The following is a 288,358-nucleotide window of genomic DNA, read 5'->3' as shown; positions in this document are numbered from 1 at the left end:
TTCAGAAAGCCACTGATGCTCTCCCCTGAACCCAGGGCCCAGTTAAGTCACTGTCAAAACTCAGAGCAATCTCAGGGCTGCTCTAACTTAACCATCTGGTAAGGGCCCTGTAATAGGGCCTCTCAGGTCCTGCCTCCATGTCCCCACTCCAGTGTAAACTGGCAGGCCAGCTCACCAGCCAGCTCTTTCAACAAAACTGGCACTACTGTACAGTATTTCATTCCCTTCTGCAAGGGATGCATGTATTGTTCAAACACAAACACAAGTGCACATCAATCATGACAGGTAAACCAGGTTCTGCTGCCTTCCCCCTCTTAAGGCCTCAGAGGGCCACAGCTGCAGCCTATACATTAAGTATCCCCAGCCCAGTCTTTCATCCAGCTGCTGCAGGAGCCTCCCTCCAGCTCTCCCCCTAAAAGGCCAACAAACACCTCACTTACCTTACCAGTTGGATGGCAGCTGATTAGCGAGGGCTAAGCCAAACTTCCTCAAAGGGCCAGCCACCCTGGGATAGCCCCTAGGGGTCATGACACAGCCAGGATCACCAGAATGTAGTATGCTTCACCAGGGAGGTGAGTAGAGCTGGTTAGGATTGTCTGTCAAAACGGTTCATAGGTGGAAAATAAGGCTTATGCAAAATCAAAATGATTTTTTTTTAATTTTCTGTCAGAAAAATCTAACTGGAATATTTCATTTGGGGTCAGACTGTCCAAATCCAAAGTTTGTTTCATTCTTCTTCGAGTGATGGTCCCTATGCGTGGTTGCACATGAGGGTTTCACACACCATGCGCCTAAGTCCAGAAATCTTTAGTAGGCAGTGTCTGTGATCCACACATACAGTAGATCTCCTCGTGCTCTGAACTGAGGGTATAAAGGGCAGTATTGACCAACGCCTCGCCACTTTTTTCTTACCACCGCATGGCCTGAATTGGAATCCCATCTGCACTTCTTTCCTCTTCTGTGAGCCCATGAATACAATTTGTAAACATTTTAATACTTATGTGTATTAGTCTTTTGAGTTAGCATAGTTAGTTTAGTTACTCCCTGCCCTGGAAAGCTTCTCCCACCAAAGAAGGACCATGCCCAGTGTTCTGGGATTCAAGATCTGTGTCTCCTGCCCCCATTCCTTCTCCATCAGTAACAACCACCAGTACTGCCTTTATTGCCTTGGGGAGGCTTATACTGCCACCAACATCAGCAGTTGCACTCCTTCCCTTCCTGAACTCATGAGGAATGAGAGCTCCATCTGCAGAAGCACCTCATGGAGCAGGCTATGAGACCTCATTAGGATTCAAGATGGGGAGGCCCCCCGTACAATGGCCTCAGATGGTGAGCAGCGCCCCTCCAAGCACAAGTTCCAGAGTACAAGCAAAAACTCTTAAGCCTAAGAAACTCTCTCATGAGAGAAGGTGACAGGAATATAAGGACAGATCTTCATCCAGATCTGTCTCTAAAAGAAAGGATCCCTCCCAATCTCAGTCAAAGTCATGTGAGCCCTCTTGCACGGGTCCTGAACAATTAGGTTTGCATAAACCTTCTGTCCAAGATGAAAGGCATGAAAGAAGGATCCAATGGTACCGGCTTCAGCTCCACCCCACAAAGCTAATGAGTGGTACCCAATGGTTCCCTCTGGGGCATCAATACTGGGATCCAATCCAACAGCTTAGATAGTCTCATTTTGGGATCCCCTGAACAGTAGATGACTCTGATCCACTGCCACCCCATTCATGGGCCCCACACACATGAGGGAGGACCGAAAACTTTACCTCGCTGGAGGATGCTTTGCCCTACCCATAATCTCTTCTTAGAGACATCCCTACTCCCCCCAGAAAGCAGCTTGAGGGGAAGAATATCACCCCCGACTCCAACTAATGTCCTCCCACTGGTACCGCCAGTGCTCCTGGTAGAACAGGAACCTATATCTTCTCAAGTGAATCTGATGCTCCAGATGACACTCCCCCCACAAGCGAAACAATCCTAGTCAGAAGCCATGAACCTGCCGCCTCCTTCCGAATACGGGTATCCAGGTACCCACTGCCTTTCATCCTCCCCCTCTGGTCAATCCCTTACTGGGGCCTGTGGGATCCATGCAGCAGAAGACAAGGATCCGTATGGGTATCACACTGATCCTCATCTCCCAGACGCTACCAAACAGCTTCATTAGAAGTTGCAGAGGAGGAAAAGATTGAGTCAGTTCTGCCGGTTCCACCAATTCCAACTGGTATATCACCCTCCTAACCAGATGAGGTGATTGCTTCATCCACCCGATGACCACAGACAATACCAGGAATTGTTGCAGAGGGTGGCCATCAAGTTGCAGATACCTCTTGATGAAGTGCCTATTGGACATCCTCCAGCCTTCTAGCCCTTCAAGGGTGGCCCTTCCAGTTAACCAAGTCATCCTGGAATCTGCCACATTGGTGTGGCACACTCCTGCCTCTTGTGCCCCTACCTTGAAGACAGCTGAGAAATGATATTTTGTACCAGATGAAGAGGCAGAGTTTGTATTCCCCTATCCAGTAGCCAACTCCTTAGTGGTGAAAGTGGCTCCTGGATGCAGTACTCCAATACTACCCAAACTGACAAGGATTCTAACCACCTTGACCTTTTGGGTAGGAAAGCATTCTCATTGACTAGTCTACAATTCAGAGTTGCTAACTACCAGGCACTGTTAGCAAAATACGATTTCCTTAATTAAGCCAAATTTACAGATTTTAAAGACAAACTTCCCCAGGAAGACAGGCCCAGTTCCAAGACCTCATTCATAAAGGCAAGCTGGTGGCCAAAACATCATTTTAAGTGGCAGTTGACACAACTAAAACTGCCTCTAGAACCGTTGTCACAACTGTAGTCATGAGGCATAAATCTTCGGGATTCCCCGGGGAGGTCCAGAATACCATTGAGGACCTTCCCTTTGATGAGTCTAACCTTTTTAATGCAAAGACCAATACAACTTTTGACACTTTAAAACAACCTTATGCTCCCTGGATATTTAAACATCCCGGCCCCAAAGAGGAAGCTTCATAAGCAACCCTATAGGCCCAGACCACCTCCTCAAGTGTTCTATCATCAATGCTCATATAAACTCCCACATAAGCAGCAAAGGACTCAACAACCCAAATATACAGCTTCTTCCAGCTCTACAACCACCACCCAACCCCACCCCACCCACCACACAAGGGGTTCTTTTAATGGCACCAACATTGATGCAATGCCTCATTACTCCCCGAACTTTTGGTGGCTGCTTTACCCACCTTCTCTCAACTGGGAAGCAATAACTACAGACAAGTGGGCATGACATCATCCTCCAAGGCTACACAACTGAGATTATCTCACTTCCAAACCACAAACCCCCTTTCCAGGCCCTTTTCAAGGACCACTGGGATGCAGTCAGGACTTGCCTTTCCCTCCTTCGCCACATGGCATCATGCGCCCATGTTACACCATTTGCCTGGCTCCATCTCCGCTGCCTACCGACCTGGCTTCAGTCCATCTATTTACCAGAAAAAGACAACATCAATGCCAAAGTAACAATTCCAGCCAAAGTTTTGGTCTCACTCACCTGGTAGACAAAGCTGAAGAAAGCTGGGGTGGGAATTCCTTTCCTCACCCTTACGCCCAAAGCGACTATAGTTACAGATGCCTCCCTATTGGGCTGGGGAGCTCATATGAACAATTGCATCATACAAGGTATTTAAACCCCTTGAGAAGCAAGGATGCACATCAACTTACTAGAATTAAGGGTCGTCCATCAGGCCTGCAATGCATTCCTTCCACTCATCTGATCCCTTCACATCCAAGTAATATCAGAAAATATGATGACTGCCTTCAACATAAATAAGCAGGGGGGAGCAAGATCCATTCCATGCTGTAGAGACACCCTCTGGAACTGGTGTCAGATATCACATCACTCTCTCAGCAGTATGCCTTCCAGGCACACAGAATGCTTTAGCAGACAGTCTCAGTAGACATTTTTCAATAGACCACGAATGGGAGATTCTCGAGTCCATTCTCAATGACATCTTCAATCAATGGGGAACACCATCCTGGGATCACATTGCCTCACAAGAGAACAGGAAACTTCTCCTGTATTGCTCCAAAGCAGCTCTGGTATGAGGCTCGAAGAGCAATGCCCTTCTGTTACTTCGGACATACCACCTCAGGTATGCCTTTCCTCCCATCCCACTGATATCACAAATACTGCAAAAGATCCATCACAGTAGAGTTCAGGTCATGCTCATTGCACCCAACAGGCCGAGACAGTTCTGTTCTCAGACCACCTGAGGATTTTGACCTATCCGCTCATCAATATCCCCCCATTTCTGGATCTGCTGATGCAACACAGTGACACAATCAAGCATCACAACCCAGGGCCACTGCAAATCAAGGCCTGGCATTTGGATTGACATCAGATGTAGAGCACTTGTAGTAGGAAGACGGCCTGAAACATAAGCCCTTGTATCAGATGTCTGGTATGGGGCCTAAGGCCTGAACTAAAGTAGTGGTCAAAACTTGCTAATATAAAGCAAAGCTGAGTTGTGAGCAAGGGGCAGGCCCTGCTCCCAGAATCTGGCAAGAACAGAGCTGATATTGCAGAAACTCACATTTCTAAGTAGTGCTAGGCATATATATATGCAAACACATTCCAGAAAGGTGGTACCAGAACACCTTGATACAAGTACATCCCCAAAGATAACAGGAACACACTGACCCATCCTAAAGATAAGGTCAGGATGACAGCATGATGGATAGAGATGTTTTGATCGAACCAACAAGTACAAGGTAATGTGTGGTGGTTAGCTACGTCTGAGGGTGGCACCTAACTACGTCAGAGGAGTAATATGTAATTTGTTTGTATCTGTGTATAAAGATGTATCTCAGAGGCAATGTCTTTGTGTGGCCGAGGGGAGAATGGAAAATCCCGCCATTCGCTGAGCTGGTCCATTGACACAAGCATACATGTGTTAGTGTACCTGTAACCATGGAGCCAGAACATTACAACCGTGCTTTGTCAGCACTAAACCTGACCAAGTACCTTCACTGAAAACCGAGTCTGGATTTATTGGGCAGTTCGATCAGAGCCTGCTGTACAGGCTATCTGGCCAGAGTCAGTACAGCACACAGAGAGAACACACACACACAGCCAAACATCTGATCACACTGGTGACCCTGACCGCTGATCTGGTAAATAAGCGAGCTTCCCTCTGTAGGAATTGCATCTAACATGGCAGAAAACTATGTGTTAGGGCAGGGGTGGGCAAACTTTTTGGCCTCAGGGCCACATCGTGGTTCCAAAATCATATGGAGGGCCGGGTAGGGAAGTCTGTGCCTCCCCAAACAGCCTGGCCCCCGCCCCCTATCCACGCCTCCCACTTCCCACCCCCTGACTGCCCCCCTCAGAACTCCCGACCCATCCAAACCCCCCTGCTCCCTGTCCCCTGACTGCTCCCCCCAGAACCTCCACCGCATCCAACTGCCCCCTGCTCCCTGTCCCCCTACTGCCCCCCAGGACTCCCTGACCCTTATCCAACCCCCCTGCTCCCCGCCCCCTTACCATGCCTCTCAGAGCACCAGGACTGGCAGCCGTGCCGCCCAGCCGCAGTCAGCCCCGCCGCTGCGCAGTCTAGAGCACCAGGGCAGGCCGGCAGCTCTCACAGCTGCGCTGCCCAGCAGGAGCTCGCAGCCCCGCCGTCCAGAGCGCTGGCAGCACAGCGAGCTGATGCTGCAGGGGAGGGGGGACAGCAGGGGAGGGGCCGGGGGCTAGCCTCCCCAGCTGGGAGCTCAAGGGCCGGGCAGGACAGTCCGGCCTGCGGGCAGTAGTTTTCCCACCTTTGTGTTAGGGAATCCTCTTAACCGCTCCCTGAAAATCCCCCAGGATTTCATAAGGTATGTAGCCTTTAAATGTAGAATATTGCAAACTATAACCATGGCTGTTAAATGGTTAAAACAACATGCCACAAAATTGGCAGAGCAAGTAACAGAAACAAAGAAAGAGTTAAAAAAGCAGGAAAAGTTACAGAGCCCTGGAATGCTCCCACTCTCCTAACAGGGCAGCAAGCAGTCCAGAGACAGCAAGCACAGGAACACCGTAAAACTTTGGAAACAACTGTAACAAACCTACAAAAAAGAAATGTGCCGTCCTCTGTTATAAATAATGGTGGTCAACAGCAGGCTTCAGGTAGCTACCCTATGGGGAAAGAAATGGAAAAAGGTGGCCTTAGCAAAATCAACTCTTAATTAATGGAGCCTGCTCTATGGGCTATCTGGCTACAGTCAGTACAGCACACAAAGAGAACACACACACAGAGCCAAGCATCTGACCACAGCACTCATGCTCAATAGCAGTTCGGTTCATCCTCAACCAGAGCAGGAAGGATTCAACCAAAAATCTTATTCAGCTGAATGGATGTCTGTCTATTTGGTCACAACAAGACCAGTTATCTCCAGAGTCCACTGGGAACCCTGCTAACCTAGATTACCTATTTACCCTTAAGACATCTTGTCTCTCTACCAGTTCCCTACAAGTCCATCGGGCAGCAATCAGTGCTTTTCATCCTCCTATTGAGGACCACATCATCTTCACTCATCCTATGATGGCTAGATTCCTCAAAGGACTTATTAGATCTTTTCCACCGATGGTGACGCCAACACCTCGTTCTTTCAGCTCTCACTAAACCTACTTTCAAACATTAGCCACTGTTCTATATCCCATCTCATGATGAAAGTTGCCTTCTTAGTCACCATCACATCAGCCAGAAGGGTGAGGGAGCCAGGAGCACTCATGGCAAATCCGCCATATACCACCTTTCATAAAGAGAAGGTCCTTCTTCGCCACCATCTGAAATTCACCCCTAAAGTAATTTCATCATTTCACATGAATCAAACCATCAACTTACCAGTATTTTTTCCAAAACCATATGCCTCTGATGAGGACAGATGGCTTCACTCCCTAGACATACAATGGGCACTGGTCTTTTATATGCAGAGAATAAAAACAATTAGAACCCCTATGCTTATTATTTCCATAGAAGAGAGATCAAGCTCTGTCTGCCCAGAGGCTCTCTAAATGGACCTCAGGCTGCATCAGCCTTTGCTATCAACTAGCTCATATTGCCCTGAGGAAGGGATGAGAGCCCCTTGCACCAGGGCACAAGCAACCTTTACAGCACCTTTGCAAGACATACCTTTACTAGACATTTGTAGAGCAGCTACCAGGAGCTCCTTATGCGTTTTCACATGACATCATGCTTTGGGCTAGTCCTCTACTACAGATATAGCTGTAGAGACAGCAGTCTTACAGACAGCCATAGTATCTCCTGTTTGACTTACTAATCTTACATGTGTGGAATACACACGGGGCCCATCACTCGAAGAAGAAATGAAGGTTACTTACCTGTAACTGGAGGTTCTTCAAGATGTGCGGTCCCTGTCTGTATTCCAGTCCCCACCCTCCTTCCGCCCTGCTACAGATCATGTCTAGATTCATGGTTAGAAAAGGAACTGGAGAGGCATTGGTCTGCACTGCCCTTTATGCCTTCGGTTCAGAGCTTGAGTTCTAGTGCGCACGTGCAAACTAACAGACACTGCTAACTAAAAATCTCCAGACTCAGGCGCATGATGCACTTGTGTACCCCACTTGTGGAATAATGATAGGGACCACACACTGCAAAGAACCTCCAGTTACAGGTAAGTCACCTCCATTTTTGGTTCAACATTGAGTTGCATACCACTGAGCAGCTGCGGTGCTTCATGGGAATTGTAGTTCAGGTAGGGCGACCAGACAGCAAATGTGAAAAATCGGGACGGGGGTAATAGGAGCCTATATAAAAAAAAGACCCAAAAATTGGGACTGTCCCTATAAAATCAGGACATCTGGTCACCCTAAGTTCAGGTGCCTCATGTCCCCATTCCACACTATGGGCTGGGCTACATCTCCCACTGTATACCAGCTCTGGCTAGAAGGAAATGGTGTATAACTGGCTAAGCCAGTCCTGTGCCAGCCTGGGAGTCCCCCACACAAAGGGACTCCCTGGATGATCTTAGAGCAGCTTACTGCCCACTTTGCCCTGCAGTGTGGTGTAAAAGCAACATATCAAGGGCTGAGAATCTGCCCTATGTTTTTTTTTAATGGTACCATCCATTTACAGAAGATAGCTTTCCTAGCTAACAGGACCCAGGATGTCTGAGCCCATTCACAATGAGTTCCACCAGCCCTCATTAGAATACTGTCACCTTGCACCTATATTCAGTCAGAGAAAGAAACTGACACCACCTTTGCTTTCTCGCCCCACCCCTTTTTCCAGCTTTGGAGCTTTCTTTGCCTAACTTAAACAACCCAGCGGTAGGATATTTTATTTGCCTGTATTTTATAGCTCCTCATTAGCTCTAGCTCCAGGATTTTCATTGTCTGGTGTGTTTGCCATCTGGGCAACTGGTGTGGATAATTCATTTGTGATTAAGACGTGCAAAGAAGGATGTGTTGAGTCTTGGAAACAGGAATGCAAATCAGCTGCTAATTAAGAGACTGCAATATAAAATCTGCAGGATGGAAAGCAGAAAGAGACTGCTCTCCTGGCTGTTGAAATATGTTCCTGTTCATCAATAGCTGATCGTCTGGCCCTGAATATAAGCTGAAGAACGTCTCTTGTTGGGATAGTGCCACTTCACTGTTGGGTAATGGTGCAGAGAGCACACTTGGGCAGATGTTACATCCCATTGTGCTGTATCACGAGCCTATTGCTCCCAGAAAAAGCCTCTTTATAAACTTCACATGACTGGTGTGGATAGGACAATACTGCATTTACCTTCAAGGTCTTGGAAAACTAGCAGAAAGATTAAAGAAGGGAAGGAAAATTGACAAAGGTTCTAGAGGATCTGACATGATATGATAGCGAGAGAGCAACTTAGTCGTGGAAGTACTCAGAGCTAGATCAACATAAAGAGCCTCAATCATTACTGTCTCTCCATAAGACAGAACTGAATAGCGGGTACATACCTTGCCAATACCCCATGCTGGAACTTTATTCTGTTCGTGTTTTTAGAGACCCAATCATTGTACCATCACATATAAAATCTCTCTGTTTATAAAAAGAACAGGAGTACTTGTGGCACCTTAGAGACTAACAAATTTATTTGAGCATAAGCTTTCGTGGGCTACAGCCCACTTCTTCGGATGCATAGAATGGAACATATATTGAGGAGATATATATATGCCTACAGAGAGCATGAAAAGGTGGGAGATGTCTTACCAACTCTGAGAGGCCAATTAAGTAAGAGGAAAAAAAACTTTTGAAGTGATAATCAAGATAGCTCAGTACAGACAGTTTGATAAGAAGTGTGAGAATACTTACAAGGGGAGATAGATTCAATGTTTGTAATGGCTCAGCCATTCCCAGTCTCTATTTAAGCCTAAATTGATTGTATCTAATTTGCATATCAATTCATATCAAATTAGATACAATCAATTTAGGCTTAAATAGAGACTGGGAATGGCTGAGCCATTACAAACATTGAATCTATCTCCCCTTGTAAGTATTCTCACACTTCTTATCAAACTGTCTGTACTGAGCTATCTTGATTATCACTTCAAAAGTTTTTTTTCCTCTTACTTAATTGGCCTCTCAGAGTTGGTAAGACATCTCCCAGCTTTTCATGCTCTCTGTATGTGTATATTGTGACAGACCCAGACCAGTGGGGTACAGGAGTCTGGTAGAGGGCAAATATACTGGTCACTGGATGAGTAGTTTTCTGTTCCCTGAGTGACCAGAGCAGGGGCTGCACTAGAGTAATCAGGAACCTGCTAGAACCAGTTAAGGCAGGCAGGCTAATTAGGACATCTGGAGCCAATTAAGAAGAAGCTTCTAGAATCAATTAAGGCAGGCTAATCAGGGCACCTGGGTTTTAAAAAGGAGCTCACCTCAGTTTGTGGTGGGAGTGTGAGGAGCTGGGAGCAAGAGGCACAAGGAGCTGAGAGGGTGTGCTGCTGGAGGACTGAGGAGCACAAGTGTTATCAGACACCAGGAGGAAGGTCCTGTGGTTAGAATAAGGAAGGTGTTTGGAGGAGGCCATGGGGAAGTAGCCCAGGGAGTTGTAGCTGTCATGCAGCTGTTACAGGAGTCACTATAGACAGCTGCAGTCCACAGGGCCATGGGCTGGAACCCGGAGTAGAGGGCGGGCCCAGGTTCCCCCCAAACCTCCCAATTGACCTGGACTGTGGGTTCTCCCAGGGGGGAAGGTCTCTGGGCTGTTCCCCAACCCACATGGTGAATCTCTGAGGCAAGAAAATCCGCCAATAAGTGCAGGACCCACCAAGATAGAGGAGGAACTTTGTCACAATATATATCTCCTCAATATATGTTCCATTCTATGCATCCGAAGAAGTGGGCTATAGCCCACGAAAGCTTATGCTCAAATAAATTTGTTAGTCTCTAAGGTGCCACAAGTACTCCTGTTCTTTTTACGGATACAGACTAACACGGCTGCTACTCTGAAACCTCTCTTTATAAACTCATTTTATTGTAATTTTTAAGGAACACAATATAGTACAAAAGTATTTCACAATAGAGATGGCCAATTAATGAGGATCAAGACCTAAGACACAACGAAAGAAGAGCTGCATAATATTACTGAGATCAGAGGTTCCTGAGTGTTTCATTAGCAATAAATGAGGCGGTGGGAAGGCAGAGCTGTAGGAAAGAGATCTCTATTAAGCATGCTGAGCAACCAATGTTATATGCTGATGCTGTACAGTTTTATGTGCCAGCAACCAGGGCCCAGCTTGCATTCCCCCATGGTGTCACATTGAACTAAGTCCTTCCTGAAACCTGATCTTCTTGCTTCAGTCCCACTCATCAAACTGCATGGGGCACTTGTGAGAAGACAGCTAGCTGGTCACGTGGTGCTGGCTAAATTGCACTGAGACAGCAAAAACTACATGAAATACATTCCTAATATTACATTTCCAAAGAACCAATTTGTGTGGCAGGGAGGGTATAAAACCGTGATTGGTCCCTTTGGTTCAGGTTCCCCAAATGACCCCATCACCCGGCTTATGACATTGTGTGCCACCGAGGACTTGTCTGTTATGGGCTCCTGGTTTAGGCACCATCACTGGACCTGGGTTTCAAACAATAGACATGCCATGAAGGAAACTGACCACATCCTCACCAGAAATCACTCCGTAGTAAAATCTCACCGAGTCTGCAGCAGCACAGAAGCACCAGTAAAGAAGAGCTCTCTGTAGCTCAAAAGCTTGTCTCTCTCACCAACAGAAGTCCATCCAATAAAAGATAGGACCTCTCCCACCCTCTATCTTTCATATCCTGGGATCAACACGGCTACAACACTTTAGTTGTCACTCAGCTGTCACTAGGGTGACCAGATGTCCTGGTTTTATAAGGACAGTCCTGATATTCGGGGCTTTTTCTTATATTGGTGCCCATTACCCCCCACCCCATGTCCCGATTTTTCACACTTTCTATCTGCCCTAGTTGTCACTGAGACTTCCAACTCCTCACAAGCCAGACATCCACCAACAATACAATGTCCAGTATCTCTCTGAGGTTCCTGCTGAAGCCATAAGATACACTCAGGCTATCGAGGATCACATGCATAACTTTGCTACACTCTTGGATGACGTGGCGATCACCTGGAGTAGTATACATAATGCTATATCACATGCCGCTGCTGGAACAATCGGGCATCAGATGATCATGAACAAAACTGTGGTTTTCTGAAGCAGCCTTTGATATATTAGTGAGAAAGGCAGAGGCACACAAGCAGGGAGATGTCCAAAAATGTAAACTGGAAAGCTATTTTCCAGGCCATGGCAAAACATGACTGTATGATCTGCATCAACTGCCTGGGCGACAAAGCAGAGGATAGTCTAAAGTCAACAATCTGTGCCATGTCTACAAAGCACACACCTGAGTGGCAGCCATAAACAGTCTTCTAACATCCCCATCACAAAACAAGAATACTTTACCTGCTCCTGCACAGATAGCAATCACATTCTGAAAGCATGCTTTACCACGCCCCTGATGATGACTGTCCAGAGCTATGTGACCTGACAAACCACACGGCTGCACTGGTGACAGACACTGATCCTCCATTACTCAAGGAAGTATGAAAGGCCATCCAAAAGTCATGGAACATACATGCTGCTGGATAGATAGTATTCCACCTGAGTGGCTCAAAGGTAGCTTGAAACATTTCACTGGCCGGGTGTGAGCTGTCATTGATGTCATGCAGCTCTCTCAGTTTACAACAGCATGTTTGTAAGGCAAATCCTGTTTGGTTGGGCTTGTATTTGGTGAGACAGATCAGAGATGGTAAGGCTGAGATATTCCAACCCACCTCAGGTTCCACACCCTAAAATTCTGACCCACCAATATTTTGTTTCAGCATTGTATAAATGAATAGTTTCCAGACCCAGACCCACTCCCTGGGTAACACAAAATGTACTAGCAAAGGGCTGCAGTCCTTGATTCTGCTGCCTTCACTATCTCTGGTACTTATACGATCCCCCATTACCACAGCATCTGCACACCACCCCTGGGAAGCAGGAAAGTATTATTAGTAACATTTTTACAGATGAGGCACCATAAGGTAAGTAACTTGCTCAAGGTCACACCGGAAGGTTGTGGTGCAGCATGGATCAGAATCCATGTACTGAACCCAGGTGTTCCAGACCCCAGGCAAAGGCTTTCAGCACTGGACCCTCTTTTCTCTCTTACCCACACCAAGGAGCCTTTACCATTGCAATGAATCCCATGGACTTTAGCAAGCACTCCTCAATGCAATTAAAAGTTTGAGATTTGGGCCCAGAGTGTTCAGAAGTGACACAAGATTTCGTGATGTTTGGAGAATCAAATGTTGAGGGGAAAAGTCTGTTACTACTGACCCCAAGGGCTTCACATCAAGTTTTTCTGGTATTTACTCCTCGTCTCCCATGGAGAGCATTCCCTCCAGAAAGTTGGCAAATTTCCATACTTAAATTCTCATGCATTAAGCAGGTATCTCTATACAGTCATTGGAAGGTCAATCCAAAGGTACTTAGGGAAAAACAGACCACTGTCCATAGTAACGTTCTCCTAGTCTGAATGTGCAAGTACATGTTTCAAGTTAGAACCAATTGGTTCCATTGATCTAGATTAATTTTTAAAAAGTCCCCATGGTCTCTGGCACAATTGTGATTCGAAACTTGGTTTGACTGAAGTTTGTAAATTGTGCAGCTGGTTTGGGATGGCAGGTTTCAGCCTTTGCCTGGCCTTGAAGACAGGTAATTAGGAACCTCCTCCACAGCAAAAGCATGACAACTCAACAATAGATTCCTGAGAGACAACAGACAAAATGCTGAGACTCTAGCAGAAGTGTGGGGAGCCCAGCTCAGACTGGAGACACTGGTCCAGGGGGTGACTTCAGAGACCTTGGCTGTTTTCCCTTCTCCAGCCAGAACCTTGAGTCTGGCTGAGCAGCACTCAGCACCGGACCTGGGCTGAAGGTTGTTCTAAGGTACAGGCTTGTCCCCAGCCCACGCAGGAGCCAGTGCCACACCCAGAGTCTCTTTCCAGGCCCAGGTATATTTTCCATCCATGGATAATGCCAACCAACCAGTTCCTCAGCCCACCCTGGGCTAGGGCTCCCAGGGGACTTCACCCTTTGGTCTCTCCTGCTTTAGGGCCTATGGCAGACTTCTGCTATGCTTTTAGCTCAGCACCACCTCCCATGGCTTTCTTTCTGGAGGTGCTTTCCCCCCCGCCCCAGGTTCCCACTTCCTCCCCTCCCATGGGACTCTGGCAGCTTCTCCTAGGAAACTCCCTGCTGCCCCTGCTCCCTGAGCAGTGCCCTGCTTTACTCACAGCCTGGGTCTTTATAGCCCTAGGTGCTGCCCTGCCCGCTGAACTGGGAGCACCTGTTCTAGCACGGGGGTGCTGGACCTGCTTCATGCAAAGAGGCCTGTGACAGTCACCTCTGCATTGCCCTGATCCTGGGGCCAGCCTTCCTGAATTCGCTCTCTCCCTGCCCCCTGGACTGCAGGATGCAGGGTTGGCCTGTTTGCAGTTGGATCCTGCTGCACTTATCTCCAGCTGTAAGGACTGGTGGGTGGACTCTGATGCCTGAGTCTCCCCTTGTAAAGGCCCAGTGATGTCAATGGGAGTTACCTGTGCCCTGTAGTGGGAGAGGATGGGCCCAAGTGATCACACCTGCCAGCCAATGGGAGTGTTTTCACAGGCTAAGGAAGAGAGTGATTGGATGGAGAGGTGGGGGAGAGGTTCCCTGAGGTTATGGGACTGGGTAAGTGTTTGGTTCACTGGTTGCAGGACCCTTCTGCTCTGCAGAGGGGAACAAAACAAGGGAGACGTGCTGCAAAGCCATGACACTGGGGACACAGCGAAGAGATCACTATGCTCTAGCCTGACCTTCCTGCATAACGTGGGCTAGAGAACTTCCCCCAGAGAATTCATGAATGCTGATGGAGCTACATCAGGAACGTGCTGAATACCCTGTGTCTGCTGCAAGAAGAAGCAGTGCTTTAGCTGTTTGGGGAACCACTGGTGTAACTGGGTCTCCCAAATGGTAATCTTCCTGATGCATTTTAGTAGCAAAACAATCAACCCCAGTAAGGTGTGATGGTTACGTCACTGTGACCCAGAGTTGAGTTCATACTGTATTCTGCTGCTGTGTCCTACAGTCCAGATGAGTTTATTGGGCAGGTAGATGCCTCTGGCATTGTTCAAGGGTGATTCTGAGCCCCATATGTTATAGGAAGGCACACAGGGTTGAGCTGCATCCCAGAGGTTGGTAACAATTCCACCTGCCCCACTCCTGAAAGAGCATGGTAGGCTTCCATCCCAGCTCTTGAAGGTCTCACATCTCGGCCACCAGCCTGGTCTCAAAAGCACTGCATGGGACAGGCTCTGGCTGCGGTTGAGCAATCCTAGGCATTCTTGTGGTTGTGCCATTGCTCAAGCTGGCTTATGGGAAGAAAGATGAGATCCCAACATCAATCCTAGGAGCACAACAAGTTGCTACCAGCCTATTGAACCAGCCAACATGCCAATTTTCTGTAATGAATGAGCAGATCTGGGCTTTTTTATGTTGACCCCTCCCATCCCTTACTCTGCTTTCATCAACCCAGAGCTATTAGAGTTGGCAATGACCTTAGGTTACATCTAGCCCATCCGTCTCAGGAGCAGGTGTAGAAATGCGCTCTGCTGGTAGTTCTCCAAAGCTTTAGCTGGTCAACTTTTACACATCCCAGCACACACAGTGCGGCTTCCACAATTCCCTGGGGAGATGAAGACACATTCTAACAGAGCTCACAGTTAGTTTTAGCTTGTGCCACTCTGAAGTGTGCAATTGAAAGGTTACAACTCAAAGGCAGAGAATAAAAAGAGTTTCTTAAATCACAAAAGATTGTCTTTTCTGTCGGAGATGCACATCCTGCCCTTTTCGGGAATGGAGTCAGTGCAAATATCAAGTGAATGCTAAGTGACTGTTCAGAGTGACTCTTGTTCAGCTAGTGGCAATAAACCAGCCATTGGACACACATTAAACATCAGCTAGGTGTAAAGACAGCACATTCTGGCAGTAATAAACACTTCAGCTATTTCAGAACTAATTCAGGAATGATTTCCTAGCACATTCCTGCTGTGATGCTGAAAGCCGTGTCCAGGGGCGGGTGTGCAGTGAGACAGCTGCTGGTGACTGGCATGAAACTCATCTGATCTAGAGGAGAATTTGCAGAACACGACAGGAATTAATCAGTCCAAAAGTCTCATTTTATAGAGTACTGAGAGTTTGGCTCCAGTACCCAAAAACTCCAGCTGTTGGGTATGATATCAGATTAGCCAGTGAAGACAAGACATGTTAATTACACATTGCCAGTCTTTTAGCAAGAGGCTCCCAGCAGAGTTTCCTGTGTGATAAACCCCATATACATCCTTAAAATGATTTGTCCCTTTGGAGAGACATTACTGGCTCCAGGGGCACCTCCTCAGCTGATATAAGTTGGCCTAGCTCCTGCTGAGGATCTGGCATCAAGACTCAGACCAGCAGTCCTTCCAAATAGACGGAGCTCTTTCAGAGGCTTGGGTGGAGCATGGGACTAGGGATGAGTGGTGTGGAATGAGTAGAGAAGTGATTCAATTGTAGCTGTAATGAGCTGGGTGAAATGCTTCAGGTTTTTGACCCCGAAAAATGTGACACATTTTTCACACACAAAAAATCCCAGCTCTAGCCATACCCAAGACGAGTCATTGCCACTTGGCAAACTCACTTATACTACGTGCATGTGCTGGAAATCTTCCTCCAGGAAATCTCAGTTCCAAACAAGACCCCAATCATGGTTGCCCTCCCTCCCCCGCCCCCAGGTGCTACACACTACATAGCAAGCGCCTGTCCCTGCCCCCAAAGAGTTCACACTCTCAGGGCAAGATGGCACCCTACTCTATGCATAACCCACAGTCCTCTCTGGCATTGTGGCTCCATCTCCAGGTTCTTCTTTATCTCTCATCAGGGCCATCCCTCACCTCACCCCACTGGTGGGCCATTGTGTCCTGCCCACCACAGGAGTGGGGAGAAAAAGGAGGACGGAGGTGGAGCAGTTTTAGAACACACACAAGTGGCTGTTATACCTGCGGGTTTGCCAAGCCACACCTAGTTCCACTTCCCTGAGTACTGGTGCCCCATGTCTTTTTCCTCTGGAGTGTCAGTAAGCAGACAGTAAGCAGACAGGCCCCTTCTTGAAGCAGACAGGCCCTTTGATGTAAGGCCTCAGTTCTAAACCCGATAGCTCCTTCTCTTGGGCTGCCTTTCCTAACACTCTCCCAGCACTCTTTTCTCTGGTGCTGCCTCCCCTACCACAAACTGAAAGGCCAGGAAATGGGTGGAGCCTTGACTGCATCAACAGATACTGCCCAGAACAGTTGAGCCAGCCCGAGGTGGGAAATAACCCGCTGCAGGGACAGACAAGGTCAAGGGAAAGCTTTTGCTCAAATAATCTGACACACATTTACAGCAAACAAAATAAGATGGAGGCTACAAGTGTTGTAAATCAAAAGGTAAACAATGGTGTTGGTGTCACTAGACATAGCTACCAGGTAACTCGGGAGAGTGGAAGGCCAAAAGTGCCGATGAAGCTCTTCTGCTCTGGGCCTACCTGAACCACAGAGCTCCATCTTGTGAACTCTCACCTACTTCTGTGCTAACTACTTTTCTAGCAGACAGCTGTTTTGCTCACTCACAAATGCTGTAGTGATAAGACGAGGGAAAACTGCTATAAACAGGCCTTGCAAAGCCAAGAGATAAGCAGGCGAAGGGAACGTTTCTAACATGCACAATGTGTACCTGCTGTAACTGTTGTCTGGAAGGAAGGGGTCAGGGTAAAATAGACAAAGGCTTGCACAAAAACTGCTTGAAATATAAAAGGGAAAATTTGTTTGTATTTGTTGCACTTGATTTAAGACATGGTGGTCTCCTAGTGCCTTTTTCAGAGCTCTGAAATAAACTTGGCTTGCTTTCTCCCCTTGATGTCTGTATTGGTGCCATGCACACTGGGCAACGAACCTCGCTGTTTGCCTCCTCGGGCCCTTTGAGCTGGCAACAGTTTTGGCGTCCCTGGGTGGGCTCGAGGCTGAAATTTAGCCTTGCCCGGATCCCTCCTGGCGGCCGACGGATTACAGCAACGACCGACGCCCAGCGCGCACCGGTGACTTCATCGGGGGCCTCGGCGGAGACGTGGTTTGTTTGACCCTGGAGGGCACAACGGTGCAACGCACTTAGACAGTGGAGAAGCAGCTGCGGGCGACGGTGGGAACCGGTCCCGTGGATAGGGCGACGGTGCAGAACTGGACCCTTGGATAAGGTAGGAACAGTCCAGTGGGGACTTTATCTGTTGTGACCTGGGGACGCCCAGTGTCTACCTGTTTTGACCTGGGGACGCCCAGAGTCTCCCTATGGGGCAGGAACAGAGTACAGCCGTCAGGGTACAGTGTACACCCTTAGAATGCATTCTGGGGAACTGAAAAGTGTTTGGATCTGACCAGTTAATTAAAAGTAAATTGAAAAGGTTCTGTACAGTTGATTGGCCTCAGTATCAGCTAGAGTGCTGAGAAAGGTGGCCACCGGAAGGATCACTCAATTACAACATGATCCTTCAGTTGCTTTTGTTTTGTCAGAGAACAGGTAAATGGAATGAACATCTCTATGCATATACGTTTATGGTGTTAAGAGATAGGACTGATATTTTGCACAAGTGCCATTTGACTCCGACAGGCTCGGTAGTAACGGTTGCTAAATCCCAGAACCCTCCCACTGTTGTAATGGCAGAATCGGTATCCCCTTCGGCTACTCCACCCCCACAGGCTCCAGAGAGTACCCCCTCGGTGGGATTGTATCCGTTAATTACTGAGAATGTGGTAGCCCGTCCAGGAACACAGGATCGTGCAGCCCAGATTGTGTCAGTGTATTCTCATGTTGCTTTTAACCCTGTACATCTAGCTGCTTTCAAGGCAGACGCAGGGGAGTTCTCGACGAATCCAAGCAGGTTTATTTCAATCTCTGAAGGGTGTCTGGCTAGCCATAAGCCTGACTGGAATAATTGCAATATACTTATGAGAACCTTGTTGTCTGAAGTGGGGCGGAATCAGGTTATAGCTAAGGCTAAGAAGAAAGGCACAAAGAAGGCATTTAAAATCATTAAAAAGGAAAGCTATTGAATACCAAAGATTGTACAAAGTGGAATCCTCAGAAGTGAGTGTGCTTGTCCTGGTTTGTTGCTTCAAAGCGCTGTACAGAAGTTATGTTACTAAAAAAGTGTATAATGGCAATGTGTATGTGGTTAAAAAATGGTAAATGGTTAAAAAAAAGGTGTATAAGTAAAAAGTAAAAGGTTCCTTTGTAAGTTAAAAAAAGCCAAAAAAAAAAAAAGCACAAAATAAGTTAACTAAAAGAAAAATATAGCTAGCAGCTCAGTCATCCTGGCCTTATCCAAGGACATTGTTCACAGCCAAGACTTGGCTGACAACCAAGAGAAAGGGGAGCCTGAATGTGCCCAAGCAACTATAAAATCTGCAAAATACTGCAAGGCACAAGGAGGACATCAGAAGGGTTAACAAGCAGCTTTGCTGGACAGTATTGGCCCAGGGATTTAAAATTCCCCCACTCTGTTCGGACAGGCTCTGGCCAGAGATTTTAAAAAGTGGGACAATAAGGACAAAGCCCTCCTTCTGCAATATGTACATTATTTGCTAATTGCTGCTGTGGGTCTAATCCCTTGTCTTAAAGCTACTGTAAGTCTCCTGAATTTTATCGGACTCCGAGGATACAGGGTAGTGGACTGTGGGCTAAACCTCTGTATGAATGTGTTAAGGGAGCGAATCATGACCCCTTTCACTGGTCCAGAAGCGGACAGGGCATTTCAGCTATTAGGTGCCTGGAAACGTCCCGTGGCATACTTCTCTAAGCAACTGGATCAAGTTTCAAAGGGTTGGCCGGCATGTTTGAGGGCGGTCGCAGTCACTGCCCTAGTGCTTGGGGAAGCTGAAAAGCTGACACTGGAAGAAATTGTGCAAGTGTATATTCCCCATATGGTTCAAGCCCTACTGGATACTAAGGGTGGTCTCTGGCTCACACAGGCTCGGGTTGCTCAGTACCAGGCGAAACTGTTAGAGAATCCTGAAGTTACCCTGCAAACCTGTCCCTCCCTTAATCCAGCTACCCTGCTACCAGAGACAGAAAAGCAGGAACATGACTGTCTGAAAATCATAGATACCCACTACTCTAGCCGCCCAGATCTAAAAGATCAGCCACTCCCAAATGCTGACTTGGAATGGTATACGAATGGTAGTAGTACTGTTGTGGATGGGCAAAGAAGGGCGGGTTATGCTATTGTGACACTTCATAATACCGTGGAAGCTAAAAGTTTACCTGCTGGGATATCTGCCCAACTTGCTGAACTAGTGGCCCTGACTCGTGCACTCGAGCTGGCAAAAGACAAACGGGTTAATATCTTTACTAACTCAAAGTATGCTTTTGGGGTATTGCATGCTCACGCTGGTTTGTGGAAGCAAAGGGGAATGCTAACAGCCCAAGGTTCTCCGGTTAAGCATGGGTCTCAAATTCTCCGGCTGTTAGAAGCGGTACAATTCCCCTCAGCAGTAGCAGTGGTACAGTGCAAAGCCCATCAAAAAAAAAATCAAGATGTAACCAAGGGCAGTGCCAGAGCAGAGAGGGAAGCCAAGCGTGCTGCTACCCTAAAATCACCAATAGAGGAGAATGCCCAAATGCATGCCCTCATCCCATCAGTAGGTGAGCTTGCAGCTCCTCAGTACTCCCATAATGACGGAAACCTGGCTGACAGTCTCAGTCTCCAGAAAAAGGAGGGATGGCTTTATTCCATAGAGGAAAAAATCCTCCTGCCCAAGGGCCTGATTCGACCAGTGTTGCAGAAACTGCATCAGACCACACACGCAGGCAGAGAGGCTCTAACCGAGCTTATAAATAAATATTTTCTAACCTCTAGACTTAAACCCCTAGCATCACAGGTACAGGCTGAATGTTTAATCTGCCAAAAGAACAACCCTCGACCAGGAGTAGCAGTGTTACCAGCCACCCTGGAACCTACCCCAGGCCCAGGATTGGTGTAGCAAATAGACTTTACTGAGTTTCCCAGGACCCAAGGATACAGGTACCTCCTTGTCTTGGTGAATCAATTCAGTAGATGGCCTGAGGCCTTCCCATGTCATAACAACACTGCCAAGACAGTGGCTCTTAAGTTTGTTAAGAAAATCATTCCTCGCTTCGGCCTCCCCCAGTGAATGAAATCTAATAATGAAACACACTTCACATCTCAAGTTGTTCAAAAGATATCAAGTGTTCTGCAAATCCCCTGGAAGCTCCACACACCATGGCGACCACAAGCCAGTGGAGTAGTGGAACGCACAAATCAGACACTCAAGCGACACCTCTCAAAGGTCTGTCAGGAGGCCTCTCTTAGGTGGCCTGATGCTTTGCCCCTTGTGTTACTCCGCATTCGTGCTCTCCCCAAGGGTAGGTTAGGGCTTAGTCCCTTCAAAATTATGTTTAAAAGGGCATGGCCTCTGAATGGTACACTGGTTCTGGCAGGGGAGTGGGAGATGGGGTGTGGTTTTTTGTCTCAGTACATGTGCTCTCTGTCTGCTGTTCTTTCTTCTCTTCACAGATACACCAAAGATTCACAGCCTCTTCTGCTGGATACCCCGGTCCATTCCCTGCAGCCTGGTGACTCTGTTCTCGTGCGGACCTGAAAGGACAAGCCTCTCCAAGAGAAGTGGAAAGGACCCCACATCGTCCTGCTTGTTTCCCACACAGCGGCAAAGGTCAAAGGACACAAGAACTGGTTTCATCACGCTCGACTGAAAGCAGTACCCGCTCCTGAACAGTGGACTGTCCAGCCTGCTAAAAAAACTGCTAATGACAATTTGGGACTTAAGCTGTTATTCAAAAGACAGAAGCACTCCTTCTGTTACCTAATGTTTCATCCACATCGCATGCAGGATGGGAAGCCATCCCTGCAAATATGGCTATCAATACCTATGAGGCCCTGAAAATTGCCTTTGCCCGTGAGTTCAATCTCTCCAACTGTTGGATATGTGCCCAGACTCCCCACCATTCAGCGGGATTGCCCTGGAGAGTAGTTTCCCAAAATTGGTCAGACTATTGTCAAAGGCGAATGGTTACCAGCAGTAGCACCTCTGACAATTTAAGTTTGCAATCTAACTGTACTGCAAAAGCTCCTTATAGCCTACACAATGGCTCTTGGAATTCCCACTATAGTAGCACTCTTAAGCCCCAGCCTATTCGTTTACGTTCTCCACCCATTGGTCTCATATGTTATCAGCAAGCCAGTACAAGTAATCATACCTGGTTTGCAGGCATTAGTAAGTGTAAATTTTATATTGGTCCTGGTATAAGGCTCACTGTTCCTTTACTAAATGCCACCGGTTGGCAAACCGGTGCTGCATTCTTTGCCCTTTCTCCACAAGCCACCCTACGGGACCTACAAGGTACCAATAAAAAGGCTAGTTATGGTAAAGCATTCTGGGTATATGGTAATAGTGCCTATAAATGGCTTCCTCGTGGTTGGCATGGTACCTGTTACAAAGGCTATCTCGCTCCTCCCCTCCATGTTCTCACCAAGGCTCCCTCAGGTCGCCCTAGGTACTATCGGTCCCTAAAAGCTACCATTAAACCCATTGGTAAAAAAGACAGGTTTGGAATAATATCCCTCCCTTCCTATGGGGTGGGACGGCTAACCCAACTCTACAGAAGACTGTCTACATTTCTCACTCAGCTTGCCAATGATACCCTGGCCATAAAAAAACGCATAAGTGCTGAGCTGTACCAGCTTCGACTGCTGGCTTTGCAAAACCGCCAGGCCCTAAATTGTGTTAGCTTCAAAAGTATGTGCCCTTATTAAAAAAAAATGTTGTACCTATGTCCCAAAGTTTTCACAAAATATTAACAAGTATATCTTGTCGGCCAAACAGGCCTTAAATCAGTAAAAGGCCCAAAAGGGGAACCCAGTATTTTAAATTCCCTTTGGGGTTAAAATACCTAGTTTAGGGAAACTAGGGGGACTAGGGAAAAGCATTGTTCGCATCTTGCTCACAGGTGTGGTAATATGTTTTGTCCTTTTCCTTTTGCTCATTTGCTGTAAAGTGCTCATATGTAAAATATGTACCTCCCATTCCCCAAAAGTCCCCTTATACCCTCTCATTAATAATCCTAATTGCATGAAGCTTAATCGCATTTTATCTTTAAAGTATAAAAAAACTCTAACAAAGATTTGTTAAGTGTTCTCAAAAAAAAATTGTTGGTGTCACTAGGCATAGCTACCAGGTAACTCGAAAAAGTAAAAAGCCAAAAGTGCCAATAAAGCTCTTCTGCTCTGGGCCTGAACCACAAAACTCCATCTTGTGAACTCTCACTTACTTCTGTGCTAACTACTTACATGCTAAAGCAAAAATGTAAGGGTCAGCTTTTCTAGCAGACAGCTGTTTTGCTCACTCACAAACGCTGTAGTAATAAAACAAGGAAAAACTGCTGTAAACAGGCCTTGCAAGGCCAAAAAATAAGCAGGCAAAAAAAAGTTTCTAACATGCACACTGTGTACCTGCTGTAACTGTTGTCTAAAAAAAAAAAAAATAAACTAAACAGAGGCTTGCACAAAAACTGCTTAAAATATAAAAAAAAATTGTTTGTATTTGTTGCACTTAATTTAAAACATGGTGGTCTCCTCATGCCTTTTCAAAGCTCTAAAATAAACTTGGCTTGCTTTCTCCCCTCGGTGTCTTTATTGGTGCCAAGCACACTGGGCAACAAACCTCGCTGTTTGCCTCCTCGGGCCCTTTGGGCTGGCAACAATGGGAATATTAGTTTAGCAGTCTGCACACTAATGAGAGGTATACGGGTAACAAACAATAATAATGATACTTAGCTCTTAATTACCGCTTTTCATCAGTAGATCTCAAAGCACTTCACAAAGGAGGTCAGTAGCATTACCCCCATTTTACATATGTGGAAACTGAGGTACAGAGTGATGAAGTGACTTGCCCAATCACCCAGTGGGCCAGTGGCAGGAATAGAACTCAGTCTCTGAGTTACAGTCCTCTATCCACTAGTCAACACTGCCTCAAGTACAGTTAGAAGAGATAAAGAACTTCAATCTCCTGGACATATCTGAAATATGGGGAGCTGGTTAGTGTGACTACCACGCCAGCAGAGAGAGAGAGAGTGTAAGGAAAAATGGAGGTGGAATAATAATACAAAATTATATAATTATACTAGAGAAGTCAACATTATATAGAACATCTGCTCTGGGACATTGCATGAGCATCTGCTGTGGGTGAACTCTTTGGCATCTGAGTATGGCCAGCACCAGAGTGTGTGCACGCTTGCAGTTGTTGGTGAGATTAAGTCTTTTCCAATGCTAATGAATTAGGAGGACTCACAGTTTATTGGGCAAACTCCGTGTTTCTTGCTCTGCTCTCTCATTGCCTTTCAAGATGACCAATTTTTGAGCAACTGGAAAACTGCAGGGGCAGCATCTCAATTCTTTTCTTTTCACAATGAAAGCCCCTCTTGCATCATCAGGGGTGCCAGGGGCACCCAGCTTCAGCAGAACATCTACCAAAGACTATAGCCCAGACTGTACTCTATTGGGTTCAAATGGAGTCTGTCCTCAAACATATTCCTGGGGCAGGCATCTCAGGAAGGGCTTTTCCTCACTACTTGGAGACCAGAGGCAGAGGCAGGGGCTGGAGCAAGGCTATGGTGGTGTGATAAATTAAATACACAATGTTTTTCATTCAGCTGTCCTAGGTATGCTAGAGAAAAGGAAAGCCAGCCCCTGCCCCTACCATGTACAGCAGCCAGGTCTGTGCTATTTGGGGAGGTTTAAATGCCCCAATGGGAGGTGGGTGCCTCACTTGTGTGATGACTGTGCTCTCTGGCTACAAACAGCTATTGATACAGCTAAAGGGCCAGAAGCTGGTGCTCAAGAATAGGTTTCACGGACCTTGGGCTTTCAGCACCAGCAAACCCACTGTCACTATGCACTGCAAAAGGCTTGCCCTGTGCAGATCTTTCTACCCACTTTTAACCACTCCCTGAGGCACCTTTGATCATTTTGGCAGCCTATATAGGATGGGATTTAAAAGGCACCTGAGTCCCACTGATTCTCAATGGCACTTCTGCTCCTTAGCCAGCTCAGTGCTTTTGACAATCCAGCCCCAAGACCCAGCCATACAGGGCCGGCTCTAGGATTTTTGCCGCCCAAAGCAAAAACAATTTTGGCCGCCCCCCCGCCCTTATTTAATTACCCCACCCCCGGCCCCGCCTCAACTCCGCCCCTTCCCCAAATCCCCAGCCCTGCCTCCTCCCCCCAGGCTCTCAAGCCTAGGAGGGAGTGGGAGAAGCGGTGCCACGCCGCGGCCGCTCGGGATCTCCCCCTCCCTCCCAGGTTTGAGAGCCTGGGAGGGAGGGGGAGACTCCGAGTGGCCGCAGCGCGGGCGCCGCTTCTCCCCCTCCCTCCCTGGCTCCCAAGCCTGGGAGGGAGGGGGAGCAACGGCGCGCGAAACGGCCGCTCGGGATCTCCCCCTCCCTCCCTCCCAGGTTTGAGAGCCTGGGAGGGAGGGAGGGGGAGACCCCGAGCCGCCGCGGTGCGCGAACCAGCTGATTCACGCGCCGCTGCTCCCCCTCCCTCCCAGGTTTGAGAGCCTGGGAGGGAGGGCGAGCAGCAGCAGCGGAGGTGAGCTAGGGCGGCCGGGGCACATTTTTAGGGGCGGCATTCTGGCGCCGGCCATGCCGCCCCTAAAAATGTGCCGCCCCAAGCACCAGCTTGTTTTGCTGGTGCCTAGAGCTGGCCCTGCAGCCATAGATCGCAGCCCTGCATTGTGGGGTGAAATCCTGGTGTTCTTACTCATGTTTGACTTTCTCAGACAAACTCCCATTGCCTATGTGCCCCAGTAGGGCCCTAGTGCTTACTCTCATGTAACTGGAACGTAGGGTTCACTTCTTTGCAGTGCACCCCATCACCACCCTCCCGTACAGTGTGAACACAAACTCAGGAGGAAATTCACCAGGTGTGGAGACCCTATGCCATGCCCTCTGCACTAGTGACATTCTGAGGTGGGGCTGTGCAGGGGGACACAGCTGCAGCTCCATCTCCCTGTGTGTTGCAGGTGGGGGCGGGTGCATCTCAGCACCAAATCCTGTTAGGCTAATATGGAGGAAGCCATTGCGGATGACATGGGGAAGGACCAGGAGAATCCATCCCTAGGCAAACCAAGTGGCCCCGGACCCCTATGGGGGAGGTGCAAAGGGGAAGAAGCCAGGCACCTAGTGGCTGTAGAAGGTGTCTGCTGCTTGCCTTGGGCATAGAAGTGAATTCCATAGTCATGACCCCTCACATAAGGCCCAATTACTATGCAAGGCCAAGTGTAATTTCTCCCAGAGTGACTGATCCATCACATGCAAAACCAATACTGATGCAACTTAGAAGCTGCACAGTTAGAATGTTAATAAATTAGGAAAAGCAGAAATGAAAGCGCCTACATGATCATTATCTCAGGCACACTGCACCTCTGATTAATTATCTGTAGTCATTTCTTTGTTAAACACTGACAGCGTGTTGGTGTAGTGGTTCATATGTCTGCTTTCCTTGTTAAATACAGGAGTGTGTTTTTAACATACAATATCCTCTCGAAACAAAATTAAATACACAGCACAGTTTGAAAGCAAGTGCCTATTGAGTTCTCGGAGCATAAATCACTCACTTTCTATCTCTGTCATGCTGCAGAGAATGGATAAAGTGCTGCAGACTAGGAATGCAAAAGAAATCTATTGCAGAAAAAAATCATCCTCCCAAATATACATTAGCCAAACCACAAGTGGTTTCTTCAATTTTTCCTTGAAAGTTTCATAGATCTGTGAGCTGATCTTACCGTCAATTGCCCACACAACTCCTGGACTACATTAGGAATTGCAGCAATCAATCTACATTTATAAATCACCCTTCTTGCATAGCACAACGTGCAGCCTGGCACTGAGACACATGGTTAAAAGTATTGTCAGTGACAGATCCAAGGGCCAATGCAGAGCACATGAAATAGATCACAGCACCTTGCACAAACCAACAAGGAGCTGGGGTGTGCAAGGTGGTTCACTTGTGCTGACTTGCCATCTAGAGGGGTCCCCCAGTCTTCCTCATGCCAGCAGTCACTGAGTTAGCACATTCACCCCTTGGGAGGAGGCATGGTGCACCAAGTAGCATCTGCACATTCAGAAAGAAGTCATATCCAGCCTTCTTTGGTGCTATGGAGAGGATGGCTGAAACACAAAGAGCTCTTTTGGGTAGGTGCGGGACTAGCCAGGGGCCCTACAGAGCTCTATCCTGGCAGATGACACTAAACTAGGAGGCGTGGTAGATACACTAGAGGGTAGGGATCGGATACAGAGGGACCTAGACAAATTAGAAGATTGGGCCGAAAAAAACCTGATGAGGTTCAACAAGGACAAGTGCAGAGTCCTGCACTTAGGACGGAAGAATCCCATGCACTGCTACAGACTAGGGACCGAATGGCTAGGTAGCAGTTCTGCAGAAAAGGACCTAGGGGTCACAGTGGACGAGAAGCTGGATATGAGTCAACAGTGTGCTCTTGTTGCCAAGAAGGCTAACGGCATTTTGGGCTGTATAAGTAGGGGCATTGCCAGCAGATCGAGGGACGTGATCGTTCCCCTTTATTCGACATTGGTGAGGCCTCATCTGGAATACTGTGTCCAGTTTTGGGCCCCACACTACAAGAAGGATGTGGAAAAATTGGAAAGAGTCCAGCGGAGGGCAACAAAAATGATTAGGGGTCTGGAGCACATGACTTATGAGGAGAGGCTGAGGGAACTGGGATTGTTTAGTATCCAGAAGAGAAGAATGAGGGGGGATTTGATAGCAGCCTTCAACTACCTGAAGGGAGGTTCCAAAGAGGATGGAGCTCGGCTGTTCTCAGTGGTGGCAGACGACAGAACAAGGAGCAATGGTCTCAAGTTGCAGTGGGGGAGGTCCAGGTTGGATATCAGGAAAAACTATTTCACTAGGAGGGTGGTGAAACACTGGAATGCGTTACCTAGGGAGGTGGTGGAGTCTCCTTCCTTGGAGGTTTTTAAGGCCCGGCTTGACAAAGCCCTGGCTGGGATGATTTAGCTGGGAATTGGTCCTGCTTTGAGCAGGGGGTTGGACTAGATGACCTCTTGAGGTCCCTTCCAACTCTGATATTCTATGATTCTATGATTCTATGATAGGAGCTGAAAGGCTGCAAGCAATCTAAAAGAGCTGCTCCAGCTACTTTATTTGCTCAATTCAGGGCCTTTTCTATACACCTGAGCAAGCCAGAGGGATTAGAAGAGGGAAGGGCTTACTGACTTTCTGGGGCAGAACAGAGCACCGCCCTCAGAGCTGTGAAGATAGATAGATAGATAATATGCATATGGACAGACGGACTACCCTAGTTCACCTATCAGCCTGTGTCCATTACAATATTAGTGTGGCGTTCGAGCTGTGGAACTGGGTGACTCATTTCCAGGCGAGTTGAGCTCCGCTCCCAGAGCTGACACACCTTGGGGTCTGCAACATCATTTTTGCAGACGACTCCAACTTGATGGTCAGAGCTTTAATGATTCATGGTTTGTGTCGGCAGGGCACAGACCCCTCTGCCTTGGGGACAAATGACAGAGAAGGGGGAGACGGATGGGAAAAAGAGGAAGAGCAAATTCACTTTGGAAGAGGTGGATTCTCCATCACTTGGAGTCTTCCCATCAGTATCGGGTTGCTGTTTCTGCTCAAGCTCAACCAGAAGTAATGGGCTTGAGGAAGGAAGCCCTGAGTGGCGTACTCTGGCCTGTGCTATGCAGGAGACTAGATAATCTTAATGGGCCCTTCTGGCCTTAAATCCTGCGAATCTCTGAAGATAACAAAGGGAGGGAGGGGCCAGGGTTAAAACGACTCAAGATAACATAACTCATGATGTTGCAAATGTCATTCACTGAGGCAATCGTCTCCACGTCATTGAACAATGATTGGCTCTAGGAGATAATTTGGTCCTTATTTTTCACATCACCATGTTCCATAGCTGGGCTACTTTAGCATCGTTAATTTTACCTCTTCATACACCTGCTTTAATCTGGGGCTTCTTTTCCCAGCAACATAGCACAAAAGCCATTTGTATTTCCCTGAGCCCCCTGGCAGCACTAACACGCTCTGCATTTCTGCTGCCCTTCCTCTCTCCCTGCACCTTAGCTGACCCCTTCTTTCCCAGAACAACTAGAGCCCAGACAGCAGCACTTCAAGCATTCTTGGCACTATTTGTTCATAAACTTGCCCTGCTGTCTCAGGAACCTCTCTTCTTGCCTTGGTAAAATGAAAGATGTTGCATTCCAAATTTGGGCTTCGGAGGTGCAAATTTGCGCACCTCAAATGCCGCTACAAAAGGCATGTTCTTTAGTCAGTCATATGAGTAACAGCATGCTATATTAAAAGCATGCTTTCTAGGGCAAATGCTGCTTCAGTGGCTAGTCAGAAGCGTATTTCCTTCACTGAGAGACCAAATTAATATTGGTGCCTGGCAGACATAATGATGCTGAGTAAATAACCTGCAATTGAGTTTCATTGTTATGATGCTTTTTGTTGCTGTTTTAGCCCCAAGAGAATGGCAATGAAATAGAAAGAAAGCAAATAGAAATCAGTAAGTGCCTAAAATAAATGTGTGTTTTGTGTGAGAGAGAGAGAGAGAGATTAATACTGAGTCATTTAGGGTGCATAGGAACACAAGAATTGCCAGACAGCATCAGACCCAAGGTCCATCTAACCCCGTCTTCTGACTCTCACAGTGGCCAGCCGATGTGGGGTAATCTTCCCCCCACATTACTACTCATTCAAATTTCTAATAGTTAGAGATTGGTTGAACTCTGAGAAAGGAGGTTTAATATCCCTTCCAAAGTGTTTGTTAGCATTAACTGTTGTAACATCTTACCCATGTAAGTGTCCAATTGTTTTTCGAATCTTGCAAAGTTCTTGAGCTCAGTGATATCCTGTAGCAATGAGTTCCGCAGTCTAATGACATTCCACACTCTAAGAGCAGACAATGAGTCTGCGGGTTTGGGATCTCTAAGTACTGACACATCAGAGAAGCCATAGTAATTCCAGTTAACCAATGGAGTGAGTCTGGATTGAAATTGAATTTGGCTCAGTTCAGTTAAAGCACAGAGATAGAAACAACGTGGCAAAGGGGGACATGGTTTAGTGAATAAAGCCTGGCTAGCACTGTAGCATCTAGTAGCTCCCAGCACGGGCCAGGATGCCATTGTGCTGGGCAGAGACGGGCCCTGCCTCAAGGAGTTTATAATCTAAGTATATGACAAGAGACAACGGCTGGAGACAGATCGGGCAGCACAAGGAAACAATGAGACACTGCTGCTGAACAGGGTGGGCAGGGCTTTCTGCCCCCCCAGCAGCACGACTGCTGTCAAGTTCTTTGTGTTCTGTTCTTGCTACTGCCACAAGCTTTTGTGTGACCTTGAACCATTTGTAACATTGGCCTACATCCATCACTATCACTGGTTTGAGGGGGCCCAGTTCAATTCTCACAGGCCACCAAATAGCTGCCATTTGGGTGGTTTTCAGTCACTGCTCAGCAGGGCTATTAATCTGTAATCCAACCCAGTTCCCTTTCTGGGCTGATTTTTCTACCTATGGGTAAGTGCTTTCTGTTTAGCAGCAGGAGGTGTATTTGGCACATCTGAGCTGATACCAGTGCAAGAGGGATTCTACCCTTTTGTAGAATACACAGGCTGGAGGTCAGTCAGGCATTGATGTGCACAGCAGTCATATTAATTTACGGCGTGTTATCATTCTAAAAAGATGTTTTAAAGACATAACATTATTGCTATACAAGGTGTGATTAGTCAAGTAGAATAGAAGCATCTCCATATAGGAGGTTAACATTACAAAATACACATTAGGATTTTTAAAATTAATCAGTATAAGCAAGAAGAATGCATTTAAAAATCTAATTTGAAAGCTCATTTACTTTAAAGAACCAGAGCGAATTAATATTAAATCCCAGAGCCATAAAGTCCATAGAGCAAACTGCCATGAGGTGAATGATGGGCGCTTCCTTTCTTTTAAAGAGTCACTTTGTGAAAATGCAGAAGAGATGTCATGATATTGTTACCAGATTTGCCAGTTACTTTGGGGTATGCTCATTTATTAGGGTTACTCTTTTGGGGCGGTGTTATGTAATTCTAACAATGTACTGCTTGTGTCACTTGTGTTCTCATATGAAGCTCTACTTCTCCCTTCTGCAAGTTCCCTCCCAATGGAGCTATCCTGCAGGACCTAGGTTCCCCAGGGCTGAGTTCTTCCAGCCCCAGAATCAGACAAACCCACACACACATTAAGATAGCGCATCTGAGAGGACCGGGTTAATCAGCACTTCCAAGCTGTCACCCTCATATGCCCTTGGACTCAGCAGGCTGGGTCAAACAGCACCTCCAAGCTGTCACCCTCATATGCCATGGGCACTGCACCGGAATAGAGTACGCCTGAGCAGACTGGGTCGAGCAGCACTTCCAAGCTACCACCTCATATGCCCCAGGTTCAGCACGTCCTTATCCCCACTTTCAGTTACAATTGTTTCGGTAGTAACCCACTTGATGAGCAAACCCCACAGGATTTTTGGGCAGTGCAGGGATCTTTTGCTTAGGTATGAGAAGCCTTGCTGCAGAGTGAATGGGGAAGCCCAAAAACACCCACGAGGAGTGGGAGAGAGAGAGAGAGAGAGAAACAACCAGATTAACCAAGACATTTATTTATTGCCAGGTAATAACCATACAGGGGGAGCCAAACAAATAAAACAGTTATAATATTAAATCTAACTTTAATCTGATTATAAAAGTCAGGTTTAGAAAACTATAACTGATCACACAAATCAGCATCAGAACAGAGAGAGCGAGAGCGCTGGATTCTCAACACTCCGTGAAGCTTGAATCGATTGGGGTTTCCAGGTGGTGGCGGTAGCTGAGGGTCCAGAGTGCTGGAGACAGGCAGAGCCCCCAGCACAATCAGTCAGGAGAAGATGAAGTCCCAATGGAACTGATGCAGATTTTGGATCCAGGCATCAGAGCACTTACTTGAGCATGGGTAGGGGTTTTTGTAGGGAAAGAACAATGGTTCAAAGGAGAACACTAGATTTGTTTATGGGTAAACTGATGGCTCAATGGAGAATACCAAAGTTGTTTTGTTCAGGTTAGACAATAGGAACTGATCATTCCTGACTATGGGAGGTGTTTGAGGGAGCTCATAATGCAATTAGGCAGCTTCAGTACTTTGGATACCAATAAAGAATTCATTACTAGAATTGGTCTGATAACTACAGTAACGCCTCACTTAACGTTTTAGTTATGTTCCTGAAAAATGCGACTTTAAGTGAAACGATTTAAGCAAATCCAATTTCCCCATAAGAATTAATGTAAATAGGGGGGGTTAGGTTCCAGGGCAGCTTCCCCTACTCTGCAAGCACCAGGGGCGGGGGGTTCAACCTTCAGCCCGCCCACTCCACTCCTTCCCCCAAGCCCCAACCCTTGACCTGCCTCTTCTCCCCCCCGCCACCTCCTTCCCCTTTACTTTGCTTGCTGCATCCTGGCTCCTCCCCCTCCCTCCCTTCTAAATGCCGCAAGCCAGCTGATTGCTGAGTAGGGGAGGGAGGGGGGAGGTGCACCAAGTCCTTGCTCCTCCCCCTTCCCTCCTGCCCGGGGCAATCAGCTGGCTTGCCACGTTCAGGAGGCAGGGGGAACCTGTACGCCGAGTCCTCACTCCTCCTGCCTCCAAAACGCCACAAGCCAGCTGATTGCCGCCGGCAGGAGGCAGGGGAGGGAGTGGAGGTGTGCCAAATCCTCGCTCCTCCCACCTCCCTCCTGCCCAGGGCAATAAGCTGGCTTGCGGCATTTTGGAAGCAGGAGGGAGGGGGAAGGTGCAAGGACTCGGCGCACCTCCACTCCCTCCCCTGCCTCCGGCAATCAGCTGGCTTGTGGCGTTTTGGACACAGGTGGGAGGCGGGAGGAGCGAGGACTCGGTGCGCAGGCTCCCCTTCCCTCCCCCTGCCTCCTGAACGCCGCAAGACAGCTGATTGCCGCTGGCAGGAGGCAGGAGGGAGGGGGAGCCTGCACGCCAAGTCCTTGCTCCTCCTCCCTCCATCCTGCCCGGGGCAATCAGCTTGCCGCGTTCAAGAGGCAGGGGAGGGAAGGGGAGCCTGCACGCCAAGTCCTCGCTCCCCCCCCCCCCAAAAACGCCGCAAGCCAGCTGATTGCCGCAGGCAGGAGGCGGGGGGGAAGGAGGGGGAAGGCGCTGATCCTCAGAGTCTGCCGGCGGGTGGGAGGCGCTGGAGGGGAGGGGGCCATAGGGGGGCTGCCAGCTGTGCAGAAAGCAGGCAGACAAACAATGTAAGAGTGGAGCATTGCACAACTTTAAATGAGTATGCTCCCTAATTGATCAGCAACATAACAACGAAACACCGTTAAGTGGGATGACTTTAAGTGAGGAGTTACTGTACTGAGCTGGGTGTGTACAGGCGTGGGTTCATTAACATCTGGAGCAGAGATCCCCCATCATGCCGTGTTTCCCTGCTTTTCTGGTCCCAGAGTTCCGTGCGGTTCTTGCCTTGGAATCTCTGTTTTCCATTCTGTATGCTAATGCAGATGCCTCTCTGTCCCATCTTTGATGCAAATGAGGCTAGGGGAGTTTCCTTAATCCTGTCACCCTTGTCCGGAGGGATATAGGTGTGTCTTTCACCGCCTTTTCATTGCTTTTTGTAAGTCTTTCTTCTGATCGGCTTTGGTTCAAGCAGAGGCTGGGAGGTGGGGGGAAGGTCTTTCATGAGTCAGACAGGCTGGGTACTGTGCTCTGATTCCCCAAGAACACAGAGCTGACAGGCAACAATATTTGACACCCTCTCATCCTGTATTTCTAAAAGCAATCGTGGGTTTTTCTATAACCTTACAGAATAAATGAGGAGAAGACATCATCTTCCTACCTGTCAGGATGATTAAGCACTGGAATAAATTGCCTAGGGAGGTTGTGGAATCTCCATCATTGGAAATTTTTAAGAACAGGTTAGATAAATACCTGTCAGGAATGGTCTAGATAATACTTACTCCTGCCATGAGTGCAGGGGACTGGACCAGATGACCTCTTGAGGTCCCTTCCAGTCCTATGATTCTCTGTCTCTCTGCGTCCTGTGAAATAATCAGCAAACTTGTATCATTCTGGGTCAGCAACTGTACCTGTGTTATAGCAATTAGAAAATAAAATACAACACAGTAGAGAATCGATACAGTAAAACTTTGCCACTTGTGAAAATGTATTGAATCTTTGCTATTTCAGCTGGGATGGAAGGAACTGAATGGTAGAAAATCGAGTTTTGTTAGTTTAGCTAGCAAATGAGTTTGGAAAGAGTCCAGCGGAGGGCAACAAAAATGATTAGGGGTCTGGAGCACATGACTTATGAGGAGAGGCTGAGGGAACTGGGATTGTTTAGTCTCCAGAAGAGAAGAATGAGGGGGGATTTGATAGCAGCCTTCAACTACCTGAAGGGGGGTTCCAAAGAGGATGGAGCTCGGCTGTTCTCAGTGGTGGCAGACGACAGAACAAGGAGCAATGGTCTCAAGTTGCAGTGGGGGAGGTCCAGGTTGGATATCAGGAAAAACTATTTCACTAGGAGGGTGGTGAAACACTGGAATGCGTTACCTAGGGAGGTGGTGGAGTCTCCTTCCTTGGAGGTTTTTAAGGCCCGGCTTGACAAAGCCCTGGCTGGGATGATTTAGCTGGGAATTGGTCCTGCTTTGAGCAGGGGGTTGGACTAGATGACCTCTTGAGGTCCCTTCCAACTCTGATATTCTATGATTCTATGATTCTATGATTCAAGTCTTTGGCCTAGCCTCTGCTTGGCATGAGTGTTGTCCTTCCAATTATTCTCTTACATAGATTTGTGCAGCTACTGCTTTTTGCTGACAGGACGAAGGCAATGTTTTGTTACTGCATTGGAAGATTTAGATAAAAGGAAGTAAATTAGTATAACAAATACACAAAATTGTAATGTTAAAGTCCCGATCCTGGGAAAACCACAGCAAGATGGCATGGAGACATAATGAGATGAAAATAGTGTAAACAGCAAAAGTTGTGTAAATTGAAGCTTGTGCAAGCGTATTGTACAGGTCTCATAAGACACAATGCTTAGTGCTGATTGGAGAAAAGCTAATGAATATGTACTGTGGAAATATATAAGAGGCCAAAGGAATGAAATACCAGAGAAATACCAGACCAGAAACTGAAGGAATGAGCCTGAAGGGCCAGACAAGGGATCAGAGGGCTTTCTGGAATCCCAGAACTTGGTAACTTGGGCCCCAACCTGTTTTGTCTTATCTGTTCATTCTCGGGCATAAATATATGTCCAGGAACTGCACGTGACAATAATTCTCTCTGAAAATGTGTAAATAAAGGTGAAAATTGATTAAGCCTAGATTGGGTGGACTCGTAACTCCATTTCCCAATTTATACTTCCAGCAAGTCGGTGGTCTGTAAATTCAGGGTGACCCACTCATTCTGGGCACATCCTGCACTATTCCTATTCCCCTTCATGAGTACAGCCACAGTAACAACTGGTTGTCATTTGTACAGTCAGAATACAGACAATTTCAACCACACACAGTATATGGAGCGGTAGGTTAGCAGCATTATAAAACTGGTGTAGCCTAATTGATGGATAGGTGTATTGTTCATTGACTAATTTCTTAGACTATAAGGATTCAGTCTTCTGAATGGGTACAGCACCAGGAAGATTATTACCAATGTTATTAGAATGAGACACCTGAGGAGCACGTGAGAAACAACTGCAATTTATCACAAGTCCCTTTATTAACAAATCCACTCAGCAGATAAACAATCCCACAAACACTGAAATACCACAGCAGAGAGAGAGTGCAAACCTACGACTGGCGTCACTGTCATCTCCTGCTGTGGTACCCTCAGTCCTTGTCTTCCTCATCATCACCATCTTCATCGTCACCAGCAGCAGCAGCAGGTGTCATCCTGGCATCTCCCACAGCACGCAGGCCAGGACACAACTTTTATGTGTGATGCTGACACCCACTGGGATTCAGACATATTTATAAAGGTTTCAATCCCCTTTTCCGCATTTGAACTTTCACACACTACTGCTTTTGCTGTGTCCTGTTTTTCATAAACTAGCTTGTTAATTCCCCTCATACACATTAACATTTACATTATACAATCACAATAGCAACTCATGGTTAGCACATTGCTGATACCTTCTGTCTACCAAAAATCTCCAAAATACGCTCACTATCTTTGACCAGCACATTGCAGTGCATATTTCCGAAATGTCAGCAGTTTAACACACTTCCTTCATGCAGCATTCTCTCTTAGGACATCCTACACTATAGGTCATTGCTATCTTGAGACAATTTATCATCTAGGGTCACTTACTCGTTAGTTGCTTGTTTCATGTCTTTCTTTAGGCCTGAGGCCTTGTTTGCCTAACCTAAGTATCTTACTGGCCTGAAGACTGTAGGCCCTGTGTTACGAGGTCAATTAATACTTATATTTCACCTTTACACCCTAGATATACCTGATACCTTTTATCCTTGGCTATACTGGCCATCTGGCCTCTCCCCTTTTTTCCTTATTATGGGAATGGGAACCCCCATCCCTCTAAGCCTAGGGTTCTCAAACTTTTTTACTGGGTACCCCTTTCACATAGCAAGCTTCTGAGTGCGCCCCCCCTTATAAATTAAAAACACTTCATATATATTTAACACCATTATAAATGCTGGCGGCAAAGCAGGGTTGGGGTGGAGGTTGACAGCTCGTGACCCCCCATGTAATAACCTTGTGACCCCCCTGAGGGGTCCCTACACCCAGTTTGAGAACCCTTGCTCTAAGCAGTCTACCTCTAGGGGTTACATTAGTAACCAAAAAATGAGGGGATAGCATAAAAGTTGCATTTCAGCCTTACCTATTGGAGTCCCTCACTCCTGCTCTGATGCACGTAAATCGTGCCACACATGGCAAGAGTGCAGGATTGCCATAAACTAGTGTGTGATATCCCAGCTCAGTGCCATGCTATGGCTGACACCTGGTGGCTTTGCTAGAGACTCATCTACCTTCCACTTGACACACACACATTGAGGATCCTCCAGTACTCTGGAAAACAATCCCAGCCTGCAGCTTGCATACCTGGCCTTAGGGCATTGCTCTCAAGTGCAGGATCAAGGGGTAATAGCTATGCAGCAGCCACGAGGGGGTGACTTACACATCTGAGCTGATTTATTGTTGCTCCTGACTGTCATGCTAAGCCCTTGATCCTGTACCAGGAACCGGGCGGGGTGTGTGGGGGGGAGGGGATTTCAGTGTTAACTAGGATGCTGATTCATCCCCATGTTCTTCCTGTTGCTGGGTGATGGAACAGTGTGAGGGCTGGAGGTAGCTATTTCAGTGGGAATGGAAAAATGCCCAGCACTTTCTCCAGGGCGCTATGGACCAAGCGAAATAGCACCCAACAGACTATAGGGGACCCATAAAGAGGTGACCACTGATTTATCTTCAGATGGTCTCAAGGAAGCTGCAGGCAGGGGCTTGTCTGCATGGAGTGACATAAATGGAAAGCGTACTGGACTGGGACTCGGGAGCCCTGGATTCTCTTTCCTGGCTCTGCCACTGATTTGCTGACACACCTCGGTCAAGTCACTTCCCCACTCTGTGCCTCAGGTTCCCTATCTGGGAAACGGGGCTAATGGCGCTTTGTACAGCACTTTGAGATTGAAGTGGAAAGCATTAGGGCATATCATTAAATCCTCCAGAGAAGTAGGTGATCGTTTGACGCATCTCCTCAGTATTTCTGGGATAACTCATTGGGGCAGGGAGCACTGGGCTGGTAGGGAACACAGCTGAGACCCGGTCGCCTTGGTGCTGGCCGTTCTTCCAGAGGCCCAAGAGCCCTTCTGTGGAGGTGGATAGAGATGAAGGCTGGAGGATTCGCTCCTTCTCCTGGCTGGAGCCAGCGCAGCAGGTGCAGAACAGAGTTCCTCCAGTGGGAGAGAGCATGACAAATGCTGGGAATAACAGTCTGTGACAGTTCATATCCAGCAGGGACAGGAGCAGTTAGAATTACATAGTCCCGGGCACGGCCACTCCCTGCTTGTCTTGGCGAGGGAGCAGGTAGGGCACAGCAATGCTCATAAAGCAGAGTGCAAAACACTGACTCCAGTTCAGAACTGGCTTCAAGGCATGGGACAAAGCTGGGACCCTCAAACTGCCCCACAGCCAGGCCAGCATCTGCTACTTGTCAGCAGCCTCAGAACCACCTGTCACTGGCAGAAACTGAGCCCAAGGCAACTGCCTTTATCTCTCACACACAGCTGCAGCCTGTCTGTTCGGATCAGACCGGGGCATTGCATGCTGGGATCTGCACTCTGTCGTGCTCCCTGAGCTGGGTTAGGCCTCAGAGCCACTTTGGAAATGGGCTCTGTGGGAAGAGCGGCTGGGTGAAATCTGGCTCCCATGCAGTCCACAGGATAACTTGAGCAGACCTCAGCACAGCCAGGATTTCACTCTTTGTGCACACAGCATGCCTGTCATGGCCATCAACAGCGTGCAGCACTGCAAGAGATCACTGCAGCCGACTGGCCACGGAACAAGCACCACTAAGCTATGCTGAAATGCCCTGCTCCCCAGCACCCTCAAGCCTACTTGTTTGTCTCTTCTCTTGTAGAGCACAAGTCCTCTGGCAGGGAGTAGCCCTTCCTAAGAGTTTGTACAGCACCTAGCACAGTAACTGCACCATCGAGATACAACTAGACTCACCCTCCTGGCTGGCTGAGTGAAGCAAAGCCCTACACTCACCTCAAGGGCCTACCTCTATCTGTCTGTCTACAATGCAATGATATACAAAATCAGCATCTGACCAATTCCAGCATCCCAGGGCATGTTCTAGGTATCAGTGGGCAGACCCCTAGTGGTTCAGGAGGAAACTGGAAAACCAGAAGAGCTGGATTTTTTTATGGGGGGGGACCCAGGCGTAGCTGGGGAGATGGGCCTGGCTGGGTGTGCACATTGGCCTATATAAGCAATGAAGTGTATGATTGTCTATTAATAACACAACCTAGAGCTTATCTAGTGCTTTTCATCAGCAGATCTCAAAGCAGTTTACAAGGGAGGTGTCAGTATCATTATCCCCATGTTACAGATGGGGAAACTGAGGCACAGAGCAGGGAAGTGACTTGTTCAAGGTCATCCAGCAGGCCAGTGGTAGAGCTGGGAAGCGATGTCATGCCTCCTGAATCCAGGCTCTATCTGCTAACCCGGACCATTTATAATAAAAAACAAAAAATATCTTATAAAAACCTGACCATTTTCTGTCACAGGGGACCCACTTCGTCAGTTTCCCACAAACTAAGCATGTGCCCAGCTCCTGCGCTGACTGGGAAGGGAGCTACAGTTCATTGGGCAGCAATGGGATGACATTGCCCAGGACTGAGCCGCCAGATGGACAGGCTCCCGTTTTGCACAGCATTGACACTGTCTATAGAACAGGACCACCCCCATATGTGACATAAGCAAGCAGCTTGCCAGGGTGCAGGGGCTGCTGGGAGCAGTAGTTCACCAGCAGAGCTCCAACCCCTGCAGGGATGGTAGCAGCTGCAGTGCTAGTAGTTGAAAGGTGGGCACTGGGGAGAACAGCTGAGGACCCAAACTGCTGCCATCCTATGGCTTACCAGCTCCAGGACAAACAGTGCATGTACATTGGGGGCAGGGGGAGGTGTGACAAACTCATGGCGGGGGAGAAGAAAATGGAGCCCTTAGATTGGCCCATAAACCTTTCTACTTGTCTCCTTTGGGAAGTGATATAAGCTGCAGCTGTTCTCTCAGAACTGGAAGGCGGTAGGATCCAAGCACCAGTCTGAAGGTAGTTAGTGCCTTGTTCCATGCTGGCCAGGAGAGCATGAAAGTGCCCACCGGCATGAAATCATATTGACACCTTATAAGTCCTTCCCAAGGGCCTGGGAGGAGGAAACGGTTGAGGGTGTGTGTTTATTCTCTGTTTTTCCCAAGAGTCAGCGGGAAGAAAAAATACCAGACAGCTAGGAACAGGCTCACAGTAGGTGTGAGTTAGCTGTAGGATCAGAGAAATTCATCATAGGAGTTATCTCTGGCTGCAGAATTCAACACAGTCTTTCCCAGAGAGTGCAGCTGCAACTTCCTAGAGATTCCTGTAACTTCTTCCCCCAGTATAACCCCCCAGTACACTGCCTCTCCCCAAGAAAGCAGAATGACAATGGGGGGAGAGGATCAGTCACAGGAGGCAAAGGGATTAGGACAGGCGTGGGCAAACTTTTTGGCCCGAGGGCCACATCTGGGTGAGGAAATTCCATGCAGGGCCATGAATGTAGGGCTGGGGCAGGGGGTTGGGGTATGGGAGGGGGTGCAGTGTGCAGGATGGGGCTCAGGCCAAGGGGTTGGGGTGCAGGGTGTACGAGGGGGCTCAGGGCAGGGGGTTGGGGTGCAGGAGGGGGCTCAGGGCAGGGAGTTGGGGTGTGGCAGGGGGTTGAGGGCTCAGGGCAGGGGGTTGGGGTGCAGGAGCGGTGTGGGGTGGGGGCTCCAGCCCAGCGCCACTTACATGGAGCGGCTCCAGGGTGGCAGCAGCACACAGCAGGGCTAAGACAGGCTCCCTGCCTGCTCAGAGGTTCCCCATTCCCAGCCAATGGGAGCTGCAGGAGGTGGTGCCTGCAGACAAGGGCAACGTGCAGAGACCTCTGCCTCTCCCCCCCCCTCCCCCCGCCAGGGGAGTCAGGGACATGGTGCCGGCCACTTCTGGCCTGCGGCGCCACAGGGGTGGCAACCCGCGGGCCAGATCCAAAGCCCGGATTCGGCCTGTGGGCTGTAGTTTGCCCACCCCTGGATTAGGACATAGGCCAAGGCAAGCACTGGGAGTGAGGATGGTGTAGGGCAGGAACCGATGATCCATAGCAACAAGCCACAGAGGACTGTTTCTTCCTTTGAACTAACCAGAGGGAGATGAGGCGGTGCAGCACGGGATGAGCTTTCGGGAGCCGCATTCACTTTCCCAGGTCCCTGCAGATTGGCAGCCAATACCTCCCCATGGCTTCACTTTCCATCTCCAATTCCGATCACATCAGCAGTAAGTCACTCCAGGCAGTTCCTGCCAAGGACTTGACAGAACGTCTTGGCTGGCTGAGGCTTGTGCGCTATAACTAGAGTGGGTTTGGTTTTGCAAAGCTAAAAGCTGCCCTGGCACTAGGTCAGGGCTGGGGCCTGGTTTGGCATTTACATTGGCAGCTTATAAACACAACACAATGAATAATTATTATATAGGAATGTAGCATGGATCTAGCCCATCTTGCCCCATACGTTGGGCTGTTCCTTAGCTCTCTGGGGCAGCAACTGTCCTGTTCTGTTTGTAAGGCACACAGCCCAACAGGGTCCTGACCTGGGCTGTGGTTCCTAGGAGGTACGACTTTAATTGGTTGAGCAAGGCATGGCCAGGAAGCCTTACAGACAGAGAGAGGCCGTGGGGCTGAATGTAATGCAATGGCTTTTGAAATCTGCATTGGAGAATTGCAAAAGTTCAGGGAACCGTGTAGGTATCAATGAGCAGAACCTTAGTGACTGAGGAGTGGAGGGGCTGCCTGGAGTTGGGCAAGGGGCTGGTGTGCGTACAGCTCAGCATACCTAAGCAAAACAGTGTGTGAACTTCTAGTACAAATAAATAACAATAATAATGATGATAAAGAACAGTTACCTGTTCCATAACTGGCGTTCTTCAAGATGTGTTGCTCAGGTGTATTCCACAGTAGGTGTGCATGCTCGCCACGTGCACTGGTGCCGGAAGTTTTTCCCTTAGCAGTACCCATAGGGGGAGCACTGCTGCGACCCCAGGAGTGGCACCTCTATATCACGCTATAAGGTGAGCTGCGCACTCCCCCCACCCTCGGTTCCTTCTTGCCAGCCGACTCCGACAGAGGGGAAGGAGGGCGGGATGTGGAATACACCTGAGCAACACATCTCGAAGAACGCCAGTTACGGAACAGGTTGTCCTTTCTTCTTCGAGTGATTGCTCATGTGTATTCCACAGTAGGTGACTCCAAGCTATATCTGATGGAGGTGGGTAGGAGTTTAAGGGTTACCAGGACAGAATACCGCCCTACTAAACCCGGCGTCATCCCATGTTTGGGAGACGATCGTGTAGTGCGAGGAAAAGGTGTGGACAGAGGACCACGTGGCAGCTCTACATATGTCCTGGATCGGGACATGAGCTACGTAGGCGGCTGACGAGGCTTGAGCTCTCGTAGAATGCGCCTTCACGATAGGCGGCGGGGGAACCCCTGCCAGGTCATAACATGTGCGTATGCATGAGGTGATCCAGCGGGACAAGCGCTGGGTGGACACTGGGTGCCCCCTCATACGCTCAGCCGACGCAACAAACAGCTGCGAGGATTTTCGGAATAGTCTGGTTTGGACCAGGTAAAAAGCCAGTGCCCTACGCACATCTAGCGTGTGTAGGCGGCGTTCCTCATTGGAGGAATGGGGCTTAGGACAGAGTATCAGTAGGAAAATGTCCTGATCCATATGGAAGGCAGAGACCGCCTTCGGTAGAAATGCAGGGTGTGGGCGAAGCTGAACTTTATCCTTGGGGAAGACCGTATACGGGGGTTCCAAGGTTAGGGACCTAAGCTCCGAAACATGACAGGCTGAGATGATAGCCACCAAGAATGCCACTTTCCAAGACAGGTGGGACCAGGAACACATGGCCAAGGGTTCAAAGGGAGGACCCATGAGGTGGGATAGCACTAGGTTCAGATCCCATAGTGGGACCAGGGGCCTGGCGTACGGGAAGGCACAATCTAGGCCCTTTAAAAAGCGGGAGGTCATATAATGGGAAAAAACCGAGTGTCCTTGCACCGGAGGGTGGAAGGCTGATATGGCAGCCAAATGCACCCTGACGGAGGCAGGAGCTAGCCCTTGATTCCTAAGGGACAGGAGGTAATCGAGAATGAGTTGGAGTGATGCGGACGATGGGGAGATTCCCCTCTGCCTGGAGGAGGCATCCCCTCTCCGGGGAGAGGAGATCCTGGCAAAGCGGCAGCCTCCACGAGGGAGCCGCTAGAAGTTGCAGGAGGGTCCCGTGCCAATGCTGGCGGGCCCAATCCGGGGTTATGAGGATGACCCTCGACCTGTCTGCCTTTACTTTCTGCAGGACTTTGCCTATCGGGGGAATGGTGGAAAGGCAGAGAACAGTTGGCCTGACCACCAAAGAAGGAAGGCGTCCGAGATCGCCCCCCAGTTCTGCTCCTGCCCTGGAGCAGAACTGGGGGCAGCATCGGTTTTGGGCGGTAGCAAAGAGGTCGACCCGGGGAGCTCCCCACTCTCAGAAAAGTTGCCGGACGACCTCCCAGTGGAGTGATCACTCGTATTGGTGGGAAAAAATCCTGCTGAGGTGATCGACTTGCACATTGCGTGCGCCAGGTAGGTGAAAGTCTCTCAGGGAGATATCATGGGCTTTGCAAAACTCCCATATGTCCAGGGCTTCCCGGCAGAGGTCCGAGGAGCACGTGCCCCGCACCTGCTGATGTAATATATCGCGGCCGTATTGTCCGTGAGGACTCTGACCACCTTTCCATGAAGGTGCAGACCGAAAGCTATGCACGCCAAGCGTATTACCCTGAGGTCCCTGACGTTTATGTGCAGGGACAATTCCGAGGTCGACCATCTCCCTTGGGTTTGAATGTTCCCTATTTGGGCTCCCCAGCCCAGGTCCAAGGGATCCAACATGAGGTCTAGTGAGGGGAGGATTTCTCAGAAGGGGATCCCCTATAGCATGTTGCTCGGGAGAGACCACCATCGCAGGGCAGCCACTATGCTGGGTGGTATCATGACAACCTTGTCCAGGCCGTCCCTGGCCTGGGAATACTGGGAGGCCAACCAGAGTTGGAGGGGCCTCATTCTGAGCCTGGCATGTCGCACTACGGATGTGCATGCTGCCATGTGACCTAGGATTTGAAGGCACACCCTTGCCGTCGTCACAGGGAAGGCCGCGACTGAGGCAATGAGACTTTTGAGTGTCTCGAATCTGTCCTGGGGAAGAGAGGCTGTGGTCTCTAAAGAGTCTAGCAGAGCCCCTATGAAATGTATGCACTGAACCGGTACCAACGCGGACTTGGCCTCGTTCACCACTAGGCCTAGACCCGCGCATGTGGACAGCAGGAATTCCATCTGGGCCTGTACCTAGGACCGAGAGTTGCTCTTGAGAAGCCAATCATCCAGGTAAGGGAAAATTTGCACCCCGTTCCTCCAGAGGTGGGCTGCTACCACTGCCATGCATTTGGTAAAAACCCTGGGGGCAGTGGAGAGACCAAAGGGAAGAACATGAACTGGTAATGGTCCCCCGCTACCAGAAAGCGGAAGAAGCACCTGTGATCCTCGAAAATATGGATATGGAAATACGCATCCTGGAGGTCCAGGGCCGTGAACCAATCCCCCAGGTCAAGGGAGGGGATGATGGAGGTCAGGGATACCACACGGGACTTGTAGCAGACCATAAACCTGTTGAGATTCCGCAGGTCCAGGATGGGTCAGAGCTCGCCTTTCACCTTTGGGATCAGGAAATACCAGGAGTAAAACCCCTTGCCCTGGAATTCTACCGGTACCCTTTCCACCGCCCCCAGGCTGAGGAGGCGCACCACCTCCCGGCCTAGAAGGGGGACATGCTCCGGATCATAGAATCATAGAATATCAGGATTGGAAGGGACCTCAAGAGGTCATCTAGTCCAACCCCCGACTCGAAGCAGGACCTAATCCCAACTAAATCATCCCAGCCAGGGCTTTGTCAAGCCTGACCTTAAAAACCTCTAAGGAAGGAGATTCCACCACCTCCCCACGTAACCCATTCCAGTGCTTCACCACCCTCTTAGTGAAAAAGGTTTTCCTAATATCCAAGCGAAACCTCCCCCACTGCAACTTGAGACTATTACTCCTTGTTCTGTTATGTGCTACCACTGAGAACAGTCTAGATCCATCATCTTTGGAACCCCCTTTCAGGTAGTTGAAAGCAGCTATCAAATCCCCCCTCATTCTTCTCTTCTGCAGACTAAACAATCCCAGTTCCCTCAGCCTCTCCTCATAACTCATGTGCTCCAGCCCCCTAATCATTTTTGTTGCCCTCCGCTGGACTCTTTCCAATTTTTCCACATCCTTCTTGTAGTGTGGGGCCCAAAACTGGACACAGTACTCCAGATGAGGCCTCACCGAATAGAGATTGCACGTCCCTCGATCTGCTGGCAATGCCCCTACTTATACAGCCCAAAATGCCGTTAGCCTTCTTGGCAACAAGGGCACACTGTTGACTCATATCCAGCTTGTCATCCACTGTAACCCCTAGGTCATTTTCTGCAGAACTGCTGCCTAGCCACTCGGTCCCTCGTCTGTAACAGTGAATGGGATTCTTCCGTCCTAAGTGCAGGACTCTGCACTTGTCCTTGTTGAACCTCATCAGGTTTCTTTTGGCCCAATCCTCTAATTTGTCTAGGTCCCTCTGTATCCTATCCCTACCCTCCAGCGTATCTACCACTCCTCCCACTTTAGTGTCATCTGCAAACTTGCTGAGAGTGCAGTCCACGCCATCCTCCAGATCATTAATGAAGATATTGAACAAAACCGGCCCAGGACTGACCCTTGGGGCACTGCGCTTGAAACCGGCTGCCAACTAGACATGGAGCCATTGATCACTACTCGTTGAGCCCGACAATCTAGCCAGCTTTCTATCCACCTTATAGTCCATTCATCCAGCCCATACTTCTTTAACTTGCTGGCAAGAATACTGTGGGAGACAGTATCAAAAGCTTTGCTAAAGTCAAGGAATAACACATCCACTTCTTTCCCCTCATCCACAGACCCAGTTATCTCCTCATAGAAGGCAATTAGGTTAGTCAGGCATGACTTGCCCTTGGTGAATCCATGCTGACTGTTCCTGATCACTTTCCTCTCCTCTAAGTGCTTCAGAATTGATTCCTTGAGGACCCGCTCCATGATTTTTCCAGGGACTGAGGTGAGGCTGATTGGCCTGTAGTTCCCCGGAACCTCCTCCTTCCCCTTTTTTAAAGATGGGTACTACATTAGCCTTTTTCCAGTCATCTGGGACCTCCCCCGATTGCCATGAGTTTTCAAAGATAATGGCCAATGGCTCTGCAATCACATCCACCAACTCCTTTAGCACCCTCAGATGCAGCGCATCCGGCCCCATGGACTTGTGCTCGTCCAGTTTTTCTAAATAGTCCCGAACCACTTCTTTCTCCACAGAGGGCTGGTCACCTTCTCCCCATACTGTGCTTCCCAGCGCAGCAGTCTGGGAGCTGACCTTGTTCGTGAAGACAAAGGCAAAAAAAATCATTGAGTACATTAGCTTTTTCCACATCCTCTGTCACTAGGTTGCCTCCCTCATTCAGTAAGGGCCCCACACTTTCCTTGACCTTCTTCTTGTTGCTAACATACCTGAAGAAACCCTTCTTGTTACTCTTAACATCTCTTGCTAGGATCCCCTCCCGGGGCAGGGAGTGGAGGGGGGGTGAAGCGAACTGCAACATGTACCCCTGGAAATAGTGCTGAGGTTATACGGGACCGACGTTATATGGGACCACTCCACTTGGAAGGCAGATAAACGGTTGCAGAACACAAACTTTATTAACTGGGGGACTTCCCTGGAAACAGGCCTGGTGGCCCCCCCCAAAGAGTCAAAACTGCCTCTTTCCCAGCTTCTTGCCCTTCGAAGGGCCTGGTCGTTGGGCCGAGCGGGACTGATGCTGGGACCTGCATCTCTGCTCCCTCGGTCTCTTAGGCGGGGGTTCGTATCTGCCCCTAGTGGGAGGAGCCGAGGTCTGCGGCCTGGGTTTGTCCTTTGCTGGCGGGACATACAGGCCCAGGGTTTGCAGGGTGGTGCGTGAGTCCTTCATCCCATGCAGTGGACATCAGTTTGGTCTGCAAACAACGCTTTCCCGTCGAAGGGGAGGTCCTGCATCAGGGACTGGGACTCCGCGGACAGTCCGAACAATAGAAGCCACGATGCCCTGCATATGGATATGGCCAAGGCCATTGAATGGGTTGCCCTATCAGCAGCGTCCGACGCTGCCTGGAGGGCTGCTTTCGCCGCAGCTGTTCCTTCCTCAACCAGAGCCCTGAACTCTTTTGTTTCCTGCTCCTGGAGAAGAGGCTCGGTGCCGGCTAGTGGAGGGAGCTTCACTCTGCACCGAGGACGTGGTGCCCAGCGCCGACTTGGGTCGGCGCGCCAGTGCTGGGGCCAGCGCTTATTCCATTAGCAGGGCCCGGAGCCGGATATCTCTCTCCTTCTTAGTTCGAGGTTTGAATGACCTACAGATCCCACTTACGTGGGTCTCACCCAAGCAGCGGAGACACTGAGTGTGTGGGTCGCTTCTTGGCATAGAACTGCGACAGGAGTCGCAGGACTTGAAGCCTGGGGCACGGGACATGCCCCAAGCCCAGACGACTAACTAGAGAAGTTAATCAACTATTGAAGAACTGTACTACTAAGGCTAACTAGAAAGGCTACAGCAAGGCTAGAGCACGAAGTTCTGACTACCTTCACTGGCGGCAAGAAGGAACTGAGGGTGGGGGGAGTGTGCAGCTCCCCTTATACTGTGATATAGAGGCGCCACTCCGGGAGTCGCAGCGGTGCTCCCCCTATGGGTACTGCTAAGGGAAAAACTTCCGGCACCGGTGCACGTGGCGAGCACGCACACCTACTGTGGAATACACATGAGCAATCACTCGAAGAAGAATTAACTATTTTTACTACATCACTGATGCTTATGGCCTGATTCAAAGCAAACTGGGTCCATGGAAAGACTCCCAAAGACTTTAATGAGCTTTGGATCAGCTTCTGGTGCCTAGACAGACAGATGTTAACATACTGGATAAATCCAAATAAACATGCATCCCAAGGGAGGAGGGCATTCCCATAGGGGAGGGAAGAAGAAAGCATGGTGGATTCAGTCCTTACCTAGCCCCAGAGGAGCCAATCCCACCCAAAGGGCAGGCTGGGGGGAAGTTGAGACAAACACCTGCAGTTCTGCAATGGGACAGCAGCTGGAATAGCCAAAGCAGGGAACTTTTAGCTCGCATTACAATGATACTCATAACTTGGAGGAATTCCAGGCTTTTCACAGCTTCATAGGGCAAAGTCAACAGCATGGATATTGCTGCCAGACTGACTAGCTCTGCCAATGCTGCATCCCTCACTCACAGCACTCCAGACTGAACACTGATCAGTGGGTTACGTGACCCCAGTAGCGTAGCTAGGGGGGTGCAGGGGAAGCAGCCGCTTCCCCTCAGCACATTTTCCAAAAGCGGTGCCTTAGTTAGGGGTTACCATGGCGCCAGTGGGCGGGGCCCATGCTCCGCTCTGAAGCGCTGGGCTCCTGCAGGCAAGGGGAGCAGCACGGCCGGAGGAGCCATGGGGGGGAGCCGCGGGGGCGGCACTGCACGGCTGGAGAAGCCATGGGGGGGCGCGGAGGAGGCATGGCATGGTGGGAGGAGCCATGGGGGGGGCAGCGTGGCCGGAGGAGCGAGGGGGGCGCAGCATGGCATCCCGCAGCATGGCTGGAGAAGCCATGGGGGGGGGCGGCACCACTGGAGGAACCCATGGGGGGGGGCCGCGGGGTTGGCCGGAGGAGCCAGCCAAGGTGGGGGGCACGGAGAGGCCGCAGGAGGAGCCAAGGGGCGTGGCCAGAGGAGGAGCCAATGGGGGGCGCCTTTTTAATGTTTGCTCCCCCTGCTCTTAGAACCTGGCTACGCCACTGCGTGACACCCGCCCCCCCATAGGGTCTGACTCTCCAATTCAGTCCTTCTCTGCTTTCCTTGGACCTGGTTTCTCCGGAGCAGCTGTGGGGTTTGTATGTAGCAGAGGCCTCTAGCAGAGCAAACAAGAACTCAGGCTCCACTTTCCAGTGTGCTAATAAAAGCTGGGAGAAGGTGAGAGTTGCCGGAAGCTGAAATCCACCTCTGAAATGGCTGGCTGCCCCAAAATTAGTTGTTCACTGGCCTTTGATGTGCAATCGGCCAAGCTACACACCAGCCTGTACCTCAAATATTTATTAGCCATGCTCAGTGCTAAAATCAAAGCACAAAATGCAAGCAATGTGATGCTCTGTACCAGGCACTGCTGACACAGAGCCTGTGGGTGAGATGGGAGCATGCTGGGGCTGCCTGCTCCTCTGCCTGAGATAGCAGCATGCTAGAGGTGAGGAGAGTGACTAGCTGGCTGGTTGCTGGTCCGCTCTCCACTGTAGAGACAACTGCTTAGACACTCCTTCTGGCACTCCCTCCAGATAAGAGAATATGGCCTTTCTGTCCTCTCACACTAGTGTGAATCCAGAATAATTGTGTTTGCTACAGTTCTCAAGTCATTATCCTTCGTACACCCCATTGACTTTCGGTTTGTCTACGTCCTTCTGTTATCGTGCCTTAGTGGGTCACAGCTGAGGATGCCAAATTCAGGACGAACTACTGAGAAATAGGGCAAACACAACCCAAAACTGGTGGTTATTCTTTTATAAGATATACCAAACCAGCCACAAAAGTAAACTCCTGTTTCACCACACTGGCTGACAAGAAAACATAAAGGCAATTTCCTCAGGCATTCCAGTTCTTATATCACCACCAAAAACACTGGATTCAGAGATGAGTGGTTCTTAACAACCAGTCTCATCAAATAATAGGGTCTTCTGATCCCAAAGGACCAGCCACATACCCAGTATATAACTTAGATCTTACCCAAAAATCACGCTTGTGCCAATCCTTTACTATCTAAAATCTAAAGGTTTATTCGTAGAAAGAAAGAAAGAAAGGAAGAAAGAAAGATGAGTTAAAATTGGTTAAAGGAATCAATTACATACAGTAATGGCAAAGTTCATGGTGTTCAGGTTTGTAGCAGTAATGGAATAAACTGCTGGCTTGAGTCAAATCTCTGGAGTACATCCACAGCTTGGATGGGTCATTTAGTCCTTTGTTCAGAGTTTCAGTTTGTAGGAAGGTTCCTCCAGAGGTAAGAAGCAGGATTGAAGACCAAATGCAGGTGTTTCCAGGGCATTTTATAGCTTTTGTGATGTAAAGGGCATCCCTTTGTTCTCACTGTAAAAAATTAGCAACAAGATGGAGTTTGGAGTCCAATGGGACAGGGCAAGTCACATGTTCATGTCCAATTTCGCTCAGTCATTGCAGGAAGCCATTACCTACACTCCAGTCAGCATGTTTACATGACAGTCCAATCAGTGTAGATGGGCGTCTCCCATGGTCCACTGTCAGGTAGGAGAAGGGAGGTGGTATTCTGTCTGTACTTGGCACAGGTGAGACCACTGCTGCAATATCGTGTCCAGTTATGGGGTGCATCCTTCATAAGGGATGTTGACAAACTGGAAAGGGTTCCGAGAATAGTGACAAGAATGATTCAAACTCTGGAAAACCTGCCTTCTTAGAGAAAGTTAAGAGGTAACGATCACAATTCACAAGTCCTACATAGGAAGATTTTTAATACCCAAGGGCTCTTTTACTTGGCAGAAAAAAGCAGAAGAGAATCCAATGGTTGGAAGTTGAAGCTAGATAATTCAGGCTAGAAATAAGGTGCAAATTTTAACAGTGAGAGGAATTAATCAATGGAACAATTTACCATGGACTGGGGTGGATTCACCGTCACTTGGAGGTTTTTAAGCTAGAAGGTCAAATGCTTTGTTGCTTATGCAAGCCGAGCTGGCAGGCGATGGGAGGGCAGGAAAGTAACGTCTATCCCTGCCTGAACCTGTATCAATTTTACAGGATACTGCCACTACACCTACATTTGCTTGTCTAGTTGCCTAAGCCACTCACCTTCTTCTCACTTCCCTTTGATAGTGCCGATGTGGTGCTGCAAGCAGAGGAGCCTGAACAGCAGCATTGTGACAACAGAGGTAACTCAGCCAACCACCACTCCTCCCTCCAGTAACCCTAACCTTAAACCCTGCCACCTGCCTTCATCATCTCACCCCTTGCCAGAGCCCACTTGATGCTGCAGGTGGAGGAATCCCTCTGCCTGCTGCACCTAATGGGAGCTGCCTAGAAAAACAGTTCTAACTGAGCAAAGGTCAGTGACCTCGCCTGAGTCAGGCATAGTGTGAAGACAGCCTCACTCCTACTCAGCCAATACAGCTCCTGAACTGAACCAGCCCCTGCCACCCCCACCCTGAACCCCTGACCCCACTCCACGCACACAAAGCAGCTCCGTCCTGACTTGCAGTTTCATCTGCTGACTCATTTCAATGGGACTGAAGTATGCAAGTGAACTACAGGGGGAGCGAGTGATGAGGGGCTGTTACCTCTGCAGTCACAATGCTCCTTTGCCCACAGCACCCCCAGATGGGTACTGTATGGAAATCAGGCCTTACCAGTGTAACCCTTCTGCCCATCTAAGTTGGCAGCAACAAGGGCCGGGTTCTGTATCTAGGGGTTCCTTTTCAATAACACAATGCAAAACCGGCTCGAGCCCCCACCCAGTGACCTGGGACAATTACATACCACCCCCTGGGCACCTCTAAGAGGCAATACTTCCCCTCTCGCAAGCACGGAGTCTGAGTGTAACAGAAAATGTTTAATAACATGAGGTAAACAACATCAGCATTAAATTGGAAAAACACCACAAACAGGCTTCATGAGCAAAAAAACCCACCCCAGCAAATTGGGCTGTGTCCTTTCCCTTTGGTTCTTGAAACCAGCAACCCAAGAATCACCAAAGTCCCAAAAGTCCAACAACCCCAAAGTCTCTTGGGTCCAGCAACCCAAGGATCACCAAAGTCCCAAAAGTCCAACAACCCCCCAAACTCTCTGTCCCTGGTCAGTGCAGCCCCAGAGTTCAAGCGGGGGGGGGGAGGGGGAGAGGCACACAGGGTGTTAAGGGGCACCTTACGTGATCTGAGGCCGACCGGCTGCCTCTCCGTGGGGTTCCGCCGCAGCCTTCTCCACGAGCCACTCCACTCCACCAGCTATCCCGTGAGCCGCTCCCACCGTCCACGAACTGCTCTGGCAGCTGCTCCGCTCTGCTCACCAACCTGTGAGCCGCTCAGCTCTGCTCCACTTCAGCCGTTCCTTGGGCCGCTCCCACAAGGCTCTGCTCTGCTCACTGCTTCTCCAGCCACTCCACCCTGCTCACCGACCTGTGAGTCGCTCAGCTCCAACCGTCCCATGAGGCTCCATTCTGCTAGCGGCTCCGCCAGCCATTTAGCAATATAGCTTCTGGCTCCCCCACTAGTTAACACAGTCTCAGTGATCTCAGCTCTTAATAACTTTAGCTCTTTTGTGATTTCAGCTCTTAGCAATTTCAGCTCATAGTAGGGGAGCCCCAGTGCTAGTGCACCATTGGCCCAAAGTGAATTCAGCTCAGCAGCCTGTGAATAGACTCCTAATGGAATCAAAGTTAGCTCTGACATTCAACAGTGGAGAGAGGAAGTAGTGCAATTGGTGTTTCAAACCCTCAAAGAGGGCCCATACCATCAGATATAAATACCTGTTCACATCCTTTCTCCATTCACTGGGTTTGGTAACCCATGCCCCTTGTCAAGCAAGTGCTACTTAGGTAATGGTGAAGGACTCACTCAGTCCTTCTGTCATACAACAGTTCCACTGGCCTTGATTCACAGAATCAGGGTAACAAAACTTTATTCTTCCTGCCCCAATAACAGAGAAGCTGGGGATCCCACACCAGCCAAAGTAACCACTTTGAGTTGCTGTTGTTTCATGCCAGGCGAGTGGGTGTGCCTATGCAAACCAGATCAGCCCCTGGAGTTCTTTTCCACACTCGCCATAATTCACCACCAGATGTCAGGGTAGAGCTCATCCTGACTCTGCTTACACCAGTTTTTACCAGAATCCACAGGGTTCTTCCCACTGATGTCTTGAATGTTCCCTGAAACATTACAGCCAGACGTGCCCCTCCGATGAATGATGGCCGTACTTTGCTCTGTGAATCAACACTGGAAGCCTCTTTCTTAAAAACATGCTCTAACCAAGACTGCAGGAGGTCAGACTCGATGGCCCTTCTGTCCTTAAAAACCCATGAACTAAAATCAATTGAGCTTGGTGTATTTCATCTTTTAAATAACTGCTGCCCAGATACTTTTCTTGTTGTCTAGCTCGGGCCTGGGCTGTTTTAAAACATCAGACTTGGCACGAGATGGGCTAAGGTTTTTGTCTTGTTCAAAGACACTGGCCAACATTTTTAAAAGGGGGGAGGCCTAACATTAGGTGCCCAAGTCTGTATTTAGGCTCCTAAATAACTGGCCTGGCTTCCAAGGTGGCGAGCTTGCTCACACTGACCTAATGGGCTGTCAGCCTGGTGTAATGGGGAGTAGAGGGGATTTGACACTGCCAGCAGGAGAAGGGCTTTGGCTTTTGGAAGGAACAAAGAGACTGAGCAGGGAAGAGATGTGTCCCGGCATGGAGAGAGCAGGAGGGCAACAGCAGTGCTGTCAGTGTCTGCAATGTCTCTGCAGCCTCCTGCAGTGCTGTGTGTAGCAGGGCTGGGAGCTGTTTTGACCCTGGGACCAGGCGCCTGGGACTGTGTGACCCTCCCCACTGCCTAGGCTCTCATGGCAGGAGGCTGAGTCGTGAAGTGGGGGGAAGCGTGAGGATGGGGGGGTGTCGGTTTCTATTTGGGAGACACTCCTGGTAAAAGAACTCCCCACCAGCAGCGCTCAGAATAAAGCCTGCAGAGGTGAATGCACCCACTAACCACCAGCTCCCCCAGCTCAGGGGTGCAGTACAGCAAGGGCCGGACGCAGGAAACCCAGAGGGAACCAGAGACATACTTGGCTGGAAATAACTACTCCCAATTGCCCTTCTTTACCAGCAGGCACAATATTGTGGGAAGCAGCTATTGCAGATGACTCAGTCGCTTTTTGCAAAGTAAGCTTCCCTTGTTTTGGCTTCAAGTAGGTTGATGCTCTGTTATTTTTGGAGGAATATTTCTGAATATGAAATGCAACCCAGAGTAACCAGCTGCTTAAATATTCAGGGCCAATTTCATTTTCCTAGCAAGATGTTTGAAAAGCAAATAATTTGGTCAGCAGGCACCAATTACAACAGAGAAGCGGGTTAAACAGCAGCCATGTACAAACACCTCCATGGTATTGCATTCAATAGATACACATGAAATATTTACACTTGGACGGCACAGATTCCATTAATAACCTTCTCCTGGGATACGCTTGGAAAGAGCTCTTCATCCAGTAGTGGTGTTTTTGAGCTCTTAAACAAAGAACATAAACTGCAGGTGGAAAAGCGTAATGGAAGGAACTTAAAGAAACACTGCATGTTTCCAAGTTCCTAACAGTGGGGCTGGCTGCAGAGGAGTTCCTGTTAACAGGACTAGCTGCAGGCTGCTATCAGCCCAACATCTGAGATTCATCTCAAGTCCTGAATCTTGATATGAGTGACCGGTCAGGTACTTCTCACCTTCCAAGTCCTCCTGTAGCTTCTGTGTTGTTCATCATTTTAGATAGAGGCACCAACTTCCAAATTAGCTGATCTCCCCATACCTAATCCTCTTTCTGAGAACAGACAGGAGGTCTCAGCCTCAAACCCAAACAGTTCTGTTTAATTCCATGCTCAAACACATCAGCAACATCTTGGCATTGTTCTTCTCTTCAAGGGATTTTTGCTTGGCTCCTTCTAAACAACTGTTCATAATATCTGCCACTTATCTCAGATCTGGAGTCTTCTCCAGAGACTCTGTTTAGTCCCATCCAGTCTATTCTCTCTGACAGTCCATATCCCTCTTCTCCCAAAGCCATCAAATGTCTTAGTAGTGACACAAACTTATATGGCCTTGAACAAATCACTTTAACCTCTGTATATCCCTGCTGCCTGATTGCAAAATGGGGATTAGAACACTTCCCTCCTTCACAGGAATACTGTGAGGCTTAACTAACGTTTGGAAAGCACGATAACATCAGCATATGAACGGCGCTGCTTGAATCTTCTTTCTGCTGTGGCAGCACTTTTCAGTGGCCAACCTTTACAAATTTCTGGTGTGACCCCGAGGAAGTCTTTGAAAACTTGTGGTGATCGGGGAAGGTCCCAGATGATTGGAAAAAGGCAAATAGAGTGCCCATATTTAAAAAAGGGAAGAAAGAGAATCCAGGGAACTACAGACCGGTGAGCCTCACTTCAGTCCACGGCAAAATCATGGAGCAGGTCCTCAAGAAATCCATTTTGAAGGACTTGGAGGAGAGGAAGGTGATCAGGAACAGTCAACATGGATTCACCAAGGGAAAGTCATGCTGACCAACCTGATTGCCTTCTATGATGAGATAACTGGCTCTGTGGATATGGGGAAAGCAGTGGATATGATATATCTTGACTTTAGTAAAGCTTTTGATATGGTCTCCCACAGTATTCTTGCCAGCAAGTTAAAAAAGTATGGATTGGATAAATGGACTATAAGATGGATAGAAAGCTAGCTAGATTGTCAGGCTCAATGGGTAATGATCAACAGGTTGTCTAGTTGGCAGCTGGTATCAAGTGGAGTGCCCCAGGGGTCGGTCCTGGGGCCAGTTTTGTTCAAGATTTTTATTAATGATCTGGATGATGGGATTAATTGCACCCTCAGCAAGTTTGTAGATGACACTAAGGTGGGGGGAGAGGTAGATACACTGGAGGGTAGGGATAGGGTCCAGAATGACCTAGACAAATTGGAGGATTGGGTCAAAAGCAATCTCATGAGCTTCAACAAGGACAAGTGCAGAGTCCTACACTTAGGAAGGAAGAATCCCATGCACTGCTACAGGCTAGGAACCGACTGGCTAAGCAGCAGTTCTGCAGAAAGGGACCTGGGGATTACAGTGGACGAGAAGCTGGATAGGAGTCAGCAGTGTGCCCTAGTTGCCAAGAAGGCCAACGGCATATTGGGCTGCATTAGTAGGAGCATTGCCAGCAGATCGACGGAAGTGATTATTCCCCTCTATTTGACACTGGTGAGGCCACATCTGGAGTATTGCATCCAGTTTTGGTCCCCCCACTACAGAAGGGATGTGGACAAATTGGAGAGAGTCCAGCGAAGGGCAACGAAAATGATTAGGAGGCTGGGGCATGTGACTTATGAGGAGAGGCTGATAGAACTGGGGTTATTTAATCTGCAGAAGAGAAGGGGGGATTTGATAGCAGCCTTCAACTACCTGAAGTGGGGTTCCAAAGAGGATGGAGCTAGGCTATTCTCAGTGGTGGCAGATGACAGAACAAGAAGCAATGGTCTCAAGTTGCAGTGAGGGAGGTCTAGGTTGGATATTAGGAAACACTATTTCACTAGGAGGGTGGTGAAGCACTGGAATGGGTTACCTAGGGAAGTGGTGGAATCTCCATCCTTAGAGGTTTTTAAGGCCCGGCTTGACAATGCCTTGGCTGGAATGATTTAGTTGGTGTTGGTCCAGCTTTGAGCAGGGGATTGGACTAGATGACCTCCTGAGGTCTCTTCCAACCCTAAACTTCTATGATTCTAAGTCACTTGGTGTCTCTGTGCCTCAGTTCCACATCTGTACAATAGGGATAACAGCAGCAGCCTGTCAGAGGCCTGCTTGTGAGGATAAACACATTAGTGATTGTGAGGTGCTCGGGTGTAACAGAAGTGGTATCTCAGTTTCACCCATTCTGTGCCTGGGAGACACAACAGATAAGTCTTCTGAGGACTGAAATGCTTTAGTTTAACTAAAATCACTAGGCTCAATACCCATATATCTGAGTGAAATGTAATGGCCTCTGATATACAGATCAGACTAGATGATGTAATGGTCCCTTTCTTGCTTTTAATACTCTATGAAAGATGCTCCATGAAAGTATCTAAAATAGATAATTAAACTCACTTTTCTTCCAAACTGGCTGATCTCCTCTGCTGTGGATTCTTCCATATTGCTTTCTTTAGTACAATCATCTGAGATTGAGTAGGCTTTGCAGTTTTGGAACAAGTGGATTACACATTACTGGTGGTTGAGAAAAGAACAGAATAAAGTCACCCTCAGCAAGGGAAGGACGACTCTTAAGGAGGCCCAAATAGCTAGGATTTTCCAGGCTACAAACTTACAAAGGCATCTGTGCTTGTTCCTGTTCTGGTGGGCTGGTCTTGTATTTCTAAACTGCGAGTGAAACAAATTTAAAAGGACCATATCAGGTGCTTAAGACCCTGATATTGTTTAAAAACTTTTAGAAATCTAGTCTGACTAGATATGGTTCCGTGATTATTTGATTCAGTTCAGTGAATAGTACTTTTATATGTGATCTCTCAGCAGTGCTGTAAATGGAAAGGCAACAACTTTGACCAACTCATGAGAACCAGAACACACACCTCTCCACTTTCAAACCTGCCAGTGTGTGTTACAAATAATTGAAGAATATGACCAGTCATTAAAATGTAGAACACCTGGATTTTGTTGTATGTTGCACCATAATCGACGGGCTATACTTTAACTATAAAACCTACTTTAAAGGAGATTTTCTTACTGTGCAAATTAAATAGAAGAAATCAGGAAGAACAAATTATGTCACTTGTACCCATGAGTTTCCATCACATGATACTCCTAGGGGAATTCTGGTGCCACTGAACATGCGCAGAATTCATGTCCCCCGCAGATGTCTTTGTTTCCTGACAGAAAAATGACTTCCTGACAGGGAAGCTGCAAGAGCAGTCACACACCACTTCCTAGTGGCACAGGTACATCATTTCAAGCACCCAGAGCAGCTGGCAAAGAGGTAAATCACCGCGGGGCTGGGGAAACCCCAGCCAGTGGCTCCTACCCTGAGCTGGGATCAGCTGCTGGACCCAGCTGCGCTGGAGGCAGGAGAGGATGGGACTTCCTCTTCCCCTGCAAGGAGTGGCTGGGGTTGTGTCAGACCCACCCCTAGAAACCTCCCCCAGCTGCAGTAAGCTCAGCATCCTACCCTGCTTCCTGTCTCCATCACTCATCAGCTGCAGGGGGAGGGGTCACTGTAGGGGGAGCTGTTCCCCCATCTGCCCAATCCCCAGGCATCTGGACCTCCCATACCAGACACCCCCACTAAGCCTCACTCGATACACCCAACCCCCCCACCCAGCAATCCATACCCAAACCGCACCCCACTGAACCTCAACTCCTGCATCTGGAGCCCCCTGCACCCAGACCCCCCACCCCTGCATCCAGAGCACCCTTCTGATGAGCCCCACCCCCCTGCATCCCCGAGCCCCCACATCATTGACCCCCAACTAGTTACACCCAGACCCCCACCCCACGAAGCCCCACTCCCCCCAGCACCCAAACTCCCCCGCTGATACCCCCTCACCCAAACCTCTCCACTGAGCCCCAACCACCTTCACCTGGAAGCCCCTGCAGAGCCCCATTGCCCCTGCACCTGGAACCCCCCCACAACGAGCCTCTGTGCATCCAGATCCCCTCACACCTAGACCCCCACACTGAGCTGCTTGCACCCAGATTGTCCCAAACAGAACCCTCTCACCCTACACCTGGATCCCCCCACAGAGAGCCCCTTCACACTTGGATCCTGCCTGGTTGAGCCTGCCTGCCCCACACCTGGCACAGAGTCACGGGGCCCCAGGGTGTTTCAGGGCTAGGGCCAGGCCTTGTGCTGTGTCAGGGTTGGGTGCAGCCTCACCACTGAGTCTGTTTTCCACGGGTGGGGGTACTCTCCCACCTTCATGTAACCAGTGGCCTGTGCTCCCCACTGCCATGCTGGAGCCTCTGCATTTATTTATTGACAAATAAAACTTGCAGAATTTTAAAATATTATGTGTAGAATTTTTAAATTTTTGGCGCAAAATGCCCTCAGGAGTAACATGAGCTGCCAGCAGGGCTTGAATCCTGGACCTTCAGATCCCCAGCACAGACAACTTGAGCCAGAGGAGTAACTGTAATCTTCTATCTTGTGCAGCCACCAAAGACAGATCTGATGCACACTTTGCCAGTGGGTTACACAGCTATTTGCTAGATAGAAGTTTAATACCGGGGATAACAGATCCGAGGTTCTATTTCAGGCTGAAAGGAGACTATGGTCAACTGATAGAGTCAGAGGTTGGGCATGTCTGAAAATTTTACCTAGAATAACCCAAGCACATATATTTGGAGTATTCAATCTGAAAATCAGTGTGGTAGAGTGAATAAGCCTTGAGTCTGCCATAAGAGGCCTGAGTTCTATTGCCATCTCTGCCTAAGGTTTCCTTGTATAACTTCTGTCCTCTCATTTTGCAAAGCAGTTAACAGAGGGTATGAGGCCTTAGCCAGTAATGAGGACTATGAAGTCTACAGAAATATGAACGGTCAGTGAAGGTGAGACCAAAACTCGGAACCGTGTGACTGCTATCTTAGTGCACCTTCCCCAAGGACACAGGGTACCTGGATGCTCTCCTGTGGAACGCTGCCAGATTTGGCAGTGCAGCGGCAAAGGCCCCCTTCAAAAGGAATACTCTGCAAAATCTGGTATGCTTTACATCCAGGCACTTTCACTAGAAACACAGGGCCTGATTCTCCCCTGCCTGGCCCTTTGTGTTATTCACACCTGTGCAGAGGGGCATAAAATGTTACCAGTCAGAAAAAACGGCTACTCAACTTTCGTAACTGTTGTTCTTTGAGATGTGTTGCTCATGTCCATTCCATTGTTGGGGCGTGTGCTCGTCACATGCACCAGTATCAGAAGTTTTTCCCTCAGTGGTATCAGTAGGAGACCAGCTCTGGCACCCTCAGGAGTGGCACGCATATGCGCCAGAATAAGGGGCGCTGCTGGCTCCCCCCCCCCAGTTCCTTCTTTCCGGATCTCCGACAGAGGGGTAGGAGTGTGGGTCATGGAATGGACATGAGCAACACATCTCGAAGAACAACAGTTATGAAAGGCTATTAACCGTTTTTTCTTTGAGTGCTTGCTCATGTCCATTCCATTGTAGGTGACCCCCAAGCAGTACCATCAGAGGTGGGTAGGAATTCATGGACGTGTCAACTGTAACACAGCTCTGCCGAAGCCAGCGTCATCTCTGGCCTGCTGGGTGATGGCATAATGCATCGGGAACGTGTGCACTGAAGACAACGCCATGGCCCTGCAGATGTCCTGTGCCAGAAAAGCAGCTGAAGACACCTGAGCCCTTGTCAAATGAGCCTTCCCTATTGGTGGAGGCACAGCCTGCGCCAACTGGTAACAAGTACGAATGCTGATTCAATTTGAAATCCTCTGAGAAGACACTGGAAGGCCCTTCATCCTGTCAGTGACTGCAATAAAGAGCTGAGTTGATCTGCGGAAGGGCTTGGTGCGTTCCAAGTAGAAAGCCAGGGCATGCCTGACATCTAGAGTGTGCAGACATGTCTCCTTTTTGGTCATGTGAGGCTCTGCACAAAACACTGGGAGGAAGATATCCGGTTGACATGGAAGTGCAACACCACCTTTGGCAGGAAGGCCAGATGGGGACACAGTTGGACCTTGTTACCCAAAGGGACTAAGGTAATGCTTCAGAGAGAAAATACTCGAGAAATGGTAGGGGGGAAGATAGAAAAGGAAAGCCCCTTTTCTCAGAAGAGCAGACTCGGCTCCCTTCCGTGTCTGTCGCTGGTGGATTTCGCTTACAATAAGGGTGTCCCTCCCCTCCCTGTGTGATGTAATAAAAATGAAGAAAAGACAAGGTAATACAGTGCAAACAAAGGTAAGTGTATTAAGGGTAAAGGTACAGAAAACTGGGGAAACTGGGGGGAAGAAACACAAACTTAACCATACAATGATTCAGTGACTGGCTTTAGGAGCTTGAAGCTCAGACACACAAAACCTCTCTTGGCATTCAGAAAAACAATAAATGAAACCCCAATACAGAAACCTTTCCTACAATTTAGGCGCAGTGGACACAGCATACAGGTGCAAAGCCCAGGACCTTCTACTCTCTGGCTGATTTAGAGCCTTCGAAGAGGACTACTGGGGAGTCCCGACGACTGCTGGATTTTGTCACAGGCGGGGAGACCCTCTGGGATGATGGACACCAGGAAAGCAGGACCCGCCACAGGTAAAATGGATTCAGTTCACTGTGGTGGGGATAGTGATGACATACCTCTCCTTCCTCAACCTCGCTGCGGGATAGATGGTCCTCTTTTGTCTAGCTCTGGCGCATTAGGAAGACCCGACCGTGCACACGCTGCTGCTGGAATGGACAGTCCTGTGCAGGCTCTGAGCAAGATCTTATATAATCTCTAAGGAGGGAAAAGCTGGTTCAGTCCGGTTTCAGCCAGAGGACTCCAGTCTCTAAGTTGTAAACAAGTTTGCTTACTAAGATGGAGTCCAAGGGCCATAGTTCATATACTCCATATTAAATTCTATTGAAGCCAGTTATTTACTTAATCTTATTTCAAAAATACATTATTAAAATACCTAATTGAACATATTAAACAACACCAACATATATATATTTTTTATACCTAACAGCCTTGTCCTTGTAGAATACCATGTACGTGAAGGCTTTAATCTCGGAAATTTGCCTCGCCGAGGTAATAGCTACAAGGAATATGTGACGAACTGGGACTGTTCGTACTGTGGTCTGTGAATGCTGACAGGGGAGTGTGGCTAGGATAGTCTGCATGGGGGGATGGGAGACTGACCGACGGAGAATACCTGAGCATGTAACATGAGAACCCAGGAAGGGGTTAGAGGCCAGGTGACACCTTGGCCCGGGAAACTGAACAAAGGCTGTGGGAGGGGTCACTGAAGGCAGAGTTACAGGAGCTGGCTGGTGATGTGGCTGGGAGGGAGACAGGGCTCTGACCTCCCAAGGGGGCTAGAGTGCCCTGGGACCCCAAGATGGACCTAACTGAGGGGGGTCCTGTTGTCTGTGCCTGCAAGACCTGTCTTGGACTGTATTCCTGTCGTCTAAATAAACCTTCTGCTTTACTGGCTGGCTGAGAGTCATGGTGAATTGCAGGAAGCCGGGGGTGCAGGGCCCTGAGTCCCCCCATACTCCGTGACAACTGGTGTCAGAGGTGGGATGTACTGCACCCCGTGGATGGCGCGTCCTGCAGTAAGTGACTGGGGAGCAGTAAAACGAAGGGGGATCGACGGGGACCAGGTGGGCTGAAGAGTCAGAGAGAGACGGTTCAGGGGGTGATCGAGCCCTGGGAGTGTGTGACCAGTGAGAAGGACTGTTGCAGTAACAGGGTCCCCCGGGGGATCGCAGCGAGCGGTCCCGGGGCGGAGGAGTCTGCAGCTCGACCCTGGCAGAGAGGTGGTGATCTGAAGAGGGGCTGGTACACTAGGGGTCCCCCGGGAACGGTGGAAAGCGGAGAGCACAGGCCAGCGAGTGGCCAGCAGGAGGATGTATGCTAAACGCCTCAAGAGCGACCTGGTGGAGCTATGCAGGCAGAGGGGGCTGCACATTGGGAGGTTCACCAAAGAACAGCTCATTGCCCAGCTGGAGGAGAGGGATCGCTTGGATGAACCGAGCCCTGTCCCTAAGAGAAGCCGCCCGGTGGATGCAGCGTGGGAACCGGGGCCTGACATGGCTGGGAGGGGTCAGACTGCTGCCGAGGACATCCCGAGACCCTGCCTACCTATACCTAGGGGAGGGGTTGGGGGAAGCCCAGTGAATACCGACGGCACCCTGACCCCGGCGGCCAGCAGGGGATCGTCCCGGCGGAGCTCCCCGTCCCGGGAGCGGATGCGGCTGGAATGTGACAGGGAGCTGAGACTGAAAGAGCTCGAGTTAAGGCAGCAAGAACTGAAGCAGGAGCGGGAAGAGAAGGAGAGACAACGTCAGCATGAGGAGAACCAACGTCAGCATGAACGGGAAGAACGGGAAAAACAGCGTCAGCATGAGGAGAACCAACGTCAGCATGAGCTGGAACTGGCCAGGCTGAGGAGCAGTGGGGCCCCGGCTGAGGTGAACGAGGGGGGACCCAAGACTGGAAAGAGCTTTGATAAGTGCTTCCTGGCCCAGCGTAAGGAGGGGGAGGACATGGATACCTTCCTGATGGCCTTTGAGAATACCTGCGAGCTGCTCCAGGTTGACCCTGCAGACAGGCTCCAGTGTCTCATTCCCTCACTGGACCCCACAGCCAGGGAGGTGTACAGCCGACTGAAAGGGGTGGAGACAGGGGACTACGAACTGTTCAAAAAGGCCCTGCTCCGCGAGTTTGGGCTGACCCCTGAGATGTACCGGCAAAGGTTCCGGAATCAGCGTAAAACCCGTGAGGTCACATACCTGCAACTAGCCAACCGGGCGCAGGGGTATGCCCACAAGTGGACGGCTGTGGCCCAAACTATAGAGGACCTACTTGACCTAGTCGTACTGGAGCACGTGTATGAGCAGTGCCCATCTGACCTGAGGCGATGGTTGATGGACCAAAAGCCAGAGAACCCGCAGCACCCAGGCCAGTTGGCCGACGAGTTTGTGAACAGTCGGGCAGGGGATAACAGGGAGGAGTCCCAAAGGAACAGGCCCGCCACAACCCAGAGAGAGAGTCGCCATGGGACCTCCCAGCGGGGAAATATGGAGAACCCCCACCAAAGGGGAAGATCCAGCATCAGGTCCATCCAACCCACTCGAGGGGACCCATGGGACATGGGCTGCTATCACTGTGACCAGAGAGGTCACATACGGGCCCAGTGCCCCAGGCTCAGGGACAGACTGAGCAGACCCAACCCACAGAGGGTTGACTGGGTAGAGACCCAGCCAGGCGAGAGGCAGCATTCCCAGGGAAGGGGGGCTGGCAGAGTACCACCTGCTAAGGAGGGAGGAGAGCTCCAGGCCAGCTCCTCTGGGGGGCTGGATGCTCCAGACTCAGGGTTTTTGGTTTATACGGTGGGCGCGGGGCGGTCCCTCCGGAGACAGTACCTTGTTCCCCTGGAGGTGGATGGGAGGAAGGTCAATGGATACTGGGATACGGGCTCAGAGGTGACACTGGTCCGGCCCGAGGTGGTGGCCTCAGATCGGGTGGTGCCCAACACCTACCTGACCCTGACGGGGGTGGGTGGGACCCCATTCAAGGTACTGGTGGCGAGGGTACGCCTGAAGTGGGGGGCCAAGGAGGGCCCCAAGGACGTGGGGGTACACCCGTATTTGCCCACTGAGGTGTTGATGGGGGGGGGGACCTGGAGGACTGGCCAAGCAACCCCCAGGGTGCCCTGGTTGTGACCCGCAGTCAGAGCCGGCGAGGGGCACTGCGCCCTGGCCTTGTGGAGGGTGCCTTGCCTGAGGCGCAGGACCCTAACCTGGTGGGGAGGGACCCTAACCCGGCTCAGGGAGGCTGCGGCTTCAGACCCAGCCGGCGAGAGAGAGCAGGTGGCCATCCCTGTCCCAGCTGCTGAGTTCCAGGCCGAGGTGCAGAAAGATCCCTCCTTGCGGAAGATAAGGGACCTGGCCGACCTCAGTGCGGTACAGACCATGGGGAGAGGTGGCCGGAAAAGGTTCCTGTGGGAGAAGGGGTTCCTGTACCGAGAATGGGCTCCCCCAGAGAAAATGGAGTCAGGGGGGTTCAGGAGGCAGCTGGTGGTACCCCAGAAGTATCGCCGCCAGCTGCTGTACCGGGCCCATGACATTCCCCTCTCAGGGCACCAGGGAACCTGGCGTACCCAGCAGAGGCTGCTACAGAGCTTTTACTGGCCTGGGGTCTTTGCTACTGTCCGACAGTACTGCCGATCCTGTGACCCCTGTCAGAGGGGGAGGAAGGCCCGGGACAAGGGGAAAACGGCTTTAGGACCCTTGCCCAGCATAGAGGAGCCTTTCCAGAGGGCGGCCAGGGTAAAAAGGGGGACTCTGAACCAAGAGAGCCCAAAGCACAGACCTCCAGACTGGAGCGCTGGGAGAAGACCCCAGCCCAGTTGGAACCCCAGGGGTATTGGGGAGGGAAAAGGGAACAGGCCGCATAAACCTTCCCACATGCGAACTACGAGTGCCATCGAGCACCCCCGACCTGAGGGGGGGCGTGAAACTGGAGGGGCCTGGTATAATTCTCACCAAGGAATGGGAGGGATGCTGGGGCATTCACGGGAACGGGGGTAGGTTCGAACTTCCCCTGGTCACTGGCTAAAGTGACCCCGCTCAGTTCGGTCTCAAAGGGGGGAGAGATGTGACGAACTGGGACTCTTCGTACTGTGGTCGGTGAATGCTGACACGGGAGTGTGGCTAGGATAGTCTGCATGGGGGGATGGGAGACTGACCATGGAGAATACCTGAGCATGTAACATGAGAACCCAGGAAGGGGTTAGAGGCCAGGTGACACCTTGGCCCGGGAAACTGAACAAAGGCTGTGGGAGGAGTCGCTAAAGGCAGAGTTTCAGGCTGGTGATGTGGCTGGGAGGGAGACAGGGCTCTGACCTCCCAAGGGGGCTAGAGTGCCCTGGGACCCCAAGATGGACCTAACTGAGGGGGGTCCTGTTGTCTGTGCCTGCAAGACCTGTCTTGGACTGTATTCCTATTGTCTAAATAAACCTTCTGCTTTACTGGCTGGCTGAGAGTCATGGTGAATTGCAGGAAGCCGGGGGTGCAGGGCCCTGAGTCCCCCCATACTCCGTGACAGAATACAACCTTCCACGACAAGTGGGAAAGGGATCAAGAAACTAAGGGCTCAAGGGGAGGGCCCGTGAGCCTGGCGAGGACCAGGCTGAGCTCCCATTGGGGGACTGAGTCCTGGACCTGCGAAAAGAGTCTTTCAAGGCCTTTCAGGAACCTGATTATCATTTCATGCGAGAATACCGATCTACCCTGGATGTGGGGGTGGAAGGCCGATATTGCCGCCAGGTGTACCTGGATCGAAGAGAAGGCAAGGCCCTGGTGCTTCAAGTGAAGCAGGTAATCCAGAATGGACTGTAGAGACAACTGGGTCAGGGAGATATTCTGTTCTTACGCCCAGCAGGAGACTCGCTTCCACTTTTCCAGGCAAGTTGCTCTGGTGGAGGGCTTTCTACTCTCCAAGAGTACTTGCTGCATCTGACTACAGTAGGCTTGTTTCTCTGGATTCAGCTACATAGCATCCAAGCTGTGGGGTGGAGAGAGGCAAGGTTCAGGTGCAGCAATAGACTGTGATCCTGCGAGAGTAGTTCCGGGTGGCTGGAAAGTGCCCATGGGGCTGTTACGGCTAGGTCCATGAGCATGCCGAACCAATGTTGGTGAGGCCAAGCTGGGACAATCATAATGACCCGTGCCTTGTCCCTCTTGATTTTTCAGAGGACCTTGCTGATGAGCAGAATTGGTGGGAAGGGGTACATCAGTTCTCCTGACTAAGACAGGAGAAAGGCATTGGAAAGCGAACCCCTACTGAGACCTTGCAGACAGCAGAGCTGATGACATTTTCTGTTCTGTGTGATAGCGAACAGGTCCACTTGGGGAGCTCCCCACTTCTGGAAGAGCATCCTGATGACCTCCGAGTGAAGGGACTACTCATGGTGAGAGAAGAAGGACCTCCTGAGGCAAGCCGCTAGCTTGTTCCAGACACTGGGGAGGTGTTGTGAGGCTTCCAAGTGGCTCACGTGCTGAATGCAGAAGTCCCACAGCCAAAGGGCTTCCTGGCACAGAACCAATGAACGAGCTCCCCCTTGCCTGTTGACGTAGAACATGGAGGCTGTGTTGTCCGTCAACATCTGCACCACCCAATCAGATGCCTGGGAAGGAACACTCTGCAAGCCAGATGGATGGCTCTGAGTTCCCTGACGTTTATATGTAGCACCAGCTCCTCTAGCGACCATAGCGACCGAGATCCCTTATTGAGATCGGACGCATCTAATATCAGGGAGACTGCGGGTCGCAGGCTTGCAAACGGCATACCCTATAACACTTAGCACCGGGTTGGACCACAACTGCAGGGAGATAAGTATTCGCGTCAGGATCATGAGGAGCTTGTCCAGGTGATGCCTAGCTGGGGAGTAGACCGATGCCAGCCACATCTGGAGAGGACGTAGTCTGAGCCTCGCGTGCCAATAGGCCCAGAGCTTGACAGGTGGCTTGAAACGTCTCGACACTGTGCTGGACATGGACTCTGGAGAGGTCTTTGATGAGCCAGTCATTGAGGTATGGGTAGATCTGGATACTCCAACGTCTGAGGTAGGCCGCCACTACCAACATGCACTTTGTCAACACCCTAGGCACCGTTGCTAGGCCAAAGGGGAGCACTGTGAATTGGTAGTAGGCAGTCCCAACCACAAATCATAGGAACTTTCTGTGTCCATGAAATATCAATATGTGAAAGTAAGTGTCTTTCAGATTGAGGATGGCTGAATCCAGAGGAACAAACCTTCCGGATCCAGGGAAGGAATGATGGAGGCCAGGGAGAACATGCAGAACTTCAACTTTCTGAGATACCTTTTGAGGTTTCGCAGGTCAAGAATGGGGCATAGAACCCCACCCCCCCCATTGGCCTTTGGGATAAAAAAAAAATAGCGGGAGTAAAACCCTTTTCTGCTCAGGTGTAAAGGGACTTTCTCCATGGCTCCCACCTGCAGGAGGCCTTGTACCTCCTGAGCGAGCAGATGCTTGTGAAAAGGGTCCCTGAAGAGGGATGGGGAACGGGGATGGGAGGGAGGGATAGAAGTAAACTGGAGTGTATATCCCCCTGCTACTGTGCTGAGGACCCATCGGTCTGATGTTATAGAAGCCCAGGCAGGGATGAAGGGGGACAAACGGTTGGAAAGTAACAGGGGTGTTGCATCCAGGATACATGTTGGAAAGTGCCCCTTGAGGCACCCTCAAAATGCCTGATTGTTACCCGATTTGCTGCGAGTAGTGCTCGAGTGAGCTGAGGGGGCAGGTTGACAGTCTTGCCGGTGCTTGTAACCCTTTTCCTTCTTGCGGAAGAGCTCCAATTGGAATTGGCTCCCGAACCTGTGGAACTGTTGCAGCTTGAACCACTTTCTCACAGGCGCCGGTGTGTAAAGGCCCAGAGAAAGCAAGGTAGCCCTAGAGTCTTTCAGGCCATGTAATTTGCTGTCTGTCTGTTCCAAGAACAGTGCCATGCTATTGAATGGGAGGTCCTGGATGGACTGCTGAACCTCCATTGAAAGGACCGACAACTGTAGCCAGGATGCAGGCTTCATGGAAATAGCCAAAAACCATGGTCCGGGTCGCGGAGTCTGTCGCATCTGAGGCCACTTGGAAGCCTCAGCCCTGACCACAGCCCTGCCCTCATCAAGGATTGCTAGGAACTCCTTCCTGCGCTCCTCTGGCAGCGAGTCCACAAACTTGGCCATGGACTGCCAAATTCTAAAATCATAATGGCCAAGCAGGGCCTGATGGTTGGCCACTCTCAGCTGGAGGCTGGCCGTAGAATACATTTTTCTGCCAAAGAGATCGAGCCTCTTTGCCCTTCTTATTCTTAGGCGTTGATCCTGGTTAGTCTTGTCTATCGCGCTCACTGGTTGCTGAAACAACCAGTGAGCTTGGAGCGGGGTGGGTATACAGGTATTAAAACCCCTTAGCAGGGATGTAGTACTTTCTCTCCACCTGTTTGGAAATGGGGGGCAGGAAAGGGGGTTTGCTGCAGGGCCTTGATCAGTTTCATCACCCCCTTGAGGACGGGCAATGCCATCCTGCAGGAGGCTGCTGCACTTAACACATCAAACAGGGAGTCAGAGGATTCAGCTAACTCCTTGGCTTTCAGCCCCAGGTTCAATACCACTCTCTTTAAAACCTCCCAGTGAGACCTTGCGTCATCCTGGAGAGCCATGTGGGAAGGCCCCGCTATCGCCTAATCGGGCGAAGACAAAGATGATGAGGCGGGTATAGGCAGGTCTGCCAACTTCACTGCCTCTGCCAAGGGAGCCTCAGCTGAAGCTGGCTGTCCCTGGGGACCTTGCTCTGACTCCGCTTCCAAGTTAGGGGGCAGGCGGGAGACTGTCGCTAACCGTTTTTCACATGCCCCTGAGACTAACCGATGCCATTGCGCTGGTTGGAGAAACTCCCAGGGGTTCCATAGCTGCCATGCGGCCTCAGGTGGCCCAGAGGGAAATGCCAATGCCTCCGGTGGGTGGCCTTGGCCTGCAGGCAGATCTTCCTCCTCATTTTCAGAGCCTGAAGAGGGGGAGACTTGTCTGCGGGACCAGGACAGTCCCGATGCCACCTGTCTACCCCGTTCCTGTTGGCCCTCTCCACGGACCTCTGCCAGGGACCTGCACAGGGATGATGGCTCTTGGTGCCATGACTCTGGTGACCGTTGTCATCGTTCGGCTGATTGGTAATGGTACCCTGGTGATCGACACCTCACGCTTTGAGAGCAGTGCTGTTCCATGGGTCGGGAGTGAGAACGGGAGTGAGAAAACTGGCATCTCGGAGACTGTCAACGTGCCCACGGAGATCCGTACTGGCGATCCAAAAACCTGTGACAGGACTCCAGGGACCAGCGTCTCGACTATCTGGAGTGGTGTTGTGAGTTTGGAGACTAACTTGGATGCTCCAGGCACCAAGACTCTGGGGACTGGCAACGTGCCTCCACAGGTCTGTGCCAGATAGCCGGTGATCGACACTGGGACCACGGGGAACGCTGCCTAGAGTCCGGGGTATGACGCCAAGCACTCTGACAGGTAAGCCGACCTGTATCCGGGGGCTAGTGGTACTGTTCAGGCAAGTGCTGGCGGGGCACCCCCTGGGGCAGAGAGTGGTGCTGCATGGATGGAGACCGCTGGAAGGGTCCAGGGCAGGTATACCCCTCGAATGGGGCACTTCGATGGCCGACGTGGGCAGCACCGGAAGGGACAATATGTCCTTAGTGGCCTGAAAGGCCTCCAGCATGGACGGCACAGCCAGGTGCCAAGTGCTTCTGCCGCTTCCCAGGGTTGCAGGCAGGTCTCGAAGAGGGCTCAACAACTCAATGGATGCTGAAGCCTGGCCACTGTCCACAGGGGAAGAACTGCCCCGCATGGGTCTTTGCTCTCATCCGATTTTCTGCTTCCCTTTACGGGAAGGTGAATGCTCTCTCCTGGCCTTTCTTTGCTTTTTAGAAGGTACTGGGGATAGGGATCGGTGCCAGTGAGAGATCGGTGCCAGCAGTGCGCTCTGCCCGAGGCTGCAGTGCTTGGAGCAGAGGCTGATCTAGCTGGCTCTGAGGCTGGTGCAAGGGCCGACTCCATAAGGAGCGCTCTAAGTCGAATGTCCCGCTCCTTTTTGATTTGTGACCTGACGCTCTTACAAATGCAACACTTGTCGCTCACATGGGTTTCCCCTAAGCACTTTAGGCAGCTTTGATGGGAATCAATGACTGGCATAGTTTATTTGCAGTGGTCACAAGGTTTGAAGCCCAGGGATTGGGGCATGCCCTGTCCCGAGGCTAAGTCTTGTATGAAACTATTTCTAACTTTGGCACTAAGGGAACTAATAAACTCTACAAACTTTCTAATAACTATCCACAAAAGATTCACAACTAGGCACAGTTGAGAAGGTAAGGAGGCAAGGAGACAAGCCGTGGCAAGGAGACGTTCCAGCACCGACACTGGTAGTAAGAAGGAACTGAGGGAGAGAGGAGCTGGCAGTGCCCCTTATACTGGTGCATAAGTGCGCTACTCCAGATGGCACCAGAGCTGGTCCCCTATGGATACCACTGAGGGAAATCTTCCGGCGCCGGTGCATGTGGCGAGCACACACACCTACTATGGAATAGACATGAGCAATGAGTTTCATTGCCCAGATGGTCTCGGGTGCAAAAAGTAACCAAATGGCATCAGTGGCACAAAGACAATTAGTTTTTCAGATGATTCCAGTTTTAACATTGCTAGGTGAGTGCCAGCACCAGTAATAGTGGATTTAATGTTTGTTCTGACAGCATCCCTTCAATAACACAGTTTGTTTGTGAATATGATTTGCTTGTGTCATGCAGTAAATACAGCTGCCCAGGACTCTCTGTAGATGTTTTTATAGCAACACAATTTTTACATTTCTCCAGAGAGAAAATAATCAGGGTCAAGCAGGGCACCCATGCTCTGCCAGTTCCAGTCTAGACTGAAATGGGATTGTCAGGTGAATATTAAAAATACACTGCATTGTAACTACTGTGTACTGACAAATATTTGCATTTATGAAATGAGTTCATGTCCTGGTATTAAAACTAGAGTGATGATTGCTAGCTTAAGTGGACAGAAGCATGGCATACAGCAATATGACAAGATGGGTGAGCAACAGGCTAGTGATGAGCTAGAGCTGCAGAGTGCAGAACCAGCTCTGTGCAGGGCATTTGGACATGGTTCAGTGGGGCGTATCCCCAGGAGAAGAGTTTGGGGGTTTAGTTTAATACAGTCATTCTCTCTACTTCATTGGGGCTCACGCACAGAACTAAACTCTCTCTCAGCATCGGCTAGTTTCAAGGCTGCACTATGGTGAGCGCTGGCCATAGTATGGGCAGAGCCCACGTTATCCTTGCCACAGTAGCTGGATTACTCTATTAGTGCATTCAGGTACCCCAGTACATGGGAACCCAGGCAGCCTCCAGCATGGCTCACAAAGGCTTCACACGCCACTGCACCCCACTCTGCTTTGGTCTGTGGGGAATGAGGTGGGACCTCCGTATTGAAGACATTGGTGGCTACACTCTGGCCCACATTATGCAAATGAGGTGCACTCCTGGGGTCCCTGGTAGGTTGATGACATGGCTTTCAGTTGGGCCAAGGCTGGGCACCCACCTCTTGTTCTCCGCTGTCTTACACCTGGCATCGTCATTGACACCTGTGCACAATGCCTGAGAAATGCCAATGATAGTGCGACTCAGCAGAGAATTCAGATCTGGCAGCATTTTATACCAACTTTGCATGGTAGTAAATGACTCCCAAAAGGGCAGTGGAATGAAGAGTCAGCCCTTGCTCCTCTCCCCCAACCTTACTTCATCTCACAAAAGTGATGATGCTAATACAAATACATGAACAAGATGATGTCCTTAAATGCACTTTTATTTTTGGTTCTTGAGTCACAGGCAACTGTTAATCACCTAAACAGAAGAGCTGGGAGTAATGGACAGAAATCCAAACCAAGGTAATGCTGCTGCTCATTGCAATTCACAAATCAAAAGCAAATTGTGTTTTTATTTCTGAAGGAAAATCACAAGAATAAAAGCAGTTTCTTACTGAAAGCAAGCAGAAAGAGATGAAAAGCTATTGTCAAATGAAAGGCTTTACATTCTGGAGGGAAGTCTCCAAAGGTAGACCATGGGGTTTCTTAAAGCCTGGAATTTAAGGCCTTATTTCTATTTTACAGAAGCATTCTCTAGTGAATATATAAATTATATTACTGTGCTTCATAACTGAATACATAGTTTAATAAAAATGGGTGTTTCCCTAGAGAATCTGATCATTTGAAGTGCATTATGCCTGTGAATATAGAAGATGTCACTTTTATTTGCTACTAAGCATTTTGTATCTGTTTTGTGATAATTGTATGTATTCTGTGCCTTGCCACACAATATGGAATTAGCTGAACTAAACAGCAGCCTTTCCTGCACATTTCATTCTTGGTGCTTTGCAATACCTTTCAGCATCGAAGGCCACACTCATCTCTGCTCAGTTCCTGTTTTTTTATTAGTCATAAATACTCTCACTTGCTGATAAATGCTGAATGTAATTAGTATTTCAGTCTGCAGACCTGGCAAATACTGTGTGTCAAGAAACAGAGAGTTCTGAAAGTGAGCCTGTGCCTGGCAGAAGCATCAGAAATCTAGATAAAGGAGAGATTTAAAAACACCCCACCCCCCAACACCTGCTGCAGAATTTAATTGGTAAGGTAAGTAATAAGGGGCAGCAGACAGAACCATTAAGGATGCAATGTTCTGGCCCCAATGCATATTATAAAGAAGTGACAAACTGTGTTTTCAAGGCTGAGAATTAGCACCACATTCAGATCTTCATTTCACCCACTCTCAGGGCACGGTTTATAATATGTCTTCTGATCAAACAGCTCTATTCCCTTGTCCTTTCTTGATGAGAACTTACCTCTTCATAGGTGGGATACAAATCACTCCAACTAGCCCTTCTGCAATCTCATCTAGCTTGTGTCTGCACTCTTCCTGCAGTTGCTTCAGCTCCCTCTTCAGAGTGCCCTCTTCCATTTGCAGTTCACTGATCACCTCTGTGGCGTTAACATTTGTAATGGGCTCCTTCGATACCGAACTGAGGAAACCTGTTTTGCTAGCAGAACACTTGTCTTTAAATACCAGCCTGTACAGACCATGCATTCCATTTTTTTTATGGGAACAATGGTATTTAAGACCTGATAGTTTTAGCTTGACAGCTTCTGTTATTGTCCTGACAGCAGCACAAAACTCCCTTTCATCTGGAAGTGTTCTTTCTCTTGATTTGACCTGTAGAGAGAAAAACATGATCAGGCTTATGTGCAGAATTCCTCACTCCAGACACCAATGCAAAATGTCAAGGCTGGAGTGTGCTGTACTGGAAATTCTCTATTTCATGATCAAATGTAGCAAGTAGAAGCAGTGACTGAACTCAGCGTGTAAACCTCTGTGCTTTTACGAATAAGAGACTGACAGATCTTCAAAGCCCTTGCTCCTCTGATGACTGACATATGGCAATTTCCTCTCCACTCCACTCCTTAGGGCAGTTACAAAGTGTGGGCAGTTTGAGCCTGGAGTCAGATGAGATGTGTGAAAAAATGCGCATGGCCTGTTTCTCCATTCACGCCTGTACAAAGGATGTGTAAAACACTACTATTGTGACAGTGTAGTGAGTAACACCTCTTTTGCACAGGTGTGACTGCACAAGGGCAGGACAGTGAGGAACCATGTCTGTGGTGAGAGAGCTGAGCCAAAGATGGATTCTCTATAAGGCTTTAATATAGGCCAACTGAGAATATTGTATGAGACAGGGCTGTGTGTGATACTAACTGTGCTGTAACTGGCTGGTGATACAATGATGTGATAACTCCAGATTTGCCAGTGGCCAGACTAATACAAGATACATTAATGACTATGGGCCCAAACCTCAGATGGATACAAAAATGAGTAACTTAACTCACATGAGCAGATCCACTGAAGTAAATATTATTAAGTATACTAATCAAGTTACTCAAGCATGTGCTTGCAGCAAGGGGCCCTTCAACTGCAGCTTCAGGCCTCCTGGCACCAAGGGGTAAATAAGGACGTTTAGGGAGATGCAGGCAGAGAGCAAATGCCCCTGCTGTTTACAACAGATCCCCTAAATAGACTATGCATCACAAAACTAACATCACAGCATGTCTTCAGAAATTGCTCACACACTAGGAAAAATAACATGCAAGACTATGCAACAGTGTCACCTGGTGACTCCTGGCACCCACCGCAAATGGACCTTACACCTCTTATGACCATAATTTATCTTTGCCATGTTTCATTTGGCTTGATTTCTAGAGTATGTGTTTTGTGATGGGAAAGGAGAGCAGGCAATAGCCCACTGCTCCCCAAGGTTCAAGAGAAGACATTAGTGCTCATGTCTAGAAGAATAAAATTAAAAGGCCTAGACATGCTATGCAGAACTTGCAAAAAATGGGAAATAATAGAATTGTTCAAAGTTGGAGCGAGATCGACCCAAGTGCTTGATTCTCTTCCTATGCTTGCATCAGTGAGTCATTCAGTATAATGCATTTGGTTCTGCTGTTGAACTCTGTGCCTTCACAAGAGAAGACTCTTCAGGCAAAGAAAAGCACAGCACTCATTTGATGCAAATATCAAATCTTTGCCCTTTAAGCAAAAAGCCTTTTTATAGCACTCCCACCTCAAAGCTAGGATTTTTTTCTCCACAACAAATGCCTAGCAGTTGAGTTTCAATCTAAGTCTCGGATACAGTTACACACACTCTGTGCTCACTGTGGTTTGTTATTCCACAGAGCCCACCTTCAGGAGTTGGGATTACCTATATCTGATTCCGACTTAAGGTGCACTGGCCTAATAGACCAACCACACCTACCAGGGATGGGTTTCTGGAAGAGTGACATTTATTTTCATTAGGCTAGACATCACCAAATTCTTTCAGTAGATTATTTAATTACCTTCTGTTTAACAATGTTACTTCAATTTGCAAATACATCTGTATGGTATACAAACTCAGAGTACCTGGTGCTGCTAAACAGTGTGGATGCGAACAGCTACCTACAGATTCATTAGTTCTCGTTACAGATTCCTAACCAATTTGCTAATTGTCTTGCTGCACGTGACAGTGTCCTATTTTTCCCAAAGGGTGCCCATACCTCAGCTCAATAGGCCATAAGGGTGTAATAAAATTTGGAAGAGGCCACAAGCAAAAATTAAAAGCAGATCTCTTCCTAAATGCAGTGTCTCCACAAAAGTAGCTGCAAGCATAGGCAAAATATTTGAAAACAAGTCAATTTTCAAATTAAGAAAAAAGTACCAGTGCGGTAGTGGGTAAGGGGAGGTATGTGATACACTCAAAAGTGCATGCAGCAGGTTTAATACAAACAAGAGGAAATACTTTTTCACACAATGCACAATTAGCCTGGGGAACGTATTGCCATGGGATGCTGTGAAGGCCAAAACTATAACTGGGTTCAAAAAAGAATTAGGTGAGTTGATGGAGAATAGGTCCATCCATGGCTAATTGCCAAGATGGTCAGGAATGTAGCCCTGTGCTCAGAGAAACCCTAAACCTCTGACTCACAGAAGCTGGGAGGGGAAAACAGGGGTAGAGTACTCCAAAATTGCGCTGTTCTGTACACTTTCCCTGAAGCTCTGGTACTGGCCACTGTCAGAGAGAGGATACAGGGCTAGATGGATCATGGTCTGACCCAGTATGGCCGTTCTTACAGTTCTTAAATTCTTATGCATGATAATCCATTTATCAAATTGCTCTAGGTTTCTTTGTGGAAATCCCCTCCACTTATATCATGTGTATTATAGCAATAAGCTTGTAAGAATTTCTGGCAGGTTTTCCATCAAGATATCACTACAGAGAAAGAGTTAAGCTAAAATTCCCCATCCATTGGGGTGTGTTGGTGTCAGCACTATTAATTAACCGTAATTAGTGATTCCCATCTTTCTCATAAAAAAGTGATGTGCATAATGCTACATGTCCTTTGGATTAGACTGAACAACCTTAACTATCATCTAACATAGTTTGGGAACAGAAGTATAAATATTTAAGATGAAACAGCTAACTGTGTTCTGTGGCCACTACAGGATTACTCCCTGAAGCACATTTTCTAGCATTTTATCTAATTTACTTTTAAATAGGTCTGTCAAATGATTAAAAATATTAATCGCGATTAATCGTGTGATTCAAAAAAATTAATCATGATTAATCGCGCTGCTAAACAATAATATAATACCATTTATTTAAATATTTTGGGATGTTTTCTACATTTTCAAATATATTGATTTCAATTACAACACAGAATACAAAGGTTTCAGAGTAGCAGCCGTGTTAGTCTGTATCCGCAAAAAGAAGAACAGGAGTACTTGTGGCACCTTGGGCCTGGTCTACACTAGGCATTTATGTCGAAGTTAGCGCCGTTACATCGAATTAACCCTGCACCCGTCCACACTGCGATGCTATTTAGTTCGACATAGAGGTCTCTTTAATTCGACTTCTGTACTCCTCCCCGACGAGGGGAGTAGCGCTAAATTCGACATGGCCATGTCGAATTAGGCTAGGTGTGGATGGAAATCGACGCTAATAGCTCCGGGAACTATCCCACAGTGCACCACTCTGTTGACGCTCTGGACAGCAGTGCGAGCTCGGATGCTCTGACCAGCCACACAGGAAAAGCCCCAGGAAAATTTGAATTGGAATTCCTTTTCCTGTCTGGCCAGTTTGAATCTCATTTCCTGTCTGGACATCGTGGCGAGCACAGCAGCACTGGCAACGATGCAGAGCTCTCCAGCAGTGATGGCCGTGCAGTCTGTGAATAGAAAGAGGGCCCCAGCATGGACTGATCGGGAAGTCTTGGATCTCATCGCTGTGTGGGGCGATGAGTCCGTGCTTTCCGAGCTGCGATCCAAAAGAAGGAATGCAAAGATCTACGAGAAGATCTCTAAAGCCATGGCAGAGAGAGGATACAGCCGGGATGCAACGCAGTGCCGCGTGAAAATCAAGGAGCTGAGACAAGGCTACCAGAAGACCAAAGAGGCAAACGGACGCTCCGGATCCCATTCCCAGACATCCCGTTTCTACGAGGCACTGCATTCCATCCTCGGTGCGGCCGCCACCACTACCCCACCAGTGACCGTGGACTCTGAGGATGGGATAGTGTCCACGGCCGGTTCCTCGGACATGTTAGGGGACGGGGAAGATGAGGAAGGAGATGAGGAGGGCGAGGCAGTCGGCAGCGCTCACAACGCTGATTTCCCCGACAGCCAGGATCTCTTCATCACCCTTACAGAGATCCCCTACGAAGCGTCCCCAGCCGTTACCCCGGACACAGAATCTGGGGAAGGATCAGCCAGTAAGTGTTGTAAACATCTAAACATTTATTTTTAACAAAACAGGAATATTAACAATTAAAAGAATGGGTTGTTCATGATTAGTGTGCCCTAGGCGCTTAACGGTTTAGTCATGGGCAGTGCAAGTTTTGAAAAAAAATCTAGCAATGTCCGGTTTTCAGTGATTGTCCTGCACAAGCCGCTCTACTGTTTATTCCCTGCTACTGCAGCTACAGTAAAATGCGGTCTATATGTCCGGGGATAGAGCAGTAATCCTCCTGGGACATCTCGATGAAGCTCTCCTGGAGGTAATTTGAAAGCCGTTGCATGAGGTTCCTGGGGAGAGCGGCCTTATTGGGTCCTCCGAAGTACGACACGTTGCCACGCCACGAGACTATCAAGTACTCGGGAATCATTGCTCTGCACAGCAGGGCGGCATACGGCCCTGGTCTTTGGAGGCTTTCCCGGAGCATTCTCTCTCTGTCGCTCTCAGAGATCCTCATCAGGGTGATGTCGCCCATGGTGACCTGCTTTGAATTAGGTAGGGGAATGTTAGTGTTGGGACTGCTTTCCCGTTTCTTTACAGAACTGTAACCGCTGGTTTGTAGCCACGCGGTGGAGGCGGGAGAGGGGCAGCCGAAAGGGATCGTTCCCGGGGACAGCCGCGAGGGGGTGGGACAGGGGCAGAGTTCCCGCTTGCCGGATTGCTGGCTGCAGGAACTGACATAGCTTTAAATGTGAAATGAGGCCAGTGGTAATATAAAAGTTTTAAACTGCCACAAGTGTACGGCTTACCATGTCTGCCTGCAACAGAAATTCCGTTGTCCTGCCCCGCTTCTCAAATGTGCTGTGCAAGACCCCAGGCACTGAATGCGAAGGCCGAGAATTCGACCTTGTGCTGAGTGCGCATGTGATAGGTGCTGTGCATGGTCTTGTTCACAGAGAAAGACTATGTTCTTTGTTCACAACTACATTTATCTTTCTGAGGAATTCACTCCCTTTTTCCCATTTCCACAGCCCCATCTGCGACTGTCTCACAACCTAGCCTGGAATCACACTCCCAGAGGCTAGCGCGGATTAGGCGTAGGAAGAAGAGGACACGGGAGGACATGTTCTCTGAGCTTATGGCCTGTTCCCAAGCCCAGGCAGCACAGCAGACCCAGTGGCGGGAGAACTTGACCCGAATGCACCAAGCCAACATGGATCGGGAGGAGAGGTGGCGGCAGGAAGACCAGCAGGCGACTCAAACGCTGCTTGGACTACTGAGGGAGCAAACGGCCACGCTCCGGCGCCTTGTGGATGTTCTGCAGGAACGGAGGCAGGAGGACAGAGCCCCGCTGCAGTCCATCTCTAACCGCCCTCCCCCGCCACCAAGTCCCATACCCACCTCACCCAAAGTGCAAAGAAGGAGAGGCGACAGAGTCCCTGCTAACTCTCACTCCACCCCTGCAGAGAGCTCTAGTAGCAGAAGGCTCTCATTTCCCAAAATTTGAAAAGTTCTTTCCTTCCCGCCTGACACAAGCCCCCGTCCAAGTTTCACCTCCCAATGCCATGTGTAGTTGATAATAAAAAATACGTTTCTGTTAACTACTGTTTCAATCATGTTCTTTTGGAGGAGGAGGGGAAAGGGGGTTGGTAATTGGACAGGACAGTCACCTTTGGCAGGGTACATAGTCGGGGGCAGGCACAGCAGCAGGGCACATACACAGTGCAGTGATGCAGTGACTAGTTACCCTGGTTAGTCTGGGAGGTTGTTTTCATGTTATGTTGGGGGGGGTGGGTTGCTCTGTGACTTTGTGGCGGGGGAGGGCAGTTACAGATCTTAAGCGCCGGTCCTTAGGCAGGATCACAGAGCCACACAGCAGGGGATCTGTAACCGTCCTCCCCCTGCCACAAAGTCACATAGACCCCCGATACACACAGTCCCGATCAGGAGGGGTGACAGGCTCCGTTGAAACAACCATCCCACCGCAGCGGAGCCTGTCAATCCTTGAGTTTAGAAGCTGCATTCGCGTCACTACACTACACCCGCTCCGCACCACAGTCTGCGTCCCAGTTTTAAAAAATTCCTGCGAAAACAGTATTAAAGAAAACGGTGTGCTTTAACAAAGTAGAACTATTTTTATTTCGAAACGTGTGTTGGAAGGGGGGTGAAGGGGGTATGTAACTGGATAGGATAGTCAACATTAACTGGGTAAAGAAACGGGGGCAGGTTTAGCTTCTCAGTACACAAACTTTAAAGTCACAGGTTACCCTGCTCACTCAGGAACTTTGCTTTCAAAGCCTCCCGGATGCACAGCGCTTCCCGCTGGTCTCTTCTAATCGCCCGGCTGTCTGGCTCTGAGTAATCAGCAGCCAGGCTATTTTCCTCAACCTCCCACCCCGCCATAAAGGTCTCCCCCTTGCTCTCACAGAGATTGTGGAGCACACAGCAAGCTGCTATAACAATGGGGATATTGGTTTCGCTGAGATCACAGCGAGTCAGTAAGCTTCTCCATCTCCCCTTGAGACGGCCAAAAGCACACTCCACCACCATTCTGCACTTGCTCAGCCGGTAGTTGAAGAGTTCTTTTTCAGTGTCCAGGGTGCCAGTATAGGGCTTCATGAGCCAGGGCATTAGCGGGTAGGCTGGGTCCCCGAGGATGACTATAGGCATCTCCACATCCCCAACAGTTATTTTGTGGTCCGGGAAGTAAATACCTTGTTGCAGCCGTCTAAACAGACCAGAGTTCCTGAAAACACGAGCGTCATGAACCTTGCCCGGCCATCCCACGTAGATGTTGGTAAAACGTCCCCTGTGGTCCACCAGTGCTTGCAGCACCATGGAAAAGTATCTCTTTCGGTTAATGTACTGGGTGGCCTGGTGGTCCGGTGCCAGGATAGGGATGTGAGTTCCATCTATGGCCCCACCGCAGTTTGGGAATCCCATCGCTGCGAAGCCATCTATCATCGCCTCCACGTTTCCCAGGGTCACTACCTTTGGCAGCAGTACATCAACGATTGCCTTCGCTACTTGCATCACAACAACCCCCACGGTAGATTTGCCCACCCCAAACTGGTTCGCGACTGACCGGTAGCTGTCTGGCGTTGCAAGCTTCCAGAGGGCTATGGCCACTCGCTTCTGTACACTCAGTGTAGCTCGCAAGCGGGTGTCACTGCGCTTCAGGGCAGGGGACAGCAACTCACAAACTTCCAGGAAAGTTCCCTTCCGCATGCGAAAGTTTCGCAGCCACTGGGATTCATCCCAGACCTGCAGCACTATGCGGTCCCACCACTCAGTGCTTGTTTCCCGGGCCCAGAATCGCCGTTCCACGGCATCAACATGACCCATTGCCACCGTGATGTCCTCGGCGCTGGGTCCCCTGCTTTCTGAGAGGTCTGTGCTACTCTCAGACTTCAGGACATCACCGCGGTGCCGTAGCCTCCTCGCCTGACTTTTCTGCATCTGCCTCAGGGAAACCTTTATGATAAGCTGCGAGGCGTTGAGAGCGGCCACAACTGCAGCGATGGTCGCAGCGTGCTCCATGCTCGCAGTGCTGTGGCGTCCGCGCTGTCAATGACTGGAAAAGTGCGCGAACTGATTTCCCGCCGGCGCTTTCAGGGAGGGAGGGCGGGAGTGATGGACGGATGACGACAGTTACCCAAAAGCACCCTCGACTCATTTTGTTACCCAGAAGGCATTGCCGGCTACACCCAGAATTCCAATGGGCAGAGGGGACTGCGGGAACTGTGGGATAGCTGACCACAGCGCACCGCTTCGAATGTCGACGCTTTCACCGTTAGTGTGGACGCACAAAGTTGAATTACTGTCCTTAGTGTGGACACACACGTTCGACTTTGCAATTTCGATTCCAAAAATTCGATGCAAGTAAAATCGAACTACTCTCGTAGTGTAGACAAGGCCTTGGAGACTAACAAATTTATTAGAGCATAAGCTTTCGTGGATTACAGCCCACTTCTTTGGATGCATATGCATCCGAAGAAGTGGGCTGTAGTCCACGAAAGCTTATGCTCTAATAAATTTGTTAGTCTCTAAGGTGCCACAAGTACTCCTGTTCTTCTTTTTACAGAATACAAAGTGTACAGTGCTCACTTTATATTTATTACAAATACTTGCGCTTTAAAAAACAAAAGAAATAGTATTTTTCAGTTCACTTAATACAAGTACTGTAGTGCAATTTCTTTATCTTGAAAGTTGAACTTACAAATGTAGAATTATGTATAAAAAATAACTGCATTCAAAAATAAAACAATGTAAAACTTTAGAGCCTACAAGTCCACTCAGTCCTACTTCTTGTTCAGCCAATCGCTCAGACAAACAAGTTTGTTTACATTAGCAGGAAATACTGCTGCCCGTTTCTCCTTTATAAGGCCACCTGAAAGTGAGAACTGGTGTTCGCATGGCATTGTTGTAGCCGGTGTTGCAAGATATTTACGTGCCAGATGCACTAAAGATTCGTACGTCCCTTCATGCTTCAACCAACATTCCAGAGGACATGTGTCCATGCTGCTAATGGGTTCTGCTCGATTATGATGCAAAGCAGTGCGGATCAGTGCATATTCATTTTCATCACCTGAGTAGATGCCACCAGCAGAAGGTTGATTTTCTTTTTTGGTGGTTCAGGTTCTGTAGTTTCCACATCGGAGTGTTGCTCTTTTAAGACTCCTGAAAGCATGTTCCACACCTCCTCCCTCTCAGATTTTGGAAGGCACTTCAGATTCTTAAACCTTGGGTTGAATGCTGTAGCTATCTTTAGAAAAATCTCACATTGGTACCTTCTTTGCATTTTGTCAAATCTGCAGTGAAAGTGTTCTTAAAATGAACACATGCTGATTCATCATCAGAAACTGCTATACAGACGCCCCCCGGGTTATGCAAACCCGACTTACGCAAATCCGCACTTAAGGAAAAAGTTCCGTAAGCTAGAAATATGAGTGTTGGGGTTTGTTTGCGCGTAATGGTCGGGTATACATTTCTGACTTACGCAAAATTTGAGTTACGCAAGGCGTTCCAGAGTGGAACGCTTGTGTAAATCGGGGAGTGTCTGTAACATGAAATATATGGCAGAATGCGGGTAAAACACAGAGCAGGAGACATACAATTCTTCCCCAAGGAGTTGAATCACAAATTTAATTAACACATTATTTTTTTAACGAACATCATCAGCATGGAAGCATCTCCTTTGGCATGGTGGCCAAAGCACAAAGGGGCATACGAATGCTTAGCATTTATCTGGCATGTAAATTTCTTGCAATGCCTGCTACAAAAGTGCCATGCAAATGCCTGTTCTCACTTTCTGGTGACACTGTAAATAAGAAGGGGGGCAGTATTAGCTCCTGTAAACGTAAACAAACTTGTTTGAGTGATTGGCTGAACAAGAAGTAGGACTGAGTGGACTTGTAGGCTCTAAAGTTTTACATTGTTTTGTTTTTGAGTGCATTTATGTAACAAAAATAAATCTACATTTGTAAGTTGCACTTTCATGACAAAGAGATTGCACTACAGTACCTGTATGAGGTGAACTGAAAAATACAATTTCTTTTATTATTTTTACAGTGCAAATATTTGTAATAAAAAATAATATAAAGTAAGCAGTGTACACTTTGTATTCTGTGTTGTAACTGAAATCAATATATTTGAAAATGTAGAAAAACATGCAAAAATATTTAATAAATTTCAATTGGTTTTCTATTGTTTAGCAGTGCAATTAAAACTGTGATTAATTGCGATTAACTTTTTTGACAACCCTACTTTTAAATATTCCAAGCAATGGAGCCTTGAAAATTACACCTGGGTGATACCCACTAAGCAAGATGCTTTCAGTCTAGATGATGGGTAGGATAGGGCCTATTCAGGGCAATGGGCCATTAGGGAAAGCTTATCTCCCACCTGGGGAGCCTTCCTGAAAACACTACAGACAGCCTCGAAGTAACGGCTGCTATGACTCTACAAGGACATGTGATGAGACCATATGTCTCTGGACTCCATCTTGGGATGTCAGTATTTTTCCAGAGACTGGTCTGGGAACCAGGCTTTGAAACAAAGGGTTCCCGCCATATGCAAAAGCTATATAAGACAGGGAATGACATCATCTGGTCTTCCCTCCCCACGAAAGACAACTCCTGGAAACACCTGAGGAACAAAGACTGAACTGGGGGAAGTGCTGGACCCAGGCTAAAGGGGTTTTTAGCCTGTGAATGAAACACCTGGGGATTCCAAGCTTTAAAGCAAGTGCAGCTGACCCCTTAAGAAACTGCAGCCTGTTTGTATCATCTCTTAGGATGAGAATCTGCTATTCATATCCAATCTATTTAGTATATTAAGCTTAGTTTGCGTTTTTTGTTTATTTGCTAGGTAATCTGCATTGATCGGTTTGCTATCACTTATAATCACTTAAAATCTATCTTTTGTGGTTAATAAACTTGTTTTTGCTTTATCTAAACCAGTGAGTTGGAGTGAAGTGTGTGGGAATCAGCAACAGAGGGTCTGTGAAAGTGAGGGATCATTGTCCAGGATGGGTTGTAGATCACTGATGATGCGTTGGAGAGGTTTAAGCTGAGGACTGATCTACAACCCATCCTGGACAATGATCCCTCACTTTCACAGACCTTGAGAGGCAGGCCAGTCCTCGCCCACAGACAACCCGCCAACCTTAAGCATATTCTCACCAGCAACCACACACTGCACCATAACAACTCTAACTCAGGAACCAAACCATGCAACAAACCTCGATGCCAACTCTGCCCACATATCTACACCAGCAACACCATCACAGGACCTAACCAGATGAGCTACAACATCACCGGCTCATTCACCTGCATGTCCACCAATGTTATCTATGCCATCATGTGCCAGCAATGCCCCTCTGCTATGTACATTGGCCAAGCTGGACAGTCACTACACAAGAGGATAAATGGACCCAAGTCAGATATCAGGAATGGCAATATACAAAAACCTGTAGGAGAACACTTCAACCTCCCTGGCTACACAATAGCAGATGTAAAGGTAGCCATCTTACAGCAAAAAAAACTTCAGGACCAGACTCCAAAGAGAAACTGCTGAGCTCCAGTTCATTTGCAAATTTGACACCATCAGATCAGGATTAAACAAAGACTGTGAATGGCTATCCAACTACAGAAGCAGTTTCTCCTCCCTTGGTGTTCACACCTCAACTGCTAGCAGAGCACCTCACCCTCCCTGATTGAACTAACCTCGTTATCTCCATACTGATTTATACCTGCCTCTGGAAATTTCCATTACTTACAAACACTGATGAATCCCAGAAAATATCTTGGCTAAAAGAATGTCTGAGGACCAATTTTCTCACGCAGATTTAAGAACAGATCTGAAAAAATAAAGCATTCATGTGCTATTTGGTCACCTCCCACTGTATGTGATTAAACAATATGTGAAGTCTGTACATAGGGAACTTAATAATATGGAATACTGGAGGAGAAAAGCTCCTATTAGTTATATAAAGTGAAGTCCCCATTAACTGGAGTGCAAATCATGTTATTCTAGAATGACAGAATCATGCAGGACATTTGCTGGCTTGGACATTTTCTAAATGGAACACTTGTTTTTTCATGCTCTTTACTAACTAAAAGGAAAGAGTTTTTATTAACTGTTATGGGTGACACATGATAGCCTTACAGGACTTCTTGGAATATCTTGTTCATTCCAGTAGAGAGAGCAATGAATTTCAAATGATTAGAGGAATGTTTAATTTTACTGCCATGATAAAGAGCCTGCTGTAATGACACAGACAACACTATATTCTATCTGCAAATGACCCAGGACAGCAAAGCTGTAACAAGAGTTCTATCCATTCTACCATGGGAAATGCCCTATATATTTATTAGTAAAGTGCGCCTAAATTCTGCAGCAGGCCCCTACTTTCTCAGACAGTGTTAAGTGGATTCAAAAAGGGAGGTTTTCAAAGAATTAAATATGAAAACAGATAATGCAACCAGCACAGCACTACTCATGTCATTTATGACTGGTAGGGATTAGGAAGGAAGTTTTGGGTTTTTTTGCAATGAGGGGGCGCTGAAGTCTTTGATAATGAGTAGTCTGGGTGGCAAAGTCTATAGCCATGGAATTGCAGAATGCACTAGTTGCTGTCTAGAGATTTTACTGGTTAACAGACATGAAGGTGAGTTACCTGTTTGTTTCTCTCCCTTTTTGCACCTTATGTGCTCGGGGAAATTTCATCAGCCTCCTCCTGTATACTTAGTTAATTGCTGCTCCTTAGGCTCTCAGTGTCTCTCATTAGTCAGCAAATCCTGTTATTCTGGAGTGAAAACAATCTCAGCAGACCACTTTATATAAACCAACATGTCTGAAGAGATAAGGATCCTCAGCATTTTCAGTCATCAGAATCAGATAAGTAGCTCATCTAGTCCAGAATTCTGTATCCCAAAGCGCTGCCTTTCAATTTAGATCTACCAGCTGTAACTGAAATCCACAATGTGCTATGCAGCGCAGTACGACAGCTGCTGTGCATCCTCTCTGAATAAAATTAAGTGATAATCATAGTTTCTACATTTCTAGAGCCCACTTCACCCCAAAGGAGTCCAGAGTGTTTTAAAGAATCATACAGTGAATACATCACCTAACAGTGACACTCAGCCACCTCTGGAATGGAGCAAAGCATGCGTTGAACAGCTCACAGTGATACTTTACAAGAGATTAGTATAGGAAAATAGGGAAAGAACAGGTTATAAAATATTTAGGTAAGTTAGATGTTTTCAAGTTGGTAGGACTTGATGAAATTCACCCTAGGGTATTTAAGCTGAAGCCACCTTGGAACTGTTAGTGATTATCTTTGAGAACTCATGGCAGACAGCTGAGGTCCCAAAGGGCCAGAGGAGGGCAAACATAGTATCTATCTGTAAAAAGGGGAACAAAGAGGACCTGGGAATTATAGACCAGTCAGCCTAACTTCGATACCTGGCAAGATACCGGAACAAATGATTAAACAAGCAATTTGTAAGAACCTAGATGATAATAGGGTGATAGGAATAGCCAACATGGATTTGTCTGGAACAATTCATGCAAACCAACCTAATTTCCTTCTTTGACAGGGTTACTGGCATAATGAATGGGCAGAAATATTGGATGTGATATACCTTGATTTTAAGTAAGGCTTTTGTCACAGTCCCACATGACACTCCCATAAGCAAACTAGAGAAATGAGGTCTAAATGAAATTACTACAAAGTGGGTGTACAGTTGTAAAAGGTACTCAGAAGAGTTGAAAAAAGGTACTCAGAAGAGTTATCAACAGTTTGCTGTCAAACTGGGCAGGCACATCTACCAGGTTCCACAGGGGGTCTGTCTTGGGTCCTGTACTATTCAACAGTAGAATAGGTGGAATACTGTGTCCAGTTCTGGTACCCACAAATTCAAGAAGAATGTTGATAAACTGGAGAGGATTCAGAGAAGAGCCAAGAGAATGATTACGGGATTAGAAAACATGCCTTATAGTGAAAGATTCAAGGAGCTAAATCTGTTTAGCTTAACAAAGAGAAGGCTAAGGGGTGAATTGATCAGTCTGAAAGTATCTACATGGGGAACAAATATTTAAAAATGGGGACCCTTCAAACTAGCAGAGAAAGGTCTGACACAATCCAATGGTTGGAAGCTGAAGCTAGACAAATTTAGACAGAAAATAAGGGTAATTAACCTTTGGAACAACTTATCAGGGGATCATGGTGGATTCTCCATCACTGACAATTTTTACATCAAGAGTGGATGTTTTTCTAAAAGACCTGCTCAAGAATTATTTTGATCAGTTCTCTGGCCTGTGCTATGCAGCAGGTCAGACTAGATGATCACAACGGTCCCGTCTGGCCTTAGAATCTATATTTTATTGCTTTCCTCTAGTCTAGCTTTAAATGATTTTTAAAAATCCACAGCTAATTAAATCTTTTACATAAATATAATCATTAAACTAATGTTAAAATTTGACCACTTCCATTGGGATATTATTCCAAAGGTTACTATTGTTTAGTCAGGAAATGTTCCTGACAGCCTAAACTTTCTCTTCTTAACTTCATCCCATGACTCCTCTATAACCCCTTGTACCACTCTCTACAATGATTCCTCTCCTCTTTTGGTGTTTGAACCCTTCAAATTTTCATAGGTGCTTATTACAGGGACAAAAGGATTGCCATACCGAATCAGATCATCTAGTCCAGCAATCTCTCTCTGACAATGGCTGGTGGAGATGCTTCAGCAGAATGTGCGAGGAGCCCCGTAGCAGACAATTAATGGGATACCTTTCCCAAAATGGAAGTTTCTCCCTACTCCCATCAGTTGGTGGCTAGTTTATGCTTTGAAGCATGAGGATTTATAGGCTTTGATCCTGTCAACATTTGTGCATGTGCTTAACTTTACTACCACAAACAGGACTACTCATGCTAGTAAAGGGAAGCACATGCTTGTTTGTAGGATTAAGGCCACATAGCCCTTCCAAAAATATTTTTATCCTAACATAACCCTGGATGTTCTCATTATCAATATAAATACCCCCTTTTTTAAATATCCTGATAAGTTCTTTTCCTCAAGGTCAGCATGTGGCAGTGAGTCTACAGCCACATCATGGACTGTGTTATACTTTTATCATTTTTAAAATTTGCTGCCATTCATTGAACATTCCCTTGGTCTTGTTGCATTAGAGATGGTAACTAGGAGCACCTGATTTCCTCCACTAAACCATTTATTATTTTCTCATTTCACCTCTCCTAATATAAACAGTCACAGTCTTTTTAGTCTGTCCTCCTAGCAATTGCTTAGACAAGCTATACATTTAGCTCTTTTAATCTTTCCCCAGAAATCAGCTCTTCTAGCCCCTTACTAGTTTTTGCTGTGCTTTTCTGAACTCCCTCATCTGCATCTTACTGGTAATGTGGTGCCCAGAACATAGTGTCTGATCCTGGAGGGTGCTGAGAGATTTCTGAGAGGAGCTGAGCTGCCTCATCAGCATTTATTTAACCAGCTCAGTATGCAACACTGACAGTCATGCAGAAAATGGTTCCTTTTCAGCTAAGCTCACATTCATCCTGCTTTTACTTACACAGAACTAGGTCAACATGTGAGATATCTCGAAGAAGCACTGGGGATTAGGCACCACCATATGACATCATTTAAATCATTTTCAATAATAAGTGTAAACCTTCCAGCTGCAGAAAGACAAGTTAACATCTCAGCGTGTTCAATAGCATTTCACAAGGTAATCTGAGTACTGCAGTGTGTAGCAGAGCACCCTTTGCATCTCACAATTGTGCACTTGAATGCTGATGCTACTAGCTAAGAATGAAGTTTAAATCTGAGCAGCAATGCAGGTCTTTGAGTTCCCATCACAGGAAAGGACATGCGTGTGGGTGGCTGGGAGTGGTTCTATTCTGCAAGTGGAGCATTGCCGGTTTAAGGGAAGAATATGTAAAACTGTAGTTAGTGTCACGTGCAAGAATAGCTGGAGAGCTCTGGGAGAGGACTCACTCCTTTAAAAATGAAAGTGCATTCTCTCTTATCTAAGAAGCTCTGAATAGCTCTTCCAGACTGCAGACCATTCATCCTGCCACACTTTTCATCTTCCAGTCCCTAGTCACGGCCTTGCTCTTAATCTTTAAGGCCCTGTAGCGGGGTGGACACCCGCTCCTGCCTGAAATGGCTTGAAAACGGCCCTGGAGAGGGCTGCAGCTCTAAAAGCTGGGCTGATTGGGGAAGCGGCTGCAGCTGGGCCACACCCCAATCAGGCCACAGCTGGCCTGTATAAGAGGCTGGGAGCCAGGAGTTCAACAGTCTCTCTCTGCATTCAGAGAGAGAAGGGCCTGGCTGCAGGAAGCTAGAGACAGGGTACCTGAGTGGAGCAGGGCTGGGGAAAGGCAGAGGAGCTGGGGAGCTCCAGCTTGGAAAGCCTCAGGCTGCGGCCTAGCAGAAGGCCAAGGGGTACTGGGGGTTGCAGAGGGCAGCCCAGGGGAAGGCCAAGGCAGCAGGTCCAAACCCAACCTTGCCAGTGATGAGTAGGCTGATACTGTAGTCTGCCCCAGGGCATGGGGCTAGACGATGACTGGCAGTAGCCCAGACTGAGGCAAGGTGGGGATAGTGGGTGGGGGTTCCCCAGGGAGGGGACACCCTGAGACTGAGGGGTGTATGGCCAGGGGGCAGCACCCCAGCTAACAGGGCACTGGAGTCCAGGGAGGGACACGGGGGCAATTGGCAGTGGGACACTGGCCTGCAGAGGGCGCTCTGGGCTGGAAACCAGCTAATTCCCAAGACAACCAGTAGAAGGGGCCGCAGGAGTGAGTCCTGCTCCGCTACAGGCCCTCAATAAGCTGTAACCTGGCTACATAGGAAACTGCTTCAACAACCCACCATAACACCTCCATTCCTCTGAGACAAAGGACCAGAGCAAATTCAGGACAAGGCTTGCCAAATACAGGGAGTCAGTTGAGAAGTCCCTGCCTCTGGCATAATCTACAGACCAACAACAGAGTTGGGAGCTAAGCATTTGCCAACCAACTGTAAGAAAGCCTTCCTGCCATAACTAGGGTTACCATATTTCCACAATCAAAAAAGAGGACATGGGGGGGGGGGAGCCCTGCCCTAGCCCTGCTCCATCCACTCCCCCCTGCTTCTTGTCCCCTGAGTGCCCCCTGCTGAGAACCCCCCACCCTAACTGCCCCTCCCTTATCCACTCATAGGGGTGGCAGGGTTGTAGAAATGTTGGTGGTGCCCAAAACCCTCCCCCCCACCTGCCTAAGGCTCTGGGAGGGGGGTTGAGTGGGGGGAGGAGGCCTGGGGTGCAGGTCCTGGGCTGGGGATTAGGGTGCAGGAGGGGTGCAAGGTGCAGGCTCTGGGATAGAGTTTGGGTGCTGGGTGCAGGCTCCGGGCTGGGGCAGGGGATGGGTGTGCAGGAGGGAGTGAGGGGGGCAGACTCTGGGATGGAGTTTGGGGGTGGGAGGCGGTGCAGGCTTTGGGAGGGAGTTTGAGGGCAGGAGGGGGTGTGTGGGCAGGGAGTTTGGGGATAGGAGGGGGTGCAAGGGTGAGGGCTGTGGGGCTGAGGATGAGGGGTTCATGATGCAGGAGGGGGCTCAGGGCTGGGGCAGAGGATTAGGGTGTGGGGGATGAGGGTTGGGTCTGAGGATGAGGGGTTCATGATGCAGGAGAGGGCTCAGGGATGGAGCAGAGGATTAGGGTGCAGGGGGGATGAGGGTTGGGGCTGAAGATGAGGGGTTCATGATGCAGGAGGGGGCTCGGGGCTGGGGCAGAGGATTAGGATGCGGGGGGAATGAGGGTTGGGGGCTGAGGGGTTCATGATACAGGAGGGGGCTCGGGCAGAGGATTAGGGTGTGGGGGGATGAGGGCTCTGGCTGGGGCTGGAGATGAGGGGTTCATGATGCAGGAGGAGGTTCAGGGCTGGGGCAGAGGATTAGGGTGCGGGGGGATGAGGGCTGGGGATGAGGGGTTTGGGGCATTGGAGAGGCTCAGGGCTAGGATGGAAGGGCAGGGTAAGGGCAGCCTGTCTTGCCATTAGTGGATGGGGGGCACTAGGACCCGGGGGCAGCAGACAGCAGTTGCTGCCGGCTCTGGCAGTACAAGCAGGCAAGGGAGAGGCAGGCGGGGGGGGGGCCATGGGGATGGGGATGCGCGGAGGGGGGGTGACAGGTGGAGGCCGGGGACCCATCCAACCCTCCCCCTGCTCCCTGACTGCCCCCCGGGACTCCCCTTACCATGTCCATGTCCACGTGTAGGCAAAACACGCTGCAGGCAACAGGGGAGGGCTCTGTCTGCTGGAGGCCAATGGGAGCGGCTCAATCAGGCCCAGCCACCCAACCAGCAGCCACACTCTGCATGGAAGGGAGGGAGGGGAGGAGAAAAATCACGGATCTTTTAACCTTGTTACCAATTCCTCCCGGACGGCTATTTAGAGATGCAAAAGCCGGACATGTCCAGGGAAATACGGATGGATGGTAATCCTAGCCATAACTGAAGAAATTACAGCAACAAGCATGAAAGAAGATGGAGGCAGAAATAAACCTGACAAATCCAGGAAAGGGGGAGAGTAGAGTCCACTAAACAACTCAGTGTAAATAGTATTTACTGTAAAAATGGTCTCCCTGGAAATACCACAGATAGCTCAGATAGCTATGTGAGGAGGAAGGCCTCAAAAATTATTCTGCTGCAATCAATTTGTGGGAGAAGTGTGATACGGTAAAGTCACAACTTCACATTAATGAGCTGTAAGATATGCACAAAATCGTATAGGCTTATACATTTGATTCTAGGTTATATTAGCTCATATTATTTTATGGTTGATTGTTTTATTTCACGAAGCAGAGAAGTATAAAACAAGCAGGAAAGTTCCCTTTGGAAAACTCTCAACGTATTTTCTCCCAAAAAAGGTGATGCCAAGCTAATAAAAGCAAGAAACTCTTGTCATAAATCTTCTCTCTCCTGGCTCTCCTGCAGGCACCGCTGATAATTACTTTGTTGGTCACCCATAAGAGTTTGTATTTTGCTTTCTAAAATGCTGACCAGATTTTACTCATTCAGGGGCCTAGCTCCTGCTCAACTAGCCATGCCTGGAGCTGGGGAGCTGTGCAGGGTGCAGAGCTACTCTGCAGAAGCTATTCCAGCCCATGGCCTATTCAAGGTGGGAAGATAAGAGATGGCTTGTAAAGCAGCAGATTTCCTCTCCCTCGGTCTAACCCAGTTCCATTCCCTATGCCCTGCCTGGTGCACATGCACAACAGAGTTTGCACTGGTTCTGCTGCACTGGACTCTGCAGCCCTATATGGTGGCCTGCATTTTCCTAAATGCTCAATGATGGGGGGAAATCTCACTACATTGTACCCGAGATTTGACCACTGACCATTTCCAACATTTATTTGAAAGGCAAAATAAAAGCATCATCCGAGGACAAACGTGTGCTGTCAGCAAAGGCATCTGAGAGATGTGATTCTTTTCTCAAGGGAGGAATAATATCATCCACAATTTGCTTGTTAAGAGAGAACTGGTTTTAATTTAAACAAGGGAGTAAAATGGTTGATTAAAGCTCCAAGCTATCTGTTTAAGCAATAAAAACAAGGTAATAAAAATTAGGCCTTCTTTCCTCCCCACGTCCCCTAACGAGTCTTAACTCAAAGCCACAACAAACGCTCTCTCTTATTTGCAGATTTTCAGCACTGCACAAATTCTGGAATAAGTGTTTAACCAGTAATCTTACTAACACAAACTCCAAGAGCTGAATCAAAATTATTTGAAATCCAGAATATGCTTAGACTTAAGTTAGGAAGTGTTTGTAAAACTTTATCCAAATTCATGTTTTTATTTAACCTTCTGCTCTTACTCATTAATGTTTATGAAGTATATATGTAACCTTTCCTTTAAGGGTTTTTTTTTTAAATACGTTTTGAACATAGGCACTGCTCATGATTTCTATGGAACCAAACACTTTGTTATGATTGCTTTAATATTTCTATGATTAACACTTATGAATTTACTCAAATATGTAAAAATATCACTAATTCATGAACTATTTAATTGGTGTGTTCGTGCAATTTATTCTCCGAACACAGAAGATTCAGGAAGAATCCTGAAGAATTAAAAGAAGAACAGGTTACTCACTTTGTGCAGTAACTGGTTCTTCAAGATGCATTTCCCTATGAGTGCTCCACTTCAGGCACATGTACCTCTTGAGCCCTTGATCGGAGATATTCTGTTAGTGTCCAGCCCACAGGTGTCCTATGACTCCTGATGTTGGATACTGAGGCTATACAGGGGTGCACAGGTGAACCACCCTCAGTTCCTTCTCCACCCAAATGTCCCCTAAGGAACAGTCTGAAGAAGAGGGAAAGGAGGGCGCACCCATAGGGTCATACATCTCAAAGAACCGCACTTACTGCACAAAGTGAGTAACCTCTTCTTCTTTGAGGTGACTTCTGAGCAGTATCCCCAGATGGAGGAGGGAGCTTCACAACAGAGTCCAGAACTGAAGACAATACCAGAACCAAGTCCAGCATCAGATCTGACATCATGGATCAGGGCATAATGTTTCAAAAACAAATGTACTGAAGTCCACGTAGCAGCGCATCTTATTTCAGGGTACATTCTTCAGTGATGCCGTAGATGTTGTCTGCAATCTGGTTGAATGTGCTATCACTGTGTGGGGCATGGATGTCTGCAGCACTATAGAAAATGATAATGCACCCAGAAATTCATCTCAGTCTCTGAGTAGAGATTGAGGACCCCGTGGATCTATCCACGAAGGAAATGAAGAGCCTAGGAGACTTCCTAAATTGCTTGTCCCTATATAAAAAGAAGGCTAATGCCCTTTTAATATTTAATATCAGGGTACGTAAACATAATTCCTGTAGAGAACTATGTGGCGTCGGCAAAAACAGTGGCAGATGAATGGATTAAGGTGGAATTCTAACAGAACCTCAGGTAAGCATTTCGGGTGTGGACATAAAGAAACCTTATCCTTGAAGAACACTGAAAAGGAGGGATCAACCATCCAGGTTCCAGTCTCACCAACCATACAGACTGACATGGTGGCTACTAAAAAGACCGTTTTCCTACATAAATGCAACAGAGTACAGATTGCCATTGGTTTGAATGGAGATCACATAAGATAATTGAATACCAGGTTGAGGTCCCGATTCAGGGTAAGGTTTCTAATCTCCAGATAGAGAGTCCCCAAACCCTTAATAAATTAGACAATACCTGAAGAGCAAATATGGAGAATCCTTCTAGCAGAGAATGAAAGGCTGATATTGCAGCCAAATGAACTTTAATCGAACTAACTGATAACCCTGATTTCTTAAGATCCAACAGATAATCCAGGATGACTGAAAATAGCTCCAAATAGGCAGGTGGCAGTGACAACTCTTCCATTTCTGCAGGTAAGTAGTGTGGGTTGATCTCTTTTTACTATTCAGTAACATCTGTTGTACTTCTCTAGAGCAGGAGGATTCTAACCCCATGAACCATCGAGGAGCCACACCTTGAGTCAGAGAACTATTAGGTTGGGATGAAGCACATGACATGCATCCTGTGACAGGAGATGAGAAATGGTCAAGAGCTTGAATGACAGTTGGACACACAGGTGAAGCAGGTAAGGATACCAAGCTTGTTGGAGTCAGGTTGGTACTATATATGGATAACTCTGGCTCTGTTGTGTCTGACCTTGTTCATCACCCTTAGTATCAGCACTGTTGGAGGAAACACATAGAACAGACCATTATTCCAAGATAGAAGAAAGGCATCTTCCAAGGAGTGATGGCCGAGACCCTCTCTTGAGCAGAAAAGAGGACACTTCCTGTTCCTTGGAAGGGGAGAGGGGGCAATTGGAGCACCCCACAACACCGCTCCCCGGGGAGGGGACCCAGAACCCACTGGGTGGTGGGGGAAAACGGAGGCACAGAGGGTCCCGCAGGATGGTGGGATGGATCCTGACCCCCCCACCAAAAGTAAAGGCGATACAGAGGATGGAAGGCCTGCAGGGGTGCGACTGGTGTGATGACGTGTGGGCAGAGGCGGAACTATGGGGGCAGCCATTCCCCAAGCAATGTACATTTTGCGGGTGTGGGAGGAAAAAAAACCCAGGAGAGGATGCTGGGGATCACCTGGCCAAGTGCGGGGAACTTCCCCAGAGGAGCCCCCCGGGCAGAGGGCGGAAGGGCCGAGGTTGGACGGACCTGGTGGTGCATAAGGGGGAGGTGTGTAATAGGGTGCTGGCCAGGAGGTCCTGAGCCAGCCCCGTTAGCCCAGCTCCAATTAAGCAGCATTAATTGGGGCTGGCTGAGTATGCCACGACTAATTGATAGAAGGGAAGCACCTGTGGGCCTTATTAGCCAAGGGCTAGTACGGCTGGCAGGAAGAAAGTGAATGGGGGAGAAAGGAAAGGGAGGAGCCAAGGGCTGTGCGTCCCTGCTTGCTGGAGAAGTGAGCTGTCCCCCAGGTTGCTAGTTTGGAGCAGTCTGTAAATAGAAGGCAGTGGGACCTGGCACTGTAAATAAAAGGCCCTGGTGATTGCACCCAGGAGAGGTCTCTGGCTGATTTGTGGACGCAGGGGTCCCAAAGTGCGAGGGCAAACGGGAGAACCTCATTACACTACATAAGAGGGAGGGATAGCTCAGTGGTTTGAGCATTGGCCTGCTAAACCCAGGGTTGTGAGTTCAATCCTTGAGGGGGCCACTTAGGGATCTGGGGCAAAATCAGTACTTGGTCCTGCTAGTGAAAGCAGGGTGCTGGACTCAATGACCTTTCAAGGTCCCTTCCAGTTCTAGGAGATAGGATATCTCCATTAATTATAATTATGATAATTATAAGAGCCAGCCACAATGTGGCCCTAAATTAACTGGTAGGTTCAATAAAATTGGAGAACAGGAGTGCTCTACAATTAGCTTATTGGAGTAAATAAAAGCTGTGCATTACAGAACTGCTCAAAGAAAAGTGGGTGATGCAATGTGCACAAAACTTAAACAAGATCAATCACTCTTTTCCAGTTATAAACTCTTTGGATTATCCATGACAAACAGGATTTACCTGTATTAGGAATCTAACTTCCTTCAGACTGGGTCTGGCTAGAGAATCTTGCCCGCATGCTTGGGGTTCAGCTGATGGCCATATTTGGGGTCAGGAAGGAATTTTCCTCCAGGGTAGATTGGCAGAGGCCCTGGAGGTTTTTCGCCTTCTCCGCAGCATGGGGCAGGGGTCGCTTGCTGGAGGATTCTCAGCGATTTGAAGTCTTTAAATCATGATTTAGGGACTTCAGCAGCTGAGTCAAGGGAGAGAATTCTTCCAGGAGTGGGTGGGTGAGCTTTTGTGGCCCACATCATGCGGGAGGTCAGACTAGATGATCATAATGGTCCCTTCTGACCTTAGAGTCTATGAGACACGTATAACTTGTCACATATATTTAGTTGAGAAACAGATAAGAATAATTACTGATCTGGGGCATAATCCACACTTGTTTCAGCTTGCCTATGAAAGAATGTCCCCAATATAGCTCATCTTGGAAACTCTCAGCAAGAGACATACAAATAACATTGTCACCTTCATTGGCTCCTGCTAAATCCTGAATGCCTGGAATGTGAAACTTTGGTTCCTGCTATCATCCCCTCCCTTGTGTGTCATTTTCTTTCATCACTTTATTTCTTCTCTTTCCTCTCTCTCTCATGTTGCTGTTTGTTTGATAGAAGTCTGGCTTAGCCAGCCAAGATTGCTGTGAGACTGTGACCAAAGAAGCAACTAAAAGCAATGCCCAAAACAGCTTGACACTGGAATAAGTTTGAGAGATTTTGGAGAGGCTGACACAAGACCATATGCTTTGCCTGTTTTTCTCTAGAAGTGAGGTTGCAAGCAGCACCAGAGACAAAAGCTGCATTTTCTGTTCTTTTCTCTCCCCTTTGATGTGTGTTTGGCTTGTTTTGTTTTAAAGAAGGAAGGACTGGACTTTAAAAGCAGCAGCAAGAACAGCTCCAGACCATCTCAACTAACTACTTCTCTTCTCCCCTCCCACCCCCCGAAAAAGACAGTGATTCCCATCTTTAATACCATCTAAGAAACAGTCAGAGAGGGATTGTTTTTCCCCTGAAAGCTTTCTACTGCTTAAGAGAAAGGGACTAAGGGATATTGTTAAACTGGAAGCCTCACTTAATACTTTATATTTCAACTGCTATTCCTTCTGTTTTTCCTTCTCTTTCTGCATCTTCCATAAAAGAGTAAACATTTTTAATGGTGTGTTTGCCATTGTCTGTGTAAACAGGCTCAATTCTCTGTATACAAAACTCTGATCCACATTAACTGTTTATTACTGTATGGTGACAAAGTCATGCTAACAACTTTCACTCTCTGGGTCCATTTATTCCATCAAGATTAGTACAACATACTCACCCAGTAATTTCTGCACCAACCCGATAGCTTCCAGTTCAACTATAGCATATCTTTTAGAAAGGCATACAAACTTGATTTACAGACTACAAGAGATGGAGAATCCTACCACAAACCTAGGTAAATTATTCCAGCAGTTAATTACACTCATGGTTTAAAAATGAGCACCTTATTTATAGTCTGAATTTATCTAATTTCAGTTTCAACCACTGGATCTCATTATGGCCTGGTCTACACTACGAGTTTAGGTAGACTTTAGCAGCGTTAAATCGAATTAAGCCTGGACACGTTCACACGACGAAGCCCTTTCTTTCGACTTAAAGGGCCCTTTAAACCGGTTTCTTTACTCCACCTCCGACGAGGGGATTAGCGATAAAATCGGCCTTAGCGGGTCGGAATTGGGGTAGTGTGGACGGAATTCAACGTTATTGGCCTCCGGGAGCTATCCCACAGTGCTTCATTGTGACCGCTCTGGACAGCACTCTCAACTCAGATGCACTGACCAGGTAGACAGAAAAAGGCCCGCGAATGTTTGAATTTCATTTCCTGTTTGCTCAGCGTGGAGAGCACAGGTGACCACGCAGAGCTCATCAGCACAGGTAACCGTGATGGAGTCCCAGGATCGCAAAAGAGCTCCAGCATGGACCGAATGGGAGGTACGGGATCTGCTCGCCATATAGGGAGATGAATCAGTTCTAGCTGAACTAGGAAGCAGTAAACGAAATGGCAAAATATTAGAAAAGGTCACCAAGGCCATGAAGGACAGAGGCCATAACAGGGACGCACAGCAGTGCCGCATGAAAATTAAGGAGCTACGGCAAGCCTACCACAAAGCCAGAGAAGCAAACGGAAGGTCCGGGGCAGAGCCGCAAACTTGCCGCTTCTACGCGGAGCTGCATGTCATGCTAGGGGGTGCAGTCACCACTACCCCAACCGTGTGCTATGACTCCCTCACTGGAGAAACACACAGGGAAGCGGGTTCGGGGTATGAGGAAGATGAGGATGGAGGTAATGTAGATAGCTCACAGCAGCAAGGAAGCGGAGAAACCGGTTTCCCCAACAGCCAGGATATGTTTATCACCCTGGACCTGGAACCAGTAACCCCCGAACTCACCCAAGACGTGCTCCCAGACCCTGAGGGCACACAGGGGACCTCTGGTGAGTGTACCTTTGTAAATATTACACATGGTTTAAAAGCAAGCGTGTTTAATGATTAATTTGCCCTGGCAATCGCAGCCAGTACGGCTACTGGAAAAGTCTGTTAACGTGCATGGGGATGGAGCAGAAATCCTCCAGGGACATCTCCAGAAAGCTCTCCTTCATGTACTCCCAAAGCCTTTGCAAAAGGTTTCTGGGGAGGGCTGCCTTATCCCGTCCGCCATGGTAGGACACTTTACCACACCAGGCCAGTAGCACGTAGTCTGGAATCATTGCAAAACAAAGCATTGTAGTGTATGGTCCCGGTGTTTGCTGGCATGCAGACAACATCCACTCCTTATCGCTCTTTGTTATCCTCAGGAGAGTGATATCATTCATGGTCACCTGGTTGAAATGGGGCGATTTTATTAAGGGGACATTCAGAGGTGCCCGTTCCTGCTCTGCTGAACAGAAATGTTCCCCGCTGTTAGCCACACGGTGGGGGGAGGGGTGAAGTGATCATCCCAGAGAATTGGGTGTGTGTGGGGGGGGGTTAGTTGGGGTTTGTGCTGCATACCAGTCGTAATATACCATCTTCTACCAAAAGGCAAGGGGCTGCTGTTGTGTGCAATGCAGCCCCACGTCTGCCAGCACCCAGATCGCCGATGAAGGCTACCAGTCATACTGCACCATCTACTGCCAAAAGGCAATTAGCTGCTGCTGTGTAGCAATGCAGTACCACGTCTGCCAGCACCCAGAGGATATATGGTGACGGTGAGCTGAGCTGAGCGGGCTGCATGCTTGGCGTGGTATGTTGTCTGCACAGGTAACCCAGGTAAAAAGGCGCGAATCGATTGTCTGCCGTTGCTCTGGCGGAGGGGGAGGTGCCTGACAACATGTACCCAGAACCCCCCGCGACACTGTTTTGCATCATTCAGGCATTGGGATCTCAACCCAGAATTCCAATGGGCGGTGGAGACTGCGGGAACTGTGGGATAGCTACCCACAGTGCAACGCTCCGGAAGTCGACGCTAGCCTCGGTACTGTGGACGTGGTCCGCCAACTTCATGCACTTAGAGCATTTTATGTGGGGACACACACAATCGGCTGTATACAACCGATTTCTAAAAAACCGGCTTCTATAAATTCGACTTAATTTCGTAGTGTAGACATACCCTATGTCTTTTTCTACTAGATTAAAAAGCCCTCCACTATCAGACATGTCTTCCCAATCCAGGTATTTGTAGATGATGATCAAGACACCTCCTAACCTTCTCTTGGATATACTAAACAGCTTCTTTAACCCCTCACTCTAGGGCAGGTTTTCCAGATCCTGAATCACTATTATCACTCATCTCTGAGTCTTTTCCAATTTTTTAACAACTTTCTTGATTTTGGTGGGTTTTTTGTGATGTGTAAATATTCCACTGAGTCCTGTTCTGAGTCCACCGTGTATTTCTCACAGAGAACTTAAAAGCTATGAGTGGGTAATGGATAATGACTTTTAGTTATTGCCCAGCCTAAAGCCAATCTCTCGAGAAACACTCACAAAAACACACACATGCTACTATAAATCCAAACTGGTTTTCATTTCGGAGAGGAGAGTGAAGTGTGCACTTGTTTCCCAATAAAAAACAAAGCCACAGAACAACAAAAAGGTTGTTTAGGTTGTGTATGCAGAAGAAAACTTCCATGGCTTGATGATAAAGATGATCGCTGAGGGAATGTTGATATAATTATTACTTTCTAGCAAATATTAATGTACAGAAGTAGCAATAAATTTAGGCCCTGGGAATTAATGGGGAATAAATGAAAGGGATGCTCCAAAGCTAATGTTTATAGGGGGCATTATTTGCACTGTAAATTGTGAAGACATTTTAGAAGAGTTGTAAAGCTGAGCTACAGCCACTAATGGAACATATACAAGCAGCTGCATCCCAAATTTTGCCAGGACTTTTACATTGTAGAATGTATGCATCTCTATCTTATGCATTTTAAAAAGACATTCACTATTCAAAAGCTAGCTCCCAGGTGTCATTCCAATACAAACTGTCACAGAAGCTGCAGCATTCCAAAATACCTATTTTAGCTAAAGCAGAGTCACCATCTGAGCGGCAGCGGACAATGAGAAAGGGATCCTCCGAGTACAGAAGAGCTCCATCTAAGCTAGAAAGCTGACACTTTTTGAGAAAAAATTTGTTTAGTCAAAAACCAATTTTCCATTGAAAAACAGTTTGGATGGAAAAATGTTTGAATGGGCCAAATTGGAGGTGAGGGACCTCTCCATCACCAAGATCAGTAGCAGGGAGTCAGGACTGGGGCTTACATCTGGACTGGGAAGGAAAATATTTTGTTACTTTTCTGGGGGAGGGAGGCAGAGGGTTGTGTTTGGGGCTCAGAAGGGTGAGTTTTGAGGTGTCTCTGTGTTCAGGGTTTGTTTGGGTCTGGCTCTGAGTGAAGGAGGATTGATGATATTAAATTATGGATCTGCCAGCAGCTTCACTTTATGTCATCTCTTATGCCAGCCTCAGTGGCCAGGGGTCTTGGATGAGCTGAGTATTGTTTTTCCTGTTAGGGTTGCGGGGGACAACCAGCACATTGGAGTGGGGACTAACTGTCCTATGCTGGGGAGAAAACCTGTGGGGAGGTTTAGTATCTCACAGCAGTGTGAGACCCTGCAGCATTTGGAAGAAAGATCTGGGGAGTGAGAAGCTGGAGGATTATGGGGGCGAGGAGCTGATTGTGTGCATGTCCATATGTATGCGTGACTAGGCGGTGTTGGGCTGGGCGGGTGAGCATGCTGTGTAAGGAACTTTTGTAGCCTGCCGTGATGTCTTCATTCTGGCATCCCACTACAGCAGCAGGGTCCCATAAGGCTAAAAAACACTGCTGGGTGCTGCTCCTAAGGAGGTCCAGTTGAAGGCAGGAGAATCAGTGTAGTTCTGGTTCCCTGACCCATGTGGAGACAAGGCAGTAAAAGACCATGGCCAAGACTTTTAACAACTGTACTAAAGTTAGGCTTCACAATAATTACACTGGTCTACAATTTTTGAGAAGTCGTCTGCTTCAGAGATAAAATGTGCTATTTGTTATGTATTTTGATGTGCTGAATTCAAATATGACAATTAAAACAATTGATTGGCTACTGTTTCTAAGATAGTTAAGTTTTTACATTTTATGTCTATGTATATTGTGTAGATAGTAGAGTTTTAATCATAAATTGTAAACCTAGGTCTTTTCATGTGTTTATGGTTGCTTTACATGATAATATTTCACCTGTCCTGTTTATGTAACACTTTAAAAATCAGCAACAGGGTTATATAAATAAAATGTATTATGAAACAAAAGGCAAAAAACTATTATGTACATAGTTTAGTCTTATTCAGTGTCTACTCGGCGCTTCTTGGCTTGTCTCTTGTATTCATTAAATAGAGCATCTCTTGTCACTGTCCAGCAATAGTCTGCAAGCATTAATGGGCTCCATTTGCCCTGATAGCGTTTCTCCATTGTTGCAATGTCCTGGTGAAATCGCTCGCCGTGCTCGTCGCTCACTGCTCCGCAGTTGGGTGGAAAAAAATCTAGATGAGAGTGCAAAAAATGTATCTTTAGTGACATGTTGCAACCAAGGCTTTTGTATGCCTTGAGGAGGTTTTCCACCAACAACCTGTAGTTGTCTGCCTTGTTGTTTCCAAGAAAATTTATTGCCACTAACTGGAAGGCTTTCTATGCCATCTTTTTCCTTGCCACGCAGTGCATGGTCAAATGCATCATCTCGAAGAAGTTCACGAATCTGAGGACCAACAAAGACACCTTCCTTTATCTTAGCTTCACTTAACCTTGGAAATTTTCCACGGAGGTACTTGAAAGCTGCTTGTGTTTTGTCAATGGCCTTGACAAAGCTCTTCATCAGACCTAGCTTGATGTGTAAGGGTGGTAACAAAATCTTCCTTGATTCAACAAGTGGTGGATGCTGAACACTTTTCCTCCCAGGCTCCAATGACTGTCGGAGTGGCCAATCTTTCTTGATGTAGTGGGAATCTCTTGCACGACTATCCCATTCGCAGAGAAAACAGCAGTACTTTGTGTATCCAGTCTCCAGACCAAACAAAAGAGCAACAACCTTCAAATCGTCACAAAGCTGCCACTGATGTTGGTCATAGTTTATGCACCTCAAACGTTCTTTCGTGTTGTCATAGGTTTCCTTCATATGGACTGCATGACCAACTGGAATTGATGGCAAAACATTGCCATTATGCAGTAAAACAGCTTTAAGACTCGTCTTCGATGAATCAATGAACAGTCTCCACTCATCTGGATCGTGAACGATGTTGAGGGCTGCCATCACACCATCGATGTTGTTGCAAGCTACAAGATCACCTTCCATGAAGAAGAATGGGACAAGATCCTTTTGACCGTCACGGAACATGGAAACCCTAACATCACCTGCCAGGAGATTCCACTGCTGTAGTCTGGAGCCCAACAGCTCTGCCTTACTCTTGGGTAGTTCTAAATCCCTGACATGGTCATTCAGTTCACTTTGGGTTATGAGGTGTGGTTCAGAGGAGGAGGATGGGAGAAAATGTGGGTCCTGTGACATTGATGGTTCAGGACCAGAAGTTTCATCCTCTTCCTCGTCTGACGCAAGTGAGAATGATTCTGGTGCATCAGGAACCGGCAGTCCTTCTCCGTGGGGTACTGGGCGTATAGCTGATGGAATGTTTGGATAATGCACAGTCCACTTTTTCTTCTTTGACACACCTTTCCCAACTGGAGGCACCATGCAGAAGTAACAATTGCTGGTATGATCTGTTGGCTCTCTCCAAATCATTGGCACTGCAAAAGGCATAGATTTCCTTTTCCTGTTCAACCACTGGCGAAGATTTGTTGCACAAATGTTCCAACATATGTGTGAGGCCCACCTCTTGTCCTGATCTCCAATTTTGCAGCCAAAATAAAGGTGATAGGCTTTCTTAACCATAGTGGTTATACTGCGCTTTTGTGATGCAAAAGTCACTTCACCACAAACATAGCAGAAGTTATCTGCACTGTTCACACAAGGACGAGGCATCTCTGCTCACTTTGGCTAAACAGAAATGTGTCCCTTTGCAAAATCAAATACTGACAAATAAGACAGCACGACACTGTATGATTTCTAGAGCTGATATAGGGCAATTTGTTCAGCAGAGTGATGTAAGCTTCCTTATGATTGCATCATCCATGACTTCTAGGAATAACATGATGCAATTCAGATCATGTATGACGCAATACCAGCTTCAGATTGCATCATTCATTGTTTTGCCTAAAAAGCAAGTACTGTCCAAACCCAGTCATAGATTTATTCATAGATCCAGTCAAAGATGTATTTTAGTCATTTCTGGTTTAAATTGAGATCCCTTCCCTTTATAACTCACTTATCCTCCGCCATTCCCAAGTCAAGGGTCGTATATACTGACCCAATAGCATATCTTGAAAACTAGAGCCAATCAACAATTTTAAGCATTATTTTCGTTCTCAGTGACCCAGAATTAGTAAAGTTTGACTACATTTATTTCAGAAGCATTTTGGCTGTAGAGCAGTGTTATTTGAGCACCTAAAGAAGTGGCCTGTTTTCCAGAAGCACAGAGAACCCACCAGCTCCCACTGAAGACAATAAGAACTGCTGGGTGCTCAGCACTTTTCAAACACCTGTCACGTTGGGACGAGGGACATGTTCTGATGGTCTGTCCTTGACTGTAAAGGGCACCAGAAGGCCATTACTGTTCTTCTAAAAGGCCACTATTAAGAGATTATTGGGATGTTATAACAAAATTTTAGCCTGGGGACAACTTTAAAGTACAATTGCATCGAACAAGCTGTTTACCAACTGGGGATTGCTGTAGCACAGCAATACTTTGGAAATGTCCCTGACAAACCACCTATGCTGGGAGATGGCGCAGGAGCCAGTTATGCTAGCTCTGCACCAGCTGGTGACTCCTCCATGCAAAGGGGATCTCTGTCTAGCATGTTCTAGCAGCTTTCTGACTTTTGCACCACCAAATTTGTGCCAAGGGGCTGCAGTGGGAGAAAACTCTTGCTCTACATGTCCAAACATTAGTCTGAGTGCAGATGGCTCAGGTGAAGATGGAGCATCCCATTTTGAGCTCTGTCTCATTCATGGGTCGCATGATCATATAAAATGAAGGCAACATTAATTTGCCTATTTTGTGAGACCCTCAGTTGGGCAAAATTTATTCCAGGTTACTGTACAAGTCATAATATCGTGTGACAAATGCAAGTAACCTCACTGACTTCAAGGGAGATAGCCCATTGTGTAACTAGCAGCAAAGTCTGGCTCTGTGTGCATTCATTAAAGATACATTTATCAAAACGAATATACACTAAACTACATGCCCCAGTTATGACTGACCCTAAACTAAATTTGATTTCTCCAGAATAAATAGGCAAGTTGCCATGTAAAGCCGGTAATTTCACCTTTTCAAGCACCTAACCACTTTTTTCAATTCTACTAGTGCTTATAGCCCCACTCTCATGTGCTTCAGCATTCTCACTTCAGTTAGCTGCACATCAAATTATATCTGCAAACAAAGAACAAATCCTTAACCTTTTTTTACTTTCTTGAACATCCCAAGCTGGTTAACACTGACTCTCTGTCCCAGCATGCAGGGAAAAGTCGGTTACTCACCTTTTATAACTGTTGTTCTTCGAGATGTGTTGCTCATATCTATTCCAGTTAGGTGTGCGCGCACGCCGTGTGCAAGGATGTCGGAAACTTTTCCCTAGCAGCTACTCACCGGGACGGCTGTGGAGCCCCCTGGAGCGGCGCCGATATGGTGATCTATATATGACCCTGCCGGCCCGACCCCCCTTCAGCTCCTTCTTGCCGGCTACTCCAACAGAGGGGAAGGTGGTGGTGGGGGAATGGAATAGATATGAGCAACGCATCTCAAAGAACAACAGTTACAAAAAGGTAAATAACCATCTTTTCTTCTTCGAGTGCTTGCTTATGTCAATTCCAATTAGGTGACTCCCAAGACATACCTTGGAGGTGGGGTCAGAGTCAAGGTACTGCAGACTGAAGAATCGCCCTGCCGAAGGCCGCATCATCACAAGATTGACAGACGGTGGCATAGTGTGACGTGAAGGCGTGCACCGAAGCCCATGTAGTAGCCCTGCAGATTTCCTGGAGAGGTACATGCGCCAAGAAGGCTGCAGAGGAGGCTTGCGTTCTTTTGAAGTGAGCCGTAACACCAGGTGGAGGAACATTCGCCAAGTTATAACAAGCGCGAATACATGCGGTGATCCATGAAGATATCCGCTGGGAAGAAACCGGTGCACCTTTCATTTGCTCTGCTATGGCAACGAACAACTGGGTTGTCTTGCGGAAAGATTTTGTTCGATCTATGTCACTTTTCTAACATTCAGTGAATGCAGCTGCTGCTCTCAGAGGTTAGCATATGGTTTTGGGAAGAAAACCGGCAGGAAAATGTCCTGGTTACCGTGGAAACAGGATACAACTTTTGGTAGGAAAGCTGGGTGAGGCTGCAGCTGGACTTTGTCCTTATGGAAAATGGTATATGGTGGTTCACATGTGAGAGCCCGTAGCTCAGAAACACATCATGCTGAGGTAATGGCCACTAGGAAGGCAACCTTCCAGGAAAGGTAGAGGAGAGAGCAGGAAGCTAGCGGCTCGAAAGGGGAACCCATAAGACGGGAAAGGACTAGGTTAAGGTCCCTGGCCCGTACAGGGGGCTTCATTGGGGGATGGACTTTTTCTAGGCTTTTCAGGAAACGCCCCATGATGGGGTGTGCAAACACGGAACGCCCGTCAGCCCCTGGGTGGAATGCCGAGATGGTTGCAAGGTGTACCTTAAGCGAGCCAAATGCTAGATTCTGGTCCTTCAAGTGTACTAGGTAGTCCAGCATGCACGGAAATGAAGCTTGGAGGTAGAGTACCTGCCATTGAGCGCATCAAATGGAGACCCTTTTCCATTTTGCTTTGTACGTAATCCTTGTACAAGGTTTGTGGCTTTCCAGGAGCACCTGTCTCACCAAGTCCAAACAGGCGCGCTCAGCCTGGTTCAACCACTGATCCTCCAAACCATGAGATGGAGAGACTGAAGGTCCGGATGGAGGAGACGACTGTGGTTCTGTGAGATGAGGTTAGGGATGAGAGGTAGACACAGCAGGGCCAAGAGAGTGGGGCACCAGCACTGGCAAGGCCAAGCTGGGGCCACCAGTATGATGTCCGCCTTGTCCCTGCGGACCTTGAGGAGCACCTTGTGGACTAGGGGAAATGGCGGAAAGAAGTAAAGTAATGGGTCGGACCATGGAATCAGGAAAGCATCTGCGATCGAGCCCAGGCTGTGACCTCGGAAAGAGCAGAAGGTTGGGCATTTCCTGTTGGTCCGCGAAGCGAACAGATCGATTTGGGGAAACCCCCAGCTGCGGAAAACGGTGTGAATAATGTCCAGATGAATCGACCATTTGTGTGTCTGCCAAGTACGTTCTGAACAGCCCGGCAGGTATGAAGTTTGGAGAAGGATGGAGTGGGCTAAACGGAATTCCCACAGTAGAAGGGCTTCCTGACAAAGAGGAGACGACCGGGCTCCGCCTTGTTTATTCAAGTAAAACATGGCCGTGGTGTTGTCCATCAGCACTGCTACACAACTGTTCTGTAAGTGGGGCAGGAACGCTTGGCACGCGAGGTGGATAGCCCTGAGTTCTTTGATATTGATATGCAGGGTCAGTTCTTCTACCTGCCATAAACCCTGAGTTGTCAGGCTCCTGAGGTGTGCTCCCCAGCCCAACGCAGACGTGTCTGGTTACCAGGGTCAGAGTGGGCTGGGGAGGGTGGAACGGGACTCCGGTGCCCACCATGTGGGGGGTCCAGCCACCAATGCAGGGAATCGAGGGTACGCCTCGGAATGGTGAGCACCATGTCTAGACTGTCGCAGCCCAGGTGATACACGGACGCCAACCATGCCTGTAGGGGCCTGAGCCTCAACCTAGCATGTTGTACCATGTAAGTGCAGGACGCCATGCGACCCAGCAATTTGAGACACTGCCTCGCTGTGGTAGTAGGAAAACTGCACAGACCGGCAATTATGTGTGCAAGGGCTAGAGATCAGGCCTCTGGGAGAAATGCTCTCGCTTGATTTGCATCCAGGACCGCCCCAATAAACTCTGTTCTTCGGGTTGGGGTGAGAAAAAACTTGTTGACGTTCAAAATGATGCCCAAGCGGTCGAACGTGTCTCTGACCATTCGCACCTGAGAATCTACCTGCTGGCCAGATCAGCCTCGTATGAGCCAGTCGTCCAAGTACAGGTAGACACGTACGTGATGGCGGCAAAGAAAAGCTGCCATGACTGCCATGCATTTGGTGAAGACACGGGGGGCTGTGTGCAGGCCGAACGGGAGAGCTGTGAACTAATAGTGCATCTTGCTCACCACGAACTGAAGAAAGCGTCACGAAAGAAAGTGAGATTAAGTGATTGAAATGTGAAAATAAGTGTCCTTCATATCGAGGGCAGCGTAACAGTCTCCTGAATCCAGGGAGGGAACCATCGTGCTCAGGGAGACCATGCGGAACTTCAGATTGACGATATGTCTGTTGAGCTCCCTGAGGTCCAGAATGGGCCGTAGGCCTCCTTTTGCCTTGGGGACGAGGAAGTAACATGAGCAGAAACCCTTGCCTCTGAGCTCCTGAGGCACCTCCTCCATGGCTCCTAGAGCGAGGAGGGACTGTACCTCCTGAATAAGGAGTTGCTCGTGAGAGGTGTCCCTGAAGAGGGATGGGCAAGGGGGGTGGGAGGGCGGAGTGGAACAGACGTGGATAGAATATCCCGCCTCTACCGTGCGGAGGACCCATCGGTCCGATGTAATAAGGGACCATGCCTGGTAGAAGCGGGATAGATGGTTCAGAAAGGGAGGAGAGCTGACTGGGTTGTGGACTGGTAATCCGTCCTCATGCGCATCTTCAAAAGGTGTGCTTAGGGCCTGGACTGACCCTGCCCCTGACCAGGGGGAGGGTGTGATGGCCTGCACCGAGAGCATCTGCTCCTCCTACGGGCGAAATCCTGCCTGGATCTAGCAGGGAAGGAATGTTGTTGGGTGGGCTGTGGCTTGAACGGCTTTCTCTGAGTTGCCTGGGTATGCATGCCTAAAGAATCATAGAATATCAGGGTTGGAAGGGACCTCAGGAAGTCATCTAGTCCAACTCCCTGCTCAAAGCAGGACGAATCCCCAATTTTTGCCCCAGATCCCTAAATGGCCCCCTCAAGGACTGAACTTGCAACCCTGGGTTTGGCAGGCCAATGCTCAAACCACTAAGCTATCCCTCCCCCCATTTAATGGTGTTGCGCAAATCTTTCAGGGTATGCAGTCTTGAGTTGGTCTGTTCGGCAAACAGGCCTTGGCTGTTAAATGGAAGGTCCTGGATCGTTTGTTGTACTTCAGGTGGGAGACCCGAGGATTGGAGCCAGGCGTTTCGTTGCATAGCAATGCCAGACGCCAGTGTGCGCGCTGCCGCGGCATCGACTGAGCCTTGAAGAGAGATGCGGGTCACTAGTCTGCCCTCCTCAGCAATGACCCCTAGCTGCATGCGTGACTCAGATGGAAGAAGCTCCTGGAACTTTTGAATAGCAGACCAAGAGTTGTAATTGTATCTGCTAAGGATCGTGAGTTGATTAGCGATCCAAAGGGAAAGACCACCGGTGGAATAAACCTTTCTCCCAAAGAGATCCAGGCATTTTTGCACCCTTTGATTTAGGGGCTGGCCCCCTGCTGACCCTGCCTTTCTTTCTCATTTACCACATCCACCACCAGGGAACATGGGGCAGGATGGGTAAAGAGGTATTCATACCTCTTCATGGGGACAAAGAATTTCCTTTCAGCTCCCTTGGACGTGGGGGGAATGGAGGCCGGAGTTTGCCAGATTGTTTTGGCATTAGATTGAATGGTTTTAATCACCGGCAAAGCTACTCTAGAAAGCCCTTCTGGTGCCAGGATGTCCACCATAGGGTCCTCATCCTCTACAACCTCCTCCACGTGGAGGTTCATGTTCAGGACCACCCGCTGGAGAAGCTCCTGCAATGCCCTAAAGTCCATAGGAGGTGGGCAGGATGTGGACGTGCCCACCACAGCCTTGTCAGGGGAGGACGAGGAAGATGCTACCAGGAGGGCAGAGTCCGAAACAATCCATTCGTCTGTTGGGTCCGGATCCTCCTGAGCACCGGGGGTAACTTCCACCTGGGGTGGGACTGGTTCCAGAGTTTGTGGTGGGTCTGGAGGGGAGCGGCTGAGGGTTGCCTCGGGAAGACGGGGCCCTAAACATGATGGCAGGGAGGCGAAGCGGGGGGTCGCCCTGGGCCTGGTGGTATGCCCAGGGGGTCCAGAATTGCCACTGGGGTTGCCAGTGGGGCACTGAGGTGTCATGTCCAAGACTTCCCGGGCCTGATCAGGGTACGTCCAAAGCTCCTGATGCCCTACCCGACCTAAGGGAGGGAGACTGGGGGCATGACGGCCAAGGAGGGGCAGTGCGCGAGTGCACCAAGGAAGGCACCGCGTCCCCTGACGAGCGGGATGGGTGCCGCGGGGAGTAGCGAGATTTGTGCAGTGATTGGTGCTGATATGGAGAGCGGTGCCGTGAGTTCAATGGGTGCCGAGAAGTTGGATCTTGCCTTGAAGGAGAGTGGCACTGAGAGAGTGCCTGGGACTGGTGCCGTCATGGCGAGCGGTGCCGTGACGGAGACCAGCGCCGTGATGGAGACCGGTGCCATGCAGGAGAGCGGTGCCGAGCCAGAGATCTGCACCGTGCCAGAGAGTGGTGCTGCGAAGGGGAGCGGTGCTGCGGTCGACAACTTGGAGAGGCACGGTGCCGCAATGGAGAGCGGTGCGCTGAATGACATCGGTCCAAGCGGTGCCGTGAGGTGTCAGAGCACGACCTAGACTTCGAGTGGGACCACGACCTGTCAGCCGACAACCATCTCGAGTGGGAACGCCTCTGAGGATCAGGGCTGCGAGACCAGTGCCAAGAGTCGGACCGGCGCCATGAGTCAGACCGGCACGTAGCATACGTGCAGTGCCGGAACTCAGCACGCCGCCGGGACTCAGAGCGGCGCAGTGAAGCTGGCCTGGGGGAAGACTGTCCAAACCTTGCTGGTTTTCCCCTCGATGGTACCAGGGCTCGGGATGGTGGAGGCCTAGAGACCGGGGACACAGGCGCAGTCATTTCAATGAGCCCTCTAGTGGCCTCAAAGGTATCTGGGATGGAGGGCAGCGTGACCTCCTCCACTTGCAGGGGTTCCGGTGGTGCAGGGCTGCTCGGAGGCCCGAGGGCCTGTGCGGGCTGAGACCTAGTGGAGAATCTGTCGGTCTTAGGGGCATGGTCTGCACCCTGTCCTGGAGGGGCCTCGGTGTCCGCTTCAGGCCTCTGAGGAGGTCCTCCCATGGCCTGTTTTTTACCGGCAGCCAGGGAGTGGAAACGGTGTCATGGGGAGTGCTTCTGGGCCCCGGGAGATCGTCGACCCCTAGGAGGGCACGCCGAGTCCTTTTGCGGTGCTGTAGATAGCACCGCTGGAGGAGCGCTCCGCACCGAGGCGCTTGGGCCCAAATCTTGTGAAGGGCAGAGAGCAGACTCCATGAGGAATGCCCCTTTCCTTTCTTGTGCGGAGTTTAAACGCTTTGCAAATTTTACACTTGTCAGCCTGGTGGGCCTCTCCCAGACACCGAAGACAGGAGTCGTGGGGATTGCCCGTGGGCATAGGCTTACCGCAGGAGCTGCAGGGTTTGAAGCCCTGGGACGGCATGCCCTGGAGCACCGCAGGGCACTCGTTGAAGAGGAAGACCCCCTCCCTCCCAACTGCTATAAACTATACTTAACACTAGATAACGACTAACAATTAACTAACAATGGTAACTATATACAGAAATGGAAAGATAGCTAGGGAGTAGTGGAGCACTTGATAACAAGAGACCACTGTTCCAACAACCGTCACTGGCGGTAAGAAGGAACTGAAGGGGGGTTGGGCCAGTAGGGTCATATATAGAGCACCATATCAGCACCACTCCAGAGGGCTCCACAGCCGGCCCGATGGGTAGCTGCTAGGGAAAAGTTTCCAACATCCATGCACACAACACGCGCATACATATAACTGGAATAGATATGAGCAAGCACTCGAAGAATGAGCAGGATTCGATCAGGGATCCTCTGAGGAATGTTTCTCAACAATAATTTTCCACATGATTTTAGAAGCTAGGTCCTAAGCCAGGTTAGCTAGGTGATCAACCTTGATTGAAGAGGAGGTATGTGTGTTTGATCAGAACCACTAAGGGTATGTCTGCACTGCAATAAAACACCCATGGCTGGCCCAGATCAGCTGACTCAGGCTCGCAGGGCTAGAAAAATGCAGCATAGATGTTTGGGCTCGGGCTGAAGCCCAAATTCTGGGACCCTCCCACAGGGGGTCTTACCCTCCCACTTCACAGGGTCTGGAACCCTCACACCTCATGGGGTTTGGACCCAAGCCCAAACATCTACACTACAATTTTATAGCCTTGCAGCCTGAACCCCATGAACCCACATCAGCTGACCCAGGCCCGCTGCAGGACTGCAATGTAGACAAACCCTAAGAAAACGAATGGCAGAACCTGCTGTTAGGAGAAAGTTGTCCCATTCATCATTCTTTCCCCATCTTCTGCACTCCTACCAGCACAGCAGAGCACATGATATCCTTAAGAAATGACTGGCTAAGTCTGCTGTATGTTTTATGTACATGTTTATCAATATCACAAAGTTGGAATTTCCTTCCTAGAAATATTGGGAAATGAGTCACAACAATTAAACCAGGGACAATGTACCAAAACACAAGAGCTTTGGAACAACAATTAAGGAATTTCTAAATCCATTACTTTATACAGGGCCAAACTCTCTGCTAACACAACTCCATGAAACCAAGGGAGTTATGTCAGCCGAGAATTTGTCCCATAGTTTAATTTATATTAAAATTGCACATAAAGCATGAGCCTGGTCTCCTTTGCTGTGCTGCTGCTGCCCATGTCCTCCATTGCTCTCTCTGAATGTTGGTTTTTTTTTCTCCTTTTGCCTCTGGGTTTTGTTCCCACACCTCCATATCTGAGGCCCGGCCAGCCAAGCATTTTCCAGAGTGCCTCCTGTAGCACCATTAGTTCTTCAGTTCCATTTTGCAGGTGTACTTGGTCTTACCTCAGCGTAAGAGACTGGACTTCATGACCTCTCGAGGTCCCTTCCAGTCCTACATTTCTATGAAAAACTCAACCGACAACTGCTTAGTGCTCCAGATGGAGGTTTTTAATTACGAAGTAGAATATACAAGTGCTCTGGGGCTATGGTGAAATGGGGGGAAGGAGTATTGAGGAAATATCCTGACATGCTTTGAAGTTTTTAACTAGCTTTTTTCCTCAAATGAAGTGCAGCAACAGGCTTCCCCCCAGTGTTCTTGCTCCTTCCTGCACCCCAAGTGGCTTGTGTCATTAACTATTCATTTTGCTAATTTACTTTATATCTTCATATTTGCAAAGTCCCGATGAACTATACTAAATGGCACAAAAATCAAAGAAAGAATGTTTACTTCAAAATAGAAAAGAACCCCAGATAAACATTCTATTTTAGAGTACTCTGGTGAAGGCTCAATCATGGCTTTGCCATGGGCCCTGTTTATGGGGCAGCATGGAAGCAAAGTCACAGTCTACTCCCCAGCTCCCTACTGCTCCAGGGGGAGGGGACGTACCCTGGGCCAGCCCTACACCTGGCGCAGGGCATATCCCCCAGTGCACAAGCACGTCTGGGTTGCCCAGTGCACATGTGGGAGCAGAGTAGTCCCCACCTAACTGCATAGGAGTGGTGGCTCTTTGCAAGCTGTTCTCCTCACCCCATAATGCAAATAGCTGGTAATTAAGGTGAAATTCAGACTCCACCTCAATAAGACATTTAGGATGAGGCTGCAGAACCATTTTATCCCTGTGGAACACCGGAGCATCAGCCACTGGAGCCTGAGTCTCACCTATCCCCTTTATAAATGATACAGGATCAACTTTGCATCCCACAGACATGAGAGCACCACATAGCCATCAGTTCTGTATGGAAGATTAGGCTCTTCAAAATCTCTTTATTTCAGATTATGCCAATCCTACAGCAGGGTGCTCTGCTGAGATGGCTGCTACAAGAAGTCCTGAGGGAATGCAAAAACTATTTAGATGGTTTGAGACACAATAAATCTGACTATTACTATTAGACCATGCCAATGGAGCATAATAAAGCCAACTTCCATATAAGGGTCTACATTTCCTCATGGAGGTACCTTGGGCAAGTCACATCACCTCCCCGTACCTCAGTTTCCCCGATATGTGAATGGGGATAATGATACTGACCTCCTTTGTAAAGCACTTTGAGATCTCTGTATGAAAAATGCTATACAAGAGGTAGGTATTATTACCGCAAATCAGAGTTAATCCACGTTCCAAGCCAAGGTGTCACTCAAAGGATATCTGAAGGAGTAGGGAAGTAAAGAGGATATGACAATGAGAGTGCCAAAAAACCCGAGAACCAATATTGGTGAGCCTGCGTCAGGGTTTCTAAAATAACTTGAGCATTTTCTTGTTTGATCTTTCAATTACTCAGTCGAAGGTACTGGAGGTAAGGCATAATAGGGTCCAGAAAACGGGAGCCCAAAAGTCTGGATCTAGCCTGTATGTCAAAGAAACCCCAAGCTGTTCCACCATGACGTCAGTACTACGACGACCTCAGAGACTGCACATCAAGCCACAGCATCAGACACATAACAGGCTGTCCTTGGGGCATGTCTGGATACTTGCCTCAGCTGGAAGCTGATCTAAAACAGACAGTGATTTATTATAGGAAATAAAACCATAAAGACCCTTGGGAAATGACTTCTTTACAAGGAAGATCAAATACTGAGCAAGCCAGGCAGAAACAAACACTATGCTGTCACAAATGGAGCACCTCTCGAACACCAAGTGCTTCAATCTGGAGCATGGTGATGAGGCCCGGTCAAGAATGGAATAGCCCAAAGCCAACTGGAACAGCATCCTTATTCTTTGTATTGGAGTAGTGCCTGATTAAGTGGGTCCCCAAATAGGACTGGAGTCCTACTGTGCTAAGCACTCTACATACACAGAGCGAGAGGCAGTCCTACCCCAAAGAGCTTGCAATCTCAACAGCCAAGACAGACAAAGGGCAAGTGAAAGAATGGATTATCATCACCCTTTTACAGATACAGAAAGGAGGCACACAGAGATAAAATGATATGCCTAACGTCTGTCCGCAGCAGAGCTGGGAAATGAACCCAGATCTCCAGAGTCCTAGTCCAGTGGTTTAACCACAAGGCCAAAACATGTCAAAGATGCACATCTTATTAGCTACATTAAAACAAACACAACAAAACAAAAAACGGCACCTTAATCCCATCTCCCACTGCCCCGGTGGCCCAGCTATCCTGTGTTACAATTGCTAACCAAACGTTCTATCCTTATTCAACCCTGTGCACCCAAAAGAGAAAGATACACCACCACCATTGCTGCCACCTCTCCTTGAAAGAGGTGAAAAATAAAGATTACAGAGATGGTGCTTGTGTGACTGAACCTCTCAACAGGAACAGCCTCTCTTGTCCCAGTTATCCTGTACAGGTCCAGCCTCTCCCCAGCAATCCCATGGAGGGAAGGAGGTTGTAAAGAGTTCTGTGTGTTGGAGACAGGCTTTACCTTTTAATAATGCAGCAATAACACTGCACATTAGCAGAAGACAGAGTGGCACTCAGTCAGTGATATACATAGATTAGATTAGCTAGAAATGGGGTCATCATGGGGAATGAACGGTGCTTTAATGGGAAAAAAATATTTTGCACTCGATGGGCACCATCAACATGGGGAAACTGACCATGTGCTGAAATTATTTTCAACAACTGATTTTAAAATGGTTTCCACTAGCACATTCAGAGCAGTGGGACATGACACAGCTCTGCACTCAAGGATCCTGGAAATATCACTTTCCAAAACATATTGAAAAGATCTGTCCAGCCAGCCCCCTCTCCAATCCCAGGTCACTTCATAGATCACTGGTTTCAGAACAAAAATGGCAAGTTCCCACCACACCTTCCTGTACAGTCCTAATCCTGTCCTTGGATGCACTTACATGAGTTCTCCCAAACTCACCTGCTTCTGATGCTCCCTGGAGCCAAATGTGATGAGGAGGGCCCCAGACCTCAGCAGAGAAGATGATGCAGCAGTGTTGTGATGTCACCAACTCAGGCCTTAAAAAATTTTGGCCCCGGGGGCAGCAGGGGCAGGTGAGTCTGGGAAGCTGATGTAAATGTATTCAGCGACAAGATTAGGAATTCACAGGAAGGTATGGCAAGGAGGGTTGGATATTCCTTGGGTTTGTATGATGGCAGTATTCTCTTGTTTGTTCCCCAGCCCTGGGAGTGACCTTGGCATGGCAGCTGGCCTTCTCTGCTATTTCACTTCTGAAACAGACAGCACTAAAGACTTCTGCCTCCATCACAGCTGCATGTGTCTGTGTAGAATATTCAAAGTAAAAGGGAGTGATAAAATAAGTAATTAAGAGTTTCCAGAATGGGCACCACTACTTATAACAATACAAGTAGTAGTCCAGAAGAAGAGATGGACATATTTGGGGCATCTTTTAAGAATGCCTGATTATAGGCTACCTAATCAAGCATTTCTTTGGTGACCCCAGGGCAAGAGATGGAGAGGCCTACCTAGATCACACTCCATAGCACAATGTGCAACAATCCGGTTCTCGGGAGGAAGGGGGTAATTACATGGGATGTCCAGTTCCAAGCAATGTCCATGTGTATCCGTAATAAGGAGCACATTCTGAGACAAATTAAATGAGGCACAGCTCTTGGGCTTGTGGGATATGCAGGGGCTCACTACACGAGCTGACCTTCAAGAGATCCAGTCAGCGCTTACACTAGTTTATTGCAAGTGGTCCTATTCCAGAAGGCCCTATTCTTCCTCCCTGCTATGTAATGAGACACCTCTCAGAAAGCAACACCATCAACCATAGCAGAGGGAGGCCCACGACCAACTCAACCACTCAAGCGTCAGCAGGTTTCACTCACTGGACTTTTGGAAGCAGTTGAGGAACTTAGGGCTGCCACTTGCACCTCAGAGCCATGACTCATGCCATTACATTCCATAAAATATTACAAAGAAGAGGCAAAAGAAAAGAAAATATACATTGAGAGATAGACCTCGAGAGAGGAGAGACCCAGCTACTATTCCTAATGAGCAAGCTGAAGAAACAGGAAAAATACAAAAGCACAACTACCAGTAGCCCTAGATGATACCTGAATAGAATGGGAATATGCACCACAATGTAGACAAAGAAAGTAGTGGGTTCCAGTGCTCCATACAGTCATGGTAAAAAACTTATGGCATGGGCCTGGAGCAATAATCTCTAGTATACTCATAAGCCTCAATATTTAGATCCATGACTGGGCAAGCATGCAACCACAATGGGTTATATGGAGGGGTGTATGCAACTTCACATGAGCAGATTTACTCGATGCGAGCTCATCCTCAAAGGAGACCCATTAGTAGCAATACAGCATAATTATAACCATAACCCCAAGGGATTCTGGCTTGACTTGGACTGCTGAGGAACACGGAAGACTCCCAAGTTGCAGCATCACACGCCTCACAGAAACTCAGCAGGCTGTAAGTGTCTATCTGAATAAACCTAAAGAAATTATCATCCACAGCCAAACATCCTTCAATGTTTCAACATGCATTTCTGAATGTTTAACTCAGCTTGAAACCAAATCCTCTCTCAAATTGGGGAGTAAATAATAAATGAAATGCTCAGAAAAGAAAAAAACAACAACAATTTCTCCTTTGGAAGAAGGACATTTCTGCTTGTACAGTTTAATTTATTTCTGAGCTGAGAGTCGTTTTTAAAACGTAGTCATTTCATGCAAGTTTTTGATCCTTTGCAAACCCTGAAAATGTCTCCAAAGAACAAAGTTTTTGCCTGATTCTAGATGGAACAGAATAAAGCTGAGAATTCATATCACATTTCTGGATACACGGGTATGTTTTCTCTCTCCCCTCCTTCAAGTTTCTGAACCCATTACTCCCTCACACACAGGTATCAGTAAAACTGTCACATCAGTCGAGGTGGCAGAAGTATGCCAGTTGGTATTTATGCACAGAGAAATTCTTTCAGAGTTTGGATTGATTAAAATGTCATTCCAACCACATGTTCAAAGAAAGAGCTGCAGGATGACAAAAACTTCTCACCCAAGAGATAGTTTTTAATTTTAAAAAGGGATTTAGGACAAATCATTTTAACTAAAAGACCTGCTGTGTGCAAACTAACTAAAAAGTCAACCATATGAGTAGCTGAATTACTTTCTATGTCACAATTATAATCAGCCTACAAAGAGCTGGTTTTCTGATGAAAAGCAGACATCACATCATAGCAGTGACATTACTATTCACTGAGAAATGCCTACAGTCAGCTGCCAATAATTTTTTGTTCTAGAAGGCCTTTTTCAGATGCTTATTCCTTTGCTAATTTTTTTTTTACTTTGGGGCTGAAGTTTGGGAAGTTTCTTCTCAGGTTTTTCTTTTTATTTTGAAAGTTTCAGCAAAAATCTCTAATCCTTTTCAAGAAGGAAGAGAGTGGGGAAACATACTTTTGCATTTATTAATAAAAAGCTTGGGAACTTTAAAAAAAAAGACCTAAAGGTTCAATGGGAGGTGACAGGAACTTGAAGTTTACAAAGGAAATAAGCTATGAAAGTTGGAGATGTGCCTTTAGTGGTTGGATGAAAACTGATTTTCACGTGACTGAGATACAGTGGTTCAAATAGCATACTTGTGGATGCACACATTTTTGTTATACGATCCAATCTAAGCAAGTGGGCACAAGGCTGTAATAAAGGTGTGACACCCACCCATGGGAGTCTTCTTAAGAATCATAGAATCATAGAATATCAGAGTTGGAAGGGACCTCAAGAGGTCATCTAGTCCAACCCCCTGCTCAAAGCAGGACCAATTCCCAGCTAAATCATCCCAGCCAGGGCTTTGTCAAGCCGGGCCTTAAAAACCTCCAAGGAAGGAGACTCCACCACCTCCCTAGGTAACGCATTCCAGTGTTTCACCACCCTCCTAGTGAAATAGTTTTTCCTGATATCCAACCTGGACTTCCCCCACCGCAACTTGAGACCATTGCTCCTTGTTCTGTCATCTGCCACCACTGAGAACAGCCGAGCTCCATCCTCTTTGGAACCCCCCTTCAGGTAATTGAAGGCTGCTATCAAATCCCCCCTCATTCTTCTCTTCTGGAGACTAAACAATCCCAGTTCTCTCAGCCTCTCCTCATAAGTCATATGCTCCAGACCCCTAATCATTTTTGTTGCCCTCCGCTGGACTCTTTCCAATTTTTCCACATCCTTCTTGTAGTGTGGGGCCCAAAACTGGACACAGTATTCCAGATGAGGCCTCACCAATGTCGAATAAAGGGGAACGATCACGTTCCTCGATCTGCTGGCAATGCCCCTACTTATACAGCCCAAAATGCCGTTAGCCTTCTTGGCAACAAGAGCACACTGTTGACTCATATCCAGCTTCTCGTCCACTGTGACCCCTAGGTCCTTTTCAGCAGAACTGCTACCTAGCCATTCGGTCCCTAGTCTGTAGCAGTGCATGGGATTCTTCCGTCCTAAGTGCAGGACTCTGCACTTGTCCTTGTTGAACCTCATCAGGTTTTTTTCTGCCCAATCCTCTAATTTGTCTAGGTCCCTCTGTATCCGATCCCTACCCTCTAGTGTATCTACCACGCCTCCTAGTTTAGTGTCATCTGCAAACTTGCTGAGAGTGCAGTCCACACCATCCTCCAGATCATTAATAAAGATATTAAACAAAACCGGCCCCAGGACCGACCCTTGGGGCACTCCACTTGAAACGGGCTGCCAACTAGACATGGAGCCATTGATCACTACCCGTTGAGCCCGACGATCTAGCCAGCTTTCTATCCACCTTACAGTCCATTCATCCAGCCCATACTTCTTTAACTTGGTGGCAAGAATACTGTGGGAGACAGTATCAAAAGCTTTGCTAAAGTCAAGAAATAACACATCCACTGCTTTCCCCTCATCCACAGAGCCAGTTATCTCCTCATAGAAGGCAATTAGGTTAGTCAGGCACGACTTCCCCTTCGTGAATCCATGCTGACTGTTCCTGATCACTTTCCTTTCCTCTAAATGTTTCATAATTGATTCCTTGAGGACCTGCTCCATAATTTTTCCAGGGACTGAGGTGAGGCTGACTGGCCTGTAGTTCCCCGGATCCTCCTTCTTCCCTTTTTTAAAGATGGGCACTACATTAGCCTTTTTCCAGTCATCTGGGACCTCCCCCGATCGCCATGAGTTTTCAAAAATAATGGCTAATGGCTCTGCAATCTCACCCGCCAACTCCTTTAGCACCCTCGGATGCAGCGCATCCGGCCCCATGGACTTGTGCACGTCCAGTTTTTCTAAATAGTCCCGAACCACTTCTTTCTCCACAGAGGGCTGGTCACCTTCTCCCCATGCTGTACTGCCCAGTGCAGCAATCTGGGAGTTGACCTTGTGCGTGAAGACAGAGGCAAAAAAATCATTGAGTACATTAGCTTTTTCCACATCCTCGGTCACTAGGTTGCCTCCCTCATTCAGTAAGGGGCCCACACTTTCCTTGATTTTCTTCTTGTTGCTAGCATACCTGAAGAAACCCTTCTTGTTACTCTTAACATCTCTTGCTAACTGCAACTCCAAGTGTGATTTGGCCTTCCAAGATTATTTCTGGTCTCTTTAACACAGGACCGGCCCATATCCAAGACAGATCAGTCAGTATCCACTGACTCCACTGGCTACTGTACATCATCTCTTTTCTGACACATCAAATTCTTCATTTTGTAGTCTTTTTTCACAAGAATCTCATTTCTTCTGGGGAAGAGGTAGAAGATTGTTTGAGTGGGGGCTAGAGAAGGCTCTGCATTCAGCATGCTTGCAGGAATAAGACAGACTGAGGGGAGACAGTATTTTGCATAAGGATTCTCGACTTTATTCTGTTCCATCTTGCATATATATATATATATATATATATATATATATATATATATATATATATATATATATATATATATATATCATAGAACTAAAGGGACCCCGAAGGGTCATTGAGTCCAGCCCCCTGCTTTCACTAGCAGGACCAAGTACTGATTTTTCCCCAGATCCCTAAGTGGCCCCCTCAAGGATTGCACTCACAACCCTGGGTTTAGCAGGCCAATGCTCAAACCACTGAGCTATCCCTCCTCCCCTGACAGCTGGGAGGATTGCTATAAGAAAGACTGATGGAGAATCATCTGACCTTCTTCTTCCCAAAAGGTGCTGTTATTTAGTATTACAGAATGGTTCTTTGTAGGATGTGGAAGGGGAGGCACTTCTGATAAACCATCTTTTTAACACCACATCCCGCTGCACTGCCTTTGTTTCAATGGTTATACCTTCCATTACATTCACTGAATCTCAGATATACTGCAATGTATGACCAGCACATCAATCAAGTACACAAATTCAGGACATTTATTTCAATGTACAATTAATGATTCCTTACTTTTTTCTTTTATAAAAGCAAGGAAATGAAACCCCAAAAGTTACATTAAAGCAATAGGAGAGATGAGATTTTAAATACGCAAAGTTATTAAGGCATTAATATGATTTAATATGAAGGCAGTATTTAATAGCATTTATGGTAATATACACAGAAGTCAGAGTTTACTTTGCTCTGGGAGCCATACACTGGAATTTTATTTTTTGAGTGTTCAAAATCTCAGATCTCCTATTGCTTTAATGTAGGTTTTCCCATTCAACAGAAGAATGCTATTGGTTGGCCATTGCAATCACAGAAACTGTGGGTCAGCCCATACAAAGCAGCCAAACAAAGGGAAAGAGCTAGGTCTACCCCATGCAAAACTACAACCATCTCCCCTGCTTCTTGATCCCACATGACACTCTCTCCACAGCTGCTCTCTCCTGTGGTGACCTCGCCTCTCACACCCATCATCCCAAATGGTCCATGTACTTGTTATCCATATATCAGCCACTTCTACCTCACTCCCTTGAGCAACACTCCATTAGCCTCTATTCTCCCCATGCCCTATTGTCTTTCACACTGCAGTTTTTCCAACAATTTCTTCTTGGATTTTGATTGCTGTCTCTTCCTCTCAAGACAGTCATCCTTCATGACTTCAGCTTCCTGTCTGATACCTCAACATCCTGTCTTCCTCACTCTCACTCCCTCATTTGACCTTCAACCCTGGATCAACCCCACTTGTCAAAAGGGCCATTTATCCATCCTTGTCTTCATTACACCTGCTCCCCTCACCATTTCTGAATACCCGAGTTCCCCCCTACAACCACCACCAGATCCTTAACACACACATCCCCTGATTCACCTACCTCCACCTAGCCTTGTCATGAGCTCCAATCCATCAACTTCTAGGACTTCTCTTCCACACTCCCACCCATCCCCAGTTCTCTCATCCCTCTCCTCAGCAGTCAGAAGTCCAATCCTTCCACTAAACCTGATTCCTTTGCCTGTTCCACCACCAAGTCCATTTCACTAACCCCACAACCTTGGCTCACCCCAATGTCCTTCTGCTGCTGTGCCACTGAATGCTCCTGGAGAAAGTCCCCTGGCCACAAAGACTTCTTCCACTTCAACTGTGTTCTCTTCTCCTTCAGTTCTACTGTCTTCCTTGGCAAGCAACACTATTCCTCTCTCACTGACTACCACTCAATTCCTGTTACCTCTTTGCAACCTTCCACTCCCTTCTGAAACCCGCCTCCTTCTCAACTTCCTCAGCCATCTCCAGGAAACTCCCTCTCAGTGAAAACTGACAAGACCTGCTGTGATAAATGAAGTGGGAGTAGCTCCCTTTTATGAACTCCCAGCCAGCTAGCTATAAAATTCCTTTTAGTAGCTGTCCTCTATTTGCTTTACCTGTAAAGAGTTAACAAGCCCACAGGTAAAAGAAAAGGAAGTGGGCACCTGACCAAAAGAGGCAATGGGAAGAGTAGAACTTTTTAAAATTGGGAAAGAAACTTTCCCTTTGTCTGTTGTTCTCTCTGGGCTACAAGGACATGGAGCAATAATGCTATACACAGGAATGCTGTGTAAGGTTTGAACCAGGTATGAAAAATTATCTTCCAGACCTAGAAGGAATCATTGGAAGGCAGGGAATGTTTAGAAGATGTGATTGGGTTTATTTCTGTTTCTTTTTAAGGCTTGTGGACTCTTCTATGCTAACCCCAGATGCTTTTGTTTGCTTGTAACCTTTAAGCTAACCCCCAAGAAAGCTATTTTGGGTGCTTAATTTTTGGAATTGCTCTTTTAAAATCTAGCAAAAGCCTAAGTTCCAGATGTAGTTTCTTCCTTTTTGTTTTTAATAAAATTTACCTTTTTTAAGAACAGGATTGGATTTTTGGTGTCTTAAGAGGTTTGTGCATATGCTGTTTGATTAGCTAGTGACAACAGCTAATTTCCTTTGTTTTCTTTCTCAGCTCTTTCCCCTCGGGAAGGGGGGGGGAGGGAGAAGGCCTTGAAGGTACCCCATAGGGAGGAATTCCCAAGTGCTCCTTCCTGGGTCCAAGGGGTTTTTTTGCATGTGGGTGGTGGCAGCGTTTACCAAGCCAAGGTCAGAGAAAAGCTGTAACCTTGGGAGTTTAAGAAGGCCCCAACCTTCTGCACTTGAAGTGACAGAGTGGAGATTCAGCCTTGACACCTGCCATGATCTCCCCGAACTTTTCTCTTTGATTAACCTCTCCTCCTTTGCCACCATCACAAACACTATGGTTTCCCATCTGCTGTCCTCTTCTTCCCCTCCATTTGGCCCAGTGATCCCATCCTCTCCTGCCTCCCTCTCCTCCATAGTCACTATCCTCTTACTACTTCCCTCACAATGCAAGCACATCTGTCTGGTTTCAGAATGTATTGTCACTGGCGTAGGGATCACCACATCTGCCTGGTTTCTGAACATAACCTCATGGGGTGGGGATTGTACCTTATTTTTTGTTTGAAAAGCACCTAACACTCTGTGGGCATTATCTGAAACAAGTAATAAATAATCATAGTAAGAGTCATAGGAGTTCTGGGGTGAGAATCAGTGCATGGTTCATACACAGTAGTAGTCATCTTGTGAGGTATTTTCCTTAAGTCAAGAAATAAATACAATCCTTACCTTTTCATACCATGCTGACTTCTTGCAATTTACTAGCTCATGCAGTCCATCATGTAGAGTCACTAGATCTTTGGTCAATTTGTCAATTTCTCCAATAATATTGCTAGCACTGTGGCAACACAAGTTAGCATTTGGCAAAGTGTTTTTCTCTTTACAAACATCTTCTGACTTGAATGTATTTGCATCTTCATCAAGGGTATCTAATACAGTTTCCTAAAGGAAAAAATACATGGTAAAAGTTCATTAACTTTATAGCACCAACTGGAAATCATTTGCTTGCCATGTGTTTCTCCAATATTTAATTTTAAGAACTTAGGCCTTGGCTACACTTACCCGCTAGTTCGACGGCTGGAAATCGAACTTCTGGGTTCGACTTATCGCGTCTAGTCTGGACGCGATAAGTCGAACCCGGAAGTGCTCGCCGTCAACTGCGGTACTCCAGCTCGGCGAGAGGAGTACCGCGGAGTCGACGGGGGAGCCTGCCTGCCGAGTGTGGACCAAGGTAAGTTCGAACTAAGGTACTTCGACTTCAGCTACGTTATTCACGTAGCTGAAGTTGCGTACCTTAGTTCGAATTAGGGGGGTAGTGTAGACCAAGCCTTACTGTGAATTGACTGTGGTGATCTCAGACACAGTTACTCCACATATCTAAAAAAACTGTACTATTATTGAACAGAATCTGCTCAGCTTCCTAATAAATACATGTTTTAATGTATTTCTAAATTAGCAAACACCCAAGAGAGAGGAAACTGCCTACTGTAAGCTATACTGCACTGCTGTTATTGAAACCAAACACAATCCATGGAATGTAAGATGGTCACAGCTCAGTGCTCCAGAAGCTCTGAACATGGCCTCCAGAGATCTGAGGAAGGGGTGTTCTCTTTATGACCTCTAAGTTCAAATGTCAGGACGAGAGTGAGATTTTTTTTATATATATATTTAAGGATTATTAATATAATTACTGCACTCAAAGTGAGTAGTGATTATTTCAAACTCTGGCCTAAAACAGTTAACCTGTTTTGTCTTAAATCTTACCCAGGCAAGTATCAGTCTTGAATTCAGTGCACATTGGCTATCTTAGGCCATGTCTACGCTACAGGGACTGTAATAACATAGCTACACTGTCATAGCTATGCCAGCATAACTCCATAGTGTAGATGCAGCCTACAGCAATGGAAGTGGTTTGTCTGCTGCTGTATGAACCCCACCTCCCAAAGCACTGGTAGTTAGGTCAATGGAAGCATTCTTCTGTCAACCTAGCTGAATCTACACTGGGAGTTAGATTGGCATAGCTATAGCACTTGGGGGTGGGGGGATTTTTCACACCCTTGAGTGCTGTAGCTATTTAAATGTAGACCAGGCCCGAGGACTTGTCCTGCAGCTCGTCCGTAGTAGTAGCAGCAGAATAGCACCTTCTACATAAAGTAACAGGCAAGAGTGAAGTGCTATAGCCCACCAGACCAGGAGTATGAGGTAGACGAGGCTTTCTTCGGACAATTAACAGAAGTTCCCAGATCCCAGGCTCTGGTTCTCATGGTAGACTTCAATCACCCTGACATCTGCTGGGAGAGCAATACAGCAATGCACAGACAATCCAGGAAATTTTTGAAGAGTGTTGGGGACAACTTCCTGGTGCAAATGCTGGAGGAACTAACTAGGGGCCATGCTCCTCTTCACCTGCTGCTCACAAACAGGGAAGAATTGGTAGGGGAAGTAGAAGTGGGCAGCAACCTGGGTAGCACTGACCATGAGATGGTCGAGTTCAGGATCCTGACAAAAGGAAGAAAGGAGAGCAGCAGAATACGGACCCTGGACTTCAGAAAAGCAGACTTTGACTCCCTCAGGGAACTGATGGGCAGGATCCCCTGGGAGACTAATATGAGGGGGAAAGGAGTCCAGGAGAACTGGCTGTATTTTAAAGAATCCTTATTGAGGGTGCAGGAACCAACCATCCTTATGTGCAGAAAGAATAGCAAATATGGCAGGCGACCAGCTTGGCTTTACAGAGAAATCTTTGGTGAGCTTGAACACAAAAAGAAAGCTTACAAGAAGTGAAAACTTGGACAGATGACTAGGGAGAAGTATAAAAATATTGCTTGAGCATGCGGGGATGCAAATACTGTAGTGTATTGGGGTAGCCGTGTTAGTCTGTATCCACAAAAACAACAAGGAGTCCGGTGGCACCTTAAAGACTAACAGATTTATTTGGGCATAAGCTTTAGTGGGTAAAAAACCCACTTCTTCAGATGCATGGAATGAAAATTACAGATGCAGGCATTATTATACTGACACATGAAGAGAAGGGAGTTACCTCACAAGTGGAGAACTAAGGTTGACAGGGCCAATACAATCAGGGTGGATGTAGTTCACTCCCAGTAATTGATAAGGAGGTATCAATTCCAGGAGAGGCAAAGCTGCTTTTGTAGTGAGCCAGCCACTCCCAGTCCCTATTCAGTCTGTTAGTCTTTAAGGTGCCACCAAAGTACTGTAGTAAAATCTCTATCTTGAAAGTTGAATTTACAAATGTAAAATTATGTACAAAAAACCTGCATTCAAAAATAAAACTGTAAAACTTTAGAGCCTACAAGTCCACTCAGTCCTACTTTTTGGTCAGCCACTCAGACAAACAAGTTTGGTTACAATTTTCAGGAGATAATGCTGCCTGCTTCTTTTTTACAATATCACCTGAAAGCGAAAACAGGCATTCACATGTCACTGTTATAGCTGGCATTGCAAGATATTTACATGCCAGATGCACTAAAGATTCATATGTCCCTTCATGCTTCAACCACCATTCCAAAGGACATGCTTCCATGCTGATGATGAGTTCTACTAGATAATGATCCAAAGCAGTGCGGACTGACGCATGTTCATTTTCATCATCTGAGTCAGATGCCACCAGCAGAAGATTGATTTTTTTTTTTTTTTGGTGGTTTGGGTTCTGTAGTTTCCACATCAGCGTGTTGCTCTTTTAAGACTTCTAAAAGCATGTTCCACACCTTGTCCCCCCCAGATTTCGGACGGCACTGCAGATTCTTAAACCTTGAGTCGAGTGTGGTAGCTATTTTTAGAAATCTCAAATCGGTACCTTTTTTGCGTTTTGTCAAATCTGCTGTGAAAGTGTTCTTAAAACAAATGTGCTGGGTCATCATCAGAGACTGCTATCACAAGAAATATATGCAGAGTGCGGGTAAAACACAGCAGGAGACATACAATTCTCCCCCAAGGAGTACAGTCACAAATTTAATTGACGCATTATTTTTTTAACGAGCATAATTAGCATGGAAGCATGTCCTCTGGAATGGTGGCCAAAGCATGAGGGGCATACGAATGGTTAGCATATTTGGCATGTAAATACCTTGCAACGCCAGCTACAAAAGTGCCATGCTAACGTCTGTTCTCACTTTCAGATGACATTGTAAATAAGAAGCAGGCAACAGTATATCCCATCAATGTAAACAACCTTGTTTGTCTTAGTGATTGGCAGAATAAGACGTAGGACTGAGTGGACTTGTAGGCGACAAAGTTTTACACTGTTTTGTTTTTGAGTGCAGTTATGTAACCAAAAAAAAATCTGCATTTGTCAGTAACACTTTCACGATAAAGAGATTGCATTTCAGTACTTGTATGAGGTGAATTGAAAAATAGGATTTCTTTTATCATTTTTACTGCGCATATATTTGTAATAAAAAATAATAATATAAAGTGAGCACTGTGCACTTTGTATTCTGTGTTGTAATTGAAATCAATATTGAAAATGTAGAAAAACATCCAAAATACTGAATACATTTCAATTGGTATTCTATTGTTATAAGTGTGATTAATCGTGATTATTTTAATTACAATTAATTTTTTTTGAGTTAATCACGTGAGTTAACTGCGATTAATTGACAGCCCTAGTTTGTTGTAAAGAAATCACTGATAGCGCAGAACTGAAGCAATCTATCACTTTACTCATTTCTTAATTCTATTCCTTCTTTTCCCTTGACATTCTCCCAGTGTTATCACTCCCAATCTTGGCATTAAAGTCCCCCATTATGAAGAAAACCTCTAGACGGGGTTCATGAAATGTCTGCTTGAAGTTCAGTGTAAAACTCGTTTATGGCACTGTCTTCTGCATACGTTGCACCTGCATATGTTGCAGGTGTTTTACAGTCACAGGACTATCTTTCCCCAGTAGTTTAATGCTCCTTATGTGTGAAAACATGAACCTAATATAAAGGCAACTCTGACCAAAAGCACCCCTGTATTCACACCCTTCACACCATTGTAATAATCTTTGTACAATATATGTCATGAGGTATCATTTGAAAACTAATAACTCACTGGTCAATAACAGCATGGTGAAAAGTATGTAGCAACATTACGTGTAAAGTTATGAAATCCCCCTGTATGATGTAATTAGCACATGTTCAAATACACACAGGCCTGACTCAGCAAAAGTTGTTAAACAGATCTATCCAGGCCGGATTTCCAATTACTCACAGTAGACTCATGCTTAGGGACGCTGGTGTTTTAGGGGTGCCTAAAAATTCAAAGTTTGTTTCTCCTGGCTCCAGCAGGGGGGAGGGGCTGGCTGAGGGGGAGACGGCCCCATGCAGCCCAGCTGAAGCGTTCCTGGCAGCAGGGAAGGCGAAGCAGCCTTCTGTGGCAGGGGAAGAACTCAGAGCAGTCCAATGCAGGAGGCCCTGCTGGGCAAGTGAGTCCTGAGGGAGCCTGGCCTGGGCAGGCCCTGCTCCTGCTCCAGCCTAGCTGATCGTGCCACTCCCGAAGGGCCATGGCGATCCCTGACTAGCGCCGACCACACTGCCGGTTCAGCCCAGCAGACACAGTCATCTCCCAATGGGGCCGGTGAGTCCGGCAGGGGGGCAGAAGGGGGCGGGAGAGTGGGTCTCTAGGGAGGGTTGGGGGGGGGGGCCCTCTGGTCAGTGGGGTAGGTCTGTGTGTGTTGGGGTACTGGGGGGTCTAAACGGGGCACTGGACAGTTGTGGTATTGGGACTGAGTGGTGGGGTGTCTAAAAGTTAGAAGTGGCGGGGTAACCCCATTGCCTGTGGTGGCTCGGCACTCCAGGCTGCCACCAGGCAGCAGGAGCGGAACTCCCGGAGCTCTGAGCCCCTGTGGGCGGGGGGAGAGGGGAGTTGGGGGCCCTCCAGCTGCCCAGCCACCCAGGGGTGCTTAGGGGCTTGCCAGGTGTAAAGCCAGCCCTGGATCTATCATAAACCAAGGCATGTCTGTTTACCTCAATTTACATATATGTAGTAAACATGGTCCTCAAGGCAGCAGGGAGAGCAGTTGGCAGGAGACCAGGCAAATCTGCATTTCAGCAAATACAGGTGAAAAGAAAAAACATGGAGCCTTCTTCGCCACTAGACTCCATGTCACCTTCTTTACTGTTTGAATAAACTTTGTTTTGAGGGGTAGCCCTCAGAAGAATCCACTTCAAAAGTTCACTGAACTATAAAAGAAAGGAACAGAAAACATAAAGAGCTCTCTCTCTCTCTCTCTCTCTCTCTCTCTCGTGCACCTTAGAAGACAAAGGAAGAGGAGGTTACTCACCCTGTGCAGTAACTGACGTTCTTCGAGATGAGTGTCCCTGTGGGTGCTCCACTACAGGTGCTGGTGCGTCCCTGCGCCTTCGCCCGGAGATTTTTACAGCAGTGCTCATAGCGGCCACGCATGCTCAGAATCTGCCCCCCCCGCTGTGACTCTAGGGTAATAGAACGCATGCGTGGCCGGTCTCCTCAGTTCCTTCTCTACCACGGAGGCCCCCCAACTCCGAAGTAGAGGGGAGGAGGGTGGGTAGTGGAGCACCCACAGGGACACTCATCTCGAAGAACGTCAGTTACTGCACAGGGTGAGTAACCTCCTCTTCTTCTTCGAGAGATGTCCCTGTGGGTGCTCCACTACAGGTGACTTAAAAGCAGTGTATCTTAAGGAGGTAGGGACTTCGGATCTGGTAGGAACGCCGTCGAGAGTACCGCCCTGCCCAAGCGTATGTCAGATAAAGGGCCTTGAATAAGGGCATAGTGTTTAGCAAAAGTATGGTCAGATGACCAAGTGGCTGCTTTACAAATGTCAGCCAAGGGGACTTTGCGTAAGAACGCGATGGAGGCAGCCAGAGATCTAGTGGAGTGTGTTCTAATGCCATCTGGAGGTGCAACCCCTTTCATCTGATAGCACAGTCGGATGCACTGGGAGATCCAGTTCGAGAGTCTCTGGGTAGAAATAGGCATGCCCTTGGAGCGCTCTGCAACAGAAACAAAAAGTCTAGAGGAGTTTCTAAAGGGTTTGGTTCTATCCAAATAGAATGACAAGGCTCTGCGAACATCTAGTGTATGCATTGAGGCTTCAAAGGAGTTTGCATGTGGTTTCGGGAAAAAAGTCGGGAGGTGTATGGGTTCATTAATATGGAATGATGAGTGTACCTTCGGAAGAAATTTGGGATGCAATCTGAGGGTAACCTTGTCTTTAAAAAATATCGTATATGGTGGATGAGCCATGAGAGCTGCCATTTCTCCTGCCCGTCTGGCAGAAGTAATTGCCACTAGAAACGCAGTTTTCATGGAGAGGTGTAAAAGGGAGCACGTGGCTAGGGGTTCGAAGGGTTGTTGAGTTAGGGCAGACAGTACCAGATGAAGGTCCCAGGGGGTGGTCGGTTGTTTAATGTCTGGATATAAGGTTTGTAGGCCCTTGAGGAAACGCTTCGTAGTAGCGTGAGCAAAGACAGACATATCATCAATTCTGTCGTGGAAAGTCGTAATAGCAGCTAAATGGACCCTGATGGAGCTGAAAGAAAGGCCGGCTCGCTTAAGGCCCAAGAGATAGTCCAATATAAGCGGAAGAGGTACCGAGGTAGGAGAAAGATGTTTGGCAGAACACCAATGTGTGAATCGTTTCCACTTTTGAAGATAGGTCTTGCGAGTAGATTGCGTTCTGCTATGTAGGAGCACCTCCTGAACTTGTTCGGAGCAATCTAATTCGCGTTGGGAGAACCACGTAGGAACCAGGCCTTGAGGTGAAGCATGGACAGGTTGGGGTGGAGAAAACGACCGTGCTGTTGAGATAGAAGGTTCGGAATAAGCGGCAGGGAGACTGGTGGTTGGATTGACATTCTGGTGAGGAAGGGAAACCATGGTTGTCTGGGCCACGATGGGGCAATGAGGATCACCTTGGCTCGATCCGTTCGTATTTTTATCAGGACCCTGTTGAGAACTGGTATCGGGGGAAACGCATAGAATAGGTTTCGGTGCCATGAGATCATGAATGCGTCCCCCAGGGAACGTTTGCCCAGTCCTGCTCTGGAGCAGAAATTGAGACATTTCTCGTTCTTTGCAGTTGCAAAGAGGTCTATTGTTGGGTAGCCCCAGATGCTGAATACCTCGTGAATGGTTTTGTCGTCTATCTCCCACTCGTGGTCCCATGGGAAGCGTCTGCTCAGTTCGTCCGCTGTGGTGTTCATGATCCCGGGAAGATAAGCAGCTGATACCCGGATGTTGTTCAGAATGCACCAATTCCAGAGCTTCATCGCCTCTGTGCACAGCGAATGGGAACGAGCTCCGCCCTGCCTGTTTACGTAAAACATGCAAGCAATGTTGTCCGTCATTATGCGTACGTGATGATGTTTGATTAGTGGCAGGAAGTGACGGCACGCGTTGCGAATGGCTCGAAGTTCTAGTACATTTATGTGCAGGGAGGTCTCGGTTGGTGACCATAATCCCTGTACTGTGTGATGAGACATATGTGCACCCCACCCTGTCATAGATGCATCGGTGGTCAGAATGCGTGATGGAGCCTGTTGAAGAAACGGGACTCCAGAACAAAGGTTGGAGTGGACGGTCCACCAACGTAGCGAGCCTTTGACTGGAGTAGGCAGGGAGAGAGTCTTGTTTAAAGAATGCATATTCGGTTTGTAAACCGTTGCCAACCACGCTTGGAAGCACCTCATGTGCAGGCGTGCATTCTGGACGACAAAAGTGCACGAGGCCATGTGACCTAGTAGTTGTAGGCAGTCTCGGGCAGTTACCTGAGGGCTGTTGCGAATAGTTGTGGTCAGTTGTTTTATGGAATTGTAGCGATCGGGTGGGAGCGATGCCAGCCCGGTCCGAGAGTCGAGGTCTGCGCCTATGAACTGAAGGTGCTGGGTGGGGCGTAATGTGGATTTGTCTCTGTTTATTTGTAGGCCGAGAGAAAGAAAACACTCGACTGTGAGTCGTGTGAACCGGAGCGCCTCGTCGAATGTTGAAGCTTTGAGGAGGCAATCGTCGAGGTACGGAAATATTATTACCCCTTGTCTCCTGAGGTAAGCAGTGACTACAGCTAGAAGTTTGGAAAAAGCACGGGGGGCTGTAGATAGTCCGAAGGGGAGTACCCTGTATTGGAAATGTGTGGAACCAAGGGTAAACCGGAGGAAACGTCTGTGGGCCGGATGTATAGTGACGTGGAAATAGGCATCTTGTAGGTCGAGGGCAGAAAACCAGTCGCCCTGCTCCAGCGCTGGGATTATGGTATTGAGGGTCACCATCTTGAACTTTTGCTTTTTGATGAATCTGTTGAGCCGCCTGAGATCGAGGATTGGTCGCCATCCCCCATTTTTCTTCTCCGTTAAGAAATAATGGGAGTAAAAACCCTTCCCTCTGTGTTGCTCTGGCACGACTTCTACTGCTCCCAGATGAAGGAGATGTTGCACTTCTTGGAGGAGTAGCTGCTCGTGAGAAGGGTCCCTGAAGAGGGACGGGGAGGGTGGGTGGGTGGGAGGTAAGGAGAGGAACGGGATGACGTATCCAATTGTAACTACCTCTAAGACCCACTTGTCGGAGGTAATCTTCCTCCATTGTTGGAAAAAAGGTCGTAGGCGGTGTCCAAAGATTGGTGTGTCGGCTGAAGTGAGGGCATTGCTTTCTAAACCCTCGACCAAGTTTTCAAATCTGCCTATTAGCTGATGGGGGTTGAGGCGCCCCTGTAGAGTTTGGGCGACGTCGCTGGAATCTTGGTCGTGGACGTTGCGGCTGTTGCTGTTCCTGCGGTCTATGGGAAGGTTGTGTAAATGCGGGATAACGTGGCCGGTGGTATGGTTGGTATCGATATTGTCGTCTCCTTGCCGTAGGTGTCTGGAGACCTAAAGACCGGAGGGTTGTTCTGGAGTCTTTCATTGAATGAAGCACTTCATTCGTGTTAGAAGCAAAAAGTTTGTCACCGTCGAAGGGAAGATCTTCAATCGTGTTCTGAACTTCTCGAGGAAAAAAGGAAGAGGAGAGCCATGAGCCCCGTCGCATGACTATCGCTGTAGCGGTAGATCTTGCCGCTGTGTTGGCTACATCGAGGGCTGCTTGGAGAGCGGTGCGTGAAATGGCTTGGCCCTCAGAAACTATAGCTCTGAACTGTTGTTTTCTTTGTTCTGGAATGTCATCAATAAAGTCCATTAAATTATTATAGTTTTTATGGTCGTATTTCGCCAGGACTGCGGTATAATTAGCTATGCGAAATTGGAGGGTGGAGGATGCATAGACCTTGCGACCAAACAGGTCCAGTCGTTTGCTATCCTTGTTAGGTGGGGCAGAACGAGAATACTGTTGTCTAGCCCTCTGGTTCGCAGCGTCTACTACCAATGAGTTTGGTGCTGGGTGAGTAAAAAGGAATTCAGAGTCCTTTGGAGAAATAAAATACTTCTTATCCGCTTGCTTGCAGGTAGGTAGGCTTGTCGCTGGAGTCTGCCAGATGGACTTAGCAGGTTCTAAAAGGGCTGCGTTAATTGGAAGTGCCACTCTGGAGGAAGAAGGGGGCTGTAGGATGTTCGTTAGCTCATGCTGTTGTTCGGGAACCACTTCCAGGTTAATGTTCAGGGCACTAGCAACTCTCTTAAAGAGGTCCTGGAATTTTGTATATTCATCAGAGGGAGTGGGAGGAAGGGGAAGTAACGCTTCCTCCGGTGCTAACTCCGGGTCTGTTGGACCGGGAGAAGGGCTAGGTTTATCCTGGGAGCGTGGCTGTGTTGCCAGGCGTCTCGTGTCACTAGCGTATGTATTAGGAGACGGCACTGGATCAGTGTTGCGCCTGGTCGAATGGCCACGGGGCATGTGTTCCCGAGGGTATGATGCCCATGGTGTCCAGTATTGCCATGGTGGTGGGTAGGGCATTGATGGTGCCATCCAGGGGTTCATCCCCCAAGGGGCATGGTCCTGAGAGTGGGATGAGGTGGTATTTCCATAGCCCTTAATGCTCTGGGTCCGGGGCTGGGAGTCATGATATGGGGAAAAAACTCCCTGTGGATCTGCTTCCTCCTCACTGGAGGAAAACTGCTCAGATCCTGACTCAGGCATTGCAACAGAATATGCGTTCATGAGCGGAGACTGCAAGGTAGGTGACACTAGAAGATCAGCTGTCTGGGTAAAATGTGTGAAAGCAGCTCCTGCAGGAGATGAAATCTGAGCCGATAGAGGCTGCTGCACAAGAGCATTCCTGCGATCGGGGCTTCTGGCTGTGATCTGAGTGTCAGAATGCCCCGCAGGCGTCGGTGCCGCGGTCGGTGCCGGGCGAGAAAAGTCGAGCTGCCCCGGGTGAGGCGTGCCGTGGAATGTCGGCACCGTCTCATTCGCGGTGCCGAACGGTGCCGTCACTGAGGCAGGCAACTGGAAGCCTGATGCCTCGGCACCGGAGCTTCTCGGCGGCGCTGAAGCCTCCGGCGGCTTTTGCGCTGTTCCGGAGGAGCCTGCCTCATGAAAAGTGCTGAGGCGAGGGATCACAGGCAGAGAGATCGTTGATCTGCCTGGAGAAATTGTATGCCTCCTAGCCTTGCCCGGTGAGGAAAAGTGCCCCTTCTTCGTAGACTTCTTGATCTTTTTTGAGGGGGGGGGGCTGTGTCGGGTAGCGGAGCCGGCTTCAATGCCTGGGTCTGAAACTGACCCGATAGATTTTTGAAGCAGGAGCAGTTTTAGTTTAAGCTCCCTGTCTTTGCGTGCCCTGGAGCTGAGTTTAGAGCAGTGGGCACATTTTTGGGGAATGTGACCTTCCCCCAAACATTTTATACATTTTGAGTGCCCGTCCGATGACGGGATAGCCTCCTTACAAGTAGCACAGCGCTTGAAACCGGTGGAGCCCGGCATAGCCGCGGCTGACAGGAAATTTTTTTTTTTTTTTTTTTTTTTTTTTTTTTTAGGTAAACTGGGTAAGTAACTATTTAACCAGAAAAAACTGACAGAAAAATGGTTTCTAAAGGATAATTAAGGGAATAGTGAAGGATTCTCTAATGAGCCTGCTGAGCTCCGTCTCAGGCCGGGGACGGTTGAGAAGGAACTGAGGAGACCGGCCACGCATGCGTTCTATTACCCTAGAGTCACAGCGGGGGGGGCAGATTCTGAGCATGCGTGGCCGCTATGAGCACTGCTGTAAAAATCTCCGGGCGAAGGCGCAGGGACGCACCAGCACCTGTAGTGGAGCACCCACAGGGACATCTCTCGAAGAAGAACCAGCCCTCTGACTTTGGGGGGGAGATCCTGACCTGAGAACTGGTTAGCCCTTTTGCTGGGAACCCCCCAGAGACCATCGCACATACCTTCCCCCATCCCGAAAACCTGAGGGAGGAGAGGCAGAGGCCAGGTATTGTCCCTGCCCTACCAATGCAGCCTGGCTGCAAGGTAGAAGACTGCTGAGGAAGCCTTGGCTGTGCAGTCATGGAGGCGGGGCATGGACAGACTCTGTTAAGGATATGGGAGGGTGCAACTGGAAAAGTTTGCACACCAGTGCTCTAGGCTGGCCTATCCATCTCTTGCATTGGAGTCACCAAAGAAATGATTTTTTAGGTAGCCTATAATCTGGCCTTCTTAAAAGATGTTCCAAATATGTCCAGCTCTCCTTCTGGACCACTTAGAATCATAGAAGATTAGGGGTGGACGAGACCTCAGGAGATCATCTAGCAACCCCCTGCTCAAAACAGGACCAACCCCAACTAAATCATCCCAGCCAGGGCTTTGCCAAGCCGGGTCTTAAAAACCTCTAAGGATAGAGATTCCACCACATTGGATAATAGGAAAAACTTTTTCACTAGGAGGGTGGTGAAGCACTGGAATGGGTTACCTAGGGAGGTGGTGGAATCTCCTTCCTTAGAGGTTTTTAAGGTCAGGCTTGACAAAGCCCTGACTGGGATGATTTAGTTGGGGATTAGGTCCTGCTTTGAGCAGGGGGTTGGACTAGATGACCTCCTGAGGTCCCTTCCAACCCTGATATTCTATACTCTCCCTAGGTAACCCATTCCAGTGCTTCACCACGCTCCCAGTGAAATAGTGTTTCCTAATATCCAACCTAAAACTCCCCCACTGCAACTTGAGACCACTGCTCCTTGCTCTGTCATCTGCCACCACTGAGAACAGCTGAGCTCCATCCTTTTTGGAACCCCCCTTCAGGTAGTTGAAGGCTACTATCAAATCCCCCCTCACTGTTCTCTTCTGCAGACTAAACAAGCCCAGTTCCCTCAGCCTCTCCTTGTAAATCATGTGCCCCAATCCCTCGATCATTTTCATTGCCCTCCGCTGGACTCTCTCCAATTGGTCCACATCCTTTCTGTAGTGGGGGGCCCAAAGCTGGACGCAATTCTTGTTACTAACATACCTGTAGAAACCCTTCTTGTTACCCTTCACATCTCTTGCTTATTGCAACTCCAGTTGTGTTTTGGCCTTCCTGATTACACCCCTTCCTGTAATGATGCCCGTTCTAGTGCTTCTTTGTTACTTATTTTATCAGTCCCTTTTACTTTGAATATTCTACGCAGACACTTACATTGAAAGCTGTTAAGTTTGTGCTGGTTTGACTTATTTTTCCAGGACTCTACTCCATGTTGGAGGATGTTTAGGACATAGCTTCTAAAGATTTTAAGTTTGGTGTTTTTGCTAATCATATTGGACTTTCATCCTGTGTTAAGTTTTTTAAATACAGCATTTGCTTCACCTATGCTGTCACCAGTATCATGAATTATGCTACCCATATAATTAAATTTATTAACAGTTTTCAAGGCTTCTCCTTCCAAGTATATAAAATCATCAGTAGGTAAATTAATTTTAATAATTTCCATCTTTGATTTAGTGATAATAAGACCGATTTGTTTGGTATGGTCTTTAATTACACAATCACACACTACTATTTTTCCCAAAGATTGGGAGTTCAGTATTTAAATATGGCAAAATTCTAAGCCAGGGCTTTATTTAGTCAAATTTTAAGTAATCTAGACATGCTGATCTATATATAGTTACTTTTTTTTACAGCCCCCCTTCCCAAATTTAACATTTTTTATCAACAGCTCCTCATTTCTCATGGCTAATTATCCATATTCTATAGTCCACCCCACCCCTCATTTTTCATACTAGAATTTTAGAAAGCGTTCAGTAGCAGAGCTATTTTAGAAACCTAATTAATTTAATCTCCCTAACTACTGAATGAGCCTAGTTCCTCTCTAGCATTTTTATACTGATAGATTTGTAACAGCCATTCTTAAACCCTTTGGCAGCATTAACACATTTTGCTGCCCTTTTCTTGCCCCTACAAGCCTTAACTGACACTGCATAGTCTCATTTAATTCCCTCCCCCTTTCTTCATTTCTAGGACAGTTTCATTTCTAGGTTCACGACTTTGAGCAGCCCTGCAAGAGGGTATGTCAATTAAAAAACAATGGCTGGCCCATGCCAGCGGGCTTGGGCTGAAGGGTTATTCAACTGAGGTGTAGACGTTTGGGCTTGACCCCGTGAGGTGGGAGAGTGTCAGAGCTTGGACTGCAGCCCCAGCCCAAATGTCTACACAGCAATTAAATAGCCCTTTAATGCTGAGCCCCATGAGCCAGAGTCAGCTGGCACAGGCCAGCCACAGGTGTCTAATTGCAGTGTAGACATACCCTAAGTGGTCACTTATTCCAAGAATTGTCCATTTCTGAGGAAGTTTAGTCTGTTGCCCCTTGATCATAGTGCTATTTAAAATGCTCCAATCTTCTTCCTCACTAGTGAGTTCTAACACTTCCTCCTCCCATTGCTCCATGCTCACTAACTTGTTTAATTCCTCACAATATACTTTTTTGAACCTAATCCCTTTGGAGGGCTATGTCCTGTAAACCTATTGCTCGCCACGCGTCACTGATACTAAGATTTCCTATTAGTCAGTTCTTCTCTACTAGAACAAAGTGTTTCAAGTTAGCGTCTCTATTTAAAATTTGTATTAAAGCTAATGTTAACAAAATTATATAATACATAGGTTGAGAAACGTACCTCTGGGTATAGTGCTTAGATTATCCACAAATACAAAGTTTGTTTTTAAAAGTCATATGATACATAGACTACATAATCAGCAATAACTCAAATTTCGGTGAATAGATTTAACAATACAGTTTAGATATTAGATATTAGAATCCAAGTACTCCGGTACATCACTCATGAAAAGTTGTACAGAGATTTGATTAAGCAAAATATATCAATGAATGAGGATTGTCCCTCAGTAATTGACAATTAGGTAGGTTGTCCTTTTAGAAAATACAATCCATGAGGAAAGTATTTCAGTTACTTTCCTGACTGCGCTTCTCAAAATTGTGCTCTATAACGATTAGAAAATACACTTGTTTCATTAGAACTACTCCTCCAAATCCTCTTCCCATTCTAAGCCTTCTATTATTATTTTACGACACCCAAGAATGTATTTGATGTCTTATACATGTACAACCTTTGCTTAGACTACACACAAATTTATGTAAATTTCCATTTGTGAAAATCATCACGTTGTATTTCTGTTAGGCCCAGTACAACAATTTAGGATATCCTGCCTAAGTCCTAATCTGGACCCTGCCAAATTCCAGATGTTTCCTCAGAGAACTCTACTGAATTTAGAAGCCAAGGGACATAAGAATTAGTAAGGCATGACAACCAGGCTCGGACTTCTGCTATCAATGTTCTGCAAAGGAAGGACATTCCTCCTTGGACTTGCATGGTTCTCACAGAAAAATCAGGAAGAAAGCAAGCTCAAACATTGATGAAGGTAAACACAGAATGCTAGCTGTCACAGAGAGACTTTAGCACAAGGAATTCTTACAAACTTTTGTCATTACCATTAAAAATGGAAAGAGGCCAACTTCTCTCCTGTCACAGTCCTGTAACTCACAAACTGCTTCCATCTGGTCACAGAACTCAGCCATGCTCACTGTGCTGCAAGGAACTATCAAACCATTTCTCAAAGATCCCTTGCATCAGGACAGACTCTGGGGACACCAAGTTCAGCAAGATGAGCACTGGACCAACACCACCCTACTTCTAAGAATTCATCCCACTCAGACAACAAGATGTTCCTGAAGTCAAAACACAGTCCAGGCCACCACCTGCCACCCTAATGCAGGCCAGTCCTGGGCAATGAAAGGGTTGAAAACATCTAGTATTCCTGATTACAGGGATAGTCAACATCTCCTGTGAAGAAGGGAATCTATCACTCCAGCCAACACTTAAGATACTAACATGCAACCCCAGCAATATCACAAAACACTGCCCACTGTTTTTGAGAAAGCTGTCTGAGAAGCTGGCAAAGAACTGACTTCAACTTCATCTACCAGTTGCCAGCATCCTAGATCCTTCTCAACATTTCAGGCCAGGGCACAAAACCAAGACAACTTGGTGGTTGCTCTGATGGATGACTTCCTCTTGTCATCCAAGATTCTGTAGATGTCCCTCTGGAATATGACACAGCATTATATGCTGGCTGATGGTTCTATCTGGCATGCTGTTTGCATTTGCCCCCTCCAGTTTTCTCAGTGCCTGGCCAAAAACAGCATCTGGACTAAGAGCAGTTGCTGAAAGCTGGACACTGGCAAGACAGAGGTGATACTGATGGGGACAAGACAAAACTTACCTCCTGCACTCCAGTCATTAACTGAGACCACAGTCTCGGTGATGTTCTGGACTCCACATGCTTAGAGCATGCTCGTGAGCTCAATATATAAATCTGCTAATGACTGGTTACATTAGAAAGATAAATAAACCTAAAACGGTAAGTTGAAAGGTGTGAGGGGCTGGGTAAAAACTGTACTAGAGCAAGAGACAAAGAGAATAGAATATATTTTTGTTGAAATGGAGTGTACTCAAGACCTTTCTCATAGGGCTTCTGACTCCATGCTTGGGAGTTGTATGTAAGAGAGGAGTATGACTGCTCAGAGCTCCGGTATGATACTGCAGAAAAACCTGAGTGTCTCTGGATAAAGTTGAGAAGTGGGAGCAACAAGGGTGATGTCGTGGTTGGAGTCTGCTATAGACCACCAGACCAGGGGGATGAGGTGGACGAGGCTTTCTTCTGGCAACTAGCAGAAGTTGCTAGATCGCAGGCCCTGGTTCTCATGGGAGACTTTAATCACCCTGATATCTGCTGGGAGAGCAATACAGCGGTGCACAGGCAATCCAGGAAATTTTTGGAAAGCGTAGGGGACAATTTCCTGGTGCAAGTGCTGGAGGAACCAACTAGGGGCAAAGCTTTTCTTGACCTGCTGCTCACAAACAGGGAAGAACTAGTAGGGGAAGCAAAAGTGGATGGGAACCTGGGAGGCAGTGACCATGAGATGGTCGAGTTCAGGATCCTGACACAAGGAAGAAAGGAGAGCAGCAGAATATGGACCCTGGACTTCAGAAAAGCAGACTTTGACTCCCTCAGGGAACAGATGGGCAGGATCCCCTGGGAGAATAACATGAAGGGCAAAGGGGTCCAGGAGAGCTGGCTGTATTTTAAAGAATCCTTATTGAGGTTGCAGGAACAAACCATCCCGATGTGCAGAAAGAATAGTAAATATGGCAGGCGACCAGCTTGGCTAAACAGTGAAATCCTTGCTGATCTTAAACGCAAAAAAGAGGCTTATAAGAAGTGGAAGATTGGACAAATGACCAGGGAGGAGTATAAAAATATTGCTCAGGCGTGCAGGAGTGAAATCAGGAAGGCCAAATCACACTTGGAGTTGCAGTTAGCAAGAGATGTTAAGAGTAACAAGAAGGGTTTCTTCAGGTATGTTAGCAACAAGAAGAAAATCAAGGAAAGTGTGGGCCCCTTACTGAATGAGGGAGGCAACCTAGTGACCGAGGATGTGGAAAAAGCTAATGTACTCAATGATTTTTTTGCCTCTGTCTTCACGCACAAGGTCAGCTCCCAGATTGCTGCACTGGGCAGTACAGCATGGGGAGAAGGTGACCAGCCCTCTGTGGAGAAAGAAGTGGTTCGGGACTATTTAGAAAAACTGGACGTGCACAAGTCCATGGGGCCGGATGCGCTGCATCCGAGGGTGCTAAAGGAGTTGGCGGGTGAGATTGCAGAGCCATTAGCCATTATTTTTGAAAACTCATGGCGATCGGGGGAGGTCCCAGATGACTGGAAAAAGGCTAATGTAGTGCCCATCTTTAAAAAAGGGAAGAAGGAGGATCCGGGGAACTACAGGCCAGTCAGCCTCACCTCAGTCCCTGGAAAAATTATGGAGCAGGTCCTCAAGGAATCAATTATGAAACATTTAGAGGAAAGGAAAGTGATCAGGAACAGTCAGCATGGATTCACGAAGGGGAAGTCGTGCCTGACTAACCTAATTGCCTTCTATGATGAGATAACTGGCTCTGTGGATGAGGGGAAAGCAGTGGATGTGTTATTTCTTGACTTTAGCAAAGCTTTTGATACTGTCTCCCACAGTATTCTTGTCACCAAATTAAAGAAGTATGGGCTGGATGAATGGACTGTAAGGTGGATAGAAAGCTGGCTAGATCGTCGGGCTCAACGGGTAGTGATCAATGGCTCCATGTCTAGTTGGCAGCCGGTTTCAAGTGGAGTGCCCCAAGGGTCGGTCCTGGGGCCGGTTTTGTTTAATATCTTTATTAATGATCTGGAGGATGGTGTGGACTGCACTCTCAGCAAGTTTGCAGATGACACTAAACTAGGAGGCGTGGTAGATACACTAGAGGGTAGGGATCGGATACAGAGGGACCTAGACAAATTAGAGGATTGGGCAGAAAAAAACCTGATGAGGTTCAACAAGGACAAGTGCAGAGTCCTGCACTTAGGACGGAAGAATCCCATGCACTGCTACAGACTAGGGACCGAATGGCTAAGTAGCAGTTCTGCTGAAAAGGACCTAGGGGTCACAGTGGACGAGAAGCTGGATATGAGTCAACAGTGTGCTCTTGTTGCCAAGAAGGCTAACGGCATTTTGGGCTGTATAAGTAGGGGCATTGCCAGCAGATCGAGGAACGTGATCGTTCCCCTTTATTCGACATTGGTGAGGCCTCATCTGGAATACTGTGTCCAGTTTTGGGCCCCACACTACAAGAAGGATGTAGAAAAATTGGAAAGAGTCCAGCGGAGGGCAACAAAAATGATTAGGGGTCTGGAGCATATGACTTATGAGGAGAGGCTGAGAGAACTAGGATTGTTTAGTCTCCAGAAGAGAAGAATGAGGGGGGATTTGATAGCAGCCTTCAACTACCTGAAGGGGGGTTCCAAAGAGGATGGAGCTCGGCTGTTCTCAGTGGTGGCAGATGACAGAACAAGGAGCAATGGTCTCAAGTTGCGGTGGGGGAAGTCCAGGTTGGATATCAGGAAAAACTATTTCACTAGGAGGGTGGTGAAACACTGGAATGCATTACCTAGGGAGGTGGTGGAGTCTCCTTCCTTGGAGGTTTTTAAGGCCCGGCTTGACAAAGCCCTGGCTGGGATGATTTAGCTGGGAATTGGTCCTGCTTTGAGCAGGGGGTTGGACTAGATGACCTCTTGAGGTCCCTTCCAACTCTGATATTCTATGATTCTATGATTCTATGAGTTCAAGGGTTCTGAAAATAAGATCTTCAAGTTGGCAGATAAGATAAAGCCTGGAGACAAAGAAAGGAAAGAGGAATGTGACAGCCAGAATCCAAGAGACTTGGCTGGTCTAGATGACTGGAGAGCAGAGGCATTCATTGTAAAAATATTAAATAATCTGGGAGTAAGGAAGCAGTTCAGGGAATCTGAACTAAATGTAATTACCATTCCCCACAGTGATCAAAAGAGCTGCAGGTTACTGTCGGAGAAAAACTGAGTTCTCACTCTTTTGTTTAGGTACAGCAAGTCAGAAGCTTTATTAACTCTCACAATTGTGCAGAGGAGAGAGCTAAGCAGATCTCTCTCTGGTAACTAATTACATGCAAGCATTTATACCTTTCATTCACAGAAATAATGAGGGACAGACAGCTGCATTTTGTCTCTTTGACATCTCGTTTCTCAATTGTTTTGACTCCTGCCAATATACAATATTTTCTATACCTTATCTACACAAGGTCTCCTACACCTTATCTATACATACCAGGTCATGATGACTTATTACACAGTTCTTCCTCACCCGCCTCACACATTCCTCGCTTCTATAAATCTCGCGTTATCAGGGTTATCAGGGTTACAGCTAGCTTGACTCTTGCTAACAAAGACTGAGTCTTGCTAACGAAGCCTGACTCTTGCTAACGAAGCCTGACTCTTGCTAAGAACCGTCATGCATTGCAGTTCCCTCCTGTCAGTTCTTTTCTCTGCTTCCACATTACTGTGAGGGAACCATTCAGTCCATCAGCTCAGCACACAGCCACAGTAAAAAGGAGAAATCATAAAAGGAAGGTTACTCACCTGTAACTGGAGTTCTTGGAGATGACCTCTGTACATCCCCAGAGTGGGAATGTCCAGAGATCATCTCAAAGAACTAAAGAGTTATAATAGCAGAAGGACCGAATATAAATCAAGGCAGTGAGACTGTTAGCCTAGCCCTAAGGTAGGTAGACCCCATAGAGATAACAAGTGCAGTTCTGCACACTTCACAGAAAGGGGCTGACAGCACAGATTATACTAGTTGGAACAATGATAAAGAAAGGTTAAGGAATCTGAGTTTATGCTCACTGGCAAAAGATGGTCTCCAAAATATGAAAGGGATTGATACAGTTGATAGAAATATATTTTTATACTGATGATGATTTAAAAAACTAGAGGATGTAATCTAAAAGTTGAGAAAACTATACACAAGAGTAAACAGGAAATCAGATAGAAGTATCCCATGCAAGCGGTGATAAACATATGGGGAAAATTCAGCAGGAAAAGTAGCTGAAGCAAGCAAAGAGACACTTTGGCTTGCTTCTTAAGGGGAAAATGGAGGGGTCAAATGAAAACCACAGTAGCGTGGAATTAAGAAACATAGAAGCACTTGTTTTCTGAACCAGACAACCTTTTTCTAATGCAAAAAGTTCTTATGATAATTCTGCTAGATAGTTACAACATGGGTCAAAATACATCTTATCTGGGTTCTTTAGTATGTTCTACAGCATTCAAGAACAACAAAAACAGAAAGGAAAGAAAACAGAAATTGATCCCACAGAGAGAAAATACACATTTACAATTAGGAATTATAGTGTGTTAGATTCTCAAATAATGATGTACTATTTGGCCAGTATTTATTCAGGACCTCATCCAGAGAGGTGCAGAGCCCATCCTATGATGTTCACAGTACCCTCCACAACCAGCTCAGCGCCTCACAGCAGCAGGCCCCTGGTGAGTAGATCAAAACTCCATAGCAACTGCAGTTACAATTTGCCTGATCTGAACACTTGTTTGTATGATTCTGGATCTGTGCCCACCCTAATGCTGATACTTTTCAGAGCAGCACAATAATAGAGATAAATAAAGCACCAGCTATTATAGAAACAATCACCTTTGCTGACAACACACACATGCTAGTGGGTTTTTAAATATTTTTCAAGACAGGTTATATGATTTTCTACTCCTTTATTTTGCTCTCTGTATAGAACAAGGTACACTGGCAATTAATGGTCCTGCTTCTACAAATTCTGTAAACTCATTTTGTTAAATTGCTGTTTTTTAAGAATTACTTTCAGCAGCTGTAAATTGGTGAAAGTTTAATACAGAAGTGAGATGTATAGAAGTCATAAGATGCATAGAGGGCTTATTGATTTTCTTATGATCATTCAACACAGTTCAAGGGGAAATCTGCAATTTCAACACACTGTCTGGCTGGAAAAATGAAGTTGTTTGAAATTTCAACTGCTTACAAATTTAGTTGTCTTTGAGTCTGTAATAAAACTTAAAGTTCCTCTTCTGACTAGCCATTTAATTTATAACAAAATGTGTGATTGCTATGTTTTCTTAAACATAAAAGATCAGGCATTTCCATTTGTGATAATTGTAGATGCCTGAATTCAGCTTTTCTTCCCTCCAGTTTCTTAACTTGTCTGAGTAAGTCCAGGGGCGGCTCTAGCTTTTTTGCCGCCCCAAGCATGGCAGGCAGGCTGCCTTCGGCGGCTTGCCTGTGGGAGGTCCGCCAGTCCCGTGGCTTCGGCGTACCCGCCGCCAAATTGCTGCTGAAGCCGCGGACTTCCCGCAGACATGCCACCGAAGGCTGCCTGACTGCCACCCTCGCAGGGACCGGCAGGGTGCCCCCCATGGCTTGCCGCCCCAGGCACGTGCTTGGAGCGGCCGCTGAGTAAGTCATACAACAGAGGCTAGAATGATGATTTTTTTTGCGGATACAGACTAACACGGCTGCTACTCTGAAACCTAGAATGATGAGGGAGATCTAAGAATATGTCCTTTAATTTAACTGGCCTCATCTTCAAAAGGAAGTTGTATAGGTTGTTGACATTCACTTTTCCAAATATATGGGAAGGATGTTTGAGGAGCAGCCAGTTGTTTGTTAGATGTAAGAAAACTGCACCCTTAATATTTAGTTTGATTCATTACCATCCAGTGCCAATAAACTGGTTCCAGTCGTTTCCATTCCAGAAAGGCTTCTAATCGAGAGGTTTCAGACTCCAGTGACTGCAACAACTGGGGAGGGGGGAAAAAAGAAAAGAAAATCAAGTCCCATTTAGTCATCTGTGCAATATATAAGGTGCAATTTTTAAAGCCTGTTTGGTCTGAATAATGAAGGCTACCCAATCACATACCAGGTTCCACTTCTTATGTAGTATACATTCATCATAGTCACCTTATAGATTGACATTTACAGGTAGAACATTGGTTTGCTAAAGATATAAGGATTTAGAATATATATAAACTTGTCTGAATGTATACATCCCACCCTACTCTAACTGCAAACAGGAATGCTTCTTCCAGAAGGCAATGGGGTACACAGTGAGGAACAGAGTCCTGGGTATCCAATACTCCAGCAATTTCTTCCTTCTGACCATATGCTGCTATGACTGGGGCTTGCACTATACATTATTTAGTGGGAAGCAATGTAAATCCCAGCTATGCAAATATGGCGTGGAACTGAAGAAAAGCTTTTCCTCACATCTATAATGCATTCCAGTCCCCAGCCATACAATAACCATAATACCCATATACACATTCGTGGCTTCACATGTCAGTTTGAAGGGATCAAGACAATACAACTCATATATAAAAAGGTCTTTACTCATGTAGATCCTGAAACCTCATGTGCTTCTTAGATACCAAAATTAACAACACAGCTCAGCCACACTCCACACACTGCTGCTAAAGTGGTCGCTCCCACATTTGGATCAAACCATGTCCCCCACTATTCTTTGAGTCTGGCCAACATACCAAGTTTCAATCCCTTCTCTTCTCTTTGAGGTCATGTACAGCCGTGTCCCAGCCAACATCTAGAACCTGATCTCCTATTGCAACCCCTCCAACTCCACCATTCTAGAAACCATGTCAACACTGACATCCAGTTATTTCTACTTCTCCCATCTCTGTGCCTTTTTCCACACTGCTCCTATGCACAGAATGACCTTAGAATCTCAGGATGCCAAGCCCATCTCTCTGCTCCTTATCCAAATCATTTAGAAACATTCACTTATCCTGCAGTGTCCACAAATAGTAACTGACAAGGAGGAATTCTTTCTGAAATGTTATGTATAGCCAGATCATCTCCCTCACTGCTCCTCTTGCACAAGGAGCTCCTCTACCATAGTTCCTATTTGTAGGCAATGCAAGAAATGAGGGTTTTTACAAATGATTTTTAAATTGTGTATACCTAGAGGGGGAGAAAATAAATATCACCAGATTCTTCCCCCCGTTTCAGATTGTATATGTATATAATGGCCTCCATTTTCAAAAGGGGAAACCTAACCTGAGTCAGTTTAGAGAGGAGTGGAAATTACCGTGCACCTTCCCTCAGGCTACTATGGCAGCTCAAGCTGGGCACACAAAATTAACAGTCCCTTTGGAAAATTAAGATGAATATATAAAGTTGGAGACAGAGATCCCAAGAATGGCTAGTTATACAGCAGTACAATAAAGAGATTCTAAAAACTCTTCTAGCCAGAACAAGATTGATGGGAAAACAGGAGATAAACAGAAGATAAGTAAATTATGTGCAAGTGCCAAAGTCACTCACCAGCTTTGTGATTAAAAAAAGGCATCGGGGTAAAGGCCATTATTCAAAATGAATGAGTCCATGCCACTATGGCATCGCAGGCAAGTTTTTGAAGAACTCCAAAAGCATTTTTCTGTCATGATTTCAAAGATGAAGATCAAGACTGGAGCTCTAATTCAATCTACTTACTGCTGACATAAGTGTTTTCAGCCAGCTTTGTGGCTTTTACTTTGTACTGCAACGGCTACGAGAACTCAAAAACAGGAGTTATTTGCTTTGCTATTTTACCCCTAAGAAATAATCTGAAGCTGATACAATGAGGGGAGGAAAGGTACTATGTTAAAATAATTGCTACAAATTACTGAATGCTAGATCTAAAACACGTTACACACTGTTCATGCAAACAACACAGGCTGATGTGTACTTCTTTACTGTTGTCAGTGACTGCCAGTTACAGGATTAGCAGGGATGTTAAAGGTGACCTGCAAAGAGGGAGGGAGGAGGAGAATTGGACTTCTGCCCCTTTTGCTGCAGTATGACAGCTAAAGAGGGGCTGAAGGTTGGGGGGGCGGGGATCTTTGTTCATTTGGGTTTTTCTTTTTGTTAAAAAAAACTTAGAAATATCACACGACAGCTTTGATCTTTCCTAGTTTGGCTGAAGGAACTATGGATATTTCAGAAGATGTATGTTATTAGCTCTCACACCTTAACAAGAGCATTGAGCCTTCATCAAAAGCTTTCTTTCTCCAACATGTTAGTCAGTGGAACTAAATATGGGTTAAGTAAAAACAAAGCAACTTAATCAGTCTGGCTACTAACCTCTTCCCCTCCCCATTGCTCAGCTGTCACACACTTAGCTTGTGTGCTTTCATTTCCCCCAGTTCTCCCCGTAATCCTACAGTCTTCAGGTCTGGTTAGGACTTGAAATTGTAATGTAAAGAACAAGCAGTATTTTTTAAAAAAATATTCCATTAGTCATGTGACGTAAGAAACTACAAAAGCGACTGCTTTTCTCATGCTCTTGTTTTAACTGGTTTTATTCAACTCAATTAGCACATGGGAAGCATTCATTTAATTCACCACAGGTCAGAGACAACTGTTCAATTTTCACCGATGCGCTGCAACATTTGAAATGTCTGTAACACCCACCAACTCTGTGCTAGACGGCTTATGCCATAAATCAGTAATGGGATGATTACAGAGCTAATCCTAGGGGGATGGTATTCAAACCCACTGGGACATTCAGTGACAGGCGACTGGCAGCGTCCAAGATGTTAGTTTCCATCCCTTGAGATGGTTGTCACTATTTCTGGGTGGCAGGATTCTGTTATCCTTTTCACAGCTCTTGCAGGTTTATGAAGTTATTGCAGCACAGAGACTAGAGGGAAGCATAATATAAGTGCATCCGAAGAAGTGGGCTGTAGTCCACGAAAGCTTATGCTCTAATAAATGTGTTAGTCTCTAAGGTGCCACAAGTACTCCTGTTCTTCTTTTTGCGGATACAGACTAACACGGCTGCTACTCTGAAACCTGTCATAATATAAGTGGAATCTCTAAGGTGGAATCTCCATCCTTAGAAGTTTTCAAGGCCAGGCTTGACAAAGCCCTGGCTGGGATGATTTAGTTGGGGTTGGTCCTGCTTTGAGCAGGGGGTTGGACTAGATGACCTCCTGAGGTCTCTTCCAACCCTAATCTTCTATGATAAGCTAATATTCTACAGATATCGTTCACATCTTATTGCAAAAACAAACAAACAAAAGCTAGTCTGTTTCCAAAAAGGTGTCTTCTGGATACAAGGTGCCACTAAGCCAGACTCATGGGCTCTCTCCTGGTGCCCTAACAGGCAGAGGCTTTCAGTCATACATACCTGCCCTCAGCAGGCAAAGACCTCCCTGTGATGGGATGTGCACCCCACACCAGCCCTGATAGTGTTCATGAGGGTCTGAGAGGCCAATTAAGTTACCTGGCATTACCTGAGGGTATGTCTACACTATAAACATAAGTCAACCTATATTAGGTCGACTTATAGCCACCACAGTAATTACTGTGGAGGTGCATGTCCACACTACCCTCCTTCTGTCAGTGGTGCGCATCCTCACCAGAAGCACTTCCACTGACCTAAGAGGGGCAGTCTGGGGAGCTGAGAGCCCGGTGTCTCAGCTCCGCTGGCAGCTGTCTGCCCCACAGGCTCTTGGGATCTGGCAGGCTGCCACTCCCCCCTCCCGCATTCCCCACTGGGAGCTGGGGGAAGCCACTTCTCACCCCTGGAAAGTGGGGCCAGCTGCCCCAGCTTCTTGGCCACCCACCCACCCCCACTGGGAGCTGGGCAGCCTTTTCAATTTCACAGCTTAGTCCAAAGCCACGGGGCTAGCTCCCAGCTAGGAGCAGGATCCAGCCGCCCTGCTCTCCAGAGGAGCAGGGGGAGGTGAGCTCTAGCTGCCCAGCTTTCTTGTCAATTTCACGGCTCCTGCCAAGTTATCAGAAGAGAGATTGTCGGAGAGCAAGCTGAGAGTAGAAGGGGGCACCCGACGCCACGAGATCTACTTTCCAGATCTAGACATGAGGCGATGCACTACTGTTGAGTGCGAACCCTGTTACCCTGTCATATCAACCAAATTTTCAAGGCCTCCCTCCCCCAGCTCTAATGTCCATCTCTCTCCAAACAGCATTTTGTATCTTCAAAGCCATTTGCCACCATTAAGTAATTAATGCTAACCACATCCATTTGAGGACGGGATATTCAAGAATCTCTTATCCTCATTTTGCAGATGGGGAAACTAAAGCCTAGATATGCTGTTGCTTTGCATCTTTCAAGAAGATGCAACTTTCTTCTTACTGCCCCCAACACAGATTAGGTTATGGTTTAATGTGTGATGAGCAATCTAGTCCTCTACTCCCCAAAGCAAGTGATCTATTTAGGGTATGTCTACACTACGGGATTAATCCGAATTTATATAATTCGAATTTGGAAAACAGGTTGTATAAATTCGATTGTATGCAACCACACTAAGCACATTAATTCGGCGGTGTGCGTCCATGTACGGGGGCTAGCGTTGATTTCCGGAGCGTTGCACTGTGGGTAGCTATCCCATAGCTATCCCATAGTTCCCGCAGTCTCCTCCGCCCATTGGAATTCTGGGTTGAGATCCCAATGCCTGATGGGGCTAAAAACATTGTCACGGGTGGTTCTGGATATATCCTCCCCCCTCTCCAGGAAGCAACGGCAAACAACCGTTTTGCGCCTTTTTCCTGGGTGAACAGTGCAAACGCCATACCACGGCAAGCATGGAGCCCACTCAGCTCAAGACAGCAGTCATGAACATTGTAAATACCTCGCGCCTTATCGTGCAGTTTATGCTGAACCAGAACCTGGAAAACCAGGCCGCGAGGAGCAGGCTATGGCAGCGCGGTGAGGAGAGTGATGAGGATATGGACATGGAATTCTATCAAACCGCGGGACCTGGTGCTTTGGAGATCATGCTGTTAATGGGGCAGGTTATAGCCGTGGAATGCCGATTCTTGGCCCGGGAAACAAGCACAGACTGGTGGGAACGCATAGTGTTGCAGGTGTGGGACAATTCCCAGTGGCTGCGAAACTTTCGCATGCGTAAGGGCACTTTCTTGGAACTTTGTGACTTGCTTTCCCCTGCCCTGAAGCGCCAGAATACCAAGATGAGAGCAGCCCTCAGAGCTGAGAAGCGAGTGGCAATAGCCCTGTGGAAGCTTGCAATGCCAGACAGCTACCGGTCAGTCGGGAATCAATTTGGAGTGGGCAAATCTACTGTGGGGGCTGCTGTGATGCAAGTAGCCAAAGCAATCACTGAGGTGCTGCTACGAAAGCTAGTGACTCTGGGAAATGTGCAGATCATAGTGGATGGCTTTGCCGCAATGGGATTCCCTAACTGTGGTGGGGTGATAGATGGAACCCACATCCCTATCTTGGCACTGGAGCACCAGGGTACCCAGTACATAAACCGCAAGGGGTACTTTTCAATGGTGCTGCAATCACTTGTGGATCACAAGGGACGTTTCACCAACATCAACGTGGGCTGGCTGGGAAGGGTTCATGATGCTCGTGTCTTCAGGAACACTACTCTGTTTAAAGGGCTGCAGCAAGGGACTTACTTCCCGGACCAGAAAATAACCGTTGGGGATATTGAAATGCTAATAGTTATTCTTGGGGACCCAGCCAAGGGGTCATGAAGCCATACACAGGCAGCCTGGACAGGAGTCAGGAGCTGTTTAACTACAGGCTGAGCAAGTGCAGAATGGTGGTAGAATGTGCATTTGACCGTTTAAAAGGTCACTGGAGAGCGCTATTGACTCGCTCTGACCTCAGCCAAAGAAATCTCCCCATTGTTATTTCTGCTTGCTGTGTGCTCCACAATCTATGTGAAAGTAAGGGGGAGACCTTTATGGCAGGGTGGGAGGCTGAGGCAAATCGCCTGGCTGCTGATTACGCGCAGCCAGACACCAGGGCGATTAGAAGAGCACACCAGGAAGCCCTGTGCATCAGAGAGGCTTTGAAAACCAGTTTCATGACTGGCCAGGCTACAGTGTGAAATTTCTGTTTGTTTCTCCTTCATGAAAACCCGCCCCCTTTATTGACTCATTCATTCTCTGTAAGGAACCCACCCTCCCCATTCCCCCAGCTTTCTTTCAAAGGAAATAAAGTCACTATCATTTAAAAATCATGTATTCTTTATTAACTGATTATAAACATAGGGAGAGAACCAACAAGGTAATCTGGGTGAGGTTTGGGAGGAGGATAGGAGGGAAGTAAAAGGCCACTGAACAAATTCAATGTAATGACAGCCTTTTGGTTGGGCTGTCCACTGGGGTGGAGTGGGAAGGTGCATGGAGCCGAGCCCCGCCCCCCCCCCCCCCCCCCCGCGTTCTTACACGTCTGGGTGAGGAGGATATGAAACATGGTGAGGGAGCATGTCCGTTTGCTCACGCAGCAGCCCCAGCATTGCAGCCTGCCACCTCTCATCTCGAGCGTCCCTCAGGACCTCGCGTTCACTGGCATCTTTCCTAAATTTAGATACAGTGTCCTTCCACTCATTCAAATGAGCTCTTTCATTGTGGGTGCATTCCATTATTTCAGTGAACATGTCGTCTCGTGTCCTCTTTCTACGCCGCCTTATCTGAGATAGCCTTCGGGACGGAGGAGGGAGGCTTGAAAAATTTGCAGCTGCTGGAGGGAGGGTTGAAAAAAAGGAGTGAAGTTTTTAAAATGATACATTTTACAGAACAATGCTTATACTCTTTCACGGTGAAAAACACTATTCACATTACATAGCACATGTGATTTCAGTACAAGGTCGCAATTTCCATCTTAATATTGAGTGCCTGTGGCTTTGGTGTTAGAGATCACAGACGCAGGTCCGGGCAATAGAATTCAGCTTGCATGCAGCCATAGTAAGCCATTGTCTTTCGGCTTCTGTGCCCTCCTTTCCCACATACCAAGCAAAGCCCGTTGACTGCTGCGGTTTTCCTGTTAACCTTCAGCAGCAGAAAACAAACTAACCACCCCCACATCCAATTCTCTGGGATGATCGCTTTATCCCTCCCCCGACCGCGTGGCAGGTATCAGGGAAGATCCCTGCTAGCCAAACGCAAAAAGCTCAGGGCCAATTCCCCCCCTTGCGCTTGGCTAACTGCAGGGAAGGATTTCTTTTCAGCCACAGGCAAACAGCCCAGTAGGAACGGCCACCTCTGTCCCCTTAATTAAGTTCCCGTATTTCAACCAGGTTACCACGAGCGATATCACTCTCCTGAGAATTACACAGCAAGATAAAGAACGTATGTTGCTTGAATGCCAGCAAACACCGGGACCATACGCTGCCAGGCTTTGTCAGGCAATGATACCAGATTACTTGCTGCAAGCATGGCGTGGTCAAGTGTCCTACCATGGAGGACGGAATAAGGCTGCACTGCCCAGAAACCTTGTGGCAAGGCTTTTGGAGTACCTCCAGGAGAGCTTCATGGAGATGTCCCTGGAGGATTTCCGCTCCATCCCCAGACACGTTAACAGACTTTTCCAGTAGCTGTACTGGCCGCAAATGCATCCCAAGTCCTCAGGGCAAAGTAATCATTAAAAAACGCTTGCTTTTAAAACAAGTTTTATATTTTAAAAGGTAAATTCACCTGAGGTCCCTTCCATGGGGTCATTGTCTTGGATACTGGCTTGTGAGGGTTTGGAGGGTACTTCAGTCAGGCTGAGAAAAAGATCCTGGCTGTTGGGGAGAATGGAGTGCTGGGTGCTCTCTGCAAGCTTGTCCTCCTCCTCCTCCTCCTCTTCCCCATCCGCAGAATCCTCAGGTGTAGCTGATGAGACTATCCCCGACCCGGAATCCACGGTCAGAGGTGGGGTAGTGGTGGCTTATCAATAACTTCTCTAAGCCCTTGTTTAAAAAAAAAATCTATCACTTGTACAAATGACTTGTCATGCAATAGAATCATAGAAGTTATGGGTGTGACAGGTTGGATCACAGAAACCCCCTTGGGAGCTGCCACCTGATGTGCCGAGACTACCTCTGCTCCTGTTTTCCCTGCCAGCTCAGGACTCCAGCACCCTTTCTTGCTGAGCCAGACTCTCCTGTCTGCTCCAACAAAGACCTAGGGACTGTATTACTTGCCCCAAAACTGCATGTTTACCTGAAAACAGCTCTCAGAAGTGTGCTTGTCTTTAGCACTCAGATGCCCAATTCCCAATGGGGTCTAAACCCAAATAAATCCGTTTTACCCTGTATAAAGCTTATGCAGGGTAAACTCAAATTGTTCGCCCTCTATAACACTGATAGAGAGATATGCACAGTTGTTTGCTCCCCCAGGTATTAACACATACTGAGTTAATTAACTCTTCTCTTCTGCAGACTAAACAAGACCAGTTCCCTCAGCCTCTCCCCATAAGTCATGTTCCCCAACCCTATAGTTCAGCCAGCTTCTGCAAGTTGCCCACCTGAATTAAAGTTGAAGGCAACTTCAGGTATATCCACTCAGAAGCTAGCCCACAGAGAGAATTCATCTGGTAGTTTCATTATTTGACCTTGACTATGAGAGAGATCTCTGCAATTGGAAGAGATGCCTATTTGCATCCCAGTATACACTCGGGCCAGAAAAGAAAGGCGACATGGAGACTGGTAGTTATGTCAAAATCACCCTTTTATCCACTAGGAAAACATGCAGATATCATCTCATATCAGTCAGATTACTATGCAGATAGCACATCTATCATGTTTGTAAAGCCAAAGCTACAGCCACATTAAATAGATCATCTCAAACATGGTAATAAAACTTATATACTACCCCACATTACCACGCATTCTGTATATGCCACCTACTTTACAAATGAGTTCAAATTTTTGAAAATATTAACAGGACTGTGTATTCCTCCACTTATACAGCCGGGTGCCTCAGTTACAATCATCTGACCATTCTTGGGACCCGATTCTGAGAGGCAAACACCCTCAGTTCCTGCTAATAAAGCTCAATGGATTAGTCCCTGAATGACTCAGTTTCTGTGTATTTGCAGAATTTGGTTAGGCCACACCACCATGCAGAATATGAGCTGCTGTTGTTTTGTCTTCCCTGCCCTGCAGAACATCCATAGACGATAGTTTTTGCCTGTGTGGTGGAAACACTCTTCCATGTGATCCATGCAGCTAAATCAGTTGGTTCCCTCACACCCAGAATTAGGGCTACATGCTCCTCGCCACACACTTCCACTAATGAGGGGGAGTAAAAAGCAGTGTACCTGGCAGCTGAGGGCACAGAAGGCAGAAGTGCCAGCTCCAGACATCCGCGCCCCCCCCCCCACACACACACAGACACAGACGACATTCCTGCAGGGATCAGGTTTTCCAGGCTGGAAGAGCACAGGAGGGGCTGGATCAGTTGCTCAATAAGCTTCAGATACTTGGAGCATATGGCTGGACATCTGTGCTGTCTGGGTTAGAATTAACTTGTGCTGGTTTCTCTGCCACATGCTGACCCTTGGGGGCAGTATAGATGGTGGAATCACACAGCAGCATAGCTCTTCCGGTATGGAAACAAATAGTTAAGAAGCATTGCAGAGAGAGCCATAGCTTTCCAAGACTGAAACCACTGTTCATTATGAAGAAAGGAGAATGTACATCAGCTGCCACTGAGGTAGAAACTCCAACAGTGGGGACTCAGTTTCCTAGGTTCTTATGTAAGTAGTTATTTTAGTCTGGTTATTTGAAGCCTACTTGTACTTGTTTTTGGTTGTGCTGCCTATTAATCTTTTTTGTGATAGTTATTGTTACACTGCAAAGCATTCCAGTGCATGCAAAAGGTATTATATAAATCAATAGTTAATAATTTGTAGGATAATGCCTCCTCTTGGTAGGCTGGGTTCCAGAGAGCTCTACTGCAATAAGTATTTAATTTCTGGTGCAAATAGATCATAATAATTCATCTACTATACTCCTGGCAAAAAGGTTTTCCCAGATACTGGTCTACCTAAATATTTTTTAAAATCACATTTGTATTTTCAATGTGAGCACAAGACTCTTTCAGAAGTAAGTGGTGTTTCTCTGCTCATCAGAATAGCATCACTGACTGTTCTACTGATTCATCATGTATTTAGATATGGGCAAGTTTAACCTTAAAATGCTGCATCGGTGCTGCGCCACTGTAACGCTTTAATGAAGATGCTCTACGCTGACAGGAGAGAGATCTCTCATCGGTGTAGTTCATCCACTTCCCTGAGAAGCTCTCCCGCCAACATAGCGCTGTCTATGCGGAGGGTTAGGTCGATATAACTATATTGCTCAGGGGTGTGGATTTTTCAAACCCTTGAGCGATATAGTTATACCGATCTAGGTCTGTAGTGTAGAACAGACCTATAATTGCAGACAGAAAAGTCAAATGAGATTACAGATGATCTCAAACCTTACTCTGAGACTCAAGCACTCTTGAACTTTGTGGTTCTGGCCCTTTTCTAGTTAAGATGTGAGTATAAGGTCCTGAAAGCCAAGAAATTCAACATAAAAGTTCAAGTTAAAGAAGTGTTAAGAAATTGGTAAGCAGATAAGAGCATAATAGATCTCCTATTTGTTTGATGAGAAATTTAGCTTTATTCAACTTGAATTGCAGATATGTACAATAAAGACACAAAATAAAAGGCACCTGTCTTCAGCAAGGCCAAAAAAAAAATTAGAATTAGCAGGCTAAGCCATTTTGGACCTTTTATGAACCAAAAACAACAGCACATTTTTCAAGAAGTCAGTGAAAGTGATTCTCTCTCTCTCTCTCTGGACACAGATCCACGGGGAAGAGTGGTTCTACTCCAAGAACAACAGTGGTATACTACTTTTGAGAAAGGGGCAGCCGGAGGAACAACCCACATGTTATGGATTGATTGCTGAATCTATTCTTTTAGGAGAAAGTTCCTTTGTGAGCTCTATGCAGGTACATAAAACTTGAAAGAAAATCATAACGACTTGGAAAATGGAAGAATTATAGACTAATTTGATTAGTAGCTGCTTGTCTCATTCTTACATTCAGAGACCTCAGATGAAGAGAGACATATCCAGGCTATGAAGACTGGGAAGTCTGTGCTTTACAGGAAGTGTTAATTTTTCTTTCTTTTTTTTTTTCCCCCCCTCCAATCTTAGTTTCCCTTAAGAAGGGTTTTCAAATTCTGAGAAGGCCCCATCTGAAATATCCTCAGCTGGCCCTCTCTGTCTTCTCTGTCCCTAAATAAAGATGGAACTGTTCTACTTCTAGACTAACAAAAGCTTTGTTTAATGGACAGGCTAATTCTAGGTGCAGACTAAATTCAAGAGGACACCAACTGGAAGCAAAGGGTCCATTTCTCCTCTCATCTACCAGTTTTATGCTGTTGACTGCAGAGTTATTCGTTTCTTACATTTTCATGAGCAGAGAATCTAGGACAACCAGAAGCAAGTGTGAAAAATCAGGACAAGAGGTGGGGGATAATAGGTGCCTATATAAGACAAAGCCCCGAATATTGGAAATGTCCCTATAAAATCGGGACATCTCGTCATGCTAAGAGAAGCAAAACCACAGTTAAGAACTTAAGTGACAAAAATGATCTTTATAAAACATAATTTTATATATGTGGAAGCGTCCAGAAAACAGCTGTTTAAAATTAAACTGAAAGAAACTGCAATTTAAAGTGAGCAAGTACAAAATGAAGCATTTGGGGTATAAAAACTGTAATGCAGCCTCCACAGTGATACGCAATGAGCTGCAATGTACTGACTAGTACAGGAACTAACAGAGATTCATGAAGAGATCATTTTCTCTCATTTTGACTTAAGTTTGCTCCAGTGCCATCAATTACCTTCTCAATAATTATAGTAAAATTTAAATACTGTGGTGCATATTAAACATACGAGGTAAGGAACAGAAATGTATGGAGCTGGGATTTGAATTTTAATAGACATGATCAAGTCAAATACGTAGCACAAAGTACATGGGAAAGAAAGAACATAGGCCAAAATTTTCCAAAGGAACTAGTGATTTTGGGGTGCCTTAACTTGGCACCCAACTTGATTAAGAAACTAGAAAGATACAAATTAACATGGATTATAAATTGGCTAATTGATAGGCCTCAGAATGTAACTGTAAACAGGCAATCATCATCAAACGGGTGTATTTCTAGGGACTACTGCAGGAATCAGTTCTTGGGCCTAAATTATAACATTTTTATCAGTGACCTGGAAGAAACATCACTGATAAAGGTTTGCAGAGGACACACAGATTGGGGGAATGGCAAACAATATAGATCACTGATACAGAGCAATCTGCATTGCTTGGCAGATTGGTGCAATCAAAAAATCTGGATTTTAATATGGACAAATGTGAAGTTACACATTTGGGAACAAAGAATGCAGGCCATACTTACAGGATAAGGAACTCTGTCTTGGGAAGTGTTGACCCTGAAAATGATTTGGAGGTCATGGCGGATAATCAATTTAACATGAGCTACCAGTACGATGTTGAAGCCTAATGGGCTAATATGATGCTTGGATGTATGAACAGGAGAATATCAAGCAGAAAGATATTATCTCTGTATTTGGCACTGGTATGACAGCTACTGGAATATCGCGTTCAGTTCTGGTGTCCACATTTCAAGAAAGATGTTGATAAATTGGAGAGGGTTCAGAGAAGAGCCACAAGAATAAATAAAGGATTAGAAAGCCTATAGTGATAGACTCAAGAAGCTCAATTTATTTAGCTTAACGAAGAGAAGGTTTAGAGGTGTCTTGATCACAGTCCATAAGCACCTACATGGGGAACAGAAAACTGATAACACTGGTCTACAATTTTTGAGACGTCGTCTGCTTCAACAAGTGGTGGATGCTGAACACTTTTCCTCCCAGGCTCCAATGACTGTCGGAGTCGCCAATCTTTCTTGATGTAGTGGGAATTTCTTGCACGACTATCCCATTCGCAGAGAAAACAGCAGTACTTTGTGTATCCAGTCTCCAGACCAAACAAGAGAGCAACAACCTTCAAATCGCCACAAAGCTGCCACTGATGTTGGTCATAGTTTATGCACCTCAAAAGTTGTTTCGTGTTGTCATAGGTTTCCTTCATATGGACTGCATGACCAACTGGAATCGATGGCAAAACATTGCCATTATGCAGTAAAACAGCTTTAAGACTCGTCTTCGATGAATCAATGAACAGTCTCCACTCATCTGGATCATGAACGATGTTGAGGGCTGCCACCACACCATCGATGTTGTTGCAGGCTACAAGATCACCTTCCATGAAGAAGAATGGGACAAGATCCTTTTGACCGTCACGGAACATGGAAACCCTAACATCACCTGCCAGGAGATTCCACTGCCGTAATCTGGAGCTCAACAGCTCTGCCTTACTCTTGGGTAGTTCCAAATCCCTGACAAGGTCATTCAGTTCACCTTGTGTTATGAAGTGTGGTTCAGAGGAGGAGGATGGGAGAAAATGTGGGTCCTGTGACACTGATGGTTCAGGACCAGAAGTTTCATCCTCTTCCTTGTCTGACTCAAGTGAGAATGATTCTGGTGCATCAGGAACCGGCAGTCCTTCTCCGTGGGGTACTGGGCTTATAGCTGATGGAATGTTTGGATAATGCACAGTCCACTTTTTCTTCTTTGACACACCTTTCCCAACTGGAGGCACCATGCAGAAGTAACAATTGCTGGTATGATCTGTTGGCTCTCTCCAAAACATTGGCACCGCAAAAGGCATAGATTTCCTTTTCCTGTTCAACCACTGGCGAAGATTTGTTGCACAAGTGTTGCAGCATATGTGTGGGGCCCACCTCTTGTCCTGATCTCCAATTTTGCAGCCAAAATAAAGGTGATTGGCTTTCTTAACCATAGTGGTTATACTGCGCTTTTGTGATGCAAAAGTCACTTCACCACAAACATAGCAGAAGTTATCTGCACTGTTCACACAAGTACGAGGCATCTCTGCTCACTTTGGCTAAACAGAAATGTGTCCCTTTGCAAAATCAAATAAGACAGCACAACACTGTATGATTTCTAGAGCTGATATAGGGCAATTTGTTCAGCAGAGTGATGTAAGCTTCCTTATGATTGCATCATTCATGACTTCTAGGAATAACATGATGCAATTCAGATCATGTATGACGCAATACCAGCTTCAGATTGCATCATTCATTGTTTTGCCTAAAAAGCAAGTACTGTCCAAACCCAGTCACAGATTTATTCATAGATCCAGTCAAAGATGTATTTTAGTCATTTCTGGTTTAAATTGAGATCCCTTCCCTTTAGAACTCACTTATCCTCCGCCATTCCCAAGTCAAGGGTCGTATATACTGACCCAATAGCATATCTTGAAAACTAGAGCCAATCAACAATTTTAAGCAACAATTTCGTTCTCAGTGACCCAGAATTAGTAAAGTTTGACTACATTTATTTCAGAAGCATTTTGGCTGTAGAGCAGTGTAACAGACAGCTCTTTAATCTGGTGGGTGAGGGAATATCTTTTATTGGACTAACTTCTGTTGATGAGAGAGACAAGCTTCCACCCACAGAAGCTGGTCCAATAAAAGATATTATCTCACCCACCTTGTCTCTCTAATATCCTGGGACCGACATGGCTACAACTACACTACATAGCTCTTTAATCCAGTACACAAAGATATAACAAGATCCAATGGTTGGAAGTTGAAGCTAGACAAATTCATACTAGAACTAAATTGCAAAATTTCAACAGAGAGGGTTAACAACTATTGGAACAATTTACCAAGGGTTGTGAGAGAGACTCCATCACTGGCAATTTTTAAATTAAAATGGGATGTTTTTCTAAAGGATCTGCTCTAGTTCAAACAGGAATTAATTCAGGGACGTCACATGGCCTGTGTTCTTCAGGATGTCAGATTAGATGATCACAATGGTCCCTTCTGACCTTATAATATAAGAATCTATGACACTTTAGCAGCATGATTTTCAGACAGTACTAAGCACCCACCTTCTGAATATCAGGCCCTTTCAAAGATGCATCTAATTGGGCACCCAAAATCACTATTCATTTTAGAAAGTTTTTGCCATATAGTTTAAAAGGATATTATCAACTTAAATCACAGCTCAGTCTGGAAATTTGTTCACATTCTGTTGCTACAAACAGCACCTACATAGCAGAGATCAGCTAAAAACAAATAATTTCTCTGCTTTTCCTCAGTTTATTGCCTCTGTGCTTTTAACAGCACTTCATCCACAGTCAGTTTTACCATTTTCCTGGTAAAGTCAGTTTTCCCTGTTTCTGTGGGTCTTTCACACAAGAAAAACATTTATAGAAATTGGCAGGATGCTCAAGGGCAGAAACAACTTCTAGCTCATTTTATGGACTTGACTGGATTTGAAATTAATGGTGCCTTTTAAATTATTTCCATTTACAAGTTCCCTAGCTTGACTTGTACACTTGCTTGGTTTGTGGGGTGGTGCTAGCCACAAAAGGGATATTTCCTTGGTGTGTGGGGTAATCACAAAGCTTAGCAGAGGGGATTTCATTACAGTCCCCTTTCATTAGTTACCTCCTCCTCACCCAAGACCTGCTTGTTTGTTTCATCCAAGTGTTGTGCCTTGTCTTTGAGGCCTGATCCTGCAATTTACAACACTTGGCTGATGGCTGCACCCGCACAGAGCCTGTAAGCCAGAGGGCTAACTCATCAGGCCCCTGCACCAGAGAATACTCTCCAGCCATAAGATTTCAGTCGCTGTTCCTCCAACCTTCCGTTTTCTTTCTTCAAAATAAAAGCTAGTTAACTCAAGTCCACCATATCGATCATGTCATTTCCCCCTGACCTGGTGTCTTCTGCAAGATCCAGCCTACTCCCTACAAGATTACACTCCACAGGCTGTCTGTCTGGGAGTCGTATATAAACTGGGGAATCCTGCAAAGTCGTCCTCCGATTCCCTGCTTCCTTCCCCAGCAACTGAGCTCTTGTTGGCCTTTAATGAGGAGCAGGTCAGATAACCTTCAAGCTATCATTGGATCCCTCGCCCACAGCATCATCTGGGGAGGCCGCTGATTAGTCACAGGAGGGGCTGGGTCAACTCCCTTAACGGGCAGCCACTCTGAGACAGAATCCCACTGACTTCAACAGCGCTCCACCTGGGCACAGCAGAATCGGGACATGGGCTGTCACATAGCATCTAGCATAATAATGGGCTAAGGCTTTTGGGTACATCTGTAATATAAATATTAAACAATAATAACCATGTTAACTGTAACAAAAAAACCCGAACAATAAGGCATGCATTCTCCTCCAGAGACTTGATAATAGAAAGAGCTACCGCTGGACACTGATGTTAGATGACAAATAGTAAAAGAATTATCCTCGGATAAAAATTGGTGTCATGTTGCCAATTTAATAGAAACCCAGCCATCCCTCCATCTCCCCCACACTACCTTCAAAATAACAGAGTAACTATCATGCATGTAGTTATTTTCACACCTTTTTAAAATGTGCATTATTAACTTGACAGACTAATCCTTTAAAATCTGCTACAGCCTCCTTTATGTCAAGTCATCTATTATGGAGCTCTTAGTACAGTTCCCTTAAATTAAATGATAAATGTATTTTGAAAAAATCCAAAATCATTTACAGAAGATGAGTAATGGCTGATTTTCTAACTTTAATTCCTTGGCTACTTAATAAACAATCAAAGATACCTGCCAAAAGAGCTAAGTCAATGCTATGGGCCAATTACATGCAAAATTTAAATTGTAAAAAGCCATAACAGAGCTACTACTCTGAGTTGTCCATTTAGTCCCAAAGTCCCAGGATATAATTTAGAGAACTGGATGGTATTCAGATTGCACCGCTGCTCCCTAAGATTCCTATGCAAGTAGGCTGAGTTCCTATCAGCCTTGACTTTATAGTCCTGAGGGACTTCAATGTCCAAGCTAACGGTTATCCCAGTTCACCATCTAGACACCACATGACTTTCATAACCCCATTTGGTTTCAGGCTCGGCTCATACCGGTGGCCACACTTTGGCACTTACCGTTGCAACAGGACTGGAAATTAACGGTATATAGATCACATATCTGGTAATTGCTTCCTATATCAGAGGGGTAGCCGTGTTAGTCTGAATCTGTAAAAAGCAACAGAGGGTCCTGTGGCACCTTTGAGACTAACAGAAGTACTGGGAGCATAAGCTTTCGTGGGTAAGAACCTCACTTGCATCTGAAGAAGTGAGGTTCTTACCCACGAAAGCTTATGCTCCCAGTACTTCTGTTAGTCTCAAAGGTGCCACAGGACCCTCTGTTGCTTCCTATAGGTAGAAGTCAGGTGCTAAAGATAAAGATTGGCCTCCTAGGTCTCCTAATTAACCATAGTATAAACACATTACATAAGTGCTCTGCAATGGCTACTACTTGCTTCCAAAGGCAGTTAAAGATGTGATCAGGATCTTTAAAGGCCTTAATGTTCTAGAACCATGTTACCAAGAGATCACTTACCCAACATTTTGGTTAAGATGTACTGGGTTGGACTAGCAGAGTTCTTAGAATTCCATTGCCCAACACTGGCAGTAAGCAAGTACTTCTCATTTGTAAGCCCCCACTTACAGAACTTGCTCAGACCAATGGTCTGCCAGCGTCCAGGTTCGGAGATCTTATGTTTGTTGCCATTGGTATTTGAGTAACCATCTCAGCAGGTCTTCTACAGTTAACTGATTCTAACTAATTTGTCTCAGAGGGAGACTTTTATAATATGCTGGTATTAATTTTTGACACAACGCCCAGATTCTATCATGCTGGGTGTTACATAAAAAGAATAAGGACAAAGAAGCATATTGGATTTCAATATACCTCTGCCCATATGTCTGTCTTTGGCAATCATGTTAAATCATGAGCACAAATGGTCAAGATTTTCTTTTTTATTTCATATGCCAACTTTCAGCCCAGAATATTACTGTAAGGTGGAGAGAAACACATGTTAACAACAAGAAACAATGACAAATCCTTGACTATAACGACGCCAACAGGAGATGCAATCTCTGCAGACTGTATAAACAGGAAAATATTTTCAGCCATTATGCCAGTAAAGCATGCTTGGATAATCAGCTGTTCACATCGGACCAGACGTTTGATACAGAGATTCTGCTTAGATGCAAAACCTGACTCTTGTATTTCACTGATAGATTCATATAGTGTAAGAAATGAATCTAAGAAACTATCACTATACAGTTCAGCAATTTATGGAGTCAGTGATGAACCACTGCATCATTTTTCAGGGACCAGGAACTCTACACACTTGGTCAATAAAATGTGCTAAGTAATAATTCATCACAGAAGCTTACCTTAAAAATTTGATGGTGACTGGAGAACTGCAGCTCTATTAACTCTTTTCTTGTCTGTGGATGTTTAGCTGGAGGCAATATTAGTGACAAATTGCAGCCTGGGGAAATTTTCAGATCAAGGTATAATGCCACAAGGTAGAATGATTTGCTTTAGTGTTGTTATATAATGCTGCCAGTTCTTCCAATGGGACACTAATTGCAGCCAAAGGCCACCTTGCTTAAAAAATATCTGAAGAAATATTTTAACACTAAAACTGTCAGAAGTCATAAAAAATAAAGCATCCGTCCCAAGATGTGGCACTCGGAAAGTGAAACTTGAGTGCAGAGTTCATTATGCAAATGCTTGGAAACTCAGTGTAGCAAACAAATACTCTGTCTATAGGCTGAAGACCTCAAGTATTACGATAATGCTACCAACTAACTGACCTGCAGCACTCAGGGTTGCTGCAGATATTTTTCCTTTAATGATATATAAATATGCACGCACACCCCTTCTGCTCTCAGCTGCCCTCCTGTGTTACTTTTTTGCACATCTATGCTTCTTTGGAGTGTGAGTTGCCTTGCATCACTTTGGAAGTGGGTTGTCAGGAGATCTGGGGGAGTTTTGGTGGTTGGGAGCGGATGGGTGATGTGGCAGAAGTAGAAGTGGACTAGTGTCCGATAATGGAATGAGAGAGGGAGTAGCAGCAGAGGAGAAGGAGGAGAAGACTGGCAGCAAGCACAGAGTGGGAGCCAGAAAGTGGAAATAAGTTGTTGGTAGTTTTAAATGCTTAACTCTTGATCCAAACGGACAAGCACACACCTTATCCTTAGGATTCTAATATCCATTTTATTAGCTCCCCTGCACTGATCACCTCCTCTGCTTCCTCGCCCCTCTCCACTGCAGGTCAGAGCCATTCCCTGCTCCCCTAGACCCTTTCCTTCCTTCCCAAATCATCAAAAGTGCCCAGCACTGCCCAGGTACACAGTGAGCGTCACATCCTCTTTAGCCTGGCCTTCAACTGCTTTGTGGCTCTGGGACAATTTTGCTTCATGCCCTGGGTCACTGATCCCTTCCTCCAGGGCCCAACCCTCCCAGAAGCAGAAAAAAAGATGGTCTGAGAGTGAAAAAGAATAGATGAAAGGGAAAGGAAAAAAGTGGATATAGGGAGGGGGGGGACCCACCACCACTCCAGTTCCGTCTCAACCACAAAAGACCCAAGGAAGAGACTCCTCGGCAGAAGGGAAGTAAGTGGGGTAGTGGAGCACCCATAGGGACACACAAAGAACTCCAATTGTACAAAATACATAGCCTTTTCTTCTTTGAGTAGCATCCCTATAGGTGCTCCATATCAGGAGATTCCCAAGCAGAACCTGCATCGTGGAAAAGGGTACCAAGGAAGTGGATTCAGTATGGATCGTAAGACAGCTTCACCCAAGGCCACATCAGTGCTGGAGACAGGCATGAGAGCATAATGCTGGTAAAATGCATGTGGCAAAGAGCAGGTGGTTGCCCTGCAGATGTCTGGGATTGGTACATTTTTGAGAAGGGCTACCAAGATAGAGTGAACTCTGGTGGAATGAGCAGTAAGTCTTGGAGGGGCAGGAACTCCCAAGGCTTTCTACTATAACAGGACACAACCTGCAACCCATTTGGACAGTTTCTGGGAGGAAATCAGTTGTCCCTTCATTTGTTCTGCAATAGAAACAAAGAGTTTAGAGGATACCCAAAGGGGCCTAGTCCTGTTGAGGTAAAAGGCAAGCGCTCTTAACATCCAGTGTATGGCAGCTCACTTCTTCTCTAGAAGAGTGAAGCTTGGGGGGAAATACTGTTGGGTGAATCTACTGATTAATGTGGAATTCAGAAGAGACTTTAGGAAGGAAGGGAGCTATAGATGTACAGTCATCTTATTTTGATAGAACACCACATATGGTGGGTCCACCCTCAAGGCTCCAAGCTCCCCTAACCCCAGCCAAAGTAATGGCTATGAGGAAAAAGGTCTTAAGGGACCTATGAAGGAGGAAACAACTCCACATAGATTTGAATGGGGACTTCCTCAGAGCATTGAGAATTAAGGTGAAGTCCCATGGCAGAGTTGGTTCCTTGATAGGAGGGAAGAGGTTGAATGGGCTTTTGATATATCCTGCAATGGTGAGTGGCAAAGACTGAGAACCCTTTTAAGGGAGGATGAAAAGCTGTGAGGGCAGCTACGTGAACTTTGATGGAGCTCAGTGATAAGCCTATGGTCTTTCAATTCAGCAGGCAATCGAGGCAGTGATCCAAAGAGGATTAGACAAGAACTATAGCTTGGCAGTTGCACCAAGCCTGGAAGCGTTTCCACTTCTGTAGATAAGTTTTTCTAGTTGTGGGCTTTCTGCCTTTGACTTATAAACTTTGAACTTCTGGAGAGCAGACTTGTTCTATACCAGAGAGCCATCAAGAAGCCATGCTTTCAGGTGAAGTGCTGCAAGACTGGGATAGGACACCAATCCCAATACCTGGGTGAGGAGAGATGGGATCAGAGGAAGAAAGAAAGGAGGCTGTAGGGACATGCAAATCAGCTCCAGAGCCACACCTGCCTCAGCCACAATGGTGCTGTGAGGTTGGCTACTGCTTTCTCTTGTCTTAATTTGTTTAGGAGTTTGAGCAGTAGAGCAGGACTTGAGACCATATAATGACATGGGAGTCTCCCACTGAGTTGTGGACACGCCCTTTCCTCAAGCAGAATCACCTGCACTTTTCACTGGAGGGAGTTGCAAAGAGATCTACCTGTGACTGGCCCCAGGTAAGATATGTTTCTCCAGACACTTTGTCCAGTTCTCACTTGCGGCTGATGCTGAAATGTCTGCTGAGGGAATCCATCATTGCGTTCTGTAGTCCCAATAAATAAATAGCTGAGATCTATATGTGGGGTGATACGCACCAGTTTCATAGTTCTATGGATTTGGTGCCTAGGGACGGGATCTTGCGCCTCCTTGCCAACTGATGTAATACATCACTGCTCTGTTAAGCATTAATCTGATTGGGTGATACTTGATTGTGGTAGGAACTGATTGCAAGAGTAACAGGTTGGCTCTGAGCTCCAATACATTGATATGGAGGATCACCTCCTGACGGGTCCATTTGCCTTGAGCTGTGACATTTGGAAGTGTGCGCCTCAACCTATGAGAAAGGCATCTGTGGTGATGATCCTTGTGGGAGGTTGCATAACAAACAGAACTCCCACAGAACCGGTGGGTGTGTCTGCCAGTTCAGAGAATCGAGGACCTTTCAAAGTACAGACACTCGTTTGGACAGACTATCTCTTGGGGGTGTCGATGGTTTTCAACTATGCTTGAAGACACTGAGAATGAAGTCTTGCTAAGGGAGTCACAAACATACAGGCTACCATATGGCTCAGAAGTTGCAGAAAAGCCCTTGCAGTGGTTTGTGGACTCTGTTGGATTGTAGAAATGAGGTTGGACATTCAGCTGAATCTGACCCTGGGTAAGTATGCTTTGGCAGAAGAGAAGTCCAGACTAGCCCTAATGACGTCTATACATTGTGTGGGTGTTAGGGAAACTTCTCCACATTGAGACAGAGACCCAGAAAATGAAACAGAGACAGGACCTTGCTGGCTGCTGACTGCGCTTCAAGAAGTGAGCAGCCTTTCAGGAGCCAGTTGTCCAGATAGTTATCAACGTCTTTCCCTATCTGGCAAAAATAGATTGCTGAGGCCAACAGAATTTTGATAAAGACCCTTGGAGGGTGGAGAGGCCAAAGAGTAGGATGTCATACTGGTAGTGGTCCTTGCCTACTATGAAATGTAGGAAGCACTTGTGTAAGGGATGAATGGCAACATGAAAATATGCATCCTGAAGGTGGAAGAAAACAAACTAATCTCCCACATTGAGAGAGAGGGAATTATTGTTGCTAGGGTCACCATTCTGAACCATTGGGAGTGGTCAAAGGTGCTTAAAGTCCTGAGGTTCAGGATTGGTCTTCACCCTATCCCTTTCATCTGTACAAGGAAGTACCAAGAATAGAACCCTTTCCCAATGAACTGTGGTGGAACAGGTTTGACAACCCCAGAGCCAAGAGAGTTGTACCTCCTGTTTTAAGAGGTCTTCATGAGAGGGTCTCTGAAGAGGGATGGAGAAGGGGAGGCGGTAAGAAACTAAATTAGATGGAATAACCTGTGGAAATTACTTAGATTCATAGATTCTAGGACTGGAAGGGACCTCGAGAGGTCATCGAGTCCAGTCCCCTGCCCGCATGGCAGGACCAAATACTGTCTAGACCATCCCTGATAGACATTTATCTAGGATCCAAGGTCATGTGCTCCTGAGTGAGAGGTAGATCATGAACCTCAATCAATGGGTCAAAACAGATGTTCTGAAAATGTCGCTGGCTGGAAGGTTGCTGAAGAGGCGGCCCCTTTTTTTTAGGAAATCTAGACTTCTTACTGAGGGTTCAGCTGCTCTCATGGACTGATGATGGACTGGGTGAGGCAATCTGCGACCTGCTAGATTTTCTTTTTGTCACAACTGTATAGATGCCCAGAGATTGTAGTGTTGCTCTGGAGTCCTTAAGAGAATGGGGGGGACCCATCTGTGGTGTCTCTCAACAACTTGGGGCCTTCAAAAGGAAGGTCCTCTCCAGTATTTTATACTTCCCTGGGGAGACTGGAAAACTGCAGGCAGGAAACTTGGCACATGACTACTGCCATAGCTATGGAACATGCAGCTGAGGCAGCAGCATCTAGCAAGCCTGGAGAGATGCCTCGGCAACTACCTAACCATCTGTAATCAGGGCTTAAAATAGTTCTCTTTGATCTTGAGGCAAGTATTCAATAGACGATGAAATTTTCTGAATAGTCTGTGAAGTCATATTTAGCCATCAGGACTGAATTGGCCACTCTGAACTGCAAGGAGGCAGAGAAGTAACTCTTGCGGCCCCGTTCCAATCATTTTAGCTCTTTATCAGATGGTGTTGAACGGCATCCATGTTGCGTGTTCCATTCATTAGCAGTCTCCACCACCAGAGAATTAGGAGTCAAATGGAAGAAAAAATATTCTGAGATAGGGGAGGGAAAGGGGTTGTAATACTTTTTGTTGGATCATTTACATGTAGGTGGGACAGTGACTGGAATTTGCCATACCACACATGCTGGAGTGAGCAAAACTTCATTGATGGGCAAAGGGATCTTGGTCTGAGGAGTTGAATGAAGGATACTCAACAAGGAGTGCTAGGTTTCCTGAATTTCCTCTAACAGGACTTGTAAGGTGTCTAAGTGGCAAAACTTGGGGCATCAGCTGATGTTCCTGATACAACCTTTTTTGATGCAACCCTGTAGCAAGAGTCGCCATAAGGAACCCACAGGCTCCACTAGGCTCTTGTGGTGGGGCACAAGGGATTGGTGCCGGACCCCAAGGTCATCCTTGCCACAGTAATTGGAAGTGCTTCCAAGACGAGGGCCAGGAAAAAAACCCTGAGAGCCCAAAATGGGCAAACAAGGAAAAAGGGCAGGGGAACTCCCTGAAAGCATGAACTTGTGCTAATAATAGCAAAAAAACACATAACTAAGAAAATCTAAAATGAAAAAGGTATAAGAAAGCAAGGTGTAGAGAGCCGCATGGCTCTGCTAAGGGACAATGTGATGCTCCATCTCAAATTGCAGGCAACTGAGAAGAAACAGGAGTGATGGCGAGTCCACCCCTCCCTGTATACCCTTGTATCAGGGCACGAGGGTGTCTCGGACACAAGCGCAGACCCCGCTGACAAAAACCTCCGATCAAGCATGCACAGCCACATGTATATCCTGATGCAGAGCACCAATAGGGGCACTACTTGAAGAACTGACTCATATTTCAAGGGATAATCGCCATGGGATCAGTACTGCCCAGCTGGCCAGGAGTATCACCTCCCTCAGAAGCAGCAGAGACTGGCCACTGCTAGAGACACTAGGAGTTTGCATATTCTGGTTCTGATGCCAGTTAGTCACTGCAACCCTTCATAATTTTACACATATCAATCATACCTCCTTGTGTCTCCTCTTCTTTAATGAATGTTTGACACTGTTTCCCACAGGTTTCAGTAATTACCATGGCAATCCATGCATTATGTAATAAATCTCTGGAAATGCTGAAAATAATAGTGTATGGAATTTGGAAGAAAATAGCATAGCAATCTGCCTGCCACCTGCTGAATATGGAATTGTTTAAAAACTCATACCCAGAGACAAAATCTATTGTTCTCACCACACTCTCAGAGTGGGGCGGGAGCAGTCAGTATCAGACACGGTCATTGCTTTCTGACATCAACTGCAGAGGAAGTGTTTCTCCTTCTTGTGCTGAAGTGTGAGGAGGAGAAACAACACGAATTATGAAAGGTTATTTGTTTTTATTTTTAATTGTTTCCTCAATGAAGAATCACTCTCTTTCTCTTTGGGAGATAAATTGTGACAATTCAGTTATCCCATGCCATACATATCTATCATTGCTTCAGTAAAATCCGTAAGGAGGATTTTGCATGTAAACTGACAGAACAAACAAATAGGGAACAGTTTTCTCCTAGCTCCATAACCTTCAACTCACCGTGTGTGAGGCGGCTGGTGCTTTATCTCAGAAAGCCTATCTGAAATAAAATGAGAGAAAAAGGACAGTTACCTGTTCCGTAACTGGCGTTCTTCGAGATGTGTTGCTCAGGTGTATTCCACTATAGGTGTGCGTGCTCGCCATGTGCATTGGTACCGGAAGTTTTTCCCTTAGCAGTATCCGTAGTGAGGGAGCAGAGCTACGACCCCTGGAGTGGCGCTGACATATCGCGCCATAAAGGTGACTGCGTGCTCCCCCCACCCTCAGTTCCTTCTTGCCAGACAACTCCGACAGTGGGGAAGGAGGGTGGGACATGGAATACACCTGAGCAACACATTTCAAAGAACGCCAGTTACGGAACAGGTAACTGTCCTTTCTTCTTCAAGTGATTGCTCATGTGTATTCCACTATAGGTGACTCCAAGCTATCCCTGATGGAGGCAGATAGGAGTGTAAGTATGAAATGTCAAGGGTTACCCGGACGGAGCACTGCTCTACCAAACCCAGCGTCATCCCGTGATTGGGAGACGATCACATAGTGTGATGAGAAAGTGTGGACAGAGGACCACGTAGCAGCCCTACAGATGTCCTGGATAGGGACATGAGCCACATAGGCCGCAGATGAGGCCTGGGCTCTTGTTGAATGCACCTTCACGATAGGAGGCGGGGGAAGCCCTGCCAGGTCGTAACAGGTGCGAATGGACGAGGTGATCCAGTGGGAGATCCGCTGGGTGGAGACCGGTCGCCCCCTCATGCACTCGGCTGAAGCAATAAAAAGCTGGGGGGACTTCCTAAATGGCCTGGTTCTGTCCAGGTAAAAAGCCAGCGCTCTGCGCATGTCTAACATGTGCAGGCAGCGTTCCTTGTTGGGCTTAGGACAGAGGATAGGGCGGAAAATATCCTGGTCCAGGTGAAAAGCCGAGACTACCTTCGGCAAAAGGGAAGGGTGAGGGCGGAGCTGAACCTTGTCCTTATGGAAGACCATGTAGGGCGGTTCAGAGGTAAGGGCCATGAGCTCGGAGACCCGGCGGGCTGAGGTGATAGCCACTAGGAATGCCACCTTCCAGGAAAGGTGGGACGACGAACACATGGCTAAGGGCTCAAAGGGGAGCCCCATGAGGTGGGAGAGCACCAAGTTCAAGTCCCAGAGCGGGACTGGGGGTCTGGCTTAAGGGAACGCCCGATCTAAGCCTTTCAGAAACCTGCCCGTCATGTGATGTGAAAAAATGGACATGCCATGCACCGGGGGATGGAAGGCCGAAATGGCCACGAGGTGCACCCTAATGGAGGAGGGCGCGAGACCTTGAGTCCTAAGGGACAGGAGGTAATTGAGGACCTGTTGGATAGGTGCAGAGGAGGGAGAGGAACCTCTATCTCTTGCCCACCTAGAGAACCTATACCACTTAGACAGGTAGGTCCGCCGCGTGGAAGGTTTCTGACTTTCCAGCAGGATCCTCCTGACGTCCTCAGAACACGTGCCCTCCTCCACATTCAACCATGAAGCAGCCATGCTATCAGATGGAGCGCGGCTAGGTTGGGATGGAGGAGACGTCCTGCCTCCTGGGAGAGGAGGTCTGAGCGTAGCGGCAGCCTGCAAGGGGGGGGCTGCTAAAAGTTGCAGGAGGGACCCGTACCAATGCTGACGGGCCCAATCCGGGGCTATGAGGATCATCCTCGCTCCGTCTGACTTCACCTTCTGCAACACCTTGTCTATTAAGGGGAAGGGCGGGAAGGCATACAACAGGGGCCCCGACCATGGGAGCAGGAACGCATCTGATATCGCCCCGTCGCCCTGCCCCACCCTGGAGCAGAATCGAGGACACTGTCGATTCTTGGCAGCGGCGAACAGGTCTACGTGGGGAGTGCCCCACTGTAGGAAGATCTACCTGGCCACGTCCCTGTAAAGGGACCACTCGTGCTGCTGGGAGAATACCCTGCTCAGGCGGTCCGCAAGAGAATTGCTCTTGCCTGGCAGGTAAAAAGCCCGCAGGAGTACATTGTGGGCTATACAAAACTCCCACAGGAGCTTGGCTTCCTGGCATAAGGCCCTGGAATGCATACCGCCCTGCTTGTTGACATAGTACATGGCGGTCGTGTTGTCCATAAGGATTCTGAGTACCCTCCCTTGGATGTGCTGACGGAACACCACACAGTTGAGGCGAATGGCCCTGAGCTCCCTGACATTGATGTGGAGGGCTAATTCCCCTGGAGACCACAACTCCTGGGTCCTGAAGGGCCCCACATGCGTTCCCCAGCCCAGGTCCGAGGCATCCGACACTAGGTCTAGTGAGGGAGGAGGATCCCTGAAGGGGATACCCTGGAGCATGTTGCTCGGGAGGGACCACCATTGGAGGCCTGCCACCATCCTGGGCGGCACTGTGACCACCATGTCCAGGCTGTCCCTGGCCTGGGAATACCTGGAGGCCAGCCATAACTGGAGGGGCCTCATTCGAAGCCTGGCATGTTGCACTACATAGGTGCATGCTGCCATGTGGCCTAGGACCCGAAGGCACAGCCATGCCGTGGTTACTGGAAAGGCTGTGATCCGGGCGATGAGAGCTTTGAGCGTCTTGAACCTGTCCCTTGGGAGGGAGGCCAAGGCTACCCGGGAATCTAGCAGTGCGTCTATAAAGGTTATGCACTGAACTGGGATTAACGTGGATTTCTCCTCGTTTACCAGCAGGCCTAGGGTGCCGCAGGCGTCTAGCAGGTAGCTCGTCTGCTGCTGCACAGGGATCAAGACCGGCCCTTGAGCAGCCAGTCATCTGAGTAGGGGAAGATCTGCAGCCCTTTCCTCCTGAGGTGGGCTGCAACCACCGCCATACACTTCGTAAATACCCTGGGGGCCGTAGAGAGGCCAAAAGGGAGGACCATAAACTGGAAGTGGTCCTAGCCCACCAGGAAACAGAGGTAGCGCCTGTGACCCTTGAAAATGTGGATGTGGAAATACGCATCCTGGAGGTCCAGTGACGTAAACGAATCCCCCTGGTCTAGGGATGGAATAATGGAGGCCAGGGACACCATGCGGAATTTGTAACATACCAGGAACTGGTTGAGATTCCGCAGGTCGAGAATGGGCCAAAGCCCGCCCTTTGCCTTGGGGACGAGGAAATACCTGGAGTAAAATCCCTTGCCCTGGTCCTCTCGAGACACCCTTTCCACCGCTCCCAAGGAAAGGAGGAGTTGTACCTCCTGACGGAGGAGAAGGGCATGCTCCGGAACCCCGGTCTGGCACCCTGACGGGGGGCAGCTGGGAGGGGTTGCCACAAACTGGAGCCTGTACCCTTGGGAGATGGTGCTGAGGACCCATCGACTGGACCATTGGAGTCGAAAAACCAATAAACGGTTGAAAAAAGGCAACTTTATTAACTGGGTGGGGGGAGCACTGGCAACAGGCCCAGTGACCCCCCTCAATAAGGCAAAAACGCCGTTTCTCGGGGCGCTTGCCCTTCGAGGCACCAGGTCGCTGGGCCGAGAGGAACTGACGTTGTGACCTGCGCCTCTGATCCCTCTGCCACTTAGGCTTGTGGAGCGGGGGGTTGAGGTCTGGGCTTGTCCTTTGCAGGTGGGACGTACAGGCCCAGCGTCCGCAGGGTCGTACGGGAATCCTTCATCCCATGCAGATGGGTATCAGTCTGATCAGCAAACAGGGCCTTGCTATCAAATGGCAGGTCCTGCATTATCGACTGCAATTCAGAGGAGAGCCCCGAGAGGGAAAGCCACGATGCTCGCCGCATGGAGACAGCTGTAGCCAAGGAGCGAGCGGCCATGTCCGCCGCGTCTGAAGCAGCCTGGAGAGCCGCCTTGGCCACGGTCGCCCCTTCTTGGACGAGCGCCCGAAACTCCTTCACCTTGGTAGCAGGGAGGAAGCGCTCAGACTTGGGGAGAGATCCCCAAAGGTTAAACTCGTAGCGGCCCAGAAACGCCTGATGGTTGGCCATGTGGAGTTGGAAACTCGCCGATGAGTAAGACTTTCGTCCGAAAGAGTCAAGTCTACGAGCGTCCCTGTCCTTGGGCATGGGCGCAGGCTGACCGTTCCTCTCGCGGTGGTGGACCGACTCTACCACCAGGGAGTTAGGGACTGGGTGAGTGTAGAGGTACTCAAGACCTTTGGCAGGGACGAAGTACTTCCTCTCAGCCTTTTTGGAAATAGGGGCAAGAGAGGCCGGCGTTTGCCAAAGGCCAGCGGTGATATTGGCAACTCCTTGATGAAAGGGGAGCTCCACACGCCCCGGGAACGAAGAGGCGAGGACATTAAAAAGTTTGTTGGAGGGCTCCTCCATCTCCTCGGCCCGGAGCTCGAGGTTGGCTGCCACCCTCCGAAGCAGCTCTTGATGGGCCTTAAAGTCCTCTTGCGAAGAGGGAGGCGGTACCACAACCGAATCGCACTGCGCCGTCGAGGTGGAAGGTACAGCACCTTCAACGGCAAGCGGCACCGTGGGCTCTACTTTGGGGTCCGGTGCAGGAGCCGGCGTTGAGGGATCAGCACCCACAGCTCAATCCCGGTACCGCGGCGACGCGGGGCGGCCCTGGGAAGCTACCGCCACGGAGAGAGGACCAAGGTGCGCAGGAGCCTGAGGCCATGGCGCTAGCTGGCACCACTGACCCTGCCATGGCACAGCCTGGAGTAGAGGCATATCAGCCGCTGGAGGTGCAGGTTGGTCCGGCGGCACAGCTCAGCCCCGGGATAGACAACTGCACATTGACACAGAGGTTTGGGAAGAGTGAACGGTGCTGTAAGAACGGCTGGAACGGTCACGGTAGTGACGGCTCCTGCCCCGGTACTTCGACCTGGAGGAGGACGAGATGTAAACGTCCAAGGAGCTGCATCTGGACTGTTCGCGGCGCCTTTGGGCCCGCTGCCTCGGTGCCGGGGAATGTGGGGATGCGCTGCGAGCCTTACCGCTACGGTGCCGGGTCCTGGAGTGGGAGCGTCGGTGCCAACGGCGTCGCGACCTGTTCCTCTCGGAGTCGCTGGAAGAAGAGGGATGGTGTCGCTTCTTTCTTCCTGCACGACGGCGCTCAGGACCAGAAGAGTTGGAAACGCTCATGGCGGAATCATGACGCGGGGTCGATGTGCGTTGTGAAGCCCTGCTAGGTGCCTCAACCCAGGAAGGTGCTTCAATCTCCAACTCCTCCGGGGAAGGCTGGCGGGCAATCAAAGACGGCTTCCCGCAGGACCGGGAGCCCGAGTGCTGCAGCGCTGCCGGCACCGGAAGCGTCAATATATCACACGCGGCCTGAGCTGCCTCTGGCGTCGAGGGCATGCACACCTCCGGAGAGGCTCGCGAGGACGGGACTGGACTACTCCGTTCAGCGCGAGTCGGAGGTCTCTGTCCCGATGGGGATCGTGGGCTGCCCAACTCGGGTCTAGCCTCACCCCTAGTCTTCTCCCGGTGCCTCTGTGACTTCCCCGTCCTCTTCGCTGGGGAATGGTGGCAGGACGTCAAAGGTGCCTCACTGCGCACCGAGGCCGCAGTACCGGGAGCAGATTCAGAGTGGCCCTCGGGAGGCACTTTGCCGCGTGCCGACGACGCAGATCTGGGCGCGGTGCCGGCTCGACGCGCCGGTGCAAGGGCCAATGCCGACGCCATTAGAAGCGCTCGGAGTCGGATCTCACACTCCTTCTTCGTTGGGACTTGAAGGAGCGGCAGATCTTACACTTCTCACTAATGTGAGACTCACCCAGACAGCGAAGACACAGAGTGTGGATTGCTTCTGGGCATAGAATTGCGACAAGAGTCTAACGACTTGAAGCCTGGGCCACGGGGCATGCCCCGAGCCAGGCACTAATAGAAGAAAAGTTCAGCAAAGAAACGGTTCAGTGAACTAGATACCACTAAGGCTATAACGCTGCAGCCAAGGCTGGAGCAAGTTCCGACTACCTTCACTGGCGGCAAGAATGAACTGAGGGTGGGGGGGAAGCACACAGCCCCCTTCATGGCGCAATATGTAGGCGCCACTCCAGGGGTCGCAGCGGTGCTCCCCCACTACAGATACTGCTAAGGGAAAAACTTCTGGTATCGATGTACGTGGCGAGCACGCACACCTATAGTGGAATAAACATGAGCAATCACTCGAAGAAGAATGTTCTTGTTTTTAGAGTCGCTTTTTAAAGGTGACCCAGGCAGACAAACCAGGAAGAGCAAAACGTTTTAGTATGATGAGCTGAATGTCCCAAATAACCATGGGAACAGTGGCCTTCTCAACGCAGCTCATCCATTCTTCAAGTCCTACAGCCCTGACCCCTCTCAGGTCACCAACTCTCACGGAGTGCAATGTCCCAGCATTCCATCTGCTCCACTCCTGGCCCCGCACTGCCGGCTCCGCACCCACACCCAGCTGTGGCCTCAGCCCCCTTACCCCATCCACGTCCCCCCCTCCTGAAGTCACAGCCCAGCTCCCGGCCCTGGCTCCAGGGAGGGCAGACAGGAGTAAAGGGGGGGCACGAAGTAAAAAGTTTGGGGACTACTGCCCTACAGGTTGGCTGCAGCAGGGCACCATCAGCAGCAAAGGGCACTGAAACCACTAGAGGGCAGCACTCTGTGGCAAGGCTGGACTTCAGGACCTAGAGAAGCAATGAACATAGGATAGCTGTGTCTGCTTGATGAACTGAGAATGTCTTTCTGACCCAGGTGACTTGAGACATTCAGAACATTATATAACACCTTCAAATTCAATCTGACCTAAAGCTTCCAGGGTTTTTTTTTTTATTAAAACAGACAACATCAAACCCTAATGGAATGGGTCATTCCATTTCCTTGAGTTTTTCCTATTTCAGCCTCCAGGCCACAAACAATGTTTAGGTTTTAAGGTAACTTAATACACTGTGCTTATATTTCACCTTTTCTTTATAATCACAATGTTTAATTAATCACATTCAGGCACAGTTTTTTCCCCTGCTTATGGTACACATATTACATTGATATCATGTGATCCTCTGCATGTCTCTTAGATTTTTTCCTATCTTCCTTATTGGTCATCCTACATTTTAATTGAATCCTTCATAGATTTTAAGGCCAGAAAGGATCATTCTTGTCATCTTGTCCAACCTCCTACATAGAAAAGGCCATTGATTTGCATCACACATAAAAACACATAAGAAGTCAAATCAAAATGTAGTTCTGATACTCTGTATTGAAAATTTTGAAATGAACCTTCATATTTCACAGCTTATTGCTGGTGTTTGTGACATATGGGAGACCTGGGATGTGTAAGGTGTTCAAACGTCTATATTGAAACATCCCAGACAGGCATGGACTTTTGTGACAGTAAGTATTAGGTGGGTTTCCTGGGTGGTTAATTCAAGTTCCACAACACTGGTTATGCAAAAACCCAATCTTTTGAAGCTTTGCCCTGAGAAGAGAGCCATTGATCGGTGTTTACCCATTACAAAAAGCCAAAGATCAAACACCCAAACTGTACAAAGAAATGGCTGGACTGTCCCAAAGAGATTCTGGTTCTTGATCTGAAACCCAACATGAACTCATAACCAAGAGAGCAAACCCAGTTTAGGAGTTCGAAAGACTGACACCTACCAGAGCCCTAGGTTGGAGTTGGGGTGAACTCTGGTAGGCTTTCAGTATGTGTGTAGGTTTGTTTATTGTTCTTTATATATTTTCTCTATCATGATTTTGCCCTACGAATAAATGCAGGTTGCTTTGTGAAGGCTGGCTGGTAAAACTTGTGTACGCGGATACAGAGAAAGGTTACCCACAGGTGCTGGTCCCTGGTCAGGCCTGCTGGGAAATCGCAGTGAGGGGCAGCAGGACTGCAAGCCTAAATGTCTAGTGTGGAGGGACAATGGCTTGGGAGCCTGAAATCTTAAGTGGGTGCCCTCTAGAAAGACCCGGGGGGGGGGGGGGGGATTCAAAATTGCAGTTAACCCTGAAACTGTGACTGTGTTACTCTCACACCAACTAAAATAATTTGTGATGTGTATATACCATGGTATTTTACCCTTCTCCTCATAACACTCTACCCCAGGCCTGCACAACATGCGGCCAGTGTGGGCTCACTGTGCGGCCCATGGGGGGTGAGTAGGCAAGCGGCGGGTGAGGGAGGGGGGGCCAAGGAGGCGAGTGGGCAGTGGTGGGGGGTGAGTAGGCGAGCCGAGGGGGTGGGGACTGAGGAGGCGAGCGGGCAGGCAGTGGCGGGGGTGTAGGTGTGCCGGCGGTGCGGGAGGGGGATTGAGGAGGCAAGCAGTGACTTGATGGCTGACCTGGTCTACTGATCTGGTCTGGCTCCCATCACCTCTCCAAGGGTTGCAGCTGTTTGTAGGTGCTGCCTTCCATGCCTACCTCATTCATTCAACAGGGCAACTGATTACAAAGGGGGGGGGGTAGATCTTATTCTACTTCTAGCAAAAAGACATTTTTCTTTTACCTTAATTATACTACCTTAGGAGTCCACTATAACATATTACAAAGGTTCAATACTGCTGTTTTTTAAATTAATGGAGATATCCTATCTCCTAGAACTGGAAGGGACCTTGAAAGGTCATTGAGTCCAGCCCCTGTTTTCACTAGCAGGACCAAGGACTGATTTTTGTCCCAGATCCCTAAGTGGCCCCCTCAAGGATTGAGATCACAACCCTGGGTTTATTGACTTTATCCTCACGCACAATTATTTCAAATTTGGTGACAATATATACCTCCAGACCAGTGGCACCGCTATGGGCACCCGCATGGTCCCACAATATGCCAACATTTTTATGACTGACCTGGAACAACGCTTCCTCAGCTCTCGTCCACTCATGCCCCTTCTCTACCTACGCTATATTGATGACATCTTCATCATCTGGGCCCATGGGAAGGAGACCCTGGAAGAATTCCACCATGATTTCAACAGCTTCCACCCCACCATCAACCTCAGCCTGGACCAATCTACACGGGAGGTCCACTTCCTAGACACCACCGTACAAATAAGCGATGGCCACATTAACACCACCCTATACCGAAAACCCACCGACCGCTACGCCTACCTTCATGCCTCCAGCTTCCACCCCGTTCACACCACACGATCCATCGTCTACAGCCAAGCACTGAGGTACAATCGCATCTGCTCCAACTCCTCAGACAGAGACCAACACCTACAAGATCTTCACCAAGCATTCTCAAAACTACGATACCCACACAAGGAAATAAAGAAACAAATCAACAGAGCCAGACGTGTACCCAGAAGCCTCCTGCTACAAGACAGGCCCAGAAGAGAAACCAACAGAACTCCACTGGCCATCACCTACAGTCCTCAGCTTAAACCTCTCCAACGCATCATCAGTGATCTACAACCCATCCTGGACAATGATCCCTCACTTTCACAGACCTTGGGAGGCAGGCCAGTCCTCGCCCACAGACAACCTGCCAACCTTAAGCATATTCTCACCAGCAACCACGCACTGCACCATAACAACTCTAACTCAGGAACCAACCCATGCAACAAACCTCGATGCCAACTCTGCCCACATATCTACACCAGCAACACCATCACAGGACCTAACCAGATCAGCTACAACATCACCGGCTCATTCACCTGCACGTCCACCAATGTTATATATGCCATCATATGCCAGCAATGCCCCTCTGCTATGTACATTGGCCAAACTGGACAGTCACTACGCAAGAGGATAAATGGACACAAGTCAGATATCAGGAATGGCAATATACAAAAACCTGAAGGAGAACACTTCAACCTGCCTGGCCACACAATAGCAGATGTAAAGGTAGCCATCTTACAGCAAAAAAACTTCAGGACCAGACTCCAAAGAGAAACTGCTGAGCTCCAGTTCATTTGCAAATTTGACACCATCAGATCAGGATTAAACAAAGACTGTGAATGGCTATCCAACTACAGAAGCAGTTTCTCCTCCCTTGGTGTTCACACCTCAACTGCTAGCAAAGCACCTCACCCTCCCTGATTTAACTAACCTCATTATCTCCACACTGATTTATACCTGCCTCTGGAGATTTCCATTACTTGCATCTGAAGAAGTGAGGTTCTTACCCACGAAAGCTTATGCTCCCAATACTTCTGTTAGTCTCAAAGGTGCCACAGGACCCTCTGTTGCTTTTTACAGATTCAGACTAACACGGCTACTCCTCTGATACTCAACCCTGGGTTTAGCAGGCCAATGCTCAAACCATTGAGCTATCCCTCCCCCCTTTCCCCAGTGGTGCTGGCGAAGGAGGGTTTGTTTCCGCGGGGCGGGTGGCGCTGAGGGGGGGAGTTTTGGGGGAGCTGGGCAGCACTGGGGGTTGTTTCCGCGGGGCGGGTGGCACTGTGGGGGGTGTTGTGTTTCGGGGGGGGGGGCTGGGTAGTGCTGTAGGGGGGGGTTCAGCAAGGCCGGGGGGGGGTTCAGCCCTCAGCTGTTTTGTTTGGAGTAATATGGCCCTCGCCGCTTTACAAGTTGTGCAGGCCTGCTCTACCCCCTCAAGAGAGAGACAACTATCGGTGCCTAAGTTTGTGACTAGTTATAAAATCTACTCTCATGTATAACAGTGATAGATTACCTCATTTAGAACTACTGCATGCTCTGTTCCCACCCTCCATAACTGCATGGCTCCATCCAATGTAAATGCGTACATTATCTACTGATAGCTCAACAAGTTAAAAGCAATTTAACAAGAGAAAACTGGCATCGACTGACATTTTCCAGAAGTGATGGTAATGAATTTTTTATTACACAAATAAATATGGTAAAAGAACATTATAAAGGTGGCCACAACAAGCACTCAAAAGTTAGGAAATGCCACAGTTAAGGTTGCTCATGCATATGCATCATGATAGTGTCTTTAACTGTATGATCACATATTGTTTTTTACATAGGATCCCTGCTTCATTTAGTGCACAGGCTGCATGGGGCTCACTTAATGAGCAGGTATTCAAAATTTTGTTTTCTCCTCATTGTTCGGTGTGCGCCCTCAGGCCTTATTTACTGCACACTATTCAACCCCTGATCAGAAGACAGGATCATTGATTTCCTCACAGGCTTTTCTATGGGGCTCAATATAGCATCTGAGTGCTTCACAAACAAGTTAGTTCATATCTTCACAACACCCTTGTGAGGTGAGGTATTATCCCTATTTTACAGATGGGGATTTAAGACATTGAGAAATTAAGATAAAAAATTCCACTAAACTTGGGACACCTAGGAACTCATTTTTCAGAATACTTAGCATTGCTTCCCATCAACTTCAGTTGCAGCTGTGAAGAACAGAGACTTGCGGGGGTGGCTCACATGACTGAAGCACTGTCATGGATGGGTATAAAGTGTTCAGGAAGGACAGGCAGGGGAGGAAAGGTGGAGGAGTTGCACTGTATGTAAGAGAGCAGTATGATTGCTCAGCGCTCCAGTATGACACTGGAAAAAAGCCTATTGACAGTTTTTGGGTTAAGTTGAGAAGTGAGAGCAATAAGGGTGATGTCGTGGTGGGCGTGTGTCATAGACCACCAGACCAGGAGCATGAGGTAGACAAAGCTTTCTTCGGACAATTAACTGAAGTTTCCAGAATACAGGCCCCGACTTTAATGGGAGATGTCAATCACCCTGACATCTGCTGGGAGAGCAATACAGCAGTGCACAGACAATCCAAGAAGCTTTTAGAGAGTGTTGGGGACAACTTCCTGGTGCAACTACTGGAGGAACCAACAGGGGCCGTTCTCCTCTTGACCTGCTGCATACAAACAGCGAAGAATTGGTAGGGGAAGTAGAAGTGGGTGGCAACCTGGGCAGCAGTGACCACGAGATGGTTGAGTTCAGGATCCTGACAAAAGGAAGAAAGGAGAGTAGCAAAATATGGATCCTGGACTTCAGAAAAGCAGACTTTGACCCCCTTAAGGAATTGATGGACAGGATCCCCGGGGAGGCTAATATGAGGGGGAAAGGAGCCCAGGAAAGCTGGCTGTATTTTAAATAAGCTTTATTGGGGGTGCAGGAACAAACCATCCCGATGTGCAGAAACAATAGCAAATATGGCAGGTGGCCAGCTTGGCTTAACAATGAAATCTTCAGTGAGCCTAAACACAAAAAGGAAGCTTACAAGAAGTGGAAACTTGGTCAGATGACTAGGGAGGAGCATAAAAATATTGCTCGAGCATGCAGGACTGTAATGAGGAAGCCCAAAACACAACTGAAGTTGCAGCTAGAAAGGGACGTGAAGGGTAACAAGAAGGGTTTCTACAGGTATATTAGCAACAAGAAAAAGGTCAGGGAGAGTGTGGGACACTTAATGAATGAAGGAGGCAACCTAGTGACAGATGATGTGGAAGAAGCTGAAGTACTCAATGCTTTTTTTGCCTCAGTCTTCACAGACAAGGTCAGCTCCCACACTGCTGTCCTGCACAACACAGTATGGGGAGGAGGCGAGCAACCCTCAGTGGTGAAAGAACAGGTTAAGGACTATTTAGAAAAGCTGGACATGCACAAGTCCATGGGTCCAGATCTAATGCATCCGAGGGTGCTGAGGAAATTGGCTGATGTGATTGCAGAGCCATTGGCCATTATCTCTGAAAACTCGTGGCGATCGGGGGAGGTCCCAGACAATTGGAAAAAGGCAAATATAGTGCCCATATTTAAAAAAGAGAAGAAGGAGAACCCGGGGAACTACAGACCAGTCAGCCTCACCTCAGTCCCTGGAAAAATCATGGAGCAGGTCCTCAAGGAAACCATTTTAAAGCACTTGAAGGAGAGGAAGGTGATCAGGAACAGTCAACATGGATTCACCAAGGGCAAGTCATGCCTGACCAACCTGATTACCTTCTATGATGAGATAATTGGCTGTGTGAATATGGGGAAAGGGGTGGATGTGATATATCTTGACTTTATCAAAGCTTTTTGATATGGTCTCCCACAGTATTATTGCCAGCAAGTTAAACAAGTATGAATGGATTATAAGGTGGATAGAAAGATGACTAGATTGTCGGGCTCAACGGGTAGTGATCAACGGCTCGATGTCTAGTTGGCAGCCGGTATCAAGCTGAGTGCCCCAGGGTTCGGTCCTGGGGCCGGTTTTGTTCAACATCTTTATTAATGATCTGGGTGATGGGATTAATTGCACCCTCAGCAAGTCTGCAGATACACTAAACTGGGGGGAGAGGTAGATACCCTGGAGGGTAGGGATAGAGTCCAGAGAGACCTAGACAAATTGAAGGATTGGGTCAAAAGAAATCTGATGAGCTTCAACAAGGACAAGTGCAGAGTCCTTCACTTAGGAAGAAAGAATCCCATGCACCGCTACAGGCTGGGGACTGACTGGCTAAGCAGCAGTTCTGCAGAAAAGGACTTGGGGAGTATAGTGGACGAAAAGCTGGATATGAGTCAGTGTGCCCTTGTTGCCAAAAAGGCCAACGGCATATTGGGCTGTATTAGTAGGAGCACTGCCAGCAGATCGAGGGAAGTGATTATTCCCCTCTATTCGACACTGGTGAGGCCACATCTGGAGTATTGCATCCAGTTTTGGTCCCCCCACTACAGAAGTGATGTGGACAAATTAGAGAGAGTCCAGCGGAGGGCAACAAAAATGATTAGGGCAGGCTGATGGAACAGGGGTTATTTAGTCTGCAGAAGAGAAGAGTGAGAGGGGATTTCATAGCAGCCTTCAACTACCTGAAGAGGGGTTCCAGAAAGGATGGAGCTAGGCTGTTCTCAGTGGTGGTAGATGATAGAACAAGAAGCAATGGTTTCAAGTTGCAGTGAGGGAGGTCTAGGTTGGATATTAGGAAATACTATTTCACTAGGAGGGTGGTGAAGCATTGGAATGCGTTACCTAGGGAGGTGATGGAATCTCCATCCCTAGAGGTTTTTAAGGCCCAGCTTGACAAAGCCTTGGCTGGGATAATTTAATTAGTGTTGGTCCTGCTTTGAGCAACGGGTTGGACTAGATGACCTCCTGAGGTCTCTTCCAACCCTCATCTTCTATGATTCTATGACCTCCTCAAATTGGGCACCCAAAAAATGAGGAACACACAATTAGTGATTGTCATTGTTACCAGGCTAACTGCATTGCTGTCCTTTCTCAGCATCTCATCGCATACCTCCCTCTCACCCGACAGGCGTCAGGTTTCAGTCCTTTACTCCTGCAGGGATCAACCATGACTACTCCAGCAGGTCCAGTTACATTAGCTCCTGCAAGCCCTTTTTCTCTGTGACTGTAGATGTTTGCAGTGATACAGAAGCAGCTTCTTTAGTATAAAGCATCATTTATTTATTCCTGAAAGGTGGAAAGCGTTTAGAGCAAAACGTAACTAACAACAGCAGAAAGACTACACATATTGGTTATTACACTTCTGTAAGCTCCCCTCAACCCAGTTAACCCTCACACCTTCCAACTTCCATAACAAATGAGGCAGAAGTCCTATAGACAACAGTCTGATTTACTACACAACCCTGATTCATTCCCAGGGCATGTCCATCTCTGTGCACTAAATGATGTGGGAGGTATAGAAGACAAATATCCTGGAATATATGGATAACAACTATCACTTCCTCCCGGCCCTCAAAAATCAGAAAAGCTACACAACACCTTTGTTTATCCCAAAGTAGGGTCCTTCTAGCTCTGACCTCCATCTAGAAATAAAGTCAATAAAAAAAATGTAATGTGAGACAAGTTGTCTAAGGGACCACAAATAAGCTAAGGTTTGAGGTTCTACTCCTCCAAGAACAGAAATTCAGATCCCTAAAATAAGACTACTGTTAAGTGCCCAGGCAAGAATCTCTCATAATTTATATATAGATGAAAGTTTTCTCTCTCTCCCAGTCTAGCAAAAAAGAACCTCAAATGTTGCCAAGCAGAGAACCATGCTGCTGACCTATGCAAAGTGGACGATTACATACTGTGAGTGAACCAAGATCAAGAGATAGGCGAGGAAACTGAGTTTAAAGCGGTTATGAAAAGCTTGCTGTGTCACTGGGACCAATTTCTTTGATTCCCCAAATAAATCCAAGTCACATGTTTTCACCCCAATTTATAAAGTGTGCATTTGTCCGTCGTATTAATCAAATACCATATTGTTCCTTCAATGTCTTTCACCCAAAATTAGAAGCTGTACATTTATCTGCCTTATGAATCAGATAAACCATCTCTCTATGTGTGGATATTGTCTCTTGTTCCATTATAAACCCTAAGGATGTGAAATGAAAGGTATAGTCAAGGAATGTATGGACTAGGTGTCTACTAAATTTAGAGGCACTACTATAAGGGATTTTTATTTTACTTTCTAAATTATTGTTGCACTACAGAAGTGACATGAACAGCATAGCACAAGGAAAGGGGGATATTGAAAGATATAAGCACTTAACCAGGGTACAATTTTGAATTGTTAAAAGAAATTGCTTAAAGATGAGGGACTCCAATTAATAGCCTGGGCAATATAAGAAAATACAGAATTACAATCTCTAAAATGAAAGAAACATAAAAACCTTTCAACTGACAGAAACATCAAAGAAATTTTCTAAATGCCGACACCATCGACTTATATCAACAGAGGCAGCAGAAAAACAGAGAGCTGAAATCTAAGAGCTGTGAACCAGTGTCCAATAAGAAATAGAAGGATTGCCATCCTCCCGCTAACCCTGAAAAATAGTATAAAACCTGAGGCCACTGTGTGGGACCCCAGAGTTTGTTGACCGCTGGGAGGCCTCTTTCCTCCTTCAGAGTTACAGGACTAAGTGGAGTTGCTGAACCCATCGAAGAAGCAGCAAAACCAGAAGTTCTATGGACAGACGCTCCCCTATCCCTGGCCTGAGAAGAAGTGGTGAGGTTTCATTTCAGAAAATGTATTTCTCTTTTTGTTCTTTAAAATAACTAACTGAAAGAATAGCAGTGTAGATTAAAATACTTCAGACAGAATGTCAGGGTATGTGTTTGAGCAAATGTGGAAGTCTGGGAAGTTACAAAGTAGTAGAGATGAGAAGAAATTGAGTGCTTATAAATGAACTATAGGGTGTTTGTCAGTAAAATCTTACTGCTTTCGGAGGCCCTGATCTCAGTTGCAGCTGGGGAGTGCTTGACACACAGGAGAGATGTCTTTACCCTCTACACAGTTAATGGGGAGGTCTTGTGCTGGGTTAGCCCCCAGCATAAAGCAGAAGAGACTGAAGGCTACCCTTATTTGTGCTAACTGCCCATGGCCCCAAGGTAATATTTCAGCAGGCAGTGATATCCTGACTACAGTCCCTGCACTAGCTCCAGGGAAGCACTGGTGTAGGAGATCCTAGACAGGCTGGGTCACCTGAAGATCACCTAGGGAAATCCTCTAGGCACCTTTTTATATTGCAGCTTTGTCCTGCGTGATCAGCACCAAGGTGGATCATCAGGGGGAAACAATATGAGTCTTTTTGTACACAAATGCAATCCAGTTTTCTCACGTGTTGAAAAATTGGGTAGAAAACATTCTGGCATTCACAGGACTAACAAGCAGGAACACACCAGAACTAGCTTGGCTACATATCAAGTAAACTGACAGCAAGTTTCTTTTGAATGTGGATAAATACAAGTAGAGAAGGTGGGTCAGCAATCTCATTCTAAAGGAACAGTTGGCTACTGGAGTTGTGATGCAAGTGCTTGTTCTTGAAACTTCATTTTTTTTTCCCCTTCAACTACTGGAAAAGTGCAGCATTTTCCATCCACCAAGAGCCACTTTGATATAAGTTATTGAAGATGTATAAAGCATGCTAGTCAGTATTAACAAATTGAGATTTAAATAGTATGATCAACAAGGACTTTATTTCTGATGTAATACTTGAAAGTGCTGTATTATTTACAAAGCTGTTAAAGTAAAAAAAAATGGATAAATGTTTTAACTAAAAATTGCTCTTTGTTCTTCTTAAAAAAAAAAAAAAAAAAAAAAAAAAAAAAGGGGGGGGGGGGGAGGGATAGCTCAGTGGTTTGAGCATTGGCCTGCTAAACCCAGGGTTGTGAGTTCAATCCTTGAGGGGGCCACTTAGGGAACTGGGGTAAAAATCTGTCTGGGGATTGGTCCTGCTTTGAGCAGGGGGTTGGACTAGATGACCTCCTGAGGTCCCTTCCAACCCTGGTATTCTATGATTCTATGAAAGTTCCTTGGTGAGTCTATGCTTTTTCTGGCAAGACCTGAGGGAATGGTATTTTGGATTTTTACTAATACTATATGCATGTTTATAAGTCCAAATACATTGACCTATGTAGCAGAGTGTGGCAGGGCCCCCTTGGTTTCTGCCTCTGCTAGGTTCACAAAATCACTTGGAGACCCTGGGTTTAGTAAACACTGGTGCACATTATTCTCAGGCTTGTTTCCACCACCATTTCAACATGTACAAGTAGCCCTTCACTGTCTGCAGGCAGGAGGGAGGGGAGAGCTACCTCCCTGCTTCCACTCCCTTACATTATAATTCGTAAACTAATGCTCACTGCAATCAATAAAAAGGGGTTATCCTAATTAAATTCTATCCCTGTTTTGGTTACAACACATTTCAAATTGGGAAATCTAGTTTATGAGATTTCAGTTTTAAAATCTAACCGGCACCTCAGCAAATTCACAGAATTGGCTCCCCCTTTCATACTTAAAGAAAGACAGGAGCTCTTTGGCGAAAAAATAGCAGGTAGTTAAAGACTAGCATAATACATATACATAAGGCAGCTGAATTAAAGTTGCACAGGCAATTTCATCATGGGGCATCGTATTGACACACACTGTTCAGCAGCAGGATTAGAATCTTTAGATCCAATGCACAGACCTCTGCCACTTGAGCTAATGGAGTAACTGATAGCAGTAGTAATTTGTTATTGTTAGAGAATGAGCAGGCTGACCCATCTTGTACAATTAGAGGCAGTCAAGTTTCAATGGAAACCCCTTATATTTCTTTAGTGATTTTGATTAAATTATATTTACAAACCATGTCTGTGGGAAAAGGGCACATTTTCCTTCAGAATAGCTGTAAAGGCTCCTGGGGATAAAAACATAGTGGTGGTAGTAGCCACTTGACCCCCTTGTATAATTTAACTACCAGGATTCCACCCAATGTGACTGTAACGAGTTGCACATATATTTACATTTACATAACTGGGTTTTATTCTTAAACCACATACTTTTTTTTAATGACATTAAGCTGTTACTCTACCATTTTTACAACTGTTACCATTTAACATTTCCACAACTCCCAACTGTTTACTTCCCTCCAAACTCCCCCCAAACTGTGTAGTATTAATTTTTACAACAGCTACTTGTAACTCTTCACTTACTTTAAATTGCTTACTTTTGCATTTACTTTTTTAAGGTGGTACATTTTGCCTGTAATGACACAGCCACCCTGCAACACACAGCTGCCTCAACCTGTGCTTCCTTTACCTTGAAATTATTTTAAAAGGCAGTAAAACATTTGTTTCCATGGTCACCCATGGACGTTTTACTTTAAAAATTTCAATGGAATGCAGCAGACTTCTGTCACGCTTTGTCCAAACAAACTTTTCACTAAGTATGCAAAGTACCATCCATTAAAACTTCAGAAAACCAAAAATGTGAAGGGGGGGGGGGGAACTGAGGTCTTTAAAAGCAGGAGGGGCTGAAGGGGGTGATAAATGAGGAACAAGAATTTTGCTTCTTGGGTCAGGTTCTCTGACTTAAGACAATTAAAATAGTCCATACAATTTCAGCCATTCTGATTGCCAGCACACTGTGACGATTTACCGTGCGCTGTTCCTCAGCAATTTGCTGCAAAGTTTCCACTTTGCTTTTATGACCAGTAACCTTGTCCCATAAACCTGACAGACCTTAACACAGAGCCTACAACAAAACAGCGTTTTTCTTATCCTGGGAGCACTTGGATGCCAGGGAAGCTTCCACCCGCCCCTGGATGGCTGGCCAATCCTAACAATCCCCCTGGGGGGGGGGGCGCAATAAGTACCCCCCCATTTCCCCACCAGTTTATTAATAAACTCCTTAACCAGATTTGCAGTAAAGGGCCTGTTCAACTTACTCATTGAATCCATGGCGAGACGTGGTGATCAGGCACGACTCTCCCCTGGGATCCTGTTCGAGACGCCGTATGTTAGAGAATGAGCAGACTGACCCAGAGGAGGATTGAGTAAACGGGCTTCTTTATAGCGGTACTTGTTCCGCTTGACCCAATTGTCGAGTAAGCAGTGAATTAGTTACAGCACACTCCTTTTATTTAAGTTTGTATGTAAATACCTAAAACACCCCCAAAACCCTTGAGTAATATGAATACCCATACAATGAATATTAATAGCTATATACTGAATATAATTATCCCCGCCCGTTTACTGTTTACAACATTAAGCATATTCTACAGACATTTTTACCCTGAAGATACATTTCTTGGCAGTAACTGCAGCACAAATTCCCTTAATCAGCAGTTTACAGGGAAGGAAGAAGGAGCCATGACCCCGAGCTCATTTATGTAGCTGGGAAAGGAAGGGGGGGAGATAACACTTCTTTACACAAAGGGTATCCTTTAGACAACCATATTTCTCATGCAGCTGCACTGCTTATCTACCCTTAACAAGCAGAAGGAAAGGGAGAGGGATGGCACTTTATCTATCAAGTGAAGAAACAGTGCCTGTCTGTGACTCACTCCCTATTACCATGCTAGCAGTTCCCCAGGTCTTTATTTAACCCTTACATACCCCAACAGTTATCCTCTACGCAGACCAGCCCTAAAGGCAAATGAGACATTTTGCTAGTAGGTTTCATGGATATTTGCTGACAGCAGAGGAATGGTGAGACTAAGGAATCCTGGGTTCCATTCCAGGCTGTAGGCTTCTGCCCATTTCTCACGAAGCTTGACTCCTTTTGCCTTGTGGTCTGCTCCAACCTATCCCTGTCCCAGTTCTATCACTTCCCCATTCCTGGCTCCTTATCCCATACCCATTATCTTAGCTTATCCAGTCCCTGTCTCTACCTCTCAGACTTCTCATCCCAGTCCCTGTCCCTCCCCTGCCCCTCCTCCCTCTAGGCTCACTAACTCCTAATCTCCTGCCATACTCCCAATCTCTAACCACACACACACACACAGTCTCTTTGCACAGACAGTCCCAGTTCCCCCCTGCTGGCTCCTCATCCAATCTCAGTCCCCCATCCCCATCCATGTCTCCTAGCCCCTGCCTCTTTACCCAGCTAGTCCAAGTTCTTCTCTCAAACTCCAAATTTTTGTCAGGTCTGTCTTCCCTCTCCCTAGACCTCCTCCATATTGGTTCCCAGTCTCCTTGTCCAGCCAGTCCAAGACCCTTCACACCTCTGCCAAGCTCTTCACCTGATCTAAGTGTCCCCAACTCCCAGCTAACTGGCTCTCAGTTTCCCCATTCCTACTGCCCTAACCCACTGCCAGTCCCAGTTTCCCTCCACTACAGATGCTAGTCCCCAGTCTCCTTATTCAGCCAGTATCATTTCCCCATGTACTTCGAATCATAGAAGATTAGTATTGGAAGAGACATCAGGAGGTCATCTAGTCCAACCCCCTGCTCAAAGCAGGACCAACACCAACTAAATCATCCCAGCCAGGGCTTTGTCAAGTTGGGCCTTAAAAATCTCTAAAGATGGCGATTCCATCACCTCCCTACGTAACCCATTCCAGTACTTCACCACCCTCCTAGTGAAATAGTGTTTCCTAATATCCAACCTAGATCTCCCCCACTGCAACTTGAGACCATTACTCCTTGTTCTGTCATCTGCCATCACTGAGAACAGCCTAGCTCAATCCTCTTTGGAACTCCACTTCAGGTAGTTGAAGGATGCTATCAAATCCCCCCTCACTCTTCTCTTTTGCAGACTAAACAAGCCCAGTTCCCTCAGCCTCTCCTCATAAGTCATGTGCCCCAGACCCAAATCATTTTCATTGCCCTCCGCTAGACTCTCTCCAATTTGTCCACATCCTTTCTGTAGTGGGGGGCCCAAAATTGGACACAATAATCCAGATGTGGCCTCACCAGTGCCGAATAGAGGGGAATAATCACTGAAGAGCTACCTTAATGGAGCAACTATTTAATAGAAGCTAGTCAGAGTTAAAGTAATCAAGAGAGCAGAAGCAGAATATTTCAAAAGGGCAAGCATTTGCTATTTTTGTTCAAAAAGCTGTAATATACATAATTATACAAATTCTAAAGAGCTTTCATGCTGACCTTTTGAAACCATGTGTCCATGGTGCAATATATACTTTACTAGTGAGCCCTGAAATTCATTAAAGGTCAATAACTATAGGATTTTTCTAATTAAATCTTTAAATAACTTATTTAACAGTGGGAAACAAAGTTAAGCAAAACAGTTACTCTCTCTTAGAAACATTAAGTCAGAAAAGGTGCGACTAGAAAAAGTTTGGTAAAAAGTAGGAGAATAACTCTGCAGAAAGGAGTCTATCAGCTCTGAAACTTAGCTGCTTTGGCTGCAAACTTTAACAACATCACAGTGAGAAGGTGCTGATTTGCTCAAGTCCCTCAGTCAAAGTGCTGAGCTTACCAAGTCCACGAAGAGCTCACACAGTGTCGGATCCACTGCCTAATAAAGTCAAATGGTAACGCTCCCACTGATTTCAGCAGAAACCAGACTAGCACCTCCATCCTCACAGAAAAAAACTGTAGCAAATAACTAAAAATAAATTATCAACAAAATTTCTAAAAAACATTCAAAGACAACTGATCTTATTGAGAGCAAAGGAATGAAACAAAGTGGAGACACAAGCCAAGTCATTTGTGAAAATATGAGGTTCCAAAAAATTGAAACATTCTAACAAAAATGGCGGGGAAATCATGTTTTTCAAACTTTCACATCTCTGAAACACCTTACCCAATTAATCTGAAACTGTCCCCACAATTTTCTTTTGGCAGAAGGCCATCCACAAGAGAATTTGAGGTAATGTTTAAAGAATTTGAGGTGGGAAGGGGGGAAGTGATCAAAGGGGTCTTAAAGTAGAAGGCAAGTTACAATATAAACTATAAAAAGAAGAACAGGAGTACTTGTGGCACCTTAGAGACTAACAAATTTATTAGAGCATAAGCTTTCGTGGACTACAGCCCACTTCTTCGGATGCATCCGAAGAAGTGGGCTGCAGTCCACGAAAGCTTATGCTCTAATAAATTTGTTAGTCTCTAAGGTGCCACAAGTACTCCTGTTCTTCTTTTTGCGGATACAGACTAACACGGCTGTTACTCTGAAATATAAACTATGGATCAGTTATGATAACTCTATAATACATGAAGTGATAAAACTGTGAAATTAATAGTGGCAGTGGAGGAGTGAAGAAACAGTTACCTATCTTCTCGTAACTGTTGTTCTTCGAGATACGTTGACAGAATCATAGAATATCAGGGTTGGAAGGGACCTCAGGAGGTCATCTAGTCCAACCCCCTGCTCAAAGCAGGACCAATTCCCAACTAAATCATCCCAGCCAGGGCTTTGTCAAGCCGGGACTTAAAAACCTCTAAGGAAGGAGATTCCACCACCTCCCTACGTAACCCATTCCAGTGCTTCACCACCCTCCTAGTGAAAAAGGTTTTCCTAATATCCAACCTAAACCTCCCCCACTGCAACTTAAGACCATTACTCCTTGTTCTGTCATCTGGTACCACTGAGAACAGTCTAGATCCATCCTCTTTGGAACCCCCTTTCAGGTAGTTGAAAGCAGCTATCAAATCCCCCCTCATTCTTCTCTTCTGCAGACTAAACAAGCACAGTTCCCTCAGCCTCTCCTCATAACTCATGTGCTCCAGCCCCCTAATCATTTTTGTTGCCCTCCGTTGGACTCTTTCCAATATTTCCACATCCTTCTTGTAGTGTGGGGCCCAAAACTGGACACAGTACTCCAGATGAGGCCTCACCAATGTCGAATAGAGGGAAATTATCACATCCCTCAATCTGCTGGCAATACCCCTACTTATACAGCCCAAAATGCCGTTAGCCTTCTTGGCAACAAAGGCACACTGTCGACTCATTTCCAGCTTCTCTTCCACTGTAACCCCTAGGTCCTTTTCTGCAGAACTGCTGCCTAGCCATTCAGTCCCTAGTCTGTAACAGTGAATGGGATTCTTCCATCCTAAGTGCAGGACTCTGCACTTGTCCTTGTTGAACCTCATCAGGTTTCTTTTGGCCCAATCCTCTAATTTGTGTAGGTCCCTCTGTATCCTATCCCTACCCTCCAGCGTATCTACCACTCCTCCCAGTTTAGTGTCATCTGAAAACTTGCTGAGAGGGCAGTCCAGGCCATCCTCCAGATCATTAATGAAGATATTGAACAAAACCAGCTCCAGGACCGACCCTTGGGGCACTCCGCTTGAAACCGGCTGCCAACTAGACATGGAGTCATTGATCACTACCCGTTGAGCCCGACGATCTACCCTGCTTTCTATCCACCTTATAGTCCATTCATCCAGCCCATTCTTCTTTAACTTGCCGGCAAGAATACTGTGGGAGACCGTACCAAAAGCTCTGCTAAAGTCAAGGAATAATCCACCACTGCTTTCCCCTCATCCACAGACCCAGTTATCTCCTCATAGAAGGCAATCAGGTTAGTCGGGCATGACTTGCCCTTGGTGAATCCATGTTGACTGTTCCTGATCACTTACTTCTCCTCTAAGTGCTTCAGAATTGATTCCTTGAGGACCTGCTCCATGATTTTTCCAGGGACTGAGGTGAGGCTGACTGGCCTGTGTGCACTGAGGATTTCCTGGTTCAGGACCTGGGCCAGAAAGGCCGCTGAAGATGCCTGAGCTCTGGTGAAATGCACTGTCAGAGCAGGGGCAGGAACCTTGTCTACATCGTAGCATACCTGGATACAGGATGTGATTCAAGAGGATTCTCTGGGAGGACACTGGGAGACCCTTCATCCTGTCCGGCACCGCGACAAACAGCCAGTTCAACTTGCAGAATGGTTTTGTTCATTCAATATAAAAAGCCAAAGCCCGCTGAACGTCCAGGGAGCAGAATCTCTGCTCATGGCTGTTGGCATGAGGCTTTGGGAAAAAGACTGGGAGAAATGTGTCTTGGTTGGCGTGGAAGTTGGAGACCACCTCAGGAGGAACGCTGGGTGTGGTCAGAGCTGCCTTGTCCTTGTAAAAGATGGTATAAGGAAGGGTCAGATGTGAGGGCTTTTAGCTCAAACACCCTTCTGGCTGAAGTTATTGCAACCAGGAAAGCCACTTTATATGATAGACAGAGCAGTGAGCACATCGCCAAGGGCTCAAATGGAGACCCCATCAGCCTCGAGAGCACCAGCTTACGGTCCCAGGCCGGGGATGATCACCGGATCTGAGGGTATAATCCATCTAGTCCTTTAAGAAAATGCCGCACCATCGGGTTAGCAAAGATGGAGAGGTCAGCCTTTCCTGGGTGAAACGCCAAGATGGCAGCCAGGTGAGCCTTTATAAACGAGTGTGACAGACCCTGCTGTTTCAGCTTAAGCAGGTAGTCCAAGATAAAGGGAACTGAAGACTGAGTCAGAGGGATACAGCTCTGAGAATCGCTTCCACTTGGCTGAGTAGGTAGCCCTGGTTGAAGGTTTTCTACTACCAAGAAGAACTTCTCTATTATGGTCTGAACATGTGATTCAGTCAGAGATTCAGCCATGAAGCTTCCAAGCTATGAGGTGGAGAGATCTGAGATTGGGGTGCTGGAGCCATCCATGATATTGAGTGATGAGATCTGGAACTAACAGCAAGGTGTCTGAACTCCACCAAGAGTTCCATCAACATGGTGTACCAATGCTGGCGCGGCCTCCGAGGTGAGCCCCCCACCCCACTGCAATTGTGTTGATGAGCAGACAGAACGAGAGGCGTGGTTTGGAGAATGAGACCCCTATACACACCATGCGAGGGTTGAGCCACCACTTCTATTCTGGTCCTGTCTTGGCTGGCTTTGGTATGGGTGAGGTGCAGGTGAGGCCTAAAATGCCTGTGTTGGGGGACCGGCATGTGCAGGCCCAAAAATCTCAGAGTAGCATGGGAGTCTTTCAAGCTATGCAGCTTAGAGTCCGTCTTCTCTAAAAATAACATGGCCCCCTCAAAAGGGGGGTCTTTTATGGTCTGTTGCACCTCCCAAGACAGGTCCAAGGCCTGTAGCCAGGAACAACAATGCATTACTTTGCCTGATAACATGGCACGAGTTGCTGCATCTGCAGAATCCAGCGCCACTTGTAATGATGTCCTGGCCATAGCCTTGTCCTCATCTACAAGGGTAGAGAACTCCAATTTCAAATCTGGAGGAACCAGCTCAGTAAACTTGGATACCATGTCCCACGACTTAAAACTGTATCAACTAAGGATAGCCTGCTGGTTAGCGATGCGAAGTTGGAGCCCTCCGATGGAGTAAATCTTCCTCCCGAAGAGGTCCAGTTTCTTTGAGTCCTTAGCCCACGGGATGGGCTCTTGCTCCCCTGCCTCTCCCACTCACGGACCACTGCCACTACCAAAGAGTGAAGAGGTATTCATACTCCTTAGAGGGGACAAAATACTTCCTCTCAACCCCTTTTGCTGTAGGGGTCAGGGAAGCTGGAGTTTGCCAGAGGGTCTTCATGTTTTCCTGGATGGTCTTAATTAAAGGAAGAGCCACCCTAGAGGGACCCGCCGGTGACAGAATGGCCACCATTAGGTCTGAAATCTCAGTGACCTCCTCCATCTGGATACCCAGATTCTGTGCCACCCATCTTAGCAGCTCAAGATGGGCCCTGCTGTCCTGTGGAGGAGGTCCTGAATAGGTTCCTGCAACTGCCTCATCAGGCCAGGATGACAAGGATGCCCAGCCAGTGGTGTCCCCTCCTGTAAGTCCGGCTCCTCATATTATTCATGGGCTGCCACACCCGAGTAGGTGCCATCCACGGTGCCGTGAACTGCGGTGCTGTCCGCGGTGCCAGAGCTGACAATGGTTGCCGAGGCACAGGAAGGAACCCTCGCTTGACCCTCAGATGCAACGAAGAAGGATTGGCCAGAGACTGACTCCTCGGACGGGTGGTATGCCCACGGGGTCCAGAAGGACCATTGTGTCGGCGCTTGTAGTGGCATCTGCCACTGCAGCCATGGTACTGGAGGGAAGGTCTGGGTCATGTCTGGCCTCTGGGTGTGCCCCGTCCTCTGCGCCCGCTCCTCCTCGATACATGTAAGTCCGCGTCAGAGTCGCACACCGAGGAATTGGACAGCGACAACTAAGGCGGCACGGTGCCAGTCGGTGCTGGGGCCATTGGAGATGGTGAGTGGTGCCATGACATCAAGGGTTTACCTGTGTGGTGCTGGGGGCTTCAGGGCCGATGGTCTCTCGGGCACTGGCGAATGTGGGTCCATCAGGGCTATAAGGTCCTGGGCTGCCTCGAAAGTCTCTGGGGTAGAGGGAAGGTCCAGAGGATCCTCCTGTCCCTCTTCCTCTGGCGCCGGACTCGACAAGTCCGCTTGTGGACCCAGAGTCGACAGTGCCATTTCTTGCACCACGGGAGAGGAGTGGCCCAGCATGGGTCGCACTCCCTTAGCTGTCTCACGCTCTGGCGCTCGAGAGGGGGAGCACCCCCTGTCAGTCTTCCTGTGCCTCTTATGAGGCACAGGTGACTGGGAGGGGTGCCGAGACTCGGTACGTGGTGCTGTCTTCAATGCCGGGGAGCGCTGGTGCCGAGGGTGTCAAGGCTGATTCCCCACCCCTTCGAGTGCAGAAGGTGGGGGCCCGCAAGGCTGGTATTAAACTCCCAAGGTCACAGTTTCTCTCTGACCGTGGATGGGTAGATGCTGCCACCACTCAAGTGCAAAAAAAAACAAACAAACAAAAAACCCTTGGGACCCAGGAAGGCTCACTTGGGAAATCCTTCCTGTAGGGTACCCTCAAGCCCTTTCATCCCCCACTCCAGGGAAGAGCTGAGAAAGAAACAAAGGAAATCAGCTATTGCCATCAGCTAATTAAACAACATATGCACAAACCTCTTAGGGACACAAAAATCCAATCATGTTCTTAAAAAAGGCAAATTTTATTAAACCCCCCAAAAAAGGAAATACATTAGGAACTTAGGCTTTTTGCTAGATCTTAAAAGAACAATTAAAAAAATTAAGCATCAAGATAGCTCTCTTGAGGTTCAACTTAAAGGTTACAAGAAAAACAAAAGCATCTGAAGGTATGCTGTCCAGCTGAAACAGAAGCTCTTTACTCAATTGCAAAAAATCAATCCACACGTAACTCATTCACAGAAAGAAAAAGAAAAAACCACTGTAAACAACCAATCTGTATCAGCTACCTGGGACACCTGCTTTTTTCAGTGGAAGTGGTCAGGAGATCTACGAACCAGAATACTTATCCTAAAACTTGCTTATTATTCAATCATAGAATCATAGAATATCAGGGTTGGAAGGGACCTCAAGAGGTCATCTAGTCCAACCCCCTGCTCAAAGCAGGACCAATTCCCAACTAAATCATCCCAGCCAGGGCTTTGTCAAGCCGGGCCTTAAAAACCTCCAAGGAAGGAGACTCCACCACCTCCCTAGGTAACGCATTCCAGTGTTTCAACACCCTCCTAGTAAAATAGTTTTTCCTAATATCCAACCTGGACCTCCCCCACTGCAACTTGAGACCATTGCTCCTTGTTCTGTCATCTGCCACCACTGAGAACAGCCGAGCTCCATCCTCTTTGGAGCCCCCCTTCAGGTAGTTGAAGGCTGGTATCAAATCCCCCCTCATTCTTCTCTTCTGGAGACTAAACAATCCCAGTTCCCTCAGCCTCTCCTCATAAGTCATGTGCTCCAGACCCCTAATCATTTTTGTTGCCCTCCATTGGACTCTTTCCAATTTTTCCTTCTTGTAGTGTGGGGCCCAAAACTGGACACAGTATTCCAGATGAGGCCTCACCAATGTCGAATAAAGGGGAACGATCACGTTCCTCGATCTGCTGGCAATGCCCCTACTTATACAGCCCAAAATGCCGTTAGCCTTCTTGGCAACAAGAGCACACTGTTCACTCCTATCCAGCTTCTCGTCCACTGTGACTCCTAGGTCCTTTTCTGCAGAACTGCTACCTAGCCATTCGGTCCCTAGTCTGTAGCAGTGCATGGGATTCTTCCGTCCTATGTGCAGGACTCTGCACTTGTCCTTGTTGAACCTCATCAGTTGTTTTTTTTGGCCCAATCCTCTAATTTGTCTAGGTCCCTCTGAATCCGATCCCTACTCTCTAGTGTATCTACCACGCCTCCTAGTTTAGTGTCATCTGCAAACTTGCTGAGAGTGCAGTCCACACCATCCTCCAGAGGTCTCTTCCAATCCTAATCTTCTATGATTCTTATGGTTTATGCTGGCCTAGTCATTCCAGAGGGGGGCCCCAGTTGGAGCCTCAATCACCCCCTCATGCTGTCATTGCTTCCCCAGAGTTCGGTGACTGCAAAGGAGTGGGGGGGAGGGCAAGAGAGAGAGAGAGAGGCGGGACAAGATAGGGGGACCTGGGCCCACCACTCTACCAGGTCCTAACCCAGTGCCTTACGAGTTTATCAAAGTGTCCAACCCAGTTACTGAACTACCCCAAATTATGTTTCCCCCGAGTCACTTCCTACCAGTCTGGAGCTCCTTAGTTTGGGGCATGGTCGCTGATTTAGCAGACTCTCCTCAGTCTTTTGGGGTATGTCTACACCGCAATTAAACATCTGCAGCTGGCCCATATCAGCTGACTCAGGCTTGCAGGACTTGGGCTGCAGGACTGTGAAATTGCAGTGTACACATTCAGGCTCAGACTGGAGCCTGGGCTCTGGGACCCTCCCCTTTTGTGGGGTCCCAGGGCTCATGCTTCAGTCTGAAGTCAATCACTTACTCAGTTATACAGTCCTGCAACCCAAGCCCCACAAATCCAAGTCAGCTTACATGAATCATAGAATATCACGGTTGGAAGGGACCTCAGGAGGTCATCTAGTCCAACCCCCAAATACCAGCCACGGGTATTTAATTGCTGTGCAGACATCCCCTTAGTGTCCTGTTCAGTCAATCTATTTTAGGGCTTTCAATTCCAAAAGAAGGGGAGGAAATGCAAGTTCCTGCCGTTAGAGCAGTCTTCACAAAGCTGTTACCATTCCTGGCACAGCTCTCAGCATTAGCCTTGCTTCCTGTTGCCACATGCAGCTCATTCCCCACTTTCCTGCACTATGAGTGTCCTTTGAAACTGTTCCTCCACTGAGAGCATGCCTTGCACCTGTTGAGGGGCAGAGCCTCCCTAGCCCAGTATTGCTCTATGCCATGCCCTGGTTTAGTGTGGGGCCTGTAGACCCCATCACAAAACTGGACTTTAAAGTGAACTAAGCTAAACCTCACAATGGCACTCTTAGGCCTGGTCTACACTGCCGCTCTAGACAATGTAAGTTATGTCATTCAGGGGTGTGAAAAATCACCCCCATCCCCCCAGCGACATAGCTTATATCAACCTAACTTGGTATCTACACTGCACTATGTCGGTGGGAGAGCATCTTCCGCCTCTCAGGGAGGTGGAGTACTGAAGTCAACAGGAGAGCATGCTGCTATTGACTTCAGTGGCACTGATTTAGCGTGCCAGTGTAGACAAGCCCTCAGTGCAGAATGAGCATCCACCCAAGGAGTCAATGTTAAACAGCCACTGCTCTTTAAATCCACACCCAAGCTTATTCTGTACTAACTTCACAGGCAAAAAAGCTTTAGGGAAAATACATTTAAAATAGAGAAATGTTTTGGTCAACATGTGATGAGTATCAATATTTTCATAACAAAATTCTGAAACCAAATGACAAGCTATTCACATCTAAGTGTTAATGAGTTTCTGTTAAGTTCATTTGGCAGTTCCTTGCCATTATTTATTTGCTGTATTTGATCTTGCACACAGTAGATTGATTTACTGGCATTTAAAGGTGACTGCTTTACTTATTACTTTAACAATTACACTGATCTCTCTAGTGCCACCAGCATTTTACCAGTGACCTCAGTTCTGCTTGCAGCCTTTAATCTTTCAAAGCAGAACAAAACAAGATTGAGTTCTACACATAAAACAGTGAGAGAGAGAGAAAAGGTGTGGGTGGGTGAGTGGGTGGCAGTAAATGGGCTGCTTTTCCTTAAAGTTCATTGATCTCTGTGTGGTCACACTTGTGATGAGAATGTTAATTGAACCGGTCTGAAGGACAACATATATTTTATTAGCGCAAAGTAAATCACCAGAGATAGTGACAATGTAATGTAGAACTAAGACAAATTTCTTTTAGACATGTTATAAGAATGGGCTTACATTGTCTTTCCAGGTATGAAGGATTATCATGTTTATCCCACATCACGGCCAGTGTCCTTATAGGCAGGAAATGAACACAACCACTCCTTCAGAGACAATGCTGCTACTGGAAAATGAGAGGCACCCCTCTGCCTCATGCTAGATAGGCTATGGTTCTTGGGCACATGGTACTTGGAAGACCCACAGCACTCCAAGACTATCATCGCCCACAGTGACAGAGGACAGAACCCTGAATCAAACCTGGGACGTCACAAGACAGTGAACAGCAACCACTAGCCCAAAAACCTAAAAAGACACCCAAGACTCTTATTGCTATTTATCACTTAGAGCCTTAGATTGTGCCAGAATCATGCCAGGAGCTTTACAGACAACAAGATAAACTCCCTAATCCAATCAGCTTCTGAGTTCAACAGATGACACACGGGCAAGGGAAGACACACGCTGTCTTCATCACTAGGCAAAGCTCTGGCATTTCTTTGGTGAAATGCTTGGCACCTGTCACCACAGGCTGGCAACAGCAATCAGCTCGCAGGGCCCTCGCCCTTTATGAGGAAGGAGAGGAGCAGGGCTGAGTGCTGGAATCTCTGCTTATGCACCACACAGCAAGGGGGAGAGGGCATACAGAGGTACTCTTGACCCCATCTGCTGCTCTCAGCAATGGCTGCCAAGCAGGGCCAGTGCAAGGATGTTTCACATCCTAGGCAAAACTTCCACTTTGCGCCCTCTCCCCTCCCCGCCCCCCCCCACCCTGAGGCACACCCCCCCCCGCGGCAGCTCCCCACCCCAGCTCACCTCTGCTCTGCCTCCTCCCCGAGCCCTGCGGCACCTCCCCCACAGCAGCTCCCCACCCCACCCCCACCCTGAGGTGCCTCCTTCCCGTGGCAGCTCCCCCCCCCCCCCCCGCCCGGAGAGCTGTGTGGCAGCTCCCCACCCCAGCTCACCTCTGCTCCGCCTCCTCCCCGACCATGCCCTCGCTGCTCCATTTCACCACCTCTCAGGCTTGCGGCACCAATCAGCTGTTTGGTGTCACAAGCCTGGGAGGGAGACAAGCAGAGCAGGGCGGTGTGCTCAGGGGAGGAGGCGGAGCAGAGGTGAGCTGGGGTGGGGAGTTCCCCTGCATGCCTGCCCCCCACCCCTTACTTGCTGCAGGTGGCCCTCCCCGTGCCCCTCTGCCCTAGCTCCCTCCGCCTAAATGCCGACGACGACCGGGGCGGCCGAAGATCTGGCTGCCGCGGTCGCCGCCGAAGAAAATGCCGCCTCCCAAATGCTAGCGCCCTAGGCGACCGCCTAGGTCGCCTAATAGGTTACACCGGCCCTGCTGCCAAGGCATATCCACAATCAACTAACCCAATAATTTACATGCCAGAGAAAGTCAAAGCAGTCTCTTGATGCAGAGGGTATTTATACTCTCTTCCAGCTGCCAACAGAAATTGGGTGTGTAAATCCCCTGGTAAATGGTGAGGACACACTGTTATCCCCTAAAATCCAAGCATTTGACATTTATAAAGTATTTTCCAATCCCCAAAACACAGGAATAACTTCACCAACCAGTGAAGTACTGCCATCTCAGGACTGAACACATAATCTAACAGATCACACAAACTCTACCCAACCACTGACATGGGAAGTGAAAAACAATATCACATGCAGTTTAAATTGCAGGAGACATTTGTGTAAACAGAACACAATTAACCAAATTGCAATATGGCTTAATCCCTGACTAGTGAGAAAGTGGCAAAGATTCTATTACAAATGGAAAATTCTCCTCCTATGAAGCCTGCACAGAAATTCAAGACGACATAAGAATAATGGTTGGTAAAGTCCATGTATAAAACTATGACAAAAAGACTTTTATAGCCAAAAACCCAAGAGATGGTAATGTTAAACAAGTGAACATGAAGGGGGTTACATGACTTTTCCACTTTTTAACATCATAGCTATCTGTATTCTATCACATTTTGTCTCTCAGAATGAAATCTCTTGTTTTATTATCGGTCAGAACAAGTTCTCTCACAGGAAATCTCCGATGAAAATGAATTATTGGCATCAGTAAAAACCAGCCCAATGTTCTTTCTATAGTAGCTAATTTCTGACACTTTGATCCACTCTACATTTCTGTCCGTTGAATGATACCCAAAACAGGAATTTATTTATAATACCATCTACCAATGAGGTACATTACAATACGACAAACTGATATGCTGCCTCTTTTTGGTGATCCGTAAAGCTAGTTATTTAAGGTGACATTAATAAAAATGTCACATTACTTTGAGAGAAAAACAAATTTCACAAACTTTATACCAAAACTATTTGGCAATGCACAGGCTAACTTGTGCTGCTTGCTGTCTGCACTGGTATTTGAAACTCAGATGCTTTAAGGACACAGAACTCAAGTAATAAATCTTTAAAAAAAACAATAATATTTCAAATCAAAGGCTTGATGCTGACCGACCAGGTTCCAGCTCATGCTCATGCCAATGCACTTGTGTATTAGTACTGATCAAAGTGATTGTTATATATATAAGAATATATTTGATGTTTAAACTTCATAGGATGTTGCATGCATTGTTTTCATTTATCTGTATCCTGTTAGAATGTAATAAAAAACATCTACATTGTATATACCCCTGTAACTAAATAATCCTTTCTAAGAGAAAGAAGCCTTGTGTAATGTAAATGAAAAACTTTAACACAAAAATACCACATCTTGCGCATTTCAAAGCAAGCGGTCATTATATGTGATGATCAGAGATCAAAGACTCTAAATGCATTCTGCTCTCTCTGCCATCAAAGAAAGAGCTCATGTGGGTAGCCAAACTGTCAATTTGTTGACACAAAGAAAAGTCCATCATCTCTGGACTGTTTGGATTCTAACAGGGGAGAATAACTGAACAAGAAGATGGAGATCAAGAGAGTTATTCTGGGTAGCCCTGAGACACTTTTGGGAAACTAGCAGATTACTACATCTCTGCCACCATTTGCAATTAAAAACTGTTACTCACATGTACATATATTTTACCTGCTTTAACCTCTAAAAACTCTCATTTCTTTTTCCTAGATAATAAGCCTTTAGTTAGTTTACTACAGAATTGGCTACAAGCATTGTCTTTGGTGTGAGATCTAGGATGTAAATCGACCTGGGTGAGTGACTGGTCTCTTGGGACTGGGTGTAGCCTGGAATATTTGTGTTTGTTGGTGTAAGTGACCATTTATCACATAGTTCAGCTTGCCTGGGTGGCAAGACAGACTGGACTGTGAAAGGGGACTGTCTATGATTCCATGGTAAGACTGTTACAGTGACCCAGTAGTTCACATTTGATACTGGCTTGGTGAAATCTAATTATAGAACATGTCACCAGTTTGGGATGTCTGCCCTTCTTTGGACAGTCTATCCTGAGGTAGGCACTCACGGGCGTGAGCCACTCCAGACAGTGTGACAAAAGGTATTTCTGTTAATTTTCATAGAGCATTATTTTGCTCACTGCTTATAACAGCCAGTTGGAAACTTGATATTTGAAACAGTTCTGCCCTGGAAACTGCACACTAGTTTGTTACTGAAGAGCTGCTCAAAAATACTAGGCAGCTAGCTTTTTGCACTGAAACCTTTGTTTTGAGGAGGAAGGAGAGACACAAAGAATTACAAAGACTTCGCAGAGACAGGACAAATTTTAGGTCCCTTGAAAGTACAGAGCATCAGCCTTCACCAGGACTTCCTACATATGCAAGTTTGTGATAGGATAATGAAAGGGACATTCAAGGTGTTAAAAGCTTCATATCAGATTATCCTTAGAACATACTTATTGTCGTTCTGAACCAGTTACAGCAATGAGTAACAAAACCAAAGCCCCCATTTATTATAGACGGGACTCCCCCGGGCCCACAAATGTCCTAGAAACACAGAAGTCACAAACAGAAAACACCTGTAGTCACCTACTCCCATATTTGTTAATAAAGTGATCTGGAGATTTTCATTATAATTTTTGTCCTGCCTTGTCCTCATTTGTTCGGGTACAGGAAGCTGATCAGTTGCGTCGGGAAAGACTTCCATGCTTAATTTCCACTATCTCAGAATGACTATAAAACTTAGAACAAGAGGAATTCCCAGAAGTGTCTGATGCTGGAAGCTCAGCATCTAAAAATGGGCAATCCAGCATGGCAGTTAAAGATGAAAATATGTTAGAAACTGCCATTTTCTGTGGAATGTAGACCAGTATGCGTATAAGGACTGTTGAGCATCAGAGTACAAAACATGATCGAGTACCACAGCATTACCTGTTTGTAGCTATCTGGTTGTCTAATGAGATCGGTTTCTGTGACAGAGAAATGACCAATGGTCTGATCCATATGACAGCCACTAGTGTAAGAATGAATCTGAAACAGACAAAATTAGATAAACAGATACAAATAAATATAAACAGACCAGGTCGTTAATGACTGAAAGATGGTACTATCTGAAGGCTCCTTGGCGGCTTGCATGAAGTGAATTGGTGGTCATGACCCAATTCCCAACAGACAGGTGCACACACAACTGCCACTTGCTGAATTGGCCCTGTTTGTGACAGTGTCCTAGAAACCAAGGCTGAATGACCCTGCGGAGTGAACCTTCTTACTCATAAAATGGTCTCATTATGTCAGCAGTGTTACCCAGGTGGCATGCTGAAGTTTCCACTGTTGCTGCCTGGTTTAAAGTCAGAGGGCTTCACTTCCCAAGGTGTTTCAGGGTCTAATACTTTTATCCCATAACAGAATTCACCTAAAATATTTGTAAAGCATTAAAAAGTTATTAACACATTTACACACATACCTGTTAGAGCTATACACAATGTATAGCTTCTGATCTCTTCCCTTAATGCAGAAAATGCCATTAGGTATATTAAATCTTTGCTGTAAATCATAACTAGCTCTTTACTGATGCTGCCAGAAACTTGCCCCAGCTGTTTTGATGATATCATCATCAATTATATGGGGAAGAATCTTCCCAAGTTAGTCAGGGGAACAATAAAAAGCGATTCCCTCTATTCAATGCTGATCCCTTTGTTACTGTAATAACTGCAGCTGTCAGACAAGATACTAGTGCACATTTGTCATACAATCTTTCACATTTCATTAATATTACTGTCCGCATGACATGAGAATGTTAGTTGCTTTTCTTCCCTTGTTCTAATATTACTATTATCATGCACTTAGGGATTGACAAATATTTTAAATTGATGATTAATTATCCTGTCTCCTTGAAACTTAACATGATTCTGGTATTCCTTTTTCAAAACTCACTTCTGGTGGCAATCCTCTGGCACAACACACAGGTCTGTGCAGAAGTTTTTAAAAAAGAAACAGCTCCAAATGCATTTCTCTCACTCTAAATCATGTCGCTGCTGCTTTCTTCCCTTTATTCAGTTCTGGACTCTCCTCCATCCTGATGTATTATGGCAGAAAATCCTTAGGCTTTCTGGAACTAGGATTCAGATCTGACCTCTCATCAGTCAAAAGTCACGTCAAAGAGATCTTAGGACATAGCAACGTGAAGGACATCAGGGTCTTCAACCAAGTCGGAGTACTTGATTGGAATGGACCTAACATTGGTACCATTGTAAAGGGTCAGAGCAATTCCTTCATCGTGAAAGCCTAAAGACAGTTTTCCTGGGCTCTTGGGCAGAAGGGTACACAGATTAAACAGGACTTAGAAGAGCCCCTCCAACAGGCATCAGGAACAGGGCACACATTTGCCCAAAATAGACATTTTTCTGCCATAGAAGACCTGGTATTTAAACTCTGCCTTCTGGGCTAACACCTTCTTGGGGAGGTAACAGACCCACAACACACAGGGCCACAGAACAAGTTGAATCCCATAAGATGGCAGGCATTACATATAAAATACACTACCATACGCCTCCTTTTTTTAACACACTATAAAGGAGGCTTATGGTAGTGTATTTTATATGTAATGCCTGCCATTACTACTAAAGCCCAACATCAGGCTGAAAGAGGGAAACAATAGCAAGAAAAATAAATTCATCTTGGAGGACTCAGAGTTATTTTTAAGATGCTAGTGAAAAAAATAGGTTGGAGTGGCAAGAAAGAAGCTCTTCATATAACCTTGCTCTAATGAGCGCTGCGTTTCAGAAGGTTCCAAGCTCTCTGCTGAAAGCATGTGGGGAACATGTGCTGCCACAGGAACTGCCAGACCAAATGAGGCCAGGTCCACCCAGCCCAGCATCCTCTGACAGTAGCTAGCACCACATCTTTCAGCAGAAGATACAAGAAATTCTGCAAATGCAGTTATGTGATAACTTATCCACAAGGGAAAGTTCCTTTGGTTGAAGATGGTTTATGCTCTGAAGCTGGTTTATGCTCTGAACCCCTTCAGTACACTTCTTTTAAATATTTACTACTATAACTAAATAGTCTTGTGGTCTAGTCTGTATAGATGTCCAAACCTTTCGTGAATCCTGCTAAGCTTTTGACCTCAATAATTTGTGGTAAGAATTTCCAGAGGCTAATTGTGCAGCATATGTGAAAAAGTATTTCCTTTCATCAGGTTTAGGAACGATTGAAGGTCTAGAAAAATCTGCCTTACAGTAATAGAGTAAAGAAGCTCAATCTATTTCGTTTATCCAAAAGAAGTGGAAGAGGGGACTTAATCATTATCAAGAAGAACCTACTTGGAGAGAAAATATCTGACAACAGAGGGATCTTTAATCTAACAGACAAAGGCAGAACAAGATCCAGTGGCCAGAAGCTGAACCCAGAAAAATTCAGACTAAAAATAAGACACTTTTTTTAAAAACAGTGAGGGTAACTAACCATTGGAATATTTACCTACGGATATGGTGGATTCTACATCACCTGAAGTCTTTAAATCTAGATTGGATGTATCCTTATAAAAGATGCTCTAGCTCATCCAGTTATTGGGATTGATGCAGGAATGGTCAGATGTAATTCCATAGCCTGTATTATACAGGATGTCAGACTAGATGATCATAACCCTTCTGTGCTTAATAATGTGCAACATTGCTCCTTTCAGTTTTGCTCACTTCCCTTTGTCCTTGTATTATGAGTAGGGCCCTAACAAATTCACAGCCATGAAAAACGTGTCACGGACCGTGAAATCTAATCTATAACCCTGCACAGGGCTCCAGCTGCTAGTCCTCTGGGGATGGGGAGGGAGATAACTTCCTCTTTCCCTGCAGGGGCTGCCCTTGGGGCAGGTCACACCCACCTCTGGGATCTCCTCCAGCTGCAGGAAGCTCCACGGCTCAAGCAGTCGCCTCCCCCCACACGGGAAGGCAGGGAGCTCCAGCTGTCATCCCCCCAATGGGGCAGGAGACTGCCAGGAAAATGGGACCTATGGTAACCCACCCCTCATACCCTGTGACCCTCACTTCTCTGCTTCTGCTGGCAGTTGCACTGGCTTTACAGCTGGGCACCCAGCCAGCAGCCATCCTCTCTAGCTGCCCAGCTCTGAAGGCAGTGCCACTGCCAGCAGCAGGGCAGAAGTAAGAGTGGCATCCCATGATCCCCCTACAATAGCCTTGTGACCTTCCCACCCTTACCTTTTGGGTCGGGACTTCTACAGTTACACCACCATGAAATTTCAGATATAAACATCTGAAAACATGAAACTGACTAATTTTAAAAGCACCTGGTTGTGAAACTGACCAAAATAAACCCTGAATTTGGTAGGGCCCTAATTATGAGATACCACATTTCCTCTCTAAAGGTCTGTCTATACTGAAATCCAAAGTGTGTGACTGCAGCTCAGGTAGACAAATGCATGCTAGCTTTAATCTATCTAGCATGGATAAAAACAGAAGGAAGCTGCAGCAGCATAGGGTTGAGTGCCTGGCATTCTAATTTACCAAGTTTATATCTTAACTTTCTCACACTGGTGTATAAATAGACATGGTTATATTCTGAGCAGGTACCCAATTTTGTAAATCCATGATCTGACACCTTACTGAATTAACAGAATTTACCTCTGTGATCACAACTTGCCCCTCTTCCAGTTCAATAGCAATTTCTGTCTGAGCCTTTTACAAGATACAGAGATACCTCACAATACCAAACAGAGAATCATCATGTATTCCTGAAATTCAGGAACATTCTGATATTTCTTTTCACATACTTATTCTGGCACAAAAACAAAAAAAAATCAGTTTTAAAAACAATTCCATATAAATTTACAATGGACACACTTAAAAAGTCCTTTCCTGCTTTAGCCATATTATGGTTTCCAGCAATATTTCCTATACCTAACATGCAGAACACTGACAGAATTACTAGTATCTCTAAAACCAGAATGAACTTAAAGTGCATACCCAGAGTCTGTTGAATGACACTCCAAATACAGAGACTAGCCTGTCAGAACCAGTTTGAATTAACATACTGAAATCTGTAGAAAGTTGCCACCAGTGTGCTAAAACTATAGATTATCATCAGCGATAATAAATTCTGTTCAATATTCAAGATACATATCCTCATAAGTTATTAAACACAGTGAGTAAAAGCAATAATTATAACTTAGTAGAGCCATCATTCTGAAAATCTGCCAGTACAACAAAAAACATTACACCTCCCCTTTGCATGTGGTGTCTGTGGTTTCATACCATACCACAACAGTAAGATCTCATATACAAATCATATTAGGTCAGCTGAATTTTCAAATGGAATTCCTCAAAAACCTCAAACTTTTGATAGATGGCAGCTTATTTTAGATGATAAAAACTATATTAATGCAATGGTATGGCATATTTCCGCATCCAGGGGGGCCAGGAAATATACAATCATGGTGCACACAGCAGCTGCAACTTGACCCTTTTGTGCATATATAGTGTTTTCTGTGACCATGTTTAACTACTAAGCATTAATATATATATATGTAATAGAGCACTGTTACAAGGCATTTAGAACTTTATCTTTCAATTATCCAGAACACAGCGCACTGTTATTGCTACTCTGCACTTAACTCATACTGTAGTGCCTAGGTATCAGAGCACATGTAATATTGTTAATGGTTAGTGGGCTGTAGTCCACGAAAGCTTATGCTCTAATAAATTTGTTAGTCTCTAAGGTGCCACAAGTACTCCTGTTCTTTTAACGGAGCACTGAATACTAGAGCTCAAATCCATCCTTATGTAAGCAGAGTCAGGATGAGCTCTGCCCTGACATCTGGTGGTGAATTATGGCTATTGTTGTGGACCTCAGTACAGAGGTCAAGGACTTGAATCAGCCATGAAGCACAAACTGCCCTCTTTCGTTCCAGGTCAGGATTGAGCCACATTTATAATGGGCAGTGTGTAGTAAAAGTTCTTCACTGCTGCACACGCAGTACCTAATCAATGCTACATGAAGGACTTCAGTCTCCAGGTTTTCAGTCAGGCACCTTCCACTAGTGATAAATTCATTTAAAAAACAAAATAAAAATTCATTAAAGTCTTAAGATTGTAGTGCCATATATATAGTCATTAAAGCTGAGAAGGCATCTTCATTCAAACCCTCTTGTTCTCACTTTCAGAACTTTCTGATAAAAGCTTCCCTTTGGGCTGCAATTTCTCAAGCTCATTTATAGCCTCAGAGACTGTATGGAGGTTCCCAGTGGCTCTATTTCAGTTATCCAAGCATATGAAAAAGGTCTTTCACTAGTGAAAGTATTTTTAGATATTTATTTTTCCGTCCATGGCCATCAATGCTCCCAACTGGGAGTTGCAGCTCTAAGACTTCCCTTCTACCCATACAGGCAATGATGCTCAAAGCTGTTTGCAAATTTCAGGTGAGCATGCAAAAATCAAGCTTAAAATGGAAAATAACTTGCAACCTTGACTGTGCAGAGGCTACTGCCACTCTGTGATTTGGAATTGCTTTAGCTTTCCTGGTTTAAATCAGATTTTCACTACTATTTTAAGAAGAGGGGGATTGTATTTAATTTTCCAATTGTTGCTACTTTTGATGCTAAAGTTGTGTCCAACACTTTGAATAAAAAATTGAGAGGTGGACATCTTGCATTACATTTCTGCGTGTCTGTATGAGTAACCTGCACTTCTGTCCTGGCCAAGCAGCTCCCAATTAGGAGGACATGAAGAACAAGCTCAGACATGTTCTGATAAATACAGAGGGAACCTACCTTGGTGGGGAGGATGGTGAATATGCCAAGCTGTAAGGGAGAGCCACTCAAAGATTATAACCTTGTGGCCATGATACATAATCCATCGGTTTTTTCAGGATTTTGCATAGAGGATTGAAGAGGGATATATTTGTATTTACAGGAGTAGATAAAACACTGTACAAAACTAATGAACCAGTGTTAATTACAGACCTGGGATTTACTGGTAGGGCATTAAGAAACAATTCCACTGTGAGTCAGAAGAATTTTTACCTTATGCAAGAGTTTACATTGCTCCTGATGGTCAACGTGCAAACTCCGCCACTGGAACCGCAGCCTGCCAGTTAACCACTGGAGATATCTCACATCTACTTCTCTTTTCAAACAAGGTTCGAGTGCTATTTCGGTCCTGTCCTTCCAGCTGTTAGAGAGATTATCTTCACACTAAAAGCAGAAGATAGCAACAAAATGGTTTTAATCTTTGTCTACATTTTCAAGTCATTAAGCAGTAGATAGCAGACAGGATGAATAGGACAAACACCGGCCAAAAAAAATAATCAGCATCAGAAAAGAAAAGAATCCCCTGAAAACAAGTCATAAATGTTGGAGAGGTAGGTGCACCTATGGTGGGTATGCCCTAAAATAATAGTATTTTGGAGGAAAGTAAAAAGAATTTTGAAGGTCACTAAAGACACGCTACCCACAGAACCCATAGTGATTCTACTAGGTTACAGTCTTAGAGGCCCAGCTAGGGTGAGGTTGGCTGAAGTGGAATTAGGGGCCCACAAACCCTAACCCATAAATCACTGTCTCATCCTTTTATCCAGAGTGACTCTACTCCTCTGACATAGACTTCTGTGAGGCCACTGCCTCGTGCTTGTATCCTGAATGACCAAGGTGTGATTTTAGTGGAAATGAGATTTTTATCATTTTCCAACTTTCACCAAAATCAACAGGGTTCTGCCCACTGATACCTAGAACATGTCCTGAAACTGATCAAATGTAGTTTTCAAAAGTTATCACATTACATAGATACAAAAAGAGAAACGCCATCAAGTTGTGTGTAAAGCCTCAACTTCGCTCGGCCAAAAATACTATCGGGCAAAAACGTTGCATGGTTCCTACCTGACGGGCTGATTGTCCCTTCCTCCCTGTCTCTAAGGCAGAAGCTTTCACGTGAAAACCAAAGAAACCACATTTAACTGCATGCCAGGAAACACCCAATTCTCCAGGATAGCACAGTGCATTTCTATGAGAAAAATTCTTTGGAAGATAAAGCTTTTTCCATCCAAAATTTGTATGCAGTGTAGTTGTTGAGTATCTTGAGCAACAGGAAAACCAGAAAGAAATCAATTATCTTCTGTCTTATGGTCAGTGTGGCAACCACCTGACTAAGTATTGCACCCTGATGTCAGCCCAGTCAGCTACAGGAGCTGAGTCAGTGACCTCACAAAGGGACTTGTGTCTTGCCCTTCTCAGCCCTTGCAGGCAAGCTCAGCATTTTCTCCAAGCTCTGTTTTGCCTTCTACCAAAAGAAAAGAAGGCAGCAGCTAACAGAAGATTATTTCAATCCATCAACCTCTGTGTTCTGGATCCTGTACATTCCGCACTGTTCCACCTCTACATACGTTGAAAGAAAAGTTGAAGTCTCAGCTTTACTGGGGGAGCATTAGCTGGTGACCCTGGGATTCTGAATGCTTCCTGCACATGGAGAGGTAGGTCAAATTTTGAATCTATGATGATTCACTTCCTACAGTTTCTTTCTGCAAGGGAGGTTGGCTGCACTCAATATTTCCCTCATCCTTGCTTTGTAAATTAGCAAGGATCAGAACCACTAACAGACCATCAGGGTTTATTTAAAAAACAAAGCTACAAGCAGAAAGAATCTGATGGCTGTGTTTGCCCAGCCCTTTCCTCTCCAGGTAACCCCTCTTAAAGGAACAGAGTCCACAACCTGAAAAAGGCTGAAAAAGAAGAGGGGAAAATGATGAGACACCACCCTGATTTCCTCACCACTCCAGCCTGGGCCTGGAAAGGTGCAACAGGAGGAGAAAACAAGGTGACCTTGACTATAACTGACAGGAATGTGAGAAATTAGAGCACCACAGGCCATTTTCCAGAAGCAGTTGGCTGTCTCTCCATGCTCCCGCTTTGCATAGCCTCCTTGGTGTGTGTGTGTTTGGGGGAGGGAGGGAGGGAGGAGGAGCTGCAGGAGTTTCTTTAGCCCCATTATTTCCCCTCCCATCCCACTTCGATCCAAAGTTCTGCTGCCACATGTGCTCCAGGTGGGTGTGATAATTCTGCCACCTACCCCTTGCTGCAGGGGTCTCTGTGTGCCTGTGATTACTCTATTGTGTGGGCAAATTCTGGTGCCCCCCTCATGCAGATGAGGACTGTGCCACATGTCCATGAGATCTTTCTGACTCATTTCAACCAACACAACTGCAGCATGCAAATTAACTAGGGAGGAACGATGATTGATTATCTCTGATGTCACAATTACAATGATTAAGAAAGACTTGAGCTTTTGACATGGCCTGGACTAATATTATAATTAGATACAATAATCATTAATAATTTTTCTTAATTACAACATAAATTCTTCAAATGTAGATTATTCAAAGCAGTAATGAAGATGTGTGCACATGAGAATATTTGCGCCTTCAGAAACTGTGGTTCTGTACCTGAAGAGAGCTCCCCACCCCCGCAAATGATGTCACCCCAAGATAAATTTCTTTAAAGGGGGCCATTTTAAAGTGTCTCCTGCTGAAGTTAAGACCCCATTTCCAAAAAGCTCTTAAGCAGGTGCTTATATCCCACTGACTCCAATGGAATTTAAGCACATGTGCTTTCCTGAATCAGAGACTTCAATGTTAACAAGTAACATCTTGTAAAAAAATTCAACTGGTCCATGAAGGGTGAATGTATTTTCAATTTCAGGCCTAAACTAAAACTGCAAATCGTAAAAAAAAAAAAAAAAAAAAGATTTTAGTCCTGTCTTAAACGTAAATTTCAACAAAATCTTAAGAGGTGAATTAACCACAATGCAAGCCTAACTTAACCTCATCTGCTAAGATGCCCCCGTAATACTGTATGGGTGTATATTTATTAATAAACATGGAAAAAAGCTAGTCTGACTGCACGGCGACCTACTAGTACTGTGGGTCTTTCCCTTGTTCTGTGGTTCAATTATAAGTGCTTACTATGGAAACAGACAGACAACGTCCCCATTTTGCCAACAGGGAAATGAGGTCACCTTCCCTGGATCCCCCTTGTCCAGAAGTTCAAGGCTGTTGCCTCTTTACTAAATAACTTTGGCAAACACATCTAAACAGAACAGCAGCCTATGGCTCACATGGTTTTGCCAATGTTAGCAGAGGCTACTGAACTATGAAATTGTATAAAAACAGCAGTGCAGTTCATAAACTTGGCAACACAAACAATTAGCTTGGGGAACACCCATAGCTGTATATTACAACATTAAAGCATCAAATGTATATGCTACCAAGGAGCTATATCCTCAAACTCACTGGGTTACAAACATTATACTAGATTCTGCATTCCCTGTTTTTTATAGACTCATAGACTCTAAGGTCAGAAGGGACCATTATGATCATCTAGTCTGACCTCCCGCATGTTGCGGGCCACAAAAGCTGACCCACCCACTCCTGGAAGAATTCTCTCCCTTGACTCAGCTGCTGAAGTCCCCAAATCATGATTTAAAGACTTCAAATCACTGAGAATCCTCCAGCAAGCGACCCCTGCCCCATGCTGCGGAGGAAGGCGAAAAACCTCCAGGGCCTCTGCCAATCTACCCTGGAGGAAAATTCCTTCCCAACCCCAAATATGGCCATCAGCTGAACCCTGAGCATGCGGGCAAGATTCTCTAGCCAGACCCTCTGGAAAAAGTTCTCTGTAGTAACTTTTAATATCCCATCATTGACCATTGTTGCTAATTACCAGCGATGGCTCGTTATTGACCTAATGACTAAAATCACTTTATCCCATCAAACCATCCCCTCCATAAACCTATCAAGCTTAATCTTAAAGCCAGAGAGGTCTTTCGCCCCCACTGTTTCCCTCGGAAGGCTGTTCCAAAATTTCACCCCTCTGATGGTTAGAAACCTTCGTCTAATTTCAAGTCTAAACTTCCCCACGGCCAGTTTATATCCATTCGTTCTCGTGTCCACATTAGTACTGAGCTGAAATAATTCCTCTCCTTCCCTGGTATTTATCCCTCTGATATATTTAAAGAGAGCAATCATATCCCCCCTCAGCCTTCTTTTGGTTAAGGTAAACAAACCGAGCTCCTCGAGTCTCCTTTCATACGACAGATTTTCCATTCCTCGGATCATCCTAGTGGCCCTTCTTTGTACCCGTTCCAGTTTGATTTCATCCTTTTTAAACATGGGAGACCAGAACTGCACACAGTACTCCAAATGAGGTCTCACCAGTGCCTTGTATAACGGAACCAGCACCTCCTTATCCCTACTAGAAATACCTCGCCTAATGCATCCCAAGACCACATTCGCTTTTTTTCACGGCCACGTCACATTGCCGACTCAGTCATCCTGCTATCAACCAGGACTCCGAGGTCCTTCTCCTCTTCCGTTACTTTCAACTGATGCGTCCGTAACTTATAACCAAAATTCTTGTTATTTATCCCTAAATGCATAACCTTACACTTCTCACTATTAAATTTCATCCTATTACTATTACTCCAGTTTACAAGGTCATCCAAATCTCCCTGCAAGACATCCCGATCCTTCTCCGAATTGGCAATACCTCCCAACTTTGTGTCATCCGCAAACTTTACCAGCCCACTCCTACATTTGGTTCCGAGGTCAGTAATGAATAGATTAAATAAAATCGGACCCAAAACCGAACCTTGAGGAACTCCACTGGTAACCTCCCTCCAACCTGACAGTTAACCTTTTAGTACGACCCGCTGCAGTCTCCCCTTTAACCAGTTCTTTATCCACCTCTGGATTTTCATATCAATCCCCATCTTTTCCAATTTAACCAATAATTCCTCATGAGGTACCATATCAAACGCTTTACTGAAGTCGAGGTATATTAGATCCACCGCATTTCCTTTATCTAAATAATCTGTTACTTTCTCAAAGGAGATCAGGTTGGTTTGGCACCATCTACCTTTCGTAAAACCGTGTTGTAATTTGTCCCAATTGGCATTGTCCTCAAGGTCCTTAACTACTTTCTCCTTCAAAATTTTTTCCAAGACCTTGCATATTACAGATGTTAAACTAACAGGCCTGTAGTTACCCGGGTCACTTTTTTTTCCCTCCTTGAAAATAGGAACCACATTAGCTATTCTCCAGTCAAACGGTACCACCCCCGAGTTTACAGATTCATTAAAAATTATCGCTAACTGGCTTGCAATTTCTCGTGCCAGTTCCTTTAATATTCTCGGATGAAGATCATCCGGTCCGCCCGATTTAGTCCTGTTAAACTGTTTGAGTTTGGCTTCTACCTCGGATACGGTAATGTCAATCCCCACTCCTTTATTCCCATCAGTCTCGCTTCTACTATTCTTCAGCCTTTCATTAGCCTCATTAAATACTGATGCAAAATATTCATTTAGATATTGTGCCATGCCTAGATTATCCTTAATCTCCACTCCATCTACAGTCTTAAGCGGTCCCACTTCTTCTTTCTTTGTTTTCTTCCTATTTATATGGCTATAAAACCTCTTGCTATTGGTTTTAATTCCCCTTGCAAGGTCCAACTCTACACGGCTTTTGGCTTTTCTCACTCCATCTCTACATGCTCTGACCTCAATAAGGTAGGTTTCTTTGCTGATTCCTCCCATCTTCCACTCCCTGTCCGCTTTCTGTTTTTTCTTAATGACCCCTCTGAGACGCTTGCTCATCCAGCTCGGTCTAAATCTCCTGCCTACGAACCGTTTTCCCTTTCTCGGGATACAGGCCTCCGACAGCTCCTGCAACTTCAACTTGAAATAATCCCAGGCGCCTTCCGCCTTTAGATCCCTAAATATGTTAGTCCAATCCACTTCCCTAACTAGTCCTCTTAATTTATTAAAGCTAGCCCTTTTGAAATCGTAAACCTTAGTCTCCGATTTAATTGTTAATCTTTCCATTTAGTTTAAACCGAATTAGCTCATGATCACTCGAGCCAAGGTTGTCCCCTATAACCATTTCCTCAACGAGGTCCTACTCACCAAAACCAAATCTAAAATGGCATCCCCCCTCGTCGGTTCAGTAACTACTTGATGAAGGAATTCATCAGCTATCATGTCTAGGAAAATCTGAGCCCTATTATTGTTACTAGCATTTGTTCCCCAATCTATATCCGGGAAGTTAAAGTCTCCCATGATTACACAGTTCCTATTAGTATTTACTTCCCTAAAAACGTTAAAGAGTTCTCTGTCCATATCCAGGCTAGATCCCGGCGGTCTATAGCACACCCCAAGCACTATCCCAGGGGAGGCTCTAGTAGTCCTTTTACCCAATGTGAGTATTGCCCAGACTCCGTCTTATCCATTCCATCACTTATTATTTCTTTACAGTTTACCTCATTATTGACATATAATGCTACTCCCCCTCCTTTACCTTTGATTAGGTCTTTCCTAAACAGCATATACCCTTCCATACCTATACTCCAGTCATGACTACCGTTCCACCACGTTTCAGTTATTCCTACGATATCCAGTTTCATTTCTCGGACCAGGAGCTCCAATTCCTCCATTTTGTTACCTAGGCTTCTCGCATTGGTGTATAAACATCTCGCATTGGTGTATAAATTTATGCCGTTTGGCCTCTCTCACATTTGTTATCCCATTTGCTATGGACACTGTACTGCTAGTATGACCTATTACTCTAGTATCCATCCTCCCCTCCTCCTTATGTCCAATCTCTTCCCCCTGGCTATATCCATTCTTATCTCATTGTCCTCCCTCTCAATGTTATAATCTGGTGTGGAGATTAACTGGACATCTCCCAACCGTCTCCCCCAAATTCCTAGTTTAAAGCTCTTTTGATGAGATGAGCCAGCCTTCCTCCCAGAAGTCTATTTCCTTCCCTACTCAGGTGAAGTCCGTCCCTGTTCAAGTCTTTACAAAGGACCTGTATTAGAGATTTCAGAACACCACTCATGATGCTCCCAGGAGGTTTACCTAAGGAAAGAATGGTATTAGATTTAATTGCCTTGCAAGTTCAGTGACAGAAACACCACATGGAGCTAAATGTTATTGTAGCAATCTGTTTTAATAATATTAAAATAAGGAAGCCACTGCATTTTTCAACAGAAGCTTTCTATTCCTAGTATTTATTTCACACCTCCTTTACAAAATGTCTAGGCCTGCTATGGAATATGTAGCCTGACATAAGTAAACACCAAAAGGAAGAGAGCCCTTGGATATTAGACTGTGACCTCAATTTCAGGCCCATCTCTACAATCTAGGGTTATTTACTGCTCTCCCACAGAGAGAAATCACTAAAATGCTGACCCCAGCTAAAGCCTTTGCTTCTAATATCACTATGTAGTTATCTATCTAGCAATAGACATTCGTGCAAATTCAGTGCTGTATGCTGAACGGGCAGAGCATTCTGTCAGCAACACAGAAAACATAGCAAGAGCAGCCACTCAGGACTCAAACTATCCTTCCCCAAGCTGAACTGCACCAAAACAGCACTGGGAAACTTCCCTTCAATCACATATCAGAAAAGCTCTTTTCCTATCAAATGAAATGTTTGATATAATGAACATTTGTCTTTATTTACTCTGATGGATGCTCAGGGAAAAAAAGACTCATTCACCCAAACTATGGAATGATGCCGCTTGTGTACAGCACCGAAGTTGCATCAAAGCACGTCAATCCCCTCACCAGAGTTTTTAAGTCTTCTCTGATTGACCAATACAGCATTTGTCCAATCCTTGTATACTAGACTATCTAGAAATAACTGGGATGCCTGTGATGAGGGCAACTGTCCAACAGAATCTCAAATGAGGCCCTTAGTCTCACCCTCATTTAACACTGCACTTCTGGAGCATCTTCTGCCTCAAAACGGAAGGTGTTGTTACAGGCTTCGTAGTCTATTTATTGGTGGGTTCACATAAACACACACAACCCTGGAAAAATGACAACCGGCACTTGTCCATTAAACAAAAGATCCCCATCTGTGTCCTGCTGTAAGCGGCTCACCTCCTGTTACTGGAAGGGCTATTCTATTCACACAGAGAGATACAACGCAGGCCCTCTCAGGATTACTTTCTGCACCAGAGACACTTCCCATATGAAAGGAACCATGCCCCTTTTAAGGCTCTCTGGATGCCAAGGAACATTTATAAACTACTGACTTGGCTGGATCTAAATATATTTGTGCCTGCACAACACATTATTAAACCTCTGTCAGTAGCCACAGGCAGATAACAGCATGTCACCCCAGGCAGAAGTCTAGACATGCTTTGGATCAGGACCATGATTTTCTTTGTAGTTAAAAAAATCTTTACAATGATAAAAACAAAAGCCACCTCAAAAGCTGGACAGGCCCTAATGCTTTAAACCATCGTAAATGATTACAGCAGCATGAGCACTTAAACTGGCAACAAAGTAGTGTCACTTATGAAACAACTTCAGCCGTCTTTAGTCCTTAAAAGATGACTGGTGACTACTGATGAGTTGAAAGGTGACCACTTAATAGATGCATATTTAGATTATTGCTCATGCATGTACTTAGTACTAATGAACACTCACACTTAATGACTTTGCTGTGCCCATGCACAGTAACCAATTATTAATTGGCCTAGCTGATATCCAACTGAACTGTTTTCATATTTTGCCATGGAAATTCTTCTCAATCAGAATGATTTACATGCCAACATTTTAAAGTTCAACCATTCAAGTTTCGCAGGAACGTGTGTGACAATTATTTTAAAAAGGAAACATTTTTTCCCTCCATTCTCCCCCTGCTCAAAAATTAATTTTGCTCTGTTACCTCCCTTTCCCACCAAAAAAACCCTCATCACACCATTGGGAACAGACAAAGCAGTCATCTTTGCTCTATAGAAAATCAAAGAACAATGGTGTTACTGGAGTAGGCTAGAAGAGAAATAAAACAAGGCCTTAAATTATATAAATTGTTCATCACAGAACAGATTTAAAAATGTTATTAAAGTTAATGTTTACACAAGTTAAGAGGGACGGTATAGTACATATGGGGTCAGGCTTGGGTTATGAGGGATTACAAGTGTCAGTTACAAGATTCATAAGATATATACATAGTACATAACCAGGACAGATTCAGATTGGGGTGCGGGAGTTTTTAAGATGTCAGTGGATAAATGATCTCAGGTTCGCCACCCATAGAATTTATTTAGAGTCCAAGTCAGTATTGGTATAGTGAATAAGTACATGGGTGGGGTGCGTCCCTTGTTTGGTCAGGAAAGGAAGGAAGTGGGTTATTTCCCTGACTGGCGGTCTGTACATTTCAACGTGGGCAAATATATTTGCAGTCAGGCAATAATACACGATATGGGAAGTGTTTCTTAATGCTAATTATTCAAGCTGGGCTGCTAAGAGATTGGTGCCCTGGCCCTGAGGTGTAGGACTCTGGGATTGTCATGCCCGTTATCTATACCTTGTCCCAGTGGGCCCCCTAATCAAATGCTGCCCAATATCCAACTCTGCATTACCTTTACTTTTCACACTGGAAATTGTTGCAAAATACAACAGATTCAGGGAGATCCCAAGGGACTCAAGGTAATCTGTTTTACAATACACTGTTGTCTGCAGCACTTCACAGAAACCTCTGCATTGTGTGGCAGCACCACATTTTCCTGTAGTTTTCCTTACCTTTTTAATTCACAGATACCACCTCTTCATGTTTCCACAGCTTTTCCATCAATAAACCTATTGTGCTGGTAAAATGGCATATTCTACAACCCCATCCTCTATAAGCAATGGGAAATTCAAAGACCTCTGCTCTCCACATTGCTGTAAAAAACAGGCTGAGATGCTCTTTTGTGACTGTGAGCTGCCATCTGTTGGTGAGTTAAGGAATCCAAGGATATACCTATACCTATCTCATAGAACTGAAAGGGACCCCGAAAGGTCATCGAGTCCAGCCCCCTGCCTTCACTAGTGGGACCAAGTACTGATTTTACCCCAGATCCCTAAGTGGCCTCCTCAAGGATTGAACACAACCCTGGGTTTAGCAGGCCCATGCTCAAACCACTGAGCTATCCCACCCCCCTGGGATAGCTGCCTCGTTCTTTTGCTACTGGCTTTACACAGTAAAGGTGCAGAATTCATCCAAAGGTGAACTCTCTGCTCCCATATTCATACACAAACAACTAGCTACTTCCTTCAGATACCACCAGGGTGGATAAAAATCAATTTTTTTAAAAACATCAAAACAATCGGATTTTTTTTTTGATAAAATCCTTTTTGAAGAAAAAAACCTATCTAAACATAGTTTTAATTAAGATACATTATAGCTCAAAGATATCTCCAATAGTTCATGGATTAGGGACCCAATCTTATGGGGGTCACGGGGCTTCTGTATAGATTATTTAGGTTAATCTTTCTATCTACCCAATGGGACTCAGTACTCAGTCCAGAAGATACCAGCAGAGATGCTTAGTTTTGCAGTTCTCAAACTGTGGATTTGTGTCTCCAGAGATAACATGCTTGTTAACAGCAAACATGTTTTTAAATAAATCAATAAATAATATAAAGAGGTGAGAAATAAGAGACCTCAACCCTATTGTCCCTCTGCAAATTTGTGTACACAGAGTCAATCCCTTACCTCTCTCTAAAAGTGCAAAAAGTTTCAAAAAGTTCAATGAATAGAAGATTGTTGGGGGTGGAATAGATCTGGACAAGAAGAAGAAGTCTGGAGATAAATGTGAGAAGGGAGGGACAGGCAGTAGAAACAAAAGTGAAACTGTATGAGCAGCATATTCGAGAAGTCTTGAGGTCTTTCTGAGTGTAGCCTTCATTGTTTTGAGATCTACCATCCTATTCTCTCTCTAGAAGGGAAAACCTATAATGGCAGCAGGCCGTAAAAGAGACCCAGTTGGGGAATATTTTAATGAAGTTCCTCTACCTGTGGGTAAGACAAGCATGTGTGCATAATGCAAACAGTGCAAAAAGAAATGCAAGGCCTGGTTGCCCGAATGAAACAACATCATGAGAAATGTTCCTTCTCAGGAGGAAGCTGCGTTGAAGATGATGAAAGGAACATATCTGAACATGCAGGATCTTCAGGATGGTAAACTTTTTTATTTCATACTTCTTTCTTAAGGACTGCCTGTCTTCCTTCTGGACTATTCTTGAATTCTCATGTTTGAGCAAAAAATATAGTTGTTACTCTATGGTACTATTATTTTAGATGCAGTTGTGATAAAAAATAAATAGCTGAAATAGGCAAATCTTCCTTTTACAATTTCAGTAAAGTAGTACTGAGTGTCAGTGAATGCAATGAGTAATACTAAATGAGCAGTATGGTAATAATAATTAAATAACTGCATTGACTTATTTTGTCTAGGAGAATCCATCTGCAACATACAGGATTCTGAAGACTATCTACCTTCAAGATCACCATCATTTTCTATAGTTTCAGTTACATCATGTATGTCACATAGCCACAGTATATCACCAGTAGCAAAAAGAAAACAACCATAGGTAACAGAGTGGTAGCCGTGTTAGTCTGTATCAGCAAAAAGAATGAGCAGTGCTTGTGGCACCTTAGAGACTAACAAATGTATTTGGGCATAAGCTTTCATGGGCTAAAACCCACCCACTAAAACCTCCCTCGTCACTCAATTACAGACCTAAAAGTCGCAATTCTCCAACAAAAAAACTTCAAAAACAGACTCCAACAAGAAACTGCAGAACTGGAATTAATTTGCAAACTGAACACCATTAAATTAGGCTTGAATAAAGAGTGGGAGTGGATGGGTCATTACACAAAGTAAAAACTATTTTCCCATGCTAATTTTTCCCCTACTGTTACTCACACCTTCTTGTCAACTGTTTGAAATGGGCCATCCTGATTATCACTACAAACTTTTTTTTTTCTCCTGCTGACAATAGCCCACCTTAATTGATTAGTCTTGTTAGAGTTGGTATGGCAACACCCATTTTTTCATGTTCCCTTTGTAAATATATCTTCCTATTGTATTTTCCACTGCATGTATCCGATGAATTGGGTTTTAGCCCACGGAAGCGTATGCCCAAATAAATTTGTTAGTCTCTAAGGTGCCACAAGTACTCCTCGTTCTTTTAACCACACTTAAGTTTGTAATCAGAACCAGCAATAAAGAGGTAATTGATTAAAAAATTGCCCGGTTTGTTTATGCAACAAACTCTCCTTTCCATGTGATTGAAAACCCACACTTTATTTACATGGTTCAGTCATTGAGACCAGGATACAGTCCACCCAACAGAGCAGATATCGGCGGAAAATTGTTGGATAGAGTGTATGAAAGAGAAATTGAGCAGTGTGCAACAGGTCTAGAGCAGGGATCGGCAACCTTTGGCATGCGGTTCATCAGGGTAAGCACCCTGGCGGGCCGGACCGGTTTGTTTACCTGCTTCGTCCGCAGGTTCGGCCGATCATGGCTCCCAGTGGCCGCGGTTCACCATCCCAGGCCAATGAGGGCTGCGGGAAGCGGCCGTGGCTTCTCACAGCCCCCATTGGCCTGGAGCAGTGAACCACGGCCAGTGGGAGCCACGATCAGCTGAACCTGCGGACACGGCAGGTAAACAAACCGGCCCGGCCCGCCAGGGTAAGCCCCCTGGCGGGCCGCGGGTTGCCGATCCCTAGTCTAGAGGGTGAAATTGTTAACCTGAGTCTTGATGGGTGGAGCAATGTCCACAATGATCCTGTTGTATGTGCTTGTGTGACAACAGAAGAAGGGAATGTCTTCATTACAGAAACAATTGATACATCAGGAAATACACACACAGCAGAATACTTACAAGAAGTAGCAGTAAAAGCTATAACAAACTGTGCAAAAAAATTCGAAGGTCTAATACGCAGCTTGGTCACAGACAATGCTGCAAATGTATCAAAGATGAGAAGAAATTTAGGAGAGAGTGAAGAGAGTTCCCAACTAATAACATACAGTTGCAGTGATCATCTGATGCACCTTCTAGCCAAAGTCTTCAGTGTTCCAGAAATAAAGACTAATGTTGTTTAAATTGCAAAATATTTCTGCAGCAGCTGCTCTGTAAAAAGTGGGAGGAACCAAGCTAACTCTCCCATAAGTCGTGTGATGAAACTCAGTAGTGGACTGTGTGGAAGAAACGAACTCCACTCTCAGGTTGGAAGCAACAAAATCAGAGACAGCTTTATTCAGGACATGCAATTGCAAGGGAAGAACACAGCTGACAGAGAGCATCTCTGCCTCAGTTTCTCCAAAGTACAAGCAAAATCACACAAGCATTTATACCTCTTTGTGATGTGCATTAATTAAAAACATCTGCATTTTATTTAGGCTATTTCCTAACTATTCCAGTATTTTCTCTCTCTCTTCTCAAACATCGTTATCTCAAGGCTAGGTCACACTGACTATTCTGCTGTTTTCCACTCGCTTCTGACGTGAGCCCTGCTTCTACAGGTCTCGCGATATTAGGCTAAGACTTGACAGAACAGTTGCTCTGTCTCGGACACTTAAATGGCTGCACTTAAACCCTCTCTTTCTTTCCCTGCTTCCACACTCCCAGCTTTTGTGCTTCCTTTAGCACAACTAACATTCTTACACCTCCAATTGCATCAAGCCTTGTATTTCTGTTTCTAGCTCAGGAGGATCAGAATCAGCCCTATAAGTCTTAACTGGATATAATGATAATGCATGATTAGTGTGAACATGAAAGGTATTTTTGTTAGTACATCCCTTACAACAACAACAACATATTCCTAGACTAAACAAAAGCAATACAAGCATTAATGTCCCCACTGTAATAATATGCTGGGTTTGTTTCATTGCCTTAATTACATAGCACATTACATCATAATTAGTACACAAAGTAGACACTCTATAGGCTGTATGAAAAGCATGTTTTTCAATTTGATATATATTCTGAAGCACATGGATTTGACCCTGTAAGTCAGAAATTTTCCAAACCTCTGGTAGGAGTGAGCGTAAATTTTGAAACCGATCGGGTATCAAAGTGGTCTAATTAAAAGAAATCTGATACCTGAGGTCTAATTGTAGGGCTTTGTCTGCTGGCCAATAAATAAAAGACGGTTACTCACCGTTGTAACTGTTGTTCTTCGAGATGTGTTGCTCATATCCATTCCATTAGGTGTGCGCGCGCCGCGTGCACGATCGTCGGAGAATTTTCTACCCTAGCAACACCGGCGGGTCGGCTGTGGAGCCCCCTAGAGTGGCACCTTCATGGCGCTGAATATATACCCCAGCCGACCCGGCGCCCCCTCAGTTCCTTCTTGCCGGCTACTCCGACAGTGGGGAAGGGGGGCGGGTTTGGAATGGATATGAGCAACACATCTCGAAGAACAACAGTTACAACGGTGAGTAACCGTCTTTTCTTCTTCGAGTGCTTGCTCATATCCATTCCATTAGGTGACTCCCAAGCCCAACTTAGGTGGTGGGGTCGGAGTGAGACATTGCTGTGTGCAAAACCGCTGATCCGAAGGCAGCATCGTCCCTGGACTGCTGCACTAGTGCATAGTGAGCTGTAAATGTGTGGACTGATGACCAAACCGCAGCTCTACAAATGTCCTGGATCGGAACTTGCGCCAGGAAAGCCGTCGAGGAAGCTTGAGCCCTCGTGGAGTGAGCGGTGAGGTGCGGTGCTGAGACACCTGCCAGGTCATAGCAAGTCCGGATGCAAGACGTAATCCAGGAGGATAGGCGTTGTGAGGAGACCGGTGAGCCTTTCATTCAGTCGGCCACTGCAACGAAGAGTTGCGTCGTCTTTCTAAAGTGCCTTGTGCGGTCAATATAGAAGGCCAGGGCCCTGCGTACGTCCAGAGAATGCAAACGTTGATCCTGGCGAGTAGCATGTGGTTTAGGATGAAAGACCGGGAGAAATATATCCTGGTTGATATGAAAAGGAGAAACCACCTTAGGGAGAAAGGCAGGATGTGGACGAAGCTGCACTTATGGAAAACCGTGTAAGGGGGCTCGGATGTAAGCGCCCTGAGTTCAGAAACGCGCCTTGCTGAGGTGATGGCTACGAGGAAGGCTGTCTTCCAGGATAGGTACAAAAGTGAGCAGGTGGCCAGTGGCTCGAATGGAGGACCTGTGAGCTTGGAGAGAACCAGGTTGAGGTCCCACGTCGGAACGGGCTGATGTTGTTGTGGGTACATCCGGTCTAAGCCCTTGAGGAATCTAACGACCATCGGGTTAGAGAATACCGAGGACGCGAGTTCTCCTGGGTGAAAGGCTGATATAGCGGCCAGATGAACTCTAATTGAAGATATCGCCAACCCTTGCTGTTTTAGGGAGAGGAGATATTCCAATATAAGAGGAATAGGTGTCTGTAACGGGGACGTGGCTCGTTGTTCACACCAACAGGAGAACCGCTTCCACTTGGCCAAGTATGTGGTCCGTGTTGAAGGCTTCCTACTGCTCAGCAGAATCTGTTGGACCGAGTGCGAGCATTGTTGCTCTGCCTGGGTGAACCATGGAGCAACCACGCCGTGAGGTGGAGTCATTGCAGGTCGGGGTGACGCAGCCGGCCGTGGTCCTGCGAGATGAGATCTGGACATAATGGAAGCGGGATCGGTGTCTGAACCGAGAGTTCCAACAGTGTGGTGTACCAATGTTGTCTCGGCCACGCTGGGGCGACCAGAATTACCTGTGCCTGGTCTCTGCGCAATTTGAGCAGTACCTTGTGGACCAGAGGAAACAGAGGGAAGGCATAAAACAGGTGGTCTTTCCAGGGAAGGAGAAACGCATCCGAGAAGGAGCCCGGAGCTCGACTTTGCAGGGAGCAGAACACGTGGCACTTCCTGTTGTCTCGAGATGCAAACAAGTCTATCTGGGGAAACCCCCACTTCTGGAAGACGGAATGTATGATGTCCGGACGGATAGACCACTCGTGCGTTTGAAAGGACCTGCTGAGTCGGTCCGCTAAAGTGTTCTGGACTCCAGGGAGGAACGATGCCGTGAGATGGATTGAGTGGGCGATGCAGAAGTCCCACAGGCGAATGGCCTCTTGGCATAGAATTGACGAACGTGCTCCTCCTTGCTTGTTGATGTAAAACATGGCCGTGGTGTTGTCGATGAGAACTAACACACAGCGGCCACGTAGGAGATTGAGAAATGCCTGGCACGCCAGGCGCACCGCCACCAGTTCCCGAACATTGATGTGCAGGGCTAGCTGAGGTGCAGTCCACAGGCCCTAGGTATGGTGCTCGTTGAGATGGGCGCCCCAACCCAGAGATGAAGCGTCTGTGACCAGGTGCAGAGAGGGTTGTGGGGCGTGAAACAGCATCCCCTCGCAAACCACATTGTGATCTAGCCACCATGTGAGGGAGGTCAGGACCGAGTTCGGGACCGTGACCACCATGTTCAGGCTGTCCCGATGTGGGCGGTATATCGATGACACCCAGGTCTGGAGTGGGCGAAGCCGAAGTCTGGCATGCCTGGTTACGTACGTGCAGGAAGCCATGTGACCCAGCAGGGTAAGGCACGACCTCACCGTGGTAGTTGGGAAGGCCTTGAGCCCTTGAATGAGGCTCGTGATGGTGCAAAAGCGGTTGTCTGGCAGGATGGCTTGTGCACGTCTGGAGTCTAGGACTGCGCCGATGAATTCTATTCTCTGGGTAGGTTCTAGAGTGGATTTGTCCTTGTTGAGTAGGATGCCCAACTCGTTGAATGTGTGCACTATCATGTGGACGTGAGCTCGAACTTGCTCTTTGGTGCGACCGCGTACCAGCCAGTCATCTAGGTACGGGAACACCTGTATCCCTTGCCGACGAAGGTACGCTGCCACGACAGCCATACATTTCGTGAACACTCTTGGGGCCGAGGATAGGCCGAAGGGAAGGACTGCAAATTGGTAGTGCACCTTGCTTACCACGAATCGCAGGAAGCGTCTGTGAGGCGGGTAAATTGCGATATGAAAGTATGCGTCTTTCATGTCGAGGGCGGCGAACCAGTCTCCAGGATCGAGGGAAGGGATAATGGCCCCCAAAGAGACCATGCGGAACTTCAACTTTACTACGAATTTGTTGAGTCCGCGCAAGTCCAAGATGGGTCGTAGACCTCCTTTGGACTTGGGGATCAGGAAGTAACGGGAATAAAATCCCCTGCACCTTAACTCTACTGGAACCTCCTCTATGGCCCCCATAGCAAGGAGCGTGGAAACCTCCTGTATAAGAAGTTGCTCGTGAGAAGGGTCCCTGAAGAGGGATGGGGAAGGGGGGTGGGAGGGGGGGATTGAAGAAAACTGGATAGCGTATCCCCTCTCCACCGTGCGAAGGACCCAACGGTCCGAAGTTATAAGGGACCAAACACGGTGGAAGTGGGAGAGGCGATCCCGAAAGGAGGGGGCTGGATCCTGGGGGATGACTGGGGCGCCGTCCTCGACCGCACCTTCAAAAGTTCTGCCTGGGGCCTGCGGGTGGTCTTGGTGGCCCTTGGTTCTGACCGGGTTGAGGGCCGGTCCACCTTCGTCTACCACCTCGCCCGCGCCTCCGGGCCGAGTCCTGTCTCTGACGAGGTGGGGGGGGTAGAAGCGCTGAGGCTGAGGCCTAAATGGCCTGCGCTGAGGGCCCGCAACATGCATCCCCAGGGAGCGCATGATTGTCCTGGAGTCCTTGAGGCTCTGCAGGCGAGAGTCCATCTTCTCCGAGAACAACCCCAGTCCTTCGAAGGGCAAATCCTGCAGGGTTTGTTGCAATTCCGGGGGCAAACCCGAAACTTGGAGCCAGGAGGTCCTTCGCATAGCGATGCCCGAAGCCAGGGTTCTCGCAGCCGAGTCCGCTATGTCCAAGGAGGCCTGTAAGGAGGTCCGAGCCACCTTCTTACCCTCCTCTACCAAGGCCCCAAACTCCTCCCTGGACTCTTGGGGAACCAATTCCTTGAACTTCCCCATAGAGTTCCAGGAGTTAAAGTTGTAGCGGCTCAGGAGCGCCTGCTGGTTAGCCGCTCTAAGTTGCAGCCCTCCGGCTGAATAAACTTTACGGCCAAACAAATCGAGGCGCTTAGCCTCCTTCGATTTGGGCGCTGCGGCCTGTTGACCGTGGCGCTCCCTTGCATTCACTGATGCCACCACCAGTGAACACGGCTGGGGGTGGGTATACAAGTACTCGTAGTCTTTGGAGGGGACAAAGTACTTTCTTTCCACCCCTCTCGCTGTGGGTGGGATAGAGGCAGGAGTTTGCCATATCGTATTTACATTCGCCTGGATCGTGCGGATCAGGGGTAACGCCACTCTCGATGGGGCATCCGCCGCGAGGATATTTACGATGGGGTCCTGCACCTCCACTATCTCCTCCGCCTGCAGGTCCATATTACGGGCCACCCTACGTAGGAGGTCCTGGTGAGCCCGAAGATCTATTGGGAGTGGACCTGTGCACGATGTGCCCGCCACTGCCTCATCCGGAGAGGAAGAGGAAGATGCCTCCGGTGGTAAAGGATCCAAGGGAGGATCCTGGTCTCCCTGCTCCTGGGCCGGAGCATCACCTGCGCTTGGGTCCAGGACGTCAGGTGGTGCGGACACGGAAGCCTCCATGCCCCCTGGCGGAGGCCGAGAGATGGTGGACTCCGGGGCCCTTCTAACGGAGTGGCCCGAGCGAGAGGTCGAAGTTATTGGAGCCCCTTGCGCCTGATGGTACGCCCACGGGGTCCAGAACGACCAGTGAGATGGGCCATGAGCAGGGTCCTCTGCTACCTCCTGCCAATGGCCTATGTCCTGCTCCTCGGCTTGCTCCTGAGGGGGGTATGCCGATCTCGATAAGTCCTCAGAGGAGCGAGACACCGATCTCGATGGCCATGGCGGTGCCGAGTGCGCCGAGACGAATCCCGTGGGCTGCGGTGCCGCACGGTGCCGGTCCGGAGATGTTCTATCTCCACGCGGTGCCGGCGATCGGTGCCGGGATCGCGATCGGTGTCGATGACCTCGCCGGTGCCGGGAGTCGGATCCCGGAGCCGAAAGTCCCGCTCCTTCTTGGTCCTTGGTCTGAAGGCCTTACAGATCTTGCACTTATCTGTTTGATGGGACTCTCCCAGGCACTTCAGACACGAGTCGTGCGGGTCGCTCGTTGGCATAGGCTTAGCGCAGGAGGCGCACTGCTTGAAGCCGGGAGCCTTGGGCATGAGCCCGGCCACGCGGCCGGGGGAAAAAGGGGGAGACAACCCCCTTAATCCCCTTGAACTATATAACAACTAGTAACAAGTGAAAAAACCAACTATTTAACTATAAACAACTAGAACTATAACTATAACTGTGAATGACTAAATAAGCTAGGGAGAGTGGAGAACAGCTATGCCGCGCTCCACAGTTCCAACGACCGTCAGGGGCGGTAAGAAGGAACTGAGGGGGCGCCGGGTCGGCTGGGGTATATATTCAGTGCCATGAAGGCGCCACTCTAGGGGGCTCCACAGCCGACCCGCCGGTGTTGCTAGGGTAGAAAATTCTCCGACGATCGTGCACGCGGCGCGCGCACACCTAATGGAATGGATATGAGCAAGCACTCGAAGAAGAATGTGATTTCTTGCGGCCGTGGTGAGATTAAAATACATGTCTAGCAAAGTGGTGGCTTTAACATATACACAGCTACCATTAGCTTGGAACAGCAAATGTCCTGTCAGGATAGTTCCTTGTTCCATACCTTCCCAACAAACTTTGTCAAACACTGTGACAACTTCCCCTTGCTTCAATTTCCTTACGCACTGAAGCTGGAGGGGTTCTAAGGGCCATAATGTTCACTGAGTCCCTATTCCAATCCAAATATCGGGTTTATTCCAGGAGCACTAACAACAATTTGGCTAGGCATACTAGGTGTCTAATCTCCCAGATGTCACGGTGAATAATCCAGTCCCACAGGCATCTCCCCATGTACCCGACAGGATTCAGTATGTGGGAACCCACACCCCTCCTACCAGCCCATATGCTTGGGAGGAGCATTGAGAGTATATACAATTCCATCCTGAAAATCTTCAAGTATGTCTCCATGGCCACAAATCAGATGGCATTCCTGAGGTATCTGTAAGGGCAGTAGGCCACACCTCATGCTCAAGATCACTCTGAATGGCCATCAGCCGGTCATTCAGGAAATCCTGAATCTCTGAACATGACCGATCCCCCTGCAATTCCTTTCCTGCCTCACTGATCTTCAATACCATCTCTGCCACTGAACTAAGGGCAGACACAACATGTAATTCACCAACTCCAGCTTGCACCTGGGTCAGCTGTGCTCCAGTAATAAGACCAGTGGCTTTTTCTAGTTGCCCTAATTTCTCATCATGTTGTTGGGCCTTAAGAATATTCAAAATTGTTGCTGCACTATTTGCACCATCCCATAAGCCTCTTTTCTTCCTAGCGACCTGTGCCCTTTGCTGTGCTAGCCAAATAGCAGCCCCTTTGAGCAATTTGGATACATGAAAGTGATTTGAAAGCTGGATAGGGGCAGGGTAAATTTCCAAGTCCCTAATGGGGCATTTATTATTATTAGATATCCTAGTACATCTCTCTTTGGTACAGTACCATATCACATCTGTTATTTAACTGTTCTCAGGTACTTTCAAGAGGCATTAACATTAATAGCATAGGAGGGGTATATTGTAATATGGTACAGGTTAGGTTATTAATTACTGAGACCATCTCAATACAAATAAGATTTCCAGTGGCAGAGCACTATATCAAGAACTGGCCTAATCTGATGGCAGTCTGTGAACAAAATCGTGAAAAAATAGATGACACTGTCACAGCCAAAGTTCTCAACATTGGGCTTAAGACAAATGTTGAACACATGCGGAGTACCCTGAAGCCCATTTCTGTAGCCTTGAACAAAATTCAGGGAAATAGCTGTTTTATTGCTAACACTGTTGAAATTTGGAAGGAACTGATTAAGATCTTAAAAAGAGAAATATGCAATGACAGAGTTAAATTACAAGCATTAAAAAAACAAATGGGACAAGCACTATCTCCAGCTCATTTTCTTGCAAATATTATCAATACTTGGTACCAGGGTCAAACTTAACTGCTGAAGAAGAAGAGTTGGCTATGACATGGACATCCAGCAATCATCCCTCCATAATACCAACTATAATAAACTTCAGAGCTAAGGGTTAACCATTCAAGAAATATATGTTTGCTGATGATGTTTTAAAGAAAAAGTCACACCAGTGAACTGGTGGAAGTCACTTAAGCACTTGGATTCAGAGACTGGTGAAGTTATAATCTCACTTTTAACAGCAGTAGCTTCTTCTGCTGGTGTAGAAAGAATATTTTCTTCCTTTGGACTAACTCATTCCAAATTGAGAAATCGTTATGGACCTGAAAAAGCAGGAAAGTTTGTTTTTCTTTTCCAGATTATGAACATATCGGAAAATGAAGGTGAAGACGACTGAGTTAGCTGCAGAAGCCAATATTTTAAGTTTCTCATGTTAACCTAGCTGACAGTATATTTATTTATTTTTTAATATTTCATTTAACTGTTTTTGTTAAAAACAATTTTAACAAAAACCTGATTTTAAAAAACGTTAATGTTTAACTAAATTCAAAAATTCATATACTTGTTTTGTTAAAATATTATATGTTTCCTGTTGAAGAAAAACATCCAGAATACATAGCGTTGTTGTTTTAGTTAAATAAAACAATTTAAATGTCTGTCTGGTGATGTTCTCCTCCTAATATAGCATGGCAAGAAAATCCATTAATGATTAACCTGTTGAATTGGAGATAGTTCACCTCCCAATGACTTCATAAATATCTGCTTCAATTACCTTTGGTAAATGAAATAACCAAACAATCATTTATTTTCTGATATAGCTGTAGAACTAATCTGAAAAGTTTTTAAAATAAATCACTTTAAAAATGTATAGTGTGTACTTTCTAAAAATGAAACCTACATCTATCTCTGAGGTGTGAATAATATGTATTAAGGTTACAACAACCAACAAGTATGCACTTTTTGTAGAAATCCATAATTAAATAGAGTCTTCATACAGCGTATATTAGGGCTTATTTACATGTGAAAGTCAATCTGGAATAAGGTAAAGTGTGAATTTAAAGCAGATTAACTATTCCTGATTATCTCCATGTGTGAACACTCTTATTTCATAATACAGGAAAGTTAATTCAAACAGGGAGTTAAGCCTGGTCTATTCTAGAAAATTAGGGTGGTTAAACTATGTTGGTCAGGGGTGTGAAAAACCCACATCCCTGAGTGCGGTTGTTATGCCCGTCTAAATGCCTGTGTAGACAGCATTAGGTCAACGGAAAAATTCTTCAACCTAGCTACCACCTCTTGGGGAGATGGATTACCTACACCGATCGGAGAACCCCTCCCATCAGAAAATACAGTGTCTACACTGAAGCACTACTGTGGCGCAGCTGTGCTGCTGTAACATTTTAAGTGTAGCCAAGCCCTTATATAATCAGCGCCCCTAGAAGCTACCAAGAAAGAAGGCCAGTGGTGCCCTATAGCTGCTCTCACTTGCACTGGGAGCTGGTTCAATCCCAAGCAACCAAAGGACTGGAGGAATAGTAAAATTGGTTTAGGACTATGTTTGCCTCACCCTTACACATGCTGAGTTTAGGATTATACTCTCAGATTTCACCAAGATAAAGGATACTGCCACCTTTAAAGTCCCTCCCTCCCACCCTCCACGTTCCCCATATGCTCCTCTCCCGGCAAGAAAAGCCGAGGAGAGAGTGCAAATCCTGCAGCATGTGCTGAAGGTCATCAGATCTGGGTTTGGACAAACAAAGATAGTGAGCAACTTTCAGAACCACTGAATCAATGACATCTCATTGAGACTGTGCTATCACCAACACCTTCACAGTTGAAGTAGGGAGCTACCTTGACAGCCTCTGACAAATGCATCTTCCATGTATCACAAAGGAAGAAAGGTAATCTCTCTAAATGACAAGGCTTGTTTAGGGCTTTATAGACAATCAACTGCTGGACAGTGCAGTACACAAGGTGTCAGCGAAACAGGCTCTCTGCAAAAAACTTAATAAGCAGGCTTCTGCACTCAGCCCTCTGCAATTCCTGGGTAGTATGATGATGCAACCCCATGCAGAACATATCATGTGTAACTTCAGATTCAAGCAATACTGTGCATATTTGAAATTCCTGGATTATCAAATAAACTTGCAAATTCAAATGAATGGTGAATGTGTAATGCCTAAAATATAAGCCCTTCTCATCATTTCAACAGACATATCAAGACGACTATGCCTTGAAGCATTTGTTAAAAATTGTAAGAGTGTATTCAGTACATCAGACAAAAGTAATGCTATTTATTAACCACATTTCATTCAATTTGCCAAAGGCCCTTGTATTCACTGGATAAAGAGTCTGAAATTCTGAATGAAAAAATCTCATTTAGTAATGACTGTGTGTGTCCGTGAGAGAGAGACACACAAACAAGGTGAGTAAGGGAATATCTTTTAGGACCAACTTCTGTTGGTAATGAAGACAAGAGCTCTTCCTCAGATCTGTGAGGTGTCTCTCTAGAAACATACGCCTACCACAATGGGGCCTGATCTCAGCTGAGGGTACATCAACACTAAAATAACAAAACTAAAAACTTCACGGCAACGACTGTCAGAGCTTGGGTCAATTGACTCGGACATGCACTATGGGACTAAATGTAGTGCTGTAGATGTTCACACTTGGGCTGGAGACTGGGCTCAGACCAATCTGCTTTGGTGGGTTTCAGAGCCCAGGCTCCAGCCAGAGTGGGAATGTCTATGCTGCTATTTTTAGCCTTGTAGCAAGAACCTGAAGGTATGTCTACAATGCAATCAGACAACCTCAGCTGGCCCGTGCCAGCTCACTCAAGCTCACTGGGCTCAGGCTAAGGGTCTGTCTAATTACATTGTAAATGTTCAGGCTCCGGCTGCAGCTCAAGCTCTGGGGCAGTGGCTCTCAACCTTTCCAGACTACTGTATCCCTTTCAGGAGTCTGATTTGTTTTGTGTACCCCCAAGTTTCACCTCACTTAAAGACTACTTGCTTACAAAATCAGACATAAAAATATAAAACTGTCATAGAACACTATTACTGAAAATTTGCTTACTTTCTCATTTTTACTATATAATTCTAAAATAAATCAATTGGAATATAAATATTGTCCTTACATTTCAGTGTATAGTATATAGAGCAATAGTCATTGTTTGTATGAAATTTTAGTTTGTACTGACTTCGCTAGGGCTTTTTATGTAGCCTGTTGTAAAACTAGGCAAATATCTAGATGAGTTGAGATAAATTATTTTTCAAATAGAATTCAGTAACAAAATCAGTGCAAAAAAAATCTGAGCAATTTAAAACAAATACATTAAAACAATAAATTAGTGGAACAGAACTTAACAAGGAGAAAGAACATTCATGTCTATTTTACCTGCACATATAGCAACTGGGGCTGTCACAAGTGTACGTGAAGCTGTGGTTGTCCTTAATGTCCTCCGGGATGGAGTGATAAAGGTAGGGATGTGGCCCCTGATGCCATGTGGAATGCTGGAGGAGGTGCGGGGGGAGGTGCTGCAATGGAGTTTTCCATGAATTGTTGAACCTATAGGTCCACAAGAGTCTGCAGCATTTGTTTGATGCTGGAGAAACCCCATTATGTCCTGGTGCATCTCCCTCTCCTTCTCCTGCTGTGTCTCCTGGGCCGTTTTCCTGTCTGCTCTTTCCTTCCCAATTCTGTCTGCAACATTCACCGTCCAGGCCCTTTGCTCACTGTCTGATGCAGCCCTGACTTGCAGAATCTCACTGAACAAGTCATCCTGAGGCCTCCCTTTTCTCCTCATCAGGCTCCAGCATTCCACCGGTGTGGAGCAGGAACCCCTCAGTGCCACAATGGCAGCAGTTGCAGATAAAACACATACAGGTACCATTGTCAGTACAGTCACAATGGAAAGTGAAAGTTATGATTCAGAACTCCCTTTCCTTGCTCACGTTTTAAACCAGACATGCTTACTGACACTTCTGATTCAGAGAGCTTGTGCATGGCACCACTCGCAGCTCCAGCCATGGTGAGCATGGCCTGCTGGCGTGACGGAAATGAGGAAGGAGTTGCTCAGTTGCATGAAACTATGAGTATAGGGCAATGGCACTGAAAACAGGCACTATTTTCCACAGGCCGTAGTGATTTTAGCAGATATCTCACTACTGAGAACCACCAAGGCACAGAGAGTGCAGCTGCTTCTGGCATCCCAAAGCTGCTCGGGCCTGTATGCTGCTATGCCTATGTATTGCAATGGTGTTTGCCGATGTTATCTCTGACTAGTGTAGGAAAGTGTCCTACTACAGAGGAAGAAATAAAGGTTGCAATTCCTAGAAACCTTCGGGAGAGTACTGCAGTGTAACCTCCATGAAAGTTTCATTGAGATCTCTCTGGAGGATACAAGGGACAATCCTGTATAAACAAGCTGCTCTGCATGGTTCCCCCTGCCTAATCCTACAGAGGAATGTAAAGCAGATAACAATGTTACTTATCTTTGCTATATCGCTACCTCTTCTAGTACTAGTAAATTAATGAAAAGTCAATAGCTGTGTCTGTTAAACTGGAAGCACCATCACTACATCATTGTAATGGGAAATACAAATCCACGCTTACCCGAGCTTCCTTCCCCTGCTTTGGGCTCGTCCATGCTGATCTGCTGGGACTGACTGGACTGTGGTGGCGTCTCAAACAGGTCCTGGCTCGCGACATAGCTTAACCCCCTGCTAGCAGGTTCCCCATCCTCTTCCTCCACAGTCCAGGGGCCTGTGACTCGGGTTCCTCAGAGGTATCCACAGTGTTCTGTGGGCTGATGTGGGGTCTGTGCCAAGTATGGAGTGCAGCTCTTTGTAAAAGCAGCATGTCTACAACTTAGCACGGAATTGACCGTAGGCCTCCTTGGCCTTCTGATATGCTGCAGCACTTCCATCGCTGTCACATAACAATGGTGCTGATACCTGTCGTACCTCTTCTCCTGCATCCCCCATACAATCTGCTCGTAGATGTCCACATTTCTGGGGCCGGTCCGCAGCCGTGCTTGCACAGCCTCTTCTCCCGACAGGCCCAGGAGAGCCAATATCTCCTGCCTATTTCAAGAAGGAGCACGTCTGGAACCTGGAGCCAGCATGGTCAGCTGGCCAGTTGCACAAAACAATGGAGAGATGCTAGATATGCTCGCCAAGCCGGACAATCAGGAAAAGGCATTTTTAAAGGGTAGGGGAGAGCCTTCTGGCCTCCATGAGCCTGGGCAGTGGAATCCACAATTTTGACAAGAGCAGTCAGAGCCAGGCATTGTGGTACAACTGCTGGAAGACTGTTAGGGTTGATACAAGTAAAATAGTATCTACACTCAGACTGAGTTGACTTAGGTGCATTGACCATGGTTCAATTCTGCTCTGGGAGGAGATGTTACTGCATTGGTGGAAGACAAATTTAAGTGTAGACACATGCACAACTGGGTCGATACAATGTAGCTTACTTCAATCTAACTTTGTACTGTAAACCAGGCCTGAGTTTATTTGGTCTTGCTGGGGAGAAACAACTATAGCTGCAGGAGGCATAAATTCAGTGGTATCACTAATAATTTCTTATTATGAGATCACAAAGAGGGATCTGATTTAAGATGTACAGTAAGAAGCAGGAGCTGATTTAATTGACAAAACCAAGATCCAATGTCCATGCAAATTTCCCTAGTAACAAACAAGAGAATACTGGTGTCAGCAGTATTCCTCATTGTAAGCATAGCAAATACATAATCACACAGAGTACAGCTATTATTTACACAAGTCATCATTTATTTACAGAATGGAAGAAAGTTGTGTTTGTCACTTCCTAAAGCACAGCACTAGTAATTAGGTTGCTGTGAAAGTGAGATTTATGTGCAATGATCAGGGCCGGCTCCAGGCACCAGCTTAACAAGCAGGTGCTTGGGGCGGCCAAGGGAGAGGGGCGGCACGTGCGGCAATTCAGGGGCGGCAGATCCCTCACTCCCTCTAGGAGCGAAGGACCTGCCGCTGAACTGCCGCCGCCGCTGATTGCGGCGGCTCCCCCTCCCCCCCCAATTACCGCCGCCGGTAGCGATTGCGGCTTTTTTTTTTTTTTTTGCTTGGGGCGGCAGAAATGCTAGAGCCGGCCCTGGCAATGATTACATAAAACTGAAAGCTATCATCCTATTACCATTATATATTTATCCTGCAGTATACTTTAAAACTGTTATGATCTGGCAGAGACTGTAATCGGGATTCTAAATATCTTTGTTTTTTATTAAACTCACTACACCCAAGAAACTTAAAACATCCCAGGCCCGATTTGCACAAGGCCTAAGCACACACGACTTCAAATGAAGTTATAGGGAATTATAGCTACTCAGCACTTCTACAAATCAAGCCCCTATTCTTTACATTGGACATAGAAAAAACCCATTCTGCTTGCACACAGTGACTGAATAGGCAGCAAATAGCTTTTCCCAGTGCTGTACATCCTCAGCTGAGCCTGCAGCAGCAGTGATGCTAAGATATGCATTCCAAAGTGAGAAACTATGGTGCAAATTCACAAATAATTAAACAAAAAAAGCCATGTTAAATTTTCCATATTTAGAAACAAAAGGAAAAAGTCCAACAAATGGACAACACATTTTTAAAGGCAAATATTTTTATTTAGAGAGATTGTAAACAATACAATTTTTTAAAAAACCTGATAAATTTGAATATTGGCTGCTGCACAGAAGTGGCAGCACAAGGGTCCCAGAAAATTCTTGATCTTTCAAGGTGACTGTCATGGACAGATGGATGCCCTGAAGGTCTAACGCAGACACCTGCCTTTGGAGAACTTTTACAATAAATCTGACCCACCCTTTCATTGTTCTCATGTAGTGGTAAAGCACTTAATAGTGTTCCATTAGTAAGCACTTACTACAATACAGTAATGACGTAAAGTGAATCAGCAACATGAATGAAGGGAACGAGACAAGACTAAGGGCATGTCTACACTACAATCTTAAGTCGACCTATGTTAGGTAATTACTGCAATGGCTGATGTCCACAATACCCTCCTCCACTCAGTTACCAGGAGTGCTTCCACTGACTGAAAAGGGGCAGTGTGGTGGGGCTAAGAGGCAGAGCTCTCAGCTCTGCACAGCCCCCCGACCGGGAGCCCAGCTGTCCCCCGGGGGCTTCTCGCCTCGCCACTCCCAGCCGGGGGGAAGCCACCTGGGGGCTTCTCACCTCTAGCTAGTAAATCCTCACCTGGAGTCCAGTCGGCTTCCGTGCTCCTGGCAGGGAGCAGAGACCCCGTGGGGAGCGGGGAGCCCAAGTAGCAGCCCAAGCCAGGAGCCTGGGTGGCAGCCCAACTTGGAGCGCAGACCTGGCAGCAGCTGGGCTGGGGAGCCTGGTGCTGCTTTCTTGTCAATTTCACAGCTACAGCAGAGCCATGAAATTGACAGCCAACAGCCAATGTGAGGAACCCAATGTCTACAGGGACACTGCATTGCCTGAACTACACCAACATAAGGCATATGCCTCTTGAGGAATTGGAGTTATTATGTCGATGTAGTAGAGCACTTACATCGGTGGGAGCAAGGCTGTAGCAGAGACACTGAAATAGTTAGGTCGACATAAGCTGCCTTTTGTCGACCTATCTCTGTAGTGTAGACCAAGCCTAAGTTAATGGTTTTCTCTGAATGATTAGGTTTCTGTTTTGCAGTTTAAAATATTAGATAAAGGATAATACATCATCTCCAACATACACATCAGGCAATTCATTGTTATGTTCCTCACTGCAACTCAGCCACATTGCTCATATGTAATATGTATTTTATAATACTCCAGGGACACGCATTTCCTCTCATATCGCTGTGCAGAATTATGCTTGGAAAAGTTTACAAATCCCCCAAAATTTGGTAATGGTCCCACCAAAGCATTTCTAGACCTTGTTAAAAGCTGGTAGTTTTTGAAAACAAATGTTTAGTATTAATGGTAATGCTTCTTTTTTAATGTTCATGGAGGAAATGTTTAATAATTTAATAAAAAAGGTAATTCTCAGATAAAAATTACATTAGGATGGAGTTAAAGCTGAGAATATATCAGGGCAAAAAAATTACAAGAAACAAGCATTACAAAGCCAGGAAATTCAGAGATCAGGTTAAACTTAAAAGAAATCCAAACAAGTTAAGATTTGCAAATGCTCAGTTAAGGTATCAAATTAACACTAACTCATCCACTGTAGTGACACCCCGGGGGGTGGGGGGGAAGAGGAGGGAGAGAAGAGAGATGGTAATCAGAATATTGTGATTTTATGAACTATTAAGGCTAGCAATATGTTTTAAACCACTAAAAAGCTAGAACTCACAGCATATGATGCTCTGGTGATGCTCTGCATGTGCACTAGTAAAAGTGACCTTAGTGGAAACAAGCATAAAGATTTCTGAAAGTTTTTACCAATTTCTAAAAAAAAATTAAATATGTCAAAAGTCTAAGTCTATGGCAAATTTGATTTCTCAAAGAAAACCTTGAAGTCTTAAAAAAAAAAAAAAAAAGCACCACACAAGAAAAAATGAAGACAAAGTACCTGAAAAGTTCTGCAAGAAGAAAACATTTTAATGCCCAAAAATTCACTTCTGGGATGAGAAAACAAGTGTAAAGTAGTCTCAGACCAAATGGAATTTTTTCAGACATTTAAGAACACCTGAAAATAGGATCTTGAAATGGAAGTGCTTCCTCAGCAAGAACAGTACTGTGCATTTAAGTCGGCAAGCTGCTGAGAACTCCGGCCAAAACCAGCTACACACTTTAACATGTGCATAGCTAGAAGTACGTGTGTAGTCCCAGTGAAATCAATGGAGTTACACCACAGTAACCAAGAGAAGAATCCAGCCGTACTATGTTTATCTTAAAGACATAACAGAAAGCCAACAGCAGCAGCTACTACTGCTTGTTCAAACAGAAATAAATGTAAGTTTAAACATTTTGCACATAGTGACAAGCCCATCTAGGGAGGCAGACATTAAGAGCCCATCCTGTCAAGGGAAAAAAGCAGTTAATCCCTAATTAATCTGCAATGACAAATCTTCTAGATTTTAGAATTAAATTCTGACTACTCTACCAGAGCAAGCTATGTCTGTCTCACAAATAAGATCTGAAGCCCAGTAAATAGCTCATGATATGCCGAACACCATACATATCAAGAGCCAATTATATTAATTCCGTTCATTTGGTCTCAAGCTATTGCTGTATGACTCTTCCTTCTTTGCAGTTTCTTAGCAACACAATTTTGCTCTCATTTGCAGTGGATGAAAATGGCTAAATATTTCCACAGACTCCAAGGAACATCAGACAAATTATTTATTTAAACTGAGACACTGGTGTGCATGACACTTTCCAGACAAACAACAAAACCTCCACAAGGAGTTTATAAACTAAGGCCCTAATCCAGCAAAGACTTACGCACATGTTTAACTTTAAACACATTTTTGTTTTTTCAGGATCAGGACCTAAATGATTTCTAACACAATAAGCTAAGCAGTGGAGAGGGGCTCAGGGAGGGTTATAGCCAGTAAGATATTATGAGGTCTGCTTATTGTGTGTGCTGTCATATATATAATCTTTTATAAATTACATTAAAATTTGAGGCAGTGGCCAGTAATGATCAGGATGGCTAGCAACCAAAAACGCAACAAAGCTGATGTTTAACTGCTACAAAATAAAACCAGTAAGTGACAGAGGAAAAAAAGAGCCAGTTCATTTCTGTTTATTATTTCATGTTCTGGATTTTTGGTTTCTGTTATCACTTTTTAATTCACCATCTTTGTATATGTGGGATTTTCCACAGCACCAGCTAACATGGAACCAAAATGAATCACAGTGCATGCCATTCTCTGATTAGCTATCCAGTGGTTGCTACTGAGATGTAGTACCAGAAACCCCAGGTTCCCCTCCGAATCCCTGGAGGGAAGCAGCCTTAGCACACTTTCATTTATAATTCCATTGTTCTCTGCCCTGAAAGCCACATGGCTTTTCTAGGGGCTTTGGGATTTTTGTTTTCATTTTTAAACCTAGAAGAATTTGCCAGAGAACTCTTGCAAAACCAGAGACTATGATATCACAACATGAGAGTGAAACCCCAAACTGAGAAGGGAGGGGATTTTCCAGGAGACTGTTTAAAATCCATGACTTGTTTTTGTTAAACCCATTCACCTTGTGAAAGATTCAGCCTTCATCATTATTATTATTATTTATTTGTATTACCTCAGCCTAGGAGGCCCAGTCCTGGATCACAATCCCATTTAAGCTAGACACTGTATACACACACAATAAAAAGATGGTGCCTGCCCCCATGGGTTTACAATCTACCCCTACTCTCTACATCTGAGGGCTCAGAAAGCTTACCTCCCCGATTCTCTAGACCTCAGAGGAGTTATCAAGCAGAAACTGGAAAGACAAGACTTGATATTTGGGATATTTCTATCATAAAGACAAGCAAAAAGAACTTTTCAAACCTCCTTTATACACAATAAAGAGCAAGTTGTGTCCCCTTTGCCCAACTGCTCTGCCTCACAAATGGGAAGCGTCTGGGAACTAGAGGATCAGAATTATCAATGATTACAATGCTTTTGATGCAACTGAAAACTCCTCTGTGAAGAGCACAGGAGCTATCTGTGGACATGTCAACACTAGAAGCACTTTACCAGTATAGCTATACCCATATATTATATTATGCTGGCAAAGCACTCCTGGTATGGACACAGCTTATATAGCCAAAGCTGCCCTTTTACAGGAATAGCTTACCCCACCACCATCAAACAAATCTACATAGCCCAATTAAAGTGCAGTTTTGCTTTTATAATTAGGTCAACACTAGGGATTTCTATCAGCACAGCTACATCAATCTGGGCTCAAAGCTCTTCATACTCCTGACCAATACAGCTATGCTAGTAGAAGCCTGTAATGTAGACACAGCCCGTATTTTTATGAATATTGTGGGAACCTCTATTTGATTACACTGGTCTACAATTTTTGAGAAGTCGTCTGCTTCTGAGATAAAATGTGCTATTTATTATGTATTTTGATGTGCTGAATTCAAATATGACAATGAAAACAACTGATTGGCTACTGTTTCTAAGATATTTAAGTTTTTACATTTTATGTCTATGTATATTGTGTAGAGAGTAGAGTTTTAATCATAAATTGTAAACCTAGGTCTTTTCATGTGTTTATGGTTGCTTTACATGATAATATTTCACCTGTCCTGTTTATGTAACACTTTAAAAATCAGCAAAAGGGTTATATAAATAAAATTTATTATGAAACAAAAGGCAAAAAACTATCGTGTACATAGTTTAGTCCTATTCAGTGTCTACTCGGCGCTTCTTGGCTTGTCTCTTGTATTCATTAAATGGAGCATCTCTTGTCACTGTCCAGCAATAGTCTGCAAGCATTGATGGGCTCCATTTGCCCTGATAGCGTTTCTCCATTGTTGCAATGTCCTGGTGAAATCGCTCGCCGTGCTCGTCGCTCACTGCTCCGCAGTTCGGTGGAAAAAAAATCTAGATGAGAGTGCAAAAAATGCATCTTTAGTGACATGTTGCAACCAAGGCTTTTGTATGCCTTGAGGAGGTTTTCCACCAACAACCTGTAGTTGTCTGCCTTGTTGTTTCCAAGAAAATTTATTGCCACTAACTGGATGGCTTTCCATGCCGTCTTTTCCTTGCCACGCAGTGCATGGTCAAATGCATCATCTCGAAGAAGTTCACGAATCTGAGGACCAACAAAGACACCTTCCTTTATCTTAGCTTCACTTAACCTTGGAAATTTTCCACAAAGGTACTTGAAAGCTGCTTGTGTTTTGTCAATGGCCTTGACAAAGTTCTTCATCAGACCCAGCTTGATGTGTAAGGGTGGTAACAAAATCTTCCTTGATTCAACAAGTGGTGGATGCTGAACACTTTTCCTTCCAGGCTCCAATGACTGTCGGAGTGGCCAATCTTTCTTGATGTAGTGGGAATCTCTTGCACGACTATCCCATTCGCAGAGAAAACAGCAGTACTTTGTGTATCCAGTCTGCAGACCAAGCAAGAGAGCAACAACCTTCAAATCGCCACAAAGCTGCCACTGATGTTGGTCATAGTTTATGCACCTCAAAAGTTGTTTCACGTTGTCATAGGTTTCCTTCATATGGACTGCATGACCAACTGGAATTGATGGCAAAACATTGCCATTATGCAGTAAAACAGCTTTAAGACTCGTCTTCGATGAATCAATGAACAGTCTCCACTCATCTGGATCGTGAACGATGTTGAGGGCTGCCATCACACCATCGATGTTATTGCAGGCTACAAGATCACCTTCCATGAAGAAGAATGGGACAAGATCCTTTTGACAGTCACGGAACATGGAAACCCTAACATCACCTGCCAGGAGATTCCACTGCCGTAATCTGGAGCTCAACAGCTCTGCCTTACTCTTGGGTAGTTCCAAATCCCTGACAAGGTCATTCAGTTCACCTTGGGTTATGAAATGTGGTTCAGAGGAGGAGGATGGGAGAAAATGTGGGTCCTGTGACATTGATGGTTCAGGACCAGAAGTTTCATCCTCTTCCTCGTCTGACTCAAGTGAGAATTCTGGTGCATCAGGAACCGGCAGTCCTTCTTCGTGGGATACTGGGCGTATAGCTGATGGAATGTTTGGATAATGCACAGTCCACTTTTTCTTCTTTGACACACCTTTCCTAACTGGAGGCACCATGCAGAAGTAACAATTGCTGGTATGATCTGTTGGCTCTCTCCAATTCATTGGCACTGCAAAAGGCATAGATTTCCTTTTCCTGTTCAACCACTGGCGAAGATTTGTTGCACAAGTGTTGCAGCATATGTGTGGGGCCCACCTCTTGTCCTGATCTCCAATTTTGCAGCCAAAATAAAGGTGATAGGCTTTCTTAACCATAGTGGTTATACTGCGCTTTTGTGATGCAAAAGTCACTTCACCACAAACATAGCAGAAGTTATCTGCACCGTTCACACAAGGACGAGGCATCTCTGCTCACTTTGGCTAAACAGAAATGTGTCCCTTTGCAAAATCAAACACTGACAAATAAGAGAGCATGACACTGTATGATTTCTAGAGCTGATATAGGGCAATTTGTTCAGCAGAGTGATGTAAGCCTCCTTATGACTGCATCATCCATGACTTCTAGGAATAACATGATGCAATTCAGATCATGTATGACGCAATACCAGCTTCAGATTGCATCATTCATTGTTTTGCCTAAAAAGCAAGTACTGTCCAAACCCAGTCATAGATATATTCATAGATCCAGTCAAATATGTATTTTAGTTATTTCTGGTTTAAATTGAGATCCCTTCCCTTTAGAACTCACTTATCCTCCGCCATTCCCAAGTCAAGGGTCGTATATACTGACCCAATAGCATATCTTGAAAACTAGAGCCAATCAACAATTTTAAGCATCATTTTCGTTCTCAGTGACCCAGAATTAGTAAAGTTTGACTACATTTATTTCAGAAGCATTTTGGCTGAAGAGCAGTGTTATGAGTGTGTGACTTCTAAAAAGAAGCCTAAGGGTAACTCAGTTCTATGGGGCTCAGTAAGACCACAGGAAGGCAGATAATGAAGGTGAATTAACCCCAATCTCCAATACTTGATGAAAAAGATAACCATCAGTACCAATGGAACTGGCGGATACAGCTTGTAGTCTTCCTCATCTATAGGGTCAGGAGGAAGTTCCAGTTGCTCTCTTGGACAAGAGAGGTGATGTGACACCCTATTAGATATCACAGTGCCCGGATATCATGCACAGGCATTTCATGGGCACCAACAAGAAGGTCAAAGCTGGGTTGTGGAGGTCCCCAAGGGCCGGGGCACCTTCAGTCCCAAGGAGAGTGTCCTGATTTGGGTAGGATATGCTGGTTCCAGGAAACTCTTGACCTCCTGTCTGGACAGATCTCGCTTGATGGAAGCAAGGATGGTTCCTCCAGAATATCTGATTTTCCAATTATACGAAGTTCAAATCTCTCTCAATTGGTAGTGCCAATGGTTCTATCAAAGTAAAGTCATGGCTAGTAGACGGGAAGGGGGTAGACTTCTCCCAGAGCCAATGTCTCTTGGTGGAGTCAAAATCTCCCTGGTGAGGGTCAGTCCTGACAACCAATGCAGATCCAGGAGAACAAAGACATTCACTGAAGTGGTGTATCTTTCCATTCTCCTTGGGTCACCCACAGCTTTGTCAGCCCATACAGACAGAGCTGAAGTAGGAAGGTTCTGAGTTGGCAGATCCATAAGGGACTGGGACGGTACCCCCAGTGGCTAAGGTTCCTGACGGATGCTCTTTGTTTGTACCAGCAGATCTGGACATATGCCATCATGTGCCAGCAATGCCCCTCTGCCATGTACATTGGCCAAACTGGACAGTCTCTACGCAAAAGAATTAATGGACACAAATCTGACATCAGGAATCATAATACTCAAAAACCAGTGGGAGAACACTTTAACCTGTCTGGTCATTCTATGACAGATCTGCGGGTGGCTATCTTAAAACAGAAAAACTTCAAAAACAGACTCCAACGAGAGACTGCTGAGCTGGAATTGATATGCAAACTAGACACAATCAACTCAGGATTAAATAAGGACTGGGAATGGCTGAGCCATTACAAACATTGAATCTATCTCCCCTTGTAAGTATTCTCACACTTGCTTCTTATCAAACTGTCTGTACTGAGCTACCTTGATTATCACTTCAAAAGTTTTTTTCTCTTACTTAATTGGCCTGTCAGAGTTTGTAAGACAACTCCCACCTGTTCATGCTCTCTGTATGTGTGTATATATTTCTCCTCAATATATGTTTCACTCTATATGCATCCGAAGAAGTGGGTTGTAGCCCACGAAAGCTTATGCTCTAATAAATTTGTTAGTCTCTAAGGTGCCACAAGTACTCCTGTTCTTTTTGAGGATACATACTAACACGGCTGCTACCCTGAAAACTGCTAGCAATGGCACTGCCAGTGCAGAGTCCGGTAGCAGCGGAGCCTTGCTCCTATGCACCTTTCTATCATCGACATCCTAAGTCTTTGGAAGCTGGGCATGAAGACTTGACCGACCTGGAAGGGGTGAGGGAGGGATCTGTCCTCTTTGGAGTGGACTGAGAGGGGGATCTGCTCTAGTGCTTATGAGACTGTGCCCTACTCTCCTGCAGAAATCCTGACAGAGGGTCCACAGGTGTAATCTCCCACATTCCTGCATCAGGCTTCATGGTAGGAAATGTGCTCTTTGATGACTCTGGATAATGTACAGCAGGGTTCATCCAGCCTGGGTCTGATTGAGGCCTCATAGCTTTCTCCATGAGGTGCTTTTTAAGACAAAATGCTTGCACCTATCAGGTCCACCTAAAAAAGGAGCAACAGATGCTGCACCTGGCGAAGATATGCACTTCCCCCAGGCAGTATAGGCAGTGCTCGTGGTCATCACTGATCAGGAAGGTACAGAGACAGCAGATGCAGCTTTTCAAGCTTGGTATACTGTGCATAATCTAATTCCCATACAGTAACTCCTCACTTAAAGTCGTCCCGGTTAACGTTGTTACGTTGCTGATCAATTAGAGAACGTGCTAATTTAAAGTTGTGCAATGCTCCCTTATAACGTTGTTTGGCAGCCGCCTGCTTTGTCCACTGCTTGCAGAAAGAACAGCCCATTGGAGCAAGCTGGTGGGGGCTTGGAACCAGGGTGGAGCGGCAGCCCCCCTATTAGCTCCCCGCTCCCCTAAGATCCCTGTGCAGCAGCCGCCCAGCAGGCTATCAATTGCCGGCAGTTCAACTGTCCCTCCCCCATTGCCATGTGCTTCTCCTGCCCTCTGCCTTGGAGCTGCTCCCAGGAGCCTCCTGCTTGCTGAGCAGGAAGGGGGGAAAAGGGGTGCTAATGTCAGGGTGTCCCCCTTCCCCTTGCCCCCCGCTTACATTTCCATAGTGCAGGGGGGGGGACGTGGGAGGGAGCTTTCTGGCAGCAGCGGCTGTCTCAACTTGCTGATCTACTTAAAAAGGCAATGTACTTAGAGTGGGGTCAGCATACTTAAAGGGGCAATGCGCATCTCTCTCTCTCTCACACACAGAGTATGTGTCTCTGTCCGCTATGCTATCTCCCCTCCCTCCATTTGTGCTGCCTTGTAGAGTGTGAGGCTACATTAACAAAGTGTTAACCCTTGAGGGCTCAGCTGAGTGCTAGTTCATCATTTAGCAAGTAAGGCATTCCCTGGGAAATATCCCATCCTCTTCCACCCTCTGACTTTACCACCTCAACCAAGCTTCACAATTATCGTTGCCATGTACAGTATTAAATTGTTTAAAACTTATAGAGAGAGAGTGTGTGTGTGTATATAGTCTTTTGTCTGGTGACCCATTTACATTAATTCTTATGGGGAAATTGGATTAGCTTAACATCGTTTTGCTTAAAGTTGCATTTTTCAGGAACATAACTACAACGTTAAGCGAGGAGTTATGAGCCAGAGGGATCCCCAGGGTGGGGATTCTAACTATCCACTAGCTATACTAATAGAACCATTAACACTAATTACACTAAAGATAAAACTGATAAACTTTGAAATATTTACAGGTTTGAAAACAAAAGAGAAGTTCTGTACACTAAAGTTTCCAATTCAGGCCATGCAGCAGTAAGAAGGAACTGAAGAAGTGGTCGGTCCACCCAGCACTACTCCATGGATCCTTGATGCAGAACACAAGCAGAGCAGGGGCACAGATACGGATCAACGGACACTGCTTTCAAAAGTTCTCAAGTCTCAGGTGCATGGAGCACATGTGTACCCATAGTGGAATGCACAGAGGGACCAGTTCTCAAAGGAGGCTAAGTTTACATAAGGCAATATGCTTTAAGCCTTAAAGTTTTTGTTATTTTTAACCTTTTCTCTGTTTGTGCTGCTCCTATGATAAATAAAGCAGACTGTTTTGAACAAGCTGATTTCTGTCACAACTTCTGGAGAAGATTCCATAGCAGGTGTCAAAAACAGATATGGTTGGTCAACATGGGGTACTGTAGACTGGTGATCCAGTCTAAAAGTGAGGTGAATCAGAGTTCTACTCAGAGAGGTGCACATATAAGTCTGCCAGTTGAAAGAAGTACCCAAAAAGAGAGATTACAGATGAAGTTCACCCCAAACCATAACATCTGCCTGAAGAGAATAACTTTGAAGTTTCTCTCCCTCTCTCGTTGAATATTAGCTGTACATTTTTAGAGCTGGAATAGTTATATGCACTGATTTATCAAGACAGTTCTTGTTCACAGTACCCATTGAAGTCACGTGTTCCTTTTTTATTGCTCATGATGTTATTTTGTTTAATGTCAGACCATTCTCTACATGCCTAATAGATGGAATTTTAATTCTTAAAATTATAAATAAAATCAGAAGAGCAAGCCCACATGGATTCACTCCACACAGTTGCTCAAGTGAGCAGGACTTGTAGGAAGAACTTTGCCCATCTAGAAATGCTGATGAACCTCAGACACAAAGGAAGGAGAAGATCAGACAAAGAGAGGGGTGTCTCAGGACTTTTGTTGTCCTCAAAAATCTATAACTCTCAGAGTAAAGTCTCTGTGGCCAAGAAATTCCCTTACCAAGTCTGTGTTCCTTGCTTTCCTACCACATTGTCCCCAAAGGGACAAAATTAGAAGTCCAAAGTGCCCACAGCCTAGATGGAGACTGGAGGGGGTGTTCAGGAGATCTTTGGGGAGCAGTGCCCCATGTCCCAAGGAAGGACATTGGGCAAGAAGTCTGAGCCCAGGAGTGTGCTCTATGGCTAAAAACAGTGACAAGACTCTACCCTGACCTAGTTGGCTTGGAAATGCATAGGATCCAGAGACTGGGTCCACTCACATCTCACTGGTGACCATGCAAAAGAGTACTAGGCCAGGCTGTAACACTTAGCACTGGTCATTTTAAATTCAGCCTCCGTGTCCTTTGGTGCTAAGAGCAGGGAGTTTATTTGGAGTAGGTGTGTAAGCGTGGAGGGAGAAATCACCTTTTATAGAATCACAGGACTGGAAGGGACCTTGCGAGGTCATCTAGTCCAAACTAAGTATTATCTCTAGACCATCCCTGACAGGTGTTTGTCTAACCTGCTCTTAAAAATCTCCAGTGATGGAGATTCCACAACCTCCCTAGGCAATTTATTCCAATGCTTAATCACCCTGACAGTTAGGAAGTTTTTCCTAATGTCCAATCTAAACCTTCCTTGCTGTAATTTAAGCCCATTGCTTCTTGTCCTATCCACAGAGGTTAAGAAAAACAATTTTTCTCCCTCCTCCTTGTAACAACCTTGTACATACTTGAAAACTGTTATGTCCCCCCTCAGTCTTCTCTTTTCCAGACTAAGCAAACCCATTTTTTTCCATCTTCCCTTACCTTCATTTCTTCATTCCCCAACTTATTTCATAACACTCAGGCAGAGTTTAGAGAGTATCATGTGCTAGACCTTGTATGTGAAGTAGAGAATTTTAAATGGAAAGTTATCAAATGTTATTGGTCTGTGCAATTTGCTTGGCCACCGTTACAGATTTCCCAGTTTCACTAGATACAGCAGATTCCCAGCTAGCCTTAGCTCGCTCCAGGGCATGCTTTCTGCACAATGACATCTTTTTATTGGTGGAAGCATAACAGTAAATCTCACTACTCCCTCAGGAAGGCTGAAAGCTCATTAGTTACTCAATGAATAGGGATAGCTACTATTAGGCACTCAAATATTTCTTAAAATGCTGTTTGCCACTTCCTGGCATATTCCACACACCGAGAGAGACCTCATACAGCCCACCCCTTTGCCTAAATTGTAGGAGAACCCACAGGTATGATCTAGAAAGGGAAAATCCAGAAACTCATAATACACACACACTTGCCATTTTAAATCCTACTATTGTAGCAGATTAGCAATTGATGGGGTGGAGAGGACAAACAAAAAACCTACTCACTGTGCACACAGAGGCTTCATCCCCAATTTTCACTCTATTCACAGTCAGTAGCCGCTCCAGCAGGCTGATTCTGTTTAGGAGCCAGGAAAATGCCAGCAGCAACTCTCTGCTACCCTGTGAGCCATCGGAAGGGAGCTGATAGAATTCTGGCCTGCCATAGCCATGGTACCGTAACACTGACTTTACAAACCTAATTTGGGTGCCTGGAAAGTAGAAAAGCAGGAAAATGTGTCACATTGCACTGCCCACCCTTTTCCAGGAATAGCTGCTTCCTGGAGAAAATTAACCAAATTTCGTGTCATACTAAGGGTAAGGGAGACTGATGTTCTCTGGTTAGGCATGAACAGATACAGTACAGGCAGCAAGAATGCAAGCTTCCCCTATGCTGCCCCACCCTGACCCGCAGGAACCACCTCTATAGAGGGGAATAGAAATTCAGACTCCAGACCCATTCAGCCCTTGGCCTCTCAGAGACTAACAAGGCCAATTTGCAACTGGCTTGTGGTGGGTGCCTTTACTACTAGCCACTGGGCTCAGACCCACCCCTGCTTTCATATGGGCCACCAAACACGCTACAAAATGACAACTGTTTTAGGTCACTGTTGAACTGAGGTGGATCAAAACCTAGAAATGAAAGGTTCCACAGCCTACTACAAATCTCTGAGCACCAGTGAGCAAATAAGGCAATAGCATCATAGATACAACAGGCACACCAGGCTGCAGAGACTGCATTTTGTGCTCAGCTATATTCTCTTCCCTGGTGAAGGAAAATAGATTTTATTTGACAATTGCAATGTGACCTGAAGAAGAGGTTTGCTTAGCTTGAAAGCTTGCCTCTTTCACCAATAGAAGTTGGTTCAATGAAAGATATTACCTCATTCACCTTGTCTCTCTCAATTACAGTGCAAATACTATGGATTGTAAAGCAAGTGTCACTTCAGTAGGGGAGAAAGAGAAAAGGTTAAACCAGCGAATAAAGTTTCTTCCCTTCCCAAGTGAAGTTGTTTCAATATCTCCAGGTTGTTTCACCACAAAGCATAAGTAAACCCAAACCCAGGGCCCCACGTAGTCAGTGCTTAACTTCGTGTCCTCTATCACATCTGTATATTCCTCATTTGCCTATTCCTTGTCACTAGCATGATAAACTTCTTGTCTGGTCACATGCACTGTGAGCTTTTTCCCCTGTATCCTGTTGACTAATGAAGCTCAAAATAACAATGCCTGACTTCCAAAGAAAAAGCACAAATGGAAAGAGAAACCTGTGACTCTAGAAAGGTTATTTGTTAATCTTAAAAAATAATTCCTTGAGAAAAAGTGTCTAACCACATCACTTGAGCTGTGAAGTGTTAAGGGAGTTTTGCATGCTAGAGGCAACCATACAAAGCTAAGACACAGCCACTGGAAGTCCTAAGCTTGAACGTACTCATTACACTCGAATAGCATTCGTTACACTTCAACAGCAGCACATCACTTAGCAGTAGTCACTGGCAGGAACTGGTAAATCTACACAGGCAGTAAGCCCATCCCATTTCGGCAATGGGAACATAAGTACACCTCTACCCCGATATAACGCGACCCGATAGAATGCGGTAAAGCAGCGCTTCAGGGGGGCGGGGCTGCGTGCTCCAGCGGATCACAACAAGTTCGATATAACGCAGTTTCACCTATAATGCGGTAAGATTTTTTGGCTCCCGAGGACAGAGTTATATCGGGGTAGAGGTGTAAATACTTTGCTTCGACTGAGTGACCTGCCTCTGGCAAAATGAAGCAGTGTTGTTGGGAGCCACATCCAGCCTTTCCTAGCCACAGAGGGGGTAGGATCCCCGAAGAACCCCTCACTCCACAATGCATCCAGCATGGGTGCGCTCTTGAAGATGCAGCATGTATAACATGTATAACTGTTGTTCCTCAGCACAGGCTAGTAACAGTACCTAAGCACATGGGTGTGCTCCATGTGCAAATGCTGGATGGACATAGGCTCCTCACCATAAATACAGATCAGAAAACAAGACTGTGAGCATGACTGAGCAGGCACCACAACCTAGCCCAACACTGCTGTCTTGTGGCAAGGGCAGAACTCCTGACGGAGCACATCGCAGGGCCTTAATCTGTTTTAAATCTAGCAAATTTCTGTTCTACAGCCACAAAAAGGGGACCACTTGTCCCAGCAGCCCCTGGAATCACTCTCTCTGGATTGTAATAGATACATTATCAGATTGCTGCATTTTTTGGCAGCGTGTGTGAATATGAACTTTAATGGCTTGTCCCATGCTTTGAGGGGGCCTGTCCAGTTCCAGTGTCAGCAATACAGATGTCATCAGGATTCACACACTTCTCAGCCTGACAGGTTTTAGGGTAGCAGCCATGTTAGTCTGTATCCGTAAAAAGAACAGGAGTACTTGTGGCACCTTAGAGACTAATAAATTTGTTAGTCTCTAAGGTGCCATAAGTACTCCTGTTCTTTTCTCAGCCTGAGTTTCAGGAAGATCACGTGTGTATATATTGAACAAAAAGGGAGCCAGCACTGACCTTTGTGGAAGACTATTGCAGAGACGTGTAAGGTGACTGATTTTATCCCCAACTCGCAGAATGAAGCTGCAATTACTGATCATTTCTTGGATGAACCACACCATTGGGCTACAAGGAATAGCTTGCAGCAGCTTGGCAATGCCACACACACTGTCATAGGCTACTCTCAGATCAATAAGTACTACACCAAACTTCTTTCCTTACACAAATGCATCTTCTGTATCTTGAGTCAGACAAAGTACCTAATCTCGAGTGCATCATCCTCTCCTGAACATGAGGCAGCTACAGATCAAATATCTCATTAATCCACATCAGGATTAGCCTCTCCATCAATTTGTAGGTAACACTCAGCAAAGAAATCTGTTAGTAGCTCTTTGGATCTGTCAATGATTTCTCTGGCTTGGGAACAGTTACGACCTTCACGCTGCATTAGGCTTTTGGGATGCTACAATCCTGGGTACAGCGATTCACCAATTGAAGAAGCCAGCTTTTGGTGACTGGTCCAAGGTGAAAGAAACGTGTAGTGGATGTTACCTGGATGAGCCTTGTTAGGCTACAGCTGAAGCCAAGTCAAGCTCTTCATCAATAAAGGAGCCAACAGATGTAGACAAGGGACTTTAGCTGAAATACCATATTGAAGACAATACTCCTGGAACATTTTAGAGCTATGTGGCAGTTGTTTATAACTGCCTAGCCCTGTTGATGAAAAAAATGGGCATCAGCTAACACTGACAGCCCTACCAATACCACATGACTGCTGTCTAGATAGATTGAAAGGGAAGGAGTTTGCCTAACCAGAGAAAGGTTTTAGCTAATTATTCTACCGTTTTCTGTGTTGTCTTCTCATTTTCTTTATACTTTTGTCTCTCACAAAAAATTAATTGCTGTAACTGTGGTAAAGGGTTTTCATAAAGAGAAAATGACACCAAATTGGGGAAAGGTTAGCATTTGCTTCCTATCTCCCTAAAATAGAACAGCACATAATGGTCATTATCTGGAGGTTGGAGACCACCTAAGAATTTACATGCTGGAAAAGGGAGAGAACACAAAGCAGTAAAGCTAGTGGTGGGGACAGCCAGTCCTCCATTTTCCTCTATCAGGCTAGAATAAGTAAAGACAGCTTCTCCAATGTAAGAGATCCAGTGACAGGGTGGATTTGATTTAAATCACTAGTCAGGAAGACTCAATTTAATCATGGATTTCTACATAAAAGTGCATTCTTGTTGGTTGTTATAACCTTAATACATATTCTTCACAACTCAGACAGATGTAGGTTTCATTTTTAGAAAGCACACACTATACATATTTAAAGTGATTTATTTTGAAAACTTTTCAGATTAGTTTTACAGCTATATCAGAAAATGAATGATTGTTTGGTTATTTCATTTACCAAAGGTAATTGAAGCAGATATTTATGAAGTCATTGGGAGATGAACTATCTCCAATTCAACAGGTTAATCATTAACATTTGGAGGATTTTCTTGCCATGCTGTCACCCGACAGACATTTAAATTGTTTTATTTAACTAAAACAACAATGTTATGTATTCTGGATTTTTTCTTCAACGGCAAACATATAATATTTTAACAAAACAAGTATATGAATTTTTGAATTTAGTTAAACATTCAAGTTTTTTTTAAATCAGGTTTGTTTTGTTAAAATTGTTTTTAAGTAAAATAGTTAAGTGAAATATTTAAAAAAAAATTAAATAGACTATGTCAGCTAGGTCAACATGAGAAACTTAAAATATTGGCTTCAGCAGCTAACTCGGTCGTCTTCACAGTCATTTTCCTGTTTGTTCATAATCTGGAAAAGAAAAACAAGCTTTCCTGCTTTTTCAGGAAAATGAATGAATTAGTCCAAAGGAAGAAAATATTCTTTCTACACCGGCAGAAGAAGCTACTGCTGTTAAAAGTGAGATTATCACTTCAACAGTCTCTGAATCCAAGTGCTTAAGTGACTTCCACTACTTCACTGGTGTGACTTAAAACATCATCAGCAAACATATATTTCTTGAATGGTTAACCCTTAGCTCTGAAGTTTATTATAGTTGGCATTATAGAAGAATGATTGCTGGATGTCCATGTCATAGTCAACTCTTCTTCAGCAATTAAGGTTTGATCCTGGTACCGAGTATTGAGAATATTTGCAAGAAAATGAGCTGGAGATAGTGCTTGTCCCATTTGTTTTTTTAATGCTTGTAATTTAACTCTGTCATTGCATATTTCTCTTTTTAAGATCTCACTCAGTTCCTTTCAAATTTCAACAGTTCCTTTCAAATTTCAACAGCGTCAGCAATAAAACAGCTATTTCCCTGAATTTTGTTCAAGGCTACAGGGTACTCAGCATGTGTTCAACATTTGTCTTAAGCCCAATGTTGAGAACTTTGGCTGTGACCGTGTCATCTATTTTTTCACGATTTTGTTCAGACTGTCATCAAATTAGGCCAGTTCTTGATATAGTGCTCAAAACAGTCCACTACTGAGTTCCATCACACATCTTGTGGGAGAATTAGCTTGGTACCTCCAACTTTTTACAGAGCAGCTGCTGCATAGTGGTTGTTATGGAAGTATTTTGCAATTTCAACAACATTAGCCTTTATTTCTGGAACACTGAAGTCTTTGGCTAGGAGGTGCATCAAATGAGCACTGCAACCGTATGTAATTCGCTTGGGACTCTCTTCACTCCCTCTTCTAAATTTCTTTTCATCTTTGATACATTTGCAGCATTGTCTGTGACCAAGCTACATACCAGACCTCTGAATTTTTTTTTCAGTTTGTTATAGCTTTTACTGCTACTTCTTGTAAGTAATTCTGCTGTGTGTGCATTTCCTGATGTATCAATTGTTTCTGTAATGATGACATTCCCTTCTTCTGTTGTCACACAAGCACATACAACAGGATCATTGTGGACATTGCTCCACCCATCAAGACTCAGGTTTACAATTTCACCCTCTAGACCTTTTGCACACTGCTCGATTTCTCTTTCATACACTTTATCCAGCAATTTGCCTGCGTCATCTGCTCTGTTGGGTGGACTGGTCTTAATGACTGAACCATGTTAATGAAGTGTGGGTTCTCAATCATACGGACAGGAGAGTTTTTTGCATAAACAAACTGGGCAATTTTTTAATCAATTACCTCTTTTTGTAATCTGTTCATTCTTATCACAAACTTATCGATGCTTGTTTCTGGATGACGGAGATTTTTTTTTCTTTTTGCTACAGGTGATATACTGTGGCTATGTGACATACATGATGTGACTGAAAACTGTCATTGGCAGGTAACTCTGAAACTATAGAAAATGATGGTGATCTTAAAGGTAGATAGTCTTCAGAATCCTGTATGTTGAGAATGGATTCTCCTAAACAAAATAAATCAGTGCAGTTATTTAATTATTATTACCATACTGCTCATTTAGTATTACTCATTGCATTCACTGACACTCAGTACTACTTTAAAGGTGAAATTGTAAAAGGAAGATCTGCCTATTTCTGCTATATATTTTAATCACGACTGCATCTAAAATGATATTACCATAGAGTAACAACTAAATTTTTTGCTCAAACATGAGAATTCAAGAATAGTCCAGAAGGAAGACAGGCAGTCCTTAAGAAAGAAGTATGAAATAAAAAAAATTACCAACCTGAAGATCCTGCATGTTCAGACATGTTCCTTTCATCATCTTCAACGCAGCTACCTCCTGAGAAGGAACATTTCTCATGATGTTGTTTCATTCGGGCAACCAGGCCTTGCATTCCTTTTTGCACTGTTTGCATTTTACATGCATGCCTGTCCTACCCACAGGTAGAGGAACGTCATTAAAATATTCCCCAACTGGGTCTCTTTTACAGCCTGCTGCCATTATAGGTTTTCCCTTCTAGAGAGAGAATAGGATGGTAGATCTCAAAACAATGAAGGCTACACTCAGAAAGAACTCAAGACTTCTGGAAAATGCTGCTCAAACAGTTTCACTTTTGTTTCTACTGCCTATTCCTCCCTTCTCACATTTATCTCCAGACTTCTTCTCCTTATCCAGATCTATTCCGTCCCCAACAATCTTCTATTCATTGAACTTTTTGAAACTTTTTGCACTTTTAGAGAGAGGTAAGGGATTGACTCTGTGTACACAAATTTGCAGAGGGACAATAGGGTTGAGGTCTCTTATTTCTCACCTCTATATATTATTTATTGATTTATTTAAAAACATGTTTGCTGTTAACAAGCATGTTATCTCTGGAGACACAAATCCACAGTTTGAGAACTGCAAAACTAAGCATCTCTGCTGATATCTTCTAGACTGAGTACTGAGTCCCATTGGGTAGATAGAAAGATTAACCAAAATAATCTATACAGAAGCCCCTGGACCCCCATAAGATGGACCTCCATGAACTACTGGAACTCATTTACAAAACTTTTCTTAAACATTACATGAATATATTGTCTCATACTATAGAATTAGAACTTATAATCCCTATACCATGATGAGATATCTTTGAGCAATAATGTATCTCAATTAAAACGATCTTTAGATAGGTTTTTTCCTCAAAAGGCATTTTATCAAAAAAATCTGATTTAAATAAAAAAATCTGATTTTATTTTATTTTTTTTAAATAATTTATTTTTATCCACCCTGCTTTTAAATGTATTTAACTTTGCAAACACCCTTGTGAGGTTGGGGGAAATGCTATTATACCCATTATACCAATGGGGAAGACTAAGGCATGGAACATAGGAGCCTAAATACTTTTGAGGATCTAGGCCGAAATGACTTGCCCAAGATCTCATGGGGGAATCTGTGGGCGGGCAGGGAAATACTCCATCATCCAGAAACAACCATAGATAAATTTGTGATAAGAACCAGCAGATTACAAAAAGAGGTAATTGATTAAAAAATTGCCCAGTTTGTTTATGCAACAAACTCTCCTTTCCAAATTGAGAAATCGTTTCGGACCTGAAAAAGCAGGAAAGCTTGTTTTTCTTTTCCAGATTATGAACAAACAGGAAAATGAAGGTGAAGACGACTGAGTTAGCTGCAGAAGCCAATATTTTAAGATTCTCATGTTAACCTAGCTGACAGTATATTTATTTATTTTTTAATATTTCATTTAACTATTTTTGTTAAAAACAATTTTAACAAAAACCTGATCTTAAAAAACGTTAATGTTTAACTAAATTCAAAAATTCATATACTTGTTTTGTTAAAATATTATATGTTTCCTGTTGAAGAAAAACATCCAGAATACATAGCGTTGTTGTTTTAGTTAAATAAAATAATTTAAATGTCTGTCTGGTGATGTTCTCCTCCTAATACAGCATGGCAAGAAAATCCTCCAAGTATTAATGATTAACCTGTTGAATTGGAGATAGTTTACCTCCCAATGACTTCATAAATATCTGCTTCAATTACCTTTGGTAAATGAAATAACCAATCATTTATTTTCTAATATAGCTGTAAAACTAATCTGAAAAGTTTTCAAAATAAATCACTTTAAAAATGTATAGTGTGTACCTTCTAAAAATGAAACCTACATCTATCTCTGAGTTGTGAAGAACATGTATTAAGGTTATAACAACCAACAAGAATGCACTTTTATGTAGAAATCCATGATTAAATCGAGTCTTCCCAACTAGTGATTTAAATCAATCACCCTGATTAAAATAGTGTGAGATGTTCATATACCATGGCAGTGATGGCTAGATAAATAACTAAGATAGATAGATGCACTCTGACAAAAGAAGAGCATGATACTCAGTGCAGAATAGAGAGAAAAATGCTCCTTATATAACAGATAACGCTAATTACTGCAGTACAGTGCCTGTTTTTTGGCCAATGCTTTACTTAGGTACCTCATTAAGGTGAGGGAATTTACACAGAATGGTTCTGTTGATCTTTATAATAAACCCCTCTCAGCATGTACATTTCACTTGAAAAAGAAAGTTTAGTGAATACGGCCCAAGCTGTGATACAGCACTCACGTTGTGCCCTTCTGATTTACGACGCCTGCAGAACCCTTCCAATGAATTACGCTTTGTATTCAACAGAGAACTACACATTATTCTGAGTTTATGCATGCTAGGAAGAAAGAAATGTGAGTCAAGACAAGGAATGAAAATGGATGCATTACTTCATGCTCTCAGGCAAAAACCACCTGTAGAGATGCCACAAATCAGAGTTATTAAGGAAAATTATTGCTGCAGAAAACAGTTCTGGTTTGATAGGCAAGAATGAAAGAGATACAATAGCTACAGAACTCTTTATGGCAGTATCAAAACTGCTACACCAAAAGATAACTGACTTGTCAAAAGGCAGATTCTACTGGCATTTTAAGAGCATTCATGCAGACTGAAAGCTAATGGAAAGAGCAGTATGAAGGTACTGGCCGTCACTTCTTCATTAAAGTTAATGCCAGAGTTCCAGTACAAGGCTGACTTTGACTCATTCTCTAACTTTCTTGATGAAGGAACTATGATTCTGAATTTTTGGTGTGTGTGAACTTTTCCCCACAGAAGTTTAGGATAAGAAATAGTTATATAGAGAAAGAGGAAAAATATTCTCTTCTAAAACAGGATGACTTCCAAGATTTTCCATCCACTGAACACTGGGGGGATTTGTTGGTGTGTGATTTGGTTTTAGTTTGGGGGGGTTTTGCACAAGTTCATTCATTTTAAAAACACTGTCTGTAGTATATAATACTTTCTAGATGATTTCCCAAATCTGAAGTTATGCACCATCACTCATTAAAAATATGACAATCTTTTTCTATATGAAGTACAAAGTGACCATTGGTCACTCCATAATTATGATTGTCTAAAGCAGGAGTTTGAGTCCTCCCTAAAATGAACATACATAGTGAAAGTGACTTGAAAACCCATATGCTAGCTCACGAATTGGGGTATAGTTTATAGTATACATTTGAGAGTCATTTAATCAAAAGATTTCAGAGTGGTAGCCATGTTAGTCTGTATCAGCAAAAACAATGAGGCGTCCTTGTGGCACCTTAGAGACTAACAAATTTATTTGGGCATAAGCTTTCGTGGGCTAAAACCCATTTCATCAGACGAATGGAGTGAAAAATACAAACAGTATAAATATTACAGCACATGAAAAGATGGGAGTTGCCTTACCAAGTGGGGGGGGGGGGTCATTGCTAAGGAGGCCAATTCAATTAAGGTGGAAGTGGTCTATTCTCAACAGTTGACAAGAAGGGGTGAATATCAAGAGAGGGAAAATTACTTTTGTAGCGCTAACGAGGCCAATGCAAAAGGATTCCCAAGCCAATCTCTCTCCAAAGTGACCCGTTTTTAAAATTTGGAAAGTCTATCGCTTTTTTGGAACACATACTGAATAAAAAAACATGGGCAGAAGCCACAGGATACTTGTATCCTTGGGATACCCTGCAAGAGCTAGTGTCTGGAACAATAACCAGTTCCAAAACCTAACAACAGAAAGTAACTAGAGTTTGTTTTGGTCCTACAAGTGATGAGGATTGCTGAGATCTCTGGCAATGTGCAGACTCCAGGTCAAAACTCAGAGAGAGTGATCTCCCAGAAAATACTTTTAGTCTAAAAGGTGCACTGGCCTGGGCGCCAGGAGACCATGAAATCAAGTCTCCTCCTCCACTGACTGCTTTTAATATTTGTGTGCTCTTCATAACTTATACTGACCAAGGCCTGATACTCCTGCTCTAGGGCCAGGGAATTGTTATTTTCCCTCAATTTTACAGATAAGGTAACTGAGAAGTTACACAAAGAAGGGAAGGAAGGCCCAGTTGTTAGGGTACTAGTCTAGGTCTCAGAGACCCGAGTTCAATTGTGCTACAAACTTCCTGTGTAACATTGGGCAAGTCCCTTAGTCTTTCTAAGTCTCAGATTGCCATCTGCAACATGGAATGTTGTGAAAATAAAATACATTAAAGATTAGGAGGCACCGAGATACTGCAAAAAATGGAGGCTACATAATACCGGTAGAACACTGGTCTTGAATATGGCAGACGCAACCTTCATTCACTTAGCCGTTCGATAAATGTGTTAAATCTGTATGCTTAGCTATCCTGCCTGTACCACTGCTTTAACCACTAAACCAGACTGCTTGAAATCAAACCAGAAAGACACTCCAGAAATCCTAATTTCCAAAATCATACTATTGTCTAGCAAAAACTGTGCAATTCACTACGAAAGTGTGTGTCAACTTTCTGGTTAGAGGTCCACCATGTGCATATGAAGATCTCAAGTTCAGACTCTGCCAACAACCAATGCGGGAGCAATCACTGTTCCACATGATGGCATTTCTTTTTTCCCAATTTAATATTTTAAAAGTCCAATCAGCCTGTAAATTAATAGATTAGAGGCCAAATTATGTGCTCAGTTATGCTTTCTGCATGTCTATCCCTATCCCTATCAAGTGTGCAAGAGACACAGCTGAATTGCCTTAGCACATAGGTGCACATGATGGAATTTCAGTGTAATGTCTGTGCATAGCAACTGAAGCATCAGGAAAAAAAATGATGATCCTGTGATTAAGGCAGTGGACTGGGAACCGAACGAGGGGAACCAGTGTTCAATTCTTGGCTCAGCCATGGACTTCCTGAGAGATCTTGGCCAAGTCATTTAATCTCTCTGCTTCAGTTTCCACAACTGTAGGCTACTTTGGATCTTCAGAAGCCTGACAAGCATAGTTTGACTCATGGAGATTTAAGGAGCCAATTTTGGCTGGTTTGGGGGTGAGAAAACTTCTAAGGCTGTGGAAGGATTCCACATTCACATCATCCCTGCTCCAGTGAAGGGGCACACTGTAGGAGGTCACTGGGGGATATCTGGGGAAGGCATAGACCTGAGGACTAGCACTGTGTTTGGAGTAATGTATATTTAAAATAGCCAACAGTGATTAAGCTCTTCCCTTTGACAAGATGGTAAAAAAGCCAACCTGTACGCAGGCTCTCTCTGCAACATGGTTCCTGATTATAGCTGTATTTTACATCCTCTCTAAAGTACATACACATAGTGGATTCCTTCTTTACTCCGAGATTTGGCTCCACAACACAGGCTGTATAGCTCTGAGGCACAGTTCATCCATTATAATCCACAGCCCTAAGGTAGGATTTAATGTCACTTTACTGTGGAGTCAAGTGTCATGTTTAGAAGGAGAAAATAAGAGATTAGAGAGGAAGTAAACCTGTTTTCTGTAATTATCTCTGAGTATTCTGGGGACTTGTAAAGCCAATGCAGACTGTAAATGCAACTGCAGTAACCTGTTAGGTAAAATGCACCAAACAAGCAAGAGCCTACAGCTGATGAGAGAACATCCAGCTTGCCTGACTGAAACCTCATTAACATGGATAAAACAAGCTCAGTGTGAATCAACAGGCTCTGATGAACAAATCCATCTTCACATCTTTGATGCAAGAATTAGGGTCAATAGGATAAACTAAGATGTTCAGAATGGCGTCTGAAGCCCGCAATGCTGGGCTGCTGAGGAAGGGGAGCTCTAAGTCCAACTCAGGTCACTCCCAGAAACTGAGTCAAACCTTACAAGCATCAGGTGAGAAAATACTTTATTACCTATGGTATCAGGCTCAGTCCATCCTCCGTCATGGATTTGCTTTAGAAGAGAATACAGCAGCCTCCAAATCTGCAAACTCTATGAAAGATCAGAAAGGAAACATCAGCATTCGGAAGAGTTGCCATGTATTTGTCTTTAACTACTCAGCACTGGCCATTGCCTGGAACAACACAAGGTGCCCACTCAGCAAGAAAAGAGGGGAAAGGATAGGCAGGTACTTGTATTGCCCTGTGCTTCCTCAGATTAATGGCAATAACATGAAGATTGTGCATTCAGCAAAGGAAAGTGTTACAGGGTTGTTGACTGCCTGGAACAATTGGGCACCTCTCTCCCACAACCACACAACAGCACTGTTTCTAAAAAGGCACAGCCACATACAGCACACTTTATACTTACACTTGTACCAGTTCGTTCTGGGATGCCTGAAATAAATGTCCTATAATGCTGCAAGAGCAGGGGCTATAGGGTAATTTGTAAACACCAGGCATTGCATTGTGGGCTATTATTATGAGAACTAGCTCAACCAATGTAGTTAGAAGCTAGGATAGCACAGTTACAGACTATGACAGTTTAAGGCAAGCCCGCCTACAAGGAATTGCAGCCAACATTTGTAAAATGCCTAGACAAATACAAAACAGCCTATATGCAGAGATAGGTCAAGGCCTTTCCGCCAATAGAGTTTCCAAAGCCCTAGCACAGAGGGGGCCTAAGATTGTTCAGGATAAGGGGAGGGAAGTATACTCTGAGTGACCAGCAGAATGTGCTGCACACCAGAGGGAAGTGTCAAGCTTCAATTCGGGGGGGGCGGGGGGGGGGGAAGAGAAGAAAATAGAAGTTTCCAGGAAATTCTCCAAGAGCAGGAATTTTTCAGAGCTTCTGAACAAGATTCTAAGCAAGAGAAGACATGGAAAGAGATCATCCTACCGAAAAGAAAGGAAGGGCAGCATGGAGACAAGGGAGACTATTTTGCTCTTGGATTTAGATTATTTCCCTCTAATGTAAATGGAAGTTGATCATGCATATCTGGCTGTCTGGGCTTTTTATTTCCCAACATGGAGGGAGGAGGAAGCTGGAGTCATTACAGGGATGGCTGACGTACCATGACTAAAGGGCCTCAGGTGGGTTATGAGGGGTACCTTCATACCTACAGAATCAAGGCTTCAGAGGGAATGTGACTGTCAGGCACGGGAGAGGGAAAGGGTATGCTTCCCTAGATTTGAAAGGTAATTCAAATTAAGGCAGAGTGTGAATTTAGAGCACCAGAACTATTCCTGAATAACTCTGTATGTGGCGATTCTCAGTACAGAATAAGGGCGTCCACACATTGAGTTATTCAGCAGTTATTCCAGAATAACTCCATGTGTAGACAAACCCTTAGGAGTTGACATTACAGGGATCACAGCAGAGGGGTGCCAACGCTACCAGGTGGTGACAAGCTAGTGAAGAACACCATGGAGTGCTGGAGGGCACAGATACACAGAGTTGTACAGAACAGCTATACGAACAGTATGGAGGCATTATTTTAATGAGAACTAGCGAGTAACATTGAATATTCATACAGCACCGTCCCATCCACACACCTTAAAGTGTTTTATACTGCTCACTGAGTGTTATTATTCCTCCTTTACAGCAGGCAAAACTGATGCACAGACCTTGTTGCCACTGGGGATTTGTTCCAACCCCACTCACTGGTGTAGCTGCCCAGTGCAGACCCTATTACAAGCAAAGCTGTTACAGGCCACAATTTGCACCACAGCAGTGTGACCTGGTTGCACACTGGGCTGAGTGGCAAACTGTGCTTATATCAGCTACGCCTGTCTCACCAGGGGCTTGCAACTGGGCACCTATGCCAAAGGCAGGAATACCCAGCATGAAGAAAGCCTGAGAGCATAGGTTTCAGAGTAACAGCCGTGTTAGTCTGTATCCGCAAAAAGAAGAACAGGAGTACTTGTGGCACCTTAGAGACTAACAAATTTATTAGAGCATAAGCTTTCGTGGACTACAGCCCACTTCTTCGGATGCATATAGAATGGAACATATATTGAGGAGATATATATACACACATACAGAGAGCATAAACAGGTGGGAGTTGTCTTACCAACTCTGAGAGGCCAATTAATTAAGAGAAAAAAAAAACTTTTGAAGTGATAATCAAGCTAGCCGAGTACAGACAGTTTGATAGTAAGTGTGAGAGTACTTACAAGGGGAGATAGTCAATGTCTGTAATGGCTCAGCCATTCCCAGAGAGCATAGGAAAGTTGCCTAGGGTCCCACCAAGGGAGTGATGGTATGGGAGAAGAGATGACATTACAAGGGTAAAAGGAAAAAGAGGCATTAATGTTATGGGGCAGGGTGGATGCTGTGGGGTAGCGGGGGCAAACCCAGGAAGTAGAGGGATTCTATGGGTCAGTAAGGGAAGAGGGGTATTGCTATGGGGCAGGGGCCACCGAGAGGCGATGGGGTGCAGTGAGGGGGCACTGTCAGGGGACAGTGGTGTTGCTATGGGGCAGTGGGGGCAGGAGGGCGTTGCTATGTGGCAGGGAGGGGCCAGTGATGTTGCTTTGGGGCAGCGGGGGCGTTGCTATGGGCTAGCGGTGATGCTATGGGGCAGAGGGGACAGTGCTGTTACTATGGGTCCAGGGAGGATCGGTCCCGGCTTCCCCCGCTCTCACCGCCTCGGGCCGGTCGAACTTGGCGAGGCGGAAGGTCTCCGGGGCGGGCCGGCTCACCGGCGGCAGCGCCCGGCACAGCGCCCCGATGGCCGCTGGCAGCGTCCCAGCCCGGCCCCGCCACATCCCGCTTCAAACTCCGACACTCGCCGCGCGCCTCCGCTCAAACGGCGCCTCCACGCTACTACGCAGGTGCACACGGCCCGCTTCCCAGGGCGCATGCGCAAGTTGGGCGTGCGTGCGCAATGGACAAGTGAAGCCGCGCGGAAGCCGTCGCTCTCGCCTGTATCCTCAGTAATGCCCTCTCCGGGAGCACGTGGCCGCGTGCTAGGCTCCCAGCGCGGGGCCAGGCTGCTGCGCGCTAGAGCCGCCTGGCTGGGACTGGCAGAGCCAAGCAACTTGGAAATCCCGCAGCAGGGCTCTAGCGGGTCCAGCCCAGCGCTCGTTGCCAGGCTGGCCTCTGCTGCCGCCCTGGAGGCTAGACATGTGCAGAGGGCTGACCCAGAGTCTGAGCTCAGGTTACCCCAGCAGCTGGGACTTTGTGTAGGGCGGGGTAAGCAACCTATGGCACTCACACTGCCCGGATCCTGGCCACCGGTCCAGGGGGCTCTGCAATTTAATTTAATTTTAAATGAAGCTTCTTAAACATTTAAAAAAACTTATTTACTTTACATACAACAATAGTTTAGTTATATATTATAGACTTATAGAAAGAGACCTTCTAAAAACGTTAAAATGTATTACTGGCATGCAAAACCTTAAATTAAGAGTGAATAAATGAAGACTCATCACACCACTTCTGAAAGGTTGCCGACCCCGATGTAGGGCATAAAATGGCAGGAGACTGGCACTAAAATCACCAGAGTGGGCACCCGCCCAAGGTCTCTGGGCCCCACCACGCTCTAAACATTTATTGCTGTGTGACTGGGCAGGTTCCCACCAGGAGCGGACACAGCTGTGCAGCACCTTGTTGCTGGGACTCCAGAGCTGGGGGCGGGCTCCTGCATACTAGTCTGTCCAGGGTTTCTTCTTCCGACACTAGCACGTATGTTGGTATAACTTATGTCGTTCAGGTATGTGAAAAAACACCCCGAAGCGACATATGTTTCACCAACAGAAATGATAGTGTGGAAAGCACCATGTCTCCCTCTGACAGCTACCGCTGCTCATTGGGAGTGGTTTAATTGTGCTGACGGGAGAGCTCTCTCCCATCAGCACAGGGCGACTACACAGGAGATCTTACAGCAGCGCAGCTGCATCGGTACAGCTGTGCCACTGTAAAGTCTGTAGTGTAGACATGACCAAAGATGCTGATGTGTTTCACTCATCTGTCTTGTGAAAAATGTAGCTATTTTGACATTACATCTCAGTTTAGGACATAGTCAAATGTTGAAATACCAGAATTGCATGTTGGACAGGAATTCTAATTTTCAATCAGCTTTGAGGGGACAATAAGTAACCAGAATCAGTCATTTAAACATTCACATAGCAGATAACGCAGTCTCAGGCTAGCATCTTAACTCCCTGGACAATTCTTCCTTTCCAGTGCTCCTTCTTATCTACCCAATGGCCACACAGACATAAAACATGTGTTAGAATACTAATAGGAATCTACCAGGATTAGAACATGGCTACTTAGCTAGCCCACATAAGCAAGGAAAAGATACACTAAAAATAACATTTGAGGCACAAACAAAAGTTGTATTATTACAGGATTACTTTTATTGTGCCTGATCCTGAAAACATTTATGCATGGGAGTAGAGTTGGCTGAAATGGCATGTGAATAGCTTTACTTAGGCAAGGTAGTTCCATTGATTTCACTGAAACTACCTGACCAAGTACGTTACTTACATGTAGAGCTGTTGGGAAAATTTAAAAAGAAAGTCAGAGATTTTTTTTTTAAATTGTTTCCATTTTGTTGGGCTCCAAAGGGACACGCACCTCATTTTTCAAAATTGTATTAAATACTTTTATCAAGAATATTTTTGGACCATTATGGGAATTTTTTGTTTGTCAAAATCCTGCTTCTTTTTGAGTAAAAAATGTCAGTTACTCTTGTGTGTGATTGGAAAATGGGTGGTATTATTGATAATGTTTAGGATCAAAAATTCCCTTTGAAATTTTGACAAAAATATTACTGGGAAAAAATTGGAAAAAGTCAACATACTTCACAGAAATTTTAATTTTTAAAAAGGAAAAATAAAAATGTCCAATTAAAAAGCTTTTTCGTCAAAAAATTTCAGCTGTACTCCCCTGCAGACGTTTGCAAGATTGGGCCTAAAAAACATGCTCTATGTTAGCCCCCACATTCTAACCCTGGTGGATAACCTGGGTAAAACATAGTTTAAGTTTGGCCACATAAAACAGGGGGCTGGACCTTGCAAATAAAGGCACAATGCCGATATCTGTGAGATAATGAGTGTAACTGTCCAACTCCCCTTCTGCCAAAAACAGCAGAACTCTGGAAACGTTTCCCTTTGAACCAGCCAGATTGATCTGGGGATTTATGAGCTTGTTCCCCCACCTGCTCACACGAACATCTCACTGAACACCCTGGTCACTTGTCACATCAGAAGGCCCCTTACCTCCTCGCAGGGACTTGTCTGAGCTCCTCTCTCTCTGTTCTTGCCACTTCTTTATATTTGCATTTTGTCTTTCCCTCCCTTTCCCTGTTGTGTCCCAATGGCCGAGATACTGAGCATCAAGCTGCCCTGCTCTCACTCCGGCACTATGCTGACCCCACCCTGACATCACAGTGCTGGGCTCTGTGCAGGCAGGATGACATCATGGTGCTGAGATGAGACAGGAATCTGCTCCAGAAAATGTTATGAGGTGGGGTCCCGAAAAGCAGCAGCTCCTGGGACAGAATCAGAGTCCTATCCCCCTTCCTGTAAAAGCCCAGGGGAGAAGGGACTGGCACACTTTGCTCACAGGAGACCCAGGGCTGCTCGACAGATGCCCAGTTCCATGAGCTCGTGCAATAAGCAGGAAGAACTAGATGGGCCACTCGGAAATGAGCAGAGTTTGACCTAGCTGAGGCACAACTGAAAATTGAGTGGGGGGAATGCTTGTCCATATGGCCGGCACAATCCCCGAAGGGGAGATAAAATGGGAAGACGAGGCAGAGGGGGGCATTTTACATCAAAGGGGTTTACCAAGTCAGTAAGACACAATGGAACGGTGAGGAGCAGGGGTGGGAAAATACTTTGGACAAAGCAGAAACTGCAGTGGCATGGACTTAGCAAGAGTGAAAACTTAAATACTTTACTACAGCAACATTTCAGAGAACTAGCTCTACTGGAAGAACACACTTCCAAGCCTAGAATTAAACTGCAACTTGCTCCCACTTTTGAGTTTCCTCCCCCATCTACATCAGTGAGTTGAACATAGAGGGTAGTTGATCCCTGTTGAGAAAGAAAGAAGGGAGTAGGTTCTGCAGGTCAGCTCCATGATGATGATCTCATTGTCTAGCAGACATCACCCAAAACTGAAGCTTGGTGGGAAGCCAGCAATGCAACTTAAAAACAAACCAGAGATGACTGTGCAGACAAGTTTGCGCTGGTTTGAATCACCCTACAGAGAGAGAGAGAGCTCATCTTAACTTGCTTGGCCCTGTCTGTTATCACTTGTGTCATGATGAGTATAGGTGTGTGGCTATTGTGCAGCTGAAAGCCACTCAGATTAGCACAGAGCTGTGTAGTCATTGTGGTTCCTTCTGTAATGTGCACAGTGCAAATGTTTGCTTATTCTAAAGACAGATTTTAAAATAAACTGACACTAGTCCCAAAGGGCAGGCACTGAGCTTGAGAGAGCCACCGGACTCTTCTCCATAAGGCTGAGCACTTAACACACTTTAGCAAGGGTGTCTTTCTCTGTTCTGAATATCTTTGAATCTGATTGAGGCTGTTGGCTCTATTTTTCTGGAGATCAGTGTCTTGCAGGAATACTTCTGCCTGCAATGGAGCTGTCTGTCCACTGGGAGTCATGATTGTTCCAGGCAAAACAAGCTCCAGAGCAGCCCGACCCAGCCCAGCCAAACACCAGTTCTGCATTGAATGGAGTCAGAGATCCCTAAATAATGGCCAAGCAGTGCCCTGATGCTGTGCTGGAGTCAGCGTGACACAAAGATACACAGTGTGGGTGTCAGACAGGGGATCTGACAGAGCCTTGGCTGGGTGGGCATGGGTCAGAGGTGCCAACACTGTGAGAGCCAGAGGTTGACGTTGCACTCTGTGTGAGCTGCATGGCAGTGGACTGGTTCAGACAGAATAACTGGAATGGGTTACCTAGGGAGGTGGTGGAATTTCCATCCTTAGAGGTTTATAAGGCCCAGCTTGACAAAGCCCTGGCTGGCACGATTTAGTTGGTGTTGGTCCTGCTTTGAGCAGGGGGTTGAATCTTCTATGATTTCTATGAACTCCCTTCTGAAACTAGAACAGTTCCCATCTGGGTACACAACTGAGTTGCACCAGCCTTCCATAGAGTTAACACAGGAGTTAGCCTGCGTTGTTGCTCGAGAGCTATGCTTCTGTCAGCAGAAAGAACTTTAGCTCTGCCCTTCAGTGACACCAGTTTCCAGTCTTCTTTCCTTTTGCGTATCCTTCATCCCTTTAGTCATGCAGCTGGTTTGCAGAAGGTCCCTCCGATATTCTAATGTGATATTTAAGATCAAGAATGTTTTCTTAGGGCTAGCAGAAGTTGTCAGGCCCAGGCAGTTCTAAAGTTTGAAAAGCTAGTATATCACTGTCGATTGTCCGTATCACTCCCATCCTCATCTTCCCTTTGTCATCTGCTCTTTGTAAGGTCCTGTAGAAGTTTGCATTCAACAGCTGAAGAATTTGTATAGACTTGCATGTAGAAATCGGTCAACGCTCGGCTGATGCGGCAACTCATGGTGTCGGACACCATCAGATGGTCAAAAGACATCTACATAGAACACATCACCAGATATTGGCAATACCAGAAGGGATGAGCTGGACTGCCGATGAGAATTGCAGTGGGGAAAGTAACTGAAATACTTCCCTGATAGATTGTATTTTCTAAATGGACAACCTACCCTAATTCTCAGTTACTAAGGGACAATCTTCACTCATTGATATATTTTGCTTTCCACAACCAAATCTCTGTACAACTTTTCATAAGTGATGTACCTGAATACTTGGATGCTAGTATCTAAACTGTATTCTTAAAAGTATTCACCTAAATCTGGGTTATTGCTGATTATGTACTATTTGTATCATATGACTTTTAAAAACAAATTTTGTAGCTGGAGGGATAGCTCAGTGGTTTGAGCATTGGGCTGCTAAACCCAGGGTTGTGAGTTTAATCCTTGAGGGGGCCATTTAGGGAACTAGGGTAAAAATCTGTCTGGGGATTGGCCCTGCTTTGAGCAGGGGGTTAGACTAGATGACCTCCTGAGGGCCCTTCCAACCCTGATAATCTAGCACTATACCCATATGTTGAGACACTTTTCTCAAACCTGTGTATTATATAATTTTAACATTAGCTTTAATAAAAAAAAATTATATCAGTTGTGTGCATGATGCCTTGTCACAACACTAATTGTTATTCTTCACGTCGGCACTATACAACAAGAGGCAATATCTTTGGGGGAGATAATATCTTTTCTTGGAACAACATCTGTTGGCTAGAGAGACAAGCTTTTGAGCTTCACAGAGCTTTTCTTCATGTCTGAGCTTAACAATGATGTTCTGGACCTCGGAGGGTTGTTTATAGAGATAGTTTTGAAAATTTCAAAACTGAGTAAGGGACTGAAGATGGGCATTCATTTCAATGGGAGTTGTGTGGCCAAACCCCCAAACATAATGAATCTGCATTTACTAATACTTCTATAAGTGGCGGGTCACAGAATCTTTATGAAGATTGGTGAATGGTGCCTTCATTATCATCTGTTTGTCCAATCAAGATGTGAAAAGTATCTGTATTATTCAGTGGACTTTATCAGGCTGTAAGTATGGCTAAAGTCCCTGCAGTAACCACAGGTTTATCGTGGTTCCATTTTAACATTTCTGGTCACCGACTCGAAGAAACTGATTTTTAAATAGAAATTAGTTGTTTCATCATTTTTTCTTCTCACGTCACAAAAGTCTCATCAGGAGGCCATACCACTCTCCTGTCCTCAGTTTGTCCTTAATCCAAGGGCTGCATGAGTGGGAAGGGTGGTCTGGAACATAAGGCACTGGATTGGGACTCAGAAGACCTGGCTAAGCCACAGATTTCTTGTGTAACCTTGGGCAAGTCCTGTAATCACTGAGTCTCACTTCTCCATCTGTATAATGGGCCTAACATTCCCCTCTTTCACAGGTGTGCTGTGAAGATACAATCCATGAATGATTGTGAGGTTCTCAGATACTACGGCAAAGAGAGCTATATGCATACGTAAACAGAGATTCAAGATTTGAAGGATGGTCCTGGGCCAATATCCTGAACCTCAGCACCTTTCTTTGTTGAAGCCTCTGCTTACCAGGGCAAGAGACACACACTGGGTCAGACACCACATTGAGAAAGAGCCTTCGAAGTACTGCAGGCTAGCATCATCACACAGACTGGTCTCAGTTGGAAGCCTCCGGAAATCCCAAGGAACTCTGCTTTCTCCAGAGAGCTTGGGGGAAGTCTCCAGGACAGGGAGAGATCACTATACTACCCCTACCACTCTTGACCTCTGAACATCAGTGTGTCTCGTTTCTCTTCTTCTAGACAGGTCCAGTCACAAAAGACTATGGTCTCCACACACCAAGAAGGCGCCAAAGGGACAGGGAACTCGACACTTCCAGTAAACATTAAGAACATGAACAGTGGGAAGGGAAAACTGTCAGCAAAGCACTGAGACAAACAGTGCACCAAGAGCCAAAGAAATATCGACCTTTGAGGGCAATGATCAGGCCAACAACCTGCAGCTCAACAAAATCGCAGATGCATGTGAACTACAGTGGCTGAAAACCCTCCTCTCCTTGCAGGCACTGACATCTCAGAGCCGTCGATAAAAGGAAACTGGCGCTGAGAGGAGGCACACCAGGGAACTGCAGTGCAAGCCAAGCAACAGCCACAGAATCACCCTCTAAATCAAAACCCAAGTTTGCATGGACAGCAGGGAGCTGGAGCCAGCCTGAGAGGTTACAGCGCTGATTGGGGGGTCAGATGCTCCTTAGCTGAACACAATCAGAAAGAAGTGACTGAGGGAGCAGGGGCAGGGGCTGTTGGACCAGAACACAGGGCAGGGGCTCAGCTCCTGCCCAACCACCAGTGCTTCACAAGGGTAGAAATTCTAATAGTCAGGGAGCTTTGGAACTATCTGCCACTGGAGACCTCAAACCAAGTGTTGATAGCTGTGTGATGAGACCATCAGAGAAGCAGGGGGCAATCCCAGCAGAAATATGAGAGCCTGGTTATGGTTGGAATAAAATGCAAGATATGTTTTCTCAATCAGGCTTTCCTCTAAGTACATTTGGTCTTGAGGCTGCTCTCAGGAAAGCCACATCAGCTGCTGCAGGAGGCCATGGCACATGCTCCAGTTCTGAAAAAGCTGTTTGGCACCTAAAGCGCACTGGACTATTACAGTGATAAATGCTTCTCACACCCATAATGAAATCAACATGCATCATGTCCTCCTGCTCCAGTTTTCCAGTTACCGGGAGCTCTGTTGTGATTGTTAAACAGAATGTTGCTCTCTGACCTCACTCTGTGTGCTGCCCCCAGTCACAGATCTGGAGATTGTGGCCAGTTGAGGCCTGACACTGGAGCACATTGCTCCCAGAGCTGTGTCAGCACACCACCCAAGCAGGCTGGAAAGAGGGATTTTGTGAAAAGCCAAGCACCGCATCACCATCAAGGTCAAAATCACTGATGTGAGGATCCACCCCCTGCAGGAGTTTGGATAGCACATGGAAAGGGTTTCCCTTGGCAGAAGCCGGACGCACTTGCTGAATCTGTCTGGATTAGGAATATCATGTAAACAGTAGGGATATTATTACAGCAGGAGAACAAGGGTGGGTGCCACACACACCTCATCACAACCATGATCTTGTCATGCCCTTGAGCCGCCTCGGAGAAGGGGTTTTGGTGCTTCAGACATTGCCACTGCTCTGTGGATACTAGAGAAGGGCTCTCCATCCCACTGTTTACTCCTGTGATAAATGAAGGGGAGGGGTAGCTCCCTTTTATGGACCCAGCCAGCCAGTTAGCTATAAAATCCCTCTTAGTAGCTGTTCTCTACTTGCTTTACCTGTAAAGGGTTAAAAGTCACCGTGATCCATAGGTTTCCATGTGGTAGCCATGGTAAAAGGAAGTGAATGGGCACCTAGCCAAAAGAGCCAATGGAAAGGCTAGAATTTTTTAAAATTGAAACAAGACTCCCCTTTTGTCTGTCTGTTGTTGTTCTCAGAGAGAGGAAGACAGGGCTGTAACTATGCTGTAAGAAAATTGGAACCAGGTATGAAAAATCATCTGTATCATACCTAGAAACTACTCATTTGAAACCCCAGATATGTAAGTAGATCAGGAAATGTCTAGGAAGACGCGATCAGGTTTATCTCCATTTATTTCTTTATGGCTTGTGGACTCCTCTGTGCTAACCCCAAATGCTTTTGTTTTGCATGTAACCTTTAAACTGGACCTCAAGAACGTTATTCTTGATGCTTAATCCTTGTAAGTGTTTTTTTTAAATCTAGCAATAGCCTGAGTTCCCACATGTATTTTCTTTCTTTTTGTTTTTAATAACATTTACCTTTTTTAAGAACAGGATTGGATTTTTGTGTCCTAAGAGGTTTGTGCACATATTGTTTAATTAGATGGTGGCAACAGCTGATTTCCTTTGTTTTTTCTTTCTCAGCTCTTCCCCCGGGAGGATGGGGGAGGGCGAAGGGCTTGAGGGTACCCCACAGAAAGGAATTCCCAAGGGCGCCTTCCTGGGTTCTCAAAGGGGTTCTGCACTTGGGTGGTGGCAGCATCTACTCATCCAAGGTCAGAGTAAAGCTGTAACCTTGGGAGTTTAATACAAGCCTGGAGTGGCCAGTATTAATTTTTAGAATTAGTACGGGCCCCCACCTTCTGCACTCAAAGTGCCAGAGTGGGGAATCAGCCTTAACAACTCCTAGCAATGTATGGATTTGCTCTATAAGAAGACAAAGGAAGGAAGCACACAGCTCTGGCAGTCATTTCCTGCCGCACTGTAGGGCAAGGCAGCCTCGGGGAGAGATTGGAGCTACTTATAAATGCCGATTGCAGACACCAGTGGGTCAGTCAATAATTCAGGTCTAGCCCCTGGAGGAGGCAGGATGTGTGTGAGAATGTTGAAGCCATGTGCACACTGTAGAAACACCCTAGGTGCTTAATTGGAAGTGCTGAAGTTGCTAGGCAACTGGGGTTCAGGACCGCTTCTGTTCTCAGCTCCCTTTTCCTCCCGGTGTGGTACAGCAGAGCCTGGCAGCTGTAGTGACTGCTTAGAATCTGTTCGTTAAGTGGCACTGGCTTTGGTAAGATCTAGTAACCAAGGAGGTGAGAGGCAGCTGTGGTACACAGCAGGCAAGCACTGTACACGCTTTCCTCTCTCTGCCTCAAAACAGGCAGCCCTGGAAAGGACCCTGTGACGGGTTGGGTCACAGAAACCCCCTTGGGACTGCCACCTGATGTGCTGAGACTACCTCTGAGACTGTTTTCCCTGGCAGCTTGGAATTGCAGAACCCTGCCTTGTTGAGCCAGACATGCCAGTCTGCTCCAACACAGACCCAGGGTCTGAACCACGTCCCCCCAAAACTGCAGCCTTAACTGAAAACAGCTTCGAAAGTGCTCCTGTCTCTAGTATCCAGATACCCGGATCCCATTGGGATCCAAACCCAAATAAATCTGTTTTACTCTGTATAAAGCTTATACAGGGTAAACTCATAAATTGCCAGCTCTCTATAACACCGATAGAGAGATATGCACAGCTGTTTGCTCCCCCAGTAATTAATTACTTACTCTGGGTTAATTTATAAGCAAAAGGTGATTTTATTAAATATAAAAAGTAGGATTTAAGTTGTTCAAAGTAATAATGGACAGAACAAAGTAAGTTACCAAGCAAAATAAAATAAAACATGCAAGTCTAAGCCTAATACAGTAGGAAACTGAATACAGATGAAATCTCACCCTCAGAGATGTTCCAGTAAGCTTCTTTCAAAGACTAGACTCCTTTCTAATCTGGGCCCAATCCTTTCCCCTAGTACAGTCCTTGTTCCAGCTCAGGTGGTAGCTAGGGAATTTCTCATGACTGCATCCCCCTTTGTTCTGCTCCATCCCTTTTTATAGCTTTGGCACAAGGCGGGAATCTTTTGTCTCTCTGGGTCCCCACCCCTCCTTCTAAATGGAAAAGCACCAGGTTTAAGATGGATTCCAGTACCAGGTGACATGGTCACATGTACTGTGAGACCCCAAGCCTTAATTCTTCCCGGCCTGACTCACAGGAAGGCTTGCAAGTAAACAGAGCCATCTATAGTCAATTGTCCTGGTTAATGGGAGCCATCAAGATTCCAAACCGCCATTAATGACCCACACTTTGCATCATTACAATAGGACCTCAGAGTTATATTTCATATTTCTAGTTTCAGATACAAGAAAGGTACATTCATACAAATAGGATGAACACACTCAGAAGATTATAAGCTTTGTAATGATACCTTACAAGAGACCTTTTGCATGAAGCATATTCCAGTTACATTATATTCACACTTATAGCATATTTTCATAAAATCATATGGAGTGTAATGTCATAGAATATCAGGGTTGGAAGGGACCTCAGGAGGTCATCTAGTCCAATCTCCCTGAGGGCCAATCCCCAGACAGATTTTTACCCCATGTCCCTAAATGGCTCCCTCAAGGATTGAGCTCACAACCCTAGGTTCAGCAAGCCAATGCTCAAACCACTGAGCTATCCCTCCCCCAGACTGCACAGCAACACTTACAGAGGCCATCTCCCCCACCCCTGATTGTTGTACTAGCTGAACAGGTCACCATCAGTAACCCACACACTGCTCAAGGAGGGGAAATATCCCTTTCAAATATTACTGTTTTCAAATGGGGAAACTGAGGCACGGATGGAGTAAGTGACTTGCCTAATGACGGGCTGGGAATTGGTCTCCTGTAACCTAGTCCAGTGCCCAAGGCACTAGGCCATCCTTCCTGTGCCTCACAGCTGCTGCCACCTTACTGTCAGCTTTTCCATGGAGTCTGTGATTAGCTAATCTCATCCTGTGTAAAAGCAGGTGGCTCACAAAGGTGAAGGCAAGACATGAGGAAGGGATGGGGGAGTTGGTTGTTAGAAAAGCTAACAGAAGGAACCAGGAAATGCGATATTTAGATTGGGTCCGACCAGAAAAAGCCAGGGGAGGGCAGGGCTGACAACAGGAAAAGGATGACATAGAAAATAGGCTGGTGTTGCATCCCCCTTCTGCACGTTTGTTTAATGTCTGTTTAAACTCTAACTCAGTCTTACCTGCCAGTAAAAATGTAACCTTTGCCCTACAGAAATATTATTTTGGTGCTTTGCACAGTCAGGTCAAAAAGGTTCCAAGTAAGGAAATTTTATCACTTAATTTGCAGACTATTCTGCATCTTCAGTCATCTCCCTGCTGGAACGTACCTCCTGCTCATCAGTCTCAATTTTCCCTTTCTTAATTTCCTTGCATTACTTGCCCTGTTAGTCATGGGTATAAGTTAAGGTATGGTGAGGTGATGCCCAGATCGGACAGCTAGAACCTGCACTTCTGAAGTCAATGGGAGCTTTGCCAGACTGCAGGAGCAGATCCTAAATTCCAGGTGTGATCTGACCACAGCTTTACTGAAAGGGATTATTACCACCAGCCCTTCCTTGCAGCAAATGCCTCTCAGATGTGCTGCCCACTATGACTCCAGCATTAATTTCACCATAACCCTCACAGACTTTTCCTACCAATTTTTTAATCTTCTCCCCAAACAGCTGTTTCCTCAGATGTTCTTGGCCCCTATGCCATTAGCTGCATCATTCCAACCTGAGTCTCATTCTCTGCTCCTGCTTCTAGTTTCCCAAGTCAACTCTACTCGTGCCCCTCAATCCTGACCTGCAGCCCCTCCTGTTACTGCAGATAGGAGGCAAGCCAAGTTGCCAGATAACATCATTATTATGGCGGCACCAGTCACAGCTGTAGAGTTAAGGCTAAGTTTTGAAGCAGGGATTCACCCTCTGTGTTCTATTTGAGGATTGTGCTGTGTCTGCCTGCACGTCACAGCTCCTGCTCTCTGAACACAGAATGAATTTCCTGGGAATTTCTGTGTCAATCCATTAATTGGTTTATAATTAGTTTCAGGTTAGTAATTTAGTTTAAAATTAATTTATAAATAGATCCTTTGGGGACGATAGCTGCCAGCCTTTGGTCCCAAATGATCTCAGTAAGGGGACACAACAGACTCTTCAAACTTCCCAGGTAGCTGAAACTCACTAGAATCTCACACACTAGCCGCATTTGAAGAAATTGTTTTAGGATTCCTGGGTCCCTCCTGAGATCTGAAAATAGAACAGGGAGTCAACACAGCAAAGGGACCCCTACTCCACACCCCCAAGTACAGCCCTTACCACGTTCTTCGTGGTGCTCACTGGTTCCCATTGCCATTCACCTGCGGAGCAAATCAGACCCTTCTGACTCCATTGCAGTAGGTAGGGGGCAGAGGGAACTTGCTAGTTCTGCACTGAACAACCTGAAGGGATGTCCTTTTTGCCTAAACTCTGGCACAGACTACTTCTGTCCTGAGCTCCTAGATGGACACTCAAAGGGAAGCCATCTATTTAAGCACAAATTGCAAGAAAAGCAGCAAAGGATATGAAATTTAATGCAAAAAAACAGTACAGAAGAAATGACTGAGAAAAGAATGAAATTACGTTCCTCTTCCTGCCCACACCACATCCTCCTGCCACTGCCTGTCTGCCGAGGCACTGCGCTGGAGTCATGCTAAAGAACTGGGCCACTGAAACTTGCACTGGTCTGAGGAGCCATGCAAGCTGCAGCAAAGAATCACAGAATCATAGAATATCAGGGTTGGAAGGGACCTCAGGAGGTCATCTAGTCCAACCCCCTGCTCAAAGCAGGACCAACACCAACTAAATCATCCCAGCCAGGTCTTTGTCAAGCCTGACCTTAAAAACCTCTAAGGAAGGAGCAGGGCCGGCTTCAGGGTTTTGGCCGCCCCAAGCAGCCAAAAAAAAAAAAAAAGCCGCGATCGCGATCTGCGGCGGGAGGTCCTTCGCTCCGAGTGGGAGTGAGGGACCGTCCGCCGAATTGCCGCCGAATAGCTGGACATGCCGCCCCTCTCCAGAGCGGCTGCCCCAAGTACCTGCTTGCCAGGCTGGTGCCTGGAGCCGGCCCTGGGAAGGAGATTCCACCACCTCCCGAGGTAACCCATTCCAGTGCTTCACCACCCTCCTAGTGAAAAAGTTTTTCCTAATATCCAACCTAAACCTCCCCCACTGCAACTTGAGACCATTACTCCTTGTTCTGTCATCTGCTACCACTGAGAACAGTCTAAATCAGGGGTCAGCAACCTTTCAGAAGTGGTGTGCCAAGTTCACTGTAATTTAAGGTTTCGCGTGCCGGTAATACATTTTAACGTTTTGTAGAAGGTCTCTTTCTATGTCTATATTATATAAATAAACTATTGTTGTATTTAAAGTAAATAAGGTTTTTAAAATATTTAAGAAGCTTCATTTAAAATAAAATAAAAATGCAGATCTTATCAATTTAGTGTGATCCTTGCCTGGAATCCTTGTCTGGGGTTCCAGCCACTAGGCCCGCTCAGCCCACTGCCGGTCTGGGGTCCAGCCACTGGCCCTGTTCAGCCCGCTGCTAGTCTGGGGTGCCGGCAGCACTCAGCCTGCTGCTGGTCTGAGGTTCTGGCTGCTGGCCCCTTGCCAGCTGAGGGTCCCAGCCGCTGCAGGTCTGGCGTTCCGGCCACCGGCCCTGCCCAGCCCGCTGCCAGCTGAGGGAATGGAACCCCAGAACGGCAGCGGGCTGAGAGGGGCTGGTAGCTGGAACCCCAGACAAGGATCCCAGGCCCTGCTCAGCCCGCTGCCAGTCTGGGGTTCCATTCACCCAGACCGGCTGCGGACTGAGTGGGGCCGGCAGCCGGGACCCCAGACCGGCAGTGGGCTGGCAGCTCCTGCCAGCCGGGATCCTGGTTGCCGGCCCCCCTCAGCCCACTACCAGCCTGGGGTTCTGCTCACCCAGGCTGGCAGGAGGCTGAGTGGGGCCAGCAGCTGGGACCCCGACTGGGAAGGGGCCGCAGCCGGAACCCCAGACTGGCAGCAGGCTGAGTGCTGCCAGCACCCCAGACTGGCAGCAGACTGAGCCACTCAGCCCACTGCCGGCTGAGTGAATGGAACCCCAGGCTGAGCATGGCCGGCGGCCAGGACTCCAGACTGGTAGCGGGCTGAGTGGCTCAGCCTGCTGCCACTCTGGGGTTCCGGCCACCGGCTCCTGCCAGCCAGAGTCTCAGCGGCCGGCCTGCTCAGCCCGCTGCCGGCCTGGGGTTCCTTGGGGGTCCCCAGGCCAGCAGCGGGCACTGAGTGGGGCCAGCGGCCAGGACCCCGTCTGGCAATGGGGCAGCAGCCAGAACCCCAGAGCGGTGGTGGGCTGAGCCGCTTAGCCCGCCACCACATGCCATCAAAAATCTCCTCGCATGCTACCTCTGGCACGCGTGCCGTAGGTTGCCGACTCCTGGTCTAGATCCATCCTCTTTGGAGCCCCCTTTCAGGTAGTTGAAAGCAGCTATCAAATCCCCCTCATTCTTCTCTTCTGCAGACTAAACAATCTCAGTTCCCTCAGCCTCTTCTCAGAATTCATGTGCTCCAGCCCCCTAATCATTTTTGTTGCCCTCCACTGGACTCTTTCCAATTTTCCCACATCCTTCTTGTAGTGTGGGGCCCAAAACTGGACACAGTACTCCAGATGAGGCCTCACCAATGTCGAATAGAGGGGAATTATCACGTCCCTCAATCTGCTGGCAATGCCCGTACTTATACAGCCCAAAATGCCGTTAGCCTTCTTGGCAACAAGGGCACACTGTCGACTCATATCCAGCTTCTCATCCACTGTAACCCCTACGTCCTTTTCTGCAGAACTGCTGCCTAGCCATTCGGTCCCTAGTCTGTAGCAGTGCATGGGATTCTTCCATCCTAAGTGCAGGACTCTGCACTTGTCCTTGTTGAACCTCATCGGATTTCTTTTGGCCCAATCCTCTAATTTGTCTAGGTCCATCCATATGCTATCCCTACCCTCCAGCGTATCTACCACTCCTCCCAGTTTAGTGTAATCTGCAAACTTGCTGAGGGTGTAGTCCACGCCATCCTCCAGATCATTAATGAAGATATTCTTGTTCCTCTTAACATCTCTTGCTAGCTGCAACTCCAAGTGTGATTTGGCCTCCCTGATTTCACTCCTGCATGTCTGAGCAATATTTTTATACTCCTCCCTGGTCATTTGTCCAATCTTCCACTTCTTGTAAGCTTCTTTTTTGTGGTTAAGATCAGCAAGGATTTCACTGTTAAGCCAAGCTGGTTGCCTGCCATATTTACTATTCTTTCTACACATTGGGATGGTTTGTTCCTGCAACCTCAATAAGGATTCTTTAAAATACAGCCAGCTCTCCTGGACTCCTTTCCCCCTCATGTTATTTTCCCAAGGGATCCTGCCCATCAGTTCCCTGAGGGAGTCAAAGTCTGCTTTTCTAAAGTCCAGGGTCCGTATTCTGCTGCTCTACTTTCTTCCTTGTGTCAGGATTCTGAACTCGACCATCTCATGGTCACTGCCTCCCAGGTTCCCATCCACTTTTGCTTCCCCTACTAATTCTTCCCTGTTTGTGAGCAGCAGGTCAAGAAGAGCTCTGCCCCTAGTTGGTTCCTCCAGCACTTGCTGGATTGTGTGCTCCGCTTCATTGCTCTCCCAGCAGATATCAGGGTGATTGAAGTCTCCCAGGAGAACCAGGGTATACACGGAAATTGTCCCCTACACTTTCCAAATTGTCCCCTACACTTTCCAAAAACTTCCTGGATTGTGTATGCTCCACTTTATTGCTCTCCCAGCAGATATCAGGGTGATTGAAGTCTCCCATGAGAACCAGGGCATACACGGTATGCGTCCTGTTCCAGGCATTCCCAGTGCAACTGCCCAGCTCTATCCAGCAGTGCAGAGTCAGTACGTTCCACACAGCTCACTCCAGCTCCCTGGAGCAGGTGCATAATGTCCAGAGGACGAAGATCACTGGTCCATTTGTTCCCATTGTTGTTTTCCAGCACCGGAATTCCCTCAACCTTCTTTTCTGGAACCACCTTTCATCTCTGCCCCTCCCAGTGCTATTGCTTATGGAGTTTAATGGAGGGGCGTGGTGTGCATGGGTCAGTCTGGGGAAGGTACTGCTGGAAGTCTGGCTTCCATATGAGGCAGAGCTAAGGTTGAGCCTGTAGTGAACATACTTGTGGCAGTGGTAAGGGGTGTGTCAGTGATGGGGGGAGGAGTAGAGGATTTGTACTGTTGGGGGCTTGTCGTTACTGGATGTCTGCCAGGTTTGCTGTGCATGTGCAGCTGTAGCTCTTTCATAACCAAACTGTTCTGGGTATTAATTTTTTGATAAATGTAAGATGCAAAAATACAATTAGTTATAAGGAGAGAGATTGTGTCCTATGGTCCAAGCCTTCTCCCTGTGAGACTGGCATGAAAATCATGAGATTTTTAACTCTCCCTTCCCCACACGTATGTCTGAATTCTGATTTTGGAGCTGGGGGAGGCTGCCCTTTGTGGGATCACTGCCTGTTCAAACCACTAGCTTCGATGCCCAAACATGTAACCCCCCATTTTGGATGCTCAGCGGGCCAATTCCACATGTCCTCTCCTAGTCCCTGGAGTGGAGGAACTGCTTTTGTGTTCTTTCTATCCCTCACCCCATCACTATCCTGCCTCCTCCTGCACCTGCCCCTCCCAACCTTATCCCACCCAGTTTTTCACATTATCTCCCACTGCTCCTCCATAGTTTTGTTCAATGAGCGACAAAGACTCTACCTCCAGCCAATCAGATTTAGAACTGTGCTTAGCCATGAACACTTCCAGATGTCCACTAGGCAGTGTTTGTTGTGGATTGCAATAAGAATTAGTGGGCCCCAGAACCCAAGAGGACAGCTAGAATTTCTCTCACTCCTCAGCTCTTGGGGTATATTTTGTGCCTGGCCTGGATTGAGTCCATGATATTTTTTTATTCCAGAATCATAAAACTGTCTGTAATCTTGGGAACTCAGTTTCTAATTTAGTCCAGCTCCGAATGCCTCTGACCCCAAACCCCAGCATTCTCCAAAGCTTTGTGTCATGTTAATAACAACTCAGTGCATTTCCCAGGCCCCTGAGTGTCAGGACAAAAATGTAAGTTGTTAATGTTCCCTGCTTCTCAAGTAGGAAATCCCAACTATCAGTGGAATCTGGGCTGACTCCAATACTCCCAACCCTGACAGTCACCTTTTTCCTCTAGCTTTTAATAGCTTACTGGGGCCGGGGATGGGGGAGGAGTAATATTTTTACTTTTCACTCTCATAACTCAGTCCATTAAAACAAGACAGTGGCTTGGGGTATGGAACTGGGGCATGGAGTCATTCACATTCATCTCACTAACCAATGAAACTCTTTCCAGCTAAGTGGACAGGTGCCATCATGACAACTGGCACTTATTGGCCCATTGTTGGCAGTGTCAACAGAGGAGACAAGAGCCAAATAGGCCGTAGACCCTCCTGGGCAGAGTTGAGCCACAGTTTCAGGGGCTCACACTTCTGCTGCCTGTGTTGGACCGGCTCTGTGGATCATTAGAGAGCTTCCATCTACAGGGCTGACAACATTAAAAACTGCAATAGCTCCAAAAAAGACAGCTACCCAATGGAAAGTCACCTGAAATAATTGTGGTAATCCAGGGATCTGTTTCTTTAGTGACTTTATTCTGCAATCAGGAAAGGGAATTGCATCCTGATGCTGACCGGAGATGGGGGAAATGTTAGGCTGAGGGGACCCTGGGCAATTGTTTCTGGAGAGTTTAATGGGACAATTGCAGATCCTTGTCTTTCCAAGTACATGTGTACCTAAAGTGACACAATACGTTTATCTGATATAGTGCCTTTCATGTCCCAAGACATTTTATATTCTTAAATAAGGCAATTGCAGCTATGAATAATACACATCAGCAGTAGGAGAGTGAGATTTAGAGGCCGAAGCAGCAGAAAAAAATTCTTTCAGCTGGGCTTTGAAAAGCTAGGGCAAGCTGATACTGCAAAGCAAAACAGTGTTGTAGGAACTGCAAGTAAGAAGGTGCTCATACCCTGAGATCCAAGTTTCGGGCACACTGCCTTTCGGAAAGAATCTGCCAAATCTATGTCCCTAACTACTGCTCTACCCAGGAGACTAGTATCTACCCAGAGCCACACACAGAAGATGAGGAATCCTGATAGTCAGCATTCTTCTGCTGTCTAGCAAACAGTTGTGCATTGTGTGTGGTGTCCTCCTCCAGTGGTTTGTCCACACAGAGACTAACTGTCCATCTCTGCTGCCATTTACTCCTTTAGCTCAAGGGGCAGAGGATTTTGTGTGTGTATGTATTTAAAAATCCTGGGTTCAAACTGACTGTCTCTGGGGGTGCGGGGTATGGTATGCAGGATCAGGCCTTACATTAGTTTTGAATGGGATCCACTCCTACTCATTTATCAAACAGCTAATGAATGTAACTAATATCAATTCACAGGTAACAGCACATGAAAGAGGAGTGAAATTACGACTGGTCTTTTTAAAAGAAAACCTTGCATTTCCATCGAGGAATTATACCAAAATACAGTCCCGATTCTACAAGAATCTACATGGGTAGGACTCCATGCTCACAGGGGGGCATCCTGAATTCAGGCAGGCTTTTCCTGAGAGCCAAGAGGCTGCTCCTACGGAGTCAAGTGCTAAAAGACCAGCTGTGTTATGTCATCTGATAGCTGAAGCTTCTCCAACAACTGCTGTGAATTACGAGTAGTATTTTCAAAGGACCCCCAGGTCCCAGCCAGGATCAGGGTCCCAGAGCATTAGATGCTGTACATACACCTAAGACAGGTCTACAATGAGAACTTTGGTCAGTATAGCAGTGTCAGGTCAGGGGTGTATTTTTTTTTTTTTTTGGTGACATTTCTATCCTGGCACCCGCCCAGTTATGCTGGCATAAAAGTCCTTTTGCTGATCTAGCTTCTATCACTCACCAAATCAACATCAGCTGGACCAACTGCAGCAACACTAGGAGGGTTTGCTGGCATAGCTACACTGGCAAACTTTTTCTAGTGTAGAATAGGCCCTTATAAGAGAGGGTCCTTGTCTTCAAGAGCTTACAGGCTAAATAGACAAGAACAAAGGCTGGGGAGAAATGGCTCTTTTTACCATCTAAGCAGAATGAGCGGGGCACTGACATAAACCTGGTGTGTGAGCAAATAAAAGAAAGAGAAAAATACAAAGAGAAACTGGAGCTCTCTCATGGCTATGGTCTCCTATGTCTTAGTGTTACTTTCAACGGCTTTCTTATTTTTTAAAATATATTTTAATAATTGCCCTGGACGGTTCCATGTATTTATAGTAACTCTCTTTGCCTGTTTCTAATCCCTCTCCCTCCCCTCACTGCCTTGTGCAACTGCAGTGTTGCTGGCTCTCACCCTATTTAGAGATTTTCTTAAAGTCACGGCTCCTGTGAATGAGAATCTTGGCTTTTGTGTACAAACACAATACAGTTTAAACCAGGCCTGACTGGGGAGAAAAGACTGAAAATGTGACGTAATGCACACGAAAGACTTTGCCAGAAGCCAGAGAACAAGAACACCACATTCTAAAAAAAAAAAAAACTCATGATTTTTAAGACAATCAATCTCATGCTTTTCAGTGCTTGGGTCTGACCATGCTACAGCAATCCCACCCAGTGATTTGAGTGGCTTCTCCTGGGAGTCCTGCCCCTCCTCTGTTCCTACCCAGGTCACCCACCAAGGGCCAATTCTCCCAAGAGAAGTCTTCTCACTATATGGTGGCCACAGGAATTGGTGATCCAGAGCAGAGGGACAGGCATGCCTGGGGATATCAGCACCTGCACCAAAGCACCTGAAATTAACACTGTACGGCAAATCCCAGCCCTAATGCTCAGAGAGAAATGCTTCCCCCTACTCCCTTTCCCCCATAATTCCCCCACTGTACTTGGGAAGGAAAAGTGCTTGTGGAAACAGAGGGTTCACTGAGTTGTCACTCCCCACCCTTGGTGCTGAGCATGTGCCCCTGTGCAGTGTTCTGAGCTCTTTGCACGCTGTGCTCTGACACTCACAGGGAGGGAGGGGTAGCTTGTACTGCCACTCCCTGTGCTGTACCAGCGCTTGGGGTAGAGAGAGGACTTCAGTCCGTAGGGCCAAGTTGGCACTAGTCACACCCTCCCCAACACAGGTTACAGGGCACAGCTGGGGCTAGTGCTGCTGTGTGATCCCTGGGCATGTTCTCTCCTACAGTCGCACCTCCCACACTCCTCCCCATGCTGACCCCTCTGGGAAGCTGCCAGGGACCGAGGGCCAGCTGGGACAAACAGCTCTGCACGGCTCCAGAGCAACAGACACTCCTCCACAAATGCAGCATAAAGGAGGCACTTGCCTCTCAAAACATTGGGATGGAGGCAAACGGAGCTGCATAAGAGTCAATACATGTGATGTGTCTGCTCTGCCCCAGGGTCCAGTGCCAACTGGCAGTCTGCAGCGCAGGGCTGCACATGTATGGGCACAGCACGTTCAGGGAAGCTGTTCTCAGAACAATGCACTCGCTTACTTGGCACATTGCAATCAAAAGGGTTTTGTCTGAACTCTTTATCGTACATTCGCCTTCATTCTCAGCCCACTGGAAACAACAGAAGGAGCAATTCATTACATGGGAGTGTGGCTGTTTAGAGATGGGAAAATAACTATTTTTGGTGCACTGGCAATTCTGGAAAAACAGTCTGTTCAGGTCAAAACTGGAAGTGAAAAATTCTGAAATTTTCACTGTGTAAACAATGTCCATTTCAGGTCAAATGAAACATTTTGTTCAACCTGAAACATCTTATTTCTGAGCATCTTTGCAGGCCTAGTAGTCAGATGAGGTAGTGTCTGCTTTTAGCCCTGTGGTTAGGCCTCTCCTCCACCATATAGCAGATTCAGGTTCAATTCCCCCCTCTGCCTGATGTAGAAACATGACTGAATTTGGGTTTCCCACCTCCTAAGAGAGCCCCCAACCACAGGGATCTTCTGGGGCAGCTTTCTCTCAGGGCTAGTCTACACATGAAATTGGTGCCACTGTAGCGCTTCAGCAAAGGCAGGCACTATCTACAGGAGGGATTCTCCCATCAACATAGGTAATCCATCTCCATGAGAGGTGGTAGCTAGGTTGATGAAAGTATTCTTCCATTGGATGTTAGGCTGGCTTAACTATGCCACTCAGGGGTGTGGATTTTTCACAGCCCTGAGTGACATAGCTAAGCCAACTTAATTTTCTAGTGTAGACCAGACCTCCATCTCGCCTCCTACTCAGCCAATACATCTCCTGACCAGCAGCTATTCCAGTACTGACCAGTACTCTGTTTGTCCCAGTACTGACCCTACGCACCCCCCCACACACACAGACACACACCTCTGGCAAAACTCCTGACCTGCTATTTCATTGGCTGAATTGATTAAGCCAATGAGATTGAAGTATGCAAATGAACTAGCGGGAGGGAGAGATGACAGGCTGATTTACCTCTGAGGTCACAATGCTCACCTCCAGGCAGCACCACTTGGGCAGTGTGGAAATCCAGTTTTCCAGTGCTCAGTTTTCCAATTGTCACAAAACCCACACTAGATGTACACAAAAAATAAAAAGGCTTAACATTGTGACCTTCGCACTGCAGTAATAGAGGTGTGTTTTGCAACAGATATGGGCTGAAAGTGGCAGCATTGTCCCCACATATTTGCAGGCTGACTACACAGCCGTGTAACCCAACCTGTCAGTGTCAGGTTAACACACCCTGAAGGAGTCTGGCTACCACCCAACCCACACATGTGGAGCACTAGGAAACAAGCTTAGCTGGAACCAGAGGCTTTATGCGCTGCTCCCCAGCCTGCCCACTGCAGCCTCTGGCTTTTTTGTTGGCCATCAGATATTTGGAGGGTGGGGGGCAAGTTTTCCTCCCAGCTACCACGAGACGCACTCTCTATCCCAAATGCTGGAGGCAGCTGTAAGAGTCATTCACTCCCTTCCATGGACCAGCCCCTCTGCAGAGAATGAGTGACCTAGGGGCTGGTCAGGAATGGGAGAGAGCCCTGAGGAGTTCCAAGATCCCATAGGGGGGCCAAGGCTGGGCAGGAGAGAAGAGTTCTGGGGTGCAAGATCAGAGAAAATATGCGGAGGATTCCCCACAGTGTAGCAAGGCTGATGGGAAGTGCTGAAAAAGAGAGAAGGGATGGCTCATTCCCCCGTCCCCCACAGAGAAATAAAGTGGAGTGGCCCCTAGTGCTGCCACGCAGCAGGGCAAGATGCCATCTGCCTGGACATTAAGAGATGCCTCCGTTGCCAGCGCCCTGGGAGTAGGTCAGATTTTGCAAGTCAGTAAGTCCTCATCCATGGCCAAGGCACTGAGGTGCCATGGTAATACAGACAGATAATAATACAATGCAAACATTGTGCAAATTGGAGCCAAGGCTTTGAGAGCCCCAGTTCAGTCCAGTCTTGCCACTTAAGCTGCCAAACACCACATGTCAGAGATGGGACATTAGGGACCTTATTATAATCAACAGTGATCTCACCTGCCAGCTCAGACCTACCCCATCTCTGTCTCTGGCCTTCCTCCCTGGGCTCTACCTACACCTGCCTAACCTCAGGATCTCCAGTCCTTAGGGCTTCTCAAGGAACTGCAGTGCTTTTGTAGGAGGAGTGCCAGGGTTCCACAGCAGTGAGAGGGCTATGGAACAGAACAGGATGGGGGCAGGAAATGCTAGCCTTGTGGTAAGAGCCCTCATAGAAGCATAGAATCATAGAATATCAGAGTTGGAAGGGACCTCAGGAGGTCATCTA

At 46.4% G+C, this 288,358-nt stretch overlaps 2 protein-coding genes and 6 long non-coding RNA genes across 15 annotated transcripts; 6 read left to right on the top strand and 2 right to left on the bottom strand.

Moving 5' to 3' along the window:
- Positions 1-16,742: 16,742 nt before the first annotated feature.
- On the top strand, positions 16,743-23,323 carry LOC122173782 (uncharacterized). The gene is made up of 2 exons (XR_006174596.2): positions 16,743-17,866; positions 21,203-23,323. It is a non-coding gene; the product is annotated as an uncharacterized LOC122173782 (long non-coding RNA).
- A 37,038-nt stretch (positions 23,324-60,361) lies between these two features.
- TEDC1 (tubulin epsilon and delta complex 1) lies at positions 60,362-265,470 on the bottom strand. Of its 8 annotated transcripts, XR_010590042.1 has the most exons (11): positions 265,238-265,465; positions 262,565-262,643; positions 256,650-256,706; positions 250,476-250,678; positions 210,644-210,814; positions 204,544-204,642; positions 145,123-145,209; positions 123,384-123,596; positions 90,780-90,896; positions 72,608-72,975; positions 60,362-60,912 (listed from the first exon to the last, which is right to left on the bottom strand). XR_010590042.1 is itself a non-coding variant. In XM_042850969.2 (10 exons), exons 1-10 carry the CDS (start codon positions 265,358-265,360, stop codon positions 60,819-60,821), a joined length of 1,494 nt encoding a protein of 497 aa, XP_042706903.1. In that variant the 5' UTR covers positions 265,361-265,462; the 3' UTR covers positions 60,362-60,818. The 8 variants fall into 8 exon arrangements, 6 of the variants coding, with proteins under 6 accessions (XP_042706903.1, XP_042706909.1, XP_005279161.1 ...); XM_042850969.2 differs by lacking the exon at positions 90,780-90,896 and having other exon boundaries at positions 265,238-265,462; XR_006174597.2 differs by lacking the exons at positions 60,362-60,912; positions 90,780-90,896 and adding an exon at positions 93,775-94,262 and having other exon boundaries at positions 72,860-72,975; positions 265,238-265,464.
- Positions 76,487-78,533, top strand: LOC135973244 (uncharacterized). Its single transcript, XM_065555736.1, has 2 exons — positions 76,487-77,063; positions 78,058-78,533. The coding sequence occupies exons 1-2, from the start codon at positions 76,487-76,489 to the stop codon at positions 78,531-78,533; spliced, it is 1,053 nt and encodes a 350-aa protein (XP_065411808.1).
- On the top strand, positions 128,981-132,810 carry LOC135973247 (uncharacterized). The gene is made up of 2 exons (XR_010590046.1): positions 128,981-131,650; positions 132,488-132,810. It is a non-coding gene; the product is annotated as an uncharacterized LOC135973247 (long non-coding RNA).
- On the bottom strand, positions 151,409-189,387 carry LOC135973245 (uncharacterized). Its single transcript, XR_010590044.1, has 3 exons — positions 189,049-189,387; positions 152,876-153,132; positions 151,409-151,922 (listed from the first exon to the last, which is right to left on the bottom strand). It is a non-coding gene; the product is annotated as an uncharacterized LOC135973245 (long non-coding RNA).
- LOC135973249 (uncharacterized) lies at positions 154,789-159,210 on the top strand. The gene is made up of 2 exons (XR_010590049.1): positions 154,789-154,922; positions 156,017-159,210. It is a non-coding gene; the product is annotated as an uncharacterized LOC135973249 (long non-coding RNA).
- LOC135973246 (uncharacterized) lies at positions 184,780-204,248 on the top strand. The gene is made up of 2 exons (XR_010590045.1): positions 184,780-185,849; positions 200,285-204,248. It is a non-coding gene; the product is annotated as an uncharacterized LOC135973246 (long non-coding RNA).
- On the top strand, positions 206,238-222,921 carry LOC135973248 (uncharacterized). The gene is made up of 4 exons (XR_010590048.1): positions 206,238-207,143; positions 220,218-220,396; positions 221,562-221,622; positions 221,899-222,921. It is a non-coding gene; the product is annotated as an uncharacterized LOC135973248 (long non-coding RNA).
- Positions 265,471-288,358: the final 22,888 nt, after the last annotated feature.

Source organism: Chrysemys picta, chromosome 8, assembly GCF_011386835.1.
Source record: "Chrysemys picta bellii isolate R12L10 chromosome 8, ASM1138683v2, whole genome shotgun sequence".
In the NCBI taxonomy this organism is placed as follows: Eukaryota; Metazoa; Chordata; order Testudines; family Emydidae; genus Chrysemys; species Chrysemys picta.
Note: the sequence above shows the minus strand (reverse complement) of the source record. Positions and strands in the feature narration are given on the sequence as shown.

Excerpts from the sequence above, each read along its gene's own strand:
- LOC135973244 (XM_065555736.1), top strand. The coding sequence starts at position 76,487 with ATGCAGAGCTCTCCAGCAGTGATGGCCGTGCAGTCTGTGAATAGAAAG. Across the intron at positions 77,064-78,057 it reads ATCTGGGGAAGGATCAGCCA|CCCCATCTGCGACTGTCTCA; the intron begins GTAAGTGTTGTA and ends CCATTTCCACAG.
- TEDC1 (XM_042850969.2), bottom strand. The coding sequence starts at position 265,360 with ATGTGGCGGGGCCGGGCTGGGACGCTGCCAGCGGCCATCGGGGCGCTG. Across the intron at positions 256,707-262,564 it reads GACTGAGCCTGATACCATAG|GAGGTAGCTGCGTTGAAGAT; the intron begins GTAATAAAGTAT and ends GTTCCTTCTCAG. Across the intron at positions 72,976-123,383 it reads AGTCAGCATGGTATGAAAAG|GTCAAATCAAGAGAAAGAAC; the intron begins GTAAGGATTGTA and ends TTCTCTCTACAG.